This window comes from Carettochelys insculpta, chromosome 4, assembly GCF_033958435.1.
Source record: "Carettochelys insculpta isolate YL-2023 chromosome 4, ASM3395843v1, whole genome shotgun sequence".
NCBI lineage: Eukaryota > Metazoa > Chordata > Testudines > Carettochelyidae > Carettochelys > Carettochelys insculpta.
This window is the reverse complement of record NC_134140.1, coordinates 106054276-106342633: the sequence shown is the minus strand read 5'-3', so window position 1 is coordinate 106342633 and position 288358 is coordinate 106054276. Positions and strand designations below refer to the sequence as shown.

The following is a 288358-nucleotide window of genomic DNA, read 5'->3' as shown; positions in this document are numbered from 1 at the left end:
TGTTTCAATGATTGCAAACTGCACTTGCCAGATTAGTTACACATTTTTATTTGCACCCAAACCTGCGTCCCACAGATGTCACAGTGTCTGATTTGTTGAATTATTACATTATTTTTATTAACATTAAAAATCCCCATGAAGTCAAGAATTCCTTGAGGTTTTGACGTCCCAAGGGAAAATGTGGTCATAAAATTATCTTTAGTTAAGGTATACGGAACTCTTTTTTTATGTCACAGGCTAGTGTTAGGTCTCTTCATAACCTAACAAATAATTTGTGAGAGAGAAGAGAGGAAAAGAAGAGAGGAGAAAGATAAGCAATGTTGGAAGAAAATTTTAAAATGTTTCTACTTCGGCTTCTAGCTTTTCCTACATCATCGATCTTTTTAAACTGATTTACTAAAACACCAAGTAAAGAATTTTTTATGTAGATTTCCAGTTTGTGAAAGCAGTAGTTCTCTGGGCAGCTATTATAAAGATAAACTACACACTGTGTCATTTAATTTTTGAATTATAGTCGATGAATATTGTGGAATGTCAAGGAAGGTTGTGAAATCTCCATCACTGGAGGTTTTTAAGATCAGTCTAGACAAATATTTGTCAGGGATGATCTAGATTGTGTTTGGTCCTGCCATGAATGCAGGCACTGGACTAAATGACCTGTTGAGATCCCTTCCAGTTCTAGTATTCTGTGATTTTATGATTCTTTATAACAGCAAGGAACAAATGGAATTTGGACATGCAATAAACCACCATTTCTCCATGTTTGCAAAAATGCTTTTAAGAAAACTGCCAAGGACTGTTGGAGCCTTGGCATGAAACTTCATTGCTACAATTTTTCACTTAGAGTGTTCCAATATTTTGTTCCCAGCAGTTGGGAGGGTATTATCCAACAGGAAATTGTATTGATGAAAAGTTGTCTAAGATCATAAAAGAAAAAATATCTCAAAGTCCCTCTCTTGTATGTCCCTTACAACAAAGAGGTTTTCATACTCTTCCCCACTCAACATTTTTATCACAGTTTCACTCATTTCCCATCCTACTGTGGCACTCCCTTCCTGCCAAATACTCACATCCTTCTGTTGTTGCTACTATGGTGTTTTGTAAACCACATATTTTACAGTTAAATTATCTGGGAGAAGGAGGAATATGCAGAGTACTGCTAATCATTATGCTTCTGTCATACTCCTCTGCTTTTGCCAACACATTTACTGGTTAAAAAGAAAAACAAACAAAAAGGGAGTTGAAGGACAAATATTAATGACTGCTTGCACTCCCTTACATCTTGTTAGTTGTATACCCAATCTTTGCATGGAATCTATATTAAACACACAAATAAGTAGTGCAGTTGTGTATTTTTACCTATGCATTTGTGTACCTGAGGATTTTAAAATTATACTTTAATACATAAATGAAAGGTAACAACAAAAAAAAGATCAAAATAGCCCTGATCAAATCCCTGTTAATGTCACTTGGGGTCTTTCCATAGTCTTCAGTCTAATGGACCAATCTCGGAATTTCTTCTTGCTACTGGGCAAGCAATATTTTCTTTGTAGAAGAATTGCTTATATAATTGAAAACCATGTGTTTAGGCACCTAGGCTTGTGGTTTATAACAGTAATAGTACTAGGTGTTTTTCTGAGTGAGACACCTGTTCTCCTTATGTGGTAATAGAGATACTGAACACAAAAACACATTATTCCTTCAGAATCATAGCCTAGCACTGGTTGGTCTCATTAACGTGGGAGCTTTCTCCTGAATTCATAATATACAGGCCACTCACCTGATACGTGGGAGGCTCAGGTGCTCTGAATCAGAAACAGCATGGGTCTCCCATGTTTTAGCAGAATGTCTTGACCACTTGGCTCTCTGGTGTTGGTTTTCCTATGTGACTCAGGTTTTGACCAGCATTTGTGTCCTGGACTGAGAATCCTTTTCTAACAAAAATTTCATTAAAACCACCCCTTACTCATGAAAAGCTTTTTGGTTTCAACAAGCTGACATTTTCACAGAATCGTAGAATCATAGAATACTAGGACTGGAAGGGACCTCGACAGGTCATTGAGTCCAGCCCCCTGTACTCATGGCAGGACCAAGTACTGTTTAGATAATCTGTGATAGACATTTTATACCGTTACTGACAATGAAATGTACTTAGGTTAGAAAAAATCAGTTTCTCAGTGGAGAAGGTCTTCTAATATAGTTGGAGCAAAACTGAACTTCTAACATTTGGGATTGAAGTGTTCTCTTATGACAGTAGGTTAGGTTGCCAAATAAAGGTGGTCTTTAGTTCAGGTTTCACCCAATTCAGAGCAGATCACATTACATTATAGGTCTAATTTGCAGCCCATGGGACCAAAACAGGTAAAAATCTGAAAATGCTATGTAGCCACATGGGTTGTTGTTCAAAGCTAACAGCAAGAAGGCTGGTCACACCTTATTAGACTAACAGATCTGATGAAGTGGGTCTTTGCCAATGAAAGCTTATGCTCCAAAAAATCTGTTATTCTGTAAAGTGCCACAGGACTTCTTGTTTTTGCTGATACAGGTTAACGTGGTTACCTCTCTGATACAAAGCTAACAAAGTAGGCTCCTCTGGTTTCCCACCCAGTGTGAGCTAGTCACACTGCCCAGGGCTGCTCAGCTGAGGTCCTGTCCTGATGGTTGCGGGTATCAGTCTTCTAATGTAGGTGGATATTTATGGAAAAAGTCTGAGAACAATATTCTGCATACATTTTTGTTTGTTTCTTAACATCTAATCTTGTTTTTCTTCAGTGTTATGCACTGCTAGATAGTCCTCCCCATTGTCCAGAATATTTGACTATCTGGCAACCATGGATGCCCATGGATGCCAGATATCAAAGAGTTTACTGTAACTTGTTAAAAACCCTGCAGGCATAGGACCAAAAAAAAAAGTTTCATAAATCCACTGTCTTTATTGAGACCAGAATTTTTACTGTCTAGCAAACTTATGAATCTAAGCTCCCAGACTCATCCTTTGAATATGCAAGTTTCCTTTTGAGGATGAGGATAGACAGCTCAGGTATGAAGTGATCATTGTGTGTGAAGTGTTTGCCCATGGGTGACATGATGTTTTTTGTGTCTCATAATTTGCTTGAACACATTAGTTGTCCCAGTAAAAGATATCCCCTCACTTACCTTTTATCTCTTGTATCCTGGGACCAACAAAGCCACAACAGTACTATTGCATCTGACGAAGCGGGTTTTTACCCACAAAAGCTTATGCTCCAAAATATCTGTTAGTCTGTAAGGTGCCACAGGATTTCTTGTTGTTCTCAAAGATACAGGGTAACGTGGCTACATCTCTGATAACAATACTATTGTTGACCTGGACAGAGGTTCCACTTTGGAGAAAATGCTTATAGAAACCTCCATTCTAGCCGAGGCTGTTATAGGAGCTTTCCATAATATGTTAATATAACATTTTGTTGTTTGTTTTCTGAAGGATAACGATATACTTCATCCCTCAATTGAACCAGACAAGTGTTTTAGTTTAGATATGGTAAGTAGTCATAGCTGTATCAGGAGTGCCCTCTAGTGGTGTCTGGGAAGAACAGCTTTATGAGACAATATTAACTTAGTTCAGGAGTGAGCATACATTTTTATTTTCTCTGGACCCCACTTTTCATCCCTGCAGTTAGCAGGGCTCCTCCAATCTGTCTAATGTAATCCAAACTGACAGAAATGTCAGTTATGTTCATGTAAAAAAACCCTTTTGGCACATGTAAGAAAATGAGTATGTAGAAGGTAAAAACTTCATTAATTGGTATATGAATGTTAATACACATACATAAAAACAGTAAAATATTTCAACGTTTTTAATTAGATGGATGAGCCTGAGACCCAGCAGCTGATCATGCTGCATCCCCCATAAAATGTCCCTCCCCCCCCAAAGGGTCCCGCCCTCCACTTTGCACATCCCTGACTTAATTTACTATGACAGATGGTGGCAAGTTTAGCTTGACAATAGTATGACAATTATTGGGCATGTGAAAAAAAAGTGCACCACATAAAATACTGAAAAAATTAAATCACTTTTAAAATAGAATAAGGCCATGTCTACACTACAGCGATCTTTCGAAAGAAGTTTTTCCAGAAGATGTCTTCCAGAAAAACTTCTTTCAAAAGATGGCATCCACACACAAAAAAGTGGATCGAAAGATAGATCTACTCATTTGATAGAGAGCATCCACACAGTCCCTGCTCTTTAAAAAGAATCGGTCAGGAATTGAAAAATCTGGCGCCATGAGGACTGGTCTTTCAAAAAAAAAAAAAAAGCGGGGCGGGGGGGGCCTCTGGCATCTACACACATTTTTTTCTGAAAGAATCTTGTGGAAAAAAAGTATTCTTCCTCATTTGGGAGAGGAAGAGGGCTGCCGGAAAAAGGGCTATGTTCTTTTGATTTCAGATCGAAGAGCACATTTTGTGGGTAGACACTCTGAAGGTTCTTGTGGAAAAAGCCCAGTTTTTTTGAAAGAACTTGCTAGTGTAAACACAGCCTAAGAGAGAACGATAAGAGGGAAAAGCAAGATAAATCAATAATGTGATATTAAGACAATGTAGAATCAGACATTCAGAAACTCTGTAGAACAGCAGTGAAGGTAGGTTGTTCTTTGTAGTAATTGAGGATCACTGCTCTAATTTCAGACACTGCAGAACAACCAGTAGCTTGGTGATTAGAATGTTATATGGGATGTTCAAGAACCACACTCAAATTCCTGGCCACTTCTACCTGGATTTTTCGTGTCACATTTGACTGTTGTAATTACTGACTACAATAAACACTTGATTTAATAGACCTCAGTATAACAGACTTTGGAAATAACGGATGCTGTCTGCCAGCCCCCTGGCCCCCTCCAAATAAATACCAGAGGCGCACCTGAGCTGCTGCTGGGGTTGGAGGAGCTGCCAGAACGGCTGAGGATGCCAGGGCTGGAGGGACCACTGCAGTGGCTGGGGCCACCGGGGCCAGAGGAGCTTTGGGGGGCTGTGGTGGGGTGTAGGAGTTCTCCCTTATCCCTGTGTGCGTGGAGCATGTCACTGCCTGGCCATTGCTGCAGGCACTGGTTCTGAGCAGGCTGGGGGCAGCCACACTCTACCTTCCTGCGGGTGGCTCAGAGCCGGGGCCTAGAGGAATCACAGCACTGAGAGCTGCAGGAGGTGGAAGGAGCCAGGACGGCATTCAGCTCCTCTCCTGGTAAGTGGGAGGTGTGAGGGGAAGAATGGGGCAGGAGAGGGAAGGGAAGGCGGGGGCAGAGGACAGAAGTGAGTGATGGGCTTGGAAGGTCAGTGCATCATCATACGGTATAACCATTTGGCTATAATGGACTTTTGGCATTAATGGACACCCCTTCCCTCTTATTAGTCCATTAAATCGAGGGTTTACTGTATTCTGTGATTGGGTTTCTTTCTCATGTTAACCAGAAATTTTATCTCAACCCTGAGAAACCACTACCTGATGCAACATGTGCTGAAACTGTTACGTTCTTTTGAAAAGTTTTGCCTTATCAGTATTTTTGAGTGAAAATTTTTTCCAGTCAGCTCTAGTACGAAACTTCTCATAATTGACCTTTCAGGATGACCACATGCTGATGAGGATGTTCTAGTGACAACAAGGCACTGTGGAGGTGAATGCTCTAAAAATGCCTTAGGTAGATCAACACAACAAAAAACCAGTCATGTAGCACTTTAAAGACTAACAAAACAGTTTATTAGGTGATTTGCTTTCAGGGGGCAGACCCACTTCTTCAGATCTGGAGATAGTGCTGTACTAGAAATAGTGCTGCTTGGAGAAAAAGATGATGTCTGCTGGATCTGTGTGAGTTTTTTCATATAGTCAATGGATTTCCATTCCATATGGCTAATTGTAGCACCTTGCAGCACTACTTCCAGTATAGCCCTATCTCCAGATCTGAAGAAGTGGGTCTGCCCCGTGAAAGCTCATCACCTAATAAATTATTTTTTAGTCTTTAAAGTGCTACATGGCTGCTTTTTTGTTTTATTACCACATAGACTAGTACAGCTACCTCTCTATTTCAGTGGATTAATTTGAAATACATAAAACAATGGAACTGATTCGATGCTGCAAATACACATTGTGAATATTCACTTGAATTCATTCGCTGTGCAGTGCTATCTTGAATGTAGTTTTACATGAACATTCAAGACGCTAAATTTTACTGGTACAAATGTTCATGGAGGATGGCATACTGACGGGGTACCTGTGGCTGCTTCATCACCAGATGGCACTGTGATCTTACAGAAGGCAACACATATTTTGAACCAGTGCCATGCAGGTGGAGAGTTGACATTCTGGCATCAAAATGGAGTTGGAGAGAATTTTGACCATATCATAGCATAATAAATATTTTGTGGACAGATGGGACTGACAAGTGTGCACAGCTCTCTGAGACTATAATAGTTACTGCTTGTTTGTATCTGAAGTCTTGGTGTGGGTATTAATTTGTACTAAAGACAACCAGCTCACCCCTTTGTTATCTTTGTGATAAAAGTACTTGTTCACTTTAAAATCTAAAATGTCTGATCAAAACCTGTGGTTCTAAATCTGTTAATATGTACTTTGCAGTAGCTACTGTAATCATTGAGTACAAATGCAAAGTATGCATGTACTGTAGTTTAAGTAATAATAACACATGTTACATGCACACACGCACACATTATTCCTCACAAGCCCACCCTGTGGTGTAGTAAAAGGAACTATAAGTTGCACATGAAAAACAAAATGGAAAATGACTACCTAGGGAAAAAAAAGCAGCAGAAATGTAGCACTTTAAAGACTAACAAAATTATTTATTTGGTGATGAGCTTTCATGGGACAGACCCACTTTATCAGATCAATCTCATTTTCAATACAGACTGACATTTATAAGTACAGAGGACCTAAAAAAAATTGCAATAAAAACTGACAAATCACATAGGTTTGAAGGCGGGGGTGAGGGGTGGGGGGATGTTAATTGTCTTGCCTGAGACAATTGGCCTGACCCAAAGAGGTTTCTTGGGTACTCGTCACCGGAAGTGATTTGTAACATAATTAAGTGCCAGGAAGTGACATAGATACAAGTGCACCTTTAGGAGTGTGTAAAAAATCAGTGACTAGGGCTGTGACTAATGCACTTATTTGGGGCTAAAATTCAGATGAGAATGTATATATAACTCAGAGCTATACAAGGCCTTGGCCTACTAGGTCATATGCATTTGGAGAAAACATTTTAGTGCTAAGAGAAAACCCTTCCATGAAGGGCCTTACAAATTCTGTACTCAAGGTTTTATGCCACAGGCAACTTAGTACTAGGAGCCTGTGCCTTTTTCATCCCTTGTGTTTTCCTGTCTTGTTTAGTCCTTCCATGTTTATCACTGGGAGAGTTTCTAGTAACTCCCTGGAATGCATTTGATTTGCATGACTTCATCTGGGGCTGATCTTAATTACTTCCAACTTTTATTTATCTGAGAAGCATTGAGTACTATACCCACTTGATTGTCAAATATATGTGTGATATTTTTCTAAGATAATTTGTATTTTGATCATACGTAGTAACAATCACAGTAAATTCTCCCTCCCTCTCTGGACGTAGTTGAGATAATGTTCCTATTCCAGTGCTGCATGTTGTTGAGAATTAACTTATTTTGGTCTGATTCATAGCTATAGTGTGATGATAATCTGGTCCAAGAAACCAAGAACTGCATTCCTTTTCATGGTCTTCAAATGGGCACTTGTTAATTTATCACTCTTCTGTAACTGGATGCTTCCTTTCACCATTTGTCCATCTTTACCCCAAATGCATACTGAAGTTTAGACACATTTCCTTAAGGTCACCTCCACTGATGGGTTGTAAATGTGCCCTTTCCTCACCACCTCCATGCTGCCACAGCTAGGGCAGATTGGGGAAATACAATGGGGAAAATAAAATCACAATAAAAATTTGTTATTGAGCCTTGCATCTGAGGGGTGAGATTCAATTAGCTCTGCCACTGAGTTATTTCAAGTGCTTTTGTAGACTTGGGTCACTTGTAAGTGATGTGGTTCAGGTATGAATGTAAAGTTGTGTGTCTGCTGCTCTGCACATGTTTAGAGTGAAGGGGAGTTGCATTTCCACAGTTAGGGGCTATCTGAATAGACTGACAGTAGAGTTGAATGGTTCATGTGATTCACTTCTATAGGGAAATGTATAGTAACAGCTTCTGACACAGGAGCAGCAGCCTGTTCTGAGGCTCAGGAGAGAGATAGGGAAGCGGGAGAGTGTTGACGTACTCTTGGTTGATAATTTTTGAACACTAATAATATCTTAATGAAATATAAAATCTCTAGACAAATAGTGACAGTCAAGGGGGAACATTTGGTGAACTCAGCTGAATTAAAAAGGCTTCAAATTATTTCAGACTTGTCAACTGGAGTGTCCTTTTGAAAATTTACATTTATTTTATAATGATCTCTGCAATGTACTTTCAAATCTCTGTACTAATAAGTATTTCCTTGAAGAGTGGCTCTGATGGTGCTACTTTTTTTGTTGTTGCTGCATGATTTGTTATTTCCCAGGCTCTCCAAGAAGTTGTGTAGTATGTTCCTCAGTAAGTTTGTTTCCCAATAAATCCCTATACTTTAAATAAAGATGATAAATAATAAAAATACTAGTACCCTCAGCTCCCGCTGAAGTTACTAAAAATTGAGGGTGTCCCCTTCTTTTCAGAATCAAGCCTGTTGTGATTTATACATTTGCATATGTCAAGTACCCCTCTTGATACTGGGAGCATTTTGCTGATGATGGCACATTGAATGTGTAGTGTATATGCATGCATCATCTATTACTTCCTGTAACAGCATCCAAGTGAGCAAGATGTGTTCGTAGAATCCTAGGGCTGGAAGGGATTTCAGGAGGTTGTTGAATCCAGTCCCATGCCCAAAGCAGGATCAACGCCAACTAAATCATCCCAGCTGGGACGTAAAACCTCTAGTGATGTAGATTCTACAAACTCTTTAGGTAATGCATTCCAGTGCTTTACCACTCTCCTAGTAAAATAGTGCTTTTTTTAGTTTTGTTTTTAATATCCAACCTACATGCCCTACTCTTTAACTTGAGACCATTGCTCCTTGTTTTGCCATCTACCACTACTGAGAACAGTCTCCCTCCATCCTGTTTAGATCCCCTCTTCAGGAAGTTGAAATCTGCTATCATATTGCCCCTCACCCTTCCCTTCTGCAGACTAAATAAGCCCAAATCCCTCAGCCTCTACTCGTAGGTCATGTACCCCAGCCCCGTAATAATTTTTGTTGTCTTTCGCTGGACCCATCTTAACAAAGTTAAGGTTCCATCTTAACAAAAAACAAGCAGTCCTGTTGTACCTTAAGGACTAACATATTTGTTGTAAAACTGTTTTGTTTTTTGTGAAGCCACAGACTTTCTCAGCTACCTCTCTGAGAATGTTCATATTAACAAAGAATACTGTGATTTCCCATTAAATTCCTCTTGCCTCACACCTTTTTTCTTGCATATTTGCTCAAATGCAGTAGCCTCAGATCTAGAAGACTGTTTACAATATTTTTATGTTTAGTACAGATGAAAAATAAGACCAGTCACTCCTGTCTGAGGTAAACACAGTATTTGATCAGCACGCTGATGCAGAAGCCAATTACCCATTGCCCACAACATTTTGACCTGCCTCTATAAGAAAATAATGAACTTAGGGCTGTAATCCTGCTTCAAATGTAGCTCTCTGGAATTGGTCGTAATAGTCCCTTTGACAAGAAGCCAAACTATTTATTTTTACAAAGATCATTCAGAATAATCTATAATTAACTTCATAAATCCAAAAGTGGTCTCTTAAATCTCTGAATGTTGCAAAAAGTGCTGAGATAATTAAGAATCCCACTCATCAGCAGATGGCAGAAAGCAGGTAAAAGTAATGTTCCAAAGTCTTTGAAATCCACATAAGTATTGGAAATTCATTAGTGTGTGTATCAGCATGGTTCTCATTTTAGTGTTTAATTGTCTAGGAGCAATCTTTTATTGTAAAATCCAATATACAAAGATTTGGAAGTCAGCTGTTTTTAAAAATTGCTGTAGGCTGACATTTAGCAAAGACCAGGCTGGAGACAAATTTTTAAAAATAAAAGCTCAATGCACTTTAGAAAGCTATAAATCAGACCTTCTGTGGTTCTTGATGCATTTGTGCCTTTATATGACTCAAAAATGACTTTGTCTTTAAAACCAATATTTCAGACTAGTATATAAAGCTTATTAAAGACTTGAAAATATGACCAGATATCTACTAATAAGAGATTTTGTGTGTTAGCCAAAGACGGTTAAAGATAATGAAGACAGTTCAAGAACAACACAGCCCAAGGCCTACCCTTTGACACCCCATTCAGTTGCTGGGAATGTTAGGAACTGGGAGCTGTCCTTACATCTATCTCAGGGGGAGTTATCTCTTAATGATAGTTTTCTGATCAGTTGGAAAGCTCCTCTCCACATTTACATCTGGGTTCTGGAAGCAGGAAAGAGCTTTCTCCATTGCTACCACCTCAGATGCCTCTGGGTGCATCAGGGCAGTATCTCCACTTGTCCATACCACTACAAACCTTCTAGCCTGCAGTGGGATGTTTGGCGTATTACCATTACTCAACCTCATCTTAAGCCTCTTTACCGCTAGAAGAGGTGATCTCTCTCTCAACTCATGAAACAGTTGGTGGCATGAGGCAATTTCCACCTCCCCTGACTAGTCAGTGGCTGCACTATATTTACTGTTTTCAAAAAGGTGACATTTGAAACACCAGAGCACACAGCTTTAGCCTAAATATTGTAGGCTATTTAAATGTAATTCTCCATGTGGGCAGGGGAGCATTCAGATTGTATTTTTGAGTGTTCAACAAAATAACTGCAATCAAGTTAATATATGCCAACTGCATTTATCCAAAGCCAAAATTTCCAAATTTCTTTAAAAAAAACAGCAGCATAATGAATGTACATGAAACATTGTGCATAAAAAGCTGTGTAATTAGTTATGTGGGAGCAAATTTATCTTGTGTTCAGAAAATTCTTCTCCATAGGGCTAAGTCTGCACAGTATTTTTAGTTGCGCTTTAGCAAGGAAAAGTGTAAATCTAATGTAGACAATGCACAAACATTTGTGCGCTGTCCTAATTAGAAGTTACTATCATATTTACTGTATTCATAAACCATACACTAAGAGTTAAACATCATACTTAGATCTCTCGAAAGTCTTTTAAAAGTTTTTCACTTGGGTTGCGACTTGTGTTTAAATTTACCAAGGGGATGCAGTCTGACACAAATCGTTTTACACAGCTGGGCTCCTGATTTACTGCGCTTGCATCAGAAATTATGCCATATTTTAGTCTTATTATAATGTGCTCTAAAGGTCATACTTAAAGTGGAGTAATACTGCAAGCACAAGTAGCTACATGGCCTGTAACTGAAAAACCCTTCAGTGCCACAATATACGCCTCAAAAATGATTCCCTCTACTTCTGTAACAAGAGTTGCCCAGCAGGGGGCTATCATTCTTCATTCATTTCCATAGACGCATATCAGAGGAAGTACACCGTTCATCTAGTTTATCTGACGTCACATGTCCAGTGGAGATGGGAGCATGCCACTACATTTAGATATAGATTCTAAACAATTAAATTTTGGGGAGGTTTAAATATAGCAAATCAGTTTAAGTTCATCTTTAATTCCCCAGTTCCAATACTAATTTCTATTGATAAAAATTCCAAAGACTATTTTTATTCTCCTCAGTCCTTGTAATTTTCACAGTGGATGATTTCCAGGGTTCTTTGGGTTTTACAATATCGTGCTGCCCCCGTTATTAATATAGGGTCCAGGATAGCAGGACCAAATTTTCTTCTGAGAGAGGAAATCTATGGAATCCACACAAAGTCAACCAAGGTCAGAATTTAATCTCCCAAAGGGCCAGTCATGCCAGCAGTTCAACTTTCTGGAGAATTTTTTCAGTTTTATGTTCATACTGTTTAATTCTTATTTGTTTTGTTTTGTTTTGTTTTACTGTAGAGCCTAGGGGCCCCCAGTCATGGATCATGACCCCATTTTGATAGGTGCTATACATACACTGAACAAAAAGAAAGTCTCTGCCCCAAATCATTTATAAATCTAAGACAAGGAACAACAGAGGAGCACAGAGTGACAGGAAGTTGAAGGGAACAGTGAGATTACATTGATCAGCATGATAAGCAGTTGTCGCAGCACACCAATAATTTTAATGTGTCTTTATGTGATGGGATTGTGTTTTATGCACTTGATTGTCCCTTTGCATTTGCACAAAGTGGAGGGAACTATGCCCGAGACCTTCTATCCCTTTCTGGGCACCCCATGTAGAAGCTATACCATGCTATCTCTGTCCGTGGTACTAGCCTCCCTAAAGGATAATGCAGGATGGGGCCACGCCTACCCAACAGAGTTTGATTATTACAAAGGGCGAAATGTGTTGCACTGTTTCAAAATATGGCAGAGTTGCAGCTCTCATGTGAACTACATGAGAACCCCAGGTACAGTTCTGCTGAGTCAGACATATGTCACCTTGGGATTTGCTGTAAAAAAGGTCTCTCCATCCACCTGCTGTTGTTCCGCAAAAATGTGAATTAAATTTACAGTCCACTTTTATCTTATGGTTAGTGTTAAGGAAAGCAAATGAATTTTATGTAGTAGAATGATTCTTTATTTAGATCAGAACAGGTCACAGGTCCTTATGATTCTGGGGAAATAAAAATGTTAAGCTGTTACAGTTTTTTTTTCCTTTTTTAAAATAAGTTTCTAGTTAATTTCATTATGAAAATGTAAGCTGATACATGCAAATATCTCCACTTGGATGAAACAAGCAGTTGGGCACTTCCCCTACTTACCCACCCTCATACTCTCCTAGCTTGGATGTGTAACAATGTGGTTAAGTTTGGGGCAAGTTTCAGAGAATCAACTTGATAACTCTCCTGAAATTTGTCAGCACAACTCTTTCTTCTAAGACCTATATCAACAGGAAACGGATATATCTGGGATTGTGGTGAGCAATGGCAAGAACTTGCTTTGCAAGCAATCCCAAAAATGCTAAGACAGGCTATGGTTATAGATAGCCTGCAAAGTATTGCAGGACAACACTTAATCATTGTTTCATAGAGCTTTGCTTTCACTAAAAGGAAAGAAAAGATTTAGCAGTACTACTGGCTTTCGATCAGGCAATTCTAGCCATCCTGACCTTGTAAGAAACTTCTGATACAATAGACTATAAATTGTGGCTTTGCCTGCTGAAGGCTCAGAGTTGCTAGTGGAAATGGTCTCAGTAGTTTGAGTCACACCTATGAGATAGAGAGCTGATTGACAATTGTATGTATTCATCCAGACCAATCACAGAAAGCTCAAGTACTCAAACTCTACATCAGTGGATGGTGGATAACTCTGAAAGGTGGTATCTAGATTACTGTGACTAATGTTGCAGTTAACATATTTATAGAGATCACAGCCTAAATAAAAGATGCCTTATACAATTGCACTCTGCATTTTATGCATTCTAAGCTATAGAAAATGACTAGTTATTTTGTGCAACGATTCTGTACTGTGGGTGTAGGTATTTTTAGGGCTAGATTTTTTAAAAAAAGAATATGTATGAGATATGTCCACACAAATCCTCATTTGTATACAGATTTATTGAAAAACCTGTAATTTGGGGTTTGAATGGACTTACTTGATTGAAGTGAGTAGGTCATGTGCAAAAATGGCAGCACATTTTACATGCACAAGCAAGGATTCTGGAGTAGAGCTGGGTGTGTGTACCCTCCCATGTTCAAACTGCAAGGATCTCAAAAATCTTTTTATGATATCTCATTAGGGTTCCCAATTTGGGTTGGATATATTACTGCAGGTCTGATTGCATGATGTAGTCTTTAATTCAAAACGTATCCTTAATTTCTGGGGATTCTCTGACAGTCCTTGAGGTTTGGAAACCCTAGATGTGTGGAACACTGATTCACAGTTTCTAAAATTTAACTTGGTTCTGATGAGAATTAATCCAGTTTTCCCCTGATGTAAAGCAGGCAAGTCAGTGCCGGATTGGGTCTGTGGGCTCTGTCTGGCAGAGGGAGGATGTGGCTCCATGCACTGCCACTGCGTCTCCCCTCAGCTGGAGAAATGGCAGTGCAGGGAAGCATGGCCTGGAGGCCTTCCCCTGCTGCTTTGATTGGCTGGATTTGCAACCAATAGGAGCAGTGAAGGGTAGCAGAAACAGAGATACATGCATCCATGGGGAGCTGCGCCAGTAAGCCCCCCTCGTTACCCAGACCACTCACCCTCAGCCTGCTCTTGCAACCTTTCCGTGACCAGACACCACAGCCCAAGTCCACTTCCTGGCATCCCCCTCCCGCATACTGAACCCCTTCTGGTCCATGAGGGAAATGAGGGGAGAGTCGTCTTTCTGCTTATCTGTTGGGGACCATATCCGTCAGGGATTTGTTTGTTTGGACTCCGACTGATTTTTCTGTGAGTCAGTGGCCCCTGCCCCCCGTGCCCCCAGAAAAGGTTCCTTACTCCTGTTGTGTGAAGTGTGTCCCAGCAGGGTGCAACTGTGAGGTGATAGAGTTCTGGCCTCAGAAAAATAAGTATTCCTGCTAAATTGGTTATACTACACTAAGTACAGTCTAAGCCAAAATAATATTGCTGGGGAATTTCTAAAGGTAATTAAGTACTGGGGTATGCAAATCCGGGTTAGTCAGACAAACACCGGGGTTAGGGAAAATATGTTCTGACTTTTCCAGCTGAATCAGACAGTTCAGTTAAAATGCATCCCCCTCTCTCTGGAAGACCAAATAAAATTGAATTATTTTTAATCACGAGAGGTTGGCTGGGTCAATCAGGGACAGAGGTGAATTTCATAAAAGCGACTTTCAGCTTGGCTTACTCCTTGTGATCTTCTCCATCCAATTATACATGAACCTGAAATACACCACGTTTCAGCAAGCTTGACAAAGTTAATGAGTATCCAACTAGGGTGCAAAAATTAACAACTCTTGCAAAGTCAGTGTGGGTGAGGTAATGTATTTTCTTCTCAAGAGGTTTTGTGTAGCTCAAAAAACTTCTCTCTATAATCAACAGCTGTAGGTCCAGTAAAAGATATTACCTCATCCACCTAATATTTTGGGATAAACATGGCTACAATAGCACAACATACAACTTCTGCAGATAATGTATAAACTCAGCACTTGCATAACCATCAGAACTCTCAAATACGTTTCATTCCTTGGGCAAGAAAGTTGATAATACTTCTCCCCACTAGATTCATGCTTTTCGTTTGCTGTGTAGCCAGTCACTGGGAGATAACCAGTGTAAATGGCTTCTGCCTCCTATGACCTAAATGCAGTAGCAGTCAGTATGATTGAAAAAATCTGCAGACACAGGCATTCAAGAAGGGGACTAAGAAGACGCATTTAAGTTTTGAACTAAATGGCAATGATGCTGATCCAAAGCCAATTGAAAGTAGCAGAAAGACTCCCAGCAACTTCAGCAGGCTTTGGAGGAGGTCCTAGCTGATTAAGTTAGAATATAATAACCATTCGATATTTTTCTTAATTGAAAAAAAGTCAGAGTTAAAGCCACATTTTTTGGCAATGAAACTTTACTGCAGTAAGTAATTTTGCAAAATGTATACTATTATGTGTACCTGGAGAAAAATTACTGCTGTTTTTACCTCTGCTATGCATTTTAAAGTCCTTTACATCTGGGATTCCTACATCAATAGAAAGATCCCTTTTTTCAGTGTTGGCTGCAGCTGCACTATGGGATTATAACACCCTAACTACAGTGCAACAACTATATCAGTATAGTGCCCCTAGTATAGGTACACTGTAAATCTAACCATTTTTGTTAAATTGTAGGATAGGTATGTAAAGGCCTTTTTTTTTTTTTTTTTAAATCGGGGCACAGCAAGGCTGATTTTGAGCAATTTATCGTTTGACTCTGATGGTTGCCATCTCATCTTCCTTGCTATTCCTGAAATATATATGTCTGCCTGTGACTCTGATACTATTGTTGGGTTTGGGGAAATCGTATAACCATTCTCTGTCACCCATCAATGAAAACAGAAGTAATTGGGGGGACTGATTATTAAATGTTGTGTGCAAAGTCTGTGAGATAATTAGTACTAAATATTTTTAATTATTGCTATTAAAATGTCTGTGGCATGGTATAAAGGAGATGTATCTGTGACTAGTGTTAAAGTGAACATTCATTAAGGCACAGTAGAGTTACAGCACTGTACAAAGGAAACTTGTGGACTGTCAAATACCACTGTGGCCAATTATGACCTTTTAGTGCTGACTGCTGTAGCTGAGTACCATGTGTAGCCCTGTTTGTCTCAGCAAAGGACAGAGAGAAGGTAAGACAATCTAATTTCTGCTAAAGGTCTTGACATGGTTTTCCCATAGGCAGTGAGTTTTTCCATTTCATGTTTGCTGCTGTTTCTGTTAAATTAGTTACATGGAGGCGATTAAAGAAACAGAAAAGATGCTGGAATGTAGTTTTGCATTTAATCTTTTAGGACGTGCATCGATTGTGATTCACAGCTGAGAGCTTTCAGGAGCATTTTACGTCTTCACATGTTCAGTATTGTGACAATTATAGAGTGAGCCTTCTTTTCTGCTCTCAAATTTTGCTCTTCCATAAAATATCAAGCAGTAAAATAAAGTACCTACAGGAACATATGTTAGCTAATTCTCTCACTGAGTTATTGTACTTTTAAAAGATGGCTCAATTGTTGCTTAACTAATAAGTCCCTTTATTAGTTTTGCAAGGGTTTGGGTTAACTGGGGTGGGGGGCGGGGTAGGAAAGATGGAAAACAGTCTGTTGACAAATAAAACATGATGGGTTTGAAAGTCCTAAGTTAGACACATTTTTAGTTTCAGTTTGGATTATTCTGATTTTTAGACTCTGAAAACTAGTGTTCATTTGTGTTACTAAATGTACTGATGAATGCAGTTACACAAAATTGCTTTAAGTAGATGTGTTAAGTACACTGTCAGTGCCTAGGCAGCCTCAGTTTCATCAGAGTACTGTGCATTGTTTATATTGGATTTTTTATTTAGCACGTGTTCACACACACACCCATCACATGCATTTGGTTATCTCTTGATTGTGCCTATACACATTCATTTAAAAACAGTACACTCAACAGAAGTACTATATAGGTGTTTCTTGGTCAAGGGACAGAAGGCTGTTTGACCCTTAGCCCTGGTAGAATAATAACACAGTTAGTTTGCTGTATGTGCAAGCTGAGTACTGCCTTGTATTTTGGAGCAAGTCAAGTTTACTTTTTTTTTTCTAAAAAGTTGCTTGTCCTTTTTCAGCCACACCCTTGCCAGTTATTAGTTGTTGTTACCCAAACCCACTCTTTGGCTGTATCCGTCTTCCTGGGTACTGGAAGGTCCATGAGTGAGGGGCACAGTCCCTGAACTGGTTGGTAGTTAGTAAATCTCTCTCTCTCCCTTTCCCTCTCTCTCTCACACACACCCACACACCCATGCAAAAGCGTTAGAATGTTTTTCAGCCACTCTTCATCTTCCCTGCTGATCAACTTGGCCTCCGTACCCTTCCTCCTCATACTCACTCCATGATTGTGGTTGGGGAGGCAAAGGGATCTTTGATGAGCTCAGCATTTTCCCCCATTAATGCATCTGGGGCTATGCCGGTCAGGATAACCAAGGGGGATCAAGCCAGCAGGCTAATGACTGGTCCTCAAGTTCTAAACTGTGCAAGGCAGAACTCTAACTCTATTTAAGTACCCAGACAGCTAGTGCACTACGTGATACATCTAGAATCTCTCAAATGCACAGTGGCTATATAAATTGCACAGAATATTGTACAATTTGAACTCTTGGAGTCAAATTACACTAGGAGAAAATATCTTGAAGCCAATTAGATTATACCAGAGATATATCTGGCTCCTATGCTACAGTTAATGGTGACAAATATGTTTAAGAACAGACATATTTTTTCTGGTGTTCTGTTCTTTCTGTCTTATTGTGCATCTGCCTCCTCTCCCACTCCCCTCCTACATACCATTTGTGGCAGAGTTGCTGTGTATGCTGTTGTCTTTGTGCAGCAGCCTCGCAGTGCATGCCTCTTATGAAGAAATATTTGGAGGAAAATCACCCTATGTAGGAGGTAACCAAAGTTCTATTGAAAAGGGATCTGTAATGTCCAGTCTTTTGATGTCTGCCAAGGGGTTTCTTCTTTTAAGATCTATGAAATGCTGCATACAGAAGGCAGCAACAGATCGTTTTCTGTTGTAGTTAGGGAACGCTCCTTACAGTAAAACAAAATGTTTTCTTCTCTGCAGGGGAGCCAGGCTATGTACTTTGTGTTCCTTCTTTAAAGATTGGACACCACCATTCCTTGGTGGCAGTGAAACTATTCTGTTGTAGAACATTTTTTTGGCATGAGAATAACAGACAGTCTGACCTGTGCTTGAATTAGGCAAACTGATTTTATGAGATGTGTAAATAATTGAAATGGCTGTGAACTCACAGGACTAGTCTTAAGCCCTGCTTGCTCAGAGTTCAGCTGGAGAAACTGCATTACCCTGTTGTATCTCATTCTGCCTCAAAAATCCTAAACATCAGAGCAGGAAAAGACCTGACTCTTCTACACAAGGGTGCTTAAATATATTGGATCAGAAACCATCTCCTTCCCATTCACAACCTCATGACATCCCATTAATGTCATGTAGTAATCAGTGCTGTATGCTCTAAAAATACTTAGGAAGAGACAATTCCTGCCCTGAATAGTTTACAGTCTAAAATGTCAAAAGTAAACAAAGTGTGTGTTGGGGGCGGGGGCAGAATAAAAATACAAAGTGATCAGTGCAACATGCTTTAGTCATGGCTCATTTGGGGGTTTTATCATTTATTTTTATAATCTATGTTTCACTGATTTCTCTCTGCTTAACTGTTTTTATCTATTTATCTTTATTCATTGTATTGACACTGCCACCTTTTATTAAGATTTCGAGATGGGTAAATTGACCATTATTTATTTTGCCCCTCTCCTACAGCTGCAGCAAAACTATTGGTTAGGTCCTTAACTGCTGTGTGTAAATATCTCCTGGGGCTCAATTGTAAAAGGCCAGTGCTGAGGATCGTTCCTGGTGCCCCCGCAGACTGTCAGCAGTCTTGTTCTCTGATATGCACCCCATCTGCTCTCAGCTATGTTCTCCTTCCCTTGTTCTAGACTGGGCTTGGAATCTTATCCAGCATTGTATGAAATTCCATACTCCTGAGGCCAGGGAAAGTTAAGGGAAACTACCCTGACTGTTATTACTCTGTAGCTATCTTCCCAATAGAACAGCTTCCTTTACATATACTATTTCTGAGAAGACGGAGATAGGGCTTTATCAACTTCCCTTTCTAGACTATTTCCATGGTCATCTTCATCTCAGTTTTCTTTATTGGTGTCTTTTTTCTCAGGCAAAAGAAGATATAAAGGGAATGAAAGCATAATATTTTTTGGGGGGGGAAAATGTTTAGTCCCCGGGTTAATACTAGTATTTTATGCAATCCACAGCACTTTTCATCCAAAGGAACTCAAAAGTACTCAGCAAACTTTGAGCCTAAATACACCCATGCATAAAGCAATATTACTTGATACACGCAAAGCTTAGACCGTATACCAAGATTTTCAAAAGTGGCTAGTGATTCAGGCTGCCTCTGTTTTCAAGTTTTCCATTTGAGACACCTTAGGAAGACCTGGTTTTCAGAGGAAGGTGCTAAGCACTTTCTGAAAGCCAGACCACTTTTTAGGTACTTTGTAAACTAACAGATATATTGGAGCATAAGCTACAGATATTTTGAAAGCATGCATCTGATGAAGTGGGTCTTTGCCTATGAAAGCTTATGCTCCAAAATATCTGTTTGTTCATAAGTTGCCACAGGACTTCTTGTTTTTGAAGATACAGACTAACATGGCTACTTCTCTGATACTTTTTAGGTGCTGTCAGTTGAGCACCCAAAATGAAAGCAGCCGAAATGACTAGCTGGTGTTGCCAGGATGGGCGCTGACTGGTTTCTATATGCTTTTTCAGTTATGCTGTCTCTGCATATGTTCACTATTTACCTATTCCCTTTGAGTGCCACTTAGTTTGCAATGTTTTTTATGTCTGAAGAGTTGACTGCTTCAAATGTATTATTCAAATCGCTGAAATTGTAGTAAGGGGATTTCTCTGTCCTTGCATCAGGAAAGACAGGTCCTAGAAAAGAAATGAGGGATAACTCAGCGGTTTGAGAATTGGTCTGCTAAACCCAGGGTGATGAGTTCAATGCTTGATGAGGCCATTTAGGGCACTGGGGTAAATAGATTAACAAAAATATCTGTTGGGGATGGTGCTTGGCCCTGCCAAGAGAGCAGAGACTGGTCTCAATGACCTACCAAGGTCCCTTCCACGTCTATGAGACGTGTACCTCAATATATTATTATTAGCAATGCACTTATTGTTGACATCTGTGGTTCATAAATGTAGAAAAGGAAGTCTAGAATCTTTGAAACATATTCTTCTCTCCTTTCTCTTACCTCTTTAACTGTCTCAGTGCTCCTTCCTCTATTGGTGGCTGCCATTGCTACCTTTCATGTTACAGTTGTAAAACTTCAAAAACACTTCCTGTCCGCCAGTATTCGGGACAGTGGAAGAACCAGAGAGGGGGTTAGAACATAAGTCCAGGGTGGGCGAGTCTTGGGTACGTTGCATTTTCATTAACTACAGGGCAGGTGGACTCATGTTTATTTTGTACTTTTTGTCTGAGCTTTAAAGAAGAAACCTGGGTATTTTCTGGTGTCAAGTATCGGAGGGGTAGCCATGTTAGTCTGGATCTGTAATAGCAGCGAAGGGTCCTGTGGCACCTTATAGACTAACAGAAAAGTTTTGAGCATGAGCTTTCATGAGCACAGACTCACTTCATCAGATGCTGGTCTTGGAAATCTGCAGGGCCAGGTATAAATAAGCCAGAGCAAGGGTGGGGATAACAAGGTTAGCTCAGTCAGCAAGGGTGAGGCTTACTACCAGCAGTTGATCTGGAGGTGTGAACACCAAGGGAGGGGAAACTGCTTCTGTATTTAGCCAGCCATTCGCAGTCTTTGTTAAAGCCAGAGCTGAGGGCTTCGGACTTGCAGATGTATTGTAGCTCACAAATTTCCCTTTGGAGTCTGGTCCTGAAATGTCTTTGCTGTAGGATAGCTACTTTTAAGTCTGCTACTGTGTGGCCTGGGAAATTGAAGTGCTCTCCTACGGGTTTTTGTATATTGCCATTTCTGATGTCTGATTTGTGTGCGTTTATTATTTTACGTAGAGACTGTCCAGTGTGTCCAATGTATATAGCCGAGGGGCATTGCTGGCACATGATGGCATAAATTATATTGGTAGATGTGCAGCTCAATGAACCCACGATGGTGTGGCTGATCTGGTTAGATCCTGTAATGTTGTTGCTGGTGTAGATATGTGGGCAGAGCTGGCAATGAGGTTTGTTACATGGATAGGTCCCTGAGTTAGAGTGACTGTGGTGCGGTGTATAGTTGCTGGTTAGGATTTGCTTCAGGTTGGCAGGTTGTCTGTGGGCAAGGACTGGTCTGCCTCCCAAGGCCTGTGAAAGTGGGGGATCATTGTCCAGGATGGGTTGTAAATCCCTGATGATGCGCTGTAGAGGTTTTAGCTGAGGACTGTAGGTGATGGCTAGTGGTGTTGTGTTGGTTTCTCTCTTGGGCTTGTCCTGTAGTAAGAGGCTTCGTGCCACACATCTGGTTCTGTTGATCTGTTTTTTCACTTCCTCAGGTGGGTATTGCAGTTTCAAGAATCCTTGGTAGAGATCCTGTAGGTGTTTGTCTCTGTTGGAGGGGTTGGAGCAAATGCGGTTATATCTTAGTGCTTGGCTGTAGACAATGGATCGTGTGGTGTGTTTGGGATGGAAGCTGGAGGCATGAAGGTAGGCGTAGCGGTCAGTAGGTTTACGGTACAGGGTGGTATTGATGTGGCCATCATGTATTAGCACCGTGGTGTCCAGGAAGTGGATCTTCTGTGTGGACTGTTCCAGGCTGAGGTTGATGTTGGGGTGAAAGTTGTTGAAGTCCTGGTGGAATTCCTCCAGAGTCTCCTTCCCATGGTTCAAGATGATGAAGATATCATCAATGTAGCGTAAGTAGAGACGGGGTGTTAGTGGACAAGAGCTAGGGAAGCGCAGTTCCAGGTCAGCCATGAAAATATTGGCATATTGAGGGGCCATGCGGGTACCCATAGCTGTGCCGCTGATTTGACGGTATATGTCGTCACCAAATATGAAATAGTTGTGTGTGAGGATAAAGTTACAGAGCTCAGCCATCAGATGTGCTGTAGCATCAACAGGGATACTGTTCCGGACTGCATTTATTCCATCTTTGTGAGGGATGTTGATATAGAGAGCCTCTACATCCGTGGTGGCTAGGATAGTGTTTTCTGAGGCTGATTCATTTTAGCACTTCATTAGTATTCTTCGATTTAGCCATTAAAATGGCCATTTCTAAGTTTTTAGTAAGTGTTGACACAGCCGTATAGGTGTATATTTTTATGCAAAGTATAGATGTAGCCATATATGAATTAAAAATTGGACTTACTTTGTTCATCTATTTTTTTATTTATCATCTTTGCATAATCGTAAGTATAATGGCAAGTTTGTTGCCTATAGGCAATTTTTTCCAGCCAACCAGTTAAAATTAATTTGTTTAATCAAATGTGTTCCGATGGTAGAAAAAAAATCATTTGTATGAAAATTGTGGGTACTGGGAGTACTTTATTTTTATTTGTTTATTTTGAAAAAGGGGTGTTTTATTAAAAAAAGTTTGAGAAACACTGTGCTAGACAATACTGACCTCCCATCTTCTGGCATATTCTCTCATCGGGTCCTGAGGATGCTGGACAAGAAAAGTTCAACCTATAATTATATATGGGAAATACAAAACAATTCTTTGAAACTTTGGGACCACAAATGTTAAATGTGACATCTTAGTTGTACAGTAATAATAAATAGTAATAATACTCAGTGAACACAGTTATGTTAGAGAGCTATAAACCAAGTGTGAGATTAGGATTAGGTTTAAGACACTGTCATTTGTAAAGATTACAAGATATCTGCTAATGTTTTGTCATGCCATTTAATCATTAATTCATAGCATCTAGTTTTAGTGGTGACTGGGCCAGTTGCATTCTTGGTGAAAACCCACTCAAGTTAAGGGAGATAGCATAGGCCTTGATTTGGCCCATCTCCCAAGGAATATTTGGCGGATTGTTTTCATTTTCCGTCTTTAATTGGCGAGTTTTAGTGCTGATGAGAGAGAGCTGCGACGTCCTTTGCAAAGCTGACTTGGTCTGAGCAGATGCTGTGCAGCTCAGTGCAGCCTCCCTGCTCTTACAGCCCTGCCCTGGGGCCTATAAGGAGTTGGCCTTACCAGTTCCATGGTGGTTTTGGAATGTGGTCAGATGTTCACATGAGAAGAGATTGGCCACTCTTTTTTAACTACACATGTCTGGCAGTTTTAGCACCTCCTTTTCCAATAAGTCAGCGCTTAACATATTTGCAGCAGGAAATTGCACACAGGAAGATGGGACTGGTATAGTCTGGTGGTGCTTTGGCTGAGTAATAAAGAGCTGGGGATGAAAGCCCCTCTGATATTAAAGCCATACATTATTGTTGGTGGTGGTTGGGGAGGAGATGATTATTTATGTAATTAATAAGGGTGTTCTTTGTATTTATTTCTTCTTCTCTCTCTGTCCCCAATCGTAATCATCCCTTTTTATTCCCAGCACAGTGCTTTGTAAATCGTCGGAGCAAATGGCTGAAGATAGCCACGGGCAGTGATTAATAATGACCAGTATACCCTTATTATTATTGTTTTTCCCCTGTGGAGCTGAGCGGGCTGGGGCAGGCTGAGCTGTGTGCTCTCCTCTCTAACGTCCCCCTCAGAGCAGCATTTGGTTCACTGCTTAATGCTGCTCTCCTAATGCAGTCTCACGTGGATCCATAAACAGCACAATGAGGATTTGAATATTCCCAGCCTTTGTCAGGCTCACTCACCCATGTTTTAATACAGAAGTCACTACCTGCAGGTGAGCAGGCTGCAGCTGGTCTCCTCCGAACCCAGCAGCTTTTGCTTCTGTTTTTAATTTCAATTGAAATCAAGGGAAGAAGGAAAGGACGAGAAGGGGGGAAAGACATATCATGTGCTCCAGCACAGGCAGTCGCAGCAGCAGCAGCAAGAGCAGCAAGTCATTAAGTCAGACTGCACCATTTTATTCTCACCCTGCATAGAGGTGATGCTGGAAACTGGAAGGAGCTGTCCACCCTTCTCTGCACTTCATGGTTACACAGAAGTGGCTTCTTCCTGGATCTGGTGAGAAGGCAGTCGACCTGGAGGAGTCCCTAAACGCCTTCCTAATTTGGTAATGCGTGTTCAAAGGAGGGATTTTTTTTCAGCTGTTCTGAAGCTTATCTGCACAGACAGTTACAGCAAATGTGAAGTGGTTTCGGGCTGGTAATTAGGCATTCCCTGGACTTCTGTCTACATATGTATATTTGTGTAAATGTATCTGGCTTTGATTGAGACCATGTTTATATTGCGCTGACTTAACGAGTGCTGCAGAGGCTAGAGCAGTGCCGTGATGTGTCCCAAGATGCTGAAGAAGGAAGAGTGGATTACACTTTGAAGTTTTGGCTCACTGGCAAGATCCCTGCAGGAACCCCCACCCCACCACCCCAAATTGTCTGGATAGCTGTCTGGTGCATATTGATGCCTTGGAGCTGGTGTTTCCCTTTCCAAAATGGCTCATGCTGCTGCGTCTATTAAAAAAGTTCGGGAGGCTGAACTCGATGAGAGGGAGAGAAATCTCGAGAAGGAGAGGAAAAAACAGCGGAAAATCTCTAGGGAGCGGGTGGATCGGAGACGCAAGGTATGAGGAATAATTCCCACGCACACTTTTACCTTGCTATGCAGGGCATGAACACAGGTGTCTCCAGCAGCACTTGTAATACTCTTGCCTTCATTTCTCTCCTTTTTTTAGTGTCTCATTTCCCATTCACATCCTTCCCCATCATTTCTGCCCCGAGTCTGCCCTTACGTTAGCTGCAATGAGATGAAAGTGCTAACAGCCATGGCAGCCCATAGCCACATAAAGTAAAAATGGCCAGGGGCACTAAAACTGCCCTCCTTCCTCAATCCCCCAAAGAGCTAGATCATCATTGAGGGACCAGGTGTTTCATGTCTGTAGCTGATCTGAAGTGTTGTCTGGGGCAGCGGGAGGGCAGAGAAAGGGAGACTGCTGATTTTGTGCTTTGCAGTATTAAGGTGCATATTGTGCTTCATGATAGCCATTCCCCTCTTTTCTTCCCATTTTCAGTCTACGTCTCCCAAATTATTAGCATGAGGCCTTTCCATCAAAGCTGAATGCTACATATAGTCTCTGTTCTAGTGCTGGATCTACAGGCTGGGTTGTTATTCAATCAGGCATCTGTAACAGATACTGTGTTTCAGGCTGTAGTTCAGTATATTTACACTGTACGCTGCAGGTGTATTTTTTCAGCTTTGGTTTAAAACACAAGCCTGCAGTCTGTCATTTTCTCTTCTGCAGCTGATGAGCATTCTTGAGTCTCTGTGGGAAATAGCCTAGGTTACTTTTATTTCTTATTTTGGAAGTTCTGTATTAATTCTTTACTAAGTACTTACCAGTTTTCCTTTAAAAAAAAACAAAAAAACACCCTGGATGAATAAGGTGGATTGGTTGCATTTAAATCCTTCCCCTCCCCCCGCCCCAAAAAAGCAGTAAAAACACTGGTACAATACATGATTTATTTGCCAGATCATTTCAGAGTTTCTAAGAAGATGCAATGTTTTACCAGTGTGAGGAAAAAATAGCAAGATTTGTGGTTTGTGTGTACCTTAACAAGTTGTTAAAGATGCTTTTAGGACCCATCAGTCTTTTCTTGGCCATTTTTCTTTTCCTATTATATCAGAAATCTGTAGCTTATTGTTTTGTGCATTTTACACCCTTCTGACATGATCTTATGGTGAGTTCCTAAATAAATTGCTTACAACATGCTACCTTGGATGGATAATTTTCTCAATTTCTTTTTGTATTGCATTTCATGTGTATTCTCTTGAGACCCACAGAGTTGTCAGTAAAAGGCAAAATGAATAGGATCTTTCAGTACTGCATTTTGATTTACAGCTTCTTTTAGCAATTCTTTGGAGTTTCACATCCACCCTTTCCAGTGGTCTAGCTGAGAACTTTGGAATTCATCTTACTTCCATATAATTTATTAGTGGAATGATTTTTTCAAATGTCTGCATTAGAATGAATAATATTATTAGGCTGCTTGATACCTTGTGGGGTGCACTGATATGGTCTCTCTGGATTTTAAAAGGCTCTGTTTACAGAGTTCATGTAGTTGCATTAGAATGCTTTTTATTAAAACAGGAATGTCATTTCTAATATATGTAGTATATAGCTACCTGGAATACAGCTGCTTGGGGCAGACTGTGATTACTTTACTAATCCCCTAAATAGGACACTAGCATAAGATAGTTTTTATGATTACATTTTTGATTGTGTCAATCCCTGAAAAATAGCATTCTTTCCATACAGGAGGGTGTTTGTGCTTGCTAGAGAGCCTTTACAGATATGCCCATTGCTCACATGCACTCGTGCACGTACATCACCAGAACATCAGTCATTTTTACTGATTTGCCCTTCAAAAGCTTTCCCTGGTCTGTGAATTTGTTTGTTTCAGACATGGCTACTATGACCTTAATTAAAGCTGGACAGAATTAAAGCTGAGCTTCCAGGCAGATTCTTTCCCAGAGTGCTGCATAACCCTGATTAGAATCAGGCAGACTCAGGGCTGTATGTGTGTTTGTAACATGGTAAAAGAGGTGGTTGATCAGATTTTCATATCTCAGAAGCAGCAGTAGGTCACTGCTTGGGAAATAGAGGGAACACCAAAGCTGCTGTTTGCATTTTGTTTCTTGTTAATATTGAGCCACTGACCTCACTTCTGTCTCCCTTTTACTGTAGCTGCACGCTCTTCTGTTACATAAATAGCTGCTTAGCTTGCACATCAAACTTGTATTCAGGTGGAGTAACATTTTCTTGTTGTTTTTGGGAGAGACAAATAATGGCAGAAATGGGATGTGCTATTCTGTGTATATATAGCGTATGGTATATAAAAGATATGTGCGCATTTCAGTTGATGAAAGAATGCAACTCCCACTGCTGCAAAGTGATGACCATTTCCTGCCATGTGATGAGCTCCGTCAGTTCCCTTCAGTGGGAGATGAAGGCCATCAGCATACTGCAGTTTAGATCAATAAGGATACAAATAAAGGATTGGTGCTTGATTATTCTCTAGCACCTGTGCTCTGGCAAGGCTGGGGATGTTGTCCAAGATTTACTATCTATTTAAATTGCATTTTGTCAGGTTGGATAGATTTTGAGTAGAATGGGTCCATTTTGTTTGTGGGATCATTAGTGGGAGAGAGCATATGATGATAACAAGTGTTGGAAATGCTCTCAAATATCTCCTTTATAGTTCTATTGTGTACTAGGCATATGGGAAGTGCTCCATTGGTCCAGAAGGCAATTCCGTTTACTTTCTCAGTGGCCCTGAAGCATCCTGATTTTGCCAGGGGAGCAGGATAAAGTTGACTAATTTAGCTCTTGGCTACTACCAGGACATGGGACCTAGCTTCCAAGGCACTGAAAGGGGTGTGCTCTTTGCACCTTACTAGCCTTTTTCTTTGGCTAGGTAGTGAGGGAGTTGTGTTGCATCGTGCTCTTCTTCTTCTCATGAATAGTGGCAGTGCCCTCCATTGCTGTGACTCATAGGATTCCCAGGTACCATCTTTGTAACATGGTATTACTACTGGTTTCACCAGTACTTATAGGATTCTGCATAGCAGCAGTGAAATCGACCGGAATCTTTTTAGCTTCATCATTGCTGCAGCTTGGTATAGGTATGAACAGTAACAGAGGCTCTGGAACGCTCTGCCTGTGGAATCCAGAAGGTGAGCCAGTTGTTCACTCTTCCAATTGTGCAGTTCTTGTCTGAAGCCTTTATTTGCAGTCAAGGGGCCAGAAAGCTAATTTTGTAGAAAAAGAAGCTTTTAATTCTTTAGAAATTGATGGGTTGGCCCCTATCTCCACTCTCTGGGAAAAACCACAAACAAGTGAGGCGATTCCCAACCCCTCTCCTGAATCTACTTTTGTGCATTTAGTGGGTCAGTTCTGGGCTTGATTCTCCTCTCAGTTATACCAATTTTCCCCAGGTTTATCTCCAGTGTCTCACAGATGTACTCTTGCTTTATAACTATGTAACTGAGATGACCCTATTTCTCTCAGGGTTTGTTCGTATACAAAAAGAGTAGATAAGTAGAGCCCAATTCTGCTCTTTTCAGTTTTGTGTATGTGGGTAGCAAGATTGTTGTAATCAAGATCGTTTTCTTGGTTATGGTATTTATACTGATTGGCTTGTGGTGTGGGCCAATTGAGCTGTAGCAGTGCTTTGATTGGATGAAGAGGGAGCACACAGCTCTTACAGTCAATGTTGTGTGCATTCAGTATGCACCTTGCTTCAGATACCCTTGCTTTACATAGATGTCACTTTAGTAATAATGGTAGGGAAGAAAAAACAACCATGTGGATGGAAACCAGAGGAGTCTGGCAACCTTTCATGCAGGCAACAGTAAATGAAATATCTGCTGGGTTTCATGTGGCCTATGGGCCGTAGATAGCCCATTATTGGTATAAGCAAATATAGTATAATATATAGGTAAACATGAAAAAACCACACGTAATAGAGTACCTAGTTATACTGGGTACCTAAATGTCTCACATGCATTAAAAGCTCAAAGCCTTAAAAGATAATATCTGTTATTGGACCATCTTCTGTTGGTGAGAAAAATAAGCTGTTGACACAGCTACAATACCTATTTTCAGAGGTGTCTTAGCCCCTAATTGCCCCATGCCTCAATCACTTTCAATAACACTTAGGCACTTTTGAAAATTGTACTGCAGTTCCTTATTTTCAGTGTTTATGATATAATACCTTTCACCAGTAGGTCTCAAAGAATCTGTGATCATTAAGGCTGTGTCTACCCTACTCCATCATTTGGACTATTAGGGGTGTGAACAGTAGTGTTCACCAAAGCTCTGTACGGCATCTCTACTGTGTGACCACTGTGGGCATGAATTAAAAGGCTCCTAGTTTGCATAATATAGTCCTGTCTATAAAGGATTAAAGTAATGTGAGTGAAGAACCTTTGTGTTTGTACTCTGAGGGTCTTCCCTGGAGAGCTACAGTGTGGCATTTTGGTGTAATTGCTGTTCACACTCACATAGTTTGAATTGTAGGCAAGCCCTAAGCCTCACATTGCCTTTGAAAGATAGGTGAATATGATCACAATTTTACAGAAGGCAATATATCCCTGGCTTTAACCACTGCATGATATTCAGCCATCTGGCTCATTCATGTTCTCCTGTCCATTTATAATGTTCAGAACCTGCTGTTTTCTCACATTCCAAGCAGTTCTGTTTTTCTGTAGGTGTTATCTGAAACAGCTTTCCTTATGCCAAGCTGTTGGAGGGGGACAAAAACAGTTTATGCTGCACAAATATTATAGCTGATCGCTGATCTGATTCAAAAATACACCTCCAAAAGGACATCTGTAATGGTTCTGCTGACCTGCATGACTTTGACAACCTGTCCTAAAATCATCCACAGCTTCTGGAACAGCCACTTTTCAGTCAAGGAAAAGCAAATGAAACAGAAGCATCTCAGTGGTCTTGTCTGCCGCCACCTTCAGAAGCCATTCTACTGGTAGCCAATACTCACAGAAGGACAAAGATCGAGGCAGAAACAGTTCTGCTACTGTCAGCAAACTTCAGAAGATGTGCATATCAAGGCAGAATTAAGCATCACTTCAGTAGTTATAGTTCCCTGAATATTTGCTGAAGACAGTGGTCTTGAATTTCTTAGCATCCTCTGATTTCCCGAATCATCAAAGGATAAAGAACCAGAGCTTTTCAAAGGAGTGTACATTGATCCTGGTCATGTGCCTTTGCATTGCCCTGTGGTTTTGACCAAGGCATTAAAGGGCAATATGGCCACATCTTAGTTCCTTCTCACCACTGCATGATCTGAATCAGAGTTGCTGGCCTTTTTGTTTTAGGTGACACACTTTCCAAACTTCATAAAATACCGTTTTTAATTTTGTATGTAATTGGGATTTGACTGATTATGTATTAGTTCTAGCATTCAGAGGGCTTTCTGTAGTTTCCCGCCCCCCCCATCAGTCAGATCAATGTTGTATCATCTGTATGTCAGTGATGATCCCAACAAACTTGTCTTCTATTCCATAGGATTTCAGCTGCATTTTTGTCATCAGGAAAAAGTTTTTTATGTTCAATACTTCATTTAAAAGTAGTAATAACTTTTTATTTAGTTGGCACCTTTCAGCATAAGGCCTTGGAGCTCCATACTATTATTTATTATATTACTTGTCATTGACTTACTACCTGCAATATGCATAAAATATTCTTCTCATATAGGAGGGCACCATCTTTTCCCCAATGAATTTATAAACCTGAATTAGACAGATCAAACATAAACAGTAACCTTTTGGGCAAGAGAAAAGGAGGAGACAGAATCAGAGAGGAAATCTGAATTGAAGCAATATGTGAAAAACAACACCATCTGCATCATTCTGAGAGAGAAAACAAGGCCCAACACAGTGAAGAAATGACATCAGATCAGGAGGGTGCAAGAATGAGAATGACCTTTTCTGTTTCCCCCACACCAAAAGTATATAAAATAAAAAAGGAAACAAATTATTGAGCTCAGTCTGAGGGGATGGTGTCTGTATATAATGAATATGCAATGACTACCTGTCGTAATTTAGTTTAAGTGTACAATAAAGTCAAGCAGCATTATTGCTTTGTCCTACTTTTTTCCATGAGACTTTCACATTGTCTTTAACGATTACACTGGGAACAATACAGGCACATCAAGAAATAACAAAAGCCAAGGAATGAGACTTATATTAAATCTTACAATTACTAATTCCTGTGATTATGAAGGAAAATGAAGTAATTTCCACTTCCATGTTTTTTTAACCATTTTATTGTCTTATTGTCCAACCATAACAGTATTTATATGCAGTTTTCAAATTAAATTTCCTTGGCTATTTTTGAAAGATTGAGGCTATCGTAACAAGAACATAAATATATGTAGATAGTTTTTTCCAAGGTACATATCATCTACTCAAGTGAACTACTGGTCTCTTGCATAAATATAAATCTTATAAAAATATTATTTATTGGGGATCCTTAAGAAGGTACTGTTGCAGTGTGGAAGTCTGAAGTAGACAAGACACTCTATTCATTGACTAAAGATGTTAGAGCCTTGCTGTTAAATCCAGGCCTACAAGCAAGGTTTGTAGACAACAAGCTTAGCTGCTCTGCCAGGGCAGTCCACTGAACGGGTCATCAGCACTCTAGCTAAAGGCCTACAGGCCAAGAACAGCCATAACCCAGTCCCTGAATGCAGGGACAAGCAGCAGTCATTGCTACCTGGACTATATAAAGGCCCCAGCAGAAGTTGTCGAAGCAACAGACCAGTGCTGCTGATGCTCTTTATATGACTTAGCCTACCTGTGGAGCCACTTATGACTCTCCCACCTTGCCTGACCCAGATTTGCACCTCATCTATTCTTGCCCCCACAACTCTCTGATCTAACCCATTTGATTGGATCATTTATCTGGTGAAATCTTGCAAGAACACTGACCACTGCCTTAGACATCGTCTGATATGGGCAGACCTTCCAGCTAGCCACTGTCAAGGCCGATTCCCTCTCTGACACTCCAAATGCAGAAGGTTGGGGCCCACCAGAGACCTTAAAATACTTTGCTTCTATAGTATTCTGCTTAAAAGCTTCTAAAGATCACAGATTCCCTGACCCTGGGAGGTAGCTGCCACCACCCAAGTGGGGGGGGTGTATGGGAAAAAGACTTTTTAAAACCCAGGAAGGAATGCTCACTAGTGGGGTAAACCCAAGCTCTTAACCCTCCCTTAGGAGAAAGCTTGAAAAGAAAGAGAGACAAATTAAGCTTCAGTCTGGTAGCTAAACTTTCAGTCTTAGGCATGCATGTACACAGACCCTTCTCTAGGACACAGGAATCAAATTGTTGCTGTTAACAGAAAAGGTGATTTATTAACAAAACAAAAGATGGAGTATATAAATAAAGTGATAAAGCGTACTTGGCTGCTAGGTGTTACAGAGCAACTTGAAAAAAGGTAGGTTAAAACACAGAGAATCACTTCACTGGGATTCAGTTTAGAAGTTGCAGAGTGTAGGTGGGGGATACATCAGCCAGCCTGAGAAGTCCTGCATCACACCCAAAATAAAAAATAATCTGATCCCGTCTGTCTAAACATTTCCTTTCTACTTACATATTTCTGTGCCCAGGTCATGCTGTGGCCTGAGTATTTACTGGATTAAACATCTCTGTCTTACTCCTTTGGCCAGACAAAAGAAAAGACCCCCTTCAGCAGGTAACTGCTTTGATTCAAGCAATCCCTCTTACTTCCCATTGGCTCACCTGGCTGATTGCCAACAGAGAACCTACTCTGTCTGCATTTAACCCTTTATAGGCTCTCATTCATGACAGCTGTGCATAGGAGACTGCTGCTCTAGACTGCCCACTTGCCAGCCTTGATTACCAGTTATTACACATGGCTAGATTGTAGCTTTGCTTTACCTACAGAAATTGTTCTAGGGCCAGGCAAGCAGGATGATTATTCTGGGTGCCAACTACCAGGTGGTGGTGGACTGCTGTGCAGCTCAGACTTTTTCCCCCTTTTCCACTCTGGACTGGCTGACTTTGTATGTGTGTGTTTTCTCTGCTAGCAAGTTTATTTGGTGGAGTATGAGAGTGAGGCTTCCCCCACATCTCTTTTTTGTCCGAGTAAGACAAACTTGGGCTTTGGGTCCAGAATAGGTGTGGAGTACAATCTCTGCTCTGTGATACTTTCCTGTGTGGGAAAAAGTAGGCAGAGATTTCTCCACTGCCACCCCTGCCCCTCTCACTCCCTTCCTACTTCTGAGGGAAGGTGTGGGCAAGAAGTAAGCTGTACTCTTTCACAAGGGTTGCAATGACTCCCCCCATCACTACCCTCAAAAGAAGAAGAAGCAAGGGAGCAGGTACATCTGTGAGGGCATCTGAGTGATAAAGTTTCCCAGAACTGCAGATGCAGCTCAAGCACCATTCCTGTCTTACAGCTGGACCTACAGTCACAATCTAGGTGTAAAGAGGTAAAATGGGACAGGTATCTAGATATGGCTCTATATTTCATTAATGGTGATGGCACCTTGAGGCACTCTGTCAATCTCACAGCTTCATTCCACTGGATGGAGGAAAAATCTGTCCTTTCCTTGAGCAGGTGAATCTACTGCTTTTTTGTGGTGATGATGTCCAATTGAATAATACTCCCTTCAAATTTTGTGGCAGGATTGTTTCACAGTATTAATTGTTTCGACAGAGAAATTTTAGTCAGGACAGAGCTGAGTAATTCAGTCCAAAATTTTTCCATTCATATAAATTGTTTTCAGTAGGGAACTTTTGCTTTATCTTTATAAAAAGGGTGATAAAAAGAAGGAAAACCAGAATTCTTCTGCTCGGTGCCCCAATCCATTCAGGGGGTTCTTTGCTATAATTTTACAAATATAGATTCTGCTTAAGTAGCTATAAAGTAATGAGGATTTGAAGAGAGGAAATGTTGAACCTATACAAGAGGCATTCCCTGTAATCTTTGTTTGTTTCTTTGTTTTAAAACTACATTAGCAGAAGTCTTGTTGTGGTAGCATTGTAGACCATACTGTTCATTGCTAGCGAGAAGGGTCCACGGAAGAAGGTTTATTTCATGCAAGTTTTGCTCAATTAAAAAGAAATATTCTGAAACTATATTAGGAATGAAGCATCTCTATCTTACTGCTAACAATCAAATAGTAAATAAATGTTCTGGAGAATTAAATAAGAATCCATACTGTTAATATTATATGGACCTTGGGCAATCCCAAGGGCCTGGTATATATCTGCCAATAAGGAAGACTATATAAACCTTGGATTCTGTTTTTCCTCTCAATTTTTCATCTGACAAAGTGGGTTTTACCACCAAAGCTCATGACCTAATAAATTTGTTAGTCTCTAAGGTGCCACAGGATTGCCTGTTATTAATAAAGAAGGCTTCTAAAATTTGGAATTGTTCGGTTCTGTATTTTATTCATAGAAGTGGTTAGCTGGAGTGTCAACAAGTGCCTGTTTTTTAATACTTACGTTAAGTTGGTAGCACTGTTCATTTAGTAAATACTTGAATGTGTGTTTACAGTGAATACAGGCATATTGGAAGCAATACTGTTCGTGTACAAAGTGAGGAGTTGTCCAATAGATAAGTTGTTTACAATGACTTTAAAACAATTTAGAAATATTTTATTACTGTTGCTCATAGGAACAAACTATTTTAGTGTAAATTAAATAATTGAATGTGTTTTTCTGTGGACCTCAGGTCAATGAGATTTACACAATAAGTTCCACTAGGTTCTGGTGATATTCCAATGCCCAAATGCAAATTTTGATACAAATGCCCATTAGTGAACACAAAATTGCACTAAAAATAGCTTAGATAATAGGACTGCATTGGGGATAAATCTGGTCTCAATAATTAAGTGTTCTGCTTTCTAATGTAACTGAAATCTTTCCATTTGAAATATATTTCTTGTTTCCATTGATCATTTAGGACTCATTTCTAAATAGACAGCTCAATCTGCAGTCTTTGCTTAGGGGAGGTTCCTATGACATCAAGAGGAATTGTCTGTGAAGTGACTGGAAAATCAGACCCATGAATTTTTTACCACTGGCTTCATGAATTAAGCGATTTCTTTATTGACTGTGAAGATTTTACTCTAACTTACTCTTTTTCTCCTCTCTAACAATAACAATTTATGTAATTTCTGAATTTTTAAAAGCCTTTTATCAGCTATTTTATCATTTGCATATTTGTTATGTGTTTATGGTCAACCACATACAGACCCTTTTTTAGTTAGAATTTTACTATTTGCTATTTATTATTTTAACACAGTTGTAGGGCTAAGTAATCAGTTTAAAGTGAGTTACTTACTTGACTCATTTAGCACCTTTTGGTCACAGATTATCTGTGTTCAATAATTTATTAGTTTGATGCTATTTTCAATCATTCTTGAACTGTACATGGTTCATAAGGAGTTCCCTTTTGAATAGTTGTCATTCTAGTCAATCCGTATTGATTTGTTTCATTGTCTGAGACATTACCCAATAAATATAACTCATGGAATCTGGTGTCTTATGAGACTATGTACTAGGTCAGATATCCCTTTCTGAAATATGTTTGCTTAGTTGGCTAGGGCCTAACCCAACTCTCATTGTCATCAATGTAAAGACTCAGCTTCAGTGGAAGATGGATTGGGCCTGCCATGAGCATTCCTGTCAGTAAACTCATTCACAGAATATTTACAAAATGGTTTCTGACACAGATAGTCAGTCATTTTTTTTTGTTTAAGTGAATATGTGCACATGCCTTTCTGAGATGTTTATCCACCTCTGTACTACCAGAAAGAGTGAAAACTAAACCCTAGAAACAGGAAAGGCCAATTTTGCTTTCACTTAGCAAAATCAATAGAATTGCACAGGTGTGAATGAGGAGAAAATTTGCCAATAGGTGTTCAATATAGAAATGGAGAGCACATTTACTTAAGTGGAAAGGAGAAAGAACAGCAACCAGATAACTCCTCTGTGATATATACAAGTTGTCAATACTCTTCAATTTCAGGGATTGAGAAATCAAAAAATAGAACTATGAAGATGAGATGAGACCTAGTCTGGTGTTGGGGGCAGGGGGGAAAAGGGAGCAACTGCCCTGGGTCCAGGTGACACAAAAGCACCTGGAGTTCCCAGACACTGCCATCGCTACTGTGGCAGCAATGGCAGCCAAAGCCTCAGGCCCTTCAAATCGCTGCAGGAGAACCACACAGTGTGCTCCAGTCTGGGCATCTCTGAGGGTTAGCTGCCCCCAGCCACGTCCCTTCTGCCTGAGGCCGTGCCCCTTCTGGGGCCTGGCGAGGTTGTTGGTCGTACTGGATGAGACACTTAAGGTCAGGAGTTACTATACCCTACTAATATGGAGGCCGTTTCTGAGCTGAGCTACGCTGTGGCAAATCCACAGAAATAAATGGATTTATTCGGAATTTATGTTGGTATAATTGAGCTAAGTATTGGTTGTTGATAGAAGGAATATTTTCCGGTCAGATGATCTAAGTGTTCTAAAATATTAGTTTTTTTTTGCAGTGTTGTAGTAGCCATATTGGTTCCTGTGAGTTCATTTGTGAGCCTGGTTTCACCACATAGCTGACTATGATCACCAATGGAAAATAATAAAAGACCAAAACACCGTATCTGTAGATGAACACTTCACAAAATGTTCATTCCACACCTGATCTTTCAGTCCTCATCTTCAAAGGCAACCTGGATAACAGCTTCAAAAGATGGACCTGGGAGCTTAAATTCATAAGTTTACTGGACACTAAAAATCATCTTGTTAAGAAAGAAATTGGATTTGTGACCTGTCACAATAATCTGTAACTCACTAACCCCCTTTTTCGTCCTGTGACTTCAAGGGTGTCAACCGGCTATCTTACCTTAAATGGTAAACCATAAACCATCAAAGGCACCATTTCAGGAGGGCCAGGGTACTCGTGTAACGGGATGCTGCTTGCTCTTCTTCCCTTTGCCCTGAATATCAGGGAGCGAGGGGAAAGTATGCTGATTACATGCATGCCTCTCACTCCTGGCTGGTGCTGGGAGGGGCAGAACAGTAATTCACCTAATACGTGTACCTTCCCCTTGCTTCTTGATAGCCAGGGATCCAGAATGAAGAGCAAGCAGCAGTCTCTTTGGCACAACTGCTTTTTCCTCAACACACCCTCATGAAATGGTGCCCTTGTAAACAATCTGTTCAACCTTGTATTTAACTGTGACAGTCTTAAGTACTTTTCTCAGACCTAAGAAATGCTCTGTGCAGCTCAAAAGATTGTCTCTTTCACCTACAGAAGCTGGTCTAATAGAAAGATATTATCTCACCCACTTTGTCTCTTCCATAAAATATTAGCATGTGCAGTATAATATACAGGTTGAAACTCTCTCGTCCAGCACTCTTGGAATCTGACTGGTGCCGAACAAGAGAATTTGCAGACCGTGAGAGGTCAGTATTGTCTAGCACATTACCAACACTTCCGCTGTTTAGTGGGCTCTTAAAAGACATTCAGGGGTAAATGGCATCTAAATAACAGCACAGAAGACCGAGAGCCAGGATTGGTGGCTGTAAACAGACTTTATGGGACTATGGGAAAGTAGGCTATGCCGATGATAAGTGGTCATCTGGTTAACTAAAATCATTCTGGATTGTGGATTTTGCCAGATGGGAGAGTTCTGGATTAGAGCAGTTCAGCATGTATAATGCAAATTTTTACTCCCCTGAGTATTTCACTCAAATAGGGCTTAGCAATAATAGTTATAGAATTTTCCAGAAAGGTATGCTCATCCTTAATGGTGAGGTTAAAGCAGGGGAAAATGCAGGATATTAGTTATAAAAATTATATTATGCAAAATTATGTTTCACTGACAAAAATATGGCACACCTTTGTATACATTGGTGTTCAAGTTCTTTTGTGGTGAGTAGTTCAGAATGCATTGGGGAAGAACCAGTAAAGGTTAAATCACTGCAATTGCATCAAGGGACTATAATGACAAACCTCATGGTGCTATTCTAGATTTAGTAATGCAGGCTTATTGTTAATTATTTATTGTTTCTTGCTCATGCTATGCGAGGATGTTTAATAAAGGCATGTCACTGCTTGAAATCCCTGAAGCTGACAGTGTAATAGAAGACTTGAATATATAAAAGGCCAGCTAATGCTGCTGTTTTCAAGTCAAGGTTTAAACAGGAATAGATTGACTTCGTGTTGCTAAGGTTTTTCTGGTCCGACTAAAGCAGCAGAGCTGAAGGAGGGGAGAGGGAGGAGGAGAAGACGATGTGAGCAAAGAGACGGTTAGAAATAAAATTGCCCAATGTAGATATTACTCGCAGTCAACTTGGTGAGTAACTTGAAGTTACCTAACACCAGCGCCTGATGATCTGATGAGACAATTGAGAATATTGTTTGCTCAATAAGCATTTTCTATCTGTTACTGAAGATAGTCAGGGATATGACCCAACCTTCTGGGTCTCCCTGGCTTCTTCCAGAAGATGGCAACCAGCCAGAAGTTAGGAGTAAATGACAGGGGATCGATCACTCATGAATTGCCTTTTATGTTGAACCCTTCTGAAGCATCTGGCATTGACATGGTAAGAGATAGGATACTGGGCTAGATGGACGTTTAGTCTGAATGACATAACTGTTCTTAGTGAGTTTTCTGTGCTCTTTGTCACCTTGAATTACCACACCCTGGAAATGGGGTGAGCGGAAGGAGGTAAAGTGAAGGCCAGCATCTAAGCAGGATGCTGTCTGTGAATAGAGACATTCTGGAAAAATGTTGAGGGCGTTGTCTACAGCGATGTTGCAAATGTGGTGGTCCCAGGATTTTAGAGAGATACAGTGGAGAGGTAATATATTCATATGATGAACTTCAGCAGAAGCTTCTGTGTAAGCTCAAAAGCTTGTCTCTTTCACCATTAGAAGCTGGTCCACTATTCCTTTGCCCTAGGAGGCAATATTTACCTTGACAGAAAAGAGAATTTAGCTAATATAGAAGTATAAAGCCCGAGGTTGTGTCTTTATTTAATTCCTGTGTAATTTGTAGTGTGTGCTTTTCCTTGCTAGTTCATCTTTTAATCTCTGATGTTTTTATTAACTACAATGTATGTGTTCACTCCAAGCAGGTCTCTGTTCTACAAATTGTATGGATTTTGTGTGTCAAAGTGAAATCTTAAGTGTGGGGCAAGTTACACTCTTACAGTAGTGATGAACCATATGGGAAAACTTTGAATGTCAGGTAGTTAAGAACTTGGGGGACGGATTTTTGGACCAGAAGGGCTATTAGGGCCACCCTGCAAGGAGTAACTGTGTGGGAGGAAGTCTGGTTGAAACGCATTATGCATGTAGGCTGTCTGTTGATATCAGAGCTCTGAGCCATAACATTAATCACTCACAGTTATCAGGCAGAGAGTAACAGTATCCCCTACTGGCCTGGGTGATCCACAAAAATCTCACAGTGGTTATAGAAACACTGATTGAGACTAAAAAGTGAATTCTATTTGCAAAAAAATCAGGTTACCCAATGTTTTCACTTGCAATGGCAAATGTTATGTAAATGACTTGACTGTTGGCTGAATAATGCATGCAGGCTCCATAGCAACTCGATGAAATGAGTGATACAGCTTCATTATAGCTACAGTGATCTCTCTTGAAAAGCCAGCATTTACCAGCTGTTATCACACTCTGGCACCTATTCTAAGTATACTAAAGAACCCCAGATACCTTAGTATGGTGACTCTTGGTAAACATGTACTATTCCAAAAATGTTTTTAAGGGCACAAAAAGAAATGTTTTGGTTGTCGCAGATAGCAAGCAATAGAAAACAGTCAGTAGCATGATCCAAAAGATGCAGAAACAAACCCCTTCATACATTTCTTGCCCTGTTGTAGTTTTTTATGTGAAATGGTACCAGGTAGTAGCCGTATTCAGCTGTGAAAACTCAAGAAAGGAACCTGAAACACTTTATTCCAGTGCACAGAGCTAGTTCCAGAGCATGAACATTACATGGTGGCAAGGAAGACTATCCAAAAAGAATCTTCATGCATAATGATCTTTCCTGTATTGATTCTGAAACCTGACTGCTTATCGTAATTTTTCTGGGAATGAGTTTGCGACTGTCTTATCCTACTGGAGCATTGCATATTTTATTACTATCGAGCTGTGTTGGTAGATGTGATGTAATTAGTTGCAACTTCATTCATTAAAATATCTTGGAGTACCTGGCAACAAGTGGAAGAGTGCATGTTCATTTCACATAAACTCCACCCTCTCCTGCTTCATCCCAGTAAAAGAGGGTCTTACTGGGGTTAATGATACAGGTATAAATACCTCTTCTGGTCAGCACCAAGGGCAATGCAATGACCCTTCCTAGTCATCACCGTAATCTTTCCTCCTCCTGTCTGTTACGAGGTGGCTCTAAAAGGAGTGATTCCTATGTTCCTCCACGTAGGTGGACAAAGCTCCTTGCATAAAAGGTGCTGCTGGCCACATTCTACTTTTTCTTTGTGTGTGTGCGCGCGCATGCCAATTTTTCTATATGAACATTTTCCAAAATGGAACATCTCTTTGGAAGAAACAAAGAAAAGTTGAGCATCTGGGGATCTACTCTACCAACCCCCTCACCTCCATCCCAAAAGCAGTCTGCCAGCTTCTTACAGCTGGTATCAGTTGGTGAAATTCCTGTGACTGCTATGGAGTTATACCAGTTTATACCAGCAGCAGATTTGTCTCAGTAAGTTTTGTTTTAACCATGAGTGCAGAGCTCTAGGGAAGAATTTAGTGCTGCTTCTTGTCAGTGGATTTGTAGAATAACTGCATTGAAATGGAAGAGAAAAACTACAAGGCAATCTAACAGAAGCAATTTATTGCTTGTCTTGAATTTATAAATAGTAAGAAGGGGAAATTAGGCCCCATTTTATATTTAGGCTTTATTTAACCATATTTTTAAGTTATTTGTTGTATATCTGGCAATAAAATGTTGTTGTTCTAGCATTTTTTGATATTTTCAACAATAAACCATGGTTACCTTGTGTAGTCTGAATCATTGGTGTGTTTTAGTAATCATCATGGCTGTGTTGCGTTCCTCTTTCGAAATAGGCGTGAAAATGAGGGAAAGTGCAAATGCAAATGAGATTCAGATTTACATATCTGATGCCTCATTTGCATATTTTTCAAAAGAAGAAAAGCAGTGTAGCTGTGCCTTTTGAAGATGGGGTTTACTTTCAAAAGTGCCATGTCTACACTGCTTTTCTTCTTTCAAAAGAAGAATATGCAAATGACGACCAGATATGTAAATCTTCACCTTATTTGCATTTTCAGTTTCCCAATTTGTATGCCTCTTTTGAAAGAGGAATTCGTGTGTACACACAGCCCATCAGTCCAGAATATAGGAAGACATCATTGATCACTCACTTTGAACCATCCCTGACTAAATTAATTGTAGTATGCCGACATGATGCTACAAGATCAAAACCGTTGAGAAGAACTTTATTTTTGGAAATGGTCTTGGAGATCAATATGTATATGTAAGATTATAGCAAGAAAAATTAGCTATTTAAACAGCCATCAAGGCAGGACACAGTCAGATAAATAGAATGTGAAGGAGAAATGCTGTTCTCCCTGCAAGTTTTACCAGTGATTTCAAAAGGGTCATAATTTTATCCAGATTGTCTGAAAAATTGTTGATAATTAACTCAAGTTTCATAAGAAGCTCACACTATAATAAATCAGTGCAGTTTAAAACTTTAAAATGCTTTACTGTAGCTTACTCATAACATCTCTGTGGAGTAGGAAAGTAAGTATTGTTAACACTGTGGTATGGGAAAGCAAATTAAGATGCAGAAAGGCTAAAATAAAATTGCCTAAGGCTACAACAAGGGAATCAGTGTGAGACACTGATTAGATCTGTTGAAGTACTGTGTGCATTTTTATTGGAACCATACTGCTACACAGGAGTATTAATAACAGGACAAGTTGTATGGCGAGAAATAAGATATCATAAGTACAACTTTAGGGCCAACTCTGGCAAAACTTTATTCAGGCATTCTTATACAAATAGGCTGGATCTGTGCGGACCTGTAGTGCTGGCAGCTTCATGGAAACGAGCAGTCTCGCAATTGCAAATGGCTGCTCATTAGCATAATTGCATGGCTAAAGTGAGATCTCCTAGCTGGCAGAGGCTGCTGCCAGCAGTAAACAGGCCTTGTAGATGTGCCTCTGCTAGCAAAAGCCCTCTCTGTCACCAGCCCCTCATGCCTGAATTCTGTTGGCAAATCCCCCTCTGTTGCCAGCCCCTTACACCTGCTGCATATTCAGTCTCTCTTGAAAGCCCCTTCTGTCGAAAAACTCTCTAGTGTAGACACAGCCTATCAGTGCAATTCAGTTCTTTAGAAAATCCACTCATATAATTTATTTTTGTCCCCATTCAGCAAGGCCCTGAGCAGTTCTTCTGAGATGCTGATTGCCCTCAGTTTTCATTTGTGGTAGAGGACAGTAGCAACGGCATGGAGTAGGGCTCTGTGCTAGCAAATCTCTTCTTAGGAGGTAGCTACCAGCATTCATACTGGATTCCACCACTTTAGTTTCTGCTCTTACTATGGAATGTAACTGAATTATGCAAAATAACTCTGGATTATGTCTGTATAGCAAAGAAAAACTTGTAGTGGGCTCTTGCCAGCCAATTCTGACTTATGGGGCTTGGTCTGCGGCCTGTTTCGTTGTTTTGTAGATTTTGGTAATTAGCTGGGGCCAGGGATTTAGAACCCTGAGGGGTTGGAGGGTCCCAGATCTCAGGTGTTAGCCTGAGCCCAGATGTCTACCCTGCAATGAAAGAGCTCTGTCACCATGAATCAGCTGGCATGGGCCAGCTGTGGGCTTTTCTTTGCTGTGGAGATACACCCTGAGTGATTACAGGAGTCTTATCGCTTCCGGGACCCAGCTATTCCATCTGAAGTCCTGTGGCAAAAATTCTACCCTGGGAGTAGGAGATTACATGCAAGAATAGCCAAATACTCTCCTAAACAGGCAGCTACTTTCCAAATATACAGTTGCTTCTAGGCTTCTTTTAATGAGTCATTCCTCTGCAGTAATAATAATAATAATAATAGCATCCCTCTCCATTCTTTTGCCCATTTAATTGCAATAAGACATTAGAGCTTTTTAAAAGTCTCACATGTGATGTGATTTCTTATCTTTATCATTAAATTTCATTGACCTAACTGCAGCTGATTAATTATAATGTACCTTTTTTAGAAAAACTTTCATTGCATAATATGTATTATCCTTCATTCTACTTATGTGCTATTTTAGCTATAGTTTATAGGGTTGTATAAATGTTAGTTTTCTGACACTTAAACACGCTCTCTGAAATACAAAATGCAGACATTTATACAAGAACTGTGGTTCGGTGGATAGGGCACTGGACCAAAAGTAATGATTCTAGGCTCTGCCACTGATCAGTTACATTCCATTAACTAAGTCACATCCCTTGTATGAATGATAGTGCCCTCCTCTGTAAAATGGCAATAATAATAATAATCTTCCTGTGCCATATGCTTTAAAATCCATGGACAAAAAGTGCTATCGATGCAAAAACCAAGTATTAATAGTAGCATAATAACATTTATAAACACGTATTAGTATTTCTCACTATTATTTTTCACAGTGTGGCGTGTTTACTACGTTTAAAATCGGTATATCTCAAGTTGGGCATGATGAAAATTTTCAGAATAAATAGGATGAAGAGCTTTCGCCTACACTTACCAGCATGTCCGTTGCCATAAACTATTCCTGATAGTTACTGATTTTTTTATGGTCTCAGAGGGGTAGTTGTGTTATTCTGCAGCTTCACAAATAAAGTCTTGTAGCACCTTAGAATGTTGGCAAATGCACTTTAAAAGACTGGCTGACTTGCAGTTCTCATGGAGATTGTAATGTCTGGCACACACATTCCATATACCTTGGATTTACTTCAGATGAGGTGGGAATCTGGGTAGTTGTTTTTAATTTATTGTGTGTCCCAGCTAGTAGTAAATATTCAGTATGGATCAAAATACCAATTTAAAGTTTTAATTCAAATAGTGACTGGTAGGGACTCAGTTCTGCAATCCTCTTCAGTCTGATTAACACTTAGTCAAGTGATCCAGTAGATCACTTTAATCATGCTACTCACCTTAGTACATGGGTGGCCAACCCGTGGTGCTCGAGCCATGTGGCTCTTTGCTCAATGAAATGTGGCTCCCGTTTGGAGCCGCATACCCTGACTACTCACCGCCACTCTACACATGCGCCCCAGCAGGTGGATGGAGAAGAGCATGGGGCTGGGGCTGGGAGTGCCTGGCTCTGGAGGAGAGGAAAGGGATTGGGTTAGAGCAGGGGGAGAGCTAGAGGTGCCTGGCTCTGGGGGGAGGGGTAAGGGTAGGGTAGATGCATTGGGTTAGGGTAGGGAGGCTGGGGATGCCTGGCTGTGGGGGACAGGGAGGGCATTGAGCCATATATATTTATTTTTATAGAGATAGATAAAATACATAATACATAGCTGTTTGCCCTCTATCAACAGCTATTTTGGGTTTTAGTCTCTAAGAAACACTTTGATGCAGACTCAGACTTTTCTGATGACATCAGTCTTTGGAAAAGAATGGGGTTGATGTTACAGAAGGTTTGCAGATGTCATAGAACCACAGAATAACACACTGGCCTTTAAATGATGTAGGGAGTTATGTAGGGAGAGTAAAGGAGTTCTCCTGGTCATTTAGCTATACCACCACAGGGCAGGATGGCTTAATGTGAGTAAGCAGAAGACAACATGTAGTCAAGGATCCAAAAAGTGGGACTGCTAGCCTGACAAAGCCTCTTGAGAAATTCTGAGTTTGTGGATGTGGACCTCCTAAAAGTGCTTTTTTGGGAAGTCAGAATCCTGCTCTGGATCTGTGCAAGAGTGTTAAAGAGGAAAAGGCTCCATGTTTCCTCTGCATTGCCCTGTGCCACCCTACAGCTCAATTCAGGATTTTCCCCTAAACCTGGAAGTGTTTATATCTCATAGACTCAAGGCTGAAACATTTCAGTTACGTGCCTGTACACTGACATCTCATAGCTTGCTTGGCACAGTGAGATGCTTACTATAGCAATGAATGAACTCGGAAGTTGTAGTATCATTTCATATATAACACCAGATACGTCCATTATTTTATGGCATTTGGCAATGCAGAAAAAAGCATTTTCCTCTTTGACCAATGTCCTGGGCCCCAGTCAACCCAGGAATTTGTACTGCCCAGTGAGCACCCTCAGTGGCTGATCGTTGTCACAGGGCAGTCCAGAGGGTACAAAATGCCTTTCTGATCCCACCCCAGCTGGGAGGACTGTTGTGCTGTCTCTGTGCTTATTCCTGGTCTTGCTACACTTTGTCATGATCAGTTTAGTGAGCATTTAATTCTCAGCTTAAGTCTTCATTGTCCTACATACTTTTAAAATATAGGTTTGACATTTTGATTTTCTAAGTTTTGAATGTGTTTTTTTTTCTATAAATCTCATGCCCCCATAGGCTTCTGTGGGAGCCTATTTTGTGTTTATTGAGGTGTTTTTTTTAAATGTCATGTACTTTGTTGATCAAAACATAATACGCTGGACATTTTTTTTAAGTTTTCTCTTAGAAGACATAGATAGAAAGGCTCAGCTCATTTCAGTAGTCCCTCCTAAAATTTGTTTGTTATTCAATTATGCTAATAATTGTTTTAATTTAACTGACCTTAAAACTAGTATTCTTTCAGTATGCCTCTTCCTTTTGTGTTTCATCTGTTCCTCAGGGGAGTGCAGAACTCAATACTGAAATATTTACAATTTTACCTGTTGCTTAATGGTGCATGTCATATTAATATGATGCATATCACTTTTCATTAATAACTATTAAATGGCAACTGTAAAGATTTGCAGTAGCTTCATTGTGTCTGGTGAGCCTCTGAGTTAGGCTTGATAGGAAAGTGACATTTTTGCCATGTCATCACTAGGGTATTGTGAGTGGATGGGATTCAGTGTCAGACAAGATAAATCAGGACCCCTTTTTGAAAGGTTAAAGTTGTGACAGCTCAGATGATAATCATGACTGAAAGTTTATATTCCTCCAGCGCCTGAGTTAACAGACGATGTTTCACATGTACTTTGCCTGGAGTATTTTGTTCCAGTTAGAAGCAGTGCCATTGACTCTGGGCAGAGAGTAACGAGCAAGAATAAGTTATGTTCCAAATCATTAACTACTTGACCCAGCATGCTACTGATTAACATTTTGCTAATCCTATTCAAATGTCTTCTCTATTCTTTCTATTTTACAAGTATCACCGACTTTAAATAGAGTTAAGAGTATAGTTCATAGAAAATAATTTTTATTTTCTCTTTGTGAGTTGCCCATGAGCTGACCTTGAAATTCTCAAAAGAATTACTAGTGAATTCTTTCAGTGAATAGTTCTTGAGATGTAGATCATTCATGAATTTCACATAGGTGCAAGTTCAGCTCTGATGGTTACATAAGTAAGACGATAGTGTTGTTTACTGATTGGGTAGCTTTTGCAACTAGCCACAACACATTTCAAACTAAAAATTCAAATGCAATTTTTCAAAATGCATATTAGTTTTCAAACTCTTCTGTTCAATTGTAATGTTCACAGATCGAATATTACATATGCATCAATATGTACTGCATGGATAGGTATTGTTTATGTGTCTGGATTGGATGATTTGTACTATTATCAGGCACAAATTACAAATTTTACAATGCAATTTAAAATTAAAAATTACTTTTGGGTGAGTATTTGAACATTTAAGCTTAATATTTGTTTTCCAAGAATATTACATGGCCAACAGTTAAGTATTCAGATGCTCATAGAATGAGAACAGGTAAGGATTGTGATGTGTGCCACTCAGATTTCATTTTAGGTTCAAATGAATATTCACAGTCAAGGGTCTAACTTGAGGTGAAGGATTCTATTCTTTCTATGCACCCTATTAAAATGCTTAGTGTTTTATAGAGTAATTCTGGAAGTTTTTAATCTTTATTTATCACCCATCAGAAATGATTTTCATCTGGAAGAAGTGGATTAACTAAAAACCATGCAATTTGTACTGCATATGAGAGACCTGGCAACTTTCATTTCACAGGTCCCTTATTTTTCCCCTAAGATAGGAATGATGAGCCCATTAAAGTTTACACCTAGTAACTTTCTGTATGAGTGGAAGCATGGTCTACTGATTCAAGCTAAAGCCTGGGAGTCAGGAGATTTAGATCCAATTTTGGTTCTGATAGGAACTTCCTGTATGGCCTTAGGCAAGTCCCCTAACATCCCTTGTGCTCAGCTTCTCTCTCTGGGGATAATAGCATTTAATTCACCTACACTGCTCTTCTGAAGCTTAGTTCATTTATGGTAATGAATGCCCTTGGGATGGAATATGTTGGAGAAGTACTGATTATACATCATGTAGTGATCTTTGTGCTATTCCTGTACCTTATGTAACAGAATTGTTACTGATTCACCAGTAATGGAAATGTTACCCACAGAATTTTTATGGTAAAAATACTAGATGAAATCCTAATGAGTAATAACATCTAGTGATAAGGTAGAGCATTGAAATATACTGATATTTTTACTGGTTGCAGGTCAGCTAAAGTGTCATTCTAATTTCTAGTTGTTTTACTCTCAAAATGGATATGCATGTATTCCATGTATGGCTCTGTTCATTAATCCATATAACTATGTTTTGTAGCATGAGTGTGTATGCATCCTTCATACAGGAGATACCCAATTTTAGAGACTTTAGCATCATCAGGTAAAGAGCAGCTCTCTAAATCAGATTACTAAATGTGATAGAAAATTGCTTAGTGCTGGATATTGATGGGAACCCTGCTTATACTAGACTTATTTAATGGACAGTGATATAATAGGTAAGCACATCATGCAAAACAAACTGCTCCTTATCAGCAAACGTTAATTACAACCAAAGCATAAAAGCTTATATTATTGGCTGCAATACTAGCAGAAAATATGTTGTTCTATATTGAGCCCTTGAATGTTCTGTTGACATTTTTGATTGACTACAGATGTGATGAGGATAATGAACATTTAATTTGTCTCGTGCTATGTTCCCTACCACTGTTTGAATTGCTAAGTTACTCTGATAGTACCTGTTTACATGTCAACTTGTGCCCTCAAAATTCTTAGTAGCTGGATATATTTGGTTCCAGAGGGCTATTAATGTGCAGAGAACTCTACAGGTTCACCTGACCAGATGTAGCCTGTGGTTTCTTGGTTCCAAAGACCCGCTCTAATTTGGATTGCCTGCTTCAGACCAAGAACAGAGGTTTGAGTATATGCTTGAACCTTAGTTACTGGGAAGGTGCCTTGCTACTGATCTATAATGAAGGCTGATTAAGCAGAAAAATTATATTTTGTTAACACTGGTCCCCACATCAGTTACAGTCACCTTGAGAAAATAGACTCTTCCTGGAGGTATGGATCTCACAGCCACACTGCCTTACATGTTTTGGGAATATCCTGGGATTTCATCTTGGTGGCTAGACGTAGGTAAAGGAGGGTTAATATGACAGTAGCCACCTCCATAAAAATTACTTCCCAGAACTGCATTTTGGGATACACCATGTTATCTTGGAAACTATCCAAAGCAAGGAAAGCTAGGTTCTCTAAGACAGTGCTTGTATCCAAGTAATTCCTTTTGCTTAGATGGAAGAGCAGACTGCCCCTGGGTTAAAAGCTTGGCACGGTGACTTGGCTGATCTGTAAGCTAAAGAACAGGGAACGGTTTAGAGAAGAAGGACCTCAGACAGACTAGAAAATATTTGTCCCGACTTTCTAGAAATCTGTGATATACTTCAGTAGATGGAAACGGAGACATCATTCTGTTTGCCTCCACTTTTTTGCTTCTTTTCAGTCCTTTTTTTTTGTTTGTTTTTGCTTTTCATTTTTGCTTTTTGTGTTCTTATTTTGGGAAAAATAAATACAAATAAAAATTCTTAGTAGAAACTTTTATGAGAGAGATATTAAGGACTCCTGCTGTATTCATGACCAGCGATCAGAATGTCACTCTCATGTCTCTGTGATTTCATTGAAATTATTGTCACTGGATGGCAAGATCTTCTTGGAATGGTAGAACGTGTAGTTCACATAGCAATGATCTGAGGCTCCTTCATTCAAAGTATTAAAAACCAAGATGCACCATGTTTCTAACCATAGTATGGTTCTAACCTCTGGCAGAAGGCAACAGTGATATTTTTTTTTTTTGGTCCAGGTGCTGCCTGGTAATATAAATAGTAATACCATTTTAAGTATTCAGAGAAAAGGGGCAAATTTGTTATCTTGCAGTTTATTTCTGCATCTGTGAGGATTATGAGTATAAAATATTGTTTTCTAATATCTTTTGACTTTGTTAAAAAGAGCCTTGGCAATTCTGTAATAGCTCATGAATATGGATTGATAATACTTTACTGTTATTCTTAGTGCTCTTTAATCACTGAGTAGATTTAGTTGGGACTAAGGACATTTTTTGTATTTCTGCTGTGCTTAGGAAGACTTAACTAATTGAAATGAGTAGTATTAGAAACCTTTTTGCACACTGAAAGGCATATGCTTACATTTCCTCCAAAATGGAGTCTGTTTCAAAGCAGACAGGTTCTAAAGGAACTTTTGTGCATAATACCTGTGATAAAGCATATAGAATTTGCTAGAAGTCAGATTCACCCTTCCTAAGCCTCAAACAAGAATAAGTTATTCAGGAGAATCATCCATGTTTATATGGCATAAATGTAATAGGAAAGATTAACATGCAGGAAACCTGTGTATTTTTTCCCCTAAAGTAGTGGCAGCAACCATGCAGATTTTCAGAGAGAAAAGAAGGTGATGGAGAACCATAATAGTCAGTACCGTGACCATTTTCTTCATTTTCCTTCAAGAGCCTGGAAGACCTAAAATATAACGGCTGCCTCTCTGGTACTAAAATATAATGGTTTAGGCTAGGATTTTCAAAGGATTTTTAGCACCTAGTTCCCACTGATGTGCAGTGTAAGTGGTTTTTCCCTTTGAAAATTCCTTCTGAAAGCTGTTCATTGCAGTGGAATGTGAGACAGAGGAGAACCTAGGAGTACTTCATGAAGTAATCTGATCTGAGCACACGATAGGAACCTGTATAAGAGAATTGAAGGTTCCTTCCCCATGTGTATGCCAAATTCTGGATGACGTAGTTTGAAGCAATGATACAAAACTTTTAAGATAGTATCATGGAGAAAAAATCGGAGCTCAGGAAGGGCAAGGGCTTTGAGGAATTGAGCTGAAATTGCATTTAATAGTGAGAAACTGCTATATATGGAAGTAAATTGGTATGAATGCAATAGAAACAGCAATTTTCTAATACAAATTATAAGTGGTTGAAGAGCAAATTATTGTGTGGGAAGGGAAGAGATATTAAATTTAGAACTCTGTGGGCATGATGAGTCTGAATGGGATTCCTGGCCTTCCCCTGTATTTCCTTGAATTCAGTGCAGTAAAACCTTTGCTGCAGCCATGTTCTCAGATTATTGTGTTTAATAAGATCTAGCGGGAACAGCAGGGAACAGTTAAACAGAGCTAAATATGTCCATATTTGTTACATAAGTACAGTGACTCTATTAGATACTGCTTATAAATAGCTGAGGTATGATACAAGTATACATACATTTTTAATTAGCGTAAGGTCTCTGGGTTCACGTGCTCTGAGTACACGATCCCGCTCTTATGTGGCTGACCCTGATTCCTACAGTAAACCCTGGAAATGAATGATTTCCAATTGCGCTTAACTTGCTCCTCCCGGCCCTGGCTCAGCACCCTTGGCTCTGCACGGCCCCAGTTCAGCCCCCTCCCCCATCTTCGCTCAACACGTGCGCATAGCTCCTGCTCATTCCCCACCCCTGCCTCTGGCTCTAGCTCACGCCTCAGGCGCAACTCCACTCAACCTCCCCGGCCCCGGTTCCACCCCCTGCCTGCTCACCATCCACGTGTGGCTCTGGCTCATCCCCTACCCTCGTTCCCGGCTCTGGCTCCAGCTCACAACCTCTCATGCACGGCTCTGGCTCAACCCTCCCCCCCACCCCCCCCCACTCTCGGGCTCGCCACCTGAGCAGGGCTCTGGATCACCACCCCCATGCACAGCTGTGGCTCAACTCCACCCCTCGCCCCCCTGCAGCCCTAAACCACTGCAGGTGTAGCCCCGTCTCCACTACCTCCCATGGCCCTAACCCACCTCCAGGCTTAACCCTCCCCAACTGCCCCCCACCACAGGACTTACCTTTCTGCTGCTTCTCCAGCTGCAGAACATGTGTTCTGCCAGGGAAAAAGCTGGACCCCCACCTACACGAAATCCAGGTTACGCAGGGATGCACGAAACAAAACCTTCGCGTACTCTGAGACCTTACTGTACTTATTTAGTGATCAGCTCTCTTTCCGCACAGCCACAACCCAATCTCTGTATACCTAGCACACAGAAGTACTGTTAGATTGTTTTGTTTTAGGTGGGTATCTTTCACAAGAGAAAACAAACATGATGAAGACTCGAGAACACAGAAACAAGGATGTGCAGAATGAAGGCTGAAATTCTAGGCAAATGATCCATCCTTAACTCACATTGATTTGCTTAATATTGTGGCATTGTTCTTACAGTGTGGCATATTTCAGGGCATTTCCTTAGTACTGCTGCAATATGTGAACACTGCACACTGAATTAAAGAAAATAAGGTCAGTTAATTAAGTTATAGCAATGTTTTATTTTCCCAGTAGTTGGGTGTAGTGTAGTGTAGTGAGTGTAGAAGCAGAGCTGGGTAAATAACATAGGAGTTCAGACTCCCATTATAAAATTAGCTGATACTGAATGATTTTGGGATAGATTTTTAGTACATTTAGTTTCTTGATGTGTCTTAGAATTCTTCAAATAGCAAACTATATTTTTTAAATAGTAATTTTCTTTTTGTTGGTGGACACCAACAGGAGTACAGATGCAGAGCAACATACATATTTTTGAACTACATGAGAAAAATAATAAAGGAATTTTAGTTAATACTGTATATTTGTAGATTCTATTACCATGTGTTATATGTTGCTAGCCACAGAATCATTCAATGCAATAATATTTGTTAGATGGCAAAAGCTTCAGCAGGCCGGTGTGGTATGTCTTTTCACTTGATGGAGCTCTAATGTAATCATCCTCACTTGGATACTTTCATCTCAGCTGCCCTCGTACAGTTGGAAGGGGGTTCCTGACAACTTCATGTTAGACACATAAATAGTATGAGATTGCACATTGGTATTTGGTTTAGTTTTTTTAGACAAGTTATTTTACTGAGTGGGAAATGATCTTTCTCTCATCTACTCTCCTTCAGTACTACCATATCTGTAGATGCAGTGAGTAAAGGAGTGGGTTATCTATTTTCATATTCTTATTAAGGATTTAGAAGCATATGGTGCCTCTTGGATTAAAGGATCAATCAAGGTCTAGAGAGGATTATTATGCTTAGTATATTAAGTAATTCAGAGTATGGAAAAGAGCAGAGTGATGCTTTCCGAAATGGCTAAGAATAGACCTTTACAATTGATTGGGTAGTGAACTTGAAAGGATTGGCGTGGTAGTCATTTGTTGATCATCTGTACATAAAAGTAGCTGAATCTTCAGGGGATTTTTTTATTTTAATAGGCACAAAAAGAAGTATGCATCTTTGGGAAGACAGTGGTCACATCAAAATCCTGATTACAAAACATAAAGGACCAGCTTCTCAGCTGTTATAAATTTCCATAGTTTTATGGTTTCCTGCCCTATTGGGTTATCTGGCCCAATATGCTCTCCAAAAGCCCTTGCTTGCTTTTCCTGTTCCCAGAGGAGTAGAGCACTTTGGGTCCAGTAAACTTTCCATGTTCATATTCCATAGATTCCAACAAATCCTCCTCTTATTGTTGGCTCAGGAGGCCACATAATAGACAAAGGATGATCCTAGGAATTCATGAGGTTGGAAAAAAAGCAGTGAAACAGAGCTCTTCATACTGTCATTTTCCTAATTTTTGACTGGCTTACTTGGCTATAAGAAGATAAACAGAAGTTTGCCACATAAGGAAGATACAGGTACTTCAAAAATAGGTGCCAAGAAATTGCATTGATGAGTTTAGTGTTGACCTCATCTGTTGCTACCTTTCTTTCCTTCTTTGTAACCGTCTGTTTATCACCCTTTCTCAGTCTATTGTTATGTAAATCGTTATGTAAATATATTTGATTACATATATACACTTTTATTAAGTTAGCCTTCTGTGTTACATAAGAACATGTATTTAAATATCTTCAGTTACATTTCTTCATAGAAGTACAGAGGGGTTTGATTATTTTAGTTTTGTGCAATTAAGTTTGAGGGATCCAAATGCTGTCAGAATTTAGCAGACAGGGAGCTTTCAGCTTCTGGGGTTCAGAAATAGTGTCCTGGAAAATTGAGTCTCAATCTGGAGATTAGATTATGGGCTTTGATTTCACTGTGTCTCACTCGTATATCTTTGAGTTGAGTAGTGACTAAAAGTAGCCTCAAGCCAGTGGTCTCGTATGTTTTCCGGAGACTGGAAAGCCAGCATGAACAGAAATGCCACTATTCACTAAAAAGGTCTTTGGAAAAGTGAAAACAGAAATTGGCGTGGGTAGAAATAGTGGAATTAAAAGAGTAAGTGTTTGTTATTGGCAGTAATACATTATAGATACATTTGTATTTTTGTTCACATTGTGTAATGAAGACTAAACATAAGTTTAAAGTACAGTATCTAAAAGAAAATTTCCTTTGCCTAGTCAGTTTTTTAACCAACAGAGATATCTGCTTAAACACAGACATTCATTTCAAACAAAATTTTATGGCTGTTTTATAGTCTCTAGGAATATCTTGCATGTTTATTGATAATTCTTTTTATTCTGTTCCTTGGACTGTAAACATAGATGCTTTCATGTTATACTCTGTTTATGTCTGTATTAAGTTAAATGAAAGGAGGATTAATATTTCAAATTATGTAATTAGTGTAAACTTGATCTTGGAAATATAAAGAATGTGATAAAAATATTATGATGGTTTTAGCCAGGCAAGATCCTTTGTAAATATTAGAAAATATTTTTGGTACATTTTTTAAAGCAGGATAAATATATAATAAATTTATTTCCTATGCAAAAGAAGATTGCATGTTCAATTTGTTATGAATATGCAGATTTTAGTATATTAACTAGTGAATGATTTGCCAACAGAGTAGCTGGTTAATAATCACTATTAATACATTTTCATAGTAAATGTAATGAACGTTGGCCGTCTGTCCTGTTAGTGTTCTAGGTGTCTTTAAAAATGAATCTACTATTCTCGAATGCAGGTAATGTGATCCTGCTCCTTTTGTCTTTAATTTCATTGTGAGTAGGATATGCTATATGAAAAAGGTTCACTAGGCATACTATATACATTTAACATATACATTTAAAAGTTTAAACTATTATTAAAACAAAAACCTGAAGATTTTTAAATGAAATATTTGCAAAAAAAATAGGTGCACAAAGAATTAAAAGTAAAAATATTGAGCAGTTTATTATGATATCTCAAAATTTTGATTGAGGTTCAATCTGTTCAGATTTGTTCTTTACCTTTTAATAATCCAAACTTGTTCACTTATGCCTAATGTATGCAAAACATATATAAAGTGACTACAGTTATATTATATAAGACCCAATTGTGATTAATATGTCCAAGGAAAAGTTAATGTTCATGTTTCATATATTAGTCCTGACTTACACACATTGCATGTGTTCTGCTGCTGGATACATTTAGTAACATAGAATCTAATGGTATAGTAGGAGATTTAAATAAACCAAACTATAATTAAATCAACGTCTGTTGAATATTGTTGGCTAATTCGGGTAGCTGCAGCTTTACCAGAAACTATCTCACATAAACAGCTGAGGTAAATGTGGATGAAATTGCTAACAGGACTAAGCCAGGTTCATTTTTGCTGTAGCCAATTCTCACAAAAAAGCTGTGATTTGAAAAAAAATGTTTATATGATTTTTGTGACATTCCTGTCTGTCTGGCTCCATGGAATATGATTGGATTTGTTGCTGGTTTTGATCCATTAACTACTGAGATATGAATCTCCCAAACAGACACTGCTCAGGATTTTGGCCATTGGTTTTGTGGTTAAAAACAATACAGATATAACCACCCAAGGCTTAGTATAAATTTGAGACAGAAATGGTCTATCAAATTCTACAGTATGGTTTAAAATAAAATAATAATATATTGATAGCAGCCTCAGTGTATTTTCATATTTGTCCCTTTTACCTGGGAGTCACCTATGTTAGTGAGAGACTGTTCTTGCTTTTTGAACTCTGTGGCCCAGATTCCCTAGTACAATTTGTTCAGTTTGTACTGTTCAGTGGGGAGACGGTGCAAATAGGATGGCAGTTAATTTCCTGCTGGCATATAGCTGTTGGAACCACTAGTGTCATCTTCTTCACCATCCGTGTGTAGGAGGTAGACCACAGGTGGGAGGAAGATGGTAAAAATTGGAGTGAAGCAAAGCTTCACTATGCTATTTGTCAACTGGCAACGTTAAAGTAGCCCCGTGGCTGTTTTAGATAATGATGGGCTGGTGTTAAATCAGGAAGGTATCACTTCCCTGATTCATTCCACCTTTGTCCTGGACCAAGTAGAATTAAAACACATGGGGAAATTAAATTTTCTTCCATGAGTAACACTGCTATCTCACTCTCCCATGGTCTAAACTAATGGACAATTTGAAGTGAAGGGCCCAGAGTGGGGAGCAAGGTGGAAGGTATACTGGAATAAGATTCCTGATCTAAATAACCACCTGCTTTTTTAGATAAACACATTCATTAGCCCCTCGGAGAGTCATACTGACTCTCCCTGTAAGACAAAATAGACCTTGTAATATATGTGAATACTCAATTCTGGTAAGCCAAGGGGAGAAGTGATTGGTGGCAGATTAAATTAAGAAAGCTCCTTTTCGAGCAACTCAGCTGGCTTTCAACTGGAGCAATCACTTTGGAAGAGAAGTGGCCTCCTAGGTAAACTATTACCAAGCAATTTAAGTTTTCAAGGGTCAAGACCAAAAAGATCTTGAATTGCATCCACTGGCTAACAGCACAGCTCATGGAATATAGACACTATGTAGCCTCAAAATTATATCCCCTTTAAGTTGTTGACCTGTTCAGCCTGAACCTGCTTCAGATCTCAAGTAGCCTCTGGCGTAAGCCCTGGGCGGGTGTAGCAAGATCTGTATGTACAATGCTGCTTGTACCACATTCAGATGGGAAAAAGTGCTCTTGAACACATCCAAAATATTGGCACCCAACAGCAGTTTCATGTCCAGGAGGATCCTTATACTGCACACCTGAGTCACAAATTCTGTACTTTATGAATCATGGTGACACAATCTTTGCTAATTCTTCTGGTTGCTTCTCCAATTTTATAATCAACATCATAGGTCACATCTTAGCCAATTGCTGTCCATCTCAGCCCTAGTCAGTAGAATATATATAATATAATGGCTTATGTTTATATGTGGTCTGGTGTCCTCCTGGTGGGAATGTCAGAGATGTTCCGCTACTTCTTTAGCTTACTGAGTGGTAATTTTCAGAAGACCATGAGGTCTTTTCCCTCATGTTCTGATTTGATCTAAGTGACCACATACAGAGATTGTTACAATAGGGCTCTGTGAATGACATACAAAGTTCTCAAACTTTATGCTTTCATTTAAAAAAATAAAACTAAAGCAAAGCTGATATTTACAGAGGACGTAGTGTTTTTTTTTAAATTGTTCATGTCTGTGTTACGCTATCTGCAGAGGGATTGAATTGTGTTTTGTTTTCATCTAACAAGGTGTAAATCTGGACAAGCTTTACTGGCTTCAGACAAGTTACTCTGGATTTACAATGGTGCAATATACAACAGTGTGTGGTTCATTAATCAGAAACAGGGAGTAAGATATTTTGTCTACTCCAGAGCTCCACAACTGAAAACCAGGCCTTTGTGTTAAGTTTGTTTGCTCTCGTCTTATACGATAGATCTAAAATCAGTAGTGCAGCCCAAATAACAATCACAAAAAGAGCATGGGAACTTAGAAAAAGATTGAAAGAATGTCCCTCCATGAGGACTTTGAATCCTACGTCTGAAGATACATACTTTGTTTGAATATCATGCCCTAACTAAGTTTGGCAAAACATGAAAATGTTTGCTTTCTGAGTAATTTGCCCTAATGACTTTGAACCATTTTAACAAACAACAGTAATATTGTCAGACTCTGGCAGAAAGCTTATCCTTTGCTCCATCAGATGTCTATTCAGATTGTACTGTCTGCAAGTGTTGTTACTAAGGAATGCATATTGTTCTGTGTTCACTATCATTTCCACTCCAGCTGATGCACTGATCTTTCTTTCTTTTTTTATGATATTGTCCTGTATTAATTGACCACTTTATGGTAGGAACTGGGGGGACAGAAAAGCTACCGTGGCAGGGACAGCATTGAGCACTCAAAGGGGCTGTTCAAGGAAAAGTGCTGGTGGCTCAATAGACCCTCTCATGTTAGGGCTCTTAATATGAGAAAGGAGTCAATTTAATCTAGAAAAAATGTCTAACCAGATGCCCAGTGATTGGGTTGGTGTGAAGCTGTTCCTTGGAAATCCATTATATTTACAGCTGTAAAATTTAATTATGGGGTTGTTTATTCAGATCTGTTTGAGTAGAAATCATCAGCGCTGGTAAAGCATAATGGGATTTAAGGCTTCACACTTATCCACTTCTGGCCATCCTTAAAAATTTGTGAAGTGCTGCGACATCTCCTCCCAAGTAGGCCTTTTAAATCATTACTTAGTGCCACATCCTCTTGGAATCCCTTTGGCTTGTAGATGTCCCATTGTGTGACTGAAACTGAAGAAAAACATTTTTTGTGTTCATTTTAGAACCATTTCCTTTCTCTGTGTTATCATCTTTCATACGTTGGTGACCATTTCCCCAGACTTAACAGATCCATGATGTTAGGAAATAAGATTTATCAAAAAAAAGGAACAAGGTCTGCACAACCTGGGGAGACCAGCTGAAGGAAGAGGGCCTGAATAAAACTGGGGACTTTTGACAGTACATAGTGCAATGAAGTTTTTCAAACAAGGTAACATTGCCTCTGTAGTCTGTTCTTGTTGACCCTGATACCGTGGTTTGAAATGGGGAGCTGAGCCCATCAGCAAGGTTACAAGTTGTTGTATTGCCTGAGAATAATCTGCCAATATAATTAACAACTCGGGGTGATCTGAGAGGCATTAAAACAGAATGTTATTTCTTAGATTTTTTTTTAATGTGGCTTGATTTGTGCATTTGACAGAACTTCACGGTCTTCTTCTGTTTGCATGGGTCTTCTATAAGAAGGCAGGAGAGAAAAGTTATCAGTAAAAAGAGAGGCCTGTTAATGCAACTAACACAAAGAGATTCATGAGCAGGTGAAAACCCACTTGCCTATTTTTAAATTTAATGATAAATTTCAATTTGATCGTGTCCCTTTAACGTGAAGAGATGCAGTATTTTCTTCATTCAGGGCTCAGTCTAGCAAAACATATACATATATGTGTAACTTTAAATAAGCCAATGTTTGTGTTTGGATGGATCAAGGCCTCCATGCACATGTCTTTGTCAAACATATTTATGAATGAAAAGCTGTAGAGACAAAGTCAATGAAGGGGAAAATGAATGTATTTACCAACAGCTAGAGTACCTAAAATATCCCCATACAGAGCGGATAACATAAATTTACCAGATCTACCTCAGTTCCTGACATCACAGTCTTTGTGTAAAGAAAAGCCTGATGTACTGATTTCACTGGATAGGTTATATAGATACCAGAATTTAAACCACATGTATGATACTGAAGTAATAAACTGAAGAATCATGTGATAAATTATTCTTTTCATACAGTTAAACTGTACCATTTGCCCTCTATCTGTTACTGTGTCACCCAGGGACTTAGATGAACTTTCTCTGGGTAATTCAATTTTCAATAATAATAATAATTCAAGTTCTGTTTTAAACCTACCTGATGTAACAGTATTTTCTCTTTCTTCACATAATTATGGGGCATCTTTTAAGTTTCTCAGTAAACCAGACCAGAATAAAGCCTATAATTGTGACAGTATGGAAATTGTCAGGAATCTTCAAGAGCAAGTGTTTTACCTGAGATTACTTTTAACTCCATTTTTAAGTCAGTTTGCTTTCAAGTTGACAGCATGCTGAGGGGAGGTGGTGGCAATCCAGGGAGTATGTACAAGCCTTGGTTCTACCAACTTTGTCTGAGTCAAGGATTTGGAGTTTTCTGGGTTTTGCTGGTTTTGTAATAGTAGATGTAGGAAAAATCTGGGAGTTATAATTCAGTATCACTGCCTGAAGCACAGCAGTTTGTAAATCTTAGTCACAGCAGGGCAGGGCTATCAAGGAAAACCTGAAGAGAGTGAACCTGAGACAATTAGGAACAGATTACCCTTGCACATTTATTATAAGTCCTTAAACAGCATGGCCGTGTCTACGCTTACTAAAAACTTTGAAATGGCCATGCTAATGGCCAAATCGAAGAATACTGATGAGGCGCTGAAATGCATATTCAGCGCCTCATTAGGATGCTGCTGGCTGCGGCACTTCAAAAGTGGTGTAGTTCGCTCCCCTGCGGCTTGTCTCCATGGGGGTCCTTTTAGAAAGGACCCCACCAACATCAAAATCCCTTTATCCGCTGATAGGAATAAGAGGATTTCGATATTGGCAGGGTCCTTTTAGAAAAGGACCCCTTTGTCGATGAGCTGTGGGTGAGCAAACCGCAGTGCTTTCAAAGTGCTGTGGCTGGCAGCATGCTAATGAGGCTCCAAATTTGCATTTTAGCACCTCATTAGTATTCTTCGATTTGTCTATTAGCATGGCCATTTTGAAGTTTTTAGTAAGTGTAGATGTAGCCCATGGCTGACAATAACTATAGTGTTATAGGAAATAAAATATACTGGCTGTACATTATGCAATTCCTGAGGTGTCAGAGGTCACTGTAATACTTACTGGAATTTGAACTATCATGAAACAACTCTTAGTATTGGTGTGTGATTGTGTATGTGTATATTACATTCTATTACTACATTTGGAAAGGTTTTTTACTAGTACATTTTTATACTTTATGTTCAGGTTGTTTGGGTTTGAAGGTAAGAATTGAATCATTTAATTAATTTTCTTACAGGGCTTAAATAGCTAGCTGAAATGTTGCTGGGGATATTTTGTGACTCAGATTTTATCTACCTCTTCATAGGCATAGAGCTAGATAAATACATTCTTGAATGCAGTAATACTCTTAGCTCTTTTGTATATATCTTACCTCACAGGATGCATTAGTTTATAAATAATACAGTCCAAGGTTTGGAATGGGAACAGAACCGTTCACATATTGAATGGCTTATTAATTAGGAAAAAAAAAGAAAAGAAAGAGAGAGTTATAAATCAACCTGACATAAAGAATATAGGTCAATAATCGTAAAGGAGAAAATATCATCTCTTTTTAACTCTCCCTGATATGAAGAGTAAATGAGTACAAATCAAGAAGACCCCTTGGTGTCTGCTCTGTATTTTAATACTGCAATAGCTTGAAACTTGAAAGAAGAAAAATGTTGAGTAAATGCTTCTGCCTTTGAAGAATATCATTTAGTTTGTGAGGAATTTCAGATCAACTTAATTCTACATATGTACATTTCCACTTTGAGAATGAATTCACATACCTCAAGACGATGATTTAGCAAAGATCCGGCATGCTCCAAAACAAACCAATATGTACTCAGATGCTGGCTTTAGAGATGCTTTTGCTATATTTATTTCCCTGATAATTTTGTGATTTTAAACTTTGCAAAGGAAAGTTTTTTAAGTTAGGGAAGAATCCCCCGAAAGGCAATGATGATCAATACAGTTGTTGTAATACCTGATGGGAGGCGGAAGGTCAATACAAAGGCAAAAGGAAAGCCTTTATACTCCAGTCTAGACAAGATCTAACATAAACAAAAGGGTCAGTAATTATTACTTAAATTACAACTGAATATCTGTAAAACCATATTCAGCATACAAATCAATCTAAAGTGAGCTCATCATGAATAATACGAGTGAACTTTAAATGACAAAATAATAATTAGTATAAATGGTCATGAAAAATGTGCTCATATATTTTGATTGTTTCTTGTATATACCAAATAGATGTCCTTTGAATTAATCAGGGATTTTCTGTGTTGGAAACTTGGAAGACATTAGCAACATCCTGAAATGTAGTGCTTTGTATAAACACAGTCAGAAAGAGAGCACTTGGGGAAAAAAAATCAAAACATTCAAAGGCATGCAACTGGGTAATTCAATAACTCTCACATGTAGCGGCATTTCACACAGTAGGACTTCAAGTCTGTGTGCTGGGCAGGCTGACTGTGTGCTGGAAAGCAGCTCCCCCTCTTCAACTCCATTTACATGCATAGCTGGCCTAGTAGGTGTAAAAATAGACAGGCCGCGCCTGAATTGGAAATGGTCACTGAAAGCTGTCTGCAGTTGCTGGGGTTTCGAGTTCTGTTTGACACAGGCTAGCTACAGAGGAAGGGAGGGAATGTATTCAAGGGAGCACACATTGGAGTGAGTGATCATCTTTCTGCATTGTCTAAGTCAGCTGCCCTTTGAGAACACTGGGCACAGTCCCTAGTGAAGGATAAGCCCACTTGCAGAAGTTGATAGAAGAACTGATATGGGCAATGCACCAGTTTGCCAGTCTTGTCACACAAGCAAGAGTATAAGAGCACATGGGAACATACAGGATTTGGATAAAATTTCTGATTACTATGGATACAACAATGAAGAAAGCAAAGCTCCTGAGATTCAGGTAAGTCTTAAGTGATGAAAAGAGTCAAAAGACAGGGAAAAAAGTTCAGGTCATAGAACTATAGATGTTTGACTTGAAAGGGACCTCTTCAGTCAACCCTTTTGAACCTGCTGGTTAGTAGCCTGCCTAGTTAAGCTGTGTGTGTACTATGTTGAAGCTGCTGCTGTTGCGTTTTAATGTTGTGGCACTAACAGTAATGAAAAAGACAGCTGGTACTGAGCTGAGCAGTAGCTTGAATATATTTTCAGGTACCAGATAGTCTAGGAATGTAGGCAGCAGAGAACTTTATATGATCTCAAATGCTATGAAAACCAGGATGTAATGTAGTATTTACCCCTTACTTTACTGTCACAAATCATCTTACTCTGATAGGTTAGTCATAACTTATTGCTTGATTTCACTGTTCTCTATGTAACAACATTATTTCTGGTTTTGTGGCTTTACAGTAGGGACCTGCAAACCCTTACTCAAGTGAGTAGTCCCATTTGAGTCATGCACATAAGGACTATACAGATAAGTATTTCCTGGAGCAAGACTTAGGTACCCCTATTTCTTGCAATATATGACTATCCAATTAAAACATACTTTTCTGCATCTATGTGGAAGACATTATTTGAACTGAATTTCTGTGCTACTTAAGCAGCAAGTGAAATGCCCTTTTCCTTCTGTTACTCTTATCCCCAACACTCAGTGTGAATATAAAACTACAATCAGGGCCAGATCCTACCATCCATGCTCTAACTAGTCATTTATTAAAAAAATAATCCCATTAAAACAACAAGAGCAAAGGCATACTACTCAATGAATGTCATACGGAATATGCGCTTGAACTGACTAAATTGTTTTTGTGATTAATGCTTCAGTCACTAAAAGTAATTGCCTTGGGGGATTTAACATGTGCAGATATTGATTCTTGTTTTACTGATTTGTGTCATGGCCCTCGTGACAACTATGGCTCAAATAGATTTTGGTTCAACTCATTCAGAAGTATGTACTCCAAATTTGTTCTATTTTGTGAATTTACCTTTGTCATTGTCTGCTCAGGTTGTCATAGTGAACAAATAATCTACAACAGGTGAAGTAGGAGAGGAGAGATCATACAAGATCTCTGACTGTGATCAGATGAATCATAGAGAGGTTTTGTTCATTCTTGCTGTCTGCCCAGTCTCCTGCAGCAGAACTGTTCCAGAGTTTGGGCTATTTCCTTCAGCTGTACTGTCTTCATGAGATTTCAAACAAATGTTTCTCAGCACAAAGAGTTGTGAGTACGTACCTAAACATTCGGCTTTACAGAAGCCGGGGCACAGATAAATTTACCTTCTTTCCTAATTTATACCCATTTTCATAATCAGAAATTCTGACTTCACTAGAAGTGTTCAACCAGGTACCTTTAAGATGGATCCTTGCCACTTGTGATTGATACAAATTAATGAAGAGTGCCTGAACCTTTTATAGAGGGATTGTTAGAGCCCTCCTTCAGAGAGAGTAGTGTCTCTGAATCCTGTAAAACTATAGCCTGTGATTAATTAAAACCCCCTTTTTTGCAGATTCTGACCTTTTTATGTGTAAGGGTAGGCTGTTAAGGAAGTGGTAGCAGGCCAAATGCAGCAAAATTGATAAAGATTCTAAATAATCAGGTTTCAGAGCTTTTGTCACATGGAGGAAACACTACTTTCATTGGTTCTTCAGGGCAACGGACAGATCAGACATTCAGGATAACACTGTTGGTAACACAATTAATCATGAGGTTCTTATGTGGCACTGGTGGGGGTGGAGGCAGGTTTCTCATTCCACTTGTTAAGGACCCAGAAGATTACAAAGGGCAAATGCCTTTCTTCTCCCAAGAACATTGGCTTGTGGAGTCTCATTGCCTTCAGTCCTGTTAGTACCTCATACAAGATAAATAGATAGCACTGTAAGAAAAAAAAAGCATCAACCAAGTATGGTGGTGATGTGGGAAATACAGTTGTTGTACCATCTCTTCTGAAATATGGATATGATTGTACTAGAGACAGTACTTTGTTGTTTTTATGCTATTATTTACTATTTAACTGGGACTTTTTTTACTTTAACAAAATTTAACTTTAAGTGAGGCAGGCCCTGGGTCTTAGAGACCAAAAGGAAAACATTAGTGTCAGGCTAAGGAGGGTGGCTGAGTGAAAACTTGCAGCAGATACAACATCCAGAGTTTAATTCAGTTAGTATACAGCCTGCTAAATTGTTTTGAATAATCTGATCCTTCTAAATTGGAATTTAAAACAGATTTCTCTCTGCCTCTTCAGACCTTAGTCACTAAAGGAACCATTCCAGAATTATCTGTATTCTGTACAAAATAACTTTTAAAGGTGAGATGCAAAACTGCTGGATTTTTTTTTTTTTTTTTGAAACCAAGCAGGGCTCATTTTTAAAAGGCTTTTAAAAAATCAGATAAGTCTATTGTTAAAGATTTTAGAAAATAAACTACTCCAGACTGATTTTTATTTTTCTTAATAAGAGCTAGGTCTCAAATTGCAGAAAATCAGAGTTTGACAAATAGTCAATTGTCTCCCTTCCTTTCATATTCCCCTTGACTAATCTTGTTGCTCCTCTTGTGGAAATGTAGTCTGATCACATGTGAGTGTGTGAGACTAAATAGAATAGGCAGCTTTCCGACTTTTGTGGGGGCATGACTTCCACTATGTCATTCTAAGGAATAATGTTCTCTTGCTGTGGTCAGGGCATTGGATTTGGAGGAACTAGGGTGGCCCATGGCCACATACAGGACCGTAGGGGAAGCGGCTGGGACAGAGTAACCTGGGGCCTCCCCAGCCCCCAAGCCTCAGAGAAGGGGAAAGTAGCTAACCTGCTGGCTCCCTCTCTTGCGGACAGCTCGTACTGACGTACAGTAAATACGCAGCAAATACGAGACAATTAGGCCTTTTTATAAAATAAGTCAGGACTCCTTTTTGGCATCCCAAATACGGGACCATCCTGCCAAAAATGGGATGGATGGTCAACCTAGGTGGCACACAATCATTTTGTTACATTTTGCATGAAAGCAGAAAAGGCTCCTAGGTAGGTTTGTATGCAAACACAGAACTAAAATGTTTGGTGACAACTAAATGAACTGTAAGTGAAAGGGAACCCCAAATGTCATCATATTTTAATAAGCTAATAAAAAACATGGCTAAAAGCATTACCAAAGTGTGTGGGTGGGTTGGGTGGGATGGTTACAAAAGGTTCAAATCAGAACCTACTCACATTTTGGACTCTTCAGATTTGATCCATTATAGAGTGACTTGATCTTGCTCTAGCTTTTTGGTTTGTATTTGTCCAGTTTATCTGAATATTTCATATAGTTTACGGAAAATATTATTCAGGCCTGAGTATGGTACTTGAGATTTGGGTGTCATGTGCCTGGATAAAACATTTGTAAAAATTACACATACAGCTTATTTGAAGACTAAGGACCAATTTTCTTTGTATTTGGCTTTAAAATATGGGGTAGTGGTCCTGGATTATATTAAACCAGGAATTAAGGTGAAAGGATAATTTACTGGTGTTATCAAAGTGAAGTATAAAGACCTTAAAACACAGAAACAGCAGTTAATAAATACATGCAGAAATAAGGATTTCATCAACCCTGAATACCATCTAGATGTAAATCCCAGAATCACAATGAAGGAACAGGTGGGCCATATCAACACAGCCCATTAGCACAGTGCTGCTGCTGGCAGTGCCGTGCTAATGACAGTTCACACAATTGCAAATGGAGGACCATTTGCAAACTCACATGGCTAATTAGCATAGCCGCATGAGATTTTGCTGTTGGCAGGGGGGATGAGATTTTTCTGTCGACAATAGAGGCCATGTGGACATGCCTCTTCCAGCTAAGCCCCCTCTCTTTTGCCAGTCCCTTATGCCTGAATTATTGTAAAATACAGAATTATTTCAAAATATGGAGTCTACACACATTGAGCAATTGGATGCGCTCTGGCCTGTTTCAAAATAGGGTCTACTCCCTGTATTACCAGCACCTATTTTGAGGCACTGTTCCTCATAGAATGAGGTTTACCAATTTCACAATAAGGTTGTGTTGTGTAGATGCTAGGATGGTAATTTTGAACTAAAAGCTGTTATTTTGAAATGACTTTGCTTTGTAGGTCTACCCTGAGTTCCATACCAATTTGAGAGATTGTGCTAATAATTATGCTCGATGAAGGAGGTGAATTGGTGTAGTGTGCATTTGAGGGCATCATGAGGTTGTTCTCAGTACACAGAGAAAGACTTGTCTTACTCAAATTCCAGTATAATGAACTTCCCTGTAGACAATAAAGGCTATCTGGTGTTATTCTAAGTATAGTTTAAATGTGGTTTGGAAAATGGCTGAAGATTGTTCTGATTTTTTTTAGGATTATCCAACCTTGGTCAAGGCTTTTATTCTTTATATCCAAGTTCTTCAATTTTTAATCCATATGTTATTTTCCAAACTCTTTCAAGGTTTTGCTTTCTAAAGTAGCTGTGATCAGTGCAATCTAGACTTGGCTGTATTGATCTGAGTTTCCTTACCTGGAACCTTACATAAAATGTTTAATTTTAAGTGTCTGGGACTTAAGCATGGAATGTAATAATTTCTTCCATTTTAAATGACATATTTGGAAACCTTACATGGCACAATGTAGCAGCCTCAGTTTGCGTCATGCAACAAGTAAAAGTACAGTTTCATACTTTTCATAGGGTTGTCATAGGGTGACACTGCTTGGCGCATCATCTTTCTGCAGCCCATGGCATAATTGGTCATCCTTCCTCTTAGTCCCCAGTGATTCCAAGCACACTTATCCTCTACTCCATCAACAGGATTTCTGACCACAACATAATTCATAAGAGACTACAATGAAAGTCATTTATAGAGGTCATTTCTCACCCGTGTGCAAGAAGTCATTAAAGAGCAACTGATGTTCTATCCCTCGACATCTCACATAGCACACACAGGTACGTTCAATGCTGCCTGAACTCTTGATCAGTCCTATCCTGGCCTTGTACCAGGAGAACTGCCCCAGCTCTTCTAACTGGAGTGAAACTCTGCTTTATTGAGGGGAATCCCTCCTTAGAGTAGCATCCTGGCTGGGGGGACATACCTTATTACCCCGGCCTGTCATAATTCCTCAGATTCAAGTTCCCCATCCCTGGAAAAGTCAGCAGATGAGCTGCTTCACCGTTCCCCTGACATCAGTCCTCTCTGAGGCAGTTTAGAGCCAGCAAGAGCATCCCTTCATTACTTCTACTCCTGCTTTCAGCCTCTGGCTTGGGGAAGCCAGCCACCAAATCCTCTTGTAGCTCCCTGGCCTTCACCCTTCTCCCAGGAACCACAGTCAGTTTCTGGCAACTTTAATCTGACTGAACCTGTACTCAGGAATACTGGGACTCTCCCCAACTTTTTGTTAGTTTCCAGGGTGCTTCTCTTTTTTCTTAATGAGCGAAGAGGGAAGGGGCAACCATTCTGACATGGGGGAACTGGAGTTGCTTCACTACACAGCCTGTGACAAGTGCTCTATTCAAATTTTTCTTTGCTCTCACAAGTCCTTCATTGACTCAGGGGAAGGCAGCTGGCAGTGAGTCCACTATGCCAGGCTAATGAATATGGTGGGAGGACTCCTACAAATGTCTGTGGCAGCTAGAGAACTAAGTACCACAAAGGTTTTATAGATGACTTTTGCAATTTGGGTTCAATCCAAAATTGCTTCTGATGCTTAAGAAGTTTTTGCATCAGAGTTTGCTGCTGCTGCTGCTGCTGCTGTTGGTCTGGATTCGGCAGAGTAATTATGTATGTGTTCAAGTTCACCTTTATTGAATAAAGAATATAAGTATGTAGTGTAATGAACATGTGCTTAAGTCATACTGAATTCAGTTGAAACATTCTGTAAATTAAGGATACACTTAAGTGTTTTGCTGAACTGGGACCTCAAGTGGTTTAGGAAACATGACTGGGTCAGTACCGTATCTTTACATATATATAGGAAACCAGTCTCAAGTTTTCTGAAAAGAGAAACTAATTGATGGCGAAGAAAAACATAGAAGTTACATAGTAACAGAGAGGGAGCCGTGCTAGTCTATAAACTATCAAAACAAAAAACAGTCAAGTAGCACTTCAAAGACTAGCAAAATAATTTATTAGGTGAGCTTTCGTGGGTCTGTCCCATGAAAGCTCACCTAATTAATTATTTTGCTAGTCTTTAAAGTGCTGCTTGACTGTTTTTTTGTTTTGATAGAAATCACGTGGTTTTGGAGTCCTGAAGGAACAGAAAAGTCAAAGAGGTAAAACAATGCTGTATATCATTATTCCTCTGAGATACAATAACAAGCTAAAAACAAACTGAAACCATTAATAGGGCACAAATGAGCTTTTTCATGTTAGAATCACAAACCGTGGCAACTGACCCATAGGTTTTCTCCTTTGGGAGGGGGAAAAGGATATAGACAGTTCCAGAATCCTGAAAATAGCTGAAAGATGAATGCATTATCTGTACCTTTATAAAATCTTTACTACCCTAGAAATTTTGTGGACTTATTTTCCTCATTTGTTATAGGTTTGTTGAAAGGAAATACCTGTGCTGTAAGTTAGAAGTAAGTAGCTCAGTATGTCAAATATAACCTATTTTTACCCTGTTATTGTATCTCAAAGGAATAATGCTATATGGTAGTGGGGGGCGGGATAGCTCAGTGGTTTGAGCATTGGCCTGCTGAACCTAGCATTGTGAGTTTAATCCTTGAGGGGGCCATTTAGGGATCTGGGGCAAATAGGAGAAGTGGGAAGGGATGGTGCTTGGTCCAGCCAAGAGGGCACGGGACTGGACTCAATGACCTCCTGAGGTCCCTTGCAGTTCTATGAGATGTGTACCTTCATATTTATTTTATAACGGCTTTATCTCTTAAAAACACAGATCTATGATGAAACCTATCATGATCTGCTATGATAGTGTCATTTATATATATTTATTAAAATTAGAAAAAGCTTCAAAACCTGTATTAATTATTTATGCACAAAGAGATAATTGAGACAACACCATATATGAAACCTGGACCTTGCATTATTTTCATAAGTACCAGAGAGGTAGCCGTGTTAGTCTGTGTCTTCAAAAACAACAAGAAGTCCTGTGGCACCTTATAGACAAACAGATATTTTGGAGCATAAGCTTTCGTGGGCAAAGACCCTCTTCGTCTTAGGTTTGAGTCATGCATCTGATGAAGTGGGTCTTTGCCCACGAAAGCTTATGCTCCAAAATATCTGTTTGTCTTTTAGGTGCCCCAGGACTTATTATTTTCATAGGCACTTTGATGCAATACCTTACTAAGCTTGTTTTCTGTCACACTGGTAGTATTTTTTCTTACTGACAACTAAATCTTAAATATAATTACAATTACTTCATGACTGCAACTTCATCTACTAGTGGAAGGGAGCTATAATAAACTCATGTACTAAATAAAAGCAAGTTGTATTAATTCTTTACATCAACTTAGGCACTGCAAAACTTTTAGCTCCTAGCTATTCCTAACAGGACCTTTCACAGTATTCATATTTTTACTGATTATGTGCAAAGCAATATTAATTTGATGCACATGAGTGTAACTATAAAAACTACAAAGATGCATCAGAAACTGATCTAAAATATAGTATATAATACAGATTGAAACATTTTTCTTGTGTATATTTTCCCTGCATGCTTTTATTATAAAAAGTGCTTGTTAAGAAGTAGCATTAGGTCTGGTACCAGAGTTCATAACCATATGCCAGATACATGATTGTGATTTAGACTGGTCTGGCTCCATTGAAAGTTTTGCCAACTTTTTAGTCTACTTCACAACTTTCCAGGGTGAACTGATTTTAATAGCTGCAGATGCCTAAAATACAGGTGAGAATTATTCACATTTGCTGTATGGATCAAAAGGGATATAATTATTTTTAACAAAATCTTTTCTGACAACTGTCATCCTTGGCCTCCATAAGGAGGTTAATGTAATAAGTATTAATGTGTCAAAGCTACTGAGATTAAAGCGATAGTTAAATTTGTTCTCCAGGCAGAGATCAGTCAGTACATGTTGTTAAAGAGTGTTTGGCTTGTGCGTGGACTCCCACACAGGAAAAACTGCCTTTTCTTTTTGGTCATCTTTTCAGTAATTCGTATAATTTGCTTGCTGGTAATTAGGTTTGAGAAGATGATTGCAAATTTTTATTGTGCCCTTTCCTTATACTATAGAATGCTATTCAAGGAATTTTTAATAGTATACCTATTTGTTTATTCAGATTTTTGTTTTGGTTTTTAAAAAATATCATGACTTTTATAAGGAAAAGGCGTATGTCAGGATAAGTAATAAGATCTATGCAACTAGCATTTACAGAGAAAAGTGCACAAGTGGTCTGAGCACAGAAACACTAATAAAATTCCTGAGTTATGTGAAAGGCTTTACATGATGATTTGGCAAGTCACTTAAGTGCTCTGAGACGTCTCCTGATGAAATGCTACTGTATATATTGTTAAAACGAAAAAGCAGTAAAGTAGCACTTTGAACCAGGATGCAAATTTTCTGGGACACTATGGGGGCTCTTTTGCATACTTCGCTTAATCTAATTCTTGACAACCCCCTCCCCGCCCCTCTTCTCTCTGATTTGTTCAGTCAGTTGTGTAAAAGTGGATGCTCTGAGGCATTTGTAGCAGAAGTTTCTATGTAAAATATCTTCTTTTCAAGTATTGTTCATTTGCATATGATAAGATAAAAATAGTTACTTATAACAGTGGCCAAAAAATCTGCATATAACATCTGCAATATAAGTGTGCAGCTTCTGTGAAACTTTATAGAGTTAAACCCAGTCACATGTTGTCTAGTTTTGAACAGATGGGCTCTGAGACCAGAGATTAATCAGATCAATTGGGAGAGAAATGTAGTGGTTGCCTCAAGGATATGATGGTAAATTTAACAGGGTAGGAAGTCTGGCATAATAAAAGCTAATGAGAATGTTTTCACATTGTAAAGTATGTGTGTGTGTATATATGTATTTTTCTGCATCTTGTAGTTGCTTTGAAACATCAAAAAGAGACAAAAACCAGATCTTAGATCATGTGGCTTTACTACTGTGGATGTCTGTGGCAAGCAGCAGGGAGCCAGGAAACTGACCAGGCCCTGCTGCACCTGGCTTCCCTCTCTCCTCTCCCCTCCCTCCCTCCTCTTCTGAGCCCCTGAGGAGCTGGGAGCCAGGAACAGTAGTGCCTGGTCAGTTTCCCAGCTCCCAAGCAAGGCTGGATGAGGGCGGGGAGAACGGAGGTGGGATGAAATCACCTCAGCCCCCTGGGAGCAGGGAGCCAGGCACAGCAGTGCCTGGTTAGTTTCCTGGCTTCCACAAGCAGCTGGGAGCCAGGAAACTGACCAGGCGCTGCTGCACCTGGCTCCTGGCTCCCCACGCTGAGGAAGAGCCTGGAAAGAGACCAGGTGCTGCTGTGCCTGGCTCCAGGCTCCCAAGGTCCTGGAGGAAGAGGGAGGGGTCCCCTTCCCCCAACTCATGTGAAATTTGAATTATGCAGCTTGGGGTTTTACTGTATGTGATTTAAATGAAGAACCATTGTTTGTTGCTTCTCTTCTGTAAGGACAAATATATTGGGCTACACAAACAGTGTGTTCCATTCTGCTTTCTGCATGTATTCTTGAGTATAAGGCACATGAACTCTATAAGAGGAGATCTGTTTCTGACAATGTTCCAAGACCCATAAGGAGGAAAAGGGAAAAAGAAACTTGGATAATGCATGGAAAATAAAACAGTCCAACCAATTAATGTACAATTACACTTCAGAACGCAGAAGAGCTCTTAAATCATCATTATAATTCTTAGCACTTCAGAAATGCCAGAGATGTCCCATCACCACCTCTTCTTTTGCCATCTCTCTTAGATCATACCATGACTGTCCGCCAGTTTAGCTGTGACACTTTAAAATATTTGTAATATGCAATCAAATCTTCCCCCCACTCTTTTTTCCCCCTAAAACTAAATATGTTGAGTTTTGAAAGTCCCAAGAATCTGTAGCCTTTCTCTTGATGCTTGGATCCTTTATTATTTACTCTTGCAGTTCTATCAAAATACAAAGCTAATCTCAGTACTTCTAAAATTTTAATTCAGATTTCTAACAAACAAACCAACCCAACGCACCTATTCCAACATCCAGACAGCTCTGCCGTTGTTTAAATCACAGTTAAGTATAAGAACAAAACCAACAGCAAGCAATCAAAATTTTTGCTAAAACGAAAAGAAAAATGGAAAAAAAAAAACCACCTCACCCTTTCCAAAAAACTGCTCCTCAATCCAACAGCTGCTCAGAATCTCCCTGGCAAAGTTAAGACCTGTCATTAGACATGAAGATCACTAATTGAGACCAAGAAGGTGGGGTGCAAATTTCAAAGCCAAGTGATGCTTATACTGGGGGGCTCCAGCCTGAGCACTTCCCCTGCTTTTAACTGCAGCTGTGTAACTGAGGTAGTCAGTCAAGGAGACAGATATTGCACCCTTTAGAGATTTGTTTAGATCATTACATGAAACTCCACCCAGAAGCCCCAGTCAGCTTTGTTGCTGAAGATCACAGAGTATTTGTCTAATATACTCATGGGATACCTGGCTGAGCAAGTAGTCTGTTCTTCTCCAGGTTTGGTTTCTGAATGGTTTTAAAATGCATTAGTAAGTACACCGCATTGCAGTACTGTAGTCTTGAAGAGGCAAAGGCGTGAATCAGTGTTCCCTCTATTATTTTCCATCTATGGCGTGTGTGAATGTGCAGCACCAAAAGAAACACATGCTGCCGGCGGTGGGTGGCTGAAGGCATTCTGCTATTTAGCTGGGTGGCACCTGAACCTCTCCTGGGTGACTGCCCAAGTGCTCAGCTTACAGGAAACACCGGTATGAATCAAGGTAATGAGATTCATATATGACAATTCAGCTTGCTTCCTTCTGGCCAGAAACAAATGCAAAGTGTTGCCCTGCCCATGGCTGAAAGCTGATTTTCCATAAAGGATTTGGAGTCTAATAGTAAATTTTAAGATAGTTGTCTCTCTGGGGGAAAAAAAAAGCAAATGAATGTTGGATTTCTGTGTGTTTCATAAAAGAATATAGGCTGAGTTGTATGTCATTGCTCATATCTTTCTTCACTACTTACACATTTTTGAAACAATGAAATCAACTGATCGTAGCCTTTCTTGTAGATACATAAAAAGAGTTGACTAGCAATAGTAACAAAGAGAAAGCTTTGCTAATCTATATACTATCAAAACAGAAAATCAATCAAGTAGCACTTTGAAGACTAACAAAATAATTTATTAGGTGATGAGCTTTCATGGGACAGACCTACTTCTTCGGACCATAGCCATACCAGAACAGACTCAATATTTAAGGCACAGAGAACCAAAAATAGTAATCAAGGTTGACAAATCAGAAAAAAAAAAGATCAAGGTGAGCAAATTAGGGAGTAGAGGGACGGGGCGCAGGAGGGAGAGTCAAGAATTAGATTAAGCCAAGTATGCAAGAGAGCCCCTATAACGACCCAGAAAAGTCACATCCCAGTTCAAACCAAGTGTTAATGTGTCGAATTTGAATATAAAAGAGAGTTCAGCAGCCTCTCTTTCAAGATTTTTGTGAAAATTCCTCTTCAGTAAGATGCAGACTTTTAAGTCATTAAAAGAATGGCCCACTCCATTAAAATGCTGGCTGACAGGTTTGTGGATCAGGAGTGTTTTTATGTCTGTTTTGTGCCCATTAACTCTTTGTCTAAGAGAGTTTGAAGTCTGTCCAATATACAAAGCATCTGGGCATTGTTGGCACATGATGGCATATATGATGTTAGTTGAGGAACATGAGAATGTGCCTGTGATTCTGTGAATATCCTGGTTAGGTCCTGTGATAGTATCTACAGTATGGATATGTGGACAAAGCTGGCAGTGGGCTTTGTTGCAAGGAAAAGTTCCAGGACTGGTGTTCCTGCAGTATAGACTGTGGTGGGTGAGAATCCTCATAAGGTTGGGAGGCTGTCTGTAGAAGAGAACAGGCCTGTCACCTAGGGCGTTCTGGAGTGTGGCATCCTAATTAAGGGTAGGTTGTAGGTCTTCGATAATGTGTTGTAGTGGTTTGAGTGGGGGGCCGTAGGTAATGACCAGTGGTGTTCTGTTTTTGGCTTTTTTGGGCCTATCTTGTAGTAGCTGGTCTCTGGGTATTCGTTTGGCCCTGTTGATTAGCTTTTTTATTTCTCCTGGTGGGTAATTCAGGTTTATGAATATTTGGTAAAGGAATTTTCACAACAGTCTGGAAACAGAGGGTGCTGAACTCTCTTTTATATTCAAATTCGACATAGTAACACGTGGTTTGAACCGGGATGTGAATTTTCTGGGTCACTATAGTGGCTCGTTTGCATACGTGGCTTAATCTAATTTTTGACTCCCCCCCGCCCTTTTTCTGATTTGTCAACCTTGCTTACTGTTTTTGGTTCTCTGTGCCTTAAATGTTGAGTCTGTTCTGGTCTGGCGATGGTCTGAAGAAGTGAGTCTGTCCCCACAAAAGCTCACCTAATAAATTATTTTGTTAGTCTTTAAAGTGCTACTTGACTGCTTTTTTGTTTTGACTAGCAATAATTGACTAAACATGGTGGGTAAATTCCTTGCCCACATCTCCCATTGACTTCATTAGTGTAAGTGTTTCCCCAAAAGTACTTTAAATCTAGGTTTTGCCAATGCTTCTACTTGAAGACAGTTGATTTTTCAAAGTCAATTAAAATTACAATATAATTTTCACTGGAAGTGTGTGCGTGCGTGTGTGCACATGTATAATACAGGAGATGCTGCATTGCTCAAGGTGGTCTTTGATATAGATCAATGGTTGCCAAACTTTCATCTGTGGACCCCTAAAAATTTCAAGGTACAGACAGACCTGTATGAAAATCTTAGGTAGAGTCTGTAGACTTGCAAGTTTTCATGGACCACGGGTTGAAAATCACTGTTCTTTGTTAACAACCACCTTTTGTGTATCCCTTAAACATAGTGGCTGTTTCTACACATGCCACTTTCCTCTGAAAGTGGCATGCTAATAAACAGCCCAAAATATGGTAATGAGGTGTGGATGCAAATTCACGGTGCCTCATTAGCATAAGGTCACGTGATTTGGAGTCCGAAATACGTTCTTCCAGACTCCAAAACAGCGTGTAGAAGTGTGGCCCCCAGGGGGTGGTCTTCCAGAAGGAAGTCCTTCTTTTGGAGGCCCCTTCTTCCCAAAAATTTTTGGGAGGAAGGGTTTTCCAGAAGGAGGACTTCCTTCTGGAAGACTCCCCCCGGGACCACACTTCTACACATTTTGGAGTGACTCCAAATCATGTGACCTTATGCTACTGAAGCTCTGGGAATTTCCATCTGCATCTCATTAGCATATTTCGGGCTGTAAGCTACACATGCCGAAAGTGGCATGTGTAGGAACAGCCAGTCTGTGAATTCCTGCATTTTGGTCAACGTTTGTTGAAAACTACTGATAAAGAAGTTCTCTTTTAAGCATTTTGCAGAGTCTGCTGCTATATCATGCTTCATCCAGTGCCTGATTGGCTCAAGCCTCAGGCTGTAAAGCCACTCTGGTAAATGCAAATTTCTATGTTACCTTCCCTCTCCAGCCTGCTGTGTGTGACAAAGATGGTCTGTTTTCTTACAGTAAACGATGTGGAAAATGTACTAAAATTTGCTGAAAGGAGTTTAGAAGGAAATCTTTTTTTCTTGGCATGAAATGCAATGGTAAAAAGAGTGGTGCTGATGATATCCATCTGTTGCAGATTAAAATAGGTGGGAACCAGTGATGTAAACTGAGCTCCTACAGAGTGATTGAAAACAATGGTGGTTGAAATAAATGGATCAATATGATTAGTGTTATAAAGCTGCACAAAAGCTGGCTTTGAGTATTGTGGGACCTTCAGGAGAATGTGCTTCACATTCTTGCTCCTAGCAGGGTGATGGGAGTACATAGAAAATGTATTTAATAGAAGTCTGATATATAATTTAATTTAATTAGCAGTTCATTCTTATGCCTATTCTTCTGCAGCTCTGTGATCCCAGTAATTCCCTTCTGTGCTGGGAAAGAAGTTAGCACAGTAAAACATACTAGTAGATTTTTTTTGTAGCCTTTCCCTTCAAATTGCATTTTTTCTTCTGACTGATGGAAGTATAAAATACCAAGAATTTTCTCTCTCTCCCTGTCCCCAAATGTTGATTCATGATCATAATCAGACTGATTTAACCTGCTGCTGTATCCTCTCTTCTGTCCCTCCTGACAGCTATATTAATTGCCAGTTGACCTAAGTGCAGGTTCACACATGTGCATCATTGTGTTTGTGAGTGTCTGTTGGACAATCTGAATTTTGGGCTCTAATTAAAGGCAAATGGAGAAGAGCTGAAAGCATTCATCCTCCCTTTGTATTTGCTGTTGAACTTTAAATGTGAACATACGAGCACAGGAGGGGAATGGTTGCAATGTTATCTTTTCTATAGATACTTCACCTGATTACTTCATACCCTTTGGGTCTGTGGCTCCAGGTTAGACATAGATGTAGCATTGCCTGTTTTTCTGGGAAACCTGCTATGACTGTCTGCAGTGTTATCCTTACACACTGTGGTAATGATTGCACTCTATTTGTGTATTCAAGCTGTTTTAATCATGCTCCATCTCATCTTATTACATATGTCTGCTGGGGCCTTTTCTGTTTTAAAATATTTATTGGTGTCTGTCAGCCAGGAATGATCAAATAGAAGAATGCAAACTCTAGTGAGTTTTGTTCCCATTGTTGTTGAGATAACAACAGAAGAAATGACTGGCTGTTTATGAGCTGGTAAAATGTTGGTAAACTACCTTAGGGTCATTGAAGTCCTGATAAAATGGTAAACTATCAGATATGGGCATGTATATGGAAAGAGAGATTCAGTGACTGGCAAATCAGTTGTACTTTGCTAGACTCTTTACCTACTATTGTTAATTCATAACTAGCAGGATTTTTACTCTTTTCATTCAGACTAATTTTTGATTTGTGTCAACTATTGTCATATTTTGCTCAGCCTGAGAAGTCCATTGGTCCTTTGTGCCAGTGTTGTACTGTTCAGTGTATATATGAATCAATGAAGATAAAATGTATGAACAATTGTCTTTGCATCATATTTTTACAGCTGCAGCATACAACATGGATACTTTTTGCTGTATTCTTTTTAAAGCAGTAATTTGAGAGTGGATTTTTTTTTCTTTTCACAGTCTGACAGCAATGCAAGCTTTCTTCGAGCTGCCAGAGCTGGCAATCTGGACAAAGTAGTAGAATATCTGAAAGGTGGAATAGACATCAACACGTGTAATCAGGTAAGAGACTGCACGGGCATCTGTTTGTTGTACACTAGTCAGGCCCACCAACTGGGGTGAGGCAAAGGAGAAAGTTGCACCAGGACCCAGCTTTTCAAAGGGGTCTGGAGCGCCATATGCTACCTCTGCTACCTTGGCAGCAACAGGGGCCAGAGCTCTGGGCCCCTTTGAAACACTGCAGAAGTGCTGCTCTGCCACACCACGTGGCTCTGAGGCAAGGAAGAAGGCAGTCCCATGGTCTGAGTAGTGCTAAGGGCTGACTGTCCTCAGCCCCGCCCTTTCCACCCATGGTCCCGCCCTTTCAGAGTTTGCGTAACTGGGCCCCTGTCCAACTTTGCCCCTTGGCCCTCAGTGGCTGTCAGTCCCACTGACACTGGTGTTGTGTGTGGGAGATAAGGACTCTTACAGCAAGTTGCAAATAGGAAAACCTCAAGTGGTTTTATGTTTCAGATCATTTTAAGATCTTCATGGTCAAGTTGAGTCAGTTTGGCTTTCATTTTCAACCCTGACGTTTGATTCAGAGCATCCACTTTTACACAACTGACTGTGCCCGCAGTACGTATTTAACAGGGCATGTCTGCTGTAAGCTAAGAAACCTTTCTGAGAACTCAGTTCCACAATTCAAACCATACTAAAAAGTTACTTTCTAGCTAAATACATTGGCTTTTGGCATGAAAGAAAGATGTTTATAATGAAATGTAAACCATGGTTTCCCAGACATGCTTGTTGGGAAGGGTTTGTTCTTGGGCAGTTCATTCTCTTGTGTGAGCATTTTACAGCAGGCCTGCTGCTTTTTCCTTATGCTCACTCTTTTCTTGGGCCATCCCAGGGGTCTGCAACCTGTGGCTCCTTAAGAACTTTTTTTGTGGCTTCCAACACTACCAAAAAAAAAAACCCTTTGGATTATTTTTGGTAAAAGTTAAACATCTGTTAGCCCAAGAATGAATAACTCATATCTAAATGGCAAACAATAAGTGATCTTGAAACGTTGGATAACTCCCCCTAGAGTCTTCAAGAAAAAGAGAAGGTTCAGGAGTGAAAGTCAGGAAAGCAGTGGTACAAACACATGCATAAAGTGTCAGGAAATAGAATATGTAAAAAGTTTATGAGCATTTTGGAGTAAACATGCATTGCATTACAAATCAGCGTGTGTGAGCTGTTCTTAAAATAGGCGTTATAAAAAGTATGGTTTGACGTTATTTATTAAGGACTATTTCATATTCACGTGCATTGCAGCTCTTGAATTATTGAGTTTTTTACTGAATTGGAAAAAATGCCTCTTCTTGCGGTTTTGGTTGCTGAACCCTGTCTTATCATTGTGGTTGCAAGAGCGTAGAAAGGCTCAGCTTTCCAGCGTTACCCCACCCTTATGTAAACTACCACCCCATTGATATTTCTCTGCCAGTAATCCCAGACTTCCTTCCAATCCTCTTAGTAATGTGTTCACTGTTTTTCAGACAAATGAAAGGGATGGCTGTTTTGCATATTATATACAGTGTTTAAGGCATGTCTTTTACGATATTAGAGAGAAAAGGTGGAAGAGATCATCAGGACCTGAAAAAGAGTTGCGTGCAAGCTCAGAAGCTTGTCTCTTATCAGATGAAGTAGTGATATTACCTCTCTCCCAGCTGTTCCTCCAGCCAGAATTTGTTTGTTGTTTGTTATTTGTACTGCAGTAACCCTTCTAATAATCCAGCGGGGGTTAATCACCTCATTACACTAGACATTATATACTTTGAAAATGCAGAGGGTCCCTGCCTCAGAGTACTTGCAGTTTCAGTATGTGATGAGAGAAAATTTGACATAAAGTAAGAGGGAGACAACTATGGTGAGTGTGAAAAGCAACAGTCAGAGTACACCATGTGCTTAACCATCAGGACAATGTGGTGTGTGGTTGCTTCATACCCCACCACTGCAGTGGGCTTGCCCTGCTCCCATCCCTATCTCTGCTCTGCTCCCACCCTCCTATTCCCACCACTACTCCCCCACCTTCTGGACCCCACTGCAACCCTTCCAAGATGCTCCTTCCCACAAGAGACGTGAATCAGGGCATTGCTGGGTACCAGGCATAGGGCGGAAGCCAGGGTCAGCCTCCCTCCCCTGCATTTGCCATGGCAGCTGGAGCCACAGGAAGTGGGGTGTGCAAAAGCTTCCTTGGCTTTGCTGCCATCTCCCAACTGGCTTGCTCTGCTTCACTGAGGCAGTGGGAAGCGGAGCACTCCAGCCAGTTCTGCTCAGCTCCCCAAAGCCAGAGCCAGGTCATTCTGCTTCCCACTGCCCTGGTGAACCAGAGCAAGCTGGCTGGGAAATGGCATGGAGCAGAGCAGGCTGTTGCATCGCTCTGCTTCCCACCGCTCCAATTACTGCAGTGAGTGTGAGGGAAGAAACTGACCCCTGCTGCTGCCCTGTGCCAGGCCATGCCCCCCCCCACTTAATCCTGCTGGCTGATTGAAGTGCATTCTTGTGATGGTTACCTCTCATAGTAAAGTTTATTCAAGCTGTGAGGAAGGTGACATGGAGAGTGGTGCTGAAGGATATCTCAGGTTCTTTCTTCTCTCCTTAGTTAGATTTATAGCTTTGTTTATTGAATATGTAAAAATGAATGTTCATTGTCTTTGCCTGAAGAGGAGCTGGTCAGAGAACGAAACACACATTCTGGTGTCAAAGGCAGACCTATTTACCAACTCTCTTGACATGCCAGATTTAAACACGTTTTAGTTATAATTCCACTATGTCCGTAACTCTTAACACACATTGTGTAGGTACCTCATCCAAGAAAATTAATGGTTAATGGTGGTGTTAGTTTTCAAATGATACCTCAGAAACATATTTTGTACACAGGCATATATTGTACAAATATTATAATATTTGTACAATATTTGTAGGGTGTTTGTATATGGAGTGGTTTAGGATCAAATGTGCCCTCCTTGAAGGGTGATTTTTGTCATCTCTTCTGGGTTTCTTTTTGTAAGTTTATTGTCAGTGCTTGGTCCCTCAAACAGTTCTATATGCATTCCAAAGCAGCTCATAATTCAAGGGGAGTTTTAAATAGACTCAAATGAAATAAGAGGAGGTTTAGTAATTATTGGTGCCACTCCTTCTATGGGAGCAATTTGTAGAAATGTGGCTATGCTGTCCTAGTAGAAAGAAAACTCAAATTAGAAAACACATGCACACAGAGGGAAACATTCTAGAGGTTCCGTGAAATACAGAGATACTAGACATTCCTTTTTACCGTGGAAGGCCATATGATCAGCCACCCCCTTCTTCCTGGCTGTTAAATGCATCATCCCTCACAAAGCATCTGATTGCCATTGACCCAGAAGTGCAGAAATTTGAGGATTCCCTGACTATTTCTGTGTGGTGTCTGTCTGTAAGCAAACACTTAGTGCTGTATTTGTAGCTGAAAGGCTTATGTTTGTCCAAGCAAATTAAAATCTAGTATCTTATAGTGATTTACAGTAAACAACATTCCTAGTGGCCCATGCCAATTAGTGCTTTTGCATTGTTGGAGAGTGAAATGACTTGAAAGGGGCTATATTTCTGGATTATTTTTCCATAAAGTTGCAATAATAATTGCAAATAGGAAGAATATGAGATTGGCATGCTTATTCAAGTTTTTGTTTGTTCTCCTATAAGTGGTTGGTTGTCTTTGCAAAATAAAACAGTTGTTCAATAAAATTAGCATAAAGAATCTTGAGATCTAGTATATTTCTCTTTGGCATACTCTGTCCTTTGGAAAAGCTGTTACTGCTCCAAACAGTTTCACTGTTATGCACAGCATCCAAAGTGTGCTTGCCTAGTATCACACCTCCAAAGTTGTTCTCTTAGTCTTGGGCTTGGGTTTTCCATCAAGTAAGCCTGTACCATGAATCCATCAAATAGTGAGAGAGGACCTAATCTTGCATACATTCACACACGCTTACTTTTTGCAGATGAGTAGTGTTCTGGAATTCAGTGGAGCCACTGTCATGTGTATGGTTATGTATGCATGTAACATTTTTCAGGATTTGGGATCAATACTGCAAGCCTGGAATCTGTGGATGTCCCACTGAAGTCAGTGAGAGTTCTGGGTATGAAGAACTTGTAAGATCAAGTCATATATGTCTAACTCACTGAGAAGTGAAATTTGGTCAGAGTGACCCCTGAGTTTACACAATGGTTCACAGACTCTAAGACAGCCTGAAAAAAATCTGGTTTTAGAATGATCAAAAGCATCTGCCCTGTATTGGCTGTAGCACTGAGCTCAGCTTACTGATGGCACTACAGTAGGCTCTCAGTGGTGGTGACTCTGCACAAAGCAGGAGTGCAGTCTTACAAATAGGTAGTGCAGGCTAAGAAAGGGTCAGGGCTAGGTCACATATGAAATATTTTTATCTTTACATCTCCCAGTAACCTCTGTTGGCAGGGGACCTGTGGACGACTGGCTGTCAACAGAATCGGTCCATCCTGGGGAACCACCAGAGGGTTGTGTTAGAACTGCTGCCAGTCAGCTGCTTGGGTGAAGTCTCCATTTGGTACATCTCCCTTTATAGCTGCAGATTGTACCCACATGTGCACAGAGATCTCAATTAAGTGCAGTAACAGAATTAAAAATAAACATTTTGATGTTTTGAATGTATTTTCTATTAGGAAGTGTCGTCTGCACAATTTCAGTTAAATACATGATCACATTTTGTGTTCGGGGACACACAAAGATATTTTTATTATGTTCAGTTGAGGTCTGATACAAGGAGATAAACACACTCTTAACTCCATCCTTCTTCAGGAAAGCACTTAAGGACATACTTACTTTTAAGAATGGGCCATGTGTTTTTTCTGACTTTAATTAAAGTATATGCAGAAAGTGCTCTCCTGAGTATAGCTTTTGTACTGTAATACATTTTTGGATATATAGAGATGGTAACATTATATTCTCCTAAACAATCGAATTAAAATCTCTTGTTCACTGGCTGCCCCTTATGCCAACCTTTAGCCCAGGAAAAAAGGTCTTTGTGATACACCATGATCATTGTCATAGCCTCAGATAATGAAGGTATATAAGGAAAAAAAAAACCTGTCAAAATGTAAACTAAAATTTCAGAAAGAAAGCCATTGTTTTACTTAAAAGAAAAAAAAAGTTATTTTTAAGAAGGAGAACCAGGATACAGAGCTCTTCTGATTACTTCAGAAAAGTAACTTGCTACCAAAGTAAAATAGCAGACAGTTACACAAAGGGATTGTCTACACTTGCCCCAAACTTCGAAGGGGGCATGTTAATCAGGGCAACAGGAGATTAAAAATGAAATGCTGCACTTTTTCTTTTCTTTTCTTTTTTCTTTTTAGTAAAACGATGGCTTCCTTTATGAAATTTTAGTTCGCATTTTGACATTTTTTTTTCCCCTGAAAGCCTTCATTATCTGAGGTTATGACAATGATCATGGTGTATCCCAAAGACTGTTTTCCTGGGCTGAATGTTGACATAAGGGGCAGCCAGGGAACAAGAGATTTGAATTAGATTGTTACCATCTCTATATTCACCACAGCACTTCACTAGTAATCTCCCGTCACCCTGTTTAACATGCCCCCTTCGAAATTGGGGGCAAGTGTAGACCCAGCCATAGTGTCACATCAAAGTTTGCATAAAATGAGTGTGGAGTGGCAGGGAGAACATCTTCTGAACTTCAGAATATAATATTGTGCACTCTGCGTTAGTCAGACCATGAAGAGAATTACTTGGTTCTTTTTAAAAATATTGTTTGAGGAATTTCCATGTTTTAAAACGGCTTGTTCTTGAGAATTGTCTGTGTAATGAATATTGAAAAAAACTTGCAGATTTTTAAAAAACAAATCATTTTGGATATATTCTACCCATTGATTACTTTGGGAAGATTTATGAGAAGCAAATTCTAAATTTAAATGTGTGCATCAAAAACCTGCTTCTAAGATTTACATGCATCCATTGGGGAACTTACGTTCTTTCAGATTCTTTCTATTTTAAGAAAAGCCATGTGTTTTGTAATGAATTTTAACAAAAGACTAAGCACAGTGAATAGACTCTGTCTCCTGGGCCTTTGGTTCCTCATGAGAGGACATAAAGTACCACAATCATTGAGAAGTAGAATAGTTGCTAGTCACAGAACATTTGGAAAGATGGAAATACATTTCTGAAGATGTGAATAGCAGCACCACAACTAATCAAGATGAGGATGCGCTGTTACTTTTGAAAGTGACTAAAGGCTGGAGCATTTCTAGTATCAAACATTCTCTTACTTTAATACCCACCATGACTCCTGCTGGTAAAATGTTATCCATTCTGTAAAGTGCTTCCTTTCCAGAACTGGTTAGACAAAATTCCTCTTTCATAAAGGAAAGTGAATGATATTAGGTGAAGCACTGGGTCCATTAACCACTGACCATGGAAAAAGCAGGTATAGCGATTTGTACATTTACAATAGAGAAGTCAAAGTAAACACTGCATAATTTCGGAGTTGCTTGAAATAGATTGATGATTTCTGTGCAATAAATTGTGGTGATACCAACTTTCAGCATCAGTGGCTTAGGTTTGGTGTCAAGGTCTAAATTAATTGTATGCCCCCATGTGCCATACAAAACCAATGGTCTATTGTTGTGTTTTACATGTATTAACATGGTCTGGTTCAGTAAGTCATTTTGCTGATACTGGCAGGAAATGGTTTAAGAATTTTCTATAAAATGTAAGATATTTTAAGTGCTTGGAAGGCAATTAGTAATGATTGAGACAGCAGTGCTCACAGATATGTTATTAAAATTTGCTTGGCATATTGTTTTGATTCACATACATTCACACTCCCTTAAGCCACAGAACTATTTATCCATGTACTGGGTAATTTTATGTCTTCAAAGCACAGTCTGTCCTGTGGCTTTAGGCCTTTCCATTGCAAAGAATTAGCTGTGACAGGCCTCCTGCATGGTTAGAAGCAAAGAGCATTATTTACCACTTTTAGCTGTGTGGCCACGGTCATCAGAGAATGTGCTTTCCCCCTTTTGCCCACAAAGATTTCCACTGTGGCTGCGTCTCAACAAGGAGATGAATTCGAATTTATTAATATCATCTTTGTAATTCCGGAATTTATAGGTTTGAATTTGATCATCCTCACCTCCCCACATGCTCCTCACAAAGTCAACTTACTGCAGCCACACTCAATTGGCAAACATTGACTGTTGCAGAAGTGGCTTGTGCTATCCCACAGTTCCCTTATCCCTATAGCATTCTGGATATGCTCGCTGGTCTTTGAGATCATCTTCCCACATTGCATTTTCCTCCTTCCCCTCCCTTGGTAAGCAAACATCCATTTTTCCCATTGGAAGGAAGGAAAAGTAGGGCATTCACAGAGGTGGCAAAGGAGTTTACAGAAATGTCTGTCTTCTGTACATGAATTTTCAGCTGGCCATCCACTGAGTACCCCCCTCCTCCCGTGATTGCATTCAATCCCTGAAAATAATACAGGGACCCTGACTGTATTCTCAAAGTTAGAAGAAAGAGGATGGACAAGTCTAGGAAAAATTTTGACTTCCCTCTTCACAGGTGATGGCAGTGAAATATCATACATTGAAGTTATAATGGAATCTCAACTGGCCCTCCCCTCTGTGTTTTGGGGTGGAGGGTGAAGGCATGAAGACAGATAGGAAATGTTCTGAGAAAAAAGATTTTATAACAGAAATATCAAACTGCAGCTGTCTGCAATGGACAGCAAGCTCCTGAAAATATTTTTGGCAGGGTGGAGGGAGATGCTGTGGTCTGCAGCTGCAGAGCCAGTTGGAATGTTGAAGTAGCTGAAGTAGTCCACCTGAGTATCTTAGCTGCCAAGGGACACTTCCCCCTGGTGGCTGCAAGCACCACTGCTCCCTTGCTGGGAGCGGGGTGTGAGTGGGGTGCCAGCTGAAGTGGTCCCTAGACTATCTTAGCTGCAAGCCCCCAAATATTTTAGTTGCTAGGGGAGACTCCCCCCCAGTGACTGCAAGCCCCCGAAATTCTTTCCTGCCATTAGAGCCTTAAACATGTTCAAGCTAGGATGTGGGTGCTGCCTGGCAGCCTGGCCAGCACCGAATGGCAGGCATGTTCTTTTATTGGGTTGGGGACTACCCATGTGATGTGGCTGAGTGCGGGAAAGATCCTGACTACGTGGCACTTGTGGGGTAGGGAGGGGAGTTTGCACACAAATGTGAACCTCTGAGAAGAAGTTTCTCAGCCTCTTATGCAAGCACAACCCCCACAACAGCCTTGCTGCCATGTGGTGCAGCAGGGCAGTGGCTGGCACCAGGCAGTGCAGAAGAAAATAAAAAGTGTAGAGACTGAACCACAAACTATGTGCTGGGGCTATTTGAATGGTTAGATGCTCTCACAGTGCTCATAGCAAAGAAAGACAGACATTTCTCAGGGTCTCATACAAACATGACCCCACAGCCACAGGCTTGCTGCTCCTCCTTTGAAATTCATAGTGTTCCTGTTACCTCATTTTGGCACACCTGGGCTACGTCTACACGTGCACCCAACTTCGAAATAGCTTATTTCGATGTTGCGACATCGAAATAGGCTATTTCGACGAATAACGTCTACACGTCCTCCAGGGCTGGCAACGTCGATGTTCAACTTCGACGTTGCGCAGCCCAACATCGAAATAGGCGCAGCGAGGGAACGTCTACACGCCAAAGTACCAAACATCGAAATAGGGATGCCAGGCACAGCTGCACACAGGGTCACAGGGCAGGCTAGCGCTTCCGGGGCAACAGCTAGCCGCTCCCTTAAAGGGCCCCTCCCACATACACTCAGCCTGCACAGCACGCGGTCTGACGAGCCAGATAGGCACACAGACCCCGAGCGCCGCAGTTATGGACCCCCAGCAGCAGCAGCCGCAGCAGCAGCCGCAGCAGCAGCAGCTTGAGGTCCAGCCAGCCCTCCTGGCAGGAGCAGGGCTTGCCCTGGCTCTTGCCATGTTGGGGGCAGCTGAGCACCTTCCTGCCCCAGGGGAGGAGATGCCCCCGGGGCAGCAGGGCTCAGCCCCTCCCCCTGCAGCACCCCGCTCCACCCCCCGCCTCACACGCCGGCGGCTGTGGAGCCACCCCACCAGCACCGACTGGTGGGAGCGCCTGGTGCTTGGGGAGTGGGACGACGAGCACTGGGTCCGCAACTTCAGGATGACCCGACAGACATTCCTGGAGCTGTGCCAGTGGCTCAGCCCCGCACTCCGGCACCGGGACACTGCCATGCGGCGTGCCCTCAGCTTGGAGAAACGGGTCGGCATCGCTGTCTGGAAGCTGGCCACTCCGGACAGCTACCGATCCGTGGGGCAGCAGTTTGGCGTCGGAAAGGCCACCGTCGGGGCTGTGTTCATGGAGGTAAGAGAACCCACAGGGGGAGGCCAGGCCAGGCCAGGGGGGCCAGGGCAGAGCAGGGCAGGCCAGGGGGGCCGGGGGGGCCAGGGGGGCCAGGGCAGAGCAGGGCAGGCCAGGGGGGCCAGGGCAGAGCAGGGGGGCCAGGGCAGAGCAGGGCAGGCCAGGGGGGCCAGGGCACAGCAGGGGGGCCAGGGCAGGGCCATGCACACCCTGCTCACCCCTCATTGAGGCTGTCCCATGTGCTTTCCCTGCAGGTCGTGCGTGCCATCAACTCCATGCTCCTGCACAGACTCGTGAGGCTGGGGGACCCAGATGCCACCATTGCCGCCTTTGCCACCCTGGGCTTCCCCAACTGCTTTGGGGCTCTGGATGGGACCCACATCCCCATCCGCGCCCCGCATCACAGTGGAGGCCGATACGTGAACCGCAAGGGCTACCATTCAGTCGTCCTGCAGGCCTTGGTGGACATCCGGGGACGGTTCCAGGACATTTACGTGGGCTGGCCTGGCAGCACCCACGACGCCCGGGTTTTCCGCAACTCGGGCCTGTGCCGCCGGCTGGAGGCGGGGACCTACATCCCCCAGCGGGAGATCCCTCTGGGGGACACCACCATGCCCTTCTGCATGATTGCGGATGCGGCCTACCCCCTCCGGCCGTGGCTTATGCGCCCCTACACGGGCCACCTCTCCGCCAGCCAGGAGCGCTTCAATGAGCGCCTGAACCGTGCGCGCCAGGTGGTGGAGCGCTCCTTCGGCCGCCTCAAGGGACGATGGAGATGTCTCCTCACCCGCCTGGATGCCAGCCCCAACAACATCCCCCAGATTGTGGGTGCCTGCTGCGCCCTGCACAACCTTGTTGAGAGCAAGGGGGAGACCTTCCTTCAGGGCTGGGCCGCCGAAGCCAGCAGGGCCCACGTCCAGCCACCTGCTGCCCCCAGTCGGCAGGTGGACCCAGAGGGGACCCGGGTCCGGGAGGCCCTGCGGGCCCACTTCGACAACCAGGCCGCGGGGTGAACTCTGGCCAGGCCCCCGACTGCCTGCCCCTTCCTCCCCCACACTCCTGCCTCAACGCCCACACCACCATGGAGCACCCCACCGCCCCCCCCACTTGTCCAGGAGAAATGACAGCACGAACTTGTGGGTGAACGTTAATGTTTTTTTTGTTGTCTTCACGAATTTTTTTTTTTTTTACATAAAAAAATATATGTATGTGAAACAGAAACCCAAAAGGAGGAACAAACATCCAACAAAACCAAGATGGGCAGAAATAAAACTATATACAACAATCAAAAAATGAAAGCTCTGTGCGCCATCCAAAGAAAAACAAAAAGCAGGGAGGAGAACGGGGAGAACTATGTACAGGGGGGACGGGGCAAACAGGGGAAACACCCACACCCCCCACCCAGTCCCCAAAGTCAGTCTAAGAAGCGGGGGGCCACGTCCCAGGCCCCTCGCCCCTAGAGCCCAGCGGTGGGCGTGCCCGGCCGGGAGCTGCGGCGGGCCTGCAGTCTGGTGCGCGGCTGGGTGGGAGCGGGCTCCACCGGAAGGTATCGGCGCCGGCGAGTCTCGGGTGGCTCCAGGGGTCCCTCGGCGCGGTGGCCCTCGCGGGGAGGTGGTGGGGCGACGGCGGACGGGGCGGCGGCGGCTGCAGCAGCTGGTGGTGGGGCTGCAGGAGCGGCCATGGTGGGCGGTGGCGCGGCCGGCGCGGCATGGGGGGCCAGGAAATCAACCAGACGGTTGACAGTGTCCACCAGGGCCCCCCATGACTCGCGGCGCCAGGCCAGCGCCTGCTCCTGCAGCCGGATGTACTGCCGGGACACCTCCAGCTGCTGCTCCGACACCTCCAGCTGCCGGCGATGGATGGTCAGCAGCTGGGGGTCTGTGGCCACCGCCGGCAGTAGGCGCGGGGTCCGCCGTCTTGCCCTCCGCGGGGCTGGTGGTTCCTCGGCCGAGGGGCTTCCCTGGAGCGAGGGTCCCGGAGGACTCTCCAGGACGACCGACGCCTCGCCGGCGCTCTCTTCCAGTCCTTCGGATGGTGCCGGTGCAGGACACAGGAGAGGAGGGGGGAAAGAAGAATGGAGACAGGCGTTAGTGTGGTCCCCAAGCCGTGGCCTTTGTCCCCCCCGCCCTGTGCTGCAGGTTCCCCATCCCCGTCCCCGGGAGATGCTGCTGTGATGGATGGGGTTCAGGGGTCCCCCTGCCCTGCAGCCCGTCCCCTGGTGGGAGCGACTCTCACTTCAGCCCGCAGGGTCTGAGAGCAGGAGAGGTTTCTTAGGCCACAGCTGGCCAGTTTCTGGCAGGAGTGACAGCACCAGCTGTCGGAAGAGACAGTCCTTCCAACTCGTCGTGGGGAGAAGACCCCAAGGGGGGGCCCCTCTGCGATGCAGCTTTCCCTCTCCTCTGGCTGGCTGCCTATCAGCTCTCCCTTCCCCTAGCCTCTACCTGTGGCCCCCGCTCTCGCCCCCCCAATTCCAAGCCAGCTCGGCTCCTCCCTCCTGTTTGTTCAGGGCAGAGGTGTCACCTGCCAGCTGTAGCGCCAGGCTCCTCCTTTGGCCCTGGGAGCTCCTCGGCTCGGGTGGCTCATCTGTAGCCTGGGTCTCCCTTTGGCACTCCCCCCACTCCATCGCCTGCTGGTGCTGCGGGGTGTCCCACCCCCTCCGCCCGGGGGCCCCTCGAGGTTCCGCTCCCCCCTGGCCTGGGGATGGGGCATGGCACTGTCATGCAGGGTGGCGGGGGGCAGGGGCTGCTGGCTGCAGTGCTGTGAGGGCCCTGTCCCTGGTGTCCTTGGGGCCATGGCCATGTAAGCGTGTGGGGGGCCCTGGACACATCTCTGTTCCCCCCGCCCCTCCAGCCCCGGGGTATCCACCAGAGAGGGGTACCTACCTGTGGGTCCGCTCCCACGGTCCGGAGATCCCCGGGGGTCGGAGGCCCTGCTGCTGCTCCGGGATGGCAGGAGGAGGATCTGCAGGCTGGAATCGGTGGAGGAGGAGCCCTCCTCCTCCTCCTCCTCCCCCTGCCGTGATGTCCCGGGGATGGCCTCCGGGGGGGACCCCCGGGGTGCGGGGCTTACCTCCGGGGCGGAGCCCGGCTGCAGGGCCTGCTGGGGCTCGTCAGCCGAAGTGTCAAGGGTGGCCAGAGGGGGTGAGGTGTGCCGGGAGCCCAGGATGTCCCTGAGCTCCCTGTAAAAGGGGCAAGTGACTGGGGCGGCCCCAGATCGGCTGGCCGCATCCCGGGCCCGGGAGTAACCCTGCCGCAGCTCCTTCACCTTGCTGCGCACATGGTCAGGAGTGCGGGCAGGGTGACCCCGGGCAGCCAGGCCATCGGCCAGCCGAGCGAACGCATCCGCGTTCCGTCTCTTGCTCCCCATTACCTGGAGCACCTCCTCCTCGCCCCAGAGCCCCAGCAGGTCCCGCATCTCGGCCTCCGTCCAAGAGGGGCCCCGCTGCCGCTTCCCAGACTGCGTGGCCCTCTGGCTGGGCTGGCTGCCCTGGCTGCCCTTGGGGGGGGTCCCCTGGGGGTGCTGGGGGGGCTGCTGGGCAGCCATGGCTGCAGAAGGGGCTGAGGGCTGGGCAGGCTCTCCACCGCGTGTGCAGGCAGGAGCCTGCACGTTCCCTCAGCCTCCTGCAGTCAGGGCGGGGGAGGGGCCCTTTAAGGGGCCGCTCCACGCGGCCACCAGTGAGCTGCGGGGCTGGAGAGAGCGTCTCTCAACCCCCCAGCTGATGGGCGCCATGGAGGACCCGTCAATTTCGACGTTGCGGGACGCGGATCGTCTACACTGTCCCTACTTCGACGTTGAACGTCGAAGTAGGGCGCTATTCCCATCCGCTCATGGGGTTAGCGACTTCGACGTCTCGCCGCCTAACGTCGAAGTTAACTTCGAAATAGCGCCCGACGCGTGTAGACGTGACGGGCGCTATTTCGAAGTTGGTGCCGCTACTTCGAAGTAGCGTGCACGTGTAGACGCAGCTCTGGAGAGCAGCTGCCAGAGCAGAGTGCTGAGGGGCATTGTGGGCACAGAGGAGACATCGCTGGAGGCTAATAAATTTGATTTTAAGATGTGGTGCTTCCACACTGGCCTTTAGTTGAACTTTTGAATTCAAATTTGATGCTATACCCAGCCAGTAATGATGATATTGTAATCTCGATATTAGTTCTCCCTAAATCAAGCTAATGGTATTTAAAGTAAAGACAGTTATGTGGTAATGTTGAGCTAAGTGCCTTAAATTCGAATTTATCCTGTGGTGTAGACGTAGCCTGTGAGCATGGTAGTTTCTCTTGTTTGAGCCAGTTATATGGTCTGTGTTCTGCTAGTTCTGATTTTGAAACAACATTGCAAATTTCTGTTCTAATTCATCCAGGAATAGATTTGTAAATAAAGAAGCATGAAGACAAAGCTGCAAAGGTAAAGACATATCCATAAAGGGGAAAAAAACCCAATCAACAGAAACTAACATTATTAGAAGGTTGCAGTTATATTGTAGTACATCAGTACAATATTTTCATTGTGCTTAATTTATATTACTGTCCTATACAAGAGGTGATCCTTGTTGTGATGATATAATGTAAGGAAAATAATGTTGGTTTGTTTGGCCCTTTGGGGGAGTTGAAATAAGGCAAAGTCAAGTCTCCAGTAGTTTTATAACAGGTGGGTGAATTTCAGAATGGTCTCTAACAGCAACAAAGGGTCCTGTGGCACCTTATAGACTAACAGAATGGTCTCTGTGTCTGAGGCCAGTGGTCTCTGTGTCTGAGGCCAATAGAGGCCAATAGGTTGGTGTCACAGAAGTACACATAGGGAAGAATATTTACTTAGCTTCCCTCACACTGAACTTGGTGTGTGGGTTTTGACCAGGCCCACTGACAGGGAAGGTAAAGGGGGCAGTTCCCCCCTAGCTTGGTATTTCAAAGGGTCCTGGAGCCCGAGCTGCTGCTGCTGTGAATGTAGCAGCAGCAGCTAGAGCTCTGGGCCCCTTTGAAATGCCGCAGAGCGCTGTGCTGCCATTCTCTGTGCAGCTCTGAGGGAGCAAGTAGGGGGACAGGGCTGACTGCCCCAAGCCCCGCCCTTCCAGTCTTGGCTCCACCCCTTTTGGAGCCAGAGCGCCAGGCCTCCCTGCCACATTGCCCCTGGGTCCTTGGCAGCTGTCAGCACTTCAGGTTTTGAGACTCACAGGCTATGTCTATGTTACAAAAATAACTTCAAACTTGCTTACTTTGAAGTACAACTTCGAAGTAAGCAGCTTCAAAGTAGAGTGTCTACACACACTCTTCTTCAAAGTTGGGCACTACCCCATTCCTGGGAATGGAGTAAGGATTTCAAAGTTGGGCTCCCAAAGTTAACTTTGAAGTAAGGGAAAAATGTATGTAGACTCTCTGCTGGCTACTTCGATGTAGTGCCTAACTTTGAAGTTAACCTCGAAGTTAGTTCCTAGTGTAGACACACCCTCAGTGATGTGTTTGTAATAAAGGTAGAGTGTTCCCTTTCCTAATGTGTTTTCTAGATGTGATCATATTCCTGTCCAGTTTTATTCAATCTTTCCCATCCTCATTTGTTAATTGTCCAGTCTCCTAATTTCCTCACTACCAACCCTCCAGCTGCTCACTACAGTTCTTGTACTTCCTTCCCTTTTTTGCCTTCAAGAGAGGTGGAAGGGGTGCTAGTAAGGGAAAGAGAATCAGGGAACCTTACTAGGAATTACATAATGAAATCTCTTTGTTCTTCAAGAGCTGGGTTAGGTTTGGTTCCAGAACAAAATTAAGGTTTACATTTCCTCCATTCTATCTCCATCATTTACTAGGGACAGAAGAAACAGCACGAATGACAGCCACCTTCTTGAATGGAGTATGGCTAGACAAATTTTAGTATTTGGAGGTTGGTTCAACTAAATGTATTCCTACTTTGATACTACTGGTAGTAGCTAATGCATGCCATTATGTGAGTCACCATACTAATCCTGGTTTTGTTGACAGAACTGGTGGTCTGCACACAAAATACATTTTGTTTGACAGTTCGTTGACAAAACTGAGCCACTTTTTCTGGCACTGTTCTGCCTCTCAGCCATGAGGCATAACATAACACTGCTGTCAACTGATTCTGTCAACAAAAAAGCTGCATGGATGCTCTGGTAGGGCAGGGGCCCTCTCTTGACAGACTCTTCATCCAAGTCATTCCCCTCTATGAATTTCTGCTATCCTGGTCCATTTAATTAAATGAAGCAGTTTTTGGGTGCCAGCCAATATGCTGGACTGTACCCAGCTGACCTTTTGTTGTTTGCACTGGTCATTAAGAAAGGATGCCATCGATGGGTAATGCTCATTCATTTTTTACTGGCGAGCACAGTATGCTGTTATAATTAAGTAGACCAAGACTTACAGTAAATCAACAGAGTGCAGTGGGGAGAGACATGCCCAGCTGGTGCAATCACAGGACTGATCTAGCTACTTCTATATTCTGATTTGAACTCTGACACTTACCCATCTACAGTCATTCTCTTTGATCTACTGCTGATTGAAACAACAGCTTAAAGCGCTGTAGGTTTACTGCCCTGCTTGCTGTATCAAGTCTCTCTGGAGTCATGCCCTCAATCTCTCCCTGTTCTTAATACCCTGAAAAACTTACCAGTTCCAACATGGCGATAGACTGGCATTATAGCCATTAAGTGTATTCTTGCGGTTAGTAAAGACAATAAAAGCTAGAATTGCATAATGTCCTGGTAGACCTCAAGTTCTTAATTTGTGTCCTTTAATTTCTCTGATTTGTAATTGAACCCATTTGACTGCAGATGGTCAGATTCTGCTGTCCTTGTCCTATACCGAGCAGTAATCCTAAATTTGAAAGAACTGGACCCAAAGTGAACAAGCACCTGAGGCCTAACAAGCAATAGATTGGTAATGTGGCGGGAGGCACTGCACTGTTTACAATACTTGCTGCCCACTAGACACTGATAGGGACCACTGCTGCTTTCAGTTAACTCTCTGTTATTTAAAGCTGTCATGTCCTAGCATCACCATGCTCTTGTCAATCCTCCTCCTCCTCTCAGGTGCTTTCTTTAAATATCTAGTTGCTCTCTTCAGTGACACCAAAAATAAACCCATTCCTTTGGGTCTCTTCAGTGACGGAAGTTATTCCTGGCTAATGGAACAACAGGCGAATTCCTGGGACTTGAGCCCACTAAACTGAAAGCAATGTGCTGCGTGGTTTTCAGTGGGGTCAGAAGGGTTAAACTCCTGCCCTTACAGACTAGGGAACTGTATGGGAGTCCTTCTGCAGCTGTTACTGCAGCCTTGGTGGTTCAGCGACTGTTTAGCTTTCATCGTGCATGGGGCTTGGATGGTATATTATATAGTCATGGATCTATGTGCCATACACAAGCCGCACCTCCACTTGCAGGAAAGGGGTGTACCCCCATGCATGTTGGGCAAAAAGGTGTACCTTTGACTTCAGGGGGGAAAGCTTGTGTAGTGCTTTGAAAAATGTAGTGTCACATGTTCAAAGCATAATTGCTCCAAATTTACCTTTTTCTTTCTTTAAAATGATGTTTTATTGTTGGACTGAGAAATAGTTCCCTTGCATCTGTGCTTTAAGGGTTCCAAATAGAATACACCAAGCACCTGCAAAAGTGCTTTCTTGAACTGAAACAGTTATTTCCCAAATACCGTGTTTGAATTAGGGAAATGGCAGATGGGGAATCAAATATATTTAATATATTTTTAGTATTTCCAAACTTTGATGAAAGCTAGTGTTTCAGACTATTTTGACAGTAGCATTTATTTAGCATATTTATGGTGATTTATTGTATGCTACGTCATATCTATGTCAAGTTAAATTATGTTAAAAATGTCATTGCTCCCTTTAATGTGAACTGCAGTGCCACAGTGTGTTGCAGACTTCCTAAGTTACTATTTATTTCTTGCTTTCCGAACAGAAATTTGGAAATGTAAATGGACAAGAGACCAGTTCTTTGCTAAATTGTGCAAACTTATGTCAAGTTTTATGCTGCCAGCAACTCCTTATATGCCACATGTTTAGGCTGATGGCTTTTAAAGATGAACCATTTATTGTATGGTCTATGTAAAAAAAATTCGGTCTACATTACATGCACAACATCCTAATAAGCTATATACACTTTTGTGTTCAAGTATAAGAACATGTTTAGTTTGGATTTAGTGTTCTATTTTCTTTACAGATGTAATATCTTCATATAGTATAGATTTATTTTCTATTATGCCTACTATTAAAAGTTAAATAACAAAGGGCGGAGTCCCACTACATATTGTCTGTTATTTGAGTGTATTTAGAACACAGTTTGGTAGCACAAGCGTTACTCAAATTATGCAATAAATTGGAGCATCAGGGCCCCTTTGCTAACTTCAGAGTGTTCTATTATTCTAATGGAGTCTGGAGAAAGTTCTTTCAGTGTCTGGGGTGTCCAGTACTGCTTGGTGAATGCTGGCATTGCTATATAGGGAGCACTGTGATGGAGACAAAGGGGTGTCTCTAGCTCTTCAGAGCATCCATGTGTGTGTCTACCTCAGGAGGAAATGAAGAAAAGGGCAGCTACAGAGGGATGGTGTGTGTTGGGCTTTTCAGATTGTGGATCTCAGAGTTGAGCAAATCTCTGATAACTATTAAGATCTGCTGTGCAAGGAGAGGTTAGGTAGGCTGAAGCATGGCGAACACACCCAAAATGATCAACTCTCTCTCTGTTTTAAAACCTGCATTGTGAATATTATTTTTTGGGGCCAGTGCTCTAGCCAGTTTTGCAGTGAAACAACAGGATCTAGCCCTCACGTGATTTCCATCTGGGTGGAGGGAAGACTCTCTTCTGATTGGCCACCTTACCCTCCTTGTGGGGAAGAAGAACTAATCAGATCTGCACTAGGAGGTGAGCAGAGCTCTCTCTTCTCCCCTTAGGAGCCAATACAAAATTTGGGGTGGGGTAGGGTGACCATATTTTCCTAGGCCAAATACAGGACACCCTGCGGGGAGGACCCACATGTCAGGGCGCTGGAAATGGGGCTGCCATCCCTGTGGAGGACCTCCCCACCTGCCCCATGCCTCAGGGTACCAGGGGTAGGGCTGCTGCCCCGCAGGAGAACTCCCCAGCTGCCCCGCGCCCCAGGGTGCTGGGAATGGGGCTGCTGCCCCTGTGGCAAACCTCCCCACATCCCACACACTGTGGGGAGCTGGGGGCTGGGGAGCAGCTGTGCCTGCGTGGCTCCCGGCCCCCCGAGCTGCAGCCGTGCCAGTGCTGCTCCTGGCTCACCCAAGCGGTGGGGATCTGGGAACCAGGCAGCAGCCATGCCAGCATGGCTCCCCTGAGCTGCAGAGAACTGGGGACCAGAAGGCAGCTGCACTTGCACTGGTGGGGGTAGCAGGGAAAGGGTCAGCTCACTGGGGCCCTGAATATGGGCTTTGTTGAAATACATCAGGATGCCATCCTGGTGCCCACTATACAGGGCTGTCCCAGCCAAACCGGGATGGATGGTCACTTTAGGGTGGGGAGCTGGGAGGAACTGATGGCATTATTAAAGAGAGATGAGAGAAGGTGGTAGAAACAGCCAAGCTGCTAAATTTGGCTTGTCCCCATGTCCAACCCTTTCTATAAACAGTGAGCCAGTCTGTTCCTTGTTTTTCACCCCTTGCTAGTCTAGGAAGGAAAAAAGAAAAGGTGAATATTTTCTGGAGTTGCCCCACTTTAAGCCTGAGAAGGGGACCTCATTGCAGATTCCCACAACAGGGCAGGGATGGTGGGTGAATAGCCTTGGAAGCTGCAGGAGGAGCCAAGAAGCGCTGGGGCAAGTGACAGGTGTGGGACGGGAGGGACAAAGCTGAAGTGGGGCTGAAGGTGTGTGCAGACTTACAGGGCTGGGAAATGGGCGAAGGTGAGGATAGAGTGGCACAACGTAAGTAGAATATTAGAGCTCGGAGAGAAGCTGGCAGCTCACTAATGTAGGGCAGTCCACAAGTGCTCTTTCAGGGAGACCAAATCAATACTCTCTGCATTTGGGAGAACTGGCGTCAGTTTTATTATCACATGCATTGGGAATGGGCAGGAGATGTTAAAAACACAAAGACAGATTTGAAAAAAAAGCAACTTAGTGACTTTTGGGCCAATCTCATGATTTTAGTGTTCAGAGTCATGATTCTTCCTGATGCACAACAGAAGGATTTGCTAGTTATAGTGTTGGGGTTATGTTTTTGTAGCAAGTATGTGACGTTAGAAAATTAATGTTTTGCTTTGTAAAAAATCCAGCATTGACGTATCTCAGAAAATTGGAGCAGTGACTGGCACAGCATGAGGGATAAATTGTGATGTTAGTTTATGGCTGAAGTCTCATTAATAAGGACACTATGTACTACTAATCACTGCGATTGTGATCGAGTGATGTTCTACATGGAGCTGCAAAAGTAATCTAATGTATTTTTTCAGTTCCCTGGCCAGCTCCCTCCTCTAAGTAAGTTCATTTAGATCTACCCAATACAAGCTTTTTCCGTTTTCTCAGCAAAACAAAACATACAAAATTTTGGTTTGGGTGCATTCTTTGCTGCTGTTTTGTTTAAAAGCAGAGGAAATTTGGAAATGCCTCTCCCTCGCCAATGAATATTTAATTTTGTAAATCAAATAAGCAATCACTGCTGCCACACCATTGGATTTGTGGTTGGCATCCAAGTCTCCTTGTGAATCCTACTGCGAGCATAGCACACAGGCATTGAGTTAGTGTCCCCAGCTCAGCCTCACTTCAGAGGATTTTCTTTAGTTTTAATTTAAGGTCCACAGATGTAGACCACATCCTAAGCTTGATCCTGAGATTTACTGTTCTCTGCGGGAAGTCTCTGTTCCCACTGTTATTTATCCTCTAGTTCCTGCTGATTCATACCAAGGCTCAGAACAATTCTGTAATTCTGAGTTGGAGTTGATGATGGTGGGTGAAAAAAAGAACTTTGTTCTCTGTTCAGCATCCTAGCACAAATGATACCACACCTGTAACTGGCAACTTTTGTTACTGTTTCAAATGTTTGTATTGCTCCATTTATATGTAACTCTTGCCCCATTTACATTAATTAATCATAAATTTTAAAACATTTTTTAAATTCTTTCGACAATAAACTCAACCAGATTTCAAGGCTACCTCAGTCCTAACTGAAGTCATTCTGGATTTACACAGGTGCCTTGCATTGAGGTGTATGGATGGATGCTATAAACATTGAATGTCAAAAACAATTATAGTTGCAACAGTAACTTTATAATATAGGTTTGAATGGTATATCAGTTATCTTGACACAGGACAATTCTATTAAAAGAGAAAAATAAAATACAACCTGCAAGCTCTAAGAGTGTATAATTTGCTTGGCATTTTTTAAAAAAAAGATGATAATTTGTGATGAAGTATGTAAAAATATTGCCTGGTCAGTTAATCAGTATTCAAGACCTTGCAAGTTGATGTCATTAGGAGAAATTTATGATAGAATCAGGTATTTATTGCATGCAGTCCCATCTGTTTTCAAATACAGCACCCAAAGTTCTCTTTCTCTGAACATAAGTGGAATCGAACAGGAGACAGTTTCTTTGCTGGCAGTTCTAAGTCTTTTCCCAGCCATTACTTTGCCTGACAAGCCTTTTCTCTCAAACCCGTGTTCCCAACCATGGTCTTGTCTCCTTGGCCTACTGCTGTCTGTGGCTGCTTGTGACCCCTACAGCTGCAGAAGACAATATCCTGCCCCTGCCTTTCCATTTGGACTCCAGAGAAAATTCCCTCAGGCCACATGGCTCAACTCCTACACCTGCCTTGCCACACATGTAAGAGATTTGTATGTTGGCTTCAGTTGTTTCAGCTGTTACTAAGCAACAAGGCATACAAGGCATTTAACTGTTCCCTCATTTAGCCTGGATGGAAGGGAGATTTCAAGCTGACTTGCATGGCCCATGGATCAAATACACTCACTGGGAGCCACCCACCTTCCAGCATAACAATAGTGGTTATAATGCTGTGTATGAGTGGTAAGTCAGTTCATGATTTCACAGGCTGGGAAAGGATTAGGAGGGAGAAGGCTGCACTTTCACAGTCTTACACAATTCCCCCCCACCCACCCACACTTTTTTTTTTCCAAATTCTATTTTCTCTCTCTCATATATTGCGCTTGGGAAGCCATGTGCCCCTGACTACTCTGTGCCTCTCCCTGAACCCTTCTCATCAGATGGAGAACTTCTTCATGCTTTGTGCTGTTTTCACTTCCCCAACTCCTCCTCCATGGGCATTTTTGGTCTGTACAGTTTTATCCCAGAGTGTCAGATTTACAAGAAGTCACCAGAAATGTTTGTGAGCAAGATGATATTTATATCTGATATGCCTGGAGACAAAACACTTGGACTTTCATGGGAATTACATTGTGGTTAGTTAGTGATGGGCGATGAGACACAGGGGCACTCTTCACTCAGCCACAAGATTGAATGGAGTGCAGCATCTGCATACAAGATGAGCCAAAACAGGTTCTTATTTCCACTGTGTTTACAACCTCTCCTTCAGAATTGACCTGGTGGTACACAATCCCATATGCACATGGCTTCAAGCTTCAGTATCTGATTTAAATTCTTCAATGATTTATACCTCATTGTCCCTACCTACCCACCCACAGGGGTTCAACTGAATGGAAGTCAGTGACAAATTGGGTCTGATTCTTCACATTGTCATTTTAGTTTTATATCAGCGTAACTCCATAGATTGCAATAGAATTGCAGTGAAATACACAGGAGCAACACATAGGCTACATCTACCCTAGCACATTATGTTGAAGTAGCCTATTTTGAAGTAAGAAAATCGAAATAGGCTACTTCGATGTGTATCGTCTACACGTCCTCCAGGGCTGGTGCCGTCGACGTTCAACGTCGAAGTAGCGACAGGGAAAGTCGAAAGAAGCCACCCCGATAGGAAATGCAGAGCGTCCACACATACAAGCACTCCCCATCAAAATAAGGGACCAGGAAAGCCTGCGGACGGGGTCACAGGCTGGACTAGCCCTTCCGTGGCAACAGCAAGCTGTTCCTTTAAAGGGCCCCTCACAGACACACCCAGCCTGCACAGCACGAGGTCTGCAGAGCTCTAGCCACTCTCTCGCAGACCAACACACAGCAGCCATGGACCCCCAGCAGCAGCAGCAGCAGCGACAGCACCTGAAAGTCTTCCAGGTAGTCACCCAGGGAGCAAGCACTCTAATAGGTGCTGCATGGGAGGCCGCCCAGCAGCTCCTGGTGGGGGGCCCTCCCAGGGGGGCAGACGGGGACGCCCCGACCACTGGCCTCCCCTCTTCCTCCCCCACTAGGTGCTCTGCCGCCTCTGAAGCTACCCCACCAGCTCGAAGTGGTGGGAGCAGCTAGTCATGGGAGAGTGGGACAACAACCAGTGGCTGAGGAACTTCCACATGTACCGACAGACCTTCCTGGAGCTCTGCCAGTGGCTTACCCCCTCACTGAGGCACCAGGACACATGGATGCGGTGCGCCCTCCCCATCGAGAAGAGGGTCGCAATAGCATCTGGAAACTGGCCACTCCAGACAGCTACCGCTCCATTGGACACCCGTTTGGAGTGGGAAAGGCCATGGTTGGGGCCTTCGTCATGGAGGTAAGGAGGCCTGGGCAAGCACCCACTGGGGGACGGGGGGGCCAGGGAGGGGCTGAGTGTGGGGCTGGGGAGGGAGGGGCCTGGGACACCCTGCACACCCTCATGGGTGCTTGTGTTACCTCCCCACAGGTGGTCCGTGTGGCCAATGGCATACTGCTGCAGAGGGTTGTCCGAGTCGGGGACCTGGATGCAGCCATTGCTGGATTTGCGGCCATAGGGTTCCCAAACTTCTTCAGGGCCCTGGACAGGATCCACATCCCCATCTGTACCCCAGACCACAGTGGGGGAAGTTACATCAATTGGAGGGGCTACCATTCCATGGTCCTGCAGGCCATGGTGGACAGCCAGAGCTGCTTCCAGGATGTCTGCATGGGCTGGCCCGGCTGCACACATGATGCCCACATCTTCCAGAGCTGAGGCCTGTGCCGCCAGCTGGAGGCAAGGACCGATATCCTCTGGGAGACACCACCGTGCCCCTCTGCCTTGTGGCGGACGCAGCCTACCCACTCCAGCCTTGGCTCATGGGTACACTGTACGCAGCCACCTCACCACCAGCCAGGAGTGGTTCAATGCCCGACTGACCCTCGCCCACCAGGTGGTGGAGAGGACCTTTGGCCACCTGAAGGGCCGCTGCTGTGCCTCCTTACCCGCCTGGACGTTGGCCTCCAGAACATCCCCCAGGTTGTGGGCACGTGCTGCATGCTCCACAACATTGTGGAGAGCAAGGGGGAGGCCTTTGTCCAGGGGTGGGCAGTTGATGCCAGCACAGGCTTCCCCCCGCTGGCTGCCGCACCCGGTCACCAGGCCCACTGTGAGGGGGTATGGGTCCGCGAGGCCCTGCGGGCCCATTTTGATCAGGGAGACCTCTGAACACCTCCCTGGCCTTCCTCAGAGGGCCGCCCACACACTACCCCAACCGCCTGCACACCATGCCCCCAACAAGCACACATCTCAGGTTCTTTGGAAAATAAAATTGTGGATTATTGAAAACTGGTAACTGTTTTATGTTCACAACAAAAACTGCAGCCAGTATACAAAGAAGGACTATACACAACGGGGACAACTGTACACATGGGGGACAACTATATACAAATGGGGGCCCAGCAGATGGCTCAGCCGTTGGCCCATCAGTCTGGGGTGGGTGTAGAGGGCCGCGACCCTCGGCGGGTACGGGTTGTGCCCCCCTCACCCCCGTCCGTGGTCCCCGGCACGGCCAGCTGGGGGCTGGGAGGACTGGCAGGTATGGCTGGGATGCCTCCACTGGCCAATCTTCAGCCCCAGTGGGATCCAGTTCTGGGGAGCTGGCAGGAGGCGCAGCAGGTGGGGTGGCAGGCAGGGAGGTAGGTGGGGTGGCAGGGGGGCATCGAGTGGAGTGGTGGGGAGGGCAGCAGGAGGCGGTGGGGAACAGGAGCCAAGCGACAGCTTCTCAGAGTGCCCCGACTATGCCCCGGAATACTCCCATGAACTCCTGGAATGCCGCCCAGCGCTGGGTGGATTCCTCCTGGTCAAACCTCAGTCTCTCCTCAGCCACCTCCATCTGCCGCTGGAGAGCCGCCAGGAACTGGAGGTCCACGGGGGCCATTCGCTGGGTCTGGTGGTGGCGTGACCGTCCCACTGGCCTTGGGGGTGTCCCTGGGTGCTGGTGGTGGCTGACCTCTGGTGGGCTCTCGGGGACCACAGAGGGTCCCTGGCTGCTTGAGGCCTCAGATGGTGCAGCTGCAGAGAGGGAGAGAGGAAGAGTAAGGCTGTTAGTACTGTGCCCTGGCCCGTTCCCCCCACCCCTCCTTGGGTGTTGGGTCTCTGTCCCCATCGGTTGGTGTGGTGTCCCCGTTTCGGTGTCCCCATTGCATTGTCCCCCCAGCCCCCGGGGTTAGGGCACAGTGCTGTCCATGGGTGTGGGTGCTGACAGGCGCTGATGGCAATGCTGCCATCCTGGGACTGTGCTGTGGCTGGGCAGTTGCAGGTTGGGGTCCGCTGGAGGTGTGTGGGTCTCCTGGTAATGTCTGGTGCCCCTGCCCCATGGCCCAGGGGTGTGTGCCACGTGGGGTATATACTTGACCGTTCACTACTGCGGTCAGGGGAACTCCATTGGGTGGACAGCCAGCTGGTGCTCCGGGAGGGGAGGTCTATGAGGAGCCCCCACTCCTCGCTGTTGGACCCCTCCTCTGCCATCCTGAGGGGCGCTCCTCAGGTGGGCCCCCGGTGTGTGGGGCTGGCCTCTGGGTTGGACTCCAGCTCTGAGGCCTGGTGGGACTCATCAGCTGTGGTGTCAAGGGTGGCTGTGGGGGAGGAGGTGTCCTAGGGGCCCAGGATGGCCCTGAGCTCCCTGTAATAGGGGCAAGCGGCAGGGGCAGCCTCAGACCAGCTGGCCAAGTCCCGGGCCTGGGTGTAACCCTGCTGCAACTCCTTCACTTTACTCCGGACATGATCCAGAGTGCGGGCAGGGTGACCCTGGGCGGCCAGGCCCTTGGCCAGTTGGGCGAACACTTCTGTGTTCCGCCACTTGCTCCCCATCACGTGGAGCACCTCCTCCTCACCCCCAGAGCCCCAGCAGGTCTTGGAGCTCAGCCTCTGACCAGGAGGGGCCCTGCCTCTTTTTGGCCCCCTGTTTGGCTGCCAGAGGTGCCTGGGTCCCTTCAGGAGGGGAGTCCTTGGGGCGCTCTGGGGGCTGGCTGGATGCCATGGGTGGTAGGTGGTAGTTAGGGGCCTCTGGAGGGCATGCAGGGTTAGCATATGTGTGTGCTGCTGCCTGTATGCTCTCCACTTCCTGCCACAGGAAATCCAGGTCTGTGGTGTTTTAAAGGCTGCTGCGCACAGGGACCATAGAGCACCGCAGGGACTGGACAGAGCATCTCAACCCCTCCGCTGATTGCTGCCACAGAGGACCCTGCTATTTCGAAGTAGCGGGACGCGGGTTGTCTACACGCCCTACTTCAACGTTGAACATCGAAATAGGGCGCTATTCCCATCTTCGGATAGGAATAGCAATTTCGATGTCTCGCTGCCTAACGTCAATTTCAGCATCGAAATAGTGCATGGCGCGTGTGAAAAAAACCCTCTAAACTCTGTGCTCTAACTCTGCTGGAAATCTTACAAAGTTTCTTTCTGTTCAGAAAGATACGTAGTCATTTTCATATGGGCTAAGTTCACCAGGTGGTTCACCCTGCTGTGTTCTTTAGGAACCAACAGATCTTCAGTAGGGTTAACCCTGTTAATATCACCCAACACAGACAACCAGAATGAGCTACATTATACATAATGTTAAATGTGAACAGCTATATTATCAAAATTTTTTTTTTAATTTTAACACTAGATATTAGCTTAATTGTTGTGTGTAGAGTTTTTGTGGATGTGCTGGTCCGAGGGTATTATTGGAGACACAGGGTGTGTGAGGTAATATTATTTTGTTGTCCCAACTTCTGTCTCTTTCAGCAGTAAAAGGTACTACTTCCCTCACCTTGTCTGTTTCATTGATTTTCCTGAGGTTTTTCTCACACATCCTTTAAAACTCTGACTTATTCTGACTTTGATGTTTTGTCTGCCAAGACACTGTGTGTGGCACACTAGCTTGTTAAGGACTAACTGGCTACGTGGACCCTGCTATCGCACTCTAAAAATTACTTGGTTGCTTTCTGATGACCGTATTCCAAAGTGTATTACAGAACTTTTAGTGCACACTAAGTAGCATGTTCCGCATGGCAACATCGTGCTTAGCAAGTAAGTGTGCAATAGAATCCCATCGTGGCTTGCCTTGTAGTAAGTCTCCATGTAGAGAAGCCCTGAGTGTCTGAGGCAACAGTAACAAGAGCTTGAAGGATCCTGAGCTCCACTGGCAAAGTGCTGAACACCCACTGCTTCTAATAAAGTTAATGGGAGTCACAGGTGTTCATCATTTTATAGTATGTCAGGAAGTGAAAGGGGTAAGTCTATGGAGCAACCTTCCTGTTTTCTAATGTTTTGAAAGACCTAAAGTGAAATCTGAAATGAACACAAAAACGCTTTTCTTTAAAATAGAAGAAACACTTACCTAAACTACATAGGCAAATATTCACAGATGTAAGAATGTTTTCTACACTTTTTTAAACATTTTATTTGACTGAATATGTATTTTGGTTTTCGTTACCCTGTCAGTAAACATTCTCAACCAGAAGCAGAGTGGGATTTTCTAGTCACCAGAGTATCTCAGATGCTCTGAGACATGGGTGTTTTATTAGCAACTAATGAACCTGAATGTCAGTTAATTTGAACATTAAACTTTTTAAAATCATGTGTGCTGCTCTACCTACATGGCTAAGTTGCTTACAACCTAACCATCCATTTCCAAATCCTGTCCATAACAATCTCTCCATGCAACATGGACCCGCTGACTCTAATTCCACTACTGGTTGAACATCTCTAGTCTGGTGCCTTTGGGAGCTGCCGAGTGCTAAATGACAGAATTTGCCAGAGAACAGGATGTCAGTATTGTCTGGCAGTATTACCAACACTTCTGCTGTTTTCTGGGCTCCTAGAAGACATTTTGGGGTAAATTAACACTGACAGCCAGGACTGGTGGCTGTAAACAAACTTTATGGAACCACGGGAAACTGGGCCACATCCATGATATGTGGTCATTCAGCTAACTAAAATCATGCCAGATTACAAATGTTGCCGGCCAAGAGTATGCCGGACTAGAGAGGATCAACCTGTGTAATGATACAGTGGTAGTTAAACCAGTTGTATCTTTTCTACCCCAGTGCTTCTGGTTTGTTAATAGCAGTGGGGTGGTGTTGGTGCTGGGTGAAATGCCAGTTCAGTTAAAGACTAAGACCAGCTATGGAAAGAGCTTACATTGTCAATCCTTTAATTTGAAGGGTAAAACGTATTATACAAGGGTCCCTTTCTGCTCCCATTGACTTTGGTGAGAACCATTTCAAAGTTAAGCCTTCAGAGCCAATCTTATTTAACAACAACCACAAAAGGCACCACTGGGCTAAGTTCTGGAACAGACTGGCAATTTCTAGTCTTTGCATAGAAATGCATGAGCTCTTTTGTGGAAGCAGGAAATTAATATAGTAATTGTATAAGGAACCACAGCAACCATACTTTTGAACCCTCAACAGGAGGCAAGGGTTTGAAACCCCTTTCTTGTATATAGTGGGAACTAGAATCTAGGACAGAGAGGGTCTCGGCAGGGAAACCCTTGTACAGCCAAGCTCAGGGAGAAGACTTTAGAGTTATGTTATTTAATTATTGTGGAAGTTAGCAATGAAGCCAAACCCCAGGAAAGTGGTAATTATGCTTTGTGCTTACTTTCTCAGAAACAAGGCAGAGCTACTTCCGATTTCAAAGGTTATTTCACATTTGACTCAGTTAAACAAAATCCCTCTCAATTTTGGGGGCAATTTCAGAAAATATGGTCACTCAATCATGTTGGAATTCAGCTGACAGGGAGCAGGGGAACCACTTTGATTTACAGACCTTCCAACATAAGAAATAGTAAGGATAAGTCCTGTCATCATGAGCATAATTACAACGTTGACTCAGCCTGGGGAGGAACAAAGCTCAATTTAAATGTAGTGTTGTACAGGTCCTTACTAGTAAGGATGCAGTGCTTTCTTCTGCTATTTGAATTAAAAATAAAGAGAACAAAAATAATTGAGAAGTTCACATTTGTACAGTGTATACTGCATAGGTTTTCTCTGATCTTTTCACTGCTCCATAATAAAGCAATTTTAGGTTGCAAGCATTTTAAATTAATATTATGCAAAATCACATACATTTCAATGAGATTACACATAATAAGCTATTCATTGTATTTGGGCTGAAGTACTTAGTATGTTACCATTAGGCATGTATCGTAAGGTATACATTAAAATAGTTTAACACAGGGTAGTGTAGCTTTTTGTGTGGGGCATTTACTGCTGTTCTTTCGATGTTTTGAGTACTAAAATATATGATATATCATTCTTGGTTTTTTGCACTCACAGGCATGCGTGTATGTATTTCACAAGCTCTCATATCACATTTTCTTTGTCCTTTTTTCACTATATGAAGATTCCAGGCTATTGGCCATTTTCCGTACACTAAAACCTTTTGTTGTGATAAAACAGCAGTTGTATACAACTGGAGGAGACAAAAATGTCACTTTCCATTTCTGCATATAGAATTCTATTGATTCTGAGTCTGTGGGATTATACTGAAACACTTTATAATTATCTGATTTCAAATAATTAGAAGAACACAGAACCTGCCTACTTACAGAATATGATTTTGAAAACATTATGTCACTGTAGGTAACATGGTCAAATGACATCCTGTAGTGTTAGAACAAAACTTTGTATATATAATCAACTTTGTGACAGAAGCTCAGGTCACAGTTTAATAAGCAGGCATAGTACCTGCAGTTGAATATGAGTTAAATAAATGCATTTATCAAGTCTTCAGATCAGTTTGCCAGCAAACATCACAAATATACAGAATAAATTTCCATATGTTAAAATCATTACAACAGGCTAGATTCATTCCAGCTGTAATGCCACTGAACATTACCTCCAATTCTGCTCACCTTAATCACCTGAACACAGACTCCTAAGGCGTTACTTCAGAAATGGATGTAGCCCTTTCTGTTTACATCTACTAATGCCATTGAGTGCCTCCTCTCAGGAGCAGAGTGCTGTCAGATTCCACTGGGAGTTGCAGGCATGAGCTGCCTGTATGATGAACAAATTGTGATGGGGTTTTGGGGTCCCCAAGCACTGCACCCTGTCCGCAGGTGGGAGTGACTCTCATTCAGCAGGTAGAATAGGAAGTTCATTAGTCAACAGAGGCACAGCTCAGTACAGAGGTGTCAGTACAGCAGGCAGAGAAAGTCATTCCAACCCATCCTGGGGAGAGGAGCCCGAGGGGTGCCCCATCTGGGGTGTAGCTTCCCCTCAGCCAGGCTGGCTGCCTCCCAACTGTCTCTTCTCCCAGCTTCTACCTGCCACCTGGATTCAAAACCCCCTCAGCTCCTCCCTGCTTTGTTCAGGTTAGTGGTGTTACTTGCCAGCTTAGGTTACAGGACTGGGGGTCATCCTTAGCCGCTGTGAGTTGCTCTGTCTGTCTTACACACACACACACACACACACACGCACACACCATTGCATCACACAAATAAAGACCAGGAAGCTGCTCGTTTGGCCATTCCAAGCTTCTAGCACCTACAACCTGCTTAGAAACAGAAAGTGTGACAAATATTATGTAACTCTCAACTTGCTGCATCCTGAGTGTCACTTATGATGCTTGCAATATGGCAAAACGGCAGAGTGCTCGAGGCAGTGGCAGTATTTATATCTGTTACCTGGCTGATGTGCTGTGAAGATCATCGCAGGGTTGTGAAAAATAGCTTTTCAAATTAAGAGAAAAGTCTGTGGGGTATTGGATGGCTGGTGCTTTATGGGGGACGTTTATCCAGGGCTTGTGCCATGGGCTGTATTTATTTGGTGGGTGGGGATTGGGATGATGGGGAGATGAGTGGGAGGCAGTGGCAGGAGGAGGATTTGTGGGTTTGGTTTTATTTGGAGGGGTGGTAGCTATGGTATGTTTATTTGGGGATGGGGTGCAGGGAGCTGGAGGAGTTTAAGCAGGAGCAGGGAGGGTTATAGGCTGTATGAGACTGTGGGTGGGTGAAGGGCTATGGCAGATTCATGTCCACTGTGGAGGGGAGCTAGGCAAGGAAGCAGTATGGGTGTTTATAGGAGTGGAGGCTGCTGTATGACTACTGGTGACCTCAGCTGGCTGGGGCTGTTTGGCTATTCTCCTTCATCCATCTTGCTTGCCTCCTCCCACTCCTTGCAAGAACCAGCCCCAGCTTTGCTCTCAGGCACTGGGGAGGGACAGACTCAGCTCTGCCATACCAAGGCATAAAGGAGTGAGTTGAGCTCAGGCAGAGCGGTAATCAGGGCCATAGATGTATCCACAATAAAGTCATGTTAGTGAATATAGAGTTATCAAAGAGGACGATATTTGCTTGCTGCAGAATGTAGTTTGCAATTATGTCCTCATTACTAGAGGAGCTTTGTCATAGAGTATTTGAGCTCAACTAATGTAATCAGAAATATTGGGCTTATGCAGATAAACTAAAAGGCGAACTAATATTCATAACGTTCATTTTCATCTTTTACTTGGAAAAGGTGGATATGTGTATCTTTACTAAAGTGGTATTTATAACTGGTGTGGTTCTTTTGCCTACAGAATGGACTCAATGCCCTACACCTGGCGGCCAAAGAGGGCCATGTGGGACTGGTACAGGAGTTACTGGAAAGAGGGTCAGCAGTGGATTCAGCTACAAAGGTAGTATGTGCATGTTTATGCAGTTTATTTACAGAACAAAGAGATGAAAGATTAAAGAAATATATATTTCCCTTTGTTATCTGATGGACATTGGAAACATTCAGGAAATGTGCAAAACTGCAATATAAAATATAATATTAATATAAAAACCTCTTTGGTAAAACATACAGGCTGTGGCCACACTTGGCCAAAACTTTGAAATGGCCATTTTGCAGATTACTAATGAGACACTGAATTGAATATTCAGCGCCTCATTAGCATTAGGATGCTTCTGGCTGTGGCGCTTCGAAAGCACCTCTTTTGAAAGCATGCGGCTCAGCGTGGCTACATGGGGTCCTTTTTGAAAGGACCCTGCACCTTTTGAAATCCCCTTATTCCCCTCCCCTGTGTAGCTGCGCTGATCCACGAGCGTTCAAAAGCAGTGCTTTTGAAGCACCACAGCTGAAAGCATCCTAATGCTAATGAGGCACTGAATGTTCAATTCAGCGCCTCATTAGTAATCTTCAAAATGGCCATTTGCACAGCCATTTCGAAGTTTTGGCCAAGTGTGGCCACAGCCGCAGTGTTAATTTCATCTTAAATCCACAGGACCTGATCTTCAGCTGGTACCAGTAAGTTTATTTTCATTAATGTCATTTCATGAGTTTGATACAGAAGTAACGTTGCTGCAGTTATGTGGCCTGAGAGGCATTTTTCATTATAGAAACAAGGAATATAGCTGACCAGTTGTAGGCTCAGAATATTGAAAATATGTAAGTGAAACATATGAAGGGACCTATGGGAGCTGCAATATAAAAGGATCGAGTTCTTCAGCAATAGTTAGGATAATACAATTCATCATTTATTCTTCTCAGTAATGACCTAATTCTAATGAAGGGTTTTCAGCTGTGCTGTGCAGATAGCAAAGCTAGCCATCAGCTATTATGTTGTTGTCTAGATGTTCTGGAACAAAATGTCCTTTCCCCTACTGAGTGCAAGCTACAGAGTGCAAGATCTTGTGGTTAGCTTCAGCTGTGCTCAGGAACTGCTGTATTATCTGAGCATCCTTGTATTATCTGAGCAGCCGCTTGTTTCAAGCGGAGTGCCACAAGGCTCGGTTCTGGGGCCGGTGTTATTCAACATCTTTATTAATGACCTGGATGAGGGACTGGATTGCACCCTCAGCAAGTTTGCGGATGACACAAAACTAGGGGGAGAGGTAGATTCGTTGGAGGGTAGAGCGAGAATCCAGAGGGACCTGGATAAATTGGAGGACTGGGCCAGAAGAAATCTGATGCGGTTCAGTAAGGAGAAGTGTGGAGTCCTGCACTTGGGGCAGAAGAATCCCAAGCATTGTTGCAGGCTGGGGACCGACTGGCTCAGCAGCAGTACGATGGAAAGGGACCTAGGGTTCTGGTGGATGAAAGGCTAGATCTGAGTAAACAGTGTGCCCTTGTAGCCAAGAAGGCTAACAGCATACTAGGGTGCATTAGGAGGAGTGTTTTGAAAAGATCTAGAGAAGTAATTATTCCTTTTTATTCGGCACCGGTGAGGCCACATCTGGAATATTGTGTCCAGTTTTGGGCCCCCCAGTATAAAAAGGATGTGGATTTGCTGGAGCAGGTTCAGCAAAGGGCAACAAAAATGATGAAGGGTCTGGAGCACAAGACCTATGAGGATAAGCTGAGGAATTTGGGCTTGTTTAGTTTACAGAAGAGAAGACTTAGAGGTGATTTAATATCAGCCTTCAACTTCCTGAAGAAGAGCTCTAAAAAGGAGGGTGAGAAACTGTTCTCAGTGGTGTCGGATGGCAGAAAAAGGAGTAATGGTCTGAAGTTGAAGAGGGAGAGGGGCGATATGATAGAGGTATATAAAATCATGAATGGTGTGGAGAAAGTGAATATAGAAAAATTATTTACCTTTTCCCATAATACAAGAACTAGGGGACACCAAATGAAATTGATGGGTAGCAGGTTCAAAACTAATAAAAGGAAATTTTTCTTCACGCAGCGCACAGTCAACCTGTGGAACTCCTTGCCCGAGGAGGCTGTGAAGGCCAGGACTCTATTAGGGTTTAAAAAAGAGCTTGATAAATTTTTGCAGGTTAGGTCCATAAATGGCTATTAGCCAGGGATAAAGTATGGTGCCCTAGCCTTCAGAACAAGGGCAGGAGATGGATGGCAGGAGATAAATCACTTGATCATTGTCTTCTGTTCTCCTTCTCTGGGGCACCTGGCATTGGCCACTGTCGGCAGATGGGATGCTGGGCTGGATGGACCTTTGGTCTGACCCAGTATGGCCATTCTTATGTTCTTACGTTCTTATGAGAGGTGTAGGTTAGATATTAGGAAAAACTACTTCACCAGGCGGGTGGTGAAGCATTGGAATGCGTTGCCTAGAGAGGTGGTGGATTCTCCATCCCTTGAGGTTTTTAAGTCCCAGCTGGATAAGGTCCTGGGATGACTTAGTGGGGGTTGATCCTGCTTGAAGCAGGGGGCTGGACTAGATGACCTCCTGAGGTCCCTTTCAGCCCTGTGATTCTGTGATTCATCCTGGCTGACCAACCAGCACATCTAGTTACAACTGCTCCTAGTCTGCCAGGTTGCATCTAATCCTGGCTCCTGAACACTTTCAAGGTCCCAGCAAGGCAAAGAGAAGGTAAATAGTGCTGACCACCTGGCTGCAACACAATAATCCATTCTGCAATAATAATGGTGAATTTTGTGGAATCTTGGAAAAAAGCCCTGTTCCACCACAGTACAATAACAAAGTTGATGAAGCCCTAAGTGAGATGAATGGGGATGATCACTCATTTCAGCCATTGTTTCTGGCTCTTTGCTGACTTAGATGGGTATAGATTTTGCTAGGTTCATATTTCAATGGTTATGCTTGTATGATTAGGGCTAGAAATTTAAGATGAACAAAATCAGTAATTTTAGAGCACTATTCAGGGGCAAAAAAGTGAATTCGCTGGCCCTGCAAATTATAGAGGCATATTATAATGTGGCTATTCACTGATTTTGGCTGATGAGTTCTGACTTCTGTGGCAGTGTTTCTAGAATCTTCATCACAGAAAGTGTTCACCTCATTAATGGATACCTGAGCATTCCTTGACTGGACCTTCCTTCAACCCACCCCTCTACCTGTGAGCTTTACACAATTTTTCTAGCATAGATGGGACTCTTTTAAGAGTACTTTAGCGCCATAATTGTTCAGTGAAACAACTGCTGGGTACAGGACATTGCCTCGCCCAAGCACGCCTTGGCTCACAGAATGAGAAAGAGTGGGGCTGGGAATGAAGAGAAACCCCGACGTCAGATGAGAAGGGCACTTTCTGGTGCCAAAAATGCCAGTGGGAGTCTCTTGCGAACCATACGAGGTGCTGCCTCTTTGCCTGCTCCCTCCACCATTCTCCCAGCTGAGGTTACAGTCAAGTAATCAAAACCTCTCATTTGTCCCCTTCAAGAAGTGCCAAACCTAGAAAACTGAGTAAATTTTCTTCCCAGTACTTTCACATTGAGCTGGTTGTTGACTCTGGTAACCTGGTTTCTTTCAGTAAATTACTCAGTTGTCAAACTGTCCTTCAGCCATGTATAAGGAAGCTAGCTGATGTTACTGGTGTATGGAGGATGATTTTGACAGCTCCCAGATCTCTGGCTTTCCTTTGAGAGAGAACATCCACTGAGTGGAAAGGAAAACTGTCTCCTCTAGTTCTTTGTCAAATATGAAAGAAACCAGCAATTTATCCCATGCACGGGGCAGCCCTATTACAGACTACATGCAAAAGATTATAAGAATATCTCCTGGGGAGTTAACATGATGAAAAACACACTTTGGAATGCCCTTGGACAGCATCCTCCAGCTCTGTCTCATGCAATATCTGCAATGCTGTGTACGGAAATAAGGTAGAACAGTGTCCTATGAAGTAATACAAGATAACACTATCGTATTCTGAATGTCATAATGATTGTTGATGGTTTACCCTTTCTTTTACACAACAGAAAGGGAATACAGCCCTGCACATTGCATCCCTGGCTGGACAAGCTGAAGTTGTCAAAATTCTGGTTAAGGAAGGAGCTAATATTAATGCACAATCTCAGGTATGGTGATATTTTCCTTCTATTTTAAGTATAAATTGGTGAAGTTTTGGAGAACAAACTTAAGAAAAACAGGCAGGCACAATACATGCTACCCTGCACCGAATCCTGACAGATCAATCTAGCCTTGAGCTGTGTCATGGGTGGTGTTCCTTAGTATGTGATTGTGAATAGATGTACCCAACTGCATAGAATGAAGTCATGTGTTGGTTATGTGATGCATAAGCTATGATTGTTGACTGTGATCACCACGGAGAATTTTTCCTCTGTATTTGTGGTGTTTACAGTTTCAGAGCAAATACTACCTTATGTTTATTATACTTATTTATATAATTATATTTATACTTATTATTACCTTATAATATCACCTTATATTATGAGTGAGATTAATGCTTGCGGCAACTCACAGGCATTTCATAGTGTCTGAACACATTCTCGTAACTCTAATATATATTTTAACAATACTAACAGACAGGTAAGCCAGACTAATTCCCAGCTCTGCATTTGTCAGTGTTTTCTGAGACCCAGGGGTCTTGGCATAAGCTGGCATCCTGTCTGCCAGCATCACAACCCCAGCATTTACTTTTCAGACAAAAGGACTGAAAACATTGCTTTTCATTTTTAACTGTTGATTCAAAAAGTTTATGGGTTCATTAGTTTCCATTATGATCAGTCTTGGCATTCAATCCTCACACAGACAGCATTAAATCAAAGATTTGGCATGCACATTTGATCTGGGCAAAACGCACCTTATTTTGGAATACAATCCAACCATGAAACAGGCCTATTAATCGATATGGCATGAAGGTTGGCTGTTCTTCTAAAATGTATAGCAGAGCATAATGTCATTACAGAAAGTGCCCAATGGCAATTGCTTGAAGATAAACTCCACATTTGAGTAAGGCTATAACAACAGCAGCTTTCTCATTACTGCTGTTTCCGAGTTATAAACAACATGTGCTTGCTTTCAGTAGAAAAGAACAGACTGTAAGCTATAGAGATCATGGTTTATTTTCTCAGCTAAGCACCTCCATCCCCACAAAAACACACACACAAGTGGTCATCTTTTTTTAAGCTATTTGCCGAGTTACCACAATACAATATTTCAAGTACTGCAGTTGTTTAGAATCCTAAACACATGCACATACTGAATATCCCCGGCAGCATTGTTTGGTAAGCGTTGGTAAAAGCTACTTTTTAAGGAAGACCACTGTACAAAACATGAATAATTGAAGAGGAGGTTGGAAAGTAGTCTACTGTATGTTAATGAATCTGATATCTTTATCAGCAAGCTGATTGTGTGGTGAGCCACTGATAGTCTTTGAAATAGGTCATCAAGCTAAGTACCACTGTCAGATTTGAAATATGGCTGGATCATTTCATGCCCACCGGTAACGTTTGTACAGTTGCTTTGCAAGCTCAGTCCATGCGAAAAACGAGTCATACCTCAGAAGGTTGAATTAAATGAAAGGTTAGATTCCACCTTGCTCTTAGTGAATATGAGCTGCTAGATAATGGTCCTCACCCCCATTTCTTTTATGCTGTGTAAGAGCAGGAGGGCAGGGACAAGAAGACAGAGAAATACCTTAACAAAGTAGCTGGTGAATATCAGATGAGTATTCCAGGAAGCATAAAGTGGCATAATTGCCTTTATGCCACATGATTCCCCCTCACTCAGGCAAAGAATATGTTTGTGGGTGGGACCATTCACAGGTATAGTCAGAGGTATCATTGGGTGTGGCCATGTAAATTTTAGGGGTCTGTTGTAGCTAGTGTGATTAAGAGCAGCTCTAAATTATAGGTCTAACCAGTCCTTGGTTAGTTGGAGAAGATTCTGGAGCAGATCAACTCATGTACTGAACACAACTTAATTAGACTTGGCTACCTGACATTTCGTTGTGTGTAATAGCTTGTCTGTTGCAAGAGATTGCAAGCATGCGTTGACCATTAATGCAAATAAAGGTCAGTAGACTAACCAATGTATTGATAAAATTGCTAACTTTGTTCATATCTCCGCAACATGTATAGAGATCAGGTGGTGTTTGCCATTGTATTTTCTTCTAAAAAGCTACTTTGCTAAAGACCTCTTAAGACAACTGGTTATCAGCTGTATCCCATTCTTTAGTTTCATTTAAATGAATGCTGATGAATTCTGTAACATTGTTCCTCTAATTCAAAAAATGGACAAGTTGATTTCACAAAGTTGTAATTGGATAATTATCATGAACTTTCATAATCTCTTTACATTTATATGTAGCTAAATCTGGGGAATGAGATTCCCATTGCTGTTTGTTGGTTGGATCACTCCAAGAAGAGCTCCAACTATTTCAATGCCTCGGCCTGGACTCCTGCCATCTCTCCTTAGGTTAACAAACACCCTGCTGGTTTGAATTGGAGTTTGTGTGTCTCTAATGAACATTAGTTCCTTGACTATCTACAAATAAACTAAACAAAATGCTGAGAATTGCAAAATAGGAACGTTCTGAATTAAGAAAGAGAAGTCTAGATCTGCAGTGTCCAAAACATTTGCTACTCGCCACATGAGCGAATAGGATACTACGTTGTGGCAAATACATGCATACCTAATTCATAAGATGGGGGTGGCCAGCCTGCAGCTCTTGGAGCCCTTAAATGCAGAATTCAGAAAAAGAAAGAAAAAAAAATGGGCTGAATATAGTGATGGAAAATAGCCAGGCTATGGTATCTCTCTAGTGGCTGAAATACTGGGACCTTCATTCTTAGACTTCACATTGACTCCATTTTTAAAAATAGGCACCACATTAGTAACACATCTCAGTCTTCAGGAACAGTTGTTGTTATTAATGGTGTATTACATACCTACCTCAGCATCTCTGCTATTTCACACTTTACGTTTTTTCAAACCTCTGGTAGTGACTAAATGCCATTGAGTTTCTCATGTTGCTCCATAACTTCCTCTTCAGAGACATCAGTATCTGTCAAGGTCACACTCATATACTATAAAAATTGCCATAGTAATAGAAACTTCCCCCTATATAAGCTAATGGGAAAAAAGAGAGGAATTTTTCAACTCTGTTTTGTGCTTTCTCATCTTTGGTGTGTAGAGTGACTGTCATCAAAAATTATGACACTTGCCAAAATTGATATCTATCTGAAATATTGCCATTATTTTCTTATACAGAATAGAATATATGGAATAAGAAAATAACGAGAGTATCTCAGGAAAGTGCTGATTTTTGTGATCATGGAAGAGCCACACATTTCGTCTCCGTATCTGATAGTGGCTGAGTCTGTGATTCTAAAGTTTTGTATTTTGTTTTGCCCATCAGCACTACAGGACCCACCCACCCCACCCCCTCTTACTGCAGGAATTTTTATGCAGAACTTCCAGTTTTTTAAATCTGCTACTTTAAAGTTAATAATCACCACTGCCAATTTTAGGGAAGTACTTCTCTATTCTGATAAAAAAAATCTCATTTTTTTTAGTGATTAGTAATGGAATGCTTGCACTCTGACCCATGCATACTACGTAAGGGTCAAATCCTCAAGTGTAGATACTAAAATGAATGGCCCTAAAATGTAATGATTTAGAATATAAAAATTACCATGGCTGACCATATCCAGCTTGTGCCATCCAGTCAAGTGTGCAGTGGAGTGATGCATTTGCTGTTACTCATACAAATGTACTTCTTTTCTTGGCTACCTTCCTGAATGTGTGATCATATCCCCTGCTCCCCTCTCTCCTCTGGTCAGGATGAAGTCATCCCACTAACATTTGTCAGACTCGCTCTCTCTTTGCTGTGCTATGAAATGGCGTGAGCTTTAGTAATGCACATTCCTTTCTCTACTGTCTTATTTTCTCATCACTTAATAGCACAAAATTACTTCATAACCATCCTTCCTTCCAACTTCTACTTAGTTCAGGACTACACTGCACAGGGAGGGAAATGAATGACTTCTGGTCCAAAATTATCTGCTCAATCCAGTGGAAGGATCCCCATTGACTTGGATCAGGTTCTAAGATTGCGTTCTAAAACTTAACAATATGCTTTGACTTTACATTCATTCTCAGACTCGTTTTGGAGGCAGTGGTTGCTTCCTGCATAGCACAATCTATATCTTCCTGTTTTATTGTCACCACCGCAGGCCCCACGGGCATGGTGTGTGAGTGTGGGGAGTGGGGAGGCTGGCTCTGCACTTCTGGAAGGAGTGGAGCCTTTGGCATTGAGGAGCAAATATGCTGAGCTCCAAGTCCTAAATAAGGGTGGAGGTGAGAGGTGGGTGAAGTGTTGAACTGGGAAAAAGGGAGGGTTGCTTCTTAGTCATGGCCCGCTCCACTGAGAGTGATAGTGCTATTTATTACGAAACTGACGTGGTTATAGCTGTGGCTTACACCACACTACTAACAGGAGGAATAGGATTACACCCAAAAGGAAAAGAAACACCCCTTGGGGTTTTTCTAACTCCCAGTAGTTCTCTAAAATAGCCCATGGGTTGGTGGAATTCATTGGCTGTTATCTATCCTGATTTCTAAGAGGTGTTATCTATTCCCAAGAAGTGTGAGTTTTGAGTTTCAGGGGATAGGATTTAAGGATTAATAGGAGAAAGTGACGTACAGACACAAACACCACTCTGTTCTGTAGAACACGGAGGTTTAGTGGACCACGCTTCCCAGCTGAGGCAGCTTGCTTTCAGAACTTCCTGGTCATTGGGTCAAAGCCCTCTCGGGGGTCCTGGGGCGTTTTTGCCTCAGCCTTATACGTGATCCTTACAGACTCATAAAACTAAAGACATACACACAGCAATACACATAGCTATGGCAGGGTATCAAAAGAAAAGCCAGAGATAAAATGCAACTGCTAACTTTTACTTACATAGCTGAGCAGGTACAGGAAGAAAACAATAAAACACTGCATCTGGCTATCTAAGCTATACTGTTACAAATTTCTTCGTGGTACCAATAGGTTTCCACACACTACTCTATTTAACTCATGAGCAGGCGGGAGGAGCGGCGAAGGGTGATCAGTCTTTGTTGCAGACAGCATCCGGTCTCTCCAGGATTTGGGAGTTCCTCCTCCTCCTTACTTTGTTGCCCCCTCTTATGATCTGCCGTTTGCTGGCTCCCCCCGAGGCCTGACACATCACATCCTGGTTGCTTCTGCTTCTCTTCGCCTGCAACCCTTCTCAGCGCCCCCCCCCCTTTTTACACAACCATACATCCCATACTACTTTTTCCCTTTTGAGGTATGCAGCTGGTGCCTCTGGGCTGCTAGGTCAGAGGCCATGGCTCTTTTCTGTATAGGGTTTTTCCTGTTTGTCAATTTTAGACTGGGGGGGGTGGCTGCAGACAGTGCAGTCTGCAATCACTTCAGTAAATTCCATTGCTAACTGGGTTAGACTTCCCCAATTCACTTGGTTCCTCAGTTCTTGGTCTGGAGTTTGTGGTTTAGCCTTTTGTGCTAAGGCATATTTCCCTATCACAATTTAAAAGGGTCTCTGGACCCTGCCTCCACCCCATGTACCTCACTGCGTTGTTCAAGTGCCCATGCAATGCATCCTAACATGCCCGAGCATGGCCGTTCACTTAAGGGTCACCAGGTAATTTTGCACAGGCATAAGGGTTAGGATCTTGTCAGTAAGCCCTTAGCACCACCTAGTCCGGTGCCCACCAGCCCTCAGAGCCACATGGAGCAGTGCTCCAGTGGCAATTCAAAGGGGCCCAAGGCTCCAGCCTCTTTGAATCATTGGCACCTGGGGCAACTGCCCCCTTTTCCCCCCACTATCGGCAGGCCTGATTGTCTCTTTGCCTCCTGTGCCAGTAAAGAATGAAGCTCTGGTGAGATCTGACAAAGTAGCGGAGTTCATTTGCCCTAAAAAGAGAGAGTGCCTAAGGTAGAGGATGTAAGTAAGCCAGAAATTTAGATATAGCAATACAACAGTGGAAGACATAGGGAAGTGCATTTTTCATTGATCACCACAGAAATGGTAGATTGAAGAGCTCCAAAGCCAATCTCTAGTTCAGGCTTTATCAAACTGAATTCCATGCCTAAATGCAGAACAAGTGCCCTGGATTATTGCTGAATCTGGATCATTCTTGTTTCAGAGCCATATAAACAGCATGAGCCACCCATTGCACAGAATTGTCCTCCCTTTCCACCAATTTGCTTCTACCACAGCTGGAGCACTTCTTCGCTCTTGCACTGTGTGCCATTGCTGAACATAGTAACTGTTTGTCTCACTCCTTCTCGAATCTCAGACCCGTGAGTAGGAGCCTTACCAAATCACTCTCCGTTTTGATAAGTTCCAGCATCAGAGGGTTTTAAAACTGGTCAGTTTCATGGTGAGTCTCAGCTCAAAAGGTCTTTGGAACTGGGGTCTGATCTCTCCCTGAAAGAGACCATGCAGAGAAATGACAAGTCCTGTGCCTCCCCGGCCCAGCCAGGACTTGCAACTAGGAGCAGCCTCTTGGTTGTAGTGCTCCCAGTAGATGAGATAGGATTTCAAGGGGAAGGCCTTACTTCACAGAGCGTGGAACATTTTTCACAGCTGTGGAATGGTGAGGACTCTACCTAAGAGAAGGGTTAGCTCAGGGGTCTGTAACTGAAATAGCAAGAAGAGCCATTTTTTCAAATTCAGTTACAAAATCAATACTTCAAGAGCCGCAATGCATGTGAGTATGAGACCGGCCTTAATAAACCACCTCAAACTTTACTTTTTAATCACCTCATTTTTAAGAACAGCACACACACATTGATTTGTACCAGTTACAAAGTTGTTACCCACATCTCCAGGCTTAACCCATCTCAGCCCGAATATGCCCCCTATACCCAAACTTTAGCCCCCATCCTACAAGCCTGCCCCCCATCCCCAGGCTTAATACCTCTCAGCTGCAAACTCTGCTCCCATCCCCAGGCTTAACCACTCTCAGCCCCAAACCTACCCCTCCCATTGCTGGAATTAACCTGTCTCAACCCCATCCTCTGCCCCTCCCTACCCCCAGGATTAACTCACCTCAGTGCAAAGTAGGTCCTCTGCAGCCACTGCCTCACCCCCCACCCCGCCCCCGGCTGCTCCCTGACCACCTCCTTTCCTCCTCCTGAGTGGAACTGTCTGGCTCTGACAGGGGCAGGCTCGGCTGCTCCTCCCCCCCGAGCCCTCCTGGGGGCTTAGCACTTCCCCCACCTGCAGCGTGGGCGGCGCCCTGCCCTTCTGGTTTTCTCTTCTGGAGCTCCCTGCCCTGCTGCTAGTTTCTTCTCCAGGGCTCCCTGCTGAAGCTGACTGCTCGGCAGCTCTGGAGGCTGCTGCCACTTCAAGAAAAAAAAATTCGGTTGATTTAATGGTGGGCAAATGAATTTAGTTTTATTGTTTTAGCAGCAGTAGCCTCTAAAACCGTAAAAAGAGTCAGCGGCGGCAGCGCTTGGAGCTGCAGGTTGCTGACCCCTGGGTTAGCTCAATTTCTTAATCTTTACTTAGGTGGCACAGCAGTTAACCCTTGAACAGTGTCAGCTGTCTGAATCAGTAATGTGTCTGGTGCTTCTCTAATTAGTGAACTACTGTAAGCCACCCACAACATTCCCTCAGGCCATGACAAGCAACAGAGATAGCGGATAACATACACTTCTTCCTGTGCTGAGTTACTCCTCACTCTCCTCCGTATGCACCTTGCTCTATATAGGATTCTGAAATGGCTACAGTTCTCAGCCCATACTGTGCACAACATAGGCTGAGCTCACATCAGGCACCACTGGACATATTCTTATGTAATGTTGATGCCATTATGGTGGTACTTTGAGTTAAAAGCATGGGGAGGGAGAGCGTCTGCCCCGGTCTCCAAATCCCTTGTCTTTGTTAGGACAAAGTAATGTTTAGGACAGTACAAAATGTCCACTCCAAAGTGGTATCCCAGAGATAAATAATGATGATGCTTCTGCCTGTGATGGAGTCCCTTTGCTTGGGATACTCCTAAACCTTCTCTTTGAGAGGTTACTCCCCCCATGTTTGCAAACATACCCTTGAAGCATTTATTTTGTCCTTGGCATGGACCAGATGGCACCAAGTGCTGGCCAAACCTGGTCACTTCACAAGGTGTTAACCCTTGTCTCCCTTTTCTAATTGCCCAAGCTGAGCTAGGTGCTCTCCTATCCATAAACTCTGTGGGTCCGCAATAAACTTCATGTCTGTCAATGGACAATTCCACTTCTCAAATAGCGCAAATCAAGAAAGATCCTTTGATTTCAATTCAGCAAAGCTGATTGACACCAGCTGATGACCTGGCCCATTGTTCTTCAGTTTATTTTTCTAGCTAAAAGTGAAACTGGGAAAATCTCTCTGACAAACCCATGGAAGCTTTTACAATGGGTAGAAGCTCAAGCATCTTTCGTTTTCCTTTGCTTTTCAAGCACGTATAGAAGATTGGCATGTTTATCCAAGTTATTGTACCTGATGAGCATGAACCCAAGTTACCATCAAAAGTTTTCCATTTTAAGAGATTTAAACAAAGACAATGCATTAAGAGTGTCAAAAGCAGAGATTTCCTCATTCATCCTTTTTTTAATCTAGTCCATGTTCCAACTGCCTCGTCTTTCTTTCAGTACATATAGAACAATGAGTATTCTGGATCACAAAAGCATGATCTCAGCAAGTGAGGAGGAGGCACTCATTAGAATGCCTCTGAGTAAGAGATATCTTGACTATAGGAAATGATGGAGAAAATGCAGACGCTGCAGGCTACTGCAGTACGAAGTGGCGGTAAGCCAGTGACTGTCACGTAGTGTTAGAGTATTTGCATAGACAGACTGTTAGCCTTATACAATTCTGAAAATAGTTAAGATATTCTGAAAGCAGCTAGACTGTCCAGTTTGTGGATTCATCCACATAACTACCATGCTGATCTGAAATGTGGGATTAGTTGTCTGTATCTCAATTGGACATGGAGATCTTAAGGACAACAGAAGGCATTCAAACAGTTTCATTGTGTCTCCATGGTTCTCAGCTGCAGCCTCATCAGGATTAAAGCTTCTGCTATGCCTGGATTTACAGTTTAAAATAAACTATGGGTAAGTCCAAGTTACGTTGGACATGGTCAATAGAAACTGATTGAGAAGCATTGCATAATCATCCCTGACATGTCCTCCTTGAGCCCTGTGAAATTTTTGTTAAACACTTCAGACAGTCTTCAGATATACAATGGTATAGTATTTAGCCTGCTGCATGAAAAAAACAAAAACAAAAAACGCTTATGAAAAGATGTTGGTTTATAGTTACACTTTTACCTTTATGGTACTAACTACAAGATTCATTTTCACAGGGACAGATTAATACACTCTGGAGTTCTTCATACAATATTATAGATCCCCTGTGGCCTGGCACTGAGTTCAGTATGACAGTGACAAAGGCTTCCTTCCCTCTTTCTGCAGGCCAGGAGAATGATGAGAGGCCCCTTTCTTCAACGTACGAGTAGGAGGGCTCACTGCTTCCCAGAAACATTGGAGGTGGCAGCAGAGGCTCTAAGACATAGCACCTAGAGTTGGTGTTGAAAATATCAGTTTGTTGAAATTAGAACTTTCATGAAGTTTTAATTAAGCTTCGGTCAGGAAGATTTTTCAGGTTCCGAATGGAATTTGTGGTTGCGAGAGAGAGAGAGACTCCAAAATAACCAGTAGATCAATGGTCAAGGTACTCATCAAAGATGTGGAAGATCCAGGTGCAAGTCCTTGGTGCATACCAGCCAGGATTTGGATCTTTCAGATCTCTGATGAGTGCTTTGCCTGCTAAGCTGTGCAGTTAGTCTCTCTGTTTTCCCAGTAAATAGTAACTATTTGTACAAAGTGGAGCAGCTCCAACAAGAGAGCAAGAGAGACTCACTAAAGATCCAGGTTCAAGTTACTGTTCCAAATGTGAGACTTGAATGTAGGCTTCCCCCACCCCAGGTGTGTGCCAAATGGTGGTCTCTTCTGTGACGTCTTTTGTCAAGTTTCACTGTAAGAAAATTCTAAAGGTCAAAATTACCTAAGTTTTGTTCCTCACTGAAACAAACGCAAAGTACCAAACTTTAAAATTTTCTGCTGAGTGGAAATTTAGCCTTTTCAGCCAGCTGTAGCTACACACCATTCAGCTATATGATGCAATTCACAACTCTCAGAGCAACCATTTCAGGCCACCTGCATACTCAGGCACATGTCACTGCATCAGTCAAAAGGACTAGAAAGTTATTTTTGTTCTTTTTTGGTTTAATGCAATCTTAGAGTCATCTGTAATCATATGACTTCAGAACTCAGGTCCAAAGCATAGGCCTAATCTGCTCCAGATTCTGAATTTTGTTTAAAACACCTAGGCTGAGTCTACACGTGCCCCCAACTTTGAAGGGGGCATGATAATTAGGGCCACTGGAGATTACTAATGAAGTGCTGCGGTGAATAAGCAGCACTTCATTTGGCTAATTTCCCCTGTGGCAATTTCGAAGCGTCAGACTTCAAAGTGCCAGCATGCAGGTAGCCATGGGCACTTCGAAGTGCCTGCACTGCTTTGAAGTCCCTTTACTCCTCAAAATTTTGTCAGGTGGATGGTCCCAGGTCTTCAAGTTGCTCATCCTTACAACACAGGATTGACAATGCTACCCATAAACACTTTTAGAATACTGGACTGTGCATTCAAAATAGCCAAGGTCAAGGCCATAGTGTGGCAGTGCAGTGATTCCTCAGTTTAAAGGATTACACTGCACATAGAATAAACTGCCATTGTATAGTTATGTAAAAGTTTTTTATTCCAGTATCTATTTAAATTCCTGCAATTGTGAATATTTCACACCTGCTTTGAAAGGCTGGAACCAAATCTCTGTATAATGTCAGAATCTTCCAGCTTCCACAATTGCCTTTACAACAATCAAAATTTCGTCTAATTAACTGGCCAGACTCTGATACCAGACTTCACCTCCCGTTGGACCAAGCGAATAAGTAGGGCATTACTCTTGGAGAGTGTGGTTATGTGAATCAAGCCTTGAATTTCTGAAGACTCACCACTCAGAACATAAAATTCAGAAAAACGGTAAGCAGTACTACAGCACTAGCTTCATAGGTTGCACACTATGGCATAGATTCCCATGCTTTTACACTGAGTGGTGCCTTCCTTAGTCCTCAAGTAATTGCTTGAAATCTATAGGACTCCTTAAGGCTTTAGCTATTCTTAGCATGTATAAGGATATGAGAATTTTAAAAATTAGGTTACAGTATAATTTGTCCATTATCAAAAACATTGCACTGGGTGATCTGTTTAAAATACAGAGCTCATTCTAAATCCTATTCAGTACAGAAGCCAAAATAGTATCATTTTAGGGCTAGATTATGACTATATGACATGGGGGAGAAGGGAGTGGAGGAAGCCCACTTTGGCCCCCTGTTTTCTATCCAGATCACAAGAGATGTGCAAGAGAGAGGGGTAGGGGAGCTTTTGTTTCTCTGCTTGTTCAGCGCCTTTGCAAGTGGGAAGAATATAGGAGTGGACTTCCTATGCAGGCCAAATATATCCTGACACATATTACTTCACATGGAGCAAAGACAGAGTCAGGAATCAGACTCCTCAAAGTCTCAGTCTAGTTCAGGGGTCAGCAACCTTTCCCAGGCAGAGTGCCGAAATCTGATCTTTTGACCTCTGTGTACAGGTGCCAGTGCTACTTTTTAAAGTCTTTTAATAGTCGTACTTGCAACAGCTTCATTAATATGTAAATAAAGATGCAGAGCTTTACTGTTTAGGTGGTGATGGGAGCAGTAACTGGTCTTTTGTTAATCCACAGGCAGCATAACTTTGAGCAAGCTCCAGGCTGTATGCGGGGAGGAGTGGGGAGGCTGAGCTCCCGCCTTGCATGCCAATGAAAAGTGTCTCACGTGCCATTCTTGGCACCCATATCCGGGGGTTGCTGACCCCTGGTCTAGTTTCTGGTCTATTCCTGTGGTAGTGCAGCTACACACAATCCGTCACTCAGCTCTTGCAGCAGTGAGAAAGCCACACAAATTTAATGCTCAGACAGTAAATTAGGTCCTTAGATCACAAATCACAAAAAAAACTGAGCAGCTGCAATTCAGGTCCTTGTAACTAAATAGGGTTTTTTAAATAAAGGATTAAAAGTTAAAATCCAATGTGCGTACTTAATCCAAGGAGCAAATTATTTCAGTAGTTATGGTCCATAGTCATTTTTTGGCTGTGGTTAGTTTAAAATTAATACATTTTGAAATGATCTGAAAAGAAAATACAGTTGTGTTTCCACGTGGTTTTTAAAAGTTGCAACAGTAAAATAGCTGACTGTGAAATATTTTTCTCCAGATCTGATCAACCTTGAAAGTTCTGTGAACTTTCACATGCTTGATAATTTTTTAAAATTCACAACTTTCACAAATTTTAATTGGTCCCTGACAGTGCATGGATTGATCTTGTAATTAGCTCTTTCTACATCCCCTCTGAAATTTAAAATGTATGTTCTATTTCTTACTTTTTATTTCCCAAATACCAGCCTTTCACTTATCAAATATTAATTTAACTTGTGGAATATAATAGTCAGCCCGAAGAGCCATTTTTTTTCCAATTTGGTAAAAAAAAAAACACCTGAATAATTCAAGAGCCTCACTGCATGTGAATGAGACTTTATTAGCAGCATGATCAAAACACAGATACAGCATCATATCCCATAATGCGCTGCACCTATTAAAGGGGGTTATCCAACGTTTGGGGTTCACGTATTGTTTGCTATTTAGATATGAGCTGTTCATTGCTGGACTTCTAGACATTCACCATTTATCAAACATAATAAAGAGATTAAGAGATAAACTGCATCTGTTTATAGTGGAAAAGCTCTAGGGAGAACGAGTTATACTGTTCATTACGGTGTCATAGGACCTCCTGTCTTACAACACTGTGATTTAATCATGTCTTGTAAACTAAACAGAGTCATACCTCGTCGGTACTCAAACTGGGGGATTTTGGAAATAAATCCGAGAGTACTGCAGGAAATGGCAGCAGAGTGGTTCAGTACAGGTTGTACCTCCCTGGTCCAGCACCCTTGGGATCTCACGGGTCCCAAATGAAGGAATTTGTTGGACCAGGGAAGGTTAGTTCCAGCCCTTCTGCTCCTCTTGACTCCCAGCTGCCTCTCCCCTGCCCCTCCAGCCTGGTCACGGGTCCCCCCAGACAAGCTTTGCTTTCAGTCTTGGCTGCCCGCTCTGCTGCTGTGAGCCCCGGCCAGGCTGCAGGCCTGCTGTTGCAAGCCCTGCTCAGGCTGCGCACCCTAGCCAGACTCCAAGTCACTGGCTCCACTTGTGCTTCCAGCCCACTGCTTCTGGCACTCCTAGACTGCTGGCCAGCTGGCTGTACTGCTGTTGGCTCTGGCAGGGCTCTCACCTGCAGGCCCTGCTGTCACCCAGTTCCCATCCCCCAGTGTTTTCAGACCTAGGAACATCTGCAGGCTTATAGGACCAGAGATTTTGCTGGACTAGATAGTCCTGTTTTTTAGAATTTCAACATGTATTTACACTTTTTTTTCTGGCCTAGTAGTGAAGCAATGACCCAACATACTGTTTAATGAGTGTCATACTGCTAGAACAAGTCTTTCAGATGAGTTTTAATACTGAGGTTCAGATACTTTTTCACTATCAGAGATCTCCCAGTGCATTTCACAAGCTTAGTTGTGCTACCCCAAATGTTTTGTCTGAATTCCAATTTTCCTTATCTAAAAGAACTCTCTGGTTTTTCCATCTAATATACTATTATGGTGTGCGTCAATTGTCTCTCTAAAAATTGGTGTTAGTGTTCTCTGTTAAACACAGTGACATACACATCTGAAGAATACCTTCAGGGCCTCACGGTGAAAGGAGTTAGCTAATTAAACGTAAGCTGTTATGATCTAAACTTGGTTTTATGTCCATCCTTTTTACCTGGCATAGCAACTGAAAGTACAAGACAACATCCTGCTTGGACCTCTCTTTTGCTTTGTCATAGTAGATGATTTGCATTTTCTTGCGGCTGAGAGAAAGTGACTAACTCTGCTCTGCATAGTGGCATCCTACGCAGTTCTTAGGTATAGTGGCAAAATGCAAAAGGCTTTGTCGTGCGGTGTCATTTCTTTGCAAGATCAAGGCTCAAACACAGCAAACGCCTTGCATATTTTAAGCATGCGAGCAGTCCCATCTGTATTCAGCAAGGTATTTGAACATATTCTTTACTTCATACAGATTGACTTCATGGGTGAAATTTGGGCTCCACTGATGCCAAAGAGCATTTTCCCTTAGTGGACCAGGATTTCAGTCAATGTATTCAAGAGGCTTGTTGAACTGGGGCCTAGATAACAGTGTGGTTAGCCCTTTGAGCAAAAATTTTCAAACTTACAAAGTTAGGCACTTAAATAAGTGGCTTGATGCATAGTTCCCAAGTATCTGCAGGTCCCAGTGAAAATGTATTTGTAGGGTAATGGGGGTTGCTGGTGGTCAGAACCTAGAAAATCTGTCCACTTATCTACAAGTTTAAGTAATAGAGTTAATGATCTAATTTCAGGCGCCCAAGACTGAAAAAAATATATCTCTTATACTACTGTTAATCTGTTTATAGAACTCTAATTAGTGACAGCAAATGTAATTAATTAGCTTAAATGCCAACTTATCCATAGTGATAACGTGTACAAATTCACCAGTAATATATTGGTTTGAATCTAAATACGTATCCACTAGTCAAAATGAGTATTTGCTTGAGAGATCTTTTTTTTTTTAAAGTAACATAGGTACCATAATATTTTATGAAAAAATGCCTTTTTAATTATGGAAAAAGCAAGGAAATAGAACAGTAAAATCTGTGCTGTATCAAATATCCAGCTTTTGACATTAACTAATAAAACCCAGGAAACTGAAGGATAAAGTAGGTTGTCTGCCCTTAATTCACTGTTTAAGAGAAAGAGAATCTGTCCTGATAGAATAAAATCCTCTTATGAGGCATTTATTTATAGAGTGACTGAGAATAATGCCCTGAGTATACACTCATCCCTCATTATATGAGCACAATTGGTTCCCAAATCTCTGCTCATAGGCAAAAACTCACAAGTGACACTAAATTTCCATTAAAATGCATGTAAAAGTCTCCAATTCATTCCAAGTGCTTGTAATTTGACATAAACCAGTTGTTTAGGTGCTTTTTTCATGTATCTGAATAGTTTGGCACCAGAAATAGGATGTATGTACAGCAGGGATTCCCAACCTGTGGGTCGGGATCCAAACATGAGTCCTATTAGGTTTGTTAAAGGTTGCCAGCTGGGCATTTTCCAGCTGGATGTGGCTATTAAAGAAGCCATTTGCAGTTTCTTAACACTGCTGCCTTAGGGAGATATCCATCGATAGAGATAGCTGCTGGAGATGTTGGCTATCGCTGTCATTAGGGATAGCAATTACGTTATGCCTAGGTGCTGAAACCTTAACACTTGAGTTGGCTTTTAATGACTGTTACTTGCTGGGAGCAGAAGGGCTGAGGGAGCCACCCAGCCTAGTAGCCCCAGTGAAGAGGCTGTCGGGGGAGGAGGAAGAGTGTCTAAGGCTGGGGCTGTTTAGGAATGCAGGGGGGTCTAAAACTGGGGGAAGGTTTGGGGCTGCTGGTGGATTGGAAAGCTGGGTGGTGTTTGGGGCTGCTGGGGGGTGTAAGACTTGGGGAAGTCGAAGGCTGAAGGCAGTTTGGGGCTGCTGAGGGGTTTGGGACCTTGTGGGGGGGTTAAAACCTGGCCGAGGATGAAGTCTGTGGGGCAGGGGGGACTAATACAGTAAACCCTTGAGTTACCCAGGGGTTGTTCCTGCAAACCCTGCATAACTCAAATTTTCCTGCAAGGGGAGGGGAAGCCTAGAACCACCAGGGCTGGTCAGTTTCCTGTCCCAGAGTGGCAGGAGCTGGGAAGCAGGGGCAGGCTGGTTTCAGTCTCCCCATGGCTTACTGGGCCTGGAAAGTGATCAGCTCATGGCTGGTCAGTTTCACATTCCCACCAATGCAGGTGAGGAAACCAGGCTAAGAGCCTTCACCCTCTCTGGCTCCAGCTGCAGGGCTGCCAGACAGCTGCATCTCTGAGGGAAAGGAGGGAGAAGGCTCCAGCCGTGGGGCTACAGGTCTTCCTGTTTCCCTTCCAGGAACTCCGCAGCTGGCTCATAATAGCCGGGGAAGTTCACTCGTTTAGTGAACAAAGGATAGTATATGCGTCCCTCGTTTTAGCAAGTACTCATAAGTAAAGTACGTGTTAAGCAAAGGATGTGCGTAATACAAAACAAAAGTTAACAGAATCCTGAGCATTTTGTTTCTTTCAGAGAACTACCAGTCTCCCGTGTCTTTTTAAGAAATCACTCTTTATTTGGCTTATGGTGATATACCATCTGTTTACAGGTCAAGCCATGCACTCGTTCTGTCAGTGCTCCCACGGAGTTGAATGAATGCCAGATTGGCCCTACGTCAGTCTCATATAATCCCATCTTTGGGTGAAAATAACCTGCATTGGCATGCGACACTCGCACCCATGCAAATGGACAGGAAATGGGCAGGCAAGGATGGAGAATTGGCTAAGCTTTGGCTCTCTGTCCTTCTTATATACACATGCACACCCACTAGGCAGCAGAGCTGCACCAACGCAAGGTGTGGGGAGTAGCTGCCGCTAATATAAGACCAGAACAGACTTCTTTACCGTACCAAATTCATGATCCATTTTACATGAGTTCACTGTCATACAGGATTTTTGAAAATCTTAAATTTCACACTTTCATATATTTAAGTTTGAAATTTCATGATGTAAGTGGGGGTGGGAGGGATCCAAAATTAGACTGGGGATGGTACTGCCACCCTCATGTCTGCACTGCTGCAAGTGGTGGTACAGCCTACAGAGATGAACAGCAGGAGCAGCAGCTGCTGGCAGAGCACCCAGCTCTGAATGCAGCACCACGGCCACCAGCACTGCAGAAGTGAGGGTGACACAGTGTGGTATTGTCACCCTTACTTCTGCACTGCTGCCAGAGGTGGCTCTGACCGAGCCCTGGGGCGGCACCCTCAGCACTGCTGCTTCTTAGTTCTTGGGACTTAAAGGGGCCTTGAGTGTGCTCTGTGTGGGGGTGGGGGTTGGGTAAACACAGCAAACACAATCCAGTCAAAGTACCCTGGGATACTGCCCATGTCTCCCACCCAGAAATGTGTTGAAAAATGACTCCAGTGCTGCTAGTGATGGTGGTGCCTTCAGACCAGGTGCCTGGCCGGCAGCCATTGCACTCCAGCTGCTCAGCTCTGAAGGCAATGCAAATGTAAGGGTATCCATAGTGAGACCTCCCCACTCCAAGCCAGATTTCATGGGGAAGGCCACATGTCACAGTGTGTGACATGTTTGTCACAGCCATGAATTTGGTAGGGCTCTAGCTAAAACAACGTGCTAGGGATGTGCCAGGGAGAGCCAGCAGGCAGCGCAGCAGCTGCCTGCACTGGCCCCAATGTACAGCCTCTCCAGAATATTGGGGACCACTGATATAGATAGACAGGACAGATAAGAATAGGAAAGGAACTAGGCCCACAGAGGTAAAGTCATTTGCCCAAAGTCACACATCAGGTCTGTGGAAGAACCAGGAGCAGAACTCAAATCTCCTGTCCTCTAGTGCAGGCCATCAAAATATATCGAAGATGCCTATTCTGTAGAGTGGATTACATGACTCGCATGCTTTACTGAATATTGTTTTAAACTAGTTTAATTCATTTTCATATGGGAGACTGGCTTCAAGACCTCGTAACTATGGTATTGGGCAGAGAACTGAAAAAAATACAGTAAACTAGAGGGGCAATGTACAGGACTAAGGCAAATCATATTATACTGAACAACAAGAAGTCTTGTGGCACCTTGTAGACTAACAGGTATTTTGGAGCGTAAGCTTTTGTGGGCAAAGACCCACTTTATCAGATGCATGAGTGGGGGGTTAACCACCCCCCCACTCATGCATCTGCCAAAGCGGGTCTTTGCCCACGAAAGCTTATGCTCAAAATATCTGCTAGTCTATAAGGTGCTACAAGACTTCTTGTTGTTCACGAAACTACGAACTAACACAGCTACCTCTCTGAGACATATTATACTGAGATCATGTCAGGAATCCTGTTGTTTGTTTGAATTGCAGCTAGTCTCTAAAGGGCAATAGGGTGATCACATTGACCTGCAAATGGGTAATTACATTTTGAGCATTAACTGAGGAGAGGAACTTTCGTTGTTGGCAAGCTACTGCATTAGACAACAGCCATCTCTCACTCCCACAATGATCCCATTGATCTGCTGTTACCACCTCATTCAAAGACTGTGGGTCCGTAATGTAACTCAATACATTAGCACCAACAGCACTGGGTATTTCATTATGGGTGATGTTATTAACTTTAATATAATATGTCTAGTTTTAAAGGAAACATCAGAATTAATACAGAAGAGACATACACCCCCCATATTATCACATATATAGTTATTATAATGAGATGGCAATTCCTCTGTAATTAAAACAGAGACAAGATTTCTGTTTAACAGCCGATTTTCCTAAGTGCTCTAAAATCTGCATTTACTCAGATTGCGTGAATGTTGTTATTCTTCATCAAAGGCCTGGGATAGTCTTAAGTTGCAAATTTGGAGACATAAATACTCAGCCTCACTAATTTTCACTTAGAGAACTATAGAGAACTACTTATTTTTTGTAGGTGAGCAAATATGAAGGGAGACCCTCCAAAGTTAAACTATGAAATCTACTTTGTGCATTTATGTAGTTATAATTCTTCATATTAACTTCATGTTATACCAGGAAATGTTCTGTCTTTATTGCCATTGTAATAATAATAGCAAAGCAATAGGAGACGTCATTACATGCATGCTGAGAAATGGAGGGATGCCATTAATTTTTGCATTGGAATTATGGTGTATGCTGGTTATCAGGATTCTACCATGTTTGTGTGTATTTGCCTGTTGCAGACCTTTGTAATTCTCTCATTACCATAGGGTCTAGGCACCACATTCCCACTTGCTACTGCATGTAACACATTGCCAAATGACTGGCCCACATAAATGGCCCTAATCCTGGTTCCACTGATGTCAATGAGAAAACTCCCATTTGGTGCAGGATCAAGCAATAAGAGAATGCAGTTCACATGTAGGAGAGTGAGTCCTTTGCTCAAGTGAGTCCTTTGCTCAAGTCCTTTGCCTTGTGCTTTTGATGCAGGGGGTCCAGAGATCTGTCCCTGTTCAGTCTTGTAGTTTTATTATATATGTATCCATTAACACTGTAGAAAATATAGTATGATCTTTTGTTGCACTGCTTTAGAGCTGGTATATGGCTTTATGCTATTATGCCAAAGGAAAGCAGTTAAGTTTCTACATGGTGCCTTTACTATGGGGAAAGCCCATAAGCCCTGACTTATAATGGAAAAATCCCACATTAAGATTTAAAGCTTCATGAGTAGATACTCAAACATATATACCAGAATTAAAGTGAAACCTTAGCTTTCTCATCTTACGTATAGTCATTATGATTCAGTATTACATTTCAAGATCACAGGCTATTTTTTCAAATATCCAGACTAAATTTATAATGCACACAAATGCAAAATGAAGTACATTTGTCCACTTTTTAGGTAATTTTTAAATACATTATCTAATTTGGGGGGCCAAATCTTGATGTAGATTATGATAGATTAAGGGCCTCATAAACCAGAGATAAGTTTCTTGAAACATGGCTTTACTTCTAAGGCTCTGAGTATCTGTGCAGAGATCTACCATGACATCTACAAAAAAAATGAGGTCTGAAACACCATCCTTCTTCCCTCAACCTCTATGTATAACTCTCCCCAGTAGCTCTGTGGATTGGTGATTTGGGCAAGCATACTTCATTACCCTTGCATCTATTGGAAACAGCATAGGGAAATGAATCCATTCAGCGATTATACCAACTTTCCTGTAGAAGTCCGTGCTTGCTGGGATACTTCCCTTCAGGAGAATCCTGTCCAGGAATACAACAAAACAGTGGTACTAGGGTTTTAGGGCAGACCTCAAACTCGGGCAACACAGAGGAACATGGCCACTCAGTGAAACCCCAACATCCACAGGGTTTAGAGTGAGATTCCTCAGTTTCTTCTGTGTGCGGGCAAATTCCACCTAGACAATGGAAGAAATCAGAGGAAATTCTGCAGTATTTCTAGGTACTGTGTAGGTTTTTTGTTTTTATTTTTAATAAGGCCATTGTCATTTCTCTGTGTGAATTCAAAACAATCCAGGTTATGAAGAAAAACGCTGCAGTAGTTTTAAAATTGTTGAATGTTTATATGTAGCAAACCAGTTTTTAAAGCTCAGTGGGATTGTAGGTAGACAGCACCTGTGATGATCAAGCCCTGAATTGCAAAAGTTTGCACACACAAATACCCACATATATAATATATAAAAACCTCTGTCTCGTGTTTTATTAACACCTGGCCTATGCATGCTCATATAATATCAGCTTTCAAAGCAAGTACAGGTTAGACCTCCCTTGTCTGGCACCACTGGGACCTGAATTGTCCCAGATGAGGGAGTTTGCCAGACTAGGGATGGTCAGTGGCACCTCTGGTTCTCCCCAGGCCACCAGCCTCCTGGCCAGGCTCCCCTCACACAAGGCAGCCCCACTGTGAACCCCAGCCATGGGGCTCCACTGCAGATCCTGGCTGGGCTTCTGGTGCCCCAGCTGTGGGATCCACTCTGCTCCTATCCCTTGGCCAGGCTCTGGGATGACAGCTTCCTGCCCATGGGACTGGCTCTGTTTCCTGTTGGCTGTGCTCCTAGCCCTCCAGCCTCAGATGGGCTCTAGGTTGCAACCTCTTCTGCCATTGGTCTCCCAACTGCCCCCCCACAGCTCTCTGGTCTAGGGGTTCTCAGCTCCAGCAACATCCACGGTCCTGCCAGATCATGTATGTTACCAGACCACAGAGGCTCAATCCGTACGCCTTTTTACATATTGGAGCTGTAAGGATAACAAAAATGTCTTGATGCTTAAGACATATTTCATCAACTCTTTAATGGACAATGTTTCTTCCAAGGGAATTAATAAAAATGTAATATCAACTATTTTATATCTTATAAAGGTGCCACTGTATTCCACTGCCATGTCCATAATGCATAGAGAGCTGACAAGAAATAATGATCGCAGGCGTTATTGCTCACTGTTTCTCCAAGAGGTTCTAAACTTTAATCATATTTATGGTATTGTGGATGAATGACACTAGGACCATCAATTTATCTTAATTCAGTAGAAGCTTAAGAAAAAATAATAAAAAGTATAATTTAACATGCAAGTATTTTCCTCAGCAACTTCTATGGCTTTAGCCATGATTATAGCTAATTTAGTGCTATGAAGGATAGATTTACTCTGTGGATCAACATCAGCACTGTGTGGAAATGCATTTAGCACCCCCTGGTGCTAAATGACTGAGTCATGTATGAGATGATTATAACCTCTTTAAGACAGAGTTTTATTATTCTGATCCTATTCCAGAGCTAGGAAATACAGCTGGCAAAACTAGCTCAAGTAGATTAACTCTCACTTGAAAATCCTCAGTCTCCACACCTTTCTAGGAATGTTGCATGATGCTGGTTTATATAGGTATTAGTGTTCACTAACAAGGATTTTACATATGTTGTAAGATCTGTGAAAATAAAAAGGAAAGAATATAATTGTACCATGTAAGACTGCAATAAATGTTAGAAACTGATCTAGGATATGGTAACTTTACATTAGCTTCACCTAATAACTTGATGCTGTGTGTGTATCCAGGTTTGTGGGGAAAACCAAAATGTTTACAGTTTATTTACATGCAGGGTGACAAGTATCAGAGGGGTAGCTGTGTTAGCTTGTACCTGCAAAACCAACAAGAAGTCCTGTGGCACCATATAGACTAACAGATTTTTGTAATATTAGCTTTTGTGGGCAAACACCCACTTCGTCAGATGCATGGTGTAGTGGGTCTTTGCCCACGGAAGCTTATGCTCCAAAAAACATCTGTTAGTCTATGAGGTGCCACAGGACTTCTCATTGCTTTTGTATTTCCATGCGGTTTCCTTTTTTCTGTTCTCTTTTTAAAGACTAAAACCAGTCTTTAAAATATTGTTTTAGTCCCTACTGCTCACTCACTCCATCCCTATTCAGGGGACCTCTGTGTCATACGAAACTAATATCTCTATTGGCATTCATTTTACTCTCTCAGGCTCAGAGCAGGCTTTGTTTGGTGGTGATATGGTCTCTTTTCATCTTGAGAGATGGTGGTTAGCAGGGGTGGTGAGGATCTATGGGCAGTGTTCGAGTCTGCAGTTTCTCTCGTGGCTTTTCTGTCCAATATTGGATTTGCACAGTCGATTGCAATAACCACGTCAGTCTGTTTCTGAGTTCTTGAGTCTTAGAGTTTTTCCTTCTAAGAGGAAGTTGTTTTGGGTGGTTTGCCCCTATACTGTTGAAGGATGATGTGCCCTGTCATTGCAATCATTGCCAGGTATTTCTACCTGATGATGTAGATTCCCAGGATTTTGGATTGATGTTGAATTTTTTCATGGCGTTTTTGCATGTATCCTTGCATCTTAGGTTTGGTCTTCCTCTTGTTCTCAACCCACATGACAGTTCACCAAAGAAGATTTCTTTGGGAAGACATTCATCACCCATTCTTCTCATGTGAGCAAGCCATCCTAGTCTTCTGCTGTTGAGGATCACTATGAGGCTGGGTATGCCAGATATTGACAGGACATCTGCATTTGAAACTTTATCTTGCCAGATGATATTCATAATTCCGTGGAAGCAGTGAAGATGGAAGCTGTTCAGTTTTTTCTCCTGGTTCGAGTAGGTGGTCTGTGCCTCAGAACCATATAACAGGTTACTTAATACACATATCTGGTAGATTAGTATCTTTGTTTTCACTGTCAGTTTAGGATTGTTCCATGCTTATTTTGTCAGTCTGCCAAAAATCGTAGCTGCCTTCCTGATTCTGATGTTCAGTTCTTCATCCATGGAGAGGTTTGTGGTGACAGTAGATCCAAGGTAACAGAATTGTTGAACCACATCTAATGGTCTGTTATCCAGAATGACGTTCGGTCGCTGAGGTATACTTTGAGTGAATACAAAAGTTTTCTTTGTGCTTGTGTCAAGGGAAAACAACTTGCAGGCTCTGGGCAGAGAATCCATTGGTGACTGTAGTGGGTCTTAATTTCGAGCAAAGAGAGCTGCATCATCTGCAAAGAGGAGTTCCCTGGTGAGGACTTTCTTGACCTTAGTTTTGGCCTTGAGTTTTGCCAAGTTGTAGAGAGAGCTATCTAATCTTGTGTGGAGAAATACATCACTGTGTGAGTTTTGAAATGCACAATTTAGTAGAAATGAGAAGAATATGCCGAAGAGGGTAGGGGCAGGAACACACCTTTGTTTGACTCTGCTATTCAGTGCAAATGGTTCCGATGTAGATCTATCATATTGCACTGTTGCTTTCATGTTTTCCTAAAAAGATGTTATGATCTTGAGTAGGTACAGTGTGCCGCCAATCTTGGTTAATACTCTGTATAGTTGTGATCTACTGACTGTGTCAAATGCCTTTTTTAAGTCCACAAATGCTATCAATAACAGCTTTCCTTGCTCTCTGCATTTTTCCTGTAGTTGTGGAAGTGAGCAAATCATGTCCATTGTTGACCTGCCAGCCCTGAAGCCACATTGTGTTTGTGGATAGACTCAATCTGCAAGTTTTTGCAGGTGTTTTGCCTGTGATACTTAGTAATGAGATGCCTCTGTAGTTGTTGCAGTCCCCCTTGTACTCCCCCCCTTTTTTTTTTATAGAGAGTGATTTTTATAGACAGTGATTGTTTGGTGGGACAGCATTGTTAAACAACAGAAGACCCAAGCCATGGAGGCTGGTGAGTTGCAGGGCATCTTTCATAGATTATTGTTTGAAATTCAACAGTGACGTCTATGTTGTCAGAAACACAAGAGGTTGCATATCTTATAGTTTTGTCTTGAACTAATGAAGAGTGACCATGCCCCCACCTTCCCTTGTTGGTGGATGTGAAGTATATATGTTTGTTATGTCATAGGCCTGGGTGGACACATACAAAATAACAGATGAAAAGTTCCCCCAGAAAATACCTGACCATCTTTTCTAAATATATTGTAAAATGTTCTGTCAGAATTATTTATCTTCAGTCCTTTGCCTTTGTTCGGCAAATAGCAAGAGGTAAACTTGTTTCTGTTATTGGGCTGAATTCTGCCCTTCATCACACCCTGGAAACATAAGGGAACAGATATAAGCAAATGGAGAATAAGTTGGTTGTTTTATCCTGATATCAGGTGGGACTTGAAAGCAGAGCACTGTGTTCTAAATCAAGAAGAGTATCCTCTGTTTCATCAGGTCCTGTCACTTGGGCTATGGTTACACTACAGTGCTGTGTCGACAGAAGTCATTGTCGTGAGAGTTTTCCCGACAAATCTTCTATTGACAGAGTGTAACCACACACAAAAGCCAATCGGAGAGTGCTCCACTCTGTTGACAAAGCAGCCACAGTGTCCAGGTGCTGTGTCAACAAAATAGGCACCCAGAAACACAGCAGCTAGGGCTGCCCATTGTTCTGGATTCCCTGTCTGTCAAGAGAAGATTCCCTCAGAGCATCCACACAGCTTATTTGTCAACAGCATCTGTTCACAGCAGCATTATGCCTCATAGCTTTGAGGCAGAATGCTGCTGGTGGAAGTGCTGAGTGTAACCATAGCCTTGTTGAGGTGTTGTCAGGGCTCCGCAGTGTTGGTTATTTTTTATGTTTTGTGGTTTGCATTACTTTATATACTGCAAAATTGTATATATCATTCTAAAGCTCTGCCATCTCTGCTTGGCTTATTGGAGGTAGGGGTTTTATGGTCTCTGTGGGGGTTACTGTTGGTTAAAAAAGTAATAGAAGAAAATTCTTGCTCCCCTGTCAGCTTTTATAAAATTTTATTGTTGTTGCATTCCTGTCCCATAAGAAGGGTAAAATAGTTATGGGAATAACAGACATTCCCAATGTGCACTGAGTTGTCTTAAGAGTATAGGAAGACATTCAAACGGATGTTTCCAAACATTCCAACTGTGAAAGGATGTAGAATTTCCAAATCGTCGCACAGCAGCCGATGCTTTGATGTTTTGAAGTTGTTTCTTAAAATCTGTTTTTTGCAGTCCTAACAGTAAAGCTGTGACATAAAGAATGCATTCCACACCTTCAGTGCATCCCATTAATGCTGACAATGCCTCCTTGTTTCTATGTATCAGGACTGACATTTCAGTAAAAAATTGTGCTGATCTTGGAAAAGAGATATTTTTGCTGTGTTCAGTCTTTAAAATGTCTTACATACAAAGCTCACTACAAAGTTTTCTGCTGTGCTTTTTCCTAGAATGGTTTCACTCCCTTATATATGGCAGCTCAAGAGAACCACATTGAAGTTGTAAAATATCTGCTGGAAAATGGAGCCAACCAGAGCACTGCTACTGAGGTAAAGGAGTGTACTTCTTTTCTACAGACTGTCTCATTTTCCTTCCTCTCGTGACCCAGATAATTTCAGAAAGAGCATGAATTTCAAACTGAATGATTGCAAACTTGGGACCAGATCAATAGAAAAATTTTGACTTCTATGGGGCCAGGATTTCACCTGGTGATCTGTGAATGGGTTATGCAGTGTATTGTCCCCCAACCAACCCTGTGAGGAATATGAAGAAAAGTTACTTAGCCATTGAGGGATATTCCTACAGCAACATTTGGGAGAAAAAGACATGGCAGCTTGACTTCATTAGTGATGTATTGACAAGCCCGTGCAAAGAATGTAGACTGCAGTTTTGGCAAAAACTTTTTGCCACCAGTGAATCCTGGGGGGATGCCCAAACTTTTCACCTAGCCAAAATTATTTTCATGCTTGCCTCCCCTAACATGACATGCTGTGATCTGGGAAAAGTCAGCAAGGGGAACTTGGCAAAATTTTCCTTCCACTATCCCATGCTTTTTTAGTGGGATGAACGTGTCTTAAAAAGTCTTGTGCTACAAGAATGGCATTACACCTCAGCCATTGTACCCTGCCTACCCTGCCTCTCAAAGCCATTCCTTTATGTTCAGAGTCTCTTGAATGCAGCACGTGTTCATTTGTGATCTCACAAAATGAAATTGAGAAAAACGATCATTATATACAAAGATGAAACACTATGGCTACATTGACACTAGCCCAAATCTTTCGAATGGCCATGCAAATGGCCATTTCGAAGATTACTAATGAGGCGCTGAAATGCTTTTTCAGCACCTCATTAGCGTGCCGCCGGTCACGGCTCTTCAAAATTGCCGCATTGTGCTGCCACGCAGCTCATCCAGACAAGGTCCTTTTCGAAAGGACCCTGACAACTTCAAAATCCCCTTATTCCTATCTAGGGAATTTCAAAGTTGGCGGGGTCCTTTCAAAAAGGACCCCTGTCTGGACGAGCCATGCGGCAGCGAAACACAGTAGTTTGGAACAGCTGCGGCCAGCGGCATGTTAGTGAGGCTCTGAATATGCTTTTCAGCGTCTCATTTGTAATCTTCAAAATGGCCATTTGCATTTCTATTTTGAAGATTTGGGCTAGTGTAGACATGGCCTATGAGACAGTAACAGATTTAAAATTAACTGTCCTAAAACAAAGAAATTTCAAAAATCAAATGGAGAGAGAGATCTCTGAGCTGCAATTTATTTGCAAATTTGACTCCATCAACCAAGGATTAAACAGGGAGTGGCTGGTCCCTTAGAAAAGCAGCTTCTCTGCCCTGGGTGTTAATATCTCCCCATTAGACTCTGACAATGGGCCACATCCCCCTGTCTGATCGAACTTGTTTTTTCCTCTTTTGATACATACTACTGATAATGGGCCATTTCCAACTTGCTGAATAGATTTTGTCTGCTCTGGCCCTCCCTTTTACTGGGATCCCACTCTTTAAATACTGCTCTGGGAAACCCCTCCTCCCCCGACCCATGCATCTGATGAAGTGGGTCTTTGCCCACAAAAACTTATGCTCCAAAATATCTGTTAGTCTAGAAGGTGCCACAGGACTTCTTGTTAGTCTCTCCTATGATTCAGCTCTGCTCAGGGAAGGTTGGTAGGAAATGGGTCTCAGTGAGCTGATTAGGGCTCTCTGATTCTGAGGTCTGGTTTGTTCCTGGCTTGTTGAACAGCAAATGTTTCTAGCTGTGATAAATATAACTGGGAGAACAGACATAACTCTAATGGGGATATGCACTCACCAAGCAGCATGCTTCTTCATCTTCAGACAATACATGTTTGTCAACATATCACAAGAATAATGGACAAAGGTGTGATACCCAAAGCCAGGTTCTAAGTGCAGTTACAGGGGTGTAAATTTGGAATAACTACACTGATTTCAGTACAGTCACTGCAGATCAACACCAGTGCAACTGAGATCAGAATATGGCCCTAAGAATCTAGAAATTGGACCGTTCTTTTCTTTCCCCAAAATCTGTAAATCAGAGAAGTTTTAAGCAATGAGAAGGATTCAGAAGTAACAACCTTTGTGTTCAATCTAGTTCCCATTTACCAATTACTACTTTTCTCTGTCTCAGAAAAGTAAGTGGACAGCTGTTGTTCAGTAAAGCCTGTCCACTTTATTATTGTTGTTTACATGTATAACTATTGCGCAGTGTGAATCACTAAAAGGATGTCTCCCCCCTCCACAGTTTTAATTCCTCTTCTCACTCATTCCTTCTTTTGCTTGTACGTGTTACCTTTCTTCCAGTCAGTACTGGAAACACACCTATTCTAGGTTACCTTGGGCAATGAACTGCTTTGAAAAGAACGCTGCATTTATGCTTGTTTATTTTGTTATAGACAAACCAGTGGTGTTCCCAGCTGCCTTAGTATCCTTCATTCAACGGATACTGTATCACTTGATGGTGGCTTCTAAAATTATCCTTTCTGTGACTTGCAATTGATTGAGGTCATGATACCATTGCAGCTTTTCGGAAACAAGAAATCCCATGCGATTGCCAGGCAACTTGGGAGAAACAGCGTTTCCAAATTACACTAGAGTTTTAGGACTCTCAGGATCCACACCTAACTAAAAGTTCTTAATGACATGCTTGCAAGTGCATCATAGAACAGCATGCTGTGTATTTTCCGTGATCAGGTTTCTTAGGGGATCTGGGGGCCAGTACAGTTACTATTAATCTACTATTAATCTACAAATGGTCCTGAATTGAGGCTCTGAATTGAAATATACTTGGAATTCATAGATGGGTTTGTATCCAAGGTTTGACATCTGTCTGACTCCTGGGTTTTCCATTCTACATCTGGCAAAGACCAATTTCATTATCTGGGGTTTTGAAAGTGAAGTCATCTTTGGTTCAATTCCATGGAAGTGTTCCCAAGATACGTAGTTCCAGCAGAGAACGCTTATCAACCCAGAGAATGGACCTCCTCCTCCCACCTGTGTGTTGATTTTGGCTGGTTACTGCCAATGGAAGAAAAACCCCAAACTTCAAAACAGGAGGAGTGTGAGAATGGCAGGCTGATCTGCCAATCCCATTGAAGGGGCACTGGGACGCAACCAGCAACTGTTATTAACTAGAGCAGTGAGGTGCTTTATGTCAGAGGAGAGCATTGCTGAATGAGGGCCCCAAGAGTGGGAGGATATTGTAAGAAGAAGCAAAACAGAATGGAAGTTTGAGGGAAGAGTCAGAGGCAAACAGCTAGATTGCCAAAGGTGTTTTTGGTTTTCAGGTTCAGGATTCAAATTTGAAGCTAGACCACAATGAAGTTATTTAAAAATTGTAATCCTAGATGCTACCTTTGGCACCATACAGATTTAGATCAAGTGAGGTGTGTGGCTGTGTATAGTGTGTATATATATAGATAGAAAGTGCCAAATTCTTTTGTTGGTAATAACCTTCAGTTATTCAATACCTTATGATTCAATAATTTGCATGTAGTCATCCCAGGACAAAATTGTCCTTAAAGTTTTAAATGGTTCAGTGAGGGAGAAACACAACTCTCAGATAAGTATTTTTAAATATATGGGATCTAGTCCTCAGGACCAGCTAAGTCAAGACCTAAAGGAAGAATCAGGTTGCTGTTAAATCATCTTTGCTCTTCTCCAATCCTAAGGGTGACCAAAGGCTGGTTTGGCTCTGGGCTTAATTGCTCCAATTTATGGTGATTTGTAACAGCCCCTAGAAGGCTTAATTTTTGCTGAAAACTGCCAGAGTGGAGCAACGTTTTAGTCAGAGCCATCCAGTCCTCTGACACAATCTCCTATGTTGGCTCTGTGTCACTTGGGGATTCAGCTGTACTCAATGAGGTGTATCAGAAAGTTGAATCTGGAGTCTAAAGAAAATACGTTAGGGTGGACTGTATTTTTTTATCCACCTGGGTTTTGATAAGAAATGGGATTAGTGCTTTATGACTGTAGACAAATACAAATATCATTTTGTGATGACTTGTGTAAAACATTAGGTAAACAAAAATCAGATCTTTGTCTTTATGTAACAGAACTGGGCATTTCATAATTAAGGCTGTTCATCCTTTTTTCCAAACTTTCAGGAATTTGTATTACTTGTTAGTTTTCAATCCTTCCTTTGGACAATAATTTATTTTTTTCTTTTTTCCAGTAGTTACCTGCTTTCTATCAATTTGGTGTTAAACTCCATATTAAAATGAAATAAATCCTCTATCCTGAAATTTGTCATTTCCCAAATCTAATGCTCACTTGAGTAGATACAGCCTGTAATGCTGAAATGTTCAGTACTTTTGTGATGTGTAGGAACAAGGATGAGACCACCACATGCAGTTTAAGATGTGTCCACCTAACCCAGGATTTGTTCTCAGGTTTGCAGAGGGGAGAAGCTCATGCACTAAGCCATCTTGCCAGCGTAATGTAGTCCCACTCTTAGAATTTTCTTTCTGGGTCAGTTGTTTCTTCAGCTGTTCTTCCATTTTAATTCTCAGTATGTAGAACATAGTCTCTTGAGAGTAAGCAGCGTATAACAGTGTAGCTGTTCCAAAGATGACACATCATGTTATAAAAAGGGGAGTGAAAAGCATTAGATGGGGGAGATGCAAGTTTGGTTTCGTGAGTCTGGGTAGCACCTCAAAATTTGCATGTTTATCTGAACAGGTTCAGGTTTTTACCACCAGCTCATGTGCCTCTTTCTTGCTAGTCTATTGTTCTCTTAACTGGCTCAAAACCCAGCCAAACTCTTCTCTTTCCACACCACATGACTCTGTTCTCCCAAATCGATCAGTCAGCTTCCATCCCTCGTTCTGATGCTAAATAACTCTTTGGCTGAAACATCTCACCTGGACACAGTAAATTCCTGTTCTCCATTCCTTTCCCAATACTTATGTTTTCAGTTAATCCTTCTGTGTCTTCCATCCCGTGCACTCATCTGACCATGACTCAAATCACAGTCTCTTTTGTGCTTTAGGGCCTTCCCAAGGGTGGAATTTTTTAAATCATTCAGCATTAGCCTAACTCTGTACCCACTGATATGAATGGAAGGTTCCTCATTGAGGACAACAGAGTTTTAATCAATGGGAAAAAGTTTGGCCAAGGCTGGATACTTTTGAAATTATATATTACCAGGTAAGAAAAGAAACACAAAATTCCACACTCCGTTGGATAGCCCTTCGCTTATCTCTGCTTGTTTATGTAATAAAACCAAATTATTTCCACTTGAAGGAATGACTGCAGCAGTAATATATTGCAGTCAGCCTCTGGGGAACATACTTGAAGTGGGGAAAAGATGATTTTGAAGTGACTGAATAAATGACAAGTGTTTGAAGATGTATCTGAGATGAAGTTGGTTACTCCTGTGCTATTGACAATTACTGACCGTTATAATGGCGGTCACAACCCACAGGCTGTCCCACGTTATTTGTGGGATTGATGATTGTTCTTTTCTCTTCATGGAGTGTATTTTTGTTTTTTTTCCCACTTTGTCAGGATGGCTTCACTCCGCTAGCGGTTGCACTACAGCAGGGACACAATCAGGCAGTGGCCATCCTCCTGGAGAACGACACCAAAGGCAAAGTGAGACTGCCAGCTTTGCACATCGCTGCCAGGAAAGACGATACAAAATCAGCAGCACTCCTGCTCCAAAATGACCATAATGCCGATGTTCAGTCCAAGGTAAAAAGGCTTTGTCTTGGAGCCCTGGGGTAGTCATGTGACTGGGTGCCACTGGGAAAGGGGCATTATTTCCATAATTTTAAAATAGTAGCTGAAAGTAACTTCTGTGGTAAATAAGTTGCTAAATCCAGTATCACCAATAAAACATCTGCTTCTGCAGTGCTTATCAGTAAGACACAATAACCCAGAGTATGTACTATTTGATACATCTTATAAACCCTTCAAAATCTGTTCTCCTCCATTATTTATGATCAAGAAGAAACAAGAATAGAAGCAAAATTACTGAGTCCTCTTCACTAAAATGGGTACTGGTTTATGGTCTATGTGTGTATGGGTTGTATTTAACGTTTAATGCATGCTTGAGAGGCTTTTCCCATAAGACGAACTTTACTCATTTCAACAAGCAACTCAGTTTTCCTTTTCTTGGACGATCTGTAATATTTTTCCTCTTTTTTCCAAATCATGCTGCATCAGATGATGGTGAATAGAACAACTGAGGTACCGAGATCAACAATTTTTTAACTTTTTCTGCTAATTTGTAGTTACTGCTCTTCCTATGCTACTATATTTCTTTTCTTTATCATTTAGCACTAGAAGTGGAAACTCAAGGGAACTTCTAAAAATACCTGCTAGTTACAGTATTTGTAAAGCAGCAACCTTTTTCTTTTTGTTCTCACTTTGTCTTATAATTTCCTCCAGCTTGTGAGTATCGTTGTGTGGTGAGGCAAAACTAGAGTCTTCCTATATGGTCGAAAAGAGCTAAGGGCAAGAAATGAGGTGGATGGATATACATTTTTAACTCAGTAAAATTAATTATGAAAGAGCATTCACTATTCAAAATTAGAACTCTTAGGTCATTAGTTCAAAAATCATAGCAAAATCAAACGCCACAACCATAAAAATTCCATCTTCTGTTAAATCCATGGCACCCAATTAACCCCATATAGTAAATCTGCATATGTGTAACTTAGGCCGTGATATTTTATCTGTTTAAAAAATTTAAGCTTGTTAAGGGAACAAATATCTCATGCACCAAATGGTGGAACACAGTAGATAATTAACCTGTCACAATATGCATTTTCAGTGTATTGAAGCCAAATATTTAATAAATAAAACAGAGCCCTTCAAGATGAGCGTTTGTTCAAGTCGTATTTTTATTTGGAGTAAGTAGTAGAATTTGACAGGTTGTTTCAACGGAATGCTCAGAAATGCATGCAGGACAGTGTGTGAGTATATTCATGCATAGTCAAAACATTCCCGCAGTATGTACCCTCATGTTTTTCATATTCATTCTGGAAGTGCCAACCCCAAAAGTAGTACTCTATGGCATGATGGGTCTGCCACACCAAGGCTATGTCTACACTTAGGGAAAACTTCGAAATGACCATGCTAATGACCAAATTGAAGAATACTAATGAGGTGCTGAAATGAATATTCAGCGCCTTATTATCATGCTGCCAGCCACGGCACTTCGAAAGTGCCGCGTTTCGCTTATGCACAACTTGTCTGCACAGGGGTCCTCTTCAAAAGGACCCTGCAAACATTGAAATCCCCTTCTTCCTATCAGCTGAAGTGCCGCGGCTGGTGGCATGCTAATGGGGCGCTGAATATTCATTTCAGCGCCTAACTACTATTCTTTGATTTGGCCATTAGCATGGCCATTTTGAAGTTTTTCCTAAGTGTAGACGTAGCCCAAGTATCTAGAACTCAGATATCAACTCTAAAAGTAACACCATCTTGAGAAGAAGGGATTGTTTTCAGGAATCAAGTTATGAATTAGTGTTTTGGTAGGTGTTTGTTTAGCCAGTTTGTGGTTTTTATGAGATGGGGCAGATGGACTTTGGATGCATATATATGTAAAAGTGTCTTGAGTTGCTAGATATTTTCCTGGTTACCTAAATCTAGCAACAGTGCCCTAAATGAACAATTTACAATGTTGGATCCCAATGCTAAAAATGTGAAATCTTGCTTGCAATACAGCATGTTCAGAAACACAAAATATTTCACTGTTCCTTCCATAGTTGGTAGAAATGTTGTAAGGACATAGTATATGCAACATAAGGTCTTTCACAGGAGATCTTTAAAAAAGTTTTGATCTGCCTCTCATGCATAGTTAAGATTCCATGGAACTTTTTATAAAACTAGAAGTGTGTTCGTTATTGGCATTTCATACAAATTACCTTGTCCTGAACTTTTAAGCAGTGTTGTGTACACTGCAACAGTCAGTCTAATCCAGTATGTTGTAGCTATATTTCAGTGGGCTTTTCTTTTGTATTTTGTTATTTGGTTAATTCATGGTTTTGGAAGTGTTTTGGGATTTAATATATGTGTAGAGTGTTTTGGTCATTAAACTCTATTATCTAGTAAGCAGAGTATTTTGAAGATACTTTTAATGCAGTATGAACAATTGTTGGTTTCCCAAAAAAAAAAAAAAGAAAAAAAAAAGATGTTAAAATCAGCCAAAAGCAACATGTTAAAATTTGCCATTCTAAGAGAAGATCAGGGAAGTAAAAGCCCGACGACAAGACATGACATGACATAAAAGCCCTGCTTCAGAGTTGTGGAAAGAAGGAGAAAAACACTTGTTTGAATGTTCTGGAAACTGGAGATCTCTCAGAAGAGGTCTGCTATGTCAAAACAACGCGTCTGCTTTTCCAAGACCATTGTCAGAAAAGCAGATGCCTTCTGCCAACTTCCCTGTACACCTTGTGCCACCAGGCAGAAGGGGTGTCCTAGCAGAGGAGCTATTCCCAACATTTGGCCACGTGTGGATGGGCCAAATGTCAGGAAAGCCTCTCCCGACAGGACTGTTGGCAAAAGATACACACGTTTTTCCAACAGTTCTTTGCAGTCTAGGCCTTGCCTGACAGTGTCTGGCCAGTTATTTCTGGCTGTCAACAGAGATTTACAAGAAATCTAGCGAATAACACACATGATCAAGAAGAAAATTAGGAGAAAAGCCTTGTGTAATCCACAGAGTAGGGGGGAGAAAAGCAGTCATTCTCTGTTCAAGACGCCATGTTACATATGTAACATAACACATTTGTTTGCTGAAAGCTGTTAAAATCAGAAGTTCTCTGAGGAGATAGTCATATAGCACTGAAGAAATTCATTCCCTAACTAGAAGTGTTTCCTTTTGCAGAGTGGCTTCACACCTTTGCACATAGCTGCACACTATGGAAATGTCAATGTGGCAACACTTCTGCTCAACCGAGGAGCTGCGGTAGACTTCACTGCCAGGGTATGGTCAAATACTTTTTTTCTTCTTAGGTGGCATGATCAGTGGATGTGCTTAAAATTCCCAATCAAAATCAGAGTGGAAAGCAAAGAGCTGAGTAAATTTCAGCATGTATCCAAAGATACTTTTTAATAGAGTATCTTCAAGGCAACTCAGCACATTCCATGGGACCTTAACTTCAAACAAATAAATTATTCACAGTTACAAAGTAACAATCCCCTTTCAAGTTGTCCAGAATGCCAGTGCTCTCACTATGTACCAACTCATTTAAGAGACCTTGCCACCATCAGGCATAGTATGGAAATATGTATTATTCATTGGCTTAGATTTACCAGAATAAGTTTATTTGCCTTTCCAGAATATTATTATACGTGAATATATCAATAAATTAAAATATATTGTAAATCTATGAAGCAGAATAAAGGTACTGATTAAATGAAAGTCAGTTTTGCATGAAAAACCACAACCATAGTAGGGCAAGTTACTACAGCTGATTTACTGTTTTACATCACTTAACAAATGATTCACCTGTGCATTGCTCTAGCTATCTGTACCGCCTCAGGAATGTTTTGCTTTATTTTATTTTGGTTTTTTTTTCATAGAATCATAGAAGAGTAGGACTGGAAGGGACCTCGAGAGGCCATCGAGTCCAGCCCCCTGCCCTCATGGCAGGACCAAGCACTTTCTAGACCATCCCTGAAAGCCATCAATCTAACCTCTTCTTAAATATCTCCAGTGATGGAGATTCTACCACCTCCCTTGGCAATTGGTTGCAGTGTTTGATCACCCTGACAGTTAGGAACTTTTTCCTAATGTCCAACCTGAACCTCCCCTGCTGCAAGTTAAGTCCATTGCCTCTTGTTCTATCCTCAGAGGCAAGGAAGAACAAGTTCCCTCCCTCTGCCTTATGACACCCTTTTAGATACCTGAAAACTGCTATCATGTCCCCCCTCAATCTTCTCTTTTCCAAACTAAACAAGCCCAATTCTTTCAGCCTTTCTTCATAGGTCATGTTCTCTAGACCTTTGATCATTCTCGTTGCTCTCCTCTGGACCCTCTCCAATTTCTCCACATCCTTCCTGAACTGCGGTACCCAGAACTGGACACAATACTCCAGCTGAGGCCTAACCAGCGCAGAGTAGAGCGGGAGAATGACTTCTCGTGTCTTGTTCACAACACACCTGTTAATGCATCCTAGAATCATGTTTGCTTTTTTTGCAACGGCATCACACTGTTGACTCGTATTTAGCTTGTGGTCCAGTACAACCCCTAGATCCCTTTCTGCTGTACTCATTCCTAGGCAGTCCTTTCCCATTCTGTATGTGTGTCACTGATTGTTCCTTCCTAAGTGGAGCACTTTGGATTTGTCCTTATTAAACTTCATCCTGTTTACCTCAGCCCATTTCTCCAGTTTATCCAGATCCTTTTGAATTATGACCCTATCCTCCAAAGAAGTTGCAACCCCTCCCAGCTTGGTGTCATCTGCAAACTTAATAAGTGCACTTTCTATGTCAATATCTAAATCGTTAATGAAGATATTGAACAGAACCGGTCCTAAAACAGACCTCTGCGGAACCCCACTAGTTATACTTTTCCAGTGGGATTGAAAACCATTAATAACTACTCTCTGGGTACGGTTATCCAGCCAGTTGTTCACCCACCTTATAGTAGCCCCATCTAAGTTGTATTTGAGTAGTTTATTGATAAGTATATTATGTGAGACCGTGTCAAATGCCTTACTGAAGTCTAGGTGTACCACATCCACTGCTTCTGCCTTATCCACAAGGCTTGTTATTCTATCAAAGAAAGCTATTAGATTGGTTTGACATGATCTGTTTTTAACAAAACCATGCTGGCCAGAGCCTTGTTGAATTGCTTTATGAAGAACAGCCTTTCAGAAGGGTTTCATATTCATGCTATTATCCTCACTAATATACTCTTATTTTCCATGAAAGTTTTCCACCTTAAGTGCTGGCAAAGGCACCCTTGTTGAAAATGAATTATGAAGCACCATCTTCCAGCTTAATTAGGCTGTGGTTTTTGACACTGACATCTGTTATGCTAATAAGCTTCCTTTGTATCCAAACCACCATGCTGTGTATGTTGCAGTGATTTAAATACATAAGTATGCTATTAATGTTGACTAATTTGGGCTCAGATGTATGTTTTGTCTTATTACGTGACTGTGATGTTAGGTGTTTTGGTGAATGTGCCTCTTTTGTTACTTAAAAGTAAATCAAGATACCTCTCTATAAGAAAACCAAAACTCCGGAAGGTCTGTACCTAAAATGATATGCGTGCCTAGCTCTGATGCTCAAAAACATGCTTGTTTTCCTTCTATATTGTATTGATGTTCCTCTTTTTGTGATCCAAATGCAGAGGCATCACCATTATACGCTTTCAGGTCCATCATGCTCTTTGTTCTTTTCATGGTGTAGAATGGAATCACCCCACTGCATGTGGCTTCCAAAAGGGGAAACACAAACATGGTGAAGCTTTTGTTGGATCGTGGAGGGCAGATCGATGCCAAAACCAGGGTGAGTGTTTCTATCCCTGAATATTGTGTTATCACTTCTTGGGTTCCTTTTAACCTGGAGGCTTGGAATGACAGCATTCCTAGACAGGAAAACTCAGCTTCAGAGATTGTCTTTCCTCTCTTCCCTTCTGAAAGTGAGAAGTTAGATGTGCAGGTCTGACATTTCACAGGAAGGCAAACACTCAACTGAACGCAGTCTCCAAATCTTGAATATTCTCCACGCACCAATAACAAAGAAGCCCATTTGGACACTGTAGGCAACTCCATAAAACTGCAGAATCTTAGTTACATGTTTGTAGGTGAAGGGGAGACAAGGTGGTGGCATAATACTTTTTTTTAATTGGATCATATTCTGTTGGTGAGGGGGTTCAAGTCTTCAAACAGCTCTCCAGGTTCATCATCAGAAGCCAACTCCCCACAGACCAGGACACCCCAACTCAGAATGGTGCCAACACCCTGTCATAACGTCAGATGCAAAACCTACAGATGTATCTCCACCACTGCAGTGTTCTCTACCCTGCATCACTCATCTTTCAAGATCCAGAGGTCCTACATGCACACACACGCACCTGCCACAACATGTGATATATCTCTTCCACTGTAATAAATGTCCCGGTAACAACTGGCTGGATGAAACTAGACAATCGAGCCCTCTTGAATGGACTCACAAGAAAACGGTAGAAGACAAAAACACCATATCGCCTGTGGGAGAACACTTTTCGCAAAGCAGTCACTTAATATCCGGTCTGTCAGTCCTCAGCCTCAAAGGGAACCTGCACAACACTTTCAAAAGAACAACTTTGGAGCTTAAATTGGAGCTTTAGTGCCAGACACTAAAAATCACAGATTGGACAGAGGCATTTGATTTATGGCTTATTACAGCAATTTATAACCCACTAATAACTCCTGTCCCCAGCTGTCTTCTCTCCTTTCCTCCTTCACTCTGACTGGAGGGGGATTAGCAGGCTACTTCACCTCGAATGGTCCCTTGAAATATGTATTCACTATTTATGCTCAACAATCTCTTCCAACTTGCATGTAGCTATAAGACTCTGAGTACATTTCCCAGCACTGAAGAAGAGCTTTTTGTGTCAGCTCAAAGGCTTGTCTCTCTCACCCACGGCAGCTGGTCCTATAAAAGATACTACCATCCTGGGACCGATACAGGTATATCAGCACTTCTGAGTTTATAGACAGTTATTCACCCTTGCTACAGCTACACTATCAAGTGTTTTCGAAAAAGCCGGGGCGCGCTCTTAAAATTCTGCAGTGTGTCTACACACAAAATGTGTTCTTTGGATATTAAATTAGAGGAATGCAGCACTTTTTCCAGCCGCCTCTCCCAGATGAGGAAAAACTCCTCTTCCCAAAAGATTCTTTTGGGGAAAGAAACATGTAGATGCCTCTGGGGCCCTTTTTTCTAAAGAGCAGTCCTACTGGCACTGGACTTTTAGATCCCTGTCCTGTTCTTTCGGAAGATCAGGGGCTGTGGTGGACGCTGGCTATTAAAAGAATGGATCAGCTTTTTCAATCTGCCTTTTTGTGTATGGGTGCACTCTTTCAAAAGATGTTTTTTCGGAAGAGATCATAATCTCTGAGGCTGGGATCATAACCAGCCCTTAGTTATGATGTCATAAAAGGGGCTAGAGGAGCACAAGATACTATGGTAGTCCATTTTGCAATCTACCCACATTATGCGTCACCCTAGGAGAAGGAGAGAACATTTGCTGTGGGGCCATTACACTTCCCTTCCTCTACAGGTGGCAAGGGGTATGTGGGAAAGGCTGAGGAGTGGTTTGAAGCTCAGCTCCCGAAATGCTAGCCAGCATAGCTGAGTAAGCACGGGAGAACAAACAATTTATTGCTGGTCTGTACCAGCAATTCGTTGCTTCCCCACAGAAGGGGAAGACCCACAGAGGTAGATGTGACACTAAGTCACAGTTTCCTTTCTGACCCATTCCCATGGTTATACTCTGCCCCTTTGTTGATTGGCATTACCTATGTGAGATCTAATGTGCATATGTGCCAGTTTGTGTGTGTGTGTGACGGGATATTTTTTAGGTTGTGTTTTTGGAATTCTCTCTGGAGATATGCCTCCTCCATGCAAACTGATCACTCCTTTGCCTTGCAAGTTGCTCCTTGGAACAATCGACCCATTTTTAAAGAGCTGTTAATTTTAATCCTTTATCCACTTAGTTATTAATCTTAGCCTCACCTGCAGTTAAACACTGGTTCATACATGGTTCTCAGTTTTGAAGCCACACCAGTTAGGATGTTTCACTTGACCAGTCATAAATGTACGGGGATATTTGTCTTCAGTTCCAGGGTTGGATTTCCAACACTATCTGAAAGTTTAGAGGGTATTTGGATACTGGGCTATGACTTGAGTCTATCTCCTGAGCAGTGTGATAGCATTGGAAAGTCTGAGAAACTGGTACTGACAATACCTTTGAAAACCAGTTTAATTCTAATCAGCTATCTTGGTTTTTAGCATATAGTGCTTGCAGTAAAGAGCTCTTGAGATTGACTCACTTCTGCTTCACTTTGGCTATTAATTAATTAAATCAGCTTTTTATTGCTTTGTGTGCTGCAAAGGCTACATGGGTGGTCTCTTAATTGAATGACTATATGATTGTATAATTGGTATTAGATTTGTGTTTCTATGAGAAAGAGAAATACAATCATCTCCCTTTTGACGTGACTAAGAAGTGACTAAAACGTGTAAAATATGCAAGTACAGGAACAAGTAGGTAACTGTGCACTGCACTCAACGTAAACATATACATGCACAGGTTTAGCAGTTGCTTGCAGATGGCCCATTGCTTGCCTGCAGTTATAGTTTTGAATTGAAGTTACATTCTGTTCACAATGTGGGCATCTGTTTTGGAAAGTTGGCCCAAAATAGATGTAAATGAAACTTCTGATTCTCTTTGAAAGTTATATCTCATATTTTATAGACTCAGAATGTAGTTCCCCCAGCCAGATCAAAGCATACTGCTAAACCAAATTAGAGGAATGGAACCACATACGGTTTGTATAAAAAAGATCTAATTTTAGGAGACCACCCATTATCTCAGTTTATCACCCTTCATGAGGTGGTAGATTGGCTCAAAGCTGTTAGCTGTCAGAGACAAAACGGAACACACAAAGTTCGCCCATTTTGACTTGCACAGATTCAACAGCTTCTTCTTGCTTTAATAGTCTACAATCTCTCTGCTAAAAGACATACTGTTGAGGGCAGCTGTGTGCACTTGACAGTGTGGGAGATTCCAGAGCTTTGGTTTTTGTCTAAATCATGTCTCACTGTGATGATGTTCTCATGCCGGCGTTTTATATAGTCTTGGTGTCTTTTTCTTTTCCCTTTGCTTTGTCCACGTCCCTTGTGCTTTGCTATGGCTGTGAGTGTGCATGGTAATGAAGAGGTAGGTTGTGTGTCGCATGCCATGCATACATGTGTTTTGCATTTGCAAGGAAGGATTTCTGCTTCCTATTTGGTACTAACACACTTGTCTGTCCATACTTTTCTTTCTGTTTCTCCTGAGGAAAGATTATCTTTCTCCAGCAATGCAGGGTAAAAATGGGATGAAAGCATGAAATATATTAGGGTATTTCATCTGTACTCTGGCAGCTCTGACCTTCTATACTTATTTCTTTGTCACATTAGAACCAACTCATTGACTCAGGAAGCATTCATTAATGTTATTCTTTTTATTTTTAATCCTCTTCACTTATGTGGCATTTGATGATGCACAGATCACGATAATGAAGGTTTATTAATGCATTTTATGTGAGTCTTAAGAGCTTTATACACTGTAAAACGAACACATTATAATTGTCTCTTTAGAGGTTTTTGTATTTGGAAATGTTTTCTCAGATTGATCCCTTTGGGAGATTTTTCACCTTCTCTCTTAAATAAATAAATAAACAAACAAACAAGTCACTGATCTCAAAAAGTCGTGAATTATGGGTACACATTCACAGCTCTGTAGTTAAATTTGCACTGGCTTTTCTTTTTAATGCATAGATTAAACCTCTTAGTATTGTATGACTAGGGCGACCAGACCTCAAATATGAAAAACTGGGATGGGGGTGATTGGTAATATGCAGCTTTATAAGACAAAAGCCCAAATATTGAAACTGTCCAAATAAAGTTGGGACATCTGGGGCTTGTCTACACTACCACCTTTCTTCGAAGGAAGGATGGTAATTAGGGTGTTGGGAGTTTACTAAAGAAGTGCTGCCGTGCATAGGCGGCACTTCATTAAGCAAATCCCACCCCCCACACCCCCCGCCAGCGGCAACTTCAAAATTTTAAACTTGGAAGTACTGGCATGTGTCTAGCTGCAGCTCACCCGCCAGTACTTCGAAGTGCTGGGGCAACTTCGAAGTCCCCTTACTAAGGGGACTTCAAAGTTGCCCCCCCACTTCAAAGTACCGGCGGGTGAGCTGTGGCTAGACGCGTGCCGGTACTTCCAAGTTTAAAACTTTGACGTTGCCACGGGGGGGCGGGGGGGGGGGGCGCGGCAGGGGCATTTGCTCAATGAAGTGCCGCCTATGCACAGCAGCACTTCATTAGTAAACTCCCAACACCCTAATTACCATCCTTCCTTTGAAGGAAGGTGGTAGTGTAGACAAGCCCCTGGTTACCCTATATATGGTTAATATAATGTATCCTATTAAAGCTTTAAACACTTATTCCTAGTGTTTAGAACCACCTGAGAATTTGAAAGTAAATCTTCTGGTTGCATTTATGAGTTATAATTAAGGTTAAGATTAAGGTTTTGGCCTGGCAGAGGGGTTATTAAAATTCACAGGCTGGCCGTGGGCAGTAACCATTAATCACAAAAGCCAGATTCCTGTGGTATGGGGCTGGTAGCTGGAGCCATGCCAGCTGGGGCTGAAACTGAAGTCACAGAATCTGTAACCTCCATGACCAAATTGTATCCTTAGTTATACTCATTTAGAAACAATCCCTTGCTGAATTTTATAGTGAGTCTTACCATTTTATAGATTTCTGTAGCAAATAAATTAACAATTGGGTTTTAGATACTTTAGATAAATTGTATTTTAGATACTTAACCCCATTACAGATAATTCCAAAATCTAAAATATAGCCTGCTTGCAGAGCGACCTACTGTAACAGGAATATTTTTTTAATTAGTGTCGTTAGTCATACGCATTTCTATTTAGCTCGTGATGTGTGTCAAAAGTTAGCTAAACTTTTAGATGATAAAATTTCATATTATAAAAATGTTCTGACTAGAATGTGACATGGCAGAATGTCTTCTCTTTGAAACCTTACATAAATAATGAGTGCAATGACAACAATTTGTCTAAAATTTTAGATGGCAAAGTTTTAGGTAATAAAATTTCTAAAATATATAATGAAAAATCTAATGCTATATGAATATTGGTTCAGAAGTTGTGGTACAGATTGTGGGTTACTCTTGAATCTGACGAGCACATAATCATTGTCCAAAAGTCCACACTAACTCAAATGTATAATTACAGAAGAGTCTGGTGGCAACAATTAATTCCAATCTTGTCGATATAAAAAGACTTCCTAACCTTTCCCCCAATGACTATTTTCAGAGAAAATTAGCCTAGCATTAAAAAGGGAGCAGTATGTGACATATCAGAAAGGAATATTTCAGACAAATGCATTTTAATAGATATAAAAGAATACTGACCTTGGAGATAAAATGATCAAATATATTTACAACAAGGGAAATGTCATTGTACTGGTGGCAAAGACACTGGGAAGACTGGTTAGATCTGAAATGACTGCCCCATACTGAGAGGTTTCAAGAGTTCAAAATTTTTTCCTACCCCAAATCTTGAAAATTTTCATGAACCTAAAGAACATTTTTTCTTCAGTTCATGTCACCAAAACATTTTGTTTTGATAATTTTGAAATGGTTCATTTTAATTTTGACATTTTAAAAACTTTTAAAAGTGTAATTTACTTAAATGTCTGCATAAAGTCATTTCAAAAAGAAAAATGTTTTTGGTTTTGAAAATGTTGGTACAAAATGTTTCAACAATTTGAAAACTTTTTTCCTGAACTTTTTTTTTTCCAAGTCAAAAAATAAGTGAAAAGCGACTCTGGTTCACCCTATATATGAGATTAGATGTTTTTCTAGTTTTGATGTTATTCAATAAAAACCATTTAAATATGAAGGACTGGTTAGGGAACAGCAGGAACAAGGGATTTCATTGGCTTTTTTCTGTGTAATTTATTTACCTTGTAATATAATGTTATGCCTCGTTCAGGCATCTTTCACATCCCAATGGTTGTCCCTTATTCATGTTACATTAAAGCAATATTCTAATGAAGATTGGTATGCAAATTCTTCTATAATAACTCGAATAAAATATTAGCCTACTTTAGCTGTAGTTGCAGGCTCATTTGGGGTAGAGACAGTGTTCCGCTTTGTGAACGGACAGCACTTCTCACACTGTGGGCACTCCAGAATAGAAACAAATATTAATAATCCCTCTTCATCTGAACTGACCAAAGCCTTAAATATTGGATTAGTCTAAGCAGACAATGTTTCTCTGTTTAATGTCCTTGATACTGAAGATGTGACTCTTATCGGCAGTGGCAGTCTTCCTACTGAGCCACCACCTTAATTCACATTTTCTGTATTCCAAGGTTCCCCTTTTAGAGACATGTTTGTGTAACAGAAGAGAGACAACTTTTGGGATTTACAATTTAGTATCGAAGATAGAAGGGATGGGAAGCCTGCTATGATGGAGAATACAAATGATATTATGGGACTCAGTATCTAAATATGTGGTGGGGAGGTAGAAGTGATGCCAGTAGGAGACTGAAACTAATTTAAATGAGCGAAAGTGTTTTCTGTAACCCATTTGAGGAGGGTGGGAATCATGGAAGGGAAAATAATCTGCGATGGAGTTGGGAGAATTGACACGCTGCTCACAAGGAGCTATACAACTGTAAAGAAATCAAGAGGCAGGAAGCATCCACAAAGATGAAGAAAACACAGTGAAAGGAAATTGTACAAATTTAATTTAGAGTGAACAAACATAAGACCGCCACTCATCCTTTCCTGGGTTCCTTTCCTGAGAACCTGTTGAAATTCCATCTTTCATAATTATATTTCCTTTCATAAGCATGGAACATGCTGATAGATCAGGAAAGGGTTTCCACCAAAACAAGATTATAATGAGTGTCCTGTTGTTAAATCTGTTGTGGTGGGATCTCAACGCAATTTCTATCTACTATATTAGGACTGCTCTGGGTTTTCTGCAGTAAGGGTACTTTGACACATTCTGCCAATATTCTCTGACCATAATAACAGTGCTAATTCACTGGGTAGCTGTTGCCATTTTTAAAAGAGTTTCAAACTGAATACCTGATATCACTAGTATTGATTACTTTATTATTTATTCAAGGATGTCCTTTGTATATTTAAATCATTTATTGTAAAAAGAAAAGAAAAGTAAAGATATGTAGTCTGAAAAGTTTCATAGCTAGTGACTGCATATAACATAAATAATACTTGGATGTAATTCTGTAATTATTTAAATAGAGAAGCCCAGTTAATTTTTATATTTATCTTTTAGAGTTGTGATTTGAAGAGCACACATGACCAATTACATTAGAGTGTATTTAATTACAACAAGAAAATGAAGGCTTAAAGCTAGAGGGTGAAGTTACATTGATTGTTGTTAATGCAATGAGGATTACCAATAATAAAATAATTGGCTTGCAGCCAAAAGGGATAAAGTGTAAGCAAAGTAAGCTGTCCCACACTAAGCATAAGAAATGTTAATGCAAAATATTTAATGAAACTTTCTAAAAGAATAGTCTGTTTAACACAAAGTAAATTTAGGAGAAAAGTGAATTATTTATCTCATCATGATGTGTTAAATCTGTTGTGAGATTAATAATGAATGAAAATATGTTCCTAAATACTCCTTAAATCTGGATTAGCATTTAATTTTAATACAGCAAGAGATGGACTGGTTAATGAAAGAGGACCAATATAAATATACTGATGTGGAAATCATGAGACTCCATGCTGTTGATGCATAGTACATTTTTGCTATTTTTTGTTAGATTGCATATTAGTGTAGAATCTAGATAATGGACTTAGTCTTCTATGGTGCTGAGAGTATTGAACTCCCATTGAATTAAAAAGAAGGCAGATCAGCAAATTGTAGTATTGAGCTTTTTGTGCCTATTCATAAATGCTAATAGTTTGACTGATTTCCACAATTATTTACCTGGTAAGATGGTTTTGAATACCCATAATATATATATGTTTTAAAAACTTATTGTGTTCAAATGTATTGCTTTCCTTTCTCTGGCAAGGCAAAGGCCGTGCCTACACTAGCCCTTGATTTTCGAAATGGGTAGCTAATGAGCCACTTCGGCAGATCTAATGAGGTGCTGCCATGAATATGCTTTCAAAACACACGCTGCTTGTGTAGATGGGGCCTTTTGAAAAGAGCCCCGGACTTCGAAAGGCCCTTCTTCCCATTTGGTTTTGGGAAGAAGGGGCTTTTGAAATCTGGGGGGAGGGGCGCAGGGGGCCTTTCGAAAGGCCCTTGTTTATATGAGCAGTGTGCGTTTCATAAGCGGCACTTTCAAAACGCCCGCAGCCACCATTATGCTAATGAGGTGCTGCATATTCATGGCAGCACCTCATTAGCATCTGGTGAAGTGGCTCATTAGCATACTCCTTTCGAAAGGCCGGGGCTAGTGTAGCCACAGCCAAAGAGTTCCCGATGCTTCAAATACAGTTGTATATAAAAAAACTAAAATCAGGGTTAGATTTTAACTGGTATAAATCAGTGGAGTTCACTGAACCAGCCTGGCTTGCAGTTGCTGAAGACATGACCATTTTTTGTCATTGTCTATTCAACCACCTCAGGTATTTAATATTTTCCTTCTCTTTTTTAGTGTTGTAAGCATTTGGGTGAGAGCCTGTTCTTGCTGTTTGAAGTTCATGTGTTCTTCCTGCTTCTTTCTCATTTGGAGCATGATCTAGCAAAATCCTGAGTGCCTCCTAGAATGCTGAGGTTTTAGAAGCTGAAGGCAGCCAATGCCTAGCAAGATTGTGCCCTTCCAGTCACTACCTGAATTTTCAAAGGGATCATCTAAATTATGCCAAATTTCTATTTGCAAACCTTTTGTCTCTGGCAAAAAATTCAGATACACAACATACAAATATGAATCTACCAATATGCAAATGAGAGTTTTGCAGATGCAATTCAGGAGACCCCAGTGATAATTTGGCCAATAATGTTCAAGAATATCAACATTTCTTGTGTATGAAATGAAATGTGCTCTATCTCTTTTACGAAAATCATCACCTTTCCCCCCTATGATTCCCTCCTGAATGCTTTGTAGTCACAATTTCTTTTTTCTAGTCTTGCCGATGAGTTGGAGTAGAATATTTTAACAACTATGAAATGACAGAACAATTTGTCATAGTGAGCCTGCAGTGAAAAGCTAATGCAAGTGATTCAGAATGCATTTGCAGGTTTAAAAAATGGGCAGTAATACAGAGAGGGGAGGGGGTTTCTCTGCAGTTCATTTTCAATTTAGACAGGCAATTAAAAGGGAGTGGAAAAGTTCTGAAATTTCATGACTATAGGCTGATGTGATGGATTGTGATGTCATTACTGAAATTGGACCTGTCCTGGTTGCTTGTTTGTGAAAGTTCCGCGAATAGAATATAGGACTGATAGGACAAATATCTCACGGATGTTAAAACATTTAGGTATGTTACTCAGTTACTCCCATTGTGAAAGCAATATATGCAATAGCCTTTACATTAATCATAACATGCATTAAATCATGACAAGATGAGTGTGGATCCTGTAATAGAGACACATGCATTGTGTTTTGTTTTGCTTCTGTTTACCATTTTATGGGAGCTTCTGTGCTGCTGGAATACCTGCTGGCTTCACTTCAGAGCCAAGAGGTTTCAGCCAAGACATGGTGTATCAAAATGACATGCTTAGTAATTTGGGCAGCACTTGCATGTGTTTACCTAATGTATCACATACAGTAGCGGAATGATAGAAGTTATAACATACTGGGTGTGTCTACATGGGCACTAATCTTCGAAATAGCCATGCTAATGGCCATTTCGAAGATTGCTAATGAGGCGCTGAATTGAATTTTTTTGAAAGCGCGCAGCTCGGTGTGGCTATACGGGGGTCCTTTTCAAAAGGACCCTGCACCTTTCGAAATCCTCTTATCCTGCTCACTGATCGGAATAAGGGGATTTTGAAAGGTGTGGAGTCCTTTCGAAAAGGACGCCCGTGTAGCCGCACCGAGCCGCATGCTTTCAAAAGCAGCGCTTCTGAAGCACCGCAGCCGGAAGCATCCTAATGCTAATGAGGCGCTGAATATTCAGTTCAGCGCCTCATTAGTAATCTTCGAAATATGGCTATTGCGAAGATTTTTGCCTGTGTAGACACAGACACTTAGATGTTATAAACTAATGTGCCTATTTTGATTACAAGCCACCTCTTGGTTAGAAGATTCTGAAATAAACAAGATAGTTCAGTGAGAGTGTTGGTTTGTCCTAATTGCACTATATACTAGTTCCTCTAGATCAGTGAGCTTTCCCCAGTTCAATTGTCCTCCCTTTTGAACAAAACATAAAGAAAGGTATAGTTATTTTAAAAAACATTTATTAAATTAAATTAAATATTAATTTAAAATTTAAAAAATCATGTGCAGTTTTCCCTCTATTAGAAGAAGAATTGAAGAAAAAAGCAACATGTGATGGATTCTTGTTTTATTGCTTTATGCATATGGGAGGCACTCAGGTACTACAGTAATGAGACCACTATAGAACAAGAACAGGACAGGACAGAGATACCAATCTTTTCTTTATAATTTCTTTCCAGTGGGATTAGACCTTGGATAAAAAAACAAAACAAAAAAATTGAAGTCATAGATTAGTTCCTATTTTTCTTTTCATTAAAATTGACCCTTTTTAGCTGTGGAATTAAGCACCGTTTTGTGAGCACATCTACAACTAATTCATCACTTTGGTTTAAGTTGCTCTCCTTTTCTTTCCTCTGGGGATTTGTATTGCTTTCTTGAAGGTGTCACATCAATCATTGTCTTTGTTTTGCTATGTTACAAACCAGAACAACATCGAAGTTGGTAGGCAAGCAGTGAAATATGTGAACCATAAAAGATAGAGCATAAAAGGCCCAACACGGGAGAACAATACAAAACAAACTCCTTTCTCCTGAATCCATCAGGGATAAATTCTCAATTCCATACAGGTATTGGGAACAAGGTGTATAATCCTTCTGCTGCTGTAAAGTAGATTTAGGAGATACTGGAACTTCAGAACAATAAAAAAATAGCTAACACAGGCTTAATTCCTTCAGAAGGATTCAGTTTTGTGAGGTCCTGAGCACCCAAAAAATCTATTTAAACATTTATCCTGCACCTCTTGAAAATTGATGGCAAAACTTCCATTGACTTTGATGGTGCAGGAGCAGTGTTTAATTGGTGGGAATTAAGCCGCATTTAGCATTGGATGGGATCTGGAAAAATCTCTGGAACTTAGCAGATGAGTTCTAGAGCAAGAATTCTTCCTTACTGATATCAGCTCCTGACTCCACCTGAGCACTGCAAACCACTCTTTCAAAAAAGGTGTTGTATATTCTCTAATATTTAAAATTGAGGTCTGGGAGAAACAACATAATGTTGATTCTGGAATCCACCACTGGAATAATAAGGTGCAATGCTTTACCATATGCTACTCCTGGGGGAATTCTGCAGGACTGCCCGTGCAGAAAAGTCCCTCCTTCCCTCCTCTTTAGAAAATGGCAGGGAAACTGTGTGGACAGAGGACCATTGCCTTCCACCAACAGCAGGTGAGGCATGGTGGAACACCCATGGTTACATGCCACTGCCTCCCCTCTCATTTCTGCAAGTACCTATCTGCCCAGGTGAAAGAGACTGCATCTCAGCTCTGCCGACTCTGCAGTTAAACGCCACCTCCTAGGTCCTGGTACCATTCATGCTTCCTGTTTGTGTGTTGTTTTCTGTGCGATGGTGAGTGCCTGCAGTGGAGCTGGGCAAGATAGGGTGGAAGAAATGAAGGAAGACAAATGGAATGAAGCTGTGGGAAGAGAGTGTGGGAGTAAGCCAAGTGAGATGGGGCAGTTGTGGAGTGGGAGGAAAGAGAAAGAAAAGAGAATAGTAGAATCATGGGGGGAGTGGAGCCCAACATGCAGTGATCCCTCAGCAGCAGCTGGAGCTCCCCCAATTAATCAGGCCCATTGAGCCCTCCTCTCATATGACCTACCCTTTAGATCTGGACCCTTCAAAAAATCCCCTTCACTCAAACCCCACACTGAGCCTCAACCAGCTGCACCTGGACTCCACACCCCATTATGCTCCACTTCCCCAACCAGAAGTTCTGACAGCCATCATGGGCTTCTGGGGCAACTGCCCCCATTGCCTCCCCATTGGGGTGGACCTGACCCCAGCACCCACTGAGCCCTTCACACCCAGATCCCCCACTGAGCCCTAGCCACCTTCACCTGGGTCCCCTGCAGAATCTGTTGGTCCTGCACTTGGGACCCCCTCCCCGCAAGCCCCAGACCAAGTCCTTGTAAATCCAGGGTTGGAGTTCAATCCTTGAGGGGGCCTTTCAAGGATCTGGGGCAGGTTAGATTTAAAAAAAAAATCTGTCAGGCATGGTGATAGGTCCTGCTGTGAGTGCTGGGAGCTGGACTGGATGACCTCTTGAGGTCCTTTCCAGTTCTACAAGATATGTATATATCTCCATGTTTCAATCCAGATCTCCTGCTGAGCCATCTGCACCCCGATTATCCCACAGAGAAGACTTGTGTCCTGCACCTGGTTCCCCTCACCTTTAGCCCCTACACATTAGGATTCTGCTTGGATGAGCATGCCTATGGTGCTTGGTACAGAGGGGCAGGGTCATGGGGCATTTTTGGGGTAAGCCTGGCTCTGGCATTGTGCCAGGTCAGGTGCAGTCTCAAGGCTGTGTCCCAACACTATAGTGCTGGCGGCTTCGGTGTGATTTCCTGCGTCAGTGGAACCAGTGGCTTGTGTCCCCCACTGCCACACTGGAGCCACATTTTACTGACAAATAACATTTGTAGAATACTGTAGAATTTTTAATTTTCTGGTAGAGAATTTTTTGGCATGGGATTCCCTCAGGAGTCAAAATATCAAACAAGCCTATTGTCATCACAATGGCATTTTCTATTATTTTAAAGCCAAAGAAAACATTTCAGCAATTACACATCTGTAAAGAACAGGTCTCGAGTGCTCACTGCATGTATCTATTAAGGTTAAAATTCTGTATGTTTGGATTTCTTTCTAAAGTCTGATTTTCTTTCTTTCATTCAGCACTGCTATTTTATCCTCTCTCTTTTTGTTTTGTTTTTTGTTTTTTCTGTCACATTTGCTGTTTCCTTCAAAGGAAAAAAAGGCAGACTGTAGCAGCATTATCTAGAATGCACTCTCCTTTCTAAATGTTTAATTGGCACATCTTTCTCTAACACTGCTTTGTTCAGTGACTGAGGATCCTGAGCAAGTGCTTTGGGACTGGATATTCTTCTGCAATGGAGAGAAAATTTCAGAGACGGTGCTGTCACAGCAAGTTTAGCAAAAGATTATTAGATCTTGCTTGTCATTGAGCCCCAGAAAGAAAAGTCTTTTCTCTGTTGATTTCTCCTTTCCACACAAATTCTTTCCTTTCTTCTTGCTTGTTAAATTTTTGTCTGAAATACATTTCCTGGCATGGGCATTTACTATTTCATCCCTGCATCAAAAGCAATTGAAACTGTCGTTGCTTAGCTGAGCATCCTTCAGCCATCACAGGGAGAGGCAGCGCAATTTCAAAGGCATGCAGTGAGGGAGGAAAGGAGGGAAGACAGAAGATTCATGCATACATTCTCTTCTTTGATGATGGGTTTGCACACATACTGTGTTCCCTCTTCACCATTCTCAGAATGTAATCTCAGAATGTACTTCACTGATGCAATCGTGCACTGGGGTGGGAGGGAGAGCTCCATTCTGTTAAGCCAGTTTCATCTAGACATTACTAAAAGAGACAGCTTTTGATGGAGGCTTGCAGGATTAGCAGGTGCTCAGCACCCATTCAATATCAGCAGCTTATGGGCACGATTTCTGAATGTTTGTAACATAGTCTGTCTTACTGCTCTGTCTGGCATATGTTTAATACTTGTTTTCCTTGTGCTCAAAGGATGGACTGACTCCACTCCACTGTGCTGCACGAAGTGGGCATGACCAGGTTGTAGAGCTCCTTCTGGAACGAGGTGCTCCATTGCTTGCGAGAACCAAGGTGAATATCTCATTTACAGGACAAATTAGTATCATATTAATATTAACAACACTTCAAAACAGTTCTGGAAGGGTGAGGAGAGAGGGGTATCGGGATATGTCAGTATTCCCAAAGGGAATGCTTTAGATAGAATAAATATTTTGGATAGAATGATCGGAAAGTATGGTTTTTGCCTTGAAAATAGGGACTGAACCTTCCATATAAGGAGATTTACCATACCTGAACAAAACTACTCCATTTTCTCTGAGAAGAAGAGTTATGTGCATCATATAGACAATACTTTTTCAGGACAAAGGGCCTGTTCTCATTTCATGCAACAGGAATTTACAAACATTATTTCATGGAATGATAGAAGTTAGAGAAGGAAAAGATGGGTCATGTGTCCCATCCCGTTGGTCAGGATAAGATCATTCTCTTTATATTTTCTGACCTTTTATTTACACTTGTTATATCCCATGCAGTGGAGCTTTTCTCACAGAAGGCTAATTTATGCCTTGAAGACAGTTCCAGAGTATTGTTGGCAGGGGAAACGTTGTTATATTCTGTTCTCATAGAAACATTGTTTTGTAAATGAATGCTTACTGATGTTCCCATGAGGTTCAATATTGTATTTAGCATTGTTAGTGAATCCTCCTTAACTTTCTCATGAAATTCAGCAGTGTTTTGTTACTGAAATCCTGTTCATGTTCTATACGACTGAATAACTCTACCTCCCTGTAACTTACATTCTGTTAATAATCTGTTGGTACTTTACCTCCTGCTCAATAGGGAATTACCAGAGCAGAATGTCATATGAGCAGTAGGAATTCAGTTTGAGCTGGAGGAGTGGATAAAGGGAGTATGAGAAACTCTCCCCTGGTTTGTTGGGGGGGGGTGAACAAAGGAGGAGAGAGGTATAAGTATAGCTCACTTCTTGTTGTAAGGCATGCAGGCCTTGAGGAGAGATCCCCCTGCGCCTTACTTGGCATGCCAAATAAAGATTCTTCTACTACTCTTGGTGTGATGAATTAGCTTTGCGCACCGGGCACGAACTACCTCACTTCCCTCTCTGGTGGCAACAGTATTCTCATGAATGCACAAATATACACTAACCAGATCTTTTAAAAATGTGCTTAATTAAGATATAACCACTTAATAGAAAATCGTTTTGGGGGAGTATCCCTCTTTCCTTCAATCAAATTCTCTTTGCCAGTTAGAGGATACATTTGTCACCCTACATATTCCATCAAAGGCAGATGGAAACAGGTGCTAGACAATCACAGGGGTAGCACTCTGACCTATCCAGTCGCTGAATAGAATTGGAGAATGTCATCTTTTCTTTGTCTTCTTAAGAGATTGATATGGTCATGATCGACTGCATCATAAATATGCTAAGGACTTTGCTGAGATAGAGCTGAACAGAGTTCCTGTCACCAAAGAGTTAGGTCTAAGATTATTATATTAAAATTAATTGTAATTAGTTGTTCCTTAAAATTCCATTGATTTTCATAAGTGAACACTAATTGAAGTAGTAACTAATATTAGTTAGTGTTCGATTACTGTTAGAAAAACGTTGACCAGCTCTAATCTGTGCCTTTGAAATTATGGTCACTTTTTTAGATGCCTACCTTCAGAATTTGGAGACTAATCTGAAGATTTAGAGAATAAGGTTGAAGATATCAGTCTTGCGATCTGTTTGAAATAGATAAGACCAGTGGCTTTTATATTAAAAGCAGCTGACTTCCTGCATTACTCTCTGTCTGTGGGCTGTGCCATGGGCATATCTGCACTGTGTAACCTTGGATCTGGTGAGCATCCCATGGGGGCAGGTTATACAGTGAGTGCCTGTATAGACATTGGGAGGCATATATAAAGGAATCCATATGGCTGCCCTGGTTCCTTTGGCTGGGGTGCTCTGTGTGCTAAAAGGAATGGCTGAGAGATACACATGGAGCGAATACAATGTAAATGAATATGAACTAATAAATGCCTTTGTGAGTCCAGTGCAACTCTCCCAAAAATCGCTCTCATGCTGGGGAGCAGAGCCCCCGATGGACCCATTGTATCTGTGGCACACAAGAAGTGCACACTTTGATTTCTGGATTCCCAAATTTTGAACATACACATTTCACTGAGACAAGACCCCCCCCTTATGATCATGGAGTGGCAGGAGCTGGTTCAAAGTCTTCTAGAGATCACTCAAGTGGTTGGTCTGAAGCATCTATACAGTGCGTGGATCCTACATGTTAAATCCTGCAGTTATGTTCAGAGGGCTCCCTTCTCCCACCGTTAATACATCATTTCTTCCACCCTTTTGGTACTGACAGGGATTGGGACTCTCCTCAGGGAAAGTAGAGATCAAGGAAGCATCTGATTCAAGAAGATGTGTGGTAGCCCTTTAATTATACTTTAATTAAATAGTAAGTTGGAACCTTCTGAAGTGATAGACACTCTTCTTTTCCGCTGCCAGAATCAGACCTCACTTGTAACATGAAATTTGTGTTGAAATCCTGTGGAGTCCCCAATCCCAGTGGAGCTGTTCTAGATTGGAGACAGACAGATGAATGAAATATAGAAATTATACATTTTGCTTCAGTTACTTTCCAGGAACTAATGTTTTCTCATATTTTAAAATGGCATATATGGTGCTATGAGTGGCCATGGAGAGGGGTGAAAATCTGCAGCTACAGATCAGGTCAGAGCTTCCATCCAGGCCGCTCAATAATCAGTTCCCAAAAACTAAGCACATCTAGGTCTTACTATATTCAGCGACTAGAGTCTGATTCAGCAAACACCAGCAAATACTGCAGGATTACTGCTGGTAGTGAGCTAATAAATGTTGTCAGGGTCAGCTCTACATTTGTAAACTCTTTGCAAACGTACCATTGCCCTCATTTTCAGGTGTATGGGGCTCACTTAGCTTTATTGACTTCTGAGAATCAGCCCACGTGTTTTTTTTACATAGTGTATCTTACCGTGTACAATGACATTTGTAAGTAGAGTTCTGATATTCATGGATGTCTGCTTTGTATTCATGGATATCTGTATCTGTGTGTATGCATGCAGATACCCACAGCTCATTTTTGTAGATACAAAAGCAGATGCAAAGTTTGTATCTAGGACCCTGCAAATTTGTGGATATCCATTTCATATCTGCAGGTATCCACATCCACAGATGCCAGATATCTGCACAGGACTCTTTTCATAAGATTATGGAAAATTTATTAATAATACTTAACATAACTTTTTTTGTCAATTATGTGGGACAGCATGAAGCATTTATGCTTATTTACAAAACGGTCTATAGAATGTTTGTAGTTGAGTTCCATTAACAGTGCTGTATGAAAGTACATTATATGTATTTCTGTTAAGCACGAGCCTAAATAAGATCAAACTATATCGTGTACCTTCTGGCTAAAAGCTGCAACACAGGGGTCCCTGACATCTCATACCTTGTGCTTTGAGAGTATGAGTCTTCTAAACTAAAAAAGGTCACTTTTGGTCAATGCTTCTTGGAGACCTTAAGAAAAACTAACGTGTTCCACAAGAAGTATGTTAGTGATTAAGTGGGTGCTTTTCCCCTTTGAATGAACACAGGCCCTGTTGCCTAGTAGAGGGTTGCCATAGCCTAAGGAAGCCCAGTCCTGACATAAAGATGTCATGCGACTCAAGACAGTGAACTAGACTTTAATCTGGATAATTATATTCTGCCTGCCTTTATTTTCCATACATTCGCTGTGGATGCATGGATTTATTTAATAGTGCTCTCTTTCACTCCCTGTTACAATCAATCTGTGGTGTTACTGTGCACTGTTAGTGACACCTTTCAGCACTGGAAGAAGTTATTCCTATACATTTCTTAAAACACGCTGGGATTCTTCGGAATAAATGGCACCGTCTAATAATGAGTTATTTTTGCTGGAGGTTTGATACACTTGCATTTTCTGCTGGCACAGAATGGACTCTCTCCGCTTCACATGGCCGCTCAGGGTGACCACGTGGAATGCGTCAAACATCTACTGCAGCACAAAGCGCCTGTTGATGATGTCACACTGGATTACCTGACTGCCCTACATGTTGCTGCACACTGTGGCCATTACCGTGTCACCAAGCTTCTGCTGGACAAGAGAGCAAACCCCAACGCTCGAGCTCTGGTAAACTTGCCTAACCCCTCTAGTGCAACAATGCTACAGATAGCAGTTGTGTGTCACTGAGCAATATAGCTGACTGAAGGCCCCATCCTGCAAACACTACTGAGCATAGATTTTACTTCTTTGAGCAGTCATGTGTCAGTGTGTTGTAGGGCTTACTTTTGTAAATGGCAGTTACTGTTTGATGGGGTAGTATCTCCACATCAACCAGCCTTTTCCAATGGTAGCAAAAAGCAACTGTACCACCATGGGGCAAAGAATGAAAGGCCAAAATGACAAATTTATTAAAACACTTAAGTATGCTATAGTGTCAGCTAGCAGTAACTTTGGTTCCAAGAAAGGTTGCATAGCTTCAGGACATGATCGTGCACACAAATGCTAGTGAACATAGTGCTTACTACCATGAATAGACCCATTGAAGTGGAAGTCCTATTTCCCTGGTAGGCTTTTTAAAACAAATTGTCCAGCAGTTTTGCCAGAAGGCAGAAAATTAGTGTTTTGCTCTTCTCAAACTTCCATTTACCAAGTACCATTAATCACAGCATGTCCCAATTTGTATTCTTGTTGAAGCATACATAAAAATATTATTTTATAAATAATTCCTTGTGCTGAGAGACCTGACTATTATTTCCTAAACAGGAACCAAAAATAATATTTGACTATGAATTTGTAAGGCCGTTCAGAGTTTAGAAAGTGCTTATAAGGAATGCTTTATATTTTAAAAATCCCTCCACTAAAACAAATCCGAGCTCAGCAACATTAAGATAAAGTAAAATGAATTAAATACGATATAATTATTAATGGAGATTTCTTAAAAACTATAGCTACCCAGAAAATGTACACAGTAAGTGAAATTTTAAGGGTATTAATTTCTTTTTGTGGAAGTTGTGACGGTTAATTGTTGGGCTTATAGCAAGAAGCTATTGTCATACATAGAATGGGAAGCTTAACTACGGAATGGCTGTTGTTCTCCATACTGTTCAACATAAAATAATTCAAAATATCATTTAAAGAGAACAGTAGAAAAACAACTGAGCAGAGCCCAGTTAAATGACATACTCTAGAATTCTAACAGTTAGATATGTCCATTTGCAAGGGTATAGATGTTGATGAAGATGAACACAACCGTTGGAATGTTATAGACAGATATAAGCGTACATTTAACTGGGATATATTATTTCATAACTCACATTTGTCAACAGCCCAGACTAGAGGGCATTGAGGACATTTGAAAAAGTTTGTGATGAGCTGTATCAGGAACTAGCTTTTTCAAGTTAACATTTATAGCTATCTGGACTAGGTAATTTATTACTATTACTACTTTTCTACATAGTGTCTTTAGCAAGTAAAAACAAAAACAAGAGAAGTCCTGTGACACTTTATAGATTGACAGATATTTTGGGGCATAAGCTTTCGTGGGCAAAGACCTGCTTTGTCAGATGCAATATTTGTTAGTCCGTAAGGTGCCACAGGAGTTCTCATTGCTTTTGTGGATACAGACAAACAAGGCTAACCCACTGATACTTGGCAATTGATACTTGGCAAGTAAAGTGACTGAATAAGCTTTATGTTTGCACAGGTCGGACCTCTATGGTCCAGATTTCCATAGTCCATCCACATCAGTGGTCTGGCATCCTCGTTGAGTGTTCCTGGGATGGAGGACTCATGGGAAAACTCAGGCCCGTGCTCAGCAACCACTCCCTAGATCTTCCAGAGTACTGCAATAGCCCATTTGTGGCATTCAAAATCAGGGAGAAGGGGCAAAAGTGGGGACAGAGGATGCTCAGGGGAAGAGGTAGGATGGCTATGGAGTCCAACAGCTACCTGCCTCTTTTCCCTGAGCACCCTATAACCAGTCCTCACTTAGGCAAAGCCAGAGCCAATGCTGGGGCTGGGCAGGTCCTGAGAGTGCCGGACCACGGAGTTACTGAACAGTGCTTTGAAAAAGCAAAGCCCTGCATATGTTCTCAGTTGTTTTATTTAATGTCAGCCTGTAAGTAACACTCCTTTTTAACAGAGACTAGCCACGGAGGAAGCTGTTCCTCCAGCAGCTGCTCTTTTGCGCTTTCTCACTGATTAACTTGCTTTATTTCCATTTGAACACTAGTAGTTCTGACCTTTTTCGTTACAAGAAACCAAGATTATCTAACAAGTTCTTGTTTTTCTTTAAAAATTGTATATATTTTTGAAAAAAAATTGTTTTCTTTAAAATATAGACAGCATGGCCCTGATCACCAACGCTTTATTGTGCAGCGTAGGTCTCTATTCAGCATTCATCACTATACAGCAAAGAATGTAAGCATTTGCTTAGTGTTAGGCATATGCTTATGCCTCATAGATTTTGATGGGATAAAACATAGACTTGAAGTTAAGGATATGCTGAACTCAAATAGGGATGTACACAATCACATGGAGAAATGTTTTGTTGAACTCAGGCTCTAAGTCCTACTACAAGGAGTAATTCCTCCAAAGGGAACAGATCTGTTAATGATAGTAAGGACTACATTCAATAAGTATATGTTAGTACAAGTAGCCTTGCAGTGAATGCACATATACAGTATGTCTATTACATAAATATAGACATACATACATGTAGACACGTAGATCAGAGTTATTTTTAAAGAACTGAAAAATTAGATGTTATCTAGGAGAAAGGTGAGCAGTTAAGAATCCTACTTTTAAATTACAGCTGATAATTTTGAAAGCATTTGTTGTCTTTTATCGCCAGTATAATATATATATTTTTTGTGTGTGAGCCAGGCTCCACAAAGGATGCAAGTTATTGCCAAATGAATCATTTTATATTTGCTTTCCACAGGTTGAATCCCTCTAATCTGGCACTTTCATCGAGCAACATTTGTAGTCCAGCATGATTTTAGTTAGTGGATGTTCACTTATCATGGGTATGGTCAAGTTTCCCGTGGTCCCATAAACTTTGTTTACAGCCATAGTTCCCGACTGACTGTTTTCTGAGCTGTTATTTACTTCTAATTTACCTCTAAATGTCTTCTAAATGCCTGGTAAGCAATGGAAATGTTAGTAATGCTGCTAGACAATATTGACCTCCTGTGGTCCAGCAAATTGGACTGGTCAGGTCCTCAGGTTGCCGGATTAGAGAGCCTCAACCCTGTAGTATGTTGCTGACTGTGAAAAGGAGAATGTCTGTATTTTGTTAGTTACATGCTTTTCTCTTGTATAGGGGCAGAAAGCCCTGGAGGCTGTTGTGTGTTAAGGAAACAACAGCCCACTAAGATGACTTTTTTTTCCTGTATCTTGTAGCTTACTGTGACGAAGGGACAATGGCAGCTGATGTTCTAACATGACTGCTTGCGGTGTGCCAACCTGGAGCTTTATGGGAACTGTAGCTGCATGTTTTTAGCTAACATAATTGTCTTTTGCACAGAATGGTTTTACTCCACTGCACATTGCCTGCAAGAAAAACCGCATCAAAGTCATGGAACTCCTGGTGAAATATGGGGCTTCAATCCAAGCTATAACAGAGGTAGAAAAGTGTTTCAACTTCTAAAAAAATTCCTTCTCGTCTCCTTTTTCTTCTTCCCCATTTCTCTGTATCTCCTGTCATTTTCATTCATGTTTTATTTAAATGAAGAAGTCCTTCAGCCCCTGTGCAGAGGAGTAAAACTGCTGTTGCTTTGTTTCACAGTCTGGCCTTACACCAATACATGTGGCTGCATTTATGGGCCACTTGAATATAGTCCTCCTCCTGCTGCAGAATGGAGCCTCTCCAGATGTCACTAACATTGTGAGTATGGCTTCGATTAGAATAATCACTGCATCAGCTCACCCACCATGGGACTGAGCGAGCTGCCATGTAGCCCCACAGAAGGTCACATTTTAATAATTATTTATTACTAACTGAACGGCTCCAAAAATAACCTCATGTTTTTCTCAAATGCTTGGGAAGGGAGGAAGTTGGCTACGTAACAGGAACTTTAACTCTTTCATGCTACAGTAGCTTTAGTATTTCTCGGTACAAATGGTACTCTGAATAGTTTCCTCTGAAAATGCCTTTACAAGGTTTGTCAGGGGCACACAGGAGAGAAGATTTTGTCTTTCAGTTTTGAATACTGCATGTTAATTCCAAAAGAATAAAACTTTTGCTGGCTTTAGGAGGCGCCAAGCTATTCACTTCAATTGAGAGGTGCCATTTAAACTGGCAGGAAACTTTTAAAAATGTAAATCTAGAAGTTTAAACTAAAATCTAGAAGTTTAAAATTAAGACTATTCCTTTACTGGACCACAGATGTATTTCCCATTCAGAACTAATGGACATACAATTCTAGAGAACATCATTTTTTTAAAAAATAGTCTTTAAAATGTGACCTTTGAGAGAGAACACCAAAAGCAGGATCTGACTGGACATGGAAATTAGTGTTTGTGTACCAAACATACAGCTATTCTAGAATTAATGAGACCATGGACATTTCCTGGAGTTACATGACATGTTTTTTTTTATTACTTGAGTTTATCAATATAAACCAACATTTACTTGTATCTGTGTGCTTTTTAAATTGTAATTTTACCAGTAAATAATATTTTAAAATGATATAAAGAGGTTCTGAGCTAAATTAGCTCATAATTCATTTACTTGGGACTCACCAATTTTTCTCTACTAAAAAGGTAAAATAAATCTACCAAGACTATTTACTATATTGTATTTCTTGCAGTTTAATAAAACAAATTTGTGACAAAAATGGTCACTGCTTTTATACTTTATAATTACTTTTACTGTCTGTAAAAAAAAAAAATTAGTAACCCATTTTGGGAAGGGAACAGTAAAGAAAGGATCATAATTGATAACAGGTATTAATAAATGTTTGGATACAAGAGTTAACACTTTTCAATCATTGTGCTAGACAGATGTCTTGGCTTTTTATGTATTAAAGCTTACTAATTGTTTTCAAAATTAAATTGCTTCACTAATGCAAATATAAAATGCTCTTTATAGAAATCCAAACCTGATAATTTGCAAAATGAAAGGTTTATTCACAAACAGCATTAAAACATTTTTAAGAGTACATCCTTCAGATGCTAACATTTTGTTATGTGACCAAATCGTCCAATCAAATCCTTGGGTAGAACTTCCATTAGCATTGCAAGAATTTCCCCATTGTCTGGTTACTAAACATATTTCTTGATATTATGTAGATTTCAAAATTTAGAAAAACTGATGTATTTATTTATATAAACTAACTCCCAATTTAATTAAGTTATAATCTTATCACAGTGCATAGATTTAGGTTACCTTTTCAATATCTCTGTTTACAACAACAAATGTTGGTCCTTTTCTGACCTTTGTATGTAGACACAAATCGTAAGAGAGATGAGAGAGCCTGTGCTGTGCTATAGGCGTCATAGTTTAATACTAAACAGTAAGAACCTTCAGCTGGTAGGTATGTTACATCTATTGTAAAAAAAGATTTTCTCCTTACAAGCAGATGGCAAATCAAATGATACTCTTTCATCAGCAAGAGTTCAGTGATTCAGTTATCATGGTCTCTGACCTTTGGGGTGCCTAATGAAAAACAGCCTTCAGTCCCCATCCCATGACAATGTCTATACAGGCTCTTCTGAATTTTTTATTAAGGTCAGACCTTTGGCCGATGTGAGTCAGCTTCACTCTACTGGCATTGTTAGCATTTACAAGAGATGCAAATTGAATGTTTCTCACGGTGTGGGACTTTGATATCTCTGCTTTTCTGCAGCGTGGGGAGACTGCCTTACACATGGCAGCACGTGCTGGGCAGGTGGAAGTGGTCCGCTGCCTCTTGAGGAACGGTGCCCTTGTTGATGCCCGAGCCAGGGTAAGTGTTGCCGGGTAGTTTTCATAACATCTGTTGTAAACACAGAAACCCCAATGGGCTTGCTAGGGAGTGATGTCTTTTCTTTGGTAGACAATAAGAGGCTACATGTTGTGTATTTACCTGTTTTGGAGGTTCCGGCTTAACCAGTGTTAAGACTATCCTGTAACATAACCTGTTAACTTGTACTACTACTCTCTGCTCACTCATTGGCAGGTTCCAGAGCCACATGCTGCAAGTTTGCGTCCTGCTGCCACAATGCAGTACCATCACAGACATGGCCTTTGGGCTATGACTGCACTGGAGCTGAAGGTGTACATTCTTGCTCTGGGAGAAATACCAGCTCTAGCTTGATTGCACTAGTGCACTACAAATAGCAATGTAGTCATGATAATGTGAGTGGCAAGGTGGGTTAGCTGCTCCAAGAACAATCCCACCTAAAACCATAGGTATATACTGAGTGTGGTTATCTGTCTTGCCACTCTCACTGCACTGCTATTTTTAGCATTCGTGCTTGATAACTACAATGTGTGTATCTGCTCAACAGGGAAACCGCATCTCCAGCTCCATACAGACACACCCTACATTTCAAGGCACTCTGTGGCCTATTTCTGCACCAGGCACTATTGGATTCTGCAGCACATGTTATCTCCTGTGGGGGAGTGGTAATTTACAGTTTACCTATTAAAGAGAACACCTGAAATTCCATGTAGCAGTACTTTTTACTTTTGACTGGTAAATGTGCATGATAATCACTTTAGCTAGATCCTATTATCTGAAGTTTAAAGAAAGAATAGTTTGGGGGAAAATGAAACCTTTAGGTTGTCAAAAGAATGATGCTGGCACATTGTGCAGAATTTCTGTATTGTCTGTTGTTTGTTTAGCTCTGTAAGCTCCCACAGTGCTTTCTCCCCAGCCTACTACAGGGCTAAAGTTCTAAAAGACATTTGAACTCCTGAGTTTAAAATCAGTATGATAGTGCAAGTGCTGAAACAAAACATCAGAGGATTCTGACTTAACAGCTGAACTTATGCCATTGTTGTATCTGAAGTGCAGTTCTCCCACTATCTTCTGAAATCAGTCACGTAGCCCTGATTTGCATATATGTGATGAGATTTTAAACATTAATCCTGACCGTGCATTATAAAATATAGATGGAAACAGCAAACACATAAAAGACCAAGCTGTCTAAACACAGGCATTTAGAAGAATTTCTAGCCAGATGCTCCTTATGTAATCCCTTACAAGATTTTCTGAACATTTTTTTCATTGGCTTTTATGGAAGTTACATAAAGTCCATATTCCTGTGCAAAATATGTGCAAAGTGAGTGTAAACCATTTGCACCCAGGATAAGCAAGTAAAGTATTCTGATTTAATAGCATCATATACCCCCTTTGTACAATATAAATGACTATCCTGAAAGGAAGAATGGACCATTGGTTAGGTCACTGTTCTAGGAGCTGCCAGAAATAAGTTCCATTCTGTACTCTGCTGCCGATTTCCTGTGTGACATTGGGCAAGTTACTCAATCACTCTGTTCTCCAGTTATCCGTACTGAACACTTTAGAAAATGTGTCCCTCAGTGTTTACAAGAGCATTTACTTTTAGCCTACCTGTTCTCTTGTATCCCAAATGCATGTCCCAGCCCTGAGCCCCCTCACACGTCCAAACTCAACGTCCTCACATGCCATGTCCAAACTCATTCTGACAGCCTGTGCTTCCTCCTTCACCCCTGCTACAGCCCTCAGCCCCCTTCCACAGCCTGCACCCTCACTTCCCTCCCAATCCCCAGCCCCAACCCTGAGATTCCCAACAACCAAATGCCCTTCCAGAGCCCCTGGCCCCTTCTGCACTCTACCGCTCTATGCCAGGCTGAGCCCAGAGTCACCTCCTTCACTGCATACCCTTCGGCTTTGGGCCCTCCCACACACCAACCCCTGCCCCATCCTTGTCAAAGCAATTGAGGGTGGGGGAGAGTGGGTTATGAAGTGGGGTGATGGAGTGAGCAGGGGTAGGGCCTCTGTGAATGGGCAGAGCAGGGGGAAAGGCAAGGTTGTTTGGTATTGTGTGATTAGACAGTTGGTACATTTAACCTGGGTCTATGCAAAATTTATCCTTTGGGATTCTAATGGAAACAATATACAATGAAAGAAAAATGTGTTTTTGTCTGAGAGCCAAATTCATACAAATGTGAAAAATTTGTTTTTTACTAGTGCAGTTTTGTGCATATTTTTCACAACCAGTGGTAAGTAAATTTTGCACTGGGAATGGAATTTTTCACTATGCATTTGTGAACCAAGCATGGGCTTCAGAAAAATAAGGTATCTGGAAACTGAGGGAAAAACAACAGCCAATGATTCTGTAAAGTTTCCTTGAAAACTGTTCTAACAGCATAATCCTCCTGTTTGGCACAGCTCCTCTGGAGGATTTGACTATTATTGGGAAGGCTTCAGTTACCTGACTGAGGACTTTTTATGTTTCCTCTACACACATGCTGAGCCCAGCTCTATAGTTGGACAGTATGGCTGTGTCTACACATGCCCCAAACTTTGAAATGGCCATGCAAATGGCCATTTCGAAGTTTACTAATGAAGCGCTGAAATGCATATTCAGCGCTTCATTAGCATGCGGGCGGCAGCTGCGCTTCGAAATTGACGCTCCTTGCCGCCGCGCGGCGCGTCCAGACGGGGCTCCTTTTCGAAAGGACGCTGCCTACTTCGAAGTCCCCTTATTCCCATGAGCTCATTTATTGAGCTCATGAGCTCATGGGAATAAGGGGACTTCGAAGTAGGCAGCATCCTTTCGAAAAGGAGCCCCGTCTGGACGCGCCGCGCGGCGGCAAGGAGCGTCAATTTCGAAGCGCGGCTGCCGCCCGCATGCTAATGAAGCGCTGAATATGCATTTCAGCGCTTCATTAGTAAACTTCGAAATGGCCATTTGCATGGCCATTTCGAAGTTTGGGGCACGTGTAGACACAGCCTATGTGAGAGTAGTGCTGCAGTGCTTGCTCTGGGCTTATTAAATATCAAAGGACTTTGTTTTGTGACAGTAAGGCTGGGTCTACATGTTCCCCTTCCTTTCAAAAGGGGCATGTTAATGAGCAGGTTTGAAATATGCTAATGAGATGCTGCAATGACTATGCAGTGCCTCATTAGCATAATGGCAGCTGCAGCGATTCGAAAGTGCGGCTTTTCGAATCGTGCGCCGCCCATGGAGATGGGACGTTCCAAAAGGACCCCCCCCCAGTTTTCGAAAGCCCTTCTTCCGATCACCAGATAGGAAGAAGGGCTTTCGAAAACTGGCGGGGTCCTTTCGGAAGGTCCCGTCTCCACAGGCGGCGCGCGATTCGAAAACCCGCACTTCCGAATCGCTGTGGCCGCCATTATGCTAATGAGGCACTGCATAGTCATTGCAGCACCTCATTAGCATCTTTCGAACATGCTCATTAACATACCCCTTTGGAAAGGAAGGGGAACATGTAGACCCAGCGTAAATGCTAAAAGAGTTAGATATAGTCAGTTGACATTTAGCTATATATACCAGACAAGCAGCAAGAAGAGCAGGAACACAGAGTATCTGGAGATTGCCTTCATAGGGCCAGATTCAGAACCTACTTGTGGAGTAAGGTGCTACTGAAGGCGAGTAAAAGTTTCATAAGCTATTAATGCAAAGGCAGACAAGTCAAACTATGATGCCATCTATAGTCATAGCTGATTGCACATTGTTTAATCTCCACCCTAGCATGGAGCACTTCACTGTGTCCTTTATTCTTTTGTATGCGGTGAAAGTGTAGAGTCTTCCACCTGAGTACATTCTGATGTGTCATTCAGGTTGCTTCTGCTGGCATTAACTAGTCACCTAATTTGAGTTGTAGGAGGAACAGACTCCACTGCACATTGCCTCTCGCTTGGGTAAAACTGAGATCGTCCAACTGCTGCTACAACACATGGCTCACCCGGATGCCGCCACCACTAATGGGTACACCCCATTGCACATCTCTGCCCGAGAGGGGCAAGTTGATGTAGCATCAGTGCTCCTGGAGGCAGGTGCTGCACACTCTTTGGCCACCAAGGTAAGATGAGATGTGTGGTGCTAGTCTCCAGTAGGAAAGATGTGATGCCGTTAGCCAGCAGGGGGACAGCTGTATATACAGAGAGAGACATTGTCATTGAAAAACTGGTCTGGTTTTATTATAAACAACAGTCAAACAGATGAAAGCAACATACAGGCAATTTGTCAGATTTTGACAGACATTTCTTCCTCAGCAACCTCAGGTTTTGGTTTAAGCTGGAGACAATATTCTGGCCTTAATAATCAAATAACATTATTAACAAGTTTAAAATGTACGAGGTTCCTATGACAAAAGAACATCTCTTGCCTACCAGGTGCCTTCTTACCATCCAAATAAACACCTAAAATCATCATCCCTTATGTTCTTTAAATACATAGCCTCCTTAAAGGTCTTGTTTATTTTAACTGTTCTCAGTGGTGACAGATGGCAGAACAAGGAACAATGGTCTGGAGTTAAAGATGGAAAGGTGTAGGTTGGATATTAGGAAAAACTATTTCACCAGGACGGTGTGAAGCACTGGAATGCACTAGTGAGAGAGATGGTGGAATCTCCATACCTAGACATTTTTAAGTCCCAGCTTGACATAGTCATGGCTGGGATGATTTAGTTGGGGTTGAATCTGCTTTGGGCGGGAGGCTGGACTAGATGACAACCTGAGGTCCCTTCCAGCTGTAGAATTCTCTGATTCTATGATTAAGTCTGGTATTAACAGCTGAAATGAAATTCTCAAAGCATACATTGCATACAAATCAGAGTATTTTACAACCAGTTTAACTTTAAACAGCTTAGTAAATTAGTCCTACAGTACTAGTTTTTTCTTGTTTGCCAGTCTATTAAGTATTAATGAGTAGATTCCTAGTAGCATTTATATAAAGGAAGATGGATATGGGGAACAGAGTGATGAATCAAGAGGTTTTTTCTAACACCATTATTTGTGATTATGTGATTGGAAATATGGTGTCAGGAGGAAAGAAGAGCTCCTTATTTTATAGTTAGAGCTTAAAATTTGTATCTTCCAGGGTTTAGAATATTCTAAAATGATAAAACATAGATTACTGGGGGTTCTGGTTGTTTCCAGAAGCTAAATCCCATTAAAACACAGCTAAAACTACTCTAAATACTTCCCTAATTTTCCATATAAGCAATTGCAGTAACTGCTGCAGGGATGTTTTATAATTGTGGCTATGAGAGGAGGCAGTACCCAATGTATCTTCTTTGTTAACATGCCATGGAAAAGTTTGGGCACCCTGGTCCACACTCTTTACAGGTGGATTAATGTAACTCAATAACAGCTAGGATAAACACCACATAATGTCAAAATTGCAGACAAACATTGCATGATGGCTCCCCTGATGATATCTTCAGGACAAAAGTTGCAAACTGTCTGTCACCGGCTATGCTTACCCCTTCAGCTTTTCCTATCATCCTAATTTTAAAAAGAAGAAATTATTGGGGAAATACTTTGATATTTTGTCAGTGGTCTAGTGAATCCACAATAACACTTAATAGAAAATATCTTTTTAAGAAAACAGCTTTTTACCCCATTGCCATAAACATGTTTACAAAAATTAACTTGATACAGTCCTCCTGTTCATCATTGTACAGATTTCAATAGCACTGCAGAGGCTTATACAACTTATACAACTCTGCTGATGGTCTAGGTACCTCTTTCTTAATACAGAGTCATTCTTCTGGGAGTGTCTACATTGATAACACCAAGTTCAGAGTTTAGTTTCTTGCAGATTGTATGGCCTATCATTTACTTGCAGAGACAAATCAGTGTAGCGAATAAATTATTAAAAACTCTATCGCCATAAATCTAAATAAAAAATGGAATGAGTGAAAAGCTAAATTTTGGGTAACATTTGAATTGGTGTCTCATTACCCAGGCAATAGATATTGCTTGCTAAATTTTGTATGTGGTAAAATGTCATGCTAGCCAATCCACAGACATATGGAAGATTGAAAAAGAGGATATATTCTTGTCTGACACACTCATGTAAAATATGGCACTTCAGAAAGACTAGTTAAGTCGTTTTAGTTATTAATAAATAAAATGGCAGACGGCATTAATTTGAACCATAATCTGCTAAAACATTCAAAGGTTGGGAGAAAAAATATTTTTAAGTGAAAAATCCCAGAAACTTACACTGAACATTTTTGTCTCTTAACAAATTTTCAGAAGGGATTCAGCCCACTGCATGTAGCAGCAAAGTATGGAAGGCTGGATGTGGCGAAACTCCTCTTGCAGTGTCGTGCTTCTCCGGATTCAGCTGGCAAGGTGCAGTCCCTCCACTCCAGGGCTTAGCTGGGGAACTGAAAAGCAAAAAGCAATTATGCTCAGTAAGACAGTGAAAAATAAATGTAAGAGAAGAAAGAGGTTGCATTCACTGTCTAATTTAGCTATATTCAAAACAACAAGTCTCTCTGGAATAATTTTTTACATACAAGTGTATATGAGACTACCTCACAGTGTGTTTAATGTTTTGCTTTTATTACAGCAGGATATGTTGGTGCACAGTTATAGAGACTGGTGTGTTGCTGTGTATTAAGGAGTGCCATTCTATCAGATTATTCAAGTCATAAATATGACAATTTAGAAACAATGATACAAGACCAGAACTACCTTTTTTCTCCTATGTTGCTAAGTTTGCTGTTAATGTTTCTCTGACCTGGCGATTTCAGAACTTGGTTTGTGATGAATAGTAAGTACTGGCCAGTCAAGTTCATCCTCAGTTGCTTGCCCTGTTTTAAGCAAAGAACATCTTACTAACTTTGTCTTACTATTATTTTCAGTCTCAGTAAAGTTTCTAAAACAAAAAATAATTCAGACTGAATTAAATGTCATTTTATTTATGTATGTATTGGCTAATCAATTAATATATTCATTTAATTCATCTTGGCTACGTCTACACTAGCCCCAAACTTCGAAATGGTCACGCAAATGGCCATTTCGAAGTTTACTAATGAAGCGCTGAACTGCATATTCAGTGCTTCATTAGCATGCGGGCGGCTGCGGCGCTTCGAAATTGACGCGGCTCGCAGCCACGTGGCTTGTCCCGATGGGGCTCCTTTTCGAAAAGACCCCGCCTATTTCGAAGTCCCCTTATTCCCATCTGCTCATGGGAATAAAGGGACTTCGAAGTAGGCAGGGTCCTTTCGAAAAGGAGCCCTCTCGGGACGAGCCGCGCGGCTGCAAGCTGCGTCAATTTCGAAGCGCCACGGCCGTCCGCATGCTAATGAAGCTCTGAATATGCAGTTCAGCTCTTCATTAGTAAACTTTGAAATGGCCATTTGCGTGGCCATTTCGAAGTTTGGGGCTAGTGTAGACATGGCCATTGAGTCACAACTTAATGGTTGCTTATGCCCAGCTAACAACTTAATTCGGTAACACGCCCTTTACAGAATGGCCTGACCCCGCTCCATGTTGCTGCTCACTATGACAACCAGAAGGTGGCGCTACTGTTGTTGGAGAAAGGTGCCTCTCCCCATGCTACTGCCAAGGTGAGATTTCTTAGTCAAGCAATGGCAACATTATGCTCTTAGAACCAGGGGAATAATCTTTAAAAAAAAACAAAAAAACAACAACAAATGAAGTAATGAAGGAGCTGAGCCAAGTGAAGGCTGGAGCTACAGTTGCAAACTCCTGACACTTGTGAAGATGGAGTCTTCTGCTGGTAGGAGGTTACAACTGCAGCTGAATGCTGTTTGTAATTAAGCATCTCAGTGGAACAGTGGATAGGTGATCAGCGGGAGGAAGGTTGAAAGAACACTTGGGACTTAAGCATAAAAGAAATCTCATACTTTTTCTTCTCCTCCTCTGCTGCCTCCTCTCTTTCTCCTTCACAACCCACCATAGTTTGGAAGGAAAGGGGTTCTCCTCCCCAGACAAAAACTGCAGAAGCAGCGCCCCTCCTTTTGCTTATTTTTCTCGCCATCATTAGAATACTCTTGGATATGATATTTTAGAACCTCATAGCCAGTGTTATACACTTTCCAGAATTTTTGAAGCTGTGCAGGACTCTGAATTGTGCATCTGAGATAATGTGCAAGCCTGTGAATTGGATCTTCTGTGATCAGGGTTTTTGTTGCCTTTATTCTCTGCTTCTTTTCCCTGCTCATTCTTAAAAATATTGATTTTATTTCCCCCAGTAGAGACTGTAAGAGTTGGGTTTTTTTACCCCTGCAGAGCATTCTGGAATACTTTGACCTAGTTATAGTCAAACCTTGTAACTGACTTGTTAAGGACCGCTGATTATCCAGCGTTTTGAGAAATAGGAGGAAATTCAGTCCACAAGGACACCAGATCAGGACATCCATGTGTGACTGAATTCCTGCATAGAATTCATGGATCACTCACTTGTCTCTTGTCCCTAAAAGAGAACCTGTTCTGGTATTTTGCCTGTTCCAGCTAGTGACCGGACACAGGAAGACTGATTTTCCTCTCAAATATATCAGTCAAGAGTAACTCCATTAAAGTCAGTGAAACTATCCCAGTGTAAAATCAGTGTGCAAGAAAAATCTGTCATCTCCATCTGTTAGCTAGCCTTGGTGTGTGTCCAGCACATTATTACAGACTCAGTGTGGACCTCGTACAGTATAAATGCTATGGCTCTACAAGGTAAACCGGTGGCGAAATTCCTTGTGACTGTAATAGTACGAGCTCTGCTAAGCTTATCTCAGTCATTCTTTAAATATGTTGCAAATATGACTTCCTCAGTCCAGCTTACTTTAGCACTTCATAGAGTCAGTCCCTGAAACTGAGCGTTGTGAGGTTTGTCTACGTCGCGGGAACCGGATGAGGGCTGATATTCTCTTATAGGAGACTGAAAAAGGAAAATACCCGCACAGACCCCTATCTGTGCAAGTTTTCACTGATTTTAAAAAAGGTTCTGGTTCTAACACTCAGCTCAAATGATCTTTAAATAAGTGGCCCTTCTTTTCACTGATGTGCAAGAGGTGCTTCTTCTGCTGGAATGGATGTGAATTCAGTAGAAGTAATGCTACACCCTTTTCCCCAAACACAGATACTACAAACTTAACAAGGATTCTGTTTGTCCTAACCCCTAACTGTGTCTTTGGAACTGAAATACAGGGCTTAAGTGGAACACCATCCTCTTCTTGCCAAACAAGGCAGTGAGTCTTGTCACTGACGCTGTACAGTATAGTGGATTGTTCCTGGAAGAACTCCTCCCTCTGGCTGCATTTCTAGCCACTTGCACAACTGACTCAGCTATCAAAGTTGCAGCTGCAAAAACATATATACCTCTCTACTTTTACATCAGAAGAGTAGAGTGCAGTGCAGTGCATGCACCAATCATGCACCAAAAAGTTGTCACTCATGGGTGAGAAGTTGGGTGCTGACTCATTTAGGGGGGAAAAAAAACATTGGGTGAAATGGAGCAAGTGACAGGAGAATGCTAACATATAAGGGATAAGGAATGGTTAAATTCCAGCTTGGGTATAAGAGAAGACGGATGAAGACAAACCAGTGGCACAGCAGGATCTAGTAAGGTCTAAAATACAATGAGCTCTAATCTGTGAGAGTCATTTTACAGTGTATTGTTTTTTCTTAGTTTTTATGTAAATTCTTTCTTTCCTCTCTCCACACATGTTCTAGGACTAGATCCTCAGCTGGCGTAAATGTGCATAGTTCACTGTCAGTTTGTAGCTGGGGATCTGGAGCTAAGTTGTGTTGACATCTGTTGAGTGCTGACTGCACTATTCTTGTCAGTGTCCCTGAGGGTCAGCCATTGCATATATGCGTTTACCAATCAGAGCGTACCTGCCTAGCTCTATATACGCCAGGACATTTTATTATTCTACAGAATGCTCTTCTATATGTTATAGTAGTCAAAATTTGCAAAATGTAGAGGTCACTGGCATCTCACAGTCATGTATATGGAAGAAAAGATGCATTTTTTGCTTCATTATAGTATCAAAAATGGTTTTGGATTTAGAGAACTGAAAACAAGCTCCTTGTAACATACGTCTTAGAGTTAAACATTGGAACTGCTGGAAAATGGAATTTCTCTTACAAGAAAAAAATTATTTTTTACACGACTTTTAATCCAAAATTTCAGACTTTTTCACAGGAGAAAAGTTTCTGAAGATTTCGTTTTTGGGCTAACTGAAAAGGCATAGCTTGTTCCAGACAGCAGCCTCAAAGAGGGTGTCCACATTCTGAGACAGCCATCTCCCTTGTGGAATTAGGCCCTACAGGGAGCTTTCCAGATGGCTGCCCAGGGAACCTCACTGTCATTCAGCTTCTTAGGGGGCAGATTGCCCCAGGAGCAGGTGTCCAGGCTCTCAGGAACCAGTCAAGCAAGCCCTCTGTCCTGCTTTCCCAGTTTCTATTGAAAGTTTCCATGAAATTGGCACATCCCTCTGAACACCTAGATTCTGTCAGTCCAGCATTTTCTGACAGAAAAGTGTTCAGTGTGAAAATTTTTGATCAGCTCTACTAAAGATAGGTATTAATGTGGTGTGTTATGATATGCCATTTGCAAATGAAAAGTTAAGTAGCGCTCATTCCCATCAGACAGCACTGAGGTGAGGAGATCAGAATTCTGGAAAAGTGATTAGATAGTTATGGGACTATTGAAAACAGCCACAGTACACCAGATAGCAGGAGGGTTTATATCCAGGCCTGTCAATACGGGCAGGGATGATGTGTCACAGGGGACAATTACCACAGGGCCTAGCAATTAAAAAGAGCCTACTGTGGTAGCAGTGGTGCCCAGAGCCCTTTACATTGCTGTCAGAGCCCCATGTGGTATGCTCCAGGTAGCTCTGAGGGCTGGCTGCCCAAGCCCTGCCCCTTCTGCTTAAGGTCTTGACCCTTCCAGTAGTGTGGAGCTGGCCCCTTTCCACTTTAACACCCCTCCCCCATAAAGATCCCTTCGATGCTTTAGGGCATATGCTAACTACTACATGGCAGGGTTTAGGAAAATATGTCCATATGCACAGACTGCTCCATAAGTGTGCACCTTCCTCTGAAGTATCTGGAATTGACCACAGTTGGAAGCAGGAGACCAATCTCAATGGACAATTGATCTCATCTGATTTAGGAATTCCTATGCAAAATAATTCTTGAGATACAGAGATGTCTCAATAGTTGGATTTTTAATGGTTTTCCTTTTCAACATTTCTTCATATTTCTTTATACCACCATAATCTGAAAAGTGGACATTTTCTATTCCCCCTAGAATCATTTCCCCTGGAAGTTGACTGAAGGATTGTCAAGAATAGGAACAATAATGATTCCGTGGCTAGCACTCGATTGTTCCCGATATTTCTATGAAATGCAGTGGTGCACTATTTTCTGTGTGACGGATTTGTAAATGTCAGAAAAGGCTGTTAACATGTGGAGCTTGGTTTTAGAATGGATACACCCCTCTGCACATTGCTGCTAAGAAGAATCAGATGCAGATAGCCACTACGCTGCTCAGCTATGGAGCCGAGACCAACATTCTGACTAAACAGGGAGTGACCCCGTTGCACCTGGCCTCTCAAGAAGGCCATGCTGACATGGTTAACTTACTCCTGGACAAAGGATCCAATATCCATGTGGCAACTAAGGTAATGCCCTCTCACCATTGAGGATGAGCTATCCCGGGAAGGGTACCTGGTGACTTGCGAAATGCAATACCAAAATAGAGCCAGTTGCTCAGAAATAGAGTCCGAACTGTACACACGTATACACATGCAAAAACAGGAGATGTGTAAGGAAGCAAAAGTGGGTGGGTGAACAGCAGCAGTTAAGGGTAGCTGGGTCTGGCAGAATGACTCAGATCTGAGGCTGTCTTAAAAACATATTATTACCAGTTGTGCTGGGAGACCAAGGCAGGATCTTCATCTGTGTGCCATGTCCAGTGAAAAATGAAGTGCCAGTAAGCTCTGACAGGAAGGTGGGCTTGGAGAAGCAGGCAAGCCAGAGGAAGTTGCTGCAGAACCAGTCACGGAGACAGGGTTGTAATGTTTCCATTTTTCTGCAGTATTGCAATCTCTGAGCTGCTCTCAACGTAATACCAAAGTTGTACATACTACCTAAAGGGTTAAGAAATATAGATGGCAGACCCATAACTAGGTACTTTTATGTCTTGGGCAAAATATTATTTATGGACCCTCTCGCCTCCAAATTTAAAAAAAAAATGTCTCTAGTTTACTTAGTTTTATTTATCTTTACTTCAAAAATTCCACAAAAATTACTAGTTAATATAGTAATATAACAAAAATATATTGTCAATAAAGTTAGGGACATACGTAGATAATTAAAAATAACAATCAACCTATAAACAAATAAATAAAATGTGAGTCTTAACAAACAATTGTAGAAATAAAGAAACTTCTAATAAATGACAAAATAATTATAGTACTTATTATTAAGTTACTTTATGCACCTTTAGCTCAGCAAACTCATCAGAAAATGAGTTTTAAAAAAATAAAATAATGAGCTTTAAAAAAAACTCCAGAGATCTTATTTTCCCAGTAAGAGGAGACAACAAACTATCAAAGCCTGGGGCTGGCCCCATGCACATACTGCATGGGAGAGAGAGTTAACCCCTTAGCTCCTGGAAGCTGCCTGCCCAGACCAGGGCATTACCAGCACAATTTTCAGAGAGAGCGGGAAGGGCCTTTCAACTTACTGGGGCTGTGCTCCAGATGATGCTGTGCCCGGTGCAAGCACCTGCTTGCTCTGCCCCCTTGGTACGGTGCTGATAGAAGGGAGGTTGCACAAAGCTATAAATCCTTGTATCAGAGAGATAGACGTGTTTAGTCTGTATCTTCGAGAACAACAAGGAATCTTGTGGCACTTCACAGACTAACAGATATTTTGGAGCATAAGCTTTCGTGGGCAAAGACCCGCTTCATCAGATGCATGAGTGGGGGGTGGTTTCAGGGGGGTATTTAAAGAGTGGGGTCCCAGTAAAAGGGAGGGCCAGAGCTGACAAGGTCTATTCAGCAAGGTGGAAATGGCCCAGTCTCAGTAGTATGTATCAAAAGAGGAAAAAACAAGTCAGATCAGACAGGCCCATCTCTAATGGGGAGATATTAACACTTTGATTCTGACAATGGGCCTGTCTGATCTGAAACCACCCCCCACTCATGCATCTGATGAAGCAGGTCTTTGCCCACGAAAGCTTATGCTCCAAAATATCTGTTAGTCTGTGAAGTGCCACAAGACTTCTTGTTGTTCTCTAAATCCTTGTGTGATATGTCAGAGAACAATATCCTGAGGGCTGAACTAGTGGAGTGCTTACGGCACTTATCCCTATAAACTGCTATCCAGTCTCCTTGCTGGGATGGAAGAATCTGGCAATGTTTGGCAAAGAATACTGCAGCTTTACTAGTTGAGAAAATAATAAAATAATGCTAATGAAAACCATTCTGATCTATCAGGTTTTCTATTAGAATGTGTGCCACATCCTTCCTAGAAGTACCTTGATTCTCCTCAACAAAACACTCTGTAAGACTTTATGTGATGCAGTTTTACCCAGCCAAATGATTCTGAACGACATGTACTCTTACAGCGTCCGCTTCCGCAGCTTTTGCTTTGAGTAAACCCACATGATGAGAATCTTGATGTATGAGAATCATGTAATGTCCCATTCTAAGGAATGGAAAATAAACTGTTTTTCTATTCTCATGCTCCGTGTATATATTTAAATAATTTATTTAAGCTCTTAACCATTTTCAGTCCACAGGCTGTCACAGTATGCATCAATGTATACTTTGTATGAAGGGTTGCTTCAATTCTATTTTTGGGCCCCAACATACCTCTGCTGATTCCTTTATTCTAACTCCCAACATAAATTTTAAGGACTATTCCTCTCAGCTAAGGAAGGCTATATATGGTGACCAGGAATTACAGAAAGAGTCAGACTACTTCATTAGTGGGCAGTTCAATTTCTCCCATGACATTACTTTGTAAAGTCCCAATGTGGTAATCACTAGCTGAAAGTCTCAACATATAGTTATGATGACAGTTTGCTGTGATGTGCTGTTTGTTAGTTTTAGCTGGGTAGAGGCCAAATACCATTCTGCAAAAAGAAAAAAAAAAACCCTCTGTTTTGGAAATTACAGGTCTTTTCATATTTTAAAAATGCTAAAACTTGCAAGTCCCCTTTCTCCATTATCATTCTCTTTCCGTTTCATCTGTAGAGTGGACTGACATCCCTGCACCTTGCAGCTCAGGAGGATAAAGTGAATGTAGCTGATATATTGACACGGCATGGAGCAAACCAAGATGCCCAGACAAAGGTAAACCTCATAATGCCTACCGCTTCCCGGGTGAGCAAGGATGTTATTGTTATACTGGAATGTCCCACTGAATGCAAAATTTACTTTTTTGTGTAATTTTATTGAAGCTGGGCTACACTCCTTTAATTGTGGCTTGCCACTATGGAAACATCAAGATGGTGAATTTCCTCCTGAAGCAGGGAGCCAATGTCAATGCTAAAACAAAGGTAAAGAATTTTTCATCACTTCTGCTTTTTTTCACCTTCAGTGACCATATGATACTAATTTGTACTGCATATGGTCAGCTATAGGATTGTTTTCCTAGTAGACCTTTCACAGATTACTCAGACACAGGAGGTGTCAATATTCTGCTGATTTGTGGTTGTAATGAAATTAATTCCCTCTGCTCAGAATCAAGTTGTATTACTCACTTAATTGAAGTCGGGTCCATTAACTCAGTGTGGGTGCGCATACGAGAAGGGGGATCTGTTTACTTGAGTTTTATCTTTGTTTTATTTACATGAGCCTGATTCTGTTTGTGCCATTCACTTCAGTTGTTACTTTTGAATTAACCCAGAATAAGGCCCACTATGTTGTGCTATATGGAAACAACTCTGCCTCTGTCAAGCAGTGCGTAATCAGGCTTGACTCACCACTGTGGGTCTCCTTGGGGATAACTTCTATCCTGCTGATCTCCTTGGGAATTAGTTCAATCCAACCTCCAGAGCTCCCTCTCCTGGCAGTGTCTTGCTCATTGTTACCTGTTTGTTCTCCACCACGTTATATCAGGACCCATGTCCCTCCCAGACCATGCTACCCTTCCCACAGGGTCCTGCCCTGGGCAATGCTCCACACTCTGGGGTCCTCCCCTCCTAGAAAACCCCAAACTCCTATACACACCTTGCCCTGTTGACCCACTGCCAGTCATCATTTAGCCCCTTACCTCAGGGGCAGACTGCAGCCTGAAATGGCCCCTCATCATGGGCGCAGAGGCTTGGACCTGCTGCCTTCTGCTGCCCTGGGTGTGTCCTTGCAGCTATTGCCTCAGGCCCTGCAGCCTGGAAGTGGGGTCAAGCCAGAGCTCTCCAGCTCTACCTGCCTTTTCCCAGCACCATTCTCTTCAGGAAGCTTCTGTAGCTTTCCCTGGCAGCCAGGTCCCTCCTGCTCCACAGCTGGATCAAGAGTGTTCTCTCCTCCTCACCCTGAGCCCCTAGTTCTACATCCCCGGCTGGGTCCTATAATGGCAGCTAACTGCCTCAGCTGTTGGCTCCTCAGTCTGAGCCGTCTCCCAGGATTGATTGAATCCTTTATCCTTCCTGGAGTCGGGTGACTGTCCTACTGCGCCTTGGTTTCCGAATGTGCCATATATAGGCTTACACTGAAGGATGGGTGGCCACAAAGCCATGTTGTATCACAGCTGTCTTCACATCACCTGCACCAGGAGAAGGCCAGGCCAACTTGGGCCTAATACACCCTGGCTCCAGTTCACACCAGCTTCTTGTTGATATTCTGTAGTCATAGCACTACCGTTCACCTCTCCACCCCAGGCTCATGCACCTTCCTTGGTGTTTTGGAATCAGTGCAAACAGCTAAGCTCCACTGTTGGCTCCAACATATCTGGTGTCCTTGACATTTGGTTGGAATCACACAAACAAATGGCACTGATCATTCTTGCTGATTTTTCTGTCTCCAGCAGCTTACTTATATGGTCAGTGGGATGGCCTCATGACAATGAGCCCAACTAAATGGTGCAAGTGTCAGTGCCCAAAGAGACCCAGTATCAGGGGCTGGAATATCAGGACATTTCCAGTGCTGTCATAGCCCAGGCTCAGTTGGTTAAAACCATAGATAAGATTGTTCGAAGAGCTGTAGGCATAACACTAGGAAAAAAAGCAGAGAACCTATAATAAAGGTAGACTGCTGGAAACTGTGCACTACCAAGATGGCAGCTGGCAGCATGTCTAGCTAAGCTGTTTGGAGGCAAATGAAAGGATTATCCTAATTTATCCACATATGTTAGGGTCACCTTGTATTTAAATGTATGTTGAACTCATTGGGTCAGATTGTGACTTTGGTTCCCTAGTTAGTCTAATTAGCTGTAATTATCCCATTACATTTAGGAGTGTTAACACCAGAGTAATTCAAATCAGTATCTGCCCCATTGGTGCTTCCAAAACATCATAAATCTTGGCAGACTAACAGATAAACAGTATTATGGATTTGCTCCATTTAAAGAGCAAGTCCCTCCTGGCTTGATTTATACATGACAGATTAAAATGTGACTGAGATGCTATTGGCGTTCTAGCTATAAAGAGAGGCTTTAGGATACTGCGTGTCATGTCCAGCAGAAAGGTGATGTGTCTGGATGTGATCACCAAGGACTTCACTGGTATTAAATGAATGAAATAATGTGATTGTCTGTATAAAACACCACAGCCTGTATTAAATTCCTGCCTTGTATCCTACTGGTAGGTAAATGCATAGCCCAAATGGCACAAGGGCAACTGGAGTATTAAACACATTGCCACCTGTCCATATGAAAGAGACATGTCAGAGTCATAGTTTGAGGCACACACACAAGTGAAGAGGTCAGTGTAAGTGCCTTAGGCTCTCCTATACACACCTAAATGGTACAGTAAAATCAAATTGCTATTTTCCCGGTTCTATTCTTTTTTTTGCTTTCAATCTCAGTTGTAGATAATTTTGTAAATTAACTGCCTGACTGGATTCATACAATTCCCCCTCAGATCAGCTAGCTGAAGCACCATCGGGCCATGCTTTTGTATTGTATAACATCCCGAATGGGTCATTGGAGTAGATAAATATACAGAATTAAAATATGTTTATTAGTATGCCGCACATGCAAACATTTTTCACTATATCTGTGGCACAATTGGGATCTTCTGTAGACAAATGGAAGATAAACTGCACTGACACTCATAGTGAGACTGACAGTCAAACAGCTGGTTCATTTAAAGTGCACTCAATTAGTGCTCAGAGGGGTGGCCACATTAGTCTGTAACTTCGCAAAAAACAAGCAGTCTAGTTGCACCTTAAAGACTAACACATTTATTTATTAGGTCATGAGCTTTTGTGGGTCAGACCAGCTTCTTCAGCTTTTCAATTAGGGCTGTCAGAATTGACTTGGCTTTAAAAATTAGCCTAAATAGTTTTAAAGGCAGATTCCTGGTGTACCCATTAAAAACAAAGGTATGGGAGACAGATCTGCCCCCTCAGTGCTCAGTGAGCTTGGGCATGACTGTTCAGTTCTCTTTGCTTCATTGTTCCAGCTGTGAAAAGGGGCCAGTAATGCCTGCCCACCTTTATAAAGACCATTAATTTTTTCCTATGAAGGATGCTCTGCAAGTCAAATATTATTATGATTTATTATTTTATTAATCCCCAGAGGATTCAGAGGCTGTTGCTCAGAATTATTGTATGTCTGGGTGAATTGCTGACATAGATGTAGTTTTAAATAAAATGTTTTGATGAGAGGAAGTAAATTTATATCTCTATACTAATTACTGTATTTTTCTCTCCTTAAAAATATGGCAAATGCCACCAATGACAGAATGGCTATACTCCTCTGCACCAAGCTGCTCAACAGGGTCATACTCATATCATCAACGTGCTTCTTCAGCATGGGGCCAAGCCCAATGCCATCACTGCTGTAAGTGTGGAAACTGCCTGTGGTACCCACTGCAGTCTGCTACCTGCCTGCAGCTTGTTCCTCTCGTGGTTCCTCTTTCCTGTGTTTGATTGACTCATTTGATTCCTCTCCTCTGTAGCCTTTTGTCATTGTGAATGTGCTTTTCCTACAGCTGGTCATCAGATGTGTGAGTGTGAGTTCCCCTTCCCCTCTCCCTTTCTAGACCCTTAAGGTAGCTCTGTTCAGCTGCAAAGCACTTTCACAACAGAGAGTTTGTCTGAGCTGAGCAAGGGATGGTAATGGTAACTCCTGAGTTGTAATGCCAGGCTGGCCTCTGACTGGTTATGTCACAGGCACTCTGCAGTTCACTTTCTCCATGTGTAAAACAAGGGTGGTAATGAAGATGATAGTATTATTCTTCCAGCTCCTGGCCAAGAGGAGAGTCTGGATAAAAGCAAACTGACTGCAGTCCTACTAAAACAAAAAGCAGTCAAGTAGCACTTTAAAGACTAGCAAAATAGTTTATTAGGTGATCTTTCATGGGACAGACCCACTTCTTCAGACCATAGCCAGACCAGAACAGACTCAATATTTAAGACACAGAGAACCAAAAACAGTAAGCAAGGAGGACAAATCAGAAAAAGATAATCAACGTGAGCAAATCAGAGAGTGGAGGGGTGGGGGGCAAGGTCAAGAATTAGATTGAGCCAAGTATACAGACGAGCCCCTATAGTGACTCAGAAAGTTCCCAGCATGATTTAAACCATGTGTTAATGTTCCGAATTTGAATATAAAAGCCAGCTCGGCTGCTTCCCTTTGACGAACGGTGCGATAATTCTTCTTCAATAACACACATACCACTAGGTCATTGACAGAATGCCCCATTCCATTAAAGTGTTGACTAACTGGTTTGTGGATCTGGAGTGTTTTGATGTCTGTTTTGTGCCCGTTGACCCTTTGTCTAAGGGAGTTAGAAGTCTGTCCAATATACAAAGCATCTGGGCATTGTTGGCACATGATGGCATATATGATGTTAGTAGAGGAGCATGAGGAAGTGCCCGTGATTCTGTACCACTGGCTTTTATATTCCTAAATATTGAGCCTGTTCTGGTCTGGCTATGGTCTGAAGAAGTGGGTCTGTCCCACAAAAGCTCACCTAATAAACTATTTTGCTAGTCTTTAAAGTGCTACTTGACTGCTTTTAGTTTTGATAGTGTATAGACTAGCACGGCTTACTCTCTGTTACTATGCAATCCTACTGTACAAGATAGAAGAGCTGTTTACTGCCTAGGATGAAACCCTTAGTCCAGACCCATTTCTTTGTGCCTGAACCCTTGCAGCCCCAGCCATGAGATTGGCGGGGGGTGAGGGGTGGGGAGTTGACTGAGTACCGGCTCCTCTTTTTTTTTTTTTTTAACAAAAACGACACTGCCTCTATCCATTTGTTTACCACCTCCTGAATTTAGTTCATTCGTACTCCTGGATATTCAGAGAGCAGACATTGCCTGCACCATAGCTTCTCTTCTGTACAGAGGGCGAGGAGCCTGCAATTCTTTTTCTTTAACACCATTTTTTGCAATAGCCAAAAAGATCTCTGGCAACTCCAGGTGAGCTCTGTATACCCAGAAGTTCCAACTAGTGAAAACAAAATGCCTGTGCCTTGCTCCTGAGTGCATAATACATCTGCTTAATGCTTGGCTTCCGTCTTGTTCTCTGGAACAATGCTCTGAGATTGAGTTATCTAAGAATCCGTGTTTTAGTTTATGGCATCAGCTGGGGGCTTTCATACTCAATTCCTGGGCTAAACACCCTGTCTGGGCTTACTTAGTTTGAAGGTTTGTTCATCTGATTTTAATCTGCTTGTAGGACTGTCACAGCCTGGGACCATCAGGCCTCGAAGCACAAGCACTGCTGAAGTAGCTTGGGCTCTTATTCTGGTGTCCCTGTCCACACAAAAAATTCTCATCCAAGTTAAATGGGTGCTTTAAAGTGGAGCTAGCAGGCAGAGAGGGGTCTGGGGTGGAGACCCAGTTCTGCTTTCATTTGGGACTTGCTTTCATTGCAGTGTTAGCTAGAGGTAGTTGTAATTCAAGTGTTACCTGGCCCGATTCCTGTCTAAACACTCATTTCTCACTTGGGATAAGTGGTTTTACACTTTACACTTGAGCTAGGTGGACCGTCAGGGGATGTAGGCTGAAGCTCAAGTGCTTCTGATGGTAGAGTAAATACTGCAGCAGCGTTAGTCTGTGCTGCTAATCCAAACACTGTGCAGCTCCGGTATCATTCTGCAGTCAAGAGAACCTAACTCAAGAGCCATTACCTTGAGGGTAGATGATTAAGCTTACCCTGCAGTGAAGCAAAGGCTTTGGGCTGGACAGCCACTCACTTTGCAGTGGCTAAAATGCTGAAGTGCTTATAGTCTTTTCATATCTTCCCACAGTTCTCACCATGTGTCCAGAAGGACATAAAAATCTTTCACTGGGGAAAATTAAAAGAACTGACCATTTACTGCTGTATAAAGAATGATGGGAGGTACCCTCATAGGTGCTTGTGATACACACAGGTGACTATAGTAGAAATGAGGATGCAGTAAGTTGGGTAGAGCTGTGCAGTGGGGCTGTTCCTACCCCCATTGGCTGCTCACCTGGGTTAACTCTGCTGTGAGGACATTCTTAGCTGATGTAGCTTGTGTGGGATATTTTTTTCTGCTCCTCTTGATAAAAAGGCACTAATTTTTGGGTACATATTGGGGATGGCTGTACACTCTGCTGCTTGGCACTTTTGTAATAAATACAGACCAGATTTTGATACTCTCTGACTCACATGGAGCAGCTCCATTAACTTCAGTGGCACAGCTCCTAAGGTAAGATACTGTTCAGTGTGAGTGAGAGTGTAACCCTCTAGCCCTATGTAAATAATTAATTCCTATACATGGTGTTTAATCAGCTAATTCATTCTTTATTTGAAGATTAAAAGAGCTATTTAAATACTCAGTAGTATGTGGCTTAAAAGAATTACCCCCATATTCCAAACTTGAATCTTGTTTTGTTTTGTTGTCTGGCTATGAGCTTTAGCATAAGGTATGTATTCCCAGAGAGAGTAGTGTGCCTACTGCAGATGTGAACTGAGGAAGTTAGACCCTAAAACTTTTTAATAGTTTTAAAAAAAAATCTCCCAAATAGAGCTTTTTACAAAACAATGCAGTCAAGGCACATATTGTGTAATGAAATCTGACAATTTTAGGGTTAAAGCAAACAACATGTTTTTTATGAGGAATTGCAGGCAGATGTAAGTGTGTTGTGTTACCATGGAAATCAGGGCTATAGTCTTAAAGAAGTTACAAAGACAGATTCAGATGTAATGGTAAAACTCAGTGATTTTCCTAAGCTGTGCCTTGTTTTGGATGGAAATGCTGGCTCATGCAGTGCTTAGAATGATCTCATTGGTTCAAGTCACAGTCCTCCCTCTCATTTCTCTCTCTCTTTCTCTCTTTCTCTTCAGAATGGTAACACTGCCTTAGCAATTGCAAGGCGCTTGGGATACATCTCAGTGGTCGACACTCTGAAGGTTGTAACAGAGGAGGTCACCACCACCACAACTGTGAGTACTAGATGTGTGTTACTTCCTCTGTGGTATTGTTTCAAACTCCCTATGCCTCTGTCTTTCTCATTTTAGTTTATAAAGTTTTTAAGGTCCTCCTTCGCTTCGCTGTTGCAAATATATTGCTGTGCATACAGTACACGGAATTAATATAAGTAGCTTTGTAAATCTGAGTTTACACAGATGAAATAACAGGTATTCAAAACAGAATATAAGTTTTCAGAGGAGGGCCCACGCAGCACATCCAAATTTCCCTGAAGTTTGGGAGTGTTTATACAGCTTCTGGTCCATTTCTGTGTTTCTTCTCCATTATCCTAGTTCCTTCTTGACAGTCTCTATACTCAGATGCTTGCCTCTGTGACACCTGCTATTGTAGAGTTACCAGAGCAGGCTTTGTAGCAATCAGCCTTTCCCAGTTTGTGAGTGTGTGCCAGACTTTAGTGGGGTGCTCACTATGCAGCTCTAACTCACATACATCCTCGTTTTTCTCAAATCACTTCCAGAACAAGTGGGTCCAATTTTAGCATGGCATAAGAAAATCCCTGCTTACTTCCTCAACCCTTAAACTGACTGGAGTCAGGATTTTGATTCTCGGAGCTCAATGAACCATATATAACAAATGTTCTGAGCTGAGCCAAGTTGATGCCTTATCTTGTAATTTTATTTGTCAGAACTCTGTTTAGTCCATTTTTAAGGAAATAATTTAATTTTTTGAAGGGCAGAGGTAATTATTAGTCACATGGTTACATGGTTGGAGGAGATACAAACAGTTGCTTTTAACCAGAAAGACTAGTTATATTCTGCCATGATACAGATAAGTGTGTGGGTGGATGCCTGTCTTATTGGTCACGTATTGCTAAAACAGTGGCAGACTGTGGGAAGTCAGAAGGAGGTCTTCAAAAAGCCATGTATCCGTGAACACAATAATACTATCATTTTTGTATGAATTTGCCTGACTGTCTTTTGCTGTGAAACCCTATGAGGATAATGCTTATTTTTAAAGCATGAAAGACTATAATATAGAAAGGCTATAAGTATTAGGCCGCTCACAGCAGCCCCATAATGAAAAATGTCAAGATTAGCAAAAAGATGCTGCCATATGTTACAAGCCAAGAACATGCACCATGGCTGGAGGAGTGGGGAGGAAGGGGCAGTGAGAGTGAGAGGAAAGTACATTTGCTTTTTTATCACATACTGGCAGCAAGTCTCTACTGAAATGAGCAGAGGAAGATGGAACAAAATTAGCTTCACATAAGGTTATAAATAGAGTGAGCTATGGTTTATTAATCAACTGCAAGAAGAAAGATAGGCTCAGTTTACTTCTCCAAACTGAGTCAATAACCCAAGGAATCTTAATAAATATGGAATATTTGCCTTTTCTGATATTTATGTATTTACTCGTATAATGTACATACATATACATGTGTGTATTTTCCTTCTCTCTTGGTAACATTTATCTAAAGTAATTAAATCCTTTGTCAAATTTGGCTTATATGGCCTGTGTAATCATAGAATCATAGAACACTAGGACCGGAAGGGGCCTCGAGAGGCCATCGAGTCCAGTCCCCTGCCCCGACAGCAGGACCGACCACTATCTACACTATCCCTGATAGACATCTATCTAATCTGTTTTTAAATATCTACAGCGAGGGAGATTCCACAACCTCCCTTGGCAACTTATTCCAGTACTTGACCACCCTGACAGTTAGGAACTTTTTCCTAACGTCCAACCTAAACTTCCCTTGCTGCAGCTTAAGTCCATTGCCTCTTGTTCTCTCCTCAGAGGCCAAGAAGAACAAGTTTTCTCCCTCCTCCTTATGACACCCTTTAAGATATCTGAAAACCACTATCATGTCCCCCAACAATCTTCTTTTTTCGAAGCTAAACAAGCCCAATTCTTTCAGCCTTTCTTCATAAGTCATGTTCTCCAGACCTTTTATCATTCTAGTTGCTCTTCTCTGGACCTTCTCTAATTTCTCCACATCTTTCTTGAATTGGGGTGCCCAGAACCGGACACAATATTCCAGCTGAGGCCTAACCAGCACAGAGTAGAGCGGTAGAATGATTTCTCGTGTCTTGTTCACAACACACCTGCTAATGCATCCCAGAATCATGTTTGCTTTTTTTGCAACAGCGTCACACTGTTGACTCATATTTAACTTGTGATCTACTAGAACCCCTAGATCCCTTTCTGCTGTACTCCTTCCTAGACAGTCTTTTCCCATTCTATATGTGTGAAACAGATTATTCCTTCCTAAGTGCAGCACCTTACATTTATCTTTATTAAACTTCATCCTGTTTACTTCAGACCATTTCTCCAATTTATCTAGATCTTTCTGAATTATGATCCTATCCTCCAAGGTAGTTGCAACCCCTCCCAGCTTGGTATCATCTGCAAACTTAATAAGCGTACTTTCTATGCCAATATCCAAATCATTGATGAAGATATTGAACAGAACTGGTCCCAAAACAGACCCCTGCGGAACCCCACTTGTTATGCTTTTCCAGCAGGATTGAGCACCATTAACAACTACTCTCTGGGTGCGATTAGCCAGCCAGTTATGCACCCACCTTATTGCAGCCCTCTTCTGATCTCTCTGATCTCTGATCTGATCTCTCTGATAATCACCTCTTCTGATCTCTGTTTTCCTTGTCTTGCTTCTCCCATTGCCCTTTCATGTCTTTTATAACCCTTTGTTGAAATTTCTATTGTGTTGTACAATACCTACAAACACCGATGTACCACAACATTATAAATATTAAATAATAGTAGTAATATAAGAACAAAATGTATACACACTTTTAAATACATAACTTTGATTTAGTTGTTTTAGATTAAAGATTTTTCTGTGCCCTGTACTATATATGTGGACAATGGACCTGTCCTCCAGAAATGCCAGATGCTTAAGGTGTTTATCTTTGGGCTAAATCAAACATTTGTTGAATCTCAAGGTTTCTGCACATGAAATTCTTTTTCTGTTCATGTATCTGTGTACGTAATACACAAATTCAAATGGGAGATAAAAAAAATTTAAAAAGTCTTGTGGGCAAATTTGTCTCTGGTGAACTCTACCACGGACAGAGTTTGCCAGAGATGAATTTGACTTGGTCTTCAATTGCCACTTTGGTGCATGCCGATAATGAAGGCTCTGCATAATTTTGAAAGACATCATTTGATTGGTTAAAGAGCTTTTGGAACCACTGCTAAAAAGGAAGCATAAATGGCAGGAGCTCCCTGCAGTGTACAATGTAACATGCAACACTGAAAAGTGCATTGCCAGTACAGTCACCAGGCCTGACGACAGAGGAGCAGGGCAGAGGAGTAAAGGGGGAAGTTGCCCCATGGTCCAGTGATTCAAAGAGGCCCAAAGCTCTTGGCTACTGCTGCTGCTACTGTGCTAGCGGTGGTGGCTGGAGCCCCAGGCCCTTTCAGTTGCCACTGGAACATTGCGTCACATGCACCAGGTGGCTCTGAGGTCTAGAGAGGGCACTGCGCTCCAAGCAGTGAGAAGAGCTGCTTCCCTCCAGCCCTTACATGAGGCCCTGCCGCTTCCGGAGTGCATAACCACCCCTTCACCCCTCCTTGTCCAGTGACTTGCGCAAGACATCAGCACCCCTGGCAGTCACCATTATCTGTTTCATTCTCCAAGACCCTGATTAAGGCCAGTGATACATTAGATAGTCTGGTGCTCAACTAATTAATATGCAACATTCCAGATGATGCGAAATCTCCAATCCTAGATTATATACAAGAACTTCCAAAGGCCATGGGGTTGTAGGGTCCCCCTGCTTCCCTGTTGGGGATTGCAAAGCTGGAGATGTTGGCAGGGCTCGGCACCCCAGCTGGCTGCCAGACATAGGCTGGGTGTCCATCCAACCCCAGCAACGGGGTTGATTACCAGCACATCTTTCTTTTTTGTTTTAAAAAAAAACAAAAAAAGCACCAACAATAACTCTGTTAGTAAGTGGAGTTCCCAGAATGTAAAGCAGTGATACTGAGAAGAGAGTCAGGTCGGTCCCCCGTGTAGATAAGTATCAGAGCGGTAGCTGTGTTAGTTTGTATCTTCAAGAACAACAAGAAGTCCTTTGGCACCTTATAGATTAACAGATATTTTGGAGCATAAGCTTTCGTGGGCAAAGACCCCCCACTTCATCAGATGCATCTGATTAAGAGCGTCTTTGCCCACGAAAGCTTATGCTCCAAAATATTTGTTAGTCTATAAAGTTCCACAGGACTTCTTGTTGTGTAGATAAAGTTTGTCCTATTGTGAAAAGCAGGTAGCTTGGAAGCACAGTTGGTTCTTATGCTATGGAACTATGGTTCCTTCTCTAAACAGTGTTAACACTGCTGAGGTCCAGAAGTTGTGGGCCAGAGAATTCCAAAATTCACCTCCTTCTTCTTCTTTTATGAGAGTTTCTTGTTCCCAAGCTCAGTGTGAGAACTAGGATTTGGGCCTGAAGGAGTGAATGATCTGCTACATTTATCATAGACAGAGATAGACTTCTTAAGAATTTTGATATGTAACTCTTATTTTTTTTGAGGCAGTTCATTTTTTCTCCTCCCCTCCCCACTTCCCCCCCACTTGGTTTCCTGAGTTCTTGGCTGTTTTATTCAGTGCTCATACACAGCAGCAGTACAGCATTTGGGTTACTTTCTTGTCTTTTTAACAACTGATGCACACACACACTGCCCACCACTTGTGGAATATACTACTCTCCTCCTCCTTACCTTATTCCTCCCATAGAGTGTCAGTCTCTTTGTGTGTTTAGGATTTATTTCTAAATTCATTCCTTTTATTGCTCAGAGAGACTGAGATCACCTGCACTGCTCTCTCTCTCTCTCTCTCTCTCTGTGTGTGTGTGGAGTCAACTTGATCTGGTTCAGACTCCCTACCACTGTCCGACCTTTCTGGGGGTGGGGGATGGAAAAAAGGTCAAAGGATTGGCTGCGACATGTAATGAGTATAAAAGAGCTTGTAAGACATAAGATGAGCATAGTCAATTCCTTGATTCATGGTTTAGACCTAATTAAAGATAAATAGCTGAGATTGCAGGCAACCAATTTTGCCCACCCTCTGTCCTGCCCACAGAGGAAAGTAAATAGAAACTTACTGTTTGCAGTTAAAGAATTTCAGACACTTAAAGTTCGACCAGTTACCAGTGTTCACATATGGAGCAATGAAGTGTTGATAAGTATAGAAAAACATCATTATTATAAATAATGAAGGGTAAGTTATAACACAGCACAGTTATTTCAAAATAATTTTGGAGTAGTTGGCTCATTTTGAAATTGGTAAAGCAGGTCGGGGAGACGGGGGAGAGGGTTCAGACAGGGAATAGCGTCTGTTTCAAAGTAAGCAGGAGTGAGTCCACTGGCTCCGTTTCGAAATAGGCTCTGTGTATGTAGATGTTGTATTTCAAAATAGCTATGTGCTATTTGAAATGCATTTTTGTGTGTAGCATCATTATTTCAAAAATAAACTATTTTGGAATAGCCATTCCGCAATAACTTATTTCAGAATAATGCTGCTGTGTAGCCATACCCCAAAAGTGCTGTCTTCCTCACTGGCTTGGTTTGGGTGACCATCTGTCCTGTTTTGGCTGGGACAGTCCCATATTTCAGGACCAGGAAGGCGTCCTGACTTATTTTAACAAAAGGTATAATTATCTCATATTCACACCCCCTGCTGAGCTGCCCTTCCCCCAGATCAGCGCAGTCACAGCTGCAAGTTCCGGGTGCTGGCTGGAGAGCACATGTAGCACATACTGACGAGCTGGGTGTGCAGATAACACAGGAGAGGGAACCAGTGAGGGCCATGATATAGGGTGAGGCAGGGTATGCTGGGGCTCCAGGGAGCAGTATGTGTCTCCCACAGTCATTTTTGCTGCCCTTCTAGCCAGGGAGACCTCACCCCTCCAAAGGCAGGGTTTGCAGCCCCATTCACAGCTCCCCATGGCTTGGGGAAACCAGGAGCTGCACCAATGGGGCGTGCAACCCCATTCTCAGTGCCTTGCCGGAGGCAGCCAGGGAGCACCCCAGCCATGGGCAGTAGTTCCTACAGGACAAATGCCTCTGGAGCTTTGGAGCTCCCCTTCAGGATGGCAGACCCTGTAGCCGGCAGCACAGGGCAGCCAGGGGAGGTCCCCTAAAGCAGGGAGGCAGCCAATTCCCAGTACCCCACAGCATGGAAAAGCAAAGGCACCTTTTGGCATGGGGCAGCTATGGAGGAGCCCTCCTTCTCTGGGGCATCAGCCCCCATTGTGCCCCATTGCTTGGGGCAACCTCTCACAGCCAGCCCCCTACTCTGCTGGGCTACATTTCTAGTGTTCCATCACTGGGCAGCCATCTCCATAGCCAGGAGCAGCCCCCACAGGGTTGCAGGCTGCAGCTTTCATCCCCAGGGTCTGCAGCCCCTATGGCCCAGGCCACACCTGCAAGGCAGGAGCTCCCCTCTCCAGTGCGCCACTGCAGGGCAACAGGTGGGAGTGGCAGGACTTAATCCTGCATTCCCCATGTGCTCCCTGTGGAGGAGAAGCTTCTGGAGTCCAGGGAGCAGAGTCGGGGCCAGATTGACGTCCTGTGGGCAGGGAGCCCAAACATTTATGTGAGCCTTTTAGTGGGGCAGTGGTGCGTGGCTCAGGACCAAGGGACAGGCCCTTCTAAAGAGCAGTAACCATCAACTTGTAAATATATATTTTATTTTTTTTTTACCTATTATTAGTTATAAAGACGTATGGAGGCTCATTAAGCAATGTTATTTTGAACATTTGTATGACATAGATCTGATTGATTTCCATTGAACTCACCTAAATCCGAGCAATTTTACCAGGTATCCCATATTTGACATAGAGAAATATGGTCACTTTAGGTTTGGAAGAAGTATTACACTACAGCATCAGATCTGTAAATCCTCACTCCATTTTTAAACAGGCAAAATTTACATTAAACTCAGTCGGAGTTTTGCCTGAGTACAAATTGCATTGGGGTTTCAGGGTTTATTCCTCAATAATATCACAAGAGCTGTATAGTGTTTTGCTACTTCCACTTTTGGGATTCATTTGTGCTTTGTAGGTAACAGCGACAATTGAGAGGAGCAAAGGTGAACTACTTCTGTGGAAGCTTCAAGAGACATACTGTCTCCTGCCACTCCCTTGTGTGCAAAGGATTTACACACCTTGACTACGTCTATACTAAAGATAGCAGTCAACCGCTGATACACAATTTTAGCTATGACAATTGCATAGCTAAAATCGACTTATCAGCAGTCGACTGCTAGGGCTGTCCTCATGGAAGAATGTCAACGGGAGCGTTTCTCCCATCGACCTTCCTTAACCTTGCTACTCGCGAGGAGTTCGGGGATTGATGTTGACCCTGGAAAGCACTGCTTCACGCATGCACAAAACAAAACCATGAAAGATTGACCCTGAGTGGGTCGATCTTCCTCAATAGAGTGCAAATGGGCCTTAAAGAGTGAAATGTAAATCATTCTTCACGGACACTCAATTCTACTGGCTGGTTGCAGAGGTGGGTGTGGTTGTTTATTGACTAGTGTTATTTTAACCATGGAATTCCTCTTGAATTCATTTACTTGAATCTCCTACTATATCACATGCAGTAGTCTTCAGATCCCTGTATAATCTTGTCTTCATTTACAGAACGTGCCAACTCTACTTTTGCCGTGCAATCCTTTCGTTTTCTACACTCCTCACTGTTCTCTCTTTTAATTGCCTTCTTCACATCCTTGACCTACAACTCACCTTGTGCTAAGATGATGCTCCAATTGATGAAACTCTCTCTCCCTCCCTCTCTAGGTCGCAGTCCATGGCCAAGTCCTTTACGCAAAGTCATTGATTTGGAAAATCCATTTCTAATAACCCTCATGCTCACCCTTACCTGAACTGTTGCCTCATATATTGTCTTCCGTGCTTTTGCCCGTATAACTAATCCTGTACACTGTATGGTGCAGGTCATGTGCCTGAACCGGTGTGTGCATAAATCACCAAGATATAGATATGTATGTATGTATGTATGTATGGTTTGTATAAAAATTAACATTACTACCAAGTGTAGTCACTTGGCTGCTATTTCAGTTAAGAACTGCATCATATTGTCTGTCTAAATAGTCTTCATCTTCTTTCACTTTAAATAGTTCACATAATTCATGGCTTCATTTCCAAATACTTTACAATTTTAATACATTCCACATGTCTCATACAACTTTCTAAGGCTTTTCTGTAGACATTACCTAATGCAATTTAGAACTCTCCTGGAAGCACTGATCTGTGTTTCTCTATGCACATCATCTATTTATATAACTGCTTTTGTATGTTTTTTTCTAGATTAAATGTTCATTTGCTGTAGCACAAATAAAAAGCAAGAGCAACTATGCAAATGATTAAACTCTGAAAAATAAAATCAGAGGGAAGAGAAGCCATTGTAAAATGTCTGAACAGATTGAACTGCAGCTGTTGTTGGAAATACCCGATAAATATCTGCTTCTTTTCTTGATGCTTAACCTGAGTGTTGATTATTCTGTCTCTGCAGACTGTGACTGAGAAACACAAGCTGAATGTACCTGAGACGATGACCGAGGTCCTGGATGTTTCAGATGAGGAAGGTGAGCAACTTCATTAAATTGTTTAGTGTCTTTTATGCCACCTACAGTATGGAATCAAGCTTCATCAATTCTTGAAATATCGTGGTGTTTGAAGACCTTGGTTAATGGCTTGTTGGCTGCAGGATTTGAATGGAGGCATGTAAGATGATGACCCCCAAAACCTTGGATCTAACCTCCACTATCAAACTTCTTTGCATTTCTTAGTCGTCAGAAACAAATTCTGAAATCTAAAACACTTCAAAATGTGGGTATTTAAAATTCATAAGTAAAGCTTTTCCAAAAATTGCACTTGCCCGTTGTATGGAGAGAGGTTTGAAACTGTCAATGTCTGATTCAGCTCCACTTCCATCAAATATGCATATCGGAGAAATAGACAAAGATCTTTGTTTAACTTGAAACATTTAAGCAGAGATGCACGTGTCTGTAAACTGTTACCTTGAAGGCCTTTTGGCACTTGCAGACCAGAGATTCATGGAGCATGACATAAAGTAACAATGCACTATTACTACTGGCACCATCTCAGATTTAACCCATTGTGCTGGCTGAAGGTATATGTTACAACATTTAGCCAAGTCCCGAGAAAACATCTGTGAAATGTATCTGGGATTATTACCTTTGGCCAGTTTATACTGAATAGAAATAAATAAACTACCATGGCAGGAGGGTGGGGAGAATACAGTTTTAGTAGTTTAAGAAAGAACAGTTGACAAATATCAAATACTGTGACTGCTGGACTAATGATGGATCCACTTACAGGTTATAATAATGGTCTAGCTTCTTTTTCTTTTCTGTCTGAAATGCTGTTTAATATTATGGTAATGATATTTGATTCAAGGCATATCTGCTGGTTCTTATTATTTGATGGTGATTGTCCTGATCACACGTGCCTGTGGGATTAAGAAACACAAGTTACTTCTTTATATGTGAATTTGGTTTTCTGTGTGACTTCATTTTTCAAGTGCCTATGGGATTTAGGCTGTTAAGTGCCTTGGCCCCCTTTTGAGATAGGCCTTAGGCTACTAAATTGCTTAGGTGGTTTTAAAAATTTACCCTGTGTCTAATAGTTTGAACTACAGACATTTGAGTTCTTTTATCAATTTGCCCACGTTTAACAAGACAGTAGGTCAGAAATCAACAAGGATTCAAATATATATGCCGTGAAGAATTGTGTTAGGTTTCCCTGCAATGTAATCAGTGCAGTTATAGATCTATGGCCCAACTCTGCCACCTTTATTCCCTTTGAGCACTACTTAACTCCTTGAGCAACCTGAATGGGACTACTCATGGGTGACAAAATAAGGCCTTTAATAATTACGGCATTATGTTCACATTTTTTCCTTTGTTCATGTAAGCTATCATTCAGTCCTCTTTTAATCTGCAAAGCACAGCATGGCTTTCCACTGCTGTACTTGCAGGAATGAGCTACTGGATATCCCCTTTTCTCAAGCTAACTTGTATGTTGTGCAGCCTTTAAACACTCTGATGATGAACGCTTCAGTGATGGGGAAGCATATAGTGGCGCAGGTGCTGTTAGAAGGAGTAAGACACAAACTTTTCCATTTATGTTTAATTTGGTTGTATGTATTTATTTTTATGTTGAGACAATCCAGTCTTCACGATCTGAGTGCTTAATCCTGATCTGTGTTGTTATTTTTGAGAGCATGTCTATGTGTATTTTTCCCTGTGGAGAAGTCAGAAAACCCAAAGGCATTTTTACCTGCACCATTAATTATTTGGCAGCACTTACTGTTGCTTTTCGGCATGACTAACCCGTCAAATGTGTTACCTTAACACTCCGGGTTACCCATTAACCAGCTGACAAATAGAGATTATCAAAATTAGCAGACAGGAAATGATGCCTCCCATACATCTCCTGTCAGGATACAAGCAATGTTCTCAGCATTTATGCCAGTGCTGCTTCTGTGCTCATACAGCGGGTCAGTGAAGAGAATGGTCACAATGATTGGATGTCATGTGACCCTGCTGATAAAATCCAGTCTTGGGGTAAAATGTAATTGGGTGGTATGCAGTATTTTATTTGGAGGTTGGAAGTCAGAGAGACTGAACCTTTTAATAATTATGGCCTGTCTGTAGAGGACTAGCAGTTGGGTTCCTTGCCCTTAGTGTCTGCATTATTCTGACAACATATATTATTTCTAAATAAATACATGTGACCACTAAACCTGCAGACTGTAATCAGATAGTTCAGAAGGAGAGGAATACTTGAGCAAGGGAGTATTTCAGAGCCCCGCTGTGAAACCTGTTCATGGAAGGAGTTAGTTTTTTGCAGCATGGCTGACAGCCACTGAGGGCCCCAAGAAGGGTTGGGAGGGAGGGGTGCGTCCCAGGGGGATGGTCAGGGCCTAGGACAGTCAGTGGCACTGGGTTCTCCCACTCTCCTCTTCAAGCCATGCAGAGCAGTGCAGCAGCTCTGCCACGACATTTCAAAGGGTCGTGTAGAGCAGCAACCAGAGCTCTGAGTCTCAGGGGCCATTGCCCCCTTTTCTCCACCCTGCTATCAGCAGGCCTGGTTATCTGGTATTTTCTTTGGCAAGCAGCTGTTTTGTTTATGACTGGAATAATATATTAACAATATAATCATATTCATATATGAATAATAATTCAAATTCAGTATCCAGAGTTAATTATGTAAAATCAAGAGAGCCATCTAGTCCATTCACCCCATCAGTTTGTTTCCTGGAAGATATTTGCTGACATTCAGGTTTTAAATGTCTCAGTAGGGCAGGGCTCCCCCTGTATGTGTGTACATTGGGGTTCCCCTTGGTCTTTGATAATTTTTATCCAGTACTTTGTGCATTTAGCAGAAAGTGTCATACTGGGGATATTTCACTCTTGAGAATATCTGCCGGAGTTTGGTGCTGAGGGCAACATTGTTATTCACACAGAGGAAGTAGGGTTGGTGTTTTGCATTTGTATGTTAAATGGGATTCTGTATTCATCTAAATAAACATGTACAGCATGTATTTTTAAGCACCAGAAATACCTGGTTGGTGTTGTATAAAACAGAAGCAGTGGCAGAAGGGTAGTCATGTTAGTATGTAGCTTCACAAATAGCAAGCAGTCCTGTGGCACATTGTGGGCAAAACCCATGAAAGTTCATGACATAATGAGTTGGGTAGTCACTGGGGTGTCACAAGCCTGCTTTATAAAACAGAAAGACAGAAATATAGACATGAGTGTTGTGGTAAGACTCGGATGGATAGCCATCAATATATTCGGCAGAGAGAGTGAATGTTATGCAAGTTTTGAATGAAGAAAGGTAGTTATCTTTGGGATCAGAAGGCCAAGGAGTTCCAAGATTAGGCTAGCATCATAAGAAGTATGAAATCATGAATGGAAAAGAGAAAGTGGAATGAATAGAAAGGGATTGATGAGCAAGAGGCACTGAAGGAGAAAAGGAAGTGACAGATGGAAACTTTTGATGATGATGAGAACCCTGTTTTGTCAAAGAACAATCCTACTGTGTTACCCTAAAGGGCTCTTTTGCATAGTCCTACACAAGCAAAATATCCATTGCCTTCGGTACATGTTTGCCTGCCTCACAAGCTTGATATCAGGGGCTAAAACTTTTTGTCAAAACCCTAATTGTAATTGTCTGTGTGGCATAATGGATCTGTGATCTAAAATAAGGAATACATCTTAAAGATTAATGTTAGTTGCTCCATATTTCTTACTGTTGTTATTTCTTTAGCACCAGTAGTAGGCTTGATGCTGTACAAACTACAGCAGTAGAGTCACTGTTCTAGAAGATTGTACAGATGTAGGCCCTGACAGGCTTATGCACATGCGACTCATAGCTGTAAAGTGAACCACATCCATAAGCTTTTTCAGGGGTTGGTCCTTAAAGACAAATACTGATAAGACAAGACACATCAGACAGCTAGAAGAGGGAACTCCCCCCACTTTCAGATAATTGATGAGTAATGTCATTATTACTATGCAGCCATTACTTATCTTATTATTGCCCAATTTAGAGTAGTAATAATTATATTAAATTATTTAGCACTTAATTTAGTACTATGCATGTTTAAAGATTTCTACAGACAGTGATTAATTTATGCACAAAAGTCCCCACAGAGAGAGGGGGGGAGGGAGAGAGAGATTTCAACTGTTTTCATCCCCATTGTATAGATAGAGCAACTGAGTGTGAGAAGTAGGAGAATTTATCCAAGGTGTTTCAGGGAGTTTGTGTCAGAGAAAGCAACTCCCAGTTCTCCATTCTGTTTCCACTGGAATAAAGCATGGTATCATTTTGTATTTTGACTTTAGGTAGGGTTCATTTTTGTTTGAAGAAAGGTGATCAGAAAACATAAAAGGCCATGTTATGATTTAATGCATGCAGAGGAAGTAGGCCGAGGAATCAGCCTAAAATAACAATATCTAAATGTTATAAAATAAATCTCTGTTGCTTATGTTACAGCAAATTACAAACTATTTGATCCCATGTTTGCTTTAGAAATAAATGTATGTTGTCATTGTGCCATTCTTCTAAACATCAACAAATACTAGTCATCTAAAGAAAAGGATTACTAGGCAAATGAATTTTGTAAAGTATCATTGACAATAAAAATAGCCAAATCATATAGGCTGGAAGAAACATGTGTCCTTTACCTTTGTACATACCATAATATGCTTTAAAACAATACATATTTTAATTACTAAAGGTCTGATTATTCCATCTAAACTCACATAGAATGGTCCCTTACTATTAAGTAGTGTTATGAATTTCATACTTACTCCAAGTAATAACCACCATGCAAGAGAGGAGTTTTATATCCCTTCTTGAACATGGATTAGTGATAAACTGATTTAATATATTCTGTAGAATAACTCATCAGTGAAGTACCAGAGAAATGTGACTTTAGATTCCATAAATCAGCTCAGAATTAATCCATAACCTATTCTGCCAGATTCCTGATTTAATGGCTTACTAGGAATTTATAAATCAAAAGTCCTATTTCTCATAAGAGTAAGACACCAGTAAAAAAAGGTTTCTTCATTATTTTTTGTAGCATACACTAAACCTGAGTATAAGAAATACTGCTCAGAAATAGCAGAAACGACTGAGAAATAGTCAAACCATTTAATAAACAAGGCTCAAATATTGCTATATGGAAGAAGAATTGACAAGAGTTAACATGATCTCTACTGTTTAGGCACTGAAGGGGAATCAGCAAGTTTGGGTTCTATGTCGGTATATGACAGTGCCCATTTATGGGACCTTAGAGACGTCACTTCATTTTTCTTGTGCCTCAGCTTCCCCATTTGTTAATACATTCCTTTGTGTGATACTTATGGATTTCTAGAGTGAAAGTTCTATGCAAGAGCAATATTCTTATTCATTGAGTCATATATTTCAAGGCTGGAAAGGATAGGCATGATAATTCAGTCTGACCTCCTGTATCACACAGGCTGTAACTTCCCCAGACTGATTTCTTTTGAAGTGAAGCATATTGTCCAAAAAATCACTCTTGATATAAAAATTGCCAGAGGTGGAGAATCTACCACAGTCCTTGGAACATTGTTTAAATGTTAATTTCTCTCAATATTAATTTTTTTCATTCTATTTCTAGTTTGAATTTGTCTAGTTTCAACTTCCTGCCATTGGGTTTTGTTATATCTTGGTCTGCTAGATTGAAGAGACTAGATTGAAGAGACAAATATCTTTCCACCCCCCATGTAGGTGCTTATAAATGGTGATCTAGTCACCTCATAATTTTATCTTTGTTCAACTAAATACATTGAGCCCCTGGTGCCACTATATGGTATATATTCTCACCCTTTAATCATTCTTGTGACCCTTCACTGACCTGTCAGTGATTTATTAACCACACTTCTGGAATTGTGGACACTGGAACTGGATGTAGTATTTCAGCAGTAATCACACCAGTACCAAATATGGAGGGGAAATAAATTTTCTGTTTTCCCTGTTTGTGCATCCAAGGACTGCATTGGCCAGTTTGTCTACGTGTTGACTGGGAACTCAAACTGAGCCCATTATGTACCACAACCACCAAATTTCTTTGAATCACGCATCCTAGGAAAGTCTCTCATCCTGCAAGTACAGCCTTCATTCTTTGATCATAGATGCATATATCTATATTTAGCCAAAGTAAAACATGTATATTTTAGCCCAACTTGCCAAATGATCCAAATACATGACCCATGCTCCTCATTATTTTATCTAGCTATGATGATTTTATGTACTCTTGAAGGTCATTGATGAAAATGTTAAATGACATAGAACCAAGAACTGATCTTTGTGGGAGCCCGCTAGAGGTACTCCCACTCAACAATTGCCTGTACACTTAAGCTTTGAGATCTATCAGCCAGTTTTCAGTCCAATTAATTTATGCCATGTTAATATTATATGTAAGTTTATTAATCAAAATATCTTCGCTAACTCAAATCAAATGCTGTGCAGAAGTCTATCTTACATCAACACTGTTATCTTTATCTATCAAATTTTGCTTCCCATCGAAAAAAGATACCATGTTAATTTGATTATGACATGGTTATTATAATTATTTAATAAAGTGCTGTAAGGACAGAGGCACGTTCCTTGCTGAAAATATATCACTTTTGTACCTGCCTAGAACTGCGCTGTGATAAATATATTGAAAGGTTGCCTCGTACTTTCTATAACCTTTTCTGTAAACAGTGCTAAAGTACTGCTTTGTGGCTTCTTAACAGGAATGTTTCTCAGTGGGTCACATCAAATATTCAGGTGACTACTATAGCAGCATTAAACAAGTCGGAATGTTGTTTGGTTATATGAAGGCTTGGCAGAATTTGATTTTTACTTTTCTATCAGGTCAATATTTATTTTAAGCAGTTTTTCCTCATTATTGATTTCAGGTTTCATATGTGTGGGGAATTATGTCAGGCATTGGGGAAGATCAGATAATAGTTGCTTTAATGGCCGAAGATACTGAGATTCAAAAAATTAAAGCTTTATATCCATTAAAATATTTTCATAGTTTGTTATATATAAATTTTGATGACCATCAATGGAAGTGTTTCTCATCAGTTTGTGTGTGGATGGAAAAATTGATGGGTATTAATAAAACATGTAATCTTTCTAAGTCTTGCCTATAAGTAATAGAGAGGGAGCCATGCTAGTCTATATACTATCAAAACAAAAAGCAGTCAAGTAGCACTTTAAAGACTAGCAAAATAATTTATTAGGTGAGCTTTCGTGGGACAGACCCACCTCTTCAGACCATAGCCATACTGGAACAGACTCAATATTTAAGGCACAGTTCTCTGTGCCTTAAATATTGAGTCTGGTCTGCTATGGCTATGATCTGAAGAGGTGGGTCTGTCCCATGAAAGCTCACCTAATAAATTATTTTGCTAGTCTTTAAAGTGCTACTTGACTGCTTTTTGTTTTGCTTATAAGTGTGTGAGAAAGAGGTGGTGTAGACTAGTCAGGTCTAAATTCATTGCTGATGTAAGAGCAGGCTGAAGTTGTGTATTAATTAGGGGAAAATATAGGCAGGCAATTGCTAACTTTATATTTGCAGAAAACCAAATAGCCTTGTCCCTGCCCTGCCCCTTCCCAAGGCCCTGCCTCCACCTGCCCTATCTCACCCTCCCTCCATCACTCACATTTTCACTGAGCTGGAAAAGGAGTGTGGGATGAGGTGAGGGCTCCAGAGTGGGACCAGAAGTTGGGGTTTCAGCATGTGGGAGGGGACTTTGGGCTGGGGCAGAGGGTGGGAATAGGGCGATGAGGGATCTGGCTTGAGGTTGGGATGTGGAAATGGGCTCATCGCTGAGGTGCGCATGAAGGGTTTGGGGTGTGGGCTCCATATGGCTCTTATTTTAAGTGCATTTACAGAGCTGGGGACATATCCGGGAGGCTCCTAGGAACTGAGATGGCCAGAAGGGTGCCATGTGCTGACGCTGAGCTTCAGCTCTGCAGTTTCCATTGGCCTGGAACCATGGCCAATGGAACTGCAGGACCACAGCCAGGTGAAGGGTGTGGGGGGAGAGTATGAGTGCTGGCTGTGTGCTACCCATTGTTCCAGAACTGTGTCCAATGGGATCTACTGGGGGGCAGAGCCAGAGTTTGGAGGCAGCTTGCGGAGCATGCCTGGCCAATCCTGCACATAGGAGCCACAGGGACATGTTGCTCATTCCTGGGAAGCTTCTGAGGTAAGTGCTATGGGGAAACCACATGCTGAACCTCCTCCTTTTGCCTGGGGCCAGATGGACTTCTAGACCTGCCAGAGTCTCTTTTCGACTGGGCATTCCAGATGCACGGCAACCCTAAATATAGGGCCTTCCAAAATTGCCTAATAGCAGGGCCTGGAGAATGTTGAACCTTAGTTAGATTGAAGAAGTATATTTTGCAAATACTTCATTATACTTTAATGCTACAGGGCCAAAATCTGCTGTTGCATGACACCAGTATAAATCCAGGAAACCTACACTAAAATAAATGAACTTATTCTGGATTTACTGTTTTGTAGCTGAGAACAAGTTTTCACTTACTTAATGTAGCCAAGGATGAATGTTTTACAGAAACAGATAAAAAATACAAGTCAAAATCTTAAATGAGAAAGAGACAGCGAGCAGTGTACTTTCATAGAAAGAATTTGGTAGGCTAATTCCTAAGATCTTATTGCTAGGAAGGGAACAATAATACTGTTCTTCCATGTATTCTGGCTGACATTTGTTTCTGACAGAAAATGGCTTTTTGACAAAATATAAATCTTTTTGAACATTTTTCAGATTGAAGCCTGATTTTTTGGTGTTTTTTTTTTTTTCAACAGAAGATATTTTTACTAGCTTGAGTTATTTCTTGTATGTAAATAATGAAAAATTTGGGATTTGATTGCTGAAAAACCAGCCAAAATTCACTTTGTGGTGGGGTTCTTTGCCCCTCCTCCTCAAAATCTTGACAGAAACTAACACTTTTAATTTTTTCCTAAAATTTTCTCAGGAAAAAAGAGAGCTTCCCTAGCCACCTTTAGTAATAACAATATATGTTAGCCAGTAAAATCCTCAGATTTGACTCAAAACACAAGAAGCAACATGTATTGCATAAGAAAGTGTCAGGGATCCACATCTGTTTTGCAGAGTGAAAACTCATTTTAAAGCCAAAAATGAACATTCTGCTGTTTTTTCTCGTGGTTTCACTGAATCTTCATTTAGTGGAAAAGGTAGAAATAAGGAAAGGTGCTGGATAATGGTTAGAAAGCACTTATGACATATACCTTTAAATCATTGTAACAGATGACCTTAGTAGCAATACTGGAAATTGAATTAATTTGCTTCCATAATATGAAGCAGGACCTGATTATGTAATAACGTAATTGTTTGTCAAAGAAACCTATAGTTTTTCTTTCTAAACCACGATCAGAACATTATGGGATACGGTATGATTTCTGTTGAATCTTGACCATCTGAACAATATCTTTGAAAACCCACCTGTAAAGAACAGTAGCTGTCAAAAATTATTCCCAGTCTCCACAAGTGTTAGCATGTGTGTTTTGATCTTTCCTGCATGGCTACTCACTAGTAGTTTTTATGCTGACAGTAATCTTACTGAATGGCTCTGGATGTTAACAGTGCTATCAGTCATTAACAGTTAATGTAAATCCTGCAAGTCCTTAAAATATGATCACTGTATTTAAATGGAGTGTTGTCGATATTTTTCCTTTACTCTCCAACATTCCAGTGAATGGTGCTTTCAGAGCATAAGTTGGCATGTTATATTTTATTAATTTTTAAGGCAAGGTTACAATACAACATTACCATACTGGACCGCTTGGAAATAGTGACCACAATATAATAACTTTTAATATTCCTGTGTTGGGAAGAACACCGCAATGGTCAAACATTCTGGCATTTAATTTCAAAAAGGGGAATTACACTAAAATGAGGAAGCTAGTTAAACAGAAACTAAAAGGTAGAGTAACTAAACTAAAATCCCTGGAAGCTGCATGGAAACTGTTTAAAGACACCATACTAGAGGCCCAACTTAATTGTATACCCCAAATAAAAAAACACAGTAAGAGACTTAACAAAGAACCACCATGGCTTAACAGCCATGTTAAAAAGGCAGTGAGAGAGAAAAGGGCAGCTTTTAAAAAGTGGAAGTCAAATCCTAGTGAGGAAAATAGGAAGGAACATAAACACTCCCAAATTAAGTGTCATAACGTAGTAAGAAAAGCCAAAAAAGATTTTGAGGAACAGCTAGCCAAAAATTCAAAAAATGATAGTAAAATGTTTTTTAAATACATTAGAAGCAGGAAGCCCACTAAAGAAGCAGTGGGGCCCTTGGACGATAAAGATATAAAAGGAGCGATCAAGGAAGACAGTGCCATTGCGGAGTGATTAAATGATTTCTTTGCTTCAGTCTTCACGGCTGAGGATGTTATAGAGGTTCCTAAATCTGAGCCAGCCTTTTTAGGTGACAAATCTGAGGAACTCTCCCAGATTGAAGTGACATTAGAGGAGGTTTTGGAGTTAATTGATAAGCTGAATAGTAACAAGTCTCCAGGACCAGACGGTATTCACCCAAGGGTTCTGAAAGAACTCAAATGTGAAATTGCGGAGTTATTAACAGTGGTTTGTAACCTATCCTTTAAATACGCTTCGGTACCCAATGACTGGAAGACAGCCAATATAACGCCAATATTTAAAAAAGGCTCCAGAGGAGACCCTGGCAATTATAGACCGATAAGTCTAACATCAGTACCAGGCAAATTAGTAGAAACAATAGTAAAGAATAAAATTGCAAGGCACGTAGAAGAGCACGAATTGTTGGGCAAAGGTCAGCATGGTTTCTGCAGAGGGAAGTCGTGTCTAACTAATCTATTAGAATTCTTTGAAGGGGTTAATACACATGCGGACAAGGGGCACCCAGTGGACATAATATACCTAGATTTCCAGAAAGCCTTTGACACGGTCCCACACCAAAGGCTTTTATGTAAATTAGGCGGTCATGGGATAGGAGGAAAGATCCTTTCATGGATCGGGAATTGGTTAAAAGACAGAAAACAAAGGGTTGGAATAAATGGTAAATTTTCACAATGGAGGGGGGTAACTAGTGGTGTTCCCCAGGGGTCAGTCCTGGGACCGATCCTGTTCAACTTGTTCATCAGTGATCTAGAAAATGAGGTAAGCAGTGAGGTGGCAAAGTTTGCAAATGACACCAAGTTGTTCAGGACAGTCAAAACCAAAAGGGATTGTGAAGAACTACAAAAAGATCTCAGCAAACTGAGTGATTGGGCAGCAAAATGGCAAATGAAATTTAGTGTGGGTAAGTGTAAGGTAATGCACATTGGAAAAAATAACCCAAATTACACGTACAACATGATGGGGTCAAATTTAGCTACGACAGATCAGGAAAGGGATCTTGGAGTTATAGTGGATAGTTCTCTGAAGACATCCACGCAGTGTGCAGTGGCAGTCAGTAAAGCAAATAGGATGTTAGGAATTATTAAAAAAGGGATAGATAATAAGACAAAAGATATCATACTTCCCCTATATAAAACTATGGTACACCCACATCTTGAGTACTGCGTGCAGATGTGGTCTCCTCACCTCAAAAAAGATATATTGGCATTAGAAAAGGTACAGAAAAGGGCAACTAAGATGATTAGGGGTTTGGAACGGGTCCCATATGGGCAGAGGCTAGAGAGACTGGGACTTTTCAGTCTGGAAAAGAGGCGATTGAGGGGTGATATGATAGAGGTATATAAAATCATGAATGGTGCGGAGAAAGTGAACATAGAAAAATTATTTACCTTTTCCCATAATACAAGAACTAGGGGACACCAAATGAAATTGATGGGTAGTAGGTTCAAAACTAATAAAAGGAAATTTTTCTTCACACAGCACACAGTCAACCTGTGGAACTCCTTGCTGGAGGAGGCTGTGAAGGCCAGAACTCTATTAGGGTTTAAAAAAGAGCTTGATAAATTTTTGCAGGTTAGGTCCATAAATGGCTATTAGCCAGGGGTAAAGTATGGTGCCCTAGCCTTCAGTACAAGGGCAGGAGATGGATGGCAGGAGATAAATCACTTGATCATTGTCTTCTGTTCTCCTTCTCTTGGGCACCTGGCATTGGCCACTGTCGGCAGATGGGATGCTGGGCTGGATGGACCTTTGGTCTGACCCAGTATGGCCATTCTTATGTTCTTATACTACATCAGATATTACTTATTCTACATCAGATTCAAAGAACCTGGCTAAAGATACTGGCTTGTGGGCCAGGGAACTCTTTCTTTCTCGTTTGATGCCAAAAATGGTGAGCGCATTTCTAAATGCCTGTCCTCTTTTTATGTTTCTCTAGCATAATACTTAAAAAGGACATTGAGTGAAAGACAGATATGTATTTATCTAACCTCTTGAACTTAAAAGGACAAATGATGCAATGCTTTGTACCACTGAGCTCAAGGCAAAGAACTATTTCTTTCTTTCCACCCTAGTACCCACAATATGTTTTAGTGAATATTTTAGCATGAATTATACATGGCATGGTTAATCCAAGCTGTCTCCATACAGTGTCTGGCGTGAATCCCTCCAGTGTCTTGTTTTGTGGATAAAATCAATGAGCTTTGGAGTGAGCTATTTCCATCCATATGGGCTGAACCATACTCTGGTGGGATATACCTTCTCTCAGTCACCCTTTCCCCAACGGTGTTTCTTTTTAAAGTATTCCCTCCCCAATATCTGTTTGGGATCTATTCTCTCTCACTGCTTTGAGCCATGCAAAGGTGTTACTAATAACTAATGCTTCAATTGACTGACTAGCCCAAGGAGAGGAGAGACCGGAATAGGTATAGGATCCAACTTGTAGAACAGAACATTTTGGTGCTTGGGAACAAATTTACATGAGCTCTTTTCTATTGGCAGCCTGCTGCTCCAGTACTTTATTCCTTTCTGGCACTGTACTCTCGACTCACTTTAGATTTGTTAGCCTGCCGTTCAGTCAGTGTCCATTACTTACCAGGGCTTCTACAGCATTGAAGGTTGTGATTTCTTCTCATTCACATTCTGAAGAGGCTGTGTTTATTCTCTTGTCAGGTGATGGCTTGGCCTCCAGCCAAATACTAGAATTTACTTTTGCAGTGATCTAATTCAAGAGGAGACACATTTCAGTCATCCTCCCTTCCCAGAATCCCAGGAGGGCAGATTAGGACCACTGTACTTCATTACTCTCTTCTCTTCAGACAGTGAGGAGACGTGCAGACTTTTCATTTCATTTGCTCCATTTTCTATCTTTCTGTAAGTGCTTCTGTGAGGTACATGTAGCTGATGTGATGTGCATATATGATCAAGCAGCTGTAGAACATTGGGGTTTCAACTGGCTGAAGGCAGAAATCTACAGGTGTGTGATGGCAATTAAATTAATTAACTGACCTCATTATAGAGCAAGTTACTGTTTAATGGGTGCAATACACAGATTGGAGCACTGACTCTGGGGAATTAGAGGTCTCCAAGCAGATTCTCCAGGGTGATCGTTAATATACTTGCCAATAAAGATTCTTCAGAGTTGATATATTTCACAAAAAAATTCATGCTTGCCTTTGCTGCCACTTTTCCATCTCTTAATTCTAAGATGCAGATCCACATGTGGAAACCTTACCAATATATATTAGGAAAAACAATGTTTCTGGCAAAGTGACACAAGTGTATTCAGCTTTAAGAACTTACAGTAAAAATGGTTTCTGGCAGTTTGTTGTGCAGTTCCTTTTTTTCTTTTTTAAAATTTATCCCATTTGGCTTTCTTTAATGAAAATACTGTTGGGAAATGACTGGAAGAGCAGTTCTTCAACTGATGTCTTCCACAGTACAGTTATGTTGCCAGAAGGTGACTGTGGTGACCTAGAGATTTCCTATTGCATTCAAAGTATTACCAGATCCTCTCCCACCCTGTAAATGCACAGATTTATAGAGCGAATTTCTGGAATAATATAGAGAAAAAAACTCAGAGGCCTGTGCTCAGTTGAAGATGTCAGAAGAATGACCAGAGCACCGTAGTAATGAAGATGCATTCCCAACTGATACGGTTTGTTTTAAAAGCCTTAAATAAATGCTTCTTCCATAGCCACACTTCCCAAACTAAAAACACTATGTGGATTCCCAGTTTCTACTCTCCATATATTGTGCTAACACTGTCTTTCATTTGACCATCTCAGAGTGCTTTTTTTTTGATGGTTGACTGACTTAAGCCTCATTTGAGGTAGGAAAGCATCTGTTTTAGAGTTAAATGTAGCGAGGTTCAGTGTAATTAGATAATTTACCCTATCACTCAGCAAGTTATGAGAAGGGTTTGGAATCAGACCCAGTCTCTTACTTTTACTAGCTATAAAGTATGACCTCCATGTTCATCTGGACTTGTCAGGGAAAAATAGAGAACCCTGGTCTTTGCACATGCCAGCTTCTCTTATCCGTTTGTTCAGAGATAATCCCCTAATACTAATGTCCGAACATGTGAAATCACTAGAAAAAAAGATTATTTTTATTTTAATAAGACCCACTTGTTATTAGCAAACTTTCTAGCCCCACCAGGGACAAAATCTAGTCCCAAAGCACTGTTAAGATGTTTTTCCCTAATGCTTAGAGAAGCTTTCACAGATACCAAAATAATAATAATAATAATACTATGCAAAAAGAGACCTAGAGGTCATAGTGGATCACAAGGTCAATATGAATCAACATTGTGTCACTTTAAAAAAAAAAAAGCACACATAATTCTGGGATGTGTTAGCAGGAGTGTTGTAAACAAGAGATAAGAAGTAATCTTCCATGCTACTCTTCAGTGATTAGACCTCTACTGGAGCCCTCTGTCCAGTTCTGGGCACCTCGTTTCAGAAAGGATGTGGGCAAATTGGAGAAGATCAAGGGAAGAGAAACAAAATTGATTAAAGGTCTAGAAAACATGACCTAGGAGGGAAGATTGAAAGAACTGGGTTTGTTTAATTTGGAAAAGAGAAGACTGAGAAGGAATATAACAGCTTTCAAGTATCTTGAAGGCTGTTACATGGAGGAGGGAGAAAATTATTCTCCTTAACCCTTGATGATGGGCTTTTGTTGCCCCTTTTCCAGCTGATACCACTACTGATTTAATTTCCATCTCACTCTTTGCTTCCATCTTCTCACCTCTCCCCCAGTCCTGGCCTAGTTTTCCTTCTTATTCTCTGAATTCAAGACAAAAGCACTTCCAGTGTAATAATATTGCTCTAAATATGTACATCATGGGAGTCTTACATCTTCGTCCAAAACATGTGGCATCAGTCACTACTGAAGACGGAATAATGGACTAGAGGAATCATTGGTCCAATCCTGTAACTGCTCCTGTGTTATGTTTTGAAAATATTTCACCTCTAACGTGCTAAATGGACTTTGTAACAATACTAAGCAAAAGAGGAGTGCAAATTTTGGGACTAAACTTTCTGGCAGTGTCCCTGTAGTGTTAACAAAAGGCTTGTTTTATTTTTTTAAAATACTTTTTCACACATTCTGACCACATAATATTTTACTTTTGGCCTTCTATTTCCTTCTCTCTCCTGCCCGACAAGGCTTGCACAGACCTAAACAAAATAATTTAAAGAAGAGCAAGGGTTGGTCACAAACATGTGATAGTATGCTCTAACTGGGGCATAGGGGAGTGCATTGTCCACCACCTCTTCCTGCCCCCATCCCTGTTTCTTATGCTAAAGGATGAGATATCATTGTAACTATAGCTCAAGTACATCTGCTGATTGTAAAAGTATTGATCTCATGTTTGGAGAGAGAGAGAGAGTCTCAAGCAATCAGGCCCTAAAACAGTTTAAGCTTTAGCTGTAAAAGCTAACCCATTGAACTTCTGTAAGTTAATAGCCAGCCAGCAGATCAGGAGGCACTCATGTCAAGTGGTCTGTGCATCATGATTTGCTTAATGAGTGGTGCCAATTAAATTTAGTTAATTTGACAGACAACACGATGCCACAACTTAATGGAAAACGCTGGTAGGTCAAATTAATCATTTCTTACGTGATAAGAGGGCAGGTTTTTTTATACCATGTTTGTAATGCGCTAATGGTCACCTGAACATCAAGCTCTCCTGAGTCTGTCTTTTTGTATGTATTTTGTGTATCACAATTAGACATCTGTACTGATCATGGCCTGTGGTAGTGATGGTTATACTGTATATGCTAATAATTATTATGACCTATATGAGGGAATGTTTATTACATACAATGAATAGACTCAGAGAGGTAGCCATGTTAGTCTGTAGTTTCACAAATAACAAGCAGTCTTGTAGCACCTTAAAGACTAAAAATTTATTTATTAGGATCATCAAAATCTGGAAGTAAGTCTTACCCATGAAAGCTCATTACCTAATAAATACATTTGTTAGCCTTTAAGATGCTACACCACTGCTTGTTGTTTGTGTACATACAATTAAGTAAACCTCTTTGCAAGCCTACAGTCCTCCTCCAATGGATTAATGCATTCAGGTAACCTCTACTGTATGAAAATTTGCTATAAGTTAATACATAGCCTGTAGTTAGCTTTGATTTAAAAAATGGTATTTATTTATATTCTTAGCTCTCATTATCAAGGACACATCAACATTGTCCTATCGGTCCAAAAGCCAAACTATGGGTTAGGCAGGGTATGTGTGTGAGAGAGAGAATAGTGATACACACTAAAATGCTGTGTAGTAATTCCCCCCAGTGGTTCTGTGGACATAAACAGAAAGGTTCCTTCTATGCATTAATGAAGATTAGGAACATTTTCTTTCATGCTTTCAGTCTCCATGAAGGGGCATTAAAGTGCAGCATTTTGGTTTTTAATGCTACTCACATGCTCAGAGTCTGGCTGTTGGAAGGATAAGACAGTGTTGTGATAAAAGAGGTGGGAGGATTCAATGGATCAGGAATGGTGCCTTTCCACTCAATGTCACCGCTTCAAAGGTAGGCCAGTTCGGCTGTGTTATGATTGTTCATTGGTCATTGTGAAAATGGTCTCATTACAGTTCCCAGTCTACAGGTCATCCTAAACAATTAGCACTAATTGGAACCACTGCTGGCCATTGCATCTTAGAGACCCTAGTCTGAATGAGCATGGAGAGGGAACTATTTTTGAAGGGATGCTAGTGGGATGGAAGCTGGTAGGATTTTGTCTTTATTTCCGTTATGGATGGAATGCTTGTCATGATCGTAAGTTTTGAGTTTATCTGAAAAATTGTTTGAAATTTCTTTTAAACAGCTTTCTCTTGATAACTTTGAAAGTTTAAGTCCTGTGGTTTATATTGTCACATTCCGAGGAAGCACTGTTTGATAAAAGACAGGAAATATGCAATAATTAAATGCACTCTCTTGTTTTCTGTGAAACAATGCCCAGTCTCTTTTTCTTTCAGTATTACAGATGGAGTTTTAAAAGGCTTTGTAGTTACCCTTTAAAGATTTAGGGCCCTATATATAAGTATTTTATGTAAGGGCACTGTTCTTATGTGATTTTAGATGTCAAATTTTCAGATGTTTTTATTTAACAGTTGGGAATAATGCTTGACCAAGCTAGAAAAATTCAACTGAAATGAATCATTAAGCTCTTTATGATAAGACATATCAGCATTTCTGTGTTTATGATTAAGCAGGTTCATTTAGCCTGCTGTCCTAGTTAAACGGAGTAGAAATGATGACACCTTATCCCAAGTTTAGATGTTAACAATAATACGTTGTCATTCTGTTTTCCTCTTTTAGTTATCATTATTAAACTAACCAAATTTGTGCATTTGGATTGCATATCATAGAGGCATTTAAACTAAGGCCACGTGGCAACTTCACTAGAACTCAAAGGAAATTTGCAGAACACGGACAACATAAGAGTGCTGTCCCCTTTGAGTCGAAGTTGGTGTCTCTGTAATGCCACTGTGCTGCTTCTTGAGCTGAGCAAATTAAGGTGGCCCATCACAGCCTAGTACTAGCAATTTCTGCAGATCCTGTCTTGGTATCAGAACTGCAGTCTGCTTCATTTGATGCAAATTAGGTGTCAGATTCACACTCCTGGCAAGATGCCAGTGCATTTCTATAACAAGACAATTTGGAAGCTTAATTTGTGAACTGTATGCCTGGTAAGAAGCACATGATGGATCTCTGTGACCTGCATTTAACACCCAGGGTCAGTCATGAAATGCCACACCAAGGAAGTGGGAAAGACATCATGTTCACTGAGGCTGGCAGAAACTACTCCTTCCAGTGTGGAGAGAGATCACTCTGGATCTTTATAAAGAAATGGGGGAGGAACTTCCGCATGTCATGTAGAGATTTAAGTTCAGTGATGATGACTCTCCTGAGAAACACAAGTTATTACTTCATATCTGCATTCTGTGTGAGGGACCTTTCTTTCCCTACCTTTGTGAAGGATGTGATAGCACAAATGTATTCATCTTCAGGGCATGTTGTAAGGTCCATCTGCTTATCCAGACTTTGGGAGAGAAATGGATATGGTAATGGCTGATGCTTGGTAATGGGGGCTCATTTAGGGTTTGATTTTATTTGTGGTTAATTATTTTCTGGTTTATGGTGAGTACTGCCTGGTTCATTTTTCCACCTTGTATGTAATGGTATTTCCACTGATGCCACGGGGCTGGGAGCTTTAAGTATCAGTACCTGTATTTTAAAAATTGATATTTCATGGGTGATGGTGCAAGGGTGTTGTCAGAAGTGTCACAGTGTCATTTGCAATTTGAATGTCTGAGAATTCATATGAGGACTGACTCTGAAAGGCACATCAAAAATGTACATATCAGAGTTGAAATCACCAGTTCACAATCAAAAGAGAGATTTGTCTCAGTGTCTCTTGTCATGCCATGCATCTAATGTAGGTGTCGATAAAGGGACTGCCATGCTGTCAGGACAGCCGGTCAGAAGCAGGGAACGCAACTCAAATTGGTGGTATGTTTTATAGTTTGATTTCATCAACCACTGTGAACTCCCAGAGTACAGTAAACTCTTCAAATGTGCGAGTTCGAGTTGCACTTAACTCGCATTAATGTGAGTTAAGCACAACTCAAATTTCTGCTCCCCTGAGCCCTGGCTCAACCCCCACCCCCCAGTCCTGCTCACCACCCCCGCACAGCTCCGGCTAACCCCCCAACCCTGCGCCTGGCTCTGGCTCCGGCTCCGGCTCCGGTTCCGGGTCAGCACCTGTCACGCGCAGCTCCAGCTTAACACTCACCACCCCCCGCCCCTGGTTCAAGGCCCAGCTCACCATCCCTGCACATGTCTCTAGCTCAATCCCCCACCCCCGGCCCCAGTTCAACCTCCTCCCCCACATGTGCGGCCCCAGCTCCCCACCCTAGCCCCCACTGCAGCCCTAATCCATCCCAGGCTTAACCCCCTTCCCACCTCCCATGGCCCCAACCCACCGCCAGGCTTAATGCTCCCCAACTGCCCCCACCCCCAGCCCCAGGACTTACCTTTCAAAAGGCGCTCCAGGTAGTCCTGCTGCTTCCCTGCTGTAGAGTGTTAGTTCCACTGGGGAAAAACGCTGCCCCCCCAACTCGTGCAAAATTCAGCTTATGTGAGGGTGTGTGGGAACACAACCCTTGTGTAAATTGAGGCACTACTGTACTATGGTAAGGGAGTCCCAGAGAGTCCCCTTAAACATACCAATCTGTCTTGCCACACAAGGAGACTGCACCATGTAAAAATGGTCATTTACACCAAAAATCACAATATGGTCTGGTTGCACCCCCACCTAAAAGACCAGTCACTCATTCAGGTTGATTGGCATCCTAGATCTCAGCCGAAGACAACAGTGGTGGCCAATTTTAGAGTAAACTGAACATTTATTAGCTAAGAAAGAGGATTGGTATTGAGAGGTTAAAGCGGGTAAAAGCATATGTACCGGTACATCACAGTCAATAACAGTGGTGCTGTACTGTATCGCATCTACCCAGCGGGGCCCAGAAGAATATTCAGGGGTGCACGCAAGGATTCAGGAAAAAAGTGTCATGCTTCCCTCTCTGCTCTGCCTCCAGACTGGCTCCATCCCCAGCTTTATTCCTTTCCCAAAACCGTTAAGCCCCCAGTCCTGTTGCAACTACAGGTCCAGCTCATTCCTCATTCCTTCTTAACCCCTACCAACTCTGTTTCTAGCCCAGTTCCTCTGCCATCCCCAGCTCTGCTTTCAGCCCAAGTTCTACTGCTGAGAAAGCCTTGGTTATATAGTAATGGGGGAGGTGAGGGGACAATTGTAGATGAATTCCATTACTGATAAGGGAGGGTACAAGATTCAGAGCACCGTTGGTCTGTAATTTTTGAAGGTTTCAGAGATGTGGAAGTCTGCCAGTTGCCCAAAAGTCTTTTAAGAGTACACAAAGGAACTCTGGGATCTCCAGCTCATTCAGTTATTCTGCCCAGTTAGAATCCAACCCATTAAACCATAAAGATTTATTTCTTTGTATCCATAGCTATAGTTTTTCATGAAAAAACAAACTGACAGTTCTGCTACTGTGTGTGCTCTTCCTTTGGTGATGGGGAAAGGGGAATGCATTTAAGGTCTTTGATCTTTAATCGCAACACACAATGAAGAGTTGCTTTGCAAATCTCAGTACTTGACTGCTTTTTTGTTTTGAAAGCACCTTCCTGTTACTGTCCTTTATTTCCATTACATGGCTTTTTTCTGCTTGATGAATAGTCTCAGAGGGGTAGCCATGTTAGTCTGTATCTTTGCAAAAACAAAGCAAGCAGTCCTGTAGCACCTTAAAGACTGATACTTTTATTTATTAGGTAACAAGCTTTCATGGGTAAGACCCATTTCTTCAGATTATGAGCAGAACTGAGGAATCAGGGAAACATAAAGCAAGGAGTGGGTGTGGGGAGAAAGAAGAACAACAGAGGGGAAAAAAGTGAAAAAAGAGAAAAAGAAGAAAACTATGGAGGAGAAGGGGGAGTCACTTATCAGTAAGAGGACCTCTGGGAAGAGTTAATTAAGTTAAGTGGGATACTCACAGGAATGGTGGAAAACCCACTTAATTTATTCTTCACAGTTTTTAGCTGAACTCCTACCACCTTGGTCAGAGCTGGCACCAATGCTAAAGGAACCAAACTAAAAGATAATTCACAAAATGACGCATAGATTAGTCCTTCAAAAAATCCATGCAGTGGCAAAAAACGAATGATAAAAATGGATTGCTGGCTCATCTTGGTTTTGATTCTTTTTATCCTGCTTGATGCGCCCATTTTGTCAGTGTATATTAATTGCTTGTGATTTGCTGTGCTTTGTGGGTAGGAATTACCTTCCAATTATTTGTGCCATCCAGCAGATATGCAACCCCAACCTGTAAATAATGTGGGATTTATGAGTTTACTGATTTCTCTGGATTGCGTTTGTGTTTTGTTTCAAGGTGATGATACCATGACTGGAGATGGGGGAGAATACCTTAGGCCAGAAGACTTGAAAGAACTAGGTGATGACTCTCTGCCCAGCAGCCAGTTCCTAGATGGTATGAATTACTTGAGATACAGCTTGGAGGAAGGCCGATCTGACAGGTATTTTCCCCAAAAATTATATGTTTCTGTGATGATTTAGAGAAAAATTTTGTTGAATAGTTAAGCTCTGTGTATGGACCTTCTCAATTTCTTGCTGTCAAAATAGCTACATGATACCCTTATTCCCTCTCATTTCTGTAATTCTGTGACTTCTTAGAAGAAAGGTGTAGTCAAAAGGAAAGTCTTGGGAAGAAAACTATCAAAAACTAAATATATTTGGTACTGGGTAAAAAAGAGTTTGTAACTGAGGATGATCTCATCATCCCATAGACTAACACTCTGTACAGTCCTAGCATTCCTAAGACCTTTAGGAAAAGTCTCTCCATGATTCATGGTAGGATGTTAACCAAGGGCAAGGTCTGAGAACGAAGAGCAATGTACCATCCTTCCTTATTGCCACCACACTAAGGAGGAGTGATATTACCTGTGTTGTAGGATCACAGAGTTAGCTTACCCTCCATTTGGTCCAGAGCAGATAACTGAAAGTTAGGGTAGGGATGGCTAGGAGCTTCAGCTGGACGCTCATTTCTGGCCTGTGTTACCAACCACAGCACAAAAGGAGAACCCTCACTGGAGCTATCTTATACCGATGGGCTTTGTAACTGATGGTGCTAGTGCTTAGGGAAGTGTACTATTATGTTGTAAAACCAAAAGAGCGAAAGCCCTTTACACTTTGAAAAAGGTTTACTGTAATTCACTTCAAGTAAGTGCTGTCTACATTGCAATACTTTTCAAACTTTGGCATTTTAACTTGCAAACATTTTAACTTTCAAACAGCTTTGAAACTTCCACATTTTAACTAATGAGCATAATTACATAATTGGGTTCTCAAATTAACAGATATTCATCCCCATTTCTGATTTAGAATTAAGTGCAGAAAGGGAAATGTGTGTCCTCAATTAGCATTCAAGTTTGAAAATGATGATGTCTAGTATACATTGCTCATGTCATTTCCAAATCTAGTGTATTTAGAGGTGGTATTTCCTTAAATGATGTCTGAGGCAAGATTTTGGCCATGCAAATAATTTGCAACACATATTACTGTCCAGGATAGTTTGTTATTCCAGCAGCAAGTAGGATCTGATTCTGAGTCCAGTGAAATCAGTATGGTTGTCTTGGCTGACTTCCATGTGCTTAGGATCTTTCATGGAACCAAAGACGCCAGGAAGTGACTCAGATTATATCATAGGATATCTAAATCCCTAAGAGTGCAGCCTTCCAAACCTGGAGACTTTGCTGTTCCAGTAAATCCAATGAACCCTGTAACACAGTGGTTAAAAACGTCAAAAAGCGTTACTGTCTCTTCTGTTGGTGATGATACTAACTTTTTTTTTTGTTATTATAAGAACGCTCACCTAGGTTAATGCTGGGTCACATTCAGTTCTCATGTATATCAGACAGTGGATTTACACTAATATAATTGAGATAAAAATCTGGCCCACTGTTTGCAATACAAAAATTATTTCCCTCTTCTGTATCTGTTCTGTTTAAACTGAAATGCAGCACAAGGACATCCAGGAAGAAGAATCAAATAAAAATGTGCATTTTCCCAGTTCTATCTTTCCAGTCCTCTTTCTTTAATAAAGTGAGGTAATATTCACAAGAATTACAACCAAAGCTACCTAAATAGAATTGCTCTGCTGCAGTACCTGAATCAGAGGCAATGCAATGGAGATTTCATTTTTTTCTGCCGTAACCAATGCAGCACAGGAAATCATTTAACCAGATGCTTTTCATGTGTTATTATCCATTTAAAATTATATTTTAAAAGCTTGTATTTTTCTTTTATAACCACATTCCCTCTTTATTATTTCTCTCTCCCTTATCATTCTTTTTTAATATGCTTTCATTAGCACTATGCCCAGGTAGGTATTACACTGCATGTGTCTTACCCAGCACACCTTTACAACAACAATCATTATTCATCCATTTTGCAGGCCTGCTGATGGATCTAGGAGGCTTATGTACTCGATGTGTTGTTTTCCCTGGGCCAAGTGCATGGCCTTGCTGTTGGGGTTAGTTACATTCTCAGGCAAGAGAGATGACCCAGTACAGAGTGGCATATAATGATCTCACAGCAAACTGAGATTCAGGAAAGTCTCAAGTTTGAGAATTGATGTGTGACCTCCATTCCTCAACTTAATTCAAACATATCTGCCATGCCAGATGGAAAAGGTTTTTTGTCCATAATCAGGGACCTTTTTGGGAATGTGTCCAACACTGGTTGATATAAAGTTGCAGAGAGCTTGAGTAATTTTCACAGGCAGCTCAGGCAACAGAAAACATTTTATATTTTATATAATACCAGGAGTCACTAGTATTAGTCACTAGTAGTCATTAATACTATATTTACCCTCTCAATTGGTTAATAGCAGGGTGAGTGGAATCCCAGTGATCCAATACATCCTGCTGTGGTAAATTTGATAGCATTATCTGAACCACCCACAAAGAGAGCTTGTTTTAGTAGATTTCCTAACACAACTTGCCTTTTATTAGTGTAACTTTATGTGACAGTATTCCTAAAGCCATATACAAATAATAATTAGTGTATGTCTCTTAATCAGCTGTCCAGTGCCACTTCCTATTAATAGTGAGGTCCTGGTTCCCATAAGCCACCTTTTACCTAGGTTTATCTAGTGTACCTCAGCACTGAATACAGTAGCAATGAGGTTGTTCCTTCAGTATGCAGCTGATATAATCAACAGAAGACGAGCAAAGCCATCTCCATATTGGTCTGAAAACAAAATTTTAATGGAAATTTTACACTCCTAATTCATCACAGACCTCCTTCGCCTTTGTGTAACTGTCATGTCCGTTGGTAATGTCCATGCTCTCAGTGTATTGGGCATGTCTTTATGAAAATGTACCATTCACTGGGTATGTTGTGGCAAATTGCAGGGGCTGTAAGTAGTAATGTCTCATAACGATAGAACAATGAGAACCAAATCACTGAAGGATATATCGGTGCTGTAGCTAGGAGCCTCCCAGCTCAGTTGGAGAGATTCGTGCTAGCAGAGTTTGAGCAAATGCTCGAAAACAACAAAGTGGGTTTTGTGGCTCCAGTGGAGACTAGGACTAGCTGCCCAAGCTGAGACTCAGACTGGGAGATCCTGAGTGCTCAAACTCCCATTTAACTGGCAATTAACAGTGAGTGGCCCATGGGCCACATTCAGCCATTGGAACTCTGTGTGTGGGCCACAAGACGCTTACATTAACCAAAGGCACAAGAAGTGAGGTGTATGCTGAGTGCACACAACATTGACTGCCAGAGACTTGCACAACCCCTGCATCCAATCAAAGCACTGCAATGGTTCAGTTGGAACACCCCACAAATTCTAGTGGTGCTAGCAAAACTACTCCACCCCAGGAGACCGTTGGCTGCAACAGTCTTGTGGCCCACTAAGATGAAGGAGAGCCAAACACAAGGCCCACTTATGGTTCCCATCACTGGTCTACATTGTTATTTTTAGCATGCTAGTTTGAGTCCCTCTAGAGGAAGTCTGTCTTCTCAGCCTGGGAGGCTAGATCCAAACTGCAGTGTGGATGTATCTTTAGAGACCAGTGGTAGAGCCCATGCATAGTTCCTTTTGTTCAGTAATAGTCAGGTGAAACCTTGCATTAGCTGAAGAGCAGGACCTGTGACTTGGATGCCAAGCCCCCGCTAGCATTGCATGGCACTGCAAATCAGTTCTGCATTTTTTCAAACGTTAACACACAGAAAAGGTAGCGGTGAAGAATGGGGTCTGCCCCTGGTGTTTAATTTCTGATGTAAGAATGAATATTCATTGAAGTAATGTTGTTATGGAAAGCAAGGTGTAACACTACAAAGTATCTGCCAAAGTAATGTACGTGTACTTTAAAAGTAAATTTAAAGCAAGTTATACGTAGATTAAAATGCATGAGTTGAAGTCAAAGCCCCACTGAATTCAATGGGTGTTTTGCCATTGCCACTGTCTTCGGTGGAGTCAGAATTTCATCAGAGGAATGTATGATGTTCACAAAGTGTCATAGCTCATCCATTCTTGAGTCTGTTTGTCCACTCACCAGTGGTGAGTAATATTGGGTATAGGGAGAGGGATAGCTCAGTGGTTTGAGCATTTGCCTGCTAAACCCAAGGTTGTGAGCTCTATTGTTGAGGGGGCCATTTAGGGATCTAGGGCAAATAGATTAAAAAAAAAAAAAAGAAGGATGGTGCTTGGTCCTGCCAAGAGGGTAGGGGACTGGACTTGATGATCTCCTGAGGTCCCTTCCAGTCCTATGAGATGTGTATCTCCATATATGAGTGAAATATCATTAGTCTTTTCACTATCATAAGTCAGAGTTGGTGAGAAAGTGTTTTACACTTATTTTTATGGCAGTTTTCCAAGGCTGATATTAATATATTTACATAATTATGATAATTTTTGTGCAAGCCAATTAATGCAATAGGCATGCAGAGGAAGGGCATTGATAACTCTTTTCATTTATGCATTGCTAATATAACTACACCAAACAGCAGAAATGTAGCACTTTAAAAACTAACAAAATGATTTATTTGGTGATGAGCTCAAGAAATCATTTTGTTGGTCTTCAAAGTGCTACATTTCTGCTATTTTGTTTTGTTTTGTTGTGTTGGCATACAGACTAAAACGGCTATCTCTCTAGAACTATACACTATGTCATTTCTTTGTAAAATAAAGATGCTGCAAGACCTTATTGGATCAATGTAATTATATACCCTGGCATTGAACTGGATCTGTTGGTTCAGTATTTTTGTCTAACTTCCAATAGGTTTACATGTAATAGTACTTCAATGGCATGTATATAATGCATGTTTAATATTTAAAATGGTAGTTGAAAATCAGTTATCCCATTTTAAACCTACTGAATTCTCATGGTACATAGAGAATGAGGACTCCACTGTTAAATAGAATAAAACTTGGATTAAGAAAGACATACGTAACTTAACCACTAACTAACCAGGAATAGAAGGAAGCTTCTCTTATGATGATGTAATTTCAAAACTGGCAATTATCAGGTTTCTTCCATCTTCCTCTGAAGCATTTGATAGTAGCCATTGTCAGAAAGTTTATTGGGCGAAGTGGCCAACTGGTCTGATGTTGTTTGGCAATTCCAGAGTTCTGATGTGTCTACATTATTTTGGACAGTACCCGGGCAAGTGTAATCCATGAGAATGTAGATCGTTTCTAAATTTACATATAATGTGTTCTCAGCTGCACAGAATAATAACAAGATGAATAAAAAGTGCTACCTGTAAAATTGGAAAGGGTTTGATTTATTGATTTTTTTTGCCAAAAATCTTGTATATACTACTTTTAATATTTAAAGGAAAAAATACTACTGCTGTGTGGCAGACGTCCCTTTTTAGCCTGATACGTTTTTGTGTGCTTTGGATATGTTTTGTTTTGCTTTTTTAGATTTTGCTTTGAGCAAGCAGATGATGGCAGTTAAGTTCTGAGCTGGGTGCTTGGAAGCAGCTTGTTTTTGCCTTGCACCTTCCATTGCTACAGCAACCAGTTTTCTGTAGTGCTTGGTGTACATGCAAAGGAACCTGTGCTCATGTTGCTGTTTTAGAGATGCTGCAGGCATGTAGAAGGCACTCTTCTACCCAGGGAGCATGTGGCTGGCCAGAGTTCACCTTGCTGTGTACCTTCCAGGGGACAAAACAGAACTCATTTTTTGTGTCAGAGAGATTGGATCTGAATAAAATGTGAGAGGGACTGATTTCAGCTTCTTGTCAGATATTTGCATCTATTTGCTCCTTATATTATGGAGCAGGAGAGAGAGAACTTCTTCACAGAGCTTCAGCAGGAGTTCCTATTTAGTGTAAGGGAAACAATTAACCTCATACCTAATTTAACCCATTGGTGGAGAGAAAATAAAATAGATCATGATCTAGTTTCGTTTTCTGGTTCGCCTTTGAATCAAAGGAGAGGAGTCAGTCAAAGGACAGGTTCAGCTCTGAGTGACAAAGTTAGCATAAAACAGAGCCCCTCAAGACTCTATATTTTCCCATGGCTATTTCATACTCCCCCTGGAAGTTGCATTATATTTGCTAATAGCAGGCTTTTTTCACTCTTTTGCTTGGTCTACCATCCCATTTTCACAATACCTTCTCTACTGCTGATACATTGCCATGGCATCCTGCCAACCTACCAGCCTGCGATCCTTCAGTTCAGACAGGTCCCACACGCTGAGCCATACCTCCTACCTGAGGGACAGTGCCATGATCGATGATACAGTCATAATACCTAGCCACCAGGTAAGAGCTTTCTCTTTATCTCACTGACCAGTTGCACAATAAGCACTGATTTTAAATATTCAGTTTTGGAAACATGGAAAGGAATTACTCTACTAATTCTGTTAACTGTGCGATGTAGGTGTGCTGCCATATTAGTTGTGCCATAAATTTGTCTAATTTTAAACTGCTATTAAATTAACTAGCTTATTATGTTCTGTAAACTACAAGTTCTATTCTATACTAACCAGAAATGTGTCAATATATTGACAGAATGTGTCTTTATAGCACTTTCCATTGTTTCTGAATATTGAGCAACATTAATAGGCACTGGGTCAAACATTCAGTGTCTGTAAATGAAATCAAAGGAGCTTTGTGGATTTACACCAGCTGAGGATCTGGTTCACTGGTCACATTTTTCAAGAAACAATCAAATCATTTAAAGAGCTGGTAACTCCCAGTATTTCTGTTCACTGGGGCCAGTAATATATGTGACTGCTTTGAAAAAGTACAAGGTATTTCAAGAAGGTGCTTGATGTCATTATTGCTTATTTGTACGTGTTGCCTTTTTTGAAGTGTTAATCATTTTCAGCCCTGCTGTACAGAAATAACTCTTACTTATCATTTGTCTCATTGCTATTACATGTGAAAATACAAATTAAACAGAAGTTCTTTTGTATGTTCAGGTATCAACTCTGGCCAAGGAAGCTGAAAGGAATTCATATCGCTTAAGCTGGGGCACCGAAAATTTAGACAATGTGGTGCTTTCTTCCAGCCCTATTCATTCAGGGTAAGTAACCCAATCCACTGATATGTACTAACAGGGACAGAGAAACAGAGTGAAAATATGTAAAGTTCCAGCTACTTGAGCTTATGCTTAACTTGGAGCTGAATTTTACATCATTGCAGTTTCGTATTTCAAGTGAAGGGAGACTAAGTGAACTGCACGAATGCTTTTTGCAATTACAGTAAAAGCTTGACTATCCAGGATCCTTGGGTGACAAGGGTTGCCAGATAATCAGATCCTCCAGTTAGCTTCGTGGGGCAGCCAGCCCCGTCCAGGAGTGCCAGTTAACAAAGCATGCTGGCTATTCAAGTACTGGATAACACAACTTTTACTGTCTAGTAAACTATGCCCCAGGACAGCAGTATGTAATAAAAGATATGAAAAAAATTCTAAAAATCACAAGTGCTACAACCATAATGTTCAAAGACTGTCTCTTCTAATGAAGATTATCCACCTAATAAATAAAGCAAATAGCAGTTGTTTGCATGATGCAAAAATCAAGCACAACGTGTTTATTGATAATCAGCTAATGTCCTCTAAATAATGTTCAAACAGCCTTCTGAAGGTTTTGGGTTACATGTTCCTGACCAGTTGCCTTCAGCTATCCCCACAATTGATCACTCTCTGTTTATTTATTTATTTATTTATTTATTAGCACTTTTAAACACTTATTTGGTGAAACGTGAAGAAGACAAAAACTAACCAAACCACACCTGGCCAGATCAGTGTTTATAACTATTATCCTGTGTGGGCAAAAAACCTGTGGGATTGAATTTTTACTTTCCACTGATTTATCAAAAGAATTAACTTGCCTTCTTTAAATTAAAAAGGGCACTTTGGATTAAATCAGAGTATTTCAAACACACATGTGCTTGACTGAGTTCTAGTATTAATATCTTATTTTAAAAATGAAGCAAATGTAAGACTCTATTTTACTTCTCTCTGTTAATACTGTTTAATCATTGCATTTTACTTAGTTGGAATGATTAAAACAATTTGACATTTACATTATTTTTCTCACACCCTGAAGTCATTATCAGATTTTCATGAGATGGCACATTGCTGTAACATATACCTTGTAAACACTACGGGGAATGTTTAAATTACCAATGAAAACTTTTTGTCTGCAATTGCAAACTAAGTTATATTGAGCATTGATTTTAAGTTGTTGAAAACCTGGGACTTTTTGCCAAGATGCCACAGGAATGTGGTATAACTAGGATGTAACTTTATTAAGTAACACACTTGGAATTATCTGACAATGACTTGTGCAGGGTAGGTTATTCCTCCATTGTAATCTGTTCCAGGTAAGAGAGGACTGCCATGAGCCCTCCAACCTCCACTCCTTCCATATCATTAATGTGGCTTCAATTGCTGGGACTACACCAGCCTCCTCTCATATGAGGATTATGGCAGTGTGTAGAGGGGTTCTCTCCTGGTTTTCCTGGACTGTAGGAGGAAAACTTCATTCCCACTTTTTCCTATTCTGCTTGTAATCCTGGTTTATCAGGAGACCAGACCAGCTATTAATAAGCATGTGTACTGGCTACCAGTCAAATTTCAACAATATGAATTTTACAACTTAACCACAAGATTCATGGTCAGTGGGGAGGAAGTACAAAACAAACTAACCCACCCCCAAAATAAAAGAAAAAACCCTGAACCTTTAACTCTCCCCAGGCTAATCTAGAAGTTAGGGAAGGATTCCTGCTGAACTCTTAAAAAGTGGCTGGCAGGCTGCCCACACAGGCCCCAAAACCCCAACTCCATGGAGAGAGAGCTTTCCTTGAGGGTGCAGAATGGTAGCCCTTGGCAGGAGAGAGAGCTTATGAGCCCTTCTTTGGGTATACAGGAGGCAATAGGTGTATATTACACCTTCCTCCTCCCCCCACCCCCATCAGATAAGAGGCTGAGCTCTCACAACAATGAGGTGAATGGGAGTGTCGGGCATCCCTTAAAGAACAAAAGGTTTTTCCCCCCTCCTGGCCCAGATAAAGCATCTCACAATTTAGGCTGTGGAGACTGTGTGTGCATTAACTCTGTGCTTTTGGGGAAATCTCACTTTTTATAGGCTTATCAGTCATAAGAGTAAAGAACAGTAAAAGAAAGGTTGAAAATTCTGGAAACAAGTAAACAAACGAAAAACCCAACCACACCCTCCCTCTTCCTATGGGAGCTGATGACCCAAGAGTGTACAGTAATTTAGGGTATGTCTGTACTTCTGGGAAGATCAACCCACCCACAGTCTATCTTCCAGAGTTCAGTTTTGCGCATCTGGTAAAGACAGACAAAATTGATCTCTCTCGGGTCCTCAGTTGACCCCGATACTCCACACTATTGCATGGAGTAAGGGAGGTCGATGGAAGAGTATAGAGGCTAGGTCTATACTAGAGAAATAAGTCAATTCTGATACATTGATTCGAGCTATGCAAATGCCGTTGCTAGAATTGCGTATCTGAAATCAACTTAGTTCCCTGATATAGACTTAGCCTAAGTGTAGGACATTTCCCAATAATCTTAATAAATGAATTTACAGGACGGGCTGGGGGATTCTGCTACATATAGTTTTCAAGCAGAAGAACAGATAGCCTACTTTTGAGATAATCAGTGTCCTTCTAGTCGGGGGCATGCATGAGATGACATGCTCGGCAAAGTTAAGATTGTTTCAACATGCTACAGCTGGTCAACACAAGAAGACGGATGCTGCTGTGATTGATCTTCCAGAGGTCAATTTCGTGCATCTGGTAGGGATATGCTAAATTGAACATTTGGAGCATCCCCATTGAGCCCAGTACTCCTTGCAGCTGCAAGGAGTAAAGGAAGTCAATGAGAGGGGGACTGCGGCGAGGATGGAGAAAGTCAACGTAAGGTACGTGGACTCCAGCTACACTATTCTTGTAGCTGGAGATGCGTATCTTCAATCAACTTTCTCCTGTAGTGCAGAACTGCCCTTAGGGACTCTTGGGTGCTGTTAAATGATAAGAAGACAAAGACCTTTTGCTTTGCTGGAAATGCCAGAGAATCCATATTTATTTATTAAAATTTCTGTCTACATTTTAGGAGAGACAAAGATTTTTGACCAGGTGTATACGCAAGTCTCTTTTATCCGTTTTAGTTATGGACTTTGTAGTCTTAGCTGAAAGGGGTGTAATGTTTTCTTTAGGCTGGAAAGTGAAACACTGAATTTGAAGATCTCTTTCCGTTTTCATTTTTTAGGTATTTCTTGACAATAGCACGTTCTTGTATCTTTTTGGTCTGTCAATGTGGTTTGTAGCATTGAATGCAGCTGGCATGGTTTTAATAGTATAGTACGTATGCAAAATTGTTACATTGTACATGTTTTGTTTGGTTTTGGTGACATGCAAGTAACTCCAATTACTGAAGCATTTATATGATTACCAGAAATCTTCAAGATAAATGTGTATTTAACAGTTATCTGTTAAATTTAGTTATATGTCTATTACAAACAGAAAAGCAATGCAATCAATTGATTAAAGAATGAAACTGAGAGCCAAGTGGCCTGGATTCTATTTCCCACACTGTACTAACTTGCTCCTGATCTAGGGCAAACTGTGACATAAAGACTTTCTACCCAGAAATTTGGTGCCCAAATTGACCACGTGGACCCTGCTACAGTACATTAAAACTTCTCTAATTCCCTATTGTCTACTCCCATTTCAAATGGAAGTATGTAGAACAAAGCATATCACAGAACTTTTAGAACATGGGAGCAGACTCTACGTGGCCTTAGTACATGACAAGCTAGTGCACAGCTGATTCATCCCAAAGCTTGCAACTCATTGAATCTTTGTGTAGACAAGCCCTGACCCCCTCTGTGCTTCAGTTTCCCCTCTGTAAAATAAGGATAATGATACATGTTGTCTATATGAAAAGGAGAACCTCAGATGAAATCCATTGTATCAAGTAAGTGCTATGTATTATTATTACATATACATGCATGTTTATTAAATAGATATGATCAGAAGACAAGTGTGATTGGTTAATAAAAAATCCATATGCATGTGTATCTAGCAAAGCTGCACAGTTGCAATTGTGTAAGTGAGTTTACCTTCCAGGAAATAATTACTTCCATTAGTGGAACTAAAACACAATAGAAAAATCAGCAGCTGAAATTGACAAGTAATTAGAGTTATCATTCTTAGCTGCCTGTCATCAAAAAAGGAGATTGGATCATTGCTAACAAGGTAAATCAAATGTAAAATGTTATATATTTTGAATCACCTACATTGTGTGTGACATTCGCTTCCTGGAAATAGTTGTGAAAACAAGACCTGGCAGGTAGCAGCAGAGAGTCCTTTTCAAATATCCAAAATTAAATTATACCAGGATACTTTTATTAAATATAGATTCTTTCAGCAGGTTATTTAAAACAAAACTCAGGTGTATTTCATTATGGGCAAAGTTCTGTTGATTTCAAAAGGAGGAAATGATGCTGGAAATAGCCGTAATAAGAAAGTGATGCCAGCAAAGTATATAATTAGCCATATATTTCATTCTCATGAAATACACATTTACAATAACAATAAGAAAATATTTAAAATGTATCTCTCAGAAAGGAAGGCTGAAAGGAGGACCAGAAACATGCTAAGTTGGGGTAAGCTGGAGGACAAAAGATTCATGAGAGGAAATTTCAGAAGAGGGTGTTGAGATAGAATTTTAGCTCTCTTGGTATTTGACATCACCAGACTTTCTTGATGAACCTATATCTGAGACATGTAAATACGGGGTTGCTCATGTTATGCTGTGGGTTCAGATTTCAAAATTGAACACCTGAGCTAGAGCACAGTACTTTTCATGGGTTTCATGTACATATTCAGGGGTCCAAATTCCTAGTCTAGGCAAGTGAGTGCTAACCTAAGCACTCCAATTCAAAACTGGGATTAAGGCACATGTAGAGAGGATATGGTGTCCCAAATCATTCTAATTTTGCTGTTGTAGTAACTCATGATGTTTGTTTATGCTTATATTCCACACTTACTTTTATCCTCTCCTCATTTACATTGTGTGTGTATATACATATATACACACCTAGTTATATATTTGTCAAAAACCTAGTCTGTTCTTATATTTCACATAATCCATTCTTTTTTATGCTAAATTATCTATTCTGTTGCAGCCGCTCCTCTCCATGTCTTGATCATGACAACAGCAGGTGAACATCTGCATAATTCTATTAATATGTGGCTTTCTTTTTCCCCCCTCTTTTCATCCTTCTCCTTATTTATCTCACGTCAGGATGCTTTAGTGTATTTATACTGTTTATTCAGGGAGAAAATGCCTACCCACCCTAGGTGTGACAGTTTAACTGAGTCCTATTTTTCCCACCATACCACATATCCATTTTTCCCCAAACACATTACTCCCAAGAAAAATGCTTGCAAGTAGGTCCACAGTGACCAGTCTTAAATCCCAAACCTTCCCAGATTCTTTTAAAGTTGCTCTGTAGCTAATTCTAAATTTTCTACACCAGTGGCCTGAATTGGCTGGTATTTATAGATTTACATGGGACTTCACAAAGGGAAACCTTTTTGCCCAAGTCGTCTCATGCAAAGACTGTTACACGAGTTGCTTTGTGGCAAGGGCACCATTTCAGGAGGCTGGGGAGGAAACTGCAGGCACATGTGCTGAGACGCTACTTGCTGTTCTTCTCCTTTCCCTCCCTCTCATGATCAGGGAGCCAGGAGAAAGTACACAGATTGCTTGTATTCCTCTCACTCCTGGCTTGTGAGGGGCAGGGGCAGGGGCAGGGGCAGGGGCAGGGGCAGAGGAGTAAGTGACTCAAGCTGTGTACTTTCTCCTCACTGTGTACTTTCTGATCATTAGGGAGAGGAGAAGAAGAGCAAGCAGCGTCCTGGTACGTGTAACTATAGCCCTTGCTTTGCCATGGCTATAGCCAAAATAGCGCCCTTGCTTTGCGGGCTAAATTCTGCCTATTGCGTCCCATGAGTGAAATCAGTGAGGTGCCGACAGTATAATAAAAAGATAAAATTGCTCCTAGATTTGTAATTCAGTTTGATTTTATTCATTTTAATTGAACCCTTCACGACTGTGATTAATTTTTGACTGAGCCGCTGATGTGCTCAGTGGAGTTCTGAGCACAGCAAATGATGAAATCCCTGCCCGAAGGAGATTGTAATCTATTAATAAACTGAGAATGGATACGTTCATTGGAGATAGGTTCCCTTCCATTTTTTTTAATGATCGCTGTCATGGCAGTTGAAAGATATTTTTAAATTCTCCAAAGAATACAATTATTAGGAAAGTAATTTAAAAAATCAGTTCACAAAATCATTTTTAAAGGATGCCCTGCTCCTCCTTTAGCATAATAAAAATATTAGCATCAGAGAACAGCACATTACTGTACGCAAATTACAATTGTTTCCAGATGCCTTGCAGCGAGAGCCATGTTTTTTGTCCTCCTAGGAAGTGTATTTTTCCATTTCCACACTATATGTAGCTCAGATTTGGCCTGATTCAGAACTCATTAAAGATACTGGGAAGCCTCCCATTGGCTTCAAGAGGCATTGGGGATCAGGGCTTTGAATCTCAGTATCATTGAATTTGAACTTTGGATCGTTTTTCCTCTCCAGTTGTAAAATTGCTGAAGCACCCTGATAAAACTATTTGTTTCTTCTTTTTTCACACTCGGACTAACTCTGAATGCTGCTATCTCCTTGTTTCCTATTTCTGATGTTAGTTAAGATGACTTAAATGGAAGAATTCCTAAGTGTGTCGATGGTTGATATAGTTCAGTGTGGTTTGTTTCATTGTTTCCTGCTAAATGAAGAGAAGCATGTGCCATACTAACTCAAGTGAATAGTCCTATCAGAACTGACTGTATAATGAGGGGATACTGCTTTTTATGCATTTTCAGCTTTTGTGTTAATTTAGACATTAACCTCAGCCTGTTTTAGAAAGACTCTTCCTGGAGCTGTGTTTGCATGGCTGTGCAAATGGTTCTACACACAGAGATGTGCAGCTGAGTCCCAATAATCTGGTATTTGCGGCTATCTGAAGAGACTGTAACTCTTTGCAAAGCAGTTTACAAAACAAAGACACTTAGTAAAACAGAAAAATAAGATCTACTCTTGCCTCAAATACAAACCTAGTCATTCTTTATTTCCTGGTTTATTTCTGTGCTATAGTTTAGGTGGGCACAGAAATAGAGTTTGTTTACATGTGATTGTCCTACCAAGAAAATCAGACAAGAGAATAACACGGAGTTTCTTTAGATGAAGGTTTAACTTGCAGCAAACTGGGCTATGACTCTGTCCCACAGTAGTTTGCCATGCAGACCTTGCTGATTCGCAGTAACAGTGTTAAAATGTTTTGACCTACCCTGCTTTGAAATTATTCGTGCTTGCGGGCCTGCCAATGTGTAATAGATTAGTGCAGGGTAGATTCATCTCCCCTCCCTACCCATCTTTCTGCAAGCTAAATGTTCCTGTAGACAAAGCCTTAGGTGTCACATCAGAAGGTTCACAATACAAGGATTCCATGGAACTGCATCTCAGCTCTTCATGTTCCCAAGGCAGAAGAGCTGAGCAACACCATGTTCACACAGGTTTGGTCTGTTTTATATGGAAATCTTTGGAGATCTTTTGTAAGAGTAATGAGTTTGGAATTGAATTGTTATAGGACCCTTTGGAATGAAGGGCCTTATATAAGTGGTAGCTATCTCTTCCTGACATCATGTTTAATGTTGACATCAATATGCAGATATTTGATTATAAAATAGACAGTGGACAGAATTTACATGCAGAGATCCTGTTAGTCCCAAAGGGCTATATGTATGTAAATTCTGTCACATTTGCATGAGTGACAGTATTTGGAAAAGGTGTATGCAGAATTGCTCACACAAAGATGGAGACTGCATTGCCTCCTTACAGGGAATACAGTGACCTATGCCCATGGAGTGTATAAAAGTGTCCTTATGGTTACACAATACAGTGACCTACCCCCATGAAGTATATACAAGTATCCTTATGGTTTCATTTGTCTCACATATCAACTCCTCCCAAATATAGTTCCTGTCAGTTAGGACCTGCATGGTGCACAAAATTTAGCACTTCAACACCTGCATAAGTGAGGACAATTCCATTGATATAAATGCACTGAATTTGATCTACTAAGTAGAGTTGACATTGGTTGGTCTCATTTCCAACTTTTCCTGCCAGAATAGTGTATCTTGGCCTCTTCCTGTGGAATACTCAAACTACATCATATTTCCTCAAGTGTTTGCTTTTCATCTTCCAATACCATTATAACTCTCCCAAGAATACTATCTTGCCATGAAACTTCCTTTTTGCTCTGATTCAGCCACAGTAAGCACTTGAGATTGCCTGTCAAACCTTATTAATCCTAAACTCTAGAAAGCACATCTTAGTAACGGCACTGGTTGACCGAATGCTGCAAGACTATATATAAGCTTTAGGATACTTAGCAAAAGTATCTTACTTTTGCTTAGCTTCATCTCCAGCTTTTTCTTTAAAACCTTGCTAGGAAATGAAACATATTCAAAAAGTTCTCCATCTCTAACTTATTTGACTAATGTATATTTCGAATTCACTGCTTCACCTCCTGAATTGCTGCCATCTTGAATCAGCACTTGGTTAAAGTTTATATAGAACATCATTCTAATAAACCAAATTCGCCTGCCCACATTTCAGAAAAACATTTTGCTCATCTGTATTTATTATAGGAGGGAGCCTTCAAAACATGGTGTGTAACAGAATTCTTCAGCAGTACATAGAGCTGTAAAAGCTAGAAAACATTCATCTAGTCCATAATCCTGTCAACATGGGTATGGTTTTTTCAGTGTTTTGTATGCTAGAGTGTTAATGGATCAAAAGAAGCCATTCCCTTCACTCACTTGAGAGACCTCTTTCTGAAAGAGTTCATGATAAAAGTCTCTCTTATATTTGTATTAACTTGACACCGTTCAGTTTCATCCCATTGCCCCAGATGTATTCCCCAATACCATCCTATTACCTCTTCTTTGATGTTTCTACACCCTTAAGTTGACTATAAATGTCTATTATAGCTTTGATATTCTTCAGTGTCTATATCTGTTCTTTTGATCTTTCCCCATATATCAGTCTCGCCAGATATTCTCTGACTTCCTTTTAATTTTACACCTGCTCTATGGCACTGAATAGACATGGGTCCGAGCCACAAACTCCAGGTTTGGGTATAAATTTGAAGCCAACTCCTTTCAAAGTTTCTCTGTTTGAAATCGGGGTACCGTGATGCAGAGAAAGAGATTACGAAATATGGACCTTATGTTTGAGCCAGATTTTGATGCCACTTCAAAATTTAGGACTCTAGCTCATCTCTGGTACTAGGGCTGTGTCTACACTACATGAGAAAGTCGAATTTAAGGCAGTTAGCTTGATTTTACATTGTCACAATCTTGTGATATTAAATACCATTAGGCCGATAACATTGTCAAAAGCGACTCGTCATAACATCAAGTTCGAATTAAGGCTAGTGTGGAAATGCCACGTCTTTAAATTGACTTTTTTAGCCTCCAGAGGTGTCCTGTATGTATCCCACAATTCCCCATGATGGTCCACTCTGGCTGCTTCCATCTCCACTGCTCTCCCCATGCACAGGAATTAGGCAAGAGGAAGCTAGCGAATTTGAATTCGGCACCAGGAAGCCCATGGCAGCTGGGCTGTGGGGTCATGCTTGTATGAGAGGCTGAGAAACTGCTTTCTTTATTGTCAGTGCAGTGAATGCATCTACCCATTAAAATAGCTCCAACACAGAGTTCATGGTTCTGTCTCTCTCTCTGAAAGCTGAGTACTTGCATTTTGTTTTCAGCACTGGTGCCAGCCCCTGCCCCACTGCACCACGTGACAGCGAGGCTGTGGGGGTTGTCCTTGTATGAGAGCCCAAGAAGCTCCTTTTCTGCAGTTTACATTTGTGCAGAGGCAGCCCCCCACCCATTCCTCCATAGGGGCCATGCAGTCAAGGTCCTTCCTATGCTCCACCACATCATGTGGCTAGCCCCTGAGCCAATAAAAGGATGTGTCTGCTGTGCAGTGCAGATCATGCTGCCAAACAGCACCATGCCCTGGCTTGTGCGTGGTGAGGGCTTCAAAGGCGGGAAAGATTTTTGGGCGTTTGCTGTCACTGGGTGAAGTCTCCCCCATGGCAAAGATTTCGGGGGCTTGCTGTCATTAGAGGGGAAAGGAGCACTTCAACTGGCCCTTCAACCAACAACTCCCCTGACCGCATGACACCCACCTAATGGAATGTGGGGGACTGGCCCCCATACAGTAGGTTGGAGCTGTCCTTCCCTTCCCACCCGCCTGAGCAACACACTGAAGGGGCCTTGTCAACTGTCCCTTCAACATACTACCCCACACCGCATGATACCCCAATAGAATGTGGAGGGGCCGGATATGACAATCCCATGCCTGGAGTGCGAGTTGGTGTATCAGGTAGAAGCCATACCATTCTGCCCAGGTAGGGTTGCTTTTGGTGTGTGTGGGGAAAGGAGACAAAACGTGGCTGGAGGGCCATTTGAGATGGCAGACACCTGGGTGATCCCAGGGCACAGTCATTCATGCATGTCGAAATTTGGCAAGCTCCATCCTCCATGTTGGACACATCTGTGTAATGAAGTGGGAAGCCAAAGATCCTGCATCAAAATTGTCTTTTTTCTTCAACTTTACTATCACTTTCTTTGTTCAAGCTGGAATATTTTCATGGGTGGTGTTTCTGGATTCAAGGGTGGGGGTAGAGTGGCTGGAGGGCCAGTTGAGATGGCCCAAACACCTGGGTGATCTCAGGGCAGTATGACAGACCCCCTGCCTGATGCACTACACCACCTGAAGCCAGCTTATTTGTTTTTTTCTTTGCCTGGGATTCCTTTCTTTTACTTCTTTCACTCTGAAAAAATGTGTTTGCTTTCCATGGGAGGGGAATGAGGGCAATGCAGAATGGGAAGATGACATAAGGCACCTAGAACCACTTGTGGGGCATTTTTTTCCCCATAGCACACCAGTGATAATACCCAGAATGCTACAGGGCTTATGGAACTGTGGGATAGATTCCCACAATGGACTGCTGCAACAGTCAGTGTTTGACGATTGAGTGGGGCAGCAGTAAGTCGACTTTGTGGGGAGATGAGGATAGTCAAATTCAATTTTATAAAATCCAGTGTTATAAAATTGATTTTAATAAAATTGAATTTACATGGTAGTGTAGACATAGCCAAGGTGTCCAGACCTGTGCATAATATTTTATTTACTTCACCAGAATCATACCATTAACTCTCTAGATTGTGAAATGATGCATGCATGTATTTATATTGCAAAGGCTTTTTATTTTGCTGCTATAACACATAGAAAAAGTCATATCTAATTAGCTGACCTTTATCACACTCATAGTTCTCCTTTGATGTGCAACATTCAAGGTTCCTTCCCACTCAGTATAAATTTCAGATTACTCTTCCACAGATTCACTGATCATTAGCTTGCATTTAGCTAATTTTGTTATTTCCTGTTCACTGTTTTAACTCTTATTTTATTCTCTCTTCACTGATGTGTTTGAATCGCCTCCAAATCTGGAATTGGCTATAAATGTGAACAGTGTGTTGGTTTTTCCATCCTCTAGTCTTGATCATTAATAAAATATCCAATTAAGTTCTTAAAGAACCATCCTTCAGCAGCCTCATCCACCTTGATACAATGTTGTTGATCATTAACTTTCGTTCACAGTCCCCATTTTGTTTAGCTAATATGACACTGCTTAACTTTTTATGTAAAAGTCTCTGAGTCAGAACATTGAACACACTAGGAAAATCTCTACTTTACAGCTTCAATCTCGAGTTTGTAATTAGATTTTTAAAAGCAAGTAATTTGCTGCCATGATTTGTTTGTATTCAACCACCATGCCGTAATTGCTTATGACTATTATTCCCTAGCTGGTTATCAGGTTTTCTTCCACTTAATATTTTTTTTCCATTAATATACGCAGGATGGCGTTTAGTCTTATAGAATGTAATTGTCAGATTGCTTATTTTATTCCCATTTTTACAAGATTGGTATGACATTTTGTTTCTAATATTCATCTGATGCCTCCTTGGTTCTCCAAGATTATTTTTTTCCCCAAACTATTTACCAGTGATTTAACAAATTGTTTCATGACTATAAAGTTCTTAAGCCAAACAGGGTGAAATCCTGTCCTCACTGAAGTCAATAGAAATACCGTCCACACTTGCTGATTTGCATATATTCCACTTACCATGTGATCTTGGACCATTTTAGGCCTGATCCTTCACTATTGAAATCAATGGAATGTTTGTCATCAAATTCAGTGAAAGCAGGATTATTTTATGAATACAGCCATTAATAGAATCCTTAATCTTTACTTTTGAGTTCTCCATGTCCCTTTATGATAGTTTAGTAATATATTATTTTAAAAAGCATTACAGTAAATTAACCATAATTGGAATATTAGAACTTGCCTATCTCCTTTCTTATGGTGTCTCATTTTTTTCTTTCCCCTGATAATTTGTAATAAGGGTCTTTCTTATTCATCAGTTTATTCTGATTTATTGTTTCCTTACAAGTTTTAACAGCATTCAGTGTTCCTGTTTAGTTCTTGCTCTTTTCACTCTTTCCTGTTCCAGAGGCTCCTGGGAAATTAATGTAATAATGTACTTTAATTTTTGAACTCTGGGTATCTTTCTGTATAGCTTCACTCCGTAACCAGTTCCTTAGTAGGCTGAATTCAAAGTGATCATTTGCACAAAGTTTTTCTATAATCCCCATTCTCAGACACATTTATATTTCAGTCACCCAACACAAGTCAGGGTATTTGGAGTTCCTTACAGATATACTGTCCTTCCAAATGCTTCCGTCCCTTCTCCTAGAAGTTTTAGGTATAATTCTCTTCCAGTCTTGGGAATCTGTAGATGCCCACTACAAACCCACATTTATTTTTCACATCCCTAACTGTATTGCTACTTTTTTTTCAGGCTCAGAGTGTATGACATTGATTTTGTCAATAAATTTGCTTATATAGCTCTTTTCTATTGAGTGATGGTTCCCCAGTCTGCTGGCCTTATCTTTACAGCCTCTCTCAAATGTACTTTTCTTTGCATATTTTTTTTTCTGTTTTTGAGGGTAATAGCTGGCCTGACTAATAGATTCTTGGGATCATCCTCTTGCGTATTCCAGCTGCTAGATGTCCTAAATAACTGAAGACTGACAAATTCATGCCTGGATGTCTTTGGCTGAGAAGGCCTGAAGTTAAATAGCTGGTACTTTGCAGTTGTGACACTCTTTATAGGCACATACTAGACATGTAGAACTGTATGTTGAGATGCAGTAGATCATGGATGTTCCAGTGGATAGAACATGGGGCTGCTATAATATTACTTATGAACGTGCTGCAAAATGCCAGTAAAATAAGAATGTTCAAAACCAGAGATTTCGGTGTTATTTCTAGCCTGATTTTCACACTGCTGGTTTGTTGTTTAAACAAATATCCTCTCCGAGGACTACTTCATAGGTATATAGGTTGTCTTTTGCATGGGAAAGCATCATCAGTTCAGTTCACTTCTCAGTTTTTGGCTTGTCTGAAAACTTTCACTCCTTAGAAGAATAGAGAGTACCATCTATGAAAATAGCAGAACTCAGTATTGCCAGTTTAGCAGGGATTCCTGGACTGGGTCCTGTGCAGTGTACATTGTAAAATGCGCACTTTTTCAGCTGCTAATGAGAAATTCAAAAGCCATCAGCTGGTTAGCAGAGGGCCTGCAGCTGGGTTTTTTATTTCTATTGGTGGTGCACATTCACGCATGCCTCAGTGTGCATAAAATTATTCTGCACATGGATGGAAAATATCTGCCGATGGGTGGAACATATTAGAGGCAACACTGATTCTATGCTATGCTCATTATTAGGGATGGTTGAATTATTATGTATGGATACTATTATCTATTTATTTGTAATTCAGTAGCAGCCCCAGTGTGCTCAGCTATGTTGGTGCACAGTGTAAGATGAATTGCTCAGTTTCTAAGGAAAACACTTTCACTGGGAATACAGAATTCCCTGAATGAAAGGAAAAATGCTGACTCTATTATCATTTTCCATTAGTTGACCATCTTAAACATTAGTTGAATAATGAAAAAAGTATTAATGATTATTTTATTTGGGGAAAAAAGCCAAAATTAATTCAGTATTTGCACCAACCAGTATAATAACACTGATAGTGCTCTCTGCTGTTCACGTTATTGTCAGCTTGTGAATTCCTTATGCTGTCCCAGAACTTAAGCTGTTGTTAAATGCATTCCTAAAGCATTCTTCATCACTGAATCTTAAGATGACGCTCAGAAACAAAAGTCACAAGCATGTTAATCCATTTATTACAATGGTGATGCAAAAACTGCATCCAGATACGGGCTTTGTTTTAACTTGGAAAGGCATCACATAACATTATTGTAAAAATGGAGCAACTATAGCCTCCTTGACTTCTCTTTTCATCCCTATTCATAATCATGTAAAATATGACTCTAAACTGTCTGTAGACTGGATTAAGGTAGGTAGAGTCCTTTCTTCAAAAATGAACCCCAAAGTTAAACACTTGTTCACTTTTGTTTGTTTGTTTTTGTTAAAACCACAGAAGCATCAGCCCCCCACGAAGAATGAGCTAATGGTTGTATTCCTTAGGGTATTGCACTAAACAAACCCTAGAGGTATATGAATGGTTGTAGAATAGGATACTGCATGTGTGGAAGAAGTGGGAAGTCTCTTCATATGGCATCCATGTTGCATGGCGTGCTTTAGATTGGCGGTTTGTGGCTCCTTCTTCTCATTCATTTTTATGACTTGACTTGCACGGAGTGTTGGGTGTTCTGTTTTAACAGCATGTGGAATGGATTGTAAATGTTTTGATAATGAATAGATTCAAGTATTTGCAATACCAAGTGACCCAAGGGAGTGAAAAATATCTGTATTTTTCTCTCATGTGGAAAGGTCTTTTTCTTGCAGTGCAGATGTTAGCATTCACACGAATCCCTGTGTGGTGACTAGTTGAATTCCTAAAAGTAGGTCTAGTATTATCTCACCTATTTTCCCTGCTCCCACTGCAGCAAGCCAACCTCTCCACCCCCAGGGCAATGGTGACTATGTGTCATGAAACTGAACCATATAAAATGTAAAGTGGCCATTTTTTTCTAGGATTTTGTACATTTCACAGAAATGCCCTTAATTAAGCTGTGTCCCAGCAAATCTATCAAAATCAGCATGTTGTGTATTGATGACTAAACAAACTGAGCTTACAGTTAGGAGATGGCGGGGCAATTGCTGTTGAGCCATGATCAAGCTCCCTGCCATAAATATCTTCCTTCCACTGTAAGGGCGCCCCACAGGGACATATTAAGAATCACAAAAGAGAAAAAGCTGAAACTCATAAATAAACCCACTCCTCCTCCTGTCCTGTTTTGTCTTCAGAAAGGGTCAGGTAGGCTCCATAAATAGGAAGGAGTAGGGATTATCTTGTTAAAAGTCAGTATAGTCACTTTTTAAGAGGAGTGAATTGAAATCTTGCAAATTTTCCCCCCTTAGTCAATTTGTCTTAATACCATATCGTGAAAAGTTTTTAAGAAATGATAAATGTTAAATATATATATATACACAGAGAGAGAGAGAGAGAGAGAGACATTCTTGATGTAAAAACTACAACTCCCACTTGCTTTAGTAGCAGTTATAGCTGCTTTTGGCAGAACAAAATTTGGCTCATAATCTGTGAATTATATCGTTTTAGGAGTTTTAGTTATAGTAAACCACTAAAAAATTATATATATAAAAAATTATATTGAATTTAGAAAAGTCAGAATTGTCTTTATATTATGTTTATATTTCTATATTTATTTCTATAGATATATATCATGTATATATTTATTTTAGATGAATTTATTTACATATAATTTAATATATTATCTTTATAAAATAGTACAGGAAGCCATTTTCCTTTAGTAATATATGTTAAAATTGTATATTTTACACGTATATGTGTTGTTCCCATCTTACTTTTCAATGACACTAGTTGTAGAAATATGCCAGATAGCATTGGGGAAGAATATATAATATGAAAATGTGTATATTCATTCATAAAAGAGAGGCGCTTTGTCATGATCTTATATTTTACATATGGTATATTTTTACCATCAGTTGCATTGCAAAATAAGATTGTTGCTATAAAAGGCTCTGACGATAAATATTTCTAGTGCAGGCGATGTTAGCATGAATTATTGCTACATATTAATTTTTAAAAAAAAAACTGTACATTTTAAGAAAATGCCATCAGTATATAGTTTGTTACGTATTGAAAGAAAACCATTTGAAACATAATGGTGGTGATTTTGTTTTGGCTAATAAATGTTCCAAACATGTTGAATATTCATTTGTTGTTTTCAGCTTCCTGGTTAGCTTCATGGTGGATGCCCGTGGTGGTGCCATGCGAGGCTGCAGACACAACGGATTAAGGATCATTATTCCTCCTCGGAAATGCACTGCTCCAACACGAGTAACCTGTCGTTTGGTCAAACGCCATAGACTGGCCACCATGCCTCCAATGGTGGAAGGAGAAGGTCTGGCCAGCCGCTTGATTGAAGTTGGACCTTCTGGTGCTCAGTTTCTAGGGTAAGACTTGCTGTTTCACCTACTTCTATTTCCATCTGCTTGTAAATTGCACGGGTAGCTCCTGCTTCAAGATTTAATTTGAAAAGATCTACTTAGCGTACGGTTTCAGACCGATCATGTTATAAGGCCCCTAGTGCAAACCAGCAATTCACTTAGCTTGTATGCCTTTTCATTTGACAACACTGATGTTTTTAACCACTAACATGAAGATTTAGTGTGCTTCCTGGAATAAGTTTATTAATCACTGCTGTGCTATGAAAATGGAAATCACTTTGCTGTCAAAGTTAGGCAATTGGCACGGTATGTAAATCATCCACAGTTAAGGCATGAATAACAAGTAGCACAACACTGATCTGAAACCAAATTTGAAGCCTGCTACAGATACAACATAAGTTAAAGCTCCCTATAGTAAAAACTTGTGTTTTATCTATAAGCCTGCTATCAAAATTTGTACTATCTGGAAAGCACAAGCCTTTGATTTTTCTGGGGTTAAAATTGCAAGTTCAAACAATAGGACATCTCAAGAATTGTTCAGCCATTTATTTTGTCCTATATTGCAATACCCGATAGAAAGATCAGAATTGCAACTACTGCTGTGCTTGTTTTAGCAATATTCAGCTGAAACCAGCAGTTCTTGGCACTTTTGTTTGTTTTATCAGCTGCTCTCCTTATCAACTATGGCATCCAAAAAGGGATGATTGAAGGAGCCCCTCCAACAGAGCAAATAGCTTCAGTTGGAAACTGACAAATGACGGTACAAAAGGCAACAGTTTTTAAATCCATTCTGAAACAATTCAGTTTTATGTAAGTCCTGTAATGTAGTCAACAGAGCCACCTGCTGAGTCATATCTGGAGGAATGGGCTTGAGAAAGAGTGGGAGGTGATTTGTTTTTTCAAAAACACATTGAAAATATCCAGGCTTGTTCCCATTATTTTATTGATGCTCTTCTTTAATAGTGCAACAGGAAGAGTTTTGAAATACTGGAACATAAATCTAGAGATGAGCCCTCTTCTACGATAAACTCATAGACTCGTAGATTTAAGATGCACCGGCAGAAAAGCTACCTAACAAAATACTAATCTGACATTTTCTCCAAATCTAAGTTCAGTTCTGATCAAAACCCAGATCTAAAATACCAGCAGAATACCTCTGCTGTCACATTCATTATTTCTGTAACTTCTCTCCCTCTTCCCCACATTCACACTAACATGCAGTATCTTTTATTTATTTAAATGATGTCTTCATCTAATGAGGATTCAGTAAAAACTTGTTTGAACAACACACAGATACGTTATAGTTTTTGTGTCACTCCTCTTAGGTTTACACCTTTCTAGTGGGTGTTTTTCTAGGTGGGTGTCCTGGCAGTGAAATCAGGTATTGTTGCTGTACCTGCTTACACAGATATTACTGTAGTGCACTGATATATCCGATCTATGGGCCAGATTCTGCTCCTATTAAATTTAATGACAAAAATCCCATTGACATTAATAGAAATATTTCATTAATTTCTACCAGCAGTGGGGCACAACTAGGGCAGAACCTTATTCAGTGTTTGGCTTAATTCCAATCTGTTGATCAGACAGTGGCACTGGGGTTCTGGAAAAAAACCATACATAAAGCTTATTTATGTTCTTTCTTTCACTGCTGCTTTGGATGTACTCAGTAAACTTCATCTGCCTACGGCTCCTCCCCCACTTAATGAGGGAGAAAGCTTGGTCAGCCGAATACTTCAGCTGGGGCCTCCTGGGACCAAATTCCTTGGGTAGGAGAGACTTAAAACAAATTGATGGATGCTGGCCTCCCCATTCTTCTTCTCCGTCTGCAATATGATTTATTATTTTATGTCATTGTGCCCATGACATTGTCCCTTTCTATGATTTGAAATTTTGTAATCTAACCTTTAGTGCACCATTCTCCAACCCTTGTGGTATGTGGTTTTTGTTGTTGCTGTACATTTATCTTTTTCTTAAAGTTCTGTGACCTTCGTTTTTGTTTTAGCATGAGATCTTCCTAGCTGTAAAATGTGCGAGCTGTTATGTGCTTGATGTCAGTAGCAAAGCAACCTGGACAGGAGCAACAAAAAATCTTATGTGTGTGTGTGTGTATGTCTATTTTGCACCCATTGCTAGCAAACCAAAGGAATATGTTGTACATCATATAACATAGTATGAAATAGCATGACATTTATCAAGTACATATGACCCATATGATTCTGCACTTTTGAGGTATATTTATTCATGCATATTTATACTTTCCTCCTGAGTGTAGAAAATACCAGCACTATTGAAGTGTGTGTGTGTGTGTGTATGTTCTCTCTCACACACACACACACTTACATGTGTACATTATGAAGCAAATTCTTATCTCCTCTATAGTAATAAACATCCAAATTAATGTTAGTGTAAAATCAGCAGAAGTGAGAAATGAATCAAACCCCTTCACTTGAATGGCATTTTTTTGTTTTGTTTTCACTGGTATACCACATGAGGAATTTGTCTCACTGTCTGTATATACTGCCGTAGATTCTTTTTTAAATGAGGTTGTGCATGTTCACACATAGTGGTGACAGCTAAAATGAACACGAATTTTATTAATCTGTTTGCAGCCATATGCTAAAATCTCTGTTCAAAATACTGCTTCCTTACTGAGTGTGTAAAGAGATGTATGCATCCCTTAACTGTCCTGTAGTACACACTGGGTCCTTGTAAAGGCAAAGATGCCCCAGTGAACCATAGATACGCTGTCTAGGATTACACGCAGCTATGCTAAAGAAGTGGGTAGAATTCCAGGTTACTTTGTAACAGACTGAATGGATAGCTGTTACTTCTATTTCTTCCTCTCACCCATGTACATTTAATGTGCTGTGTTGCTGTGTCAGGCCTGTGATCGTGGAGATACCCCATTTTGCTGCTCTGCGTGGAAAAGAGAGAGAACTGGTCATCCTGCGCAGTGAGAATGGGGACAGCTGGAAAGAGCATTTCTGTGAATATACAGAGGATGAACTGAACGAAATCCTCAATGGAATGGATGAAGGTACTCAGTGCTGGGAAAAAGGTGGGGCGAGGGCTAAAGAGGAATTAAAAATGATCCTTTGTCCTGTATTTTGACTGTCTCACTCATGACCCTGCCCTCCAGGGGCCGTATTGCCACATTCTGCTGATGCTGAGTGACCCATAAATCTGAAATCATAGAGGAACACAGTAAACATGGTGTTGCTAAAGGTGCCTGTTTGCTGACATCCTAGCACATTTAGCCAGTAGCACGGGCAAAACGTATCTGGTATTAGTTGGTAGAAAGCAGTTTTTCTAGTGCTAGTCCCTATGTGTACTTCTTACATGTATCTATGTATGTGCCATGAGCTTCAGTCCAGAAAATCTTACAAGCAGTGTCCATTGGCCCACATACACCCAGTAGATCTCTTCGTGCTCTTGACTGAGAGTATAAGAGCCAGTGTGAGCCAATGCCACAATTCATGGTCCTGCTGCACTGCAAGAATCTTTGCTGTTGGCTTCCTCACTCTCACCTCCCATCTGAGCACTGCTTGCCAATAACCCAAATATGGAATCCACATCAGGAACCCCAGCGCTCAAAGAAGAAATGGAGGTTACCGACTGTAACTGGAGATTCTTTCAGATGTGTGGTCTCTGGATGCCACTTCCCAGCCTGTGTTCCCTCTGCTTTGGATACTTCTGGATTTGCAGTAAGAAGAGGTGTCAGTCCCTACTGGCTACCCTCAGTCACAAACACAAGGAGACACCTATTGCATGTGTGGTTGCCAACGGATACTACTTGTAAGGATATCTGGACTTGGCTGTATGGTGTGCATGCATGCCTGTATATGCCATACACAGAGACCATGCTTTTGAAGAACTTGCAGTGACAGTAAGTAACTTCCATAAGTAAACTTCTCAGTGTTTAACTCCCTTTCGGTACATGAATTCCCAAGCCCTTTTCACAATTCTAAAGTACAAGTTTCTTTTGCAAATATCTCACTGCTCTGTATTTTATTACCTTCAATGGATGGCTGCTTGTTTGAAGCAGTTCCAGCATCTCAGAGAACATTGTAAACATTGAGGGAACCATAATAACTGCATCATGGCACTGACAGTGAGCTAGAGCATAGAGATGGACCTTGTGTTGGAGTCAGGGATGTACCTGTAGGATGAATTTCAATTTTTAATAAGCTTACTTAGTCAGTGGGGATACATGAGCATATGCCTAACATTAAATATGTAATACTGTAGAACTGAATGGGACTCTTTATGTGCCTAAACTCAAGCACATACTTCAGTAACTGACCAATTGGGAGCTTTGAGCTCATGGCTTTTGAGTCAGTACACAGTGTTAAAGATCATCTCGAACTAAAGTCCGTGATCTGTATGTCCCCCATATTATAGCAAAGTAAAGGTCTGGTTTTAAATTAGGTAGTTATCTCTAATTATCTCTCTTTCCCTTCTGGCTCCCCAGATTCTGGCTTTTGTTGTTTTTGCGTTAAATGTCAAAGGTCTTTAAAGCTTTTCACCTTTAATTGCCATGTATAGCTTTTCTTGTCTAGAAATAGCTGTTTGGTGTCTCTGACATTCTAGCTGTGTAATTGTGGCTCATTTTTCGCTCAGTACTTGACACTCCAGAGGAGCTTGAGAAGAAGCGTATCTGCCGCATCATCACCAGGGATTTCCCACAGTACTTTGCCGTGGTGTCCCGGATCAAACAGGACAGCAACCTCATTGGACCTGAAGGAGGTGTGCTCAGCAGCACTGTCGTACCGCAAGTGCAAGCAGTCTTCCCAGAGGGAGCGCTAACCAAGCGAATCCGTGTTGGCCTCCAGGTACAGAGAAGCAGTAACACGACTTACCTCACCTGCCCAGCTGGCATTTCATTTGAGCCCTGGCCCTAGAAAAGCAACAGCTTTTCTGTATTGAACCATCTGCAGGCAGTGGAACAATTGTATGAGCTCACCATTTGCCGAATGCTATCTCAAATGCCCCCACAGAACAATAAAGGTTGTGAGAAAGAGAGGTTTGGAGAGAGTTTGGTGTCTTGAGTTTTATTCATGACTGTGTCACTGACTGGAGGCTTCAGGACAAGTCAACTAATGTCTCTGTGCGATAACAGTAATAACAATGCTTTCTTTATGGCGGCATGTGCTATCAGCACCTCCGCTAAAATAAATCCAAAAGCCTGTGGGATCTCCTCCTGCTGGGAATGAGTACTGCCACCTCCATTTCTTTGTTTGTTTGTTTTTTTGTTTTGTTTCCCCAAAGAAAGCACTGAGTAAAACTAAAATAGCTTACAAAGTAGCTGTGGGATTTGATTATACATATATATTTATGTGGGACTTGCTATGTAACACTAGCAGTGGACAGACACATTCTTTTATATCTTCATTAAACAACATTTCCATATTGTTTATTTTTATCTTGTTATTTTGGACAGGCCCAACCTATGCACAGTGAACTCGTACGGAAGATTTTAGGAAACAAGGCAACCTTCAGCCCTATAGTCACCCTGGAGCCAAGAAGGAGAAAATTCCACAAGCCAATCACAATGACTATTCCTGTCCCCAAAGCTTCCAGTGATGGGACAATGAATGGTTATGGGGGAGAAACACCCACTTTAAGATTGTTATGCAGCATAACAGGTAGGTATAGTGCACCAGAGTTTTGTATGCGTTTGCAGAATCTTGAGATAACAAAGTATTTGGGGGGCAAATGTATTAAAAAGATGATATTGACGTAAATCTCTGTCAAAGCTTTGCTGAAGGCTATGTATGAAAACAAACTGCACTCATTCCACAGAGTGAAACTGATTTTTCACCACGTGTGAGAACAGCAGCATTGTATAATTTTTGTACATGTATAGCCCCATGCTTTCCACTTCTTAGCATTTTCTGCATTGGTTGTTTATAGAGCTCCCTATTCTGATCAGTAATGTCCAAATATTGGTGACACATAAGGAAACATAGTCAATGATCCCAAAGAGTATAAGGCCAAATTTGGAAGACCAGATTCTCTTTAGTAATCTAATCCCATTTAAATCAGTGTTGAGAAATTGCTCATTAATCTGAGTTAGAGTAAGTCTACACAGCACAGTTATTTCAAAATAACTATGCTAACTTCTACATGACTCAACCACTCTTTCAAAATAATTTCAAAACAGCAGACATTTTATTTCCAAATTGATAAACCTCATTTCACAAGGAATAGCCTCTATTTCCAAATAAGCCATATTGTGTCCAATGGCTCTACTTCAAAGTAGGCTCTATGTGTGTAGACACTGTATTTCAAAATAGCTAAGTGCTATTTTGAAATGTGTGTAGCAGTGTTATTTTGAAATAAAATATTTCAGAATAGCTCTTCCAGACCAGTTTACTTTGTAATTAGGCTGCTGTGTAGACATATCCTTAGGGACTCACAATCTGGCATTTAAAATATAATACCACCAGAGTTTCTACCTCATGGTCCATTCCTTATCATGGTGAAGTGGCTTGTGTGTCTCAAGCAGCCAGAGAGCTGTGCCAGTAGGAGCCTACAGTTCCTGCTTCACTCAGACTGGACAGGTCAAGGGGTAGAGACCAGACAAACTTGTATCGCCTCTCCCCAAGGTAAAAGGGGTTGGCTTAGGGTTAACAACCCTATCCATAAAAAAAGCAAAAATTACAGAAACATCTACAAAGAACCCAAGAGCCAGTTTCCAAGTGGAGCTGTTCAATTGATATGCACTTCAGACAAACCTGATCCCAAAAGATGCTACCATGGAACAAATTTGGAAAACAGCCTGGAAAGAGTGCAAGGCATCACAAAGAATGGATCACAGCAGAAACTCTGAGAAAAGTGAAGAAATGAAAAGACAGAAAAGCAGCAGTCAACAACAGCAAAACAAGAGCAGCCAAGGGGGAAGCTCAGAGAGTGTATCCAAAGAAGTCACGGCATACAATGGATCCACCAGTGCGGGATAAAGAGGGGCATGTGTTAACAAACCCAAACGAGCATCTGCGTAAATGGAAAGAACACTCTGAAGAGCTACTGAACTGCCCTGTCCACATGAAACCTCCAGAGTTACCATCTGCAAATATATCTCTGCAATAACAGCAACAGACCTACAAAAGAAGAAATCAGAAAAGCCATTCCCCTCTGAAAAGTGGAAAAGCACCTGGTGCAGATACCATCCCCACAGAAGCAATCAAGGCAGGTAGTGAGACATCAGTCAACACAATATATAATTTATTTGGGAGAATTTGGGACACTGAAGAGATCCCACAAGACTAGAAACATGGCTACTTTATCAAACTTCCAAAGAAAGGCAGCCTGAAGGAATGCAAGAACTGGAGGGGTGTCAAGTGTTCAATTGGATTCTTTTGGAGAGAATGAAGACAGAAATTGATAGACAGCTAAGGGAAGAACAGGACAGCTTCTGAAGCGAGAAATCTTGTGCTGACCAAATAGCAACTATCACAGTGATCATAGAACAGTCACTTGAGTGGAACTCCCCACTGTACTTAACCTTCATAGACTTTGAAAAAGCCTTCAACAGCACTGATAGAGACATTTTGTGGAAACTGCTGCAACAACATGGCATCCCATCCAAAATTATTAACCTGATCCATTCAACATACGAACCCTTGACATGCCAATTTGTTCACAATGGTGTCTTGACAGAATCCTTCAGCATACTCTCAGGAGTGTGACAAGGGTGCCTATTGTCACCTTTCCTGTTCTTGATCACAGTGGACTGGTTATGATCTGGGCAGCAGATGGCCATCCATGAATCATTCAGTGGACACTCTTCAAACAGCTAGAGGGCATTGATATTGCTGACAATGTCACCCTCCTTAAACACTGACATGAAAGCATGGAAGAAAAGGTCGCAACACTAGACAAAACTTCCTCAATGATTGGACTGAGCATTAACAAGGGAAAGACTAAGACAATAAGATCAACCAGTCCAAAACCAACACCATCACACTGGATGGGGATGACCTGGAAGATGTGATGCAGTTCACCTACTTGTGGAGTATTATGGGCAGAGATGGAAGAACAGATAAGGATATCAATTCCAGGATAGGGAAAGCAACAGCTGCATTCAAGACTCTTCATCCCATGTAGCATTCACAAATAACATCTGCAAAGATGAAATTGCAGTTCTTCAACAGAAATGTGAGGAGTGTGCTCTTGTATGGAAAGCAACACCTGGCTTACTAAAACTCTTAAAATCACAAGCTACAGGCATTCATAAACAGATGTCTAAAGCACATCCATCACAACAAATGGCAACACTTTGTCACAAATGAGGAGCTTTGGAAGAGAACAGGACAAGAAGTACTTACTGGTCAAATCAAGAGGAGAAAGTGGGGATGGCTAAGCCACACTCTCAGAAAACCATCATCCAGCACAGTCTGTCAAGCTCTCACATGGAACCCGCAAGGAACATGCAAAAGAGGAAGATCTCGGACATGGAGGAGATCTACTGAGATTGAAGGACAAGAACTGGAGTACTCCTGGAGTCAGCTAGAAGTTTTGTCCCAAGACAGAGCAAAGTGGAGGAAATGTGTAGAAATCACAAATTTATTTTTTATAATTTCTTCCTCCAGCAGAGTTCTTTCTGGGATAATTCTCCCCTCTGATCCTATGTAGGTAAGGAATATGTCGTGGGCTGAAGTTATGTTTGGTCTTCTTAGCCTATGTGCAATGTGCTTCAGGTGGCACATGGCTACGATTCATCATCAAATTTGGTCCGCTGGTTAGATCATTAGTTTTCTTGGTTTGGGCCAGGTACTGACAAGGGACTGTGATATGAACACAGATCCATGTTCACATTCTGTATAGTTATGGCATACAGACAATTCTAGACTCATCTTTTTGCTTTACTTTTTTCAGATGTTTGCATTTATCTGTAAGTCTCATACAGTTTCAGATGCAGTTTGAAAGGACTGTTTCCAGAGCTGTGCTTCAGCACTGATTATTTGGAAAAATGCATGTTGGTTTATTTGGGCAGTCTCTCTCCATGGCTAAAACCATGTAATCCTGTTAACATCAGTGGAGTAATACCAGGTGTACCTGAAAGTAAAACTGGATTTCTTGTTTACAACAATTTGAAACATGCTACAAATTTCCTATGAAAAAGAGGGCTGGTATTATCATTATTATTATTATTTCAGGTGGAACTACCCCTGCTCAATGGGAAGATATTACAGGAACAACTCCATTAACTTTTGTCAATGAATGTGTTTCCTTCACAACGAATGTGTCTGCCAGGTATACACACAGCAAAATATCTCTGTTAAAGTAAACCCTTTTAAGACTGGTCTTTTTTTTCTGTCATGCATTCTCACTTATATCTAGCATCTTTTTTGGAAGGGAGTTGATTTTGTTTAGTTAACCATTATCTTCTACAGAGAAGAATAAGTTTATTGTTTTAACCTCTTCAGTGTCAAAAGATGGCCACAATTCAGCAAGGTACTTAAGCGCATGTGTAACTTTAGGGACATATGAATGTTAAAGTTAATGAGACTGCTCATATGTTTAAAAGTATAGACCTTCGAAAGAACATTGCAGTAGCATGAATAGTTAATTTAATTTAATGCATTGAACCAACTGGGACGTGAGAGATCTTGTAATTGCCCTGGTTGCATTTGTATCATCTTCTATGCCTCGAGATTTTTTTTACAGAGCCACAGAGAGCTGGATTTGCAATATTAGCTTTACTTTACACTTGCTGAATTAAATGGGAATTGTATTACAGTTTTAAGTGGGTACAGATTTGCTGTAACATTGAGCCCTTGTGAAAACTCCACCATGATCTTGTTTGTTGGGTACTGCTCTATGAGGCAGCCAAATAGTTATTTGAAGATTCAGTGAGGGTGATTCTCTACTTGGTTTACAACATATAAAAGAATGTTACTTCTAGCAATCTCCAAAGAATCAGAAATCAGTGAGGGAGAACTTACATACTGATTTGGAAGTGGTCCTGTATGAAAATCACAAGATGAGGCATATTCTACAGAAGACAGAGTGAAGCCAACATGAAAAAGAACAGCAGTAACACATCCTTCCATTTGCAAACAAAGCAATTGCATGCTCTTTCTACATTCATTCAGCTGAAGTAGCTGCCTATCTTCAGATTGTGCTGCATTGCAGATATAACAGAGACTGTTTTTTAGTAGATGTTCAGTGTCACCTAGGTGCAGACTTTCCTGATCAAATTCAGCTACTGTCCTTCCGAATAACTATAAACAAAGAATTGATGTTAGATTTAATTGGCTTTTAAGTAGCATATGGTGTTTATTATTATCTGTTACTTACATTGCAGTGGCATTGTATCCAAATCTGGTAGGCCCAGACACACAATCAGGAAGATGCAATCTCTACCCATAAGCATTTTTAATCTATGGGCCAAATCCTTCAAATTCTTGCACATCTGGGTAACTTCATGCAACTTGTCCTACCAGCATGAACAGAAATATTTGTATGTCCAGAGCTACTCATGTATGAAATCATTGCAGGATCAAAAGCTGTTAAAACAAGGATCAGGTTCACTCCTCCTATCTGCAGTAGTGCCAAGTAGTTGTAGAGTGAATCAACAGACTTCCCTGGTGTAGCAAAATTACCAATTGAGTTAGAGTTGGCATAACCAGCACTATGCCAGCCTTGCTTGCATTCCACAGCATAAAGGAGTATGTAAGATATGGCTAGGGAAAGTCGGGGGTGGGGAGGGAGCCACTAACTGTCAGCTTTCCACCAGCAGGGGACCTTGGAGACCACTCAGGATCTAACATCCTTTCTGTTGAACCAGTGTGAAAACTGGCTGGTGATACAGATCAACATTTGGTATCCAGACCAGTTACTATTAGCATTTTACTGTAATTTATCTATAGACAAGCCAGTCTAATCCAAGCTATGGAAAAACTGGTCTAGCTTCTTGAGCCTTGTCTAGATGAGACATTTCCCTAGGGAAGACAGAGGCCCACATGCAGTGAAAGGCCAGTAATGAAGCTTTAAAAATATAGAGCCAAAATGCTCAGTCTCAAAGGACTGGGGAATGAACTTTAAGTAGAGACCACAAGAGAAACCGCTTCAGCCATATGTTGTGTCTCAACAGCTGTATGCTGCATTAGTTATGCTGTAGGACACATATTAAAGACTTCACTCAATAGCCAGCATTGCAGATTAGACACTGTTTGGGAGAGCCAAATCTGTGGATGCACTAGGATTAAGGCACTGACAGCAGAGAAGCTTACAAGAATTACCCTTGTAATGCTCTGGAGAGATCAAACAATTGTGAGACATGGTATTTAAAATGGAGTTTTCACACACTAACAACTTCCATATGTGGGCTTGCTGTTGATGTCATGACCCTAGTGCAGCTGTAGACTCTCAAACACAGTGTCTAATCTGCAATGTTGGCTATTGAATGAAGTCTTAATGTGTGCCCTTCAGCGTAATTAATGCTGCATACAGCTGTTGAGAAACAACCTATGGCTACAGGCCTTTGACAAGATCCACCTGCTCTCTTGTCACTCACCAACACATGCCTAACGTAAAGCACATAAAGTCAGTGAGCAGCACAAGCATATGTACCTTTGTGAGTCGAGGTCGTACATGGTTATACAAGAATCACACCTCGATTCGCAGAATTACATTGTTCCAGACAGTGTTTGTGAAATGATACATTTATCTAAATTACTGAAGGAGTTGACTGCAGTTTTCAAGACATTGCCAGTTTCAATTTTCCATTTCCATTCCATCAGATGCAAATTTAGTCACAGCTGTATTCTTTGTCTCTCATATATAGAATCAAATTTTAAAATGTTCCTAAGTTTGAGCACAGTGGCGGCTTCTCAAGACAGGACTCATCCTCCCAGATTTGAGTCAGATATAGCATCTCTCCCCACTTTTGGCAAGTCTCACCATACACGACCCATGAGCGTCAAACTTGCTTCCTCATGTTCAGATGTCCCCAGTTTCCACTCTTCAATCAATGAACGTGTTCAGTGTGGTTAAAGAAAGACAATTGTTCATCTTCAAGAGCAAAATAATCATGTTGCAAAGTGTACAGTTTGTGAGCTGTTGTGCCATTAATCATTAATAATAAACCCCCTGTAGACTGTGTCAGCTCTGAGGAGTCTTTGACCCCTTGTGAATTCCTCCTCCTTTCTACAGGTGTCAAATGCATCCATGTCTTCCACCCACTCATCAAATTTTATTTAAATGAAATGTCATCAGCTTTAGATGAAAATAACAGCTTTTATTCCTTTCACTTGAAAATTCTTAACAGGACATTTATGTTTCTTCAGCCCAAAACTGTACAAAATAAGATTTTTTTTCACTCCCTAAGTACACAAAGAGAACTCTGTCTCAGCAGACTATATGGCAGCTGGAATCAGAAATGGTAGCGTTTCATGTTCTTGCCTTTTGAGAGTAATGTTGCTGTATAGCGACAAGCCAGAAGAAGGGACAAGACAGTTGCTACCATTATAAGGGGTGTTTTCATTTTGGTCAGCTGTTAGAGACCTGGTTTTGGAGCAGTAGTTCTAGTCATGGTTGCCAAGATGTTTCTGTGATTTGTATAGTGATTTGTGTCTGCTGTCTGCAGTAGATGGGTCTGTTGCAACAGAATGAGAGTTGCTTTGTTAGAAGCAGCAAGGAATGTTTTTAAGGAAGTCTGCTGGAGAGTAGTGCTAGAAGCTGGCATTTTCTTGTAAGCCGTTTCCAGGCGATTGTTAAATAAGTGAAGCCAGTTAAACAATGGCCTCTCATTGGTTTAATCAGTTCATAGGCCAGCATATGATTCAAGAGGCTATGTCTGGCAGTATGGCCTGTATCATTATGCAAAACTCAGATTATACCCTAATTTCATGGTTTTCATTTCTTGCTCCGGTAAGTCTGCCTGGCCACAGTGAAGGAAATATTTAGTACTGGGGGTTGTTCACTGAAATGTTTCATGTCCTATCAGCAGCTAGTAAGTTTTGTTCACTGCTGTGAAATGCAATTTCTTGTCTGGTTGACACTGAGATTATTAGGGCATAGAATGATTTACAACTAAGGCCTAACAATGACAACAGGTTAAATGAGTAGGTCTTAAGTTCATCAGGTTACTGTTCCTTGTCCACATCCCACAAATACTTCCACATATACACTATCCCCAAACTTTTGAGTTCAGTGGAACTACTTATTTACTTTAAGCTCAATGTGTATGCAAATCTTTGCAGGATCAGGGTGTACATAACTTTTTAAAATTACCTTCTACCAAGGAAGAGGCATTATGGGTGTCCTGACCCTCATCTAGCAAAATGATAAATTTTAAATGTCTCCAGCTGTGTTACTTGATGTCAAAGGGCAACGGTACCAGGACGATGCCTACACCAACAGTATGGTGATATGAATTGCTTTCATCCTGCTAGATGGCCAATTCCAGTAACTGCTCCTTATGTTCTTTCACAGGTTTTGGTTGGTAGACTGTCGGCAGATACAGGAATCTGTTACTTTTGCCTCCCAAGTATATAGAGAAATAATCTGTGTCCCATACATGGCCAAATTTGTTGTGTTTGCCAAATCACATGATCCCATTGAAGCTCGATTAAGGTGCTTCTGCATGACAGACGACAAGGTGGATAAAACGCTAGAACAACAAGAAAACTTCGCAGAAGTTGCCAGAAGCAGGGATGTAGAGGTACAATACAGGGATAAAAAGTATAATTTTCTTTGTCTTCATTCACAAAGTCTTGCCCCATTTCTTTGTAGTCACAAATTCTTCATGCTGTCTGATATAGAAGCAGAGATAAGTAATGGAAACATGCAGGTTGAACCTCTCTGATAAGGAACTCTCTCATCTGGCAACATCCATAATCCAGCATGATTTTAGTTAGTTGGATGACCACTTATCATGGGCATGGCCAAGATTCCCGTGGTCCCATGAAGTTTGCTTACAGCCACCAGCCCTGGCTCTCAGTGTTCTGTGCTGTTATTTAGTACAGATTTACCGCTAAATGTCTTCTAATGGCCCAGTAAGCAGGGGAAGTGTTGACAGTTTTCTAGACAATATTGACCTCCTGTGGTCTGGCAAATTCTCTCGTCCACCACCGGTCAGGTCCCCAGAGTGCTGGATGAGAGAGGCCGAACCTGTATACATGACTGTAAAGTTTTGTAGTTGGACTGAAAATTAGATTTACGTCCTCCAAACCAAAGGATGTGGTTGGTTGTTTCTCTGTGAGTAGAAATGTATACTGGTCTTTTGAGTCTTTTTCTGTTCATGAAAATGAACACCAATTGAACAGAAAACTCTCTTTATACCTTCAAGTTGTATGCATAATTTCCATATTGATTTGGTTATGTTTTGTAAACAGAATACTCTGATCACAGAGCAAGATGTAGGACAATTCAAAACAAAATGAGCACCAACCTTCAAACCAGCTCTGACCTGATATCAAACTCTCATTTCATATCAATGGGAGCAGAGAGAGGCTATCACTGGGTCCTTTGGAAAATCCCAGCTGTAAGGTTAAGCTGCAAGAATTGGGAAGGTGATGGAATGAGCAGCCTGCAGAATCTTCATTCTAGAGGCCCAGTGTGTAAGCCCTATGGTAAAATTTTCAAAAGCATCTAAGTGACTTTGGGAGCCTTGATTATGTTTTTTAAAATGAATAGGCACATAGACACCTAAGTCTTATTGACAGTCAATGAGACCTGAGCTCCTAAGTCGTTCTAGAGGTGTTTCTGAATTTTTTTTTCTCTAAACTCATTCATTTGCTCCCCAGGCCAATCGGGTTAAAGTGTATTAGACAAGTGACACCGTCTATCAAATCCTGGGGAGGAGAGTCTTCAGGATACTATTCTCATGACTAATTTCACTGCAAAACAGCAATCCGGAAGGGTAATGGTTCCTGCTGCCATCCAAGGGACTTTGGCATGGTGTGCAAACAGTGATGAACAGGCCAGAAATACTCTGCTGAAAGGCTGGCTTTGGTTGTTGTCAAGCAGGAGTAATATTAGTTGTTCAGCCCTCAGTGGGGCAAAACTGTCACAGAAGTTGGTAGGAACTAAGAATCTCAGAATTTGGCACACAAAAACAGAGAAATTAAGTCACTGGGCAGCTCCAATGGAGGGAGACCACAAGGGAGGATGTAACAGTATTATTTCCACGCAGGTGCACGTGCCTTACCATTTTCTCAGAGGAAGGAGCAGTTTAAAACCCACCTGCATGCTGTAGGAGCCCACTTGTGGACTCCCAACTGGAAGAGACTCTAAATCAATGCATCTACCAGCCTGTGTCACCCACTTCCTTCCAGGCCATCTTGACATCAGTAGCTGGATTTTGACAGCATGTTTGCTGTTGACATCAGTGAAAAAAGCCATTCTTTATACTTGTCCACCAGTATCAAAAAGTTAAATTAGCTGGCTAGGTAAAAAGAAATGTTTGATGTTAATCATATACAAATCTTTCTGTGTGGACCTTAATAACAGAGACGTAGCCATGTTAGTCTGTGATATATAATTGGGTCTGGACTGGAAATTCTAGAGATCTGAAGAAGTGGATCTGTCCCACAAAAGCTCACCACCTAATAAATCATTTTGTTAGTCTTTAAAGTACTCCTCCTTAGAGACCTGTTTTCTACTCTAAATCTCACCATCTATACACAATGCATAGTGACAGAGAGATTAGTCTTTTCTATCAAAGAAAAAAGCAGTCACATAGCACTTCATGCTTTGTCAGGGTCACCCTCTGTTACTAAAGGCTGTGATAGACCATTTTTAGCAGAGAAAATAGATAATCTATGTGCATATTACACTGGAAATTCCTGGGAAGCAAAGTAACGAGGGCCCTTTGGGTGGGCTGATTCCAAAAGTTGTGCTGAGGTGAGTACATGGGACTGAAGAAGGGTCATATAAATCACCACCACAAGCGCAATCACTGAAAACTGGGCCCATGGAGCCCAGGACGAAAGCTCAGCTCTAAGACTTTCCCAGATGGTCCTCCTGCTAAATGGTAAACAAACTCTGGAAGATTTGAATGGACCAAGAAGGTAAAACATTTAACCTCCCATTACACCCAGATCTACTACATTCCACTTCAGAAATGGTGATCCCGAATTTGTTTATGGTTTAAGATCTTTCTGTCAGATGCAGTGGTGAACACAAATGACTGACCCATTTTGGAAGAAGTTGTATCCAGTGCACCATGACTTTGTCAGCTGTCTAGCAGGTGTGGAACAGTGGTAGAGTTAGCCAAATGACAGCTGAAAAGAAAATTGGACAACCAGTTGAGTTCAGTATGCTAGAAATGGCAAACTTTCCTATAAATGGAAAATTTGCACAGGTTCATAGAACACAGGGCACTGTTCTCATATACAAGCACTTCACACTAGTCTTAGTAGTCTTGGAGGGGTTGCTGTGTTAGTTTGTAACTTCAAACACAGAAAGCAGTCCTGTGGCACCTTAGAGACTAACAAATATTTAAGTCATGATCTGATGAAGTGGATTTTACCTATGAAAGCTCATGACCTAATAATTTTGATAGTCTCTAAGCTGCCACAGGACTGCTTGTTACTCTTAGTAGGTGAAACTAGTGCAAGAGTCAAGGAATGTGTCATCACACATTCTCAATAACAATAAATGGCAAGCCTAATGCTGAGTGCTGAGATTGTGGTGTTCTGAAAAAATTAATACTTGTTCAAACAATGCAGAATTGTGATTACATAAGTATAAATCAAAAGGGTTGTAGAAATGAATATTGAATATGGCTATTAACATGATTTGGAGGATTTTTTTTTTTTTTCTTCAATCCCACATAGGTCTTAGAAGGAAAGCCTATCTACGTTGACTGCTTTGGCAATCTGGTGCCACTAACAAAAAGTGGGCAACATCATATATTCAGTTTTTATGCCTTCAAAGAAAACAGACTTCCACTGTTCGTCAAGGTAATGGAATAATTTCAGTTTATGGACTGAGGTTTTATTCAGGGCTGGCTCTGGCTTTTCAATATACTTCTCAGTCTGGAAAACGTCCAGCCCCCAGATTTTCCACCTTCTCATGTACAAAAGTATTTTGTGACGCCAACTGTTGTCTGGTAGAGCAAGCCAGACTTTATTAAACATAGTGGTCCCAAATCTGGGTAAAAATGTCCTGAATTTGTATTGCTCTCTTCAGAGCCTGGCAGTTCAGATTTACAATGATGCAATATTATCTCTTGGAATACTGCTCTCTACTGAATGAGATGAAGAAACAACACCATTTGTACTTATTTTGTATTTTGTCTCCTTTGATTGGTCCCTTTACAAGCACAACCCCATTTTTGTAGAACTATAGTGTGACAGAAGGACACACTTATGCATGGCAGCAAGTGCATTGACATAATTGGGAAAATTGTATTTCAACTATGTAACAGATAAAAGAGACAAGTTGGCTGAACTACACTGGTGCTAACCTTAGTACTCACCTCACCAAAATTGTATAAATACAGGTGTAATTCTTCAACTGTTCTATACGTATTCTTCAACTCTGGGCCCAATCTTACTCCCACTGAAGACAACACAAAATGCCCTGTGACGTGAATGAGTCCTTTATGTGTACTTCAAATTATTCTCATCATCTGTTGCCTTCCTACAGTCTCAAGTGAAGGAGCAGCTGATTGGGTGAACAGCTTAAGTGATGCTCTCACTAAAATGTTACCAGCATGCAGACCTACAGGCAAGAAACTGCCACACTTACAGTTAGAATGACTCTCAATTCAGGGCAAGAGGTTCAGTGTGGAACTCCTTGCCAGAGGATGTGAAGACCAGGACTTTAACAGGGTTCAAAAAAGAACTAGATAGATTCATGGAGGACAGGTTCATCAATACTTATGAGCCAGAATGAGTAGGAAAGGTGCCTCTAGCCTCTGTGTGTCAGAGGCTGGAAATGAGAGGAGGGGATCACTTGATGACTTCCTAGTCTATTCACCCACTCTGGGGCATTGGCCACAGTTGGAAGACTGGATACTGGGCTAGGTGGACCTTTGGTCTGAGCCATTATGCCCATTCTTGTAAGATCTCGGCCAATAGAAAAGTTCTTTCACAGGCAATGCAGAGAGATTTTCCCACAATTCTCTAGAAGTGGGCTTCAAAGCATCCATCAGTGTATTGGGGCAATTCTGTATCACCAACAATGGTGCTGGGGATTAGTGAGCTGAGAGTGCTATATCAGTCATTTCATATTCTTGTTTAAATTAAAGATGTTTAATTATTTCTGTGATGTAAAATTAATGTAACGAGTCAGCCTTACAAATGGGGATTACTTGAGAAGTTAACTTTGGAAAAGCAGCTATAACTTTAGATAGGTTAGTTATAACCAAGGAACCCTCTCTTGTACCATTTTGGATGGCCTCCCTCCTGCCTGGCCTACTGTTGTATAAATCTGTGTTACTTAGAACTGATACACCTGTATTTATATCCTATGCTGCTGGCTTCATATGATTGGGTCCATTCCTGAATTTTCTAATACAATCCTGAAAGTATGTCATTTGGCTTTGCATCCTGCATAGTCAGCTTAACAGAAGTATGAAACCACATAGCTATATCTAAGACTAATTTTTATCATTCAGTCTTGGTGAGCAAGCCAATATTGGCTGTGTCTACACGTGCACGCTACTTCGAAGTAGCGGCACTAACTTCGAAATAGCACCCTTTGCGGCTACACGCGTCGGGCGCTATTTCGAAGTTAACTTCGACGTTAGGCGGCGAGACGTCGAAGTTGCTAACCTCATGAGGGGATCGGAATAGCGCCCTACGTAGGGACCGTGTAGACGATCCGCGTCCCGCAACGTCGAAATTGCCGGGTCCTCCATGGCAGCCATCAGCTGGGGGGTTGAGAGACGCTGTCTCTCCAGCCCGTGCAGGGCTCTATGGTCACTGTGTGCAGCAGCCTTTAGCCCAGGGCTTCTGGTTGCTGCTGCTGCAGCGGGGGATTCATGCTGCATGCAGAGGGTCTGCAACTCGTTGTCGGCTCTGTGGATCTTGTGCTGTTTAGTGCAAGTGTGTCTGGGAGGGGCCCTTTAAGGGAGCGGCTGGCTGTTGAGTCCGCCCTGTGACCCTGTCTGCAGCTGTGCCTGGCACCCTTATTTCGATGTGTGCTACTGTGGCGTGTAGACGTTCCCTCGCAGCGCCTATTTCGATGTGGTGCTGCGCAACGTCGATGTTGAACATCGACGTTGCCAGCCCTGGAGGACGTGTAGACGTTATTCATTGAAATAGGCTACTTCGATGTCGCCACATCGAAATAGGCTACTTCGATGTAGGCTTCACGTGTAGACGTAGCCATTGAGGTATAGTTTTTTTATTTGTATGTACTACCCAAGATTATTTACAGAATGTAAAACTACTTCATATTTGAAGTTCTAAATGTTGCATGCCTAGTTTTGCCTTATAGATATGATACACAGGCATCTTATAGGTTTAATTCAAAGTCCGAGAACATCTCATGATCCCATATAATTTTGTTTTGCTTAGTGGGTTATATTTTGGTCACACTTAAGTAATTTGCAGATTTTTCAGAGATACTCAAGCAGTAGTCTCAAATTTAAAGTGCACTAAATATGGCTTTAATTGTTAAAAGATTTCTTCCATTTCATAATATCTAAAGTGTCATTTTTGTCACATTCTCCCTATAACAGCAGCTCAATGGTCACTTGCTGTCTTTCGTGCCTAATGAAGTCAAAGAAGCAGCAATTGATGATAATCTGCTTAAACAGATACAAGTGCACATATAGATTATGGTGTTATGTATGAATGTTGAAGGTTTTTATAGATTACTTTTAAAATGTCCTAGAATCAATGTCAGTGAAAAAACAGTTATCGCAAGTTATCGCAAGAACACAGCTGCAGTGCAAGCCCTGTCTCAACTGAATTTTATATGAGTAAGTCATTATTACTGACTTCAAATTGTCTACATTATTTTGCTGACCTCTCCTGTTTTTCACATAGTCCAATATATAACACACAGGAACAACACCATAAATGCACATCCATATACACGAAGAAACTTTGTTCAAGATCTAATCTTTTCCTGCAGCTAGTTTTGGCACAGTATATGGAATACATAGTATGGCTAAAGTACTGCTTAAATTTCTCTCTCTGCTACATTAGGTTCGAGACTCCACACAAGAACCTTGTGGGCGACTATCGTTTATGAAGGAACCAAAATCTACAAGAGGTCTCGTCCATCAAGCCATCTGCAACTTAAATATCACGTTGCCCCTGTACACAAAGGTAATGCCAACTGTGCTGTATCAGAGCTTTGTAGAAGTTTGTCTTTAACAAAGCGCTTCATGTCCACACTGTCCTTCTGTTGCTACTGCTCATCTTCGCCAGGAGCGCTTCCACGGACTGAAGAGGAGGCTTTTGGCTCCACGAACAGCTCCATGCCCGTAGCCCAGATTCCCCCTTCTGTCCCCTATCCTCCAAAGTTCCCCAGTCCCCATAGGGTACAGGACAGCCACACTGAGCTTTTCAGCTCCCTGCTACCCACCAGCAGCATGGGAGCTGAGCGGACACTAGACACAGTGCTCCTTGCCAGGCACAGCCACGTACCCAGTGGGGATCACTGAGCCCAGAACCTGTGTGGGGATAGCTGGGCTCCTGGTGGGAAGATCTATGTCTGATGTCCTGTTAACTGTTCCGGAGTAGGGAGCCAAGAAAAAAACCCAGAGAGACAGCTGTGCTTCCAGTGGGGAAATCTGTGACCAGAGGCTGACATGCTCCCAGTGGGGACTGGGAAGCTAAAGTGTCCTCAATCTCATCATCTTTGGCTGTTCTTCATTAGGCCTGTCAATTAAAGGCAACGTCTGTGCGTTTGTTTTTTTTAGTTAGTTAATTCTGCCATGCATTAATTTCAGGCGTTAATGCACGTTAGCTGACAGTCCTACTCTTTTCTAAAAAGAATTCTAACATTTTTTTTGCCATCTGTCAAAAATCTGCCACACTATGCTTAACCATATAATGCTTTGCAACTGCTTTCTAATGAGAGCCTCTTCAAAGGGCATACTGCTATTGCAGAAGGAAAGCAGCTAACAGCAAAGGCAAATCGGAAAATGTTACTGAAAGTCAATGTTTTAAATAGTATATTTGAGGTTCCGCTGAGGTTCATGTCTTTTCATTCATTTCAATGAGTGCTGGATCAGGCACTAAGAGAAATTCACCTGTGCAGAGAGCCAGCACAATTCTATTCTGTCCTTCTTGGATCTCTCGAATAACCAAAGTAAGCCAAGATTTACAGGCTAACATTTACCTTGTGTGGTCCATATTTTGTTACAGATGGGCAGCCCTCTCCCGGCATGAGTTTAACTCTAGGAACTTAGACGTTATTAGCAGAAAAGCGTCTTTACTAATGCATTACTGTTAGATGTGTGCTGTAATAGCCATGCCTTGTAATAGTCAACAAGAACCCCATATTTTTATGAATGTGCTTTATTTTTGAAAGGGTATCTCCATTAAATATTTTAAGCATACCTGTGCTCTCTTAACATACACCATCGGTAGTTTTTTGAGGTATGCATGCATTCCATGGCAGTATTTAGGACACAGCAGAAACCTAGGACTCCTCAAGCCACTTTTGTTTAAAACTGTGCTTTCTGCCTACTCTTGCCTGTTGAATTGTCTGATACCATACTATTCCTATTCTTTTCTTCTCACTATTCTGTATTTTTCCTTCTCTCTTTTTTCCTTTCTTGTTGCATGGCATCTTGGGCTGAAAGGAATCGGAATCAGACCAAGAGCAGGAAGAAGAGGTAATTTTGCTATCATCATCATGGCTCTGCCATTGCTTATTTCTCCTAATAAATGAGCTAATGTCCGTCTTGGAGACGGAACATTTTGTCCTTCTGGACATAGTATATTGTCTTCTGACCTGAGATGATCTTAACTGGTCCAGGTGGAAAAGTCTACTGAAATTCAAGGTTGCTTACAAGTTGTGTGAGTATAAGAGTGCAAAGATTTGTTTTGGGGTTTTGTCCAGCTCCCTGTAAACTATTAACATACTCTTTATGAACATAAACTACGGAAACCACTACCGCAGCAGGCATTTTAGATGGCAATCTGAATAACTATGCTATTTAAAAAACTAAATATCAAGGATTATGATGATTATAACCTTAGGTGTGATATTCCCCACCTATTTAAATAATTTGGCAATATTTTCAGAAGTGCCCAGTAATTAGCAGGTGACATACGGCCTGTCTCATCTGATACCTCATGTCTGTCAATTGCTGATATGTCCAAGAGATATACCTCCCTTCCAAAAACTCAACAAAGCCAGACCCTGAAGCAAAGTGTTTTTTAAATGAACTACTGGGCCATATCCCAAGATAAAATTAAAACAGTAATTTCCTTTGATCTTGTATTACTAAAATTTATTATTACATGGACTTAGGAGTCTGTACTTCCCTTAGTGCGTCTGTGGGATTTCTAGTAGCAGTGCAGTAATTACACAAGGACATTAAAATGCTTGCTTATATTAATCTACAGCTGTTCACCTAAAACTAGGTATAGTAATAGATATGTGAACTATCTGAAAAGCAAGAGATAACAGATTATTTTGGGGCAACATCTTCAATATATCCATATATAGAACTCTTATTGGCTGAAATGGGAATGCTTCACATTTGCTGAAGACAAACTGTGGGTCCCAATGTTATCAGCAGCATGGTTTCAACCTTATCCAGTTCCATTCCTTCCATTTGTCTTACCAATAGAGTTGAGTAAATGTTCAGAGCGTAACCACCTAATTTTTAATTTTGGATGTGCAAATTCCACTTACATGTGAGATTCTTTTATCTGTGCACAAAGAATCTGTGAAGACAAAAACCACAGGCCACTTTGAACATTTATCTCTATATGATCTTATATATTTACACATAAATACACCAGTGTGATATTTTAACCATTTCACTTGATCTGTGTTCTCTTTCAGGTTGGCATGACCTCAGAAAAAAGTAAGATTAAAAATATATACATAAAAACTACTTTGTATGAAAGCTGGTTAAGAATAAAGAGAAGCATGAAAGAGACTGCAAGCTCCAACTGACATAACTAGTAATTTAAAAATGTAATAGTAAGCAATATTAATGCAGCTATTCAATGAAATACATTTTAACTTACAAATTTATAATTAATACCATATTAAGACAATTCATCTAAGCATTCACTTTCCTTCAACATCCCTAGTAATCCTGCTATTGCTGTGATGCTTGAAAAAATACCCATCCCTCCATGTTCACGTCTGTGTGTGTTTGTCACCTAAGAGAAACAACAGTATCACTTTTTAACAAAAGCATCACTAAACACCCCAATATATTTAATTAAGATGATGACAAGAAATGCAGGCATATGCAAAAGGTGATACTGTCCAAGGTAATCAGGCTGTGCAATCCCCATTACTGTGGTGAAATATGACTTTGCTGAGATACATCCATTTTGCAGTGAAGCCTGACTCTTATTAGTGGCAGGGATTATAACAAATAATTGCTCTGGTAAATGTTTCCATTTAATGACAATGCAAACCCAAGCAAATCAGTGAAACAGTTGGGCCAGAGCAGCCCTGCAGTGGACCCGGCTCAAGAGTGCTGCCGCCAGGGCCACTCCAGCCCCTGTCCACAGCCTCGTCAGCCACCCCCTTGTCCCCCACCCCCATTCAACTGGTTAGCCAGATATCCACTTATCATGGGTGTGGCCAAGTTTCCTGACGTCCCATAAATTCTGTTTAGTACTGGCTCTCAGTGTTTCTTCTAAGAGCCCAGGAAGCAGATGAAGTGTTGGTAATTACTGACCTCCTGTGGGCTGGCAAATTCTCTGGTTCGGGTTCAACCTGTAGTTGTTTTTAGCATCAAAATCCTGAGACACTGATCTTTCCAATTTCTCCCTTTAAAACAATGTAATACCCAGTGTCCGTTGTGAAACAAACTACTTTCTAGTGTGAGGATTTTTCAGGATTTAACGGTGATTCTAACTGATCTTCTGTCTTTGGGAGTACATAACCAAAGCTCTGACCCTACCATAAAGACAGACTCCTGTGCCCACATGGAGTTATGAAGCATTTGGAAATCCTAACTTAAAAACAAACTAGATCCCCCAACCTGTGTCAGTACCCACTCGCCTAGGTCCATGTGCCTATGTAGAAATCCATAGAAATTATAGCTGCTCCACACTACCAAATCACATTAGACAGCTGGAGTCTCAATGCCAAGATTTCCCATGGACTGACAATTTGTCAAGTTATTATGAGGCACACAAGATGTTGAAGTTGTCTCAAATGTCTCCTCCACACAGTTCTGGAGATTTCACAAGCTTTCCTTTATTTTCCATCAAATGTGAGTTGCTCGGTTAGCCCTCTTGTTCACCATTTCAGGCATTTAGAGGGCCTACTAGTCTGAACATCACGTTTTACTGTGCCTACTTTCCCAATGGAGGAATGCTTGGACTTTACAAAAAAAAGTATTAGAGTGAATCTCTTTCAAAGAACAAGTGCAGATATGTGCACAGTATCTTTCAGATAGGTTTACTCTTTCCTTAATTAAGGCCTTATGGTATAGCAAAATATTACTGCAGTATTTTTAAAGGCCAGAAAAAATTATTACATTACACATAAATAACTGTGATGATCTGGACATAATAGTCCCCACAAGCAATTATGTTGTACCAGAGTTGCCTACAGTCCAACACTCTGTATACTGGTTGCAGCGAAGAGCTAATATTTCACCACAGTACACTGTGTGTTTTATTTTCATGTCTTATTTTATCCTCATTCTCCACTAATGCTTTTAAGTAAGGCTGCATACCCAACTCTTTTGTTTTGCATGGAAATAACTTGGCTTACATAAATTGTATGTGTGTCCAGTGTGAATGTCTTGATTTTTGGTTGCTATACATTACATTTTTGAACCTTTAAATTCACACTTAATTTGATTCACAGTTATTTTTATTTTCCCCTTTTTTTCCTCTCTTCTCTTTTTACGTCCTCAATGTATACAATATTTGTTTAAGAGGATGTTCCAGGCACATACCTCTTGAAGCAAAAGAATGTTTGTTTCATTGTTTAGGTGTGAGATCCCCTTAGATGAAATGCCAGTTTGCAGCTGATTCAGACCTCAACATATTTGATCAGAATGCAGAATTAAATACATACAAACTATTAAGATCACTGAAGAAAAAAATATTTACTTTTACTCAAACTTATTCTGACAGTTTGCTATTACTGGCTTTCACTTAGAGGAAATCGACTTTCAAACAATTTGTGTCCTTTGTTTGGTTTTTTTTGTATTTTTTTTGGCTTGGTGTTTTTCTTCTTCTTTTCTTTCAACATTGATCTCTAACATCCAAACAATCTTGAGATGTCTGTGTAATTTCACTGTGCTTCTGCATTGTTTTTTAATTTTATTTTTGGTATTATGCTAATTTTTATGTTGTCCTGAGACATTGGTGGTGATGTATGTGTGGATGTGCAATAGTGGGAAAATTAAGCAAGTTATTTCCTGCCCATTTTTCTTTTGTTTTTTTTTTCCTGTTAGCTTTGCTTTTGCTCTTATATCATCAGATCTTGTGGATCCACCATTCCCAGCCCCGTATGTTGACCCTCCTACCAATTCAACCAAAGACTGTCATTTTTGGTCCTGATTACATTTTTCAATCTCTATTTTTGATTTCCATTTTACTTTCAATGTTTTTCATTCACATCAAAGATGATGACGAGACAGAATCGACAGAAACATCTATCCTGAAAAGCCACCTGGTTAATGAAGTCCCAGTATTAGCCAGTCCAGACTTGCTGTCTGAAGTTTCTGAGATGAAACAAGATTTGATCAAAATGACTGCCATCTTGACAACTGACCCTTCCGATCAGTCACGTTCCATTAAGGTGAAAGATCTTGGGAAACCCACTGAAGACGACCCAGGAGAACCTTTTGAAATTGTGGAAAGAGTGAAAGAGGATTTAGAGAAAGTAAATGAAATTCTCCGACGTGGAACCTGCACAAGAGAAGATCACATACTGCCGAGGTCCCATTCTGGACGGGAGTTAGTGGAAGAGGAGTGGGTTATCGTCAGTGATGAGGAAATTGAAGAGGCCAGACATAATGCTCCAGTGGAAGCCATTGAACCAGTCTGTACAGAACTTAGGATAGAAAGAGGAGCAACAGAGATAAGACAGAAAGATATGACAGGGATGGTAGACTATCTTACAGAGGATTTAAAAACCTATGTGTCTCTTCATGAGGTGCAACCACAAACATTCCAAGAAGATGTAGTGCAAGAGAGATTTGAAGCTGTTGTTATCAGCAGGGGTTCTGAAGAAGAAGGAAAAGCCTCTCCAGCTGCTGAAACTAAAGGTACACTGGAACAACACAAACCAGGCTTGGAAATTAAAAAACCAGTTAGGAGGAAACTAAAAGATAAACAAAGGCAAAAGGAAGGAGAGGGAGAGACACAAAGCAGTGAAGAACAATTGGGACTAACAAAGTTCAGTTCTGAGGAGTCATTAGATGATGAGCCAGGTTTAACACCTGCAGCCGCTCCCGATGTCAGCGCCATATCCCCCGTAATAGAAGAGACGCCCATTGGCTCGATAAAAGACAAAGTAAAAGCTCTTCAGAAGCGAGTGGAAGATGAACAGAAAGTACGTTCAAAACTGCCTGTCAGAATCCACCCAAAAGAAATGACTGCCGAGAGGCCTGTTATAAAACCAGCACAAGCTAAAAAAACAGTGCACAAAGCCCAGCCACCTCTTTCACCTTCAGCTAAAACAGAAAGACTCGAAGAGACTGTGTCAGTCCGGGAGCTGATGAAAGCCTTCCAATCAGGTCAAGATCCATCCAAGAATAAATCTGGACTGTTTGAACACAAATCTATCAAACAAAAGCAGCCACGCTCTGACAAAGAATCAACTCAGAAAGAAGCAGTTTATTTAGAAAGTGATGCAGGACAGGTACGACCAACTAAGAAAACAACTAAAAAAGATAGCCTCCCAGCCAAACAAACCAAAGTCCTTAAGGTAGAGAAAGATTCACCTTCTAAAAAAGGAAAGCAAGCTTCTTCTGATTACACTAAAAAGGTATCTGTGGATAGAGGCCAGATAAAAGAGCAGAGTTATAAAACGCCCGAACCTTTCTCTCCGGTATTCGATGAAAAAAGTTCCAAGGAGGCAGCAGCTGTGACGGAAAAGACAACTGATGACGAACAAGGAGATGCAGACTTCCAGATCAGCCCTGACAGAAAAACCTCAACCGACTTTTCTGATGTCATTAAAGAAGAGCTTGAGAGTAACGACAAGTACCAGGAGTTTCGACACCTTTCAGTTACTGAAGAAGGAGAGCTTCACTTAGAGCAAGTACTGACCAGCCCTTTCAGTGTTACATTTCCATCAGAGTATGTGAAAGATGGTTTCCTCCCTGCTCTCTCCTTGCAAAGCGGTGCTTTTGATGGCAGTTCAGAAAGCCTTAAACATGAAGGCGTAGCAGATTCTCCCGGTAGCCTGCTTGACGGAACCCCTCAGATCAGCTCTGAGGAAAGTTATAAGCACGAAGGACTGGCTGAGACTCCAGAAACGAGCCCTGAAAGTTTGTCTTTCTCGCCCAAGAAAACTCATGAGGAACTTGAAGAAACAAAAGAATCCAAAGGTGATAAAGGTATTGCTGCAGGACAGCTAAGTGCAGATATTGAAGCTATCAAATCTCATTCCGATCATTTATCAAAACAAGTACCTTCAGACCCTGAGAAAGGGGCAGGTGAACTTACAGATGGTATTTCGGCTTCCAATATGACAAATGTTAGCGGTACCAAAGAATCCAAAAGTAGCGAACACACACCTTTAACTAAATCTTCTGACATGTATGACAGCTCTTTAGAGAAAGATATGACCTGTGAACGTCATGTTGTTGTTAGAAGTCCCCAAGGGTTGGAACTTTCCCTTGCTAGTCACCACAGTGAAAGTTGTAGCCCAGTGGCAGATGAATCCCTGGCTATAAGTCATAAGGACTCACTGGAAGCAAGCCCAGTGCTGGAAGATAATTCATCACACAAAACACCTGATTCCCTGGAGCCTAGCCCTACGAAAGAGTCACCATGCCGTGATTCTCTCGAAAGCAGCCCTGTAGAACAAAAAGCAAAGGCTGGCCTTTTTACAGGACAGGTTCCCCTTCAGTCTGTCCCTAGCAGAACAGACATGTTCCCAGAGCTAGCATCGATGCGTTCCAGAATTCTTCGTGACCCCGATGGAAGTGCTGAAGATGACAGTTTAGAACAAACATCCCTCATGGAGAGCTCAGGGAAAAGTCCTCTTTCACCTGACACACCTAGCTCTGAAGAAATTAGCTATGAAATTACACCCAAAACTGCAGACTTTCAGGGACTGTCAAATATTTCCAAGTCAGCCACAATCCCTGAAGTCAGTGAAGAACCAGAGGATGATTCAGAAAGTGAACCCAAGAAGAGATTCACTCCAGAGGAGGAGATGTTTAAAATGGTGACCAAAATTAAAATGTTTGATGAACTAGAACAAGAAGCAAAACAGAAAAGAGAGTACGTAAAGGATAAAAAGCAAGATGAAATTTCAGTTCCTGCCGATTCAGGTATTACATGTGAAATGGAAGTACCAGAGCCAACAGGCATGGATGAAAAAGATATCCCTACAGTAGTGATGTCTGCTGCAGACACTAGGAAGAGCTCTTCCTCTTCTGAAAGTGAGCCAGAGTTGACTCAGCTGAAAAAAGAAGCTGACTCAGGCCTCTTAATGGAGCCTGTGATTCGAGTGCAACCTCCTTCACCCCATCTATCCAGCATAGACTCGAGCTCCAGTCCTGAAGAAGCAGGATTTCAGCCTATTGACCCCAAACAACATGCTTTCAGGATGGAGGAGTGCAAAGCTGAATCAGAAAAGCCTGGAAAAGAGGAACCATCTGTGCTGGGTGATAACAGTAGAGCTTCCCCTCAAGAATCCGATGCTGGTATCATACCAGAAACAAAGTGTTGTAGGGACGAAAGTGAGACAATTAGCCCTAATGGCCCAGTCATACGACTCGACGATGCTTTCTATAATGCAACTGTTGATGATGTTTTGGTTCATCGGCCTTCCCTAGCACTACAGCAACACCATGCTTCTCAGAAACCGACTGTTGCATCTGGAGAGTTAACACATGAAGACCTCAGTGCCGCAGGGGATGATACCGCTCACAGTTCTGCATCACAAGACAAAGCACTGGCTGAAGATATTTCCCCTGCGGATGCTGATTTGGGAAGCGGTTTGACAAAATCAGATAAAGACTTTGGAATGCCTCAGAATCTATCTTATAGAGAGGAGCTTTCCACAGCATATTCATCCCTTACCACTAACAAGGAAGAATTTGGAAGTTATGCAGCAGATACTGATGAAATCGGTGCTCCACATATAACGAGCCCATATGAAAATGTCCCTTCGGAACATTTTTTCTCTAGCTGCGAAAGTAGGCTAGGAACTGATACGAGGCAGAAAACAAGCCCGTCACCCAGAGATGCTCATTCTGTTAAAGCAGAAGTTACGACAGAGGAAACATTAGCAACCAGTACACTTAGCAGATGTACTCCTGCGGGTGAAGATCAAACTTCAGTGCCTTCAACAGCAGACCCTACAGCATTAGACCAATCTGCCCTTCAGCATATAAAAGATGAAGCCGAGAAACTGATCAGCCAAGTGGTCATCACCAAAACAGATGTGGATTCTGACAGGTGGAGCGAAATACGTGAAGACGATGAAGCTTTTGAGGCTCGAGTGAAAGAAGAGGAACAAAAGATTTTTGCTTTAATGGTGGACAGGCAGTCACAAGGTACAACCCCGGACACCACGCCGGCCAGGACGCCCACAGAAGAAGGGACACCAACTAGCGAACAAAATCCTTTTCTCTTCCAAGAAGGAAAGTTGTTTGAAATGACTCGAAGCGGAGCCATCGACATGACCAAAAGGAACTATGTTGATGAAAACTTTCACTTTTTCCAAGTAGGGCAGAAGTCTCAGGAAGTTTCTTTATCTGAAGAAATGAAAGCAGCTGCAGAGATGGAATCTTCCAAGCTACAGCGATCACTAGATTCCTTTTCACCATCAGAATCAGATGAAACTGATATACAGGAAAACGATGCACTTACAACAGCATTGCCAGTATCAGAACCTCCTGATAAATCAGAGGAAATGACTAGCACAGGAACTATAAAAGCAGAACTTAAATCTAGAATTCCCATTAAAATGGGTATTTCAGTTTCTTCTAAATCACCAAAGAAAGAGGAAACTGATACATTTGACAGCAGTCAGGTGCCTTGCCCTAGCTCTTCAGAGCAGTCTGCAACAGATACACAGTTAGAGTTTTCTACTGTCACTAGGTCTGTGTATTCTGAACAGGATGACGAGTCCCCAGACTCTTCACCCGAGGAACAGAGATCTGTGATTGAAATCCCTACTGCTGTCCTGGAGAGCAGCGTGCCTTCTTCTGAAAGCAAATCCAAAATTCCTGTAAGAACAACTTCTGCTGCACCACAACAGTCAGAATATGAGATCCCACCCTCAGATGGTTTTCCGGACAGTCTGCAAGATGAAATAAAGGGTGACTCAACAAAACCAAAGTCTAAAATTCCTATCAAAGCAGCTTCTCAAAAAGCTGACCAAGAGTGTACAGACACAGAAACTTATGCCCAAAAGCCGCAGTCACCCAAAGCGCTCGATATGACATGCAAACTATCCACAAACAGAAGCAAGTCTGAATCCGATGCAAGCGTTCCCATCGATCCAAAGACTGGACGTTCAATAAAAGCTAGGAGTTATGCTGAGGGGGAAGCAGAGACCAGAGACAGGGTAGATGAGACGCAGCTAGAGCTTGAATCAGATGATGTCACAACACCAAGACCACAGATATTTTCCTCAAGACTACCAGTTAAAAGCAGAAGCACCACAGCATCCCACGGTACTATTAGTCCCACTAAAGAACAAAAGGACCATTTTTTTGACCTTTACAAAAACTCCATAGAGTTCTTTGAAGAAATTAGTGATGAAGCTTCCAAGTTAGTGGATAGACTTACCCAGTCAGAAAGAGAACAAGAATTAATTTCAGATGATGAAAGTAGTAGTGCCCTAGAAGTTTCTGTTATAGAAAATGTGCCATCCATTGAGACCCAGCAGTCAATTCCTGAAGACATCTTTGACACCAGGCCCATTTGGGATGAGTCCATTGAGACTCAGATTGAGCGTATTCCTGATGAAAATGTCCATGATCGTGCTGAAGGTATTTGCCAGCCACTGGGATTCGTAGTGCTATGCATGTCATGAGTTTTATGGTTCTTTTGTGTGTGTGTGAGATCTTTGAGCTTTCTGTGATTGTGTATGTGTAAGCAGTGTTTTGTATTGTATTGTCTATATTTTCTTGTCTGGGAAACAGTCTCAAGATTGCATAATGCGAATGCTTATGGAAAGCGTTAATCAGGAAATTAAAAACAGGTTATCATTTAATACCAATTGATCTGCTTTGGGAATAAACACATCCATCTCCTCTCTGTAATTAACTACTGAGATGGTGATGTCAGGAAAGCTGTGTGTGTGTTTCATGAAAACCAAAACTCGAACTTTGCTGGTTTCTTTGTGGAGATGATTGAATTTTTTTTTTTTTTTTTTTTTTTTTTTGGGGGGGGGGGGGCCCGTGCAGCAAACTTTTACATTGACATAAGTAGTGAAAAGTTCCAGTCTGAGTAGTTATGGCACTCCAATACATCAATTCTCAGATCACTTGTGCTTGTTCTGTTTGATCCTATTTAGATCAAGGAAGAATGGAGGAAAGACTGGCACATATTGCTGATCATCTTGGATTCAGCTGGACAGGTAATGGCACAAGTCTGAATGCACACGTTTTGCACAAGGACTTGGCCCCAGCAGTGGGGTAATAGATTATTCTACTGTTAACGATCTACAGAGGCTGGCACAGGTCAAGCTGCAATGGCCAATACAGAGACAACCAAGCGGCCGATGAGGCTGCCTAAGACTTTCCACCAGCCACCAGCCCAGGTTTTACCCCGCTACCTGGATCGATGTGTCTGATCCAAAGGGGTTTACAGGGTGTGTGACAGAGCCTATTTGTTCCCCAGAAAAGATGACAGACAAAGGGTCAACTGTCCACAAACTAACTTTCTTTTATTTTAACAAGAACTGGGTTATTGTAATGTAACACTTTTTGTTTCCTATTTATTTATTTCCTATTTATACTTTGTTTTACTGTGTATCTTTTAAGTGTTTCTAAAAGCTACAACTATGTTTCCTTCCCTGTTCCCTGAGTCTCAGCACAGGATTTGGGACTGACTGACTAATAGCCCTTAACTGTACTCTATAATGGTTACAATGTCTAAGCTATACCCTTTTTAACTTACTGGTGGCTCCACTGGAATACACAACTTGGTGCTCTTCCTTGCGTGCACTGTAAGGGAAAAGAAACAAAACCAGAACTGATAACGATAACACTCCTATACTTCTATGTGTTTACTTGTGTATATATGTCTGTGTGTTCTATATTAACATGTATCTGTAATTATATAGTTATGCCAGGTTATTTTATCTGGTAACGGGCTTCCAGAATGTGTACACATACACTGTTACTATTATGCCTGGTGTTTACCCTGGTTACAGGCTTCCAGCATGGGATATTCTTGCCCGAAAGAACTTCAGTGCAATGAGTTAAAACTGCACTGACTTACCTGCGTCCCAGCGCCCAATTTTAATAATGGGTAGTTTGGGGCTTAAGAGAACTATAATATGATGCCTCCCGAGAGCTGCCTATGTCGGACCCTCTGGTAACGGAGCCCCTTTACTGCCTTGCCTCGGGAGGAAACTAGACAATATTCTCCGTTTAGGAGAATGGCCGGTGATGCTCTACCCTAGGTCCCCCAGCGACCCAAGGGAACAGCTGGAATTCAAAATTGCCTAGGTGAGGTTACCCCTGCTGGCCAGGCAGATGGGGCCTTTAATATGTATACAATTAATAAGATACTTATCTTTTTAAGGGTGCCTCAGGGCTTATTGGCGACGCCTGAGGTCTTACTCTACCCTGCAGGGATTTAATAGGGTTTTCCCATTAATGGGTTGTCCCTTTAAATTATTTTATTATTTTAATATTAGTCTCCTAATTGGGGTTATCCCCCTATGCTGTCCTCTTCTCTGCTGCTCCCCGACAGACTGAGAAAGCTGGGGCTGTGCTCCAGAATTTATAGAGCCAGGGCGGACCTTTTTTTATAATATGGGGAACACTGTTAAATCCTTGACATCTCGAGGCTGTCTGGTAAAGGGTAGTGGAAGGCACACACAAACCCCACGGCCCGGGACATGTTCTCTATAGAGGAATTTACAACAACTGTCTGTATTCAAAGAAATGGCTTCTTGGTTACAGAATTAGCAAGAGAACTCGATTTCACAGAAGAGCAAATTCACCAGATCCGAATTGAAAATCCAAATTCGCTGCAGGACCAGAGCCATGCACTCCTGAAATACTGGCTTGAGAGGGATGGGAAACATGCTACAGGTAAATTTTCAGTTATTGCATCAAGTATGCTTCCCAGCCTAACAGGCTGGACAAGAAGTGAAGCATGCATTTTTTTCTAACCTCACAGATGCAAGTCTTACCCTGTGTCTAACAAAAATCAACCGCATGGATATTGTTCATCTAATGGAGACAAGCCACATAGACTTTGTGCAGGACCGTGGCACTCGTACCTATGCAGAAATTGAACAAACCATAGGACTGGATCATAGTGAAGGTATGCTGTGCTTCCTAATGTTAACCCTTCACCAGCTTCTACTGGAGATGATGCCATGACATTCTAATTTTGTTAACTTATTCCTAGGATTTTCTGCACTGCAGGAGGAACATTATAAAGATAGCGAGCCAGCTGATCACCCTCCCATTGTCTCTGAGGAAGACACTTCTGTCAGTTACTCTTCCTTTCAAGAGGGCACACCTAGGACTGAGACAGACACATCAGTTACAGAGCTCCTGCAACAAGCACACAAAGAGCGAGTGCAAGCTGAGTTCTCAGGGAAAGCACAGGATCTGCCAGAAGATTCATCAGCTGCACAACATGAGAACTTGTAAGCATTGTTATATTTCACCCTGAAGGTGTTACAACTCAAGTAATAATTCCCTCAGCGAGGTGGCAATGGTTACTTCCAATATAATTTTTGGTACTCACTGTTAATCCACAGTGCCATCACAAAAGCAGAGGGCAGAGCTGATGAGAGACCCTCATTTAGTGAGGGTCATGACTGCTGTCTCAGCTTCCCAAGGAGAGCCAGTCTGGTTATAGTGGAGTCAACTGATGAACAGCCAGCAGCACTGGAAGGACATTATGATGATGAATCATCATTTGAAAAGGTACATGCAAGTCAATATACCTGCAAGGTGGGGAGGGGGAAGAAGGGTGAGAACAAAAGTAGAAGCCAAAAATACAGCATCAGTATGATAATGATAAAAAAAGAGCAATGCTTCCCTGCTTTTACCAGGAGCTAGCAGAGGAATTAGGTGAGCTAGAGACCAGCTCAGATGAAGAGGTGATGGTAACTACCAGGGTCATTCGGCGCCGGGTCATTATTCAGGTATTGAGTGTTGAAGTACTGCACGGCCATTACAAGGAACTGACAACTAGTGTGCAGATGCTGCTAGGTGAACTAATCATGCATGCCTTTACTGCTGCTGCACCTTGACAGTGGGGTGTTTTTCCATGTAAAGTAGCATCTCCCTAATAAAATAAAAATTGTGGCACACAGGGTGATGAGATGCCTGAAATACCACCAGAAACAGTAACAGAGGAGCAGTACACAGATGAACATGGACACAGTGTCGTGAAAAAGGTAGGCCCAATATTCCTATCTGCTCTAGTGAGGCGCTGAAATATGTATTCATCCATCTCTGATTGCCATCTATCGAACTTTCTTCATAGGTCACATCCTCTAGACCTTTAATCACTCATGACTTTTGCCCCCCCCCCCCTTTTTTTTTTTTTGGGCAACAGCATCACCCTGTTAACTCTTGTGGTCCCCTAGATCCCTTTCTGCTGTAGTCATTCCTGTCGTCTCTCCCCATTCTGTATGTGTGAGAAAGTGATTGTTCCTTCCCAAGTGGAGCACTTTGAGGTAAACACAGTGTGCTGTAGAAGGCAAGTAAGGTCTATTTATTCCACCCTTAGGTCACCAGAAAGATTATCAGGCGCTATATTTCTCCAGATGGCACAGGAGAAAAAGAGGAAGTGCTAATGCATGGAGACCCACAGGAGCCGCTTACAGCTGGGGAAGGTGATGGCTATTCAAAAGTCATCAAGCGGCTTGTGTTGAAGAGTGACGAGCAACAGTCTGAGGTGGTATTTTCTTCCAACCCAAACCCACCAACCAGCTTACCCTGAGGGGCTGACAAGCCCCAAAATTAGGGATGCCCTGAGTAAAAGAAAGTGCTGCCTCTTCTTCCTCCCAGGTGACAGTCTCTGAGCCCAGCCTTCTCATCCATGCTTCAGACTCAGAATTTCAGGCTGAACCAGTGGAAGGCCGCAAAGTCAGTAAAGTTATAAAGACCACATTGGTACAAGGAGAAAGAACAGAGAAACACCTGGGTGATGCTAGTTTAGCTACTGATCTTCCATCAGCCAAAGAGGACTTTGAAAAGGTAAATATCCCAGGTGACCCTATTAATAAAATTAAAGGACAACAAAACCCCTTCTAAGTGTTGTTGTGTTTCACTTTCACTTTAGGCTCTGAGTTTTACAGGTAACCAAATGAAAATCCAACTCCCTACTTTAGTAGAGAATGAGATCAGGAAAGAGGATGGAGCAGTTATTAAAAGGTTTGAGTTGGCATGGCAGTGAACTTACTTTTGAGCATTAACTAACTAACAGAGGGGAGGAAGTGAGAGACTATTTTGTCAAGCTCTTACCTCTTATTTTGGTCCTCAGGACAACAATGAATAAATCCAGCTCACAGAGGACGACTGTGGTGAGGGACCAGTATGGAAGACATGTTCTTGTGGAACAGCTGGAGAATAAGCCACTAGAAGCACAGGATAACCATCTCCAGCAACTACTTAAACATTTCTGTAAAGAGGACTGGAAGAACCAAGAGGCCAAATGAGAAGCTGCCACATTGATAGCACCTACAACAAAAACAAAATCATTTTTTTTCTTTTGTACGTGTTGTAAGCTAATTTGTGACCAAAGACAGCACCCTTCATTCACTTTCTTTGCTTCTGCAATCTCATCCACAGGCCTCTTCAAGTGACTATGTACATGCATCATAAATAAAAACAGGATATTATTTACTTGTAAACTGTACATAGCTCAAGTGCTTGGACTCATTGTGGATCACGATTGAAACTGCTGAACAGCAAGTAACTTAACTAACCTGGTGAGGAAGACTTCACTTCCAGTTTAGTGATCACTTGGACATCAGTACCTGAAAGAAGGACCATATACCCAATTAGGTAATCAAATTACTAGCAGCTATACCAAACAGAGTTAGAACTACAATAGTTCCATCACTGCTTTAGCACACCACGTTGAAGTCTTACCCAAACAAAAATGCATGTTATCTTAGTTCTGAACCAGCAGATAATTCTTCTGACTGGAGCAGACAAATGCTTGACACACTCAATTTTTGCTCATATTTAATTTAAATAACTGGCTCCTCCCCCACAATTAATCCAGCAAGAGGAAGGGAATAATAGTAAAATGACTCACTCAAACAGGACACCAACCCCATCCATCAATTTTTTTGGTGGCAGTCAGATGGGAAACAAGCATTTAAAGAAACGCATTTCTGTTGTGTTACTTGCAGTGCAGATGATAATGATGTTCTGTGTAACAACATAATGGTTGTATAATACTGTGAGAAGAAGTGATTTTAAGTTGAATCTTGTTCCCATGGTGATAACACTAAATGAATATATCTATGAGGGCATGTATTAGTTAAATAACCCTACAACACTAACAGTACATAGCTGCAATGTGTACAATGGCTGATTTAATTAAAATAAGTGTTAATGTAGCAATACCGGGTTGTTTCTGTTTGTTGAGCGGGTGGGCTCCAGCTTAGCATTCAAAACCCTTCCTCAGAGTTGATCTTCCTCGTTTCCTCCACCCCGCGACACTAGACAGGGTCTGGTAGCCTGCAAGGGAGCCCGAGTAGCAGCTTCAACCCCCGCCAGCCTTAACCCAGCCCGCCACACGGGTCTACTTACTTTTCTAACTACGGCGACCTGCAGCAGCAGCAGCTGCTAACGGACTCAGCCGGGCGCCGTCCCCCCACGGACCGACCCGCTCCTTCCGTTTCCCTGCTCTGGATGCTAGAGCCGCCGCCGCTCCATCGCGCGGGAGTCGCTTCCTGATTTGGACTCCAACCGTGGCGCCCCATTGGTTACCTCGGCAGCCAATGGAGCGGTGGTCTCAAAAGCGCATGCGCCGGCCCAGACGCCTTGTGCAGACCCAGCTGAGCAGGCCTCGGGTCTGTCTGCGTTCGTGTCAGAGCGTTGGTTTGTGCCTGCGTCGTAGTTGCCGTCCGTCATCGGCCCTGCGCAAAGGAAAGACCGCCGGGGGCAGGACGCATGTTAATTGGCTTACTGCACCCTGAGAGCCAGACGGCCGCCGTCTGCGTTCATGGGAGGCGGTAGTCGGGTTACTGTAGCAGAAGTTGTGCCGGCGAAGTTCTTTCATCACCTCCCCCTCAAGGCACGTAGTACCGGGCCAAAACACACAAGGCAGGGCAGGTTGCAGGCGTCAGTTCAGGTCCAGCACTGCGATTAATACGACAGGCTGTAAAGTGGTATTAATGCAAATAAAAAAGTCATTAGCGCACTAGCTACTTGTCTAAAGCGTTGTGTCTCACCTAAGGTCCGCTGCAGTATTTTCAACTGAGGCTGCCTGCAATTTGCATGGTTCAGTTGCTTGAAGGAGTGTCTGCCGCACCATCTCTATATATGCCCCGTATTATTCCAAGGTAGGGTAATTCCGCTGTGCCTTTTCATAAACAGCTGACGAAACATAAACTTAACATCATTACCGGGCATCATAGTCTCACATCACAGACAGTAATGCATCAGGGCAGGAATTTGTGACTAGCCATCAAGCTCCAAGAGCCCTGGGATGGTTCTGTGTTGAATGGTCTGAGCACCCAAAGGAGCTATGCTACATCTTGCAAGAGGCTGCAATAGTAGCTCAGTACCAGTTACCTAGTGGGGTTAGTACACGGGAAGATCATCCTGCTAGTATAAAGTTTGGAAGGCAAAGGAAGTTCAACAGTTCAGCGTGACGTGGTATCTGTGGCACTGTGGAGTGCGGTCCAGACAGGTGAGTGGCTGTGTCACAACTTCACCTGTGGGGGTGGGGGGAAGGACTGAGCATGTGCATAGTCACAGTTCTGACCCCAGCAGCCTGTTAGCAAATACCACTTGTGCATTGGCTTCCAGAAGCCCTAATTACTATGTGCATGCTGACACCCAGGCCCAGATTTCCCCACAAAAATGTCTGTCCTCCTGGGTCCATGGCCCTTCTGAGGACACACAGAGAAGACACCTTAGGTGGAGTTACCCACGTGTTTCCCAATGCTGAATGCATTTTCATTCACAACGCAGGTTGATTTCATTACACAGAGCAATTTTCAGAAAGCACAAGTTATAGTCCAAGAAGAGTTGCAAAAAAAAACTATTCAGGTGCGATAAGTTGCATGGGTCTGTAGTGCCTGAGGTCTAGGAATACTTCTGGCCCCATGGGCCAAGCACTGCCAGTCAGGGACAAATGAAGGGGAAGCAGGAGGGGAGGCACTGGTCACAAGAACTGCTGCCCATCTCCTGCTCATGTGGCCCTGGGGGACTAGCAGGGCTGGCGCAAGCAGCAGAGGTCTGCCTTCTCCCCTTTGCACTCATCAACAGTGGGTTGGGGTGGGGGGGGAAGCAGTGCAGCGCAGACCCCAGCTCACCCAGTAAATGTGCAGGATGTATGAGAACCCCTGCTGTGGGCATGAAACACAACCAGCTCTGCTACTTACATACAGGGACTGTGGTCCTGCAAGCTGATTGAT

At 41.4% G+C, this 288358-nt stretch overlaps 1 protein-coding gene and 1 long non-coding RNA gene across 6 annotated transcripts; one reads left to right on the top strand and one right to left on the bottom strand.

Annotated features, from left to right (window-relative positions):
- Positions 1 to 61668: 61668 nt before the first annotated feature.
- On the top strand, positions 61669 to 285418 carry ANK2 (ankyrin 2). Of its 2 annotated transcripts, XM_074993415.1 has the most exons (50): positions 61669 to 61905; positions 77183 to 77284; positions 108469 to 108567; positions 112548 to 112646; positions 138041 to 138139; positions 143617 to 143802; positions 144277 to 144300; positions 146945 to 147043; positions 149479 to 149577; positions 163829 to 163927; positions 167863 to 168060; positions 171461 to 171559; positions 171722 to 171820; positions 173784 to 173882; positions 177755 to 177952; positions 180135 to 180233; positions 181358 to 181456; positions 185336 to 185533; positions 188117 to 188215; positions 188323 to 188421; positions 191766 to 191864; positions 195345 to 195443; positions 203989 to 204061; positions 225444 to 225588; positions 231748 to 231850; positions 232513 to 232616; positions 237751 to 237786; positions 249071 to 249295; positions 250960 to 251058; positions 252175 to 252329; positions 253913 to 254124; positions 254733 to 254937; positions 258454 to 258550; positions 262736 to 262964; positions 266083 to 266208; positions 269410 to 269532; positions 271017 to 271049; positions 272231 to 272252; positions 274995 to 280550; positions 281078 to 281140; positions 282696 to 282827; positions 282916 to 283062; positions 283150 to 283393; positions 283508 to 283676; positions 283805 to 283897; positions 284069 to 284152; positions 284488 to 284655; positions 284769 to 284957; positions 285043 to 285134; positions 285244 to 285418. In XM_074993415.1, exons 1-50 carry the CDS (start codon positions 61771 to 61773, stop codon positions 285416 to 285418), a joined length of 11625 nt encoding a protein of 3874 aa, XP_074849516.1. In that variant the 5' UTR covers positions 61669 to 61770. The 2 variants fall into 2 exon arrangements, with proteins under 2 accessions (XP_074849516.1, XP_074849515.1); XM_074993414.1 differs by lacking the exons at positions 250960 to 251058; positions 274995 to 280550 and having other exon boundaries at positions 61685 to 61905.
- LOC142012710 (uncharacterized) lies at positions 258666 to 285739 on the bottom strand. 4 transcript variants are annotated; one of them, XR_012645435.1, is made up of 5 exons: positions 285689 to 285739; positions 285225 to 285440; positions 283495 to 283637; positions 259598 to 259736; positions 258666 to 259521 (listed from the first exon to the last, which is right to left on the bottom strand). It is a non-coding gene; the product is annotated as an uncharacterized LOC142012710 (long non-coding RNA). The 4 variants fall into 4 exon arrangements; XR_012645436.1 differs by lacking the exons at positions 258666 to 259521; positions 259598 to 259736 and adding exons at positions 271056 to 272109; positions 281683 to 281729; XR_012645437.1 differs by lacking the exons at positions 258666 to 259521; positions 259598 to 259736 and adding an exon at positions 271056 to 272109 and having other exon boundaries at positions 283495 to 283696.
- Between the last annotated feature and the right edge of the window lie 2619 nt (positions 285740 to 288358).

What these genes read in the sequence shown, in the direction of transcription:
- ANK2 (XM_074993415.1), top strand. Translation starts at nt 61,771, where the DNA reads ATGGGCAATGCACCAGTTTGCCAGTCTTGTCACACAAGCAAGAGTATA. An exon ending in ACCAGAGCACTGCTACTGAG is followed by an intron (nt 138,140 to 143,616) that starts GTAAAGGAGTGT and finishes CCACTTTGTCAG; the next exon opens with GATGGCTTCACTCCGCTAGC. An exon ending in AGCCCAATGCCATCACTGCT is followed by an intron (nt 191,865 to 195,344) that starts GTAAGTGTGGAA and finishes CTTTCTCTTCAG; the next exon opens with AATGGTAACACTGCCTTAGC.